The sequence below is a fragment of the Bos grunniens genome, chromosome 22, assembly GCF_055505025.1.
Source record: "Bos grunniens cultivar Pamir isolate PY7600 chromosome 22, Bosgru_T2T1.0, whole genome shotgun sequence".
NCBI classification, from domain to species: domain Eukaryota; kingdom Metazoa; phylum Chordata; class Mammalia; order Artiodactyla; family Bovidae; genus Bos; species Bos grunniens.
Window position 1 is genome coordinate 51,230,136 of NC_141186.1, and position 242,004 is coordinate 51,472,139.

General features: G+C 49.9%; 16 protein-coding genes, 2 long non-coding RNA genes and 1 pseudogene across 78 annotated transcripts; 13 read left to right on the plus strand and 6 right to left on the minus strand.

Annotated features, from left to right (window-relative positions):
* The first annotated feature begins 3,125 nt into the window (after positions 1-3,125).
* CIMIP7 (ciliary microtubule inner protein 7) lies at positions 3,126-11,035 on the plus strand. The gene is made up of 4 exons (XM_086365472.1): positions 3,126-3,152; positions 5,011-5,124; positions 10,155-10,211; positions 10,639-11,035. The coding sequence occupies exons 1-4, from the start codon at positions 3,126-3,128 to the stop codon at positions 11,032-11,034; spliced, it is 594 nt and encodes a 197-aa protein (XP_086221598.1). The 3' UTR covers position 11,035.
* Positions 11,036-11,733: 698 nt separating this feature from the next.
* KLHDC8B (kelch domain containing 8B) lies at positions 11,734-16,510 on the minus strand. 4 transcript variants are annotated; one of them, XM_086368089.1, is made up of 7 exons: positions 16,443-16,510; positions 15,969-16,032; positions 15,002-15,511; positions 13,781-13,945; positions 13,227-13,451; positions 13,024-13,125; positions 11,734-12,593 (listed from the first exon to the last, which is right to left on the minus strand). In XM_086368089.1, the coding sequence occupies exons 3-7, from the start codon at positions 15,375-15,377 to the stop codon at positions 12,397-12,399; spliced, it is 1,065 nt and encodes a 354-aa protein (XP_086224215.1). In that variant the 5' UTR covers positions 15,378-15,511; positions 15,969-16,032; positions 16,443-16,510; the 3' UTR covers positions 11,734-12,396. The 4 variants fall into 4 exon arrangements, with proteins under 4 accessions (XP_086224215.1, XP_086224213.1, XP_086224214.1 ...); XM_086368087.1 differs by having other exon boundaries at positions 13,227-13,472; XM_086368088.1 differs by lacking the exon at positions 15,969-16,032.
* A 5-nt stretch (positions 16,511-16,515) lies between these two features.
* On the plus strand, positions 16,516-23,758 carry CCDC71 (coiled-coil domain containing 71). Of its 2 annotated transcripts, none has more exons than XM_086368080.1 (2): positions 16,516-19,317; positions 22,031-23,758. In XM_086368080.1, exons 1-2 carry the CDS (start codon positions 19,154-19,156, stop codon positions 23,493-23,495), a joined length of 1,629 nt encoding a protein of 542 aa, XP_086224206.1. In that variant the 5' UTR covers positions 16,516-19,153; the 3' UTR covers positions 23,496-23,758. The 2 variants fall into 2 exon arrangements, with proteins under 2 accessions (XP_086224206.1, XP_086224205.1); XM_086368079.1 differs by lacking the exon at positions 16,516-19,317 and adding an exon at positions 20,008-20,059.
* A 1,040-nt stretch (positions 23,759-24,798) lies between these two features.
* On the plus strand, positions 24,799-35,809 carry LOC147348522 (laminin subunit beta-2-like). Its single transcript, XM_086368047.1, has 26 exons — positions 24,799-24,925; positions 25,010-25,095; positions 25,227-25,408; positions 25,555-25,681; positions 25,762-25,835; positions 25,945-26,133; positions 26,202-26,265; positions 27,608-27,807; positions 27,895-28,015; positions 28,098-28,286; positions 28,385-28,564; positions 28,687-28,799; positions 29,392-29,471; positions 29,558-29,714; positions 30,088-30,234; positions 30,405-30,563; positions 30,651-30,772; positions 31,266-31,386; positions 32,087-32,279; positions 32,373-32,516; positions 32,601-32,832; positions 32,910-33,073; positions 33,602-33,841; positions 33,936-34,156; positions 34,711-34,807; positions 35,322-35,809. Coding segments are annotated over exons 1-26 (4,008 nt in total). The 5' UTR covers positions 24,799-24,923; the 3' UTR covers positions 35,726-35,809.
* Positions 35,810-35,822: 13 nt separating this feature from the next.
* On the plus strand, positions 35,823-40,384 carry LOC147348523 (laminin subunit beta-2-like). Its single transcript, XM_086368090.1, has 9 exons — positions 35,823-36,046; positions 36,214-36,470; positions 36,602-36,766; positions 36,876-37,014; positions 37,801-37,990; positions 38,071-38,212; positions 38,376-38,549; positions 38,752-38,908; positions 39,183-40,384. Exons 1-9 carry the CDS (start codon positions 36,034-36,036, stop codon positions 39,314-39,316), a joined length of 1,371 nt encoding a protein of 456 aa, XP_086224216.1. The 5' UTR covers positions 35,823-36,033; the 3' UTR covers positions 39,317-40,384.
* A 147-nt stretch (positions 40,385-40,531) lies between these two features.
* Positions 40,532-54,804, plus strand: LOC147348524 (laminin subunit beta-2). Of its 3 annotated transcripts, none has more exons than XM_086368029.1 (33): positions 40,532-40,597; positions 40,684-40,772; positions 40,894-41,066; positions 41,151-41,286; positions 41,369-41,442; positions 41,835-42,023; positions 42,121-42,184; positions 42,402-42,604; positions 42,693-42,813; positions 43,490-43,678; positions 43,909-44,088; positions 44,208-44,320; positions 44,572-44,651; positions 44,740-44,872; positions 45,054-45,212; positions 45,292-45,419; positions 49,466-49,598; positions 49,782-49,974; positions 50,052-50,195; positions 50,415-50,646; positions 50,730-50,893; positions 50,980-51,204; positions 51,296-51,513; positions 51,612-51,708; positions 51,804-52,176; positions 52,259-52,443; positions 52,517-52,758; positions 52,836-53,184; positions 53,518-53,725; positions 53,823-53,964; positions 54,047-54,223; positions 54,315-54,474; positions 54,556-54,804. In XM_086368029.1, exons 2-33 carry the CDS (start codon positions 40,685-40,687, stop codon positions 54,690-54,692), a joined length of 5,409 nt encoding a protein of 1,802 aa, XP_086224155.1. In that variant the 5' UTR covers positions 40,532-40,597; position 40,684; the 3' UTR covers positions 54,693-54,804. The 3 variants fall into 3 exon arrangements, with proteins under 3 accessions (XP_086224155.1, XP_086224153.1, XP_086224154.1); XM_086368027.1 differs by having other exon boundaries at positions 40,532-40,592; XM_086368028.1 differs by lacking the exon at positions 50,980-51,204 and having other exon boundaries at positions 40,532-40,592.
* A 307-nt stretch (positions 54,805-55,111) lies between these two features.
* USP19 (ubiquitin specific peptidase 19) lies at positions 55,112-66,399 on the plus strand. Of its 22 annotated transcripts, none has more exons than XR_015151659.1 (27): positions 55,112-55,171; positions 56,709-56,968; positions 57,237-57,275; positions 57,458-57,586; positions 57,672-57,805; positions 57,886-58,188; positions 58,310-58,532; positions 58,659-58,815; positions 58,903-58,974; positions 59,080-59,195; positions 59,297-59,517; positions 59,601-59,796; positions 59,873-60,006; positions 60,094-60,252; positions 60,337-60,447; positions 60,901-61,011; positions 61,096-61,197; positions 61,911-62,051; positions 62,149-62,267; positions 62,463-62,600; positions 62,696-63,009; positions 63,109-63,219; positions 63,308-63,524; positions 63,606-63,758; positions 63,855-64,011; positions 64,096-64,274; positions 65,908-66,399. XR_015151659.1 is itself a non-coding variant. In XM_086368039.1 (27 exons), the coding sequence occupies exons 2-27, from the start codon at positions 56,845-56,847 to the stop codon at positions 66,022-66,024; spliced, it is 3,981 nt and encodes a 1,326-aa protein (XP_086224165.1). In that variant the 5' UTR covers positions 55,112-55,171; positions 56,709-56,844; the 3' UTR covers positions 66,025-66,399. The 22 variants fall into 22 exon arrangements, 16 of the variants coding, with proteins under 16 accessions (XP_086224165.1, XP_086224168.1, XP_086224167.1 ...); XR_015151662.1 differs by having other exon boundaries at positions 59,303-59,517; XR_015151661.1 differs by having other exon boundaries at positions 58,310-58,526.
* Positions 66,400-68,617: 2,218 nt separating this feature from the next.
* QARS1 (glutaminyl-tRNA synthetase 1) lies at positions 68,618-76,105 on the plus strand. The gene is made up of 24 exons (XM_086368064.1): positions 68,618-68,759; positions 68,904-69,051; positions 69,405-69,514; positions 69,657-69,732; positions 69,945-70,009; positions 70,561-70,614; positions 70,740-70,800; positions 71,141-71,212; positions 72,140-72,225; positions 72,396-72,482; positions 72,924-73,023; positions 73,138-73,216; positions 73,292-73,400; positions 73,500-73,630; positions 73,734-73,826; positions 73,938-74,075; positions 74,163-74,250; positions 74,340-74,483; positions 74,594-74,698; positions 74,863-74,955; positions 75,070-75,197; positions 75,291-75,357; positions 75,432-75,557; positions 75,967-76,105. The coding sequence occupies exons 1-24, from the start codon at positions 68,643-68,645 to the stop codon at positions 76,015-76,017; spliced, it is 2,328 nt and encodes a 775-aa protein (XP_086224190.1). The 5' UTR covers positions 68,618-68,642; the 3' UTR covers positions 76,018-76,105.
* Positions 76,106-77,294: 1,189 nt separating this feature from the next.
* Positions 77,295-119,626, plus strand: QRICH1 (glutamine rich 1). Of its 6 annotated transcripts, none has more exons than XM_086368062.1 (11): positions 77,295-77,451; positions 78,945-79,004; positions 86,784-87,113; positions 103,115-104,152; positions 109,153-109,330; positions 109,918-110,072; positions 111,197-111,311; positions 116,228-116,336; positions 116,693-116,844; positions 117,175-117,265; positions 118,681-119,626. In XM_086368062.1, the coding sequence occupies exons 3-11, from the start codon at positions 86,805-86,807 to the stop codon at positions 118,871-118,873; spliced, it is 2,340 nt and encodes a 779-aa protein (XP_086224188.1). In that variant the 5' UTR covers positions 77,295-77,451; positions 78,945-79,004; positions 86,784-86,804; the 3' UTR covers positions 118,874-119,626. The 6 variants fall into 6 exon arrangements, with proteins under 6 accessions (XP_086224188.1, XP_086224183.1, XP_086224184.1 ...); XM_086368058.1 differs by lacking the exon at positions 77,295-77,451 and adding an exon at positions 77,786-78,134; XM_086368059.1 differs by lacking the exon at positions 77,295-77,451 and adding an exon at positions 77,786-78,094.
* Positions 119,627-119,893: 267 nt separating this feature from the next.
* IMPDH2 (inosine monophosphate dehydrogenase 2) lies at positions 119,894-124,770 on the plus strand. Of its 6 annotated transcripts, none has more exons than XM_086368068.1 (15): positions 119,894-120,091; positions 120,504-120,552; positions 120,769-120,870; positions 120,989-121,063; positions 121,402-121,608; positions 122,103-122,190; positions 122,263-122,462; positions 122,542-122,632; positions 122,731-122,826; positions 123,078-123,149; positions 123,798-123,941; positions 124,027-124,171; positions 124,267-124,410; positions 124,492-124,575; positions 124,677-124,770. In XM_086368068.1, exons 1-15 carry the CDS (start codon positions 120,015-120,017, stop codon positions 124,696-124,698), a joined length of 1,596 nt encoding a protein of 531 aa, XP_086224194.1. In that variant the 5' UTR covers positions 119,894-120,014; the 3' UTR covers positions 124,699-124,770. The 6 variants fall into 6 exon arrangements, 4 of the variants coding, with proteins under 4 accessions (XP_086224194.1, XP_086224197.1, XP_086224196.1 ...); XM_086368071.1 differs by having other exon boundaries at positions 119,894-120,066; XR_015151682.1 differs by lacking the exon at positions 124,677-124,770 and having other exon boundaries at positions 119,894-120,066; positions 122,708-122,826; positions 124,492-124,529.
* Positions 124,771-125,555: 785 nt separating this feature from the next.
* Positions 125,556-127,073, minus strand: NDUFAF3 (NADH:ubiquinone oxidoreductase complex assembly factor 3). 2 transcript variants are annotated; one of them, XM_086368100.1, is made up of 5 exons: positions 126,589-127,073; positions 126,318-126,510; positions 126,093-126,159; positions 125,898-125,998; positions 125,556-125,818 (listed from the first exon to the last, which is right to left on the minus strand). In XM_086368100.1, the coding sequence occupies exons 1-5, from the start codon at positions 126,663-126,665 to the stop codon at positions 125,702-125,704; spliced, it is 555 nt and encodes a 184-aa protein (XP_086224226.1). In that variant the 5' UTR covers positions 126,666-127,073; the 3' UTR covers positions 125,556-125,701. The 2 variants fall into 2 exon arrangements, 1 of the variants encoding a protein (XP_086224226.1); XR_015151691.1 differs by lacking the exons at positions 125,898-125,998; positions 126,093-126,159 and having other exon boundaries at positions 126,221-126,510.
* An 833-nt stretch (positions 127,074-127,906) lies between these two features.
* Positions 127,907-129,692, minus strand: LOC147348530 (uncharacterized). Of its 2 annotated transcripts, XR_015151696.1 has the most exons (4): positions 129,554-129,692; positions 128,727-128,797; positions 128,201-128,295; positions 127,907-128,001 (listed from the first exon to the last, which is right to left on the minus strand). It is a non-coding gene; the product is annotated as an uncharacterized LOC147348530 (long non-coding RNA). The 2 variants fall into 2 exon arrangements; XR_015151695.1 differs by lacking the exon at positions 127,907-128,001 and having other exon boundaries at positions 128,164-128,295.
* A 10-nt stretch (positions 129,693-129,702) lies between these two features.
* Positions 129,703-132,663, plus strand: DALRD3 (DALR anticodon binding domain containing 3). Of its 12 annotated transcripts, none has more exons than XR_015151671.1 (12): positions 129,703-129,874; positions 129,954-130,249; positions 130,379-130,635; positions 130,736-130,815; positions 130,899-131,027; positions 131,273-131,343; positions 131,436-131,497; positions 131,602-131,684; positions 131,786-131,968; positions 132,088-132,164; positions 132,268-132,336; positions 132,422-132,663. XR_015151671.1 is itself a non-coding variant. In XM_086368066.1 (12 exons), the coding sequence occupies exons 1-12, from the start codon at positions 129,719-129,721 to the stop codon at positions 132,539-132,541; spliced, it is 1,626 nt and encodes a 541-aa protein (XP_086224192.1). In that variant the 5' UTR covers positions 129,703-129,718; the 3' UTR covers positions 132,542-132,663. The 12 variants fall into 12 exon arrangements, 3 of the variants coding, with proteins under 3 accessions (XP_086224192.1, XP_086224193.1, XP_086224191.1); XR_015151675.1 differs by having other exon boundaries at positions 130,906-131,027; positions 132,045-132,164; XR_015151678.1 differs by having other exon boundaries at positions 130,906-131,027; positions 132,071-132,164.
* WDR6 (WD repeat domain 6) lies at positions 132,186-140,856 on the minus strand. 2 transcript variants are annotated; one of them, XM_086368048.1, is made up of 7 exons: positions 140,466-140,856; positions 134,177-136,670; positions 134,013-134,096; positions 133,622-133,738; positions 133,415-133,533; positions 132,724-133,319; positions 132,186-132,586 (listed from the first exon to the last, which is right to left on the minus strand). In XM_086368048.1, the coding sequence occupies exons 1-6, from the start codon at positions 140,734-140,736 to the stop codon at positions 132,859-132,861; spliced, it is 3,546 nt and encodes a 1,181-aa protein (XP_086224174.1). In that variant the 5' UTR covers positions 140,737-140,856; the 3' UTR covers positions 132,186-132,586; positions 132,724-132,858. The 2 variants fall into 2 exon arrangements, with proteins under 2 accessions (XP_086224174.1, XP_086224175.1); XM_086368049.1 differs by having other exon boundaries at positions 132,186-132,614.
* Positions 140,857-140,862: 6 nt separating this feature from the next.
* On the minus strand, positions 140,863-154,532 carry P4HTM (prolyl 4-hydroxylase, transmembrane). 2 transcript variants are annotated; one of them, XM_086368072.1, is made up of 9 exons: positions 154,187-154,532; positions 153,937-154,018; positions 146,075-146,265; positions 145,185-145,281; positions 143,679-143,841; positions 142,962-143,147; positions 142,145-142,235; positions 141,810-141,933; positions 140,863-141,287 (listed from the first exon to the last, which is right to left on the minus strand). In XM_086368072.1, exons 1-9 carry the CDS (start codon positions 154,514-154,516, stop codon positions 141,067-141,069), a joined length of 1,485 nt encoding a protein of 494 aa, XP_086224198.1. In that variant the 5' UTR covers positions 154,517-154,532; the 3' UTR covers positions 140,863-141,066. The 2 variants fall into 2 exon arrangements, with proteins under 2 accessions (XP_086224198.1, XP_086224199.1); XM_086368073.1 differs by lacking the exons at positions 145,185-145,281; positions 146,075-146,265; positions 153,937-154,018; positions 154,187-154,532 and adding an exon at positions 143,928-144,010.
* Positions 154,533-155,702: 1,170 nt separating this feature from the next.
* ARIH2 (ariadne RBR E3 ubiquitin protein ligase 2) lies at positions 155,703-195,185 on the minus strand. Of its 7 annotated transcripts, none has more exons than XM_086368076.1 (17): positions 195,018-195,185; positions 192,255-192,330; positions 190,533-190,875; positions 177,043-177,088; positions 169,951-170,018; positions 169,448-169,511; positions 168,100-168,250; positions 167,074-167,195; positions 165,812-165,921; positions 164,382-164,499; positions 163,391-163,441; positions 163,279-163,300; positions 161,114-161,265; positions 160,139-160,282; positions 159,475-159,543; positions 158,262-158,345; positions 155,703-158,042 (listed from the first exon to the last, which is right to left on the minus strand). In XM_086368076.1, the coding sequence occupies exons 4-17, from the start codon at positions 177,079-177,081 to the stop codon at positions 157,971-157,973; spliced, it is 1,266 nt and encodes a 421-aa protein (XP_086224202.1). In that variant the 5' UTR covers positions 177,082-177,088; positions 190,533-190,875; positions 192,255-192,330; positions 195,018-195,185; the 3' UTR covers positions 155,703-157,970. The 7 variants fall into 7 exon arrangements, 5 of the variants coding, with proteins under 5 accessions (XP_086224202.1, XP_086224203.1, XP_086224200.1 ...); XM_086368077.1 differs by having other exon boundaries at positions 158,262-158,401; XR_015151683.1 differs by lacking the exon at positions 177,043-177,088 and having other exon boundaries at positions 163,391-163,593.
* LOC147348535 (uncharacterized) lies at positions 158,340-167,586 on the plus strand. The gene is made up of 3 exons (XR_015151697.1): positions 158,340-158,744; positions 162,491-164,363; positions 165,653-167,586. It is a non-coding gene; the product is annotated as an uncharacterized LOC147348535 (long non-coding RNA).
* A 7,025-nt stretch (positions 195,186-202,210) lies between the features above and the next one.
* Positions 202,211-237,133, plus strand: SLC25A20 (solute carrier family 25 member 20). 3 transcript variants are annotated; one of them, XR_015151687.1, is made up of 10 exons: positions 202,211-202,406; positions 211,369-211,461; positions 214,681-214,808; positions 217,659-217,749; positions 233,686-233,803; positions 234,566-234,638; positions 235,015-235,124; positions 235,723-235,847; positions 236,268-236,410; positions 236,540-237,133. XR_015151687.1 is itself a non-coding variant. In XM_086368091.1 (9 exons), the coding sequence occupies exons 1-9, from the start codon at positions 202,302-202,304 to the stop codon at positions 236,328-236,330; spliced, it is 906 nt and encodes a 301-aa protein (XP_086224217.1). In that variant the 5' UTR covers positions 202,211-202,301; the 3' UTR covers positions 236,331-237,133. The 3 variants fall into 3 exon arrangements, 2 of the variants coding, with proteins under 2 accessions (XP_086224217.1, XP_086224218.1); XM_086368091.1 differs by having other exon boundaries at positions 236,268-237,133; XM_086368092.1 differs by lacking the exons at positions 233,686-233,803; positions 234,566-234,638; positions 235,015-235,124; ... (1 more) ...; positions 236,268-236,410; positions 236,540-237,133 and adding an exon at positions 230,668-230,960.
* On the plus strand, positions 206,864-207,504 carry LOC147348537 (adenosine 5'-monophosphoramidase HINT1 pseudogene; annotated as a pseudogene).
* Positions 237,134-242,004: the final 4,871 nt, after the last annotated feature.

Here is a 242,004-nt window from a genome sequence, read left to right on the forward strand (position 1 = left end):
ACTAGTTGCCAGGGCCTACAGTGGGCGGGAGGGTTGAATAAGTGAAGCACAGAGGATTTTTAGGGCAGTGAAACTATTGTGTATGATACTATTAGGTTGGTGCAAATGTTACTTCAGTTTTGGACTGTGAACTTTAAATCATAACTAGGCTCAGGCACATCTTTATTCATTGAAATAGGAGCCATTACAATCAACATAATTTTGCCAATAAGAAATGTGTGTTTATTCCTGTAGCATAAAAATCCATGCTTCAGGAATTGAGGAACTCTTGGAAAGCATTTTCTGCCTCCTGCTGGTTGTGGAAGCATTTTCCCTGCAAAAAGTTGTCAAGATGCTTGAAGTGGTAGTCAGTTGGCGAGAGGTCAGGTAAATATGGCCAATGAGGCAAAATTTCATAGCCCAATTTGTTCAGCTTTTGAAGCATTGTTTGTGTGATGTGCAGTCAGGTGCTGTGGAGAAGAATTGGACCCTTTCTGTTGACCATTGCCACAGGCATTGTAGGTTTTGGTGCATCTCATTGATTTGTTGAGAATACTTCTCAAATGTCATGGTTTCACTGGCATTCAGAAAGCTGTAGTGGATTAAACCATCAGCAGATCACCAAACAGGGATCATGACCTTTCTTTTGGTGCAAGTTTGGCTTTAAAAAGAGCTTTGGAGCTTCTTCTCGGTCCAGTCACTGAGCAGGTTGTTGCCAGTTGTCGTATAAAATCCCACTTTTGTCACATGTCACAATCTGAGAAATGGTTTGTGGTTGTTGCATAGCATAAGAGAAGATGACCCTTCAAAACTATTTTTTTTTAAATTTTCAGTCAACTCATGAGGCACCCACTTATCCAGCTTTTTCACCTTTCCAATTTGCCAAATGCCAAATGCCAAATGACCATAGATTGGTTAATGTTGAGTTCTTGGGCAACTTCTCGTGTAGTTGTGAGAAGATCAGCTTTGATGATTGCTCTCAGTTAGTAGTTACCAACTTCTGATGGCCGACCAGTGTGCTCCTCATCCTCAAGGCTCTTGTCTCTTTTGCAAATCTTCTTAAACCACCACTGCACTGTACGTTCATTAGCAGTTCCTGGGCCAAATGCATCATTGATCTTGTGTCTGCTGCTTTACAAACCATTTTGAACTCGAGTTAGAAAATTGCTCGAATTTGCTTCTTATCTGACATCATTTCCCTGGTCTAAAATAAATATAAAATAAATGACAATAAGTCATTAGCAAAAACACATAAAGGAAGAAATACATATTAAAATGATGTATAACAACCACATTTATTTTAAAATGTATTCCAATATCAAATGGCAACTTTCAGCAATGCAAAACTTCAATTACTTTTGCACCAACCTAATATAATGGTGCATACACATCATTATGTATTATACATTTGTCCAAATCCATAGAAGGTACCTCACCAGAAGTGAACTCTAAGGTAATCTTTGGACTTTGGGTGATAATGATGCGTTGATCTTGGATCAGCATTTATAATAAATGTACACATGTGTGGGAGCAGAAAGTATATGAGAAATCTGTGGACATTCTGCTCCATTTTTCAGTGAGCCTAAAATTAAAAGATTAAACCTATTTAAAAAAATAAATTATTAAAAAAAAGAGCAAGAGGAGAGATTTGGCACATCTACACAATGGAAAACTACTAAGCAATAAAAAGGAATAAACAGCTGACAGGTACAATGACATGGATAGTTCTCAAAATAATTATACTGAGTGAGAAGACAAATTCACAAAAGAACACATACTGAATGATTCCATTTACATAAAGTTCTAGAAAATGCAAATTAATCTATCATAATAGAAAGACAGTTAGCCTCAGCAGTTGCCTGAGGCCAATGAATGCCCTAGAGAAGGAATACCAATGGGCAAAAATAAAGTTGAGGGTGAAAGATATGTTTGCTTCTTGATCGTGGTTATGTTTCATAGGTATATACATAAATCAAATTGTGTCAAATTATACAATTTTTTGTTTGTTTTTTTGGCCATATCTCACCTTTTGTGGGATCTTAGTTCCCTATGAGGGATTGAACCTGGGCCCTTGGCAGTGAAAGCGCCAACTCCTAACCACTGTACTGCCAGGGAATTCCCTCTACAACTACTTGACTTACCATTTTTAAGATTTATCTCTATGGATTCAAGTATCTGTAGCCGATTTATGGCAACTCCAATATTTTATTGTGTAATTATAGGCCAGTTTTCTCATTGTGCTCTAGATAACCATTCAGCCTTTTTATAGTTCTTCCCCTATACAGATATAGCAATGAACTTCCTGTAGTTGTGAATACATGTGGGAGGGGATCTCCAGAGTAACTATACTAATAGGGTGGATTTTCTGGCTAGTAGGGCTTGTGCCAATGACACAAGCCCTACTGAGTGTTTCCCGTTGTTGAACTTTTCACTGGCACATTTTTAGAGGCTCATCACCAGCTTCTTCATGTTAGAAAAGGGAGTGAAATGTTCACATGCCTATGTTATAAATGAGAGAGACGATAATCTGCCTAAGGCTAGCTTGGAATGGAACCATGGTGTCAGATATTTTCATGCTGCTGCTTTTGCTCCACTGTTATGCTCTCTCCTTCTTCACTTGGGACCTTGTAACATTCACCTGCCAACAGTTACTGTTCTCGGTTACCACAAACTCCTGAGAACTTGACGGAGCCTTATTCTGAAGCAGCATTTTTATCCTAAGAGCCACCAGTCCCTTTAGCATTGCTTCTGACTCCATGAAATGTATTCTAAATTTATATCCCTGGCAGTATGGTTACAGTTTTAAAAATACAGGATTTGCCTCTAAAATGTTCTTTGCTATTTCATTGTGAGTTCATCAGACTCCACTGTGAAGCCTTATATGTTTCTATATATAAGAACTCTCCCAAGCTGAGAGGCAGGTTTTAGTGCTGAGGGGCAGGTTTCTCTCAAAGAGAAGAACAAAGCAGAAAGCACAAAGAGAGTAGCAGGCTGGGCACTGCCTCAACAATCAGGAGCATTGTGTAGTCACAACCTCCCTTTGTCACTAAGCAACAAGAAATTGACCTGCTGAGATGCTCCTTCTCCAGAAGTAGCCTGAAAAAGACAAGAGGAAAGTTTATCTTTTCTGCTCCTTTACCGGAAAGATGCAAAGTGCTTTAGTAGGCTCCTGGGTAAGAATGCACTTTACAATTAATCCTAGCCCCTGGCCCTGGGGTAGTACCTGAAATTTGAATGACTCGAGGGAGTAAAGTGAGAAGGGTTTTATCTAGCCTCCAGGCTAGAGGAGAACCCCCCAACTGCCCATTCTTGCTCTGCCTTTCTGTGGGCCCCCTAGAGCTGACCTATTCTTCCTGACACCATGCCCTCTTCCTTGTGTCCTGGTCTCAGGCCTTGATTAGGTGATCCTCTTAGTTCTTTTGCCACCCCATTTATTCCCAGTCTTTTGTTTGATCTTCCCAAACTTCTGTAGTTTGACTGCTCTCTAGACAGGGAACATCTTGAGAGTAAAGACTTTTTCCTTTTAGCCCTATGTCCCATGCCTGGAATACAGTCAAGGCCCAGTAAATACTGTTGAAATAAACTGAATAGAGAGGAAGGTCTGACAGTAGCAGAAGGATGGACAGACAAGTTGGATGACCTAAGCCCTCAGTGGGATGAAAAGATAAGAAGCCTATTTTGATGGCCAGAGGCCAGCTTGGGACAGGTTCTTTCTGCTCAGGGCTGTGACTGTGGAGTGGGCTAGACAGACTATCCTCTCCAGGGAGCGCTGAGAACAATGAGGTCGGGCCACAGGACTTCCCTGGCAGGATATGGTCAACCATGTTGTAAGCCTCATGACATCAGTACAATACAGCTTCTTATACCCCTGATGGGTGCTCATTTCTGTCTTCTGCCAGTCCTTGTCTCTGAAATTCTCTCCAAAAGTATCCACTTTTGGTGAAGTACTTCTTTTGGGAAGTTCATCCGTTGTTCCAGTTTCAGATGGTGCACTATTCTCCCCAGAATAGCAAAGTGTGCGACAAACAGGTGTTCATGACTTTGTCAACAGGTGCAGAATATGGATCAATTTAATCTTTGCTCTTCAGGGACCTGTGATCTTTATTAATGCAGGGAGGACAAGGAAGGAAACTTCCTCTCAGATCCCTCAGGAAAGGACCTCACCACCAGATAGTGTCCCTGTTCTCAAAACTCTGCTCAGTGCTTCCTAAGTCACCCCAACTTAGAACCCATCTGGTTCCCTCCATTACTGAGGTCTTCCCTTGCTCTTAGAATCCATATTCCTAATCCAATCCAGGCCCTGTCCCTCCCTGACCGCCTCACTTCTCTTCGTCTTGCTCACAGTCTTTTTTAGTCAATAAGGCCTTTTTTTGTTGTTGTTTCTCTCTCTCTCTCTCTTTTTTTTTTTTGGTTCTTCCAACACAAGTCTCTCTCTGCCTTCTGAATCTTTGCACTTGCAGTTCTCACACATAGGATGCTCTTTGACTGCTCCTTACGTGGCTGATTCCTCCTCACATTCAGGTACCACCCCCATTGTCATGAGATGCTATCCCCTGCTGCCTGTCACTCTGGATCCAGTCATCAGGTTCTTTCTTTCCTGACTCTAGTCACTTGTCTTACTTCCTCCCTAGAAGAAAGGTTCACAGGAGCCGGGTCTTTCTGTCTTTTCACTGCTGCAGGTTGCCAGCCCATATTAGGATGCTCTAAAGAAAGAGACAGAGGAAGGAAGAGAGGAAGGAGAGGAAGGAGGGAAGGGAGACAGAGAGAGAAGGAGAGAGGGAGGTGAGAAGAAGAAAGGAAGGAATCCTTTGCTTACACACATAACCCTCCCAAGTTGCCCAGCACAGCTGAGGCCAACTGTTCTAATGATGGATGGAGACATTCCTCTGTTGGTTCCTCTCCAGGGTGTCCCTCCTCCTCTGATTCTTTTTATTCTGTCAGGAAAGCCCAGGAAAGGCTTCTAGCCTGGGAAGTCTGAGACTTGGGAGGGGGCTTTGGGTGGGCTTCACCCTCAAGCCTGCCTTGTTACAGCACAACAGTGGCTTCTATGGGCACTACAGAGGCCAATTCAGGAGTGACAGTGCTCGAGAATACCGCCTTGCAGCCAAGCCCCAGCCTCCAGCAGTGTTCCTGCAGCGCTGTCAGGTAGGAAGCAGCCCTGCAAGCAGCTGGGCCACATTCTGCTGCTCTCAGGCCGCAAGAGCAACATCCTTAGCCCAACCACAGCTGAATTGACACCCAAGGCCAGCCTATCCCCAGGACTTGCATTAGGCCTGGGCCCTCGTCCCTGAAATGTCAGATCTTCCCCTGACTGATAGGGTGCATAAGAGCTGGTACTGGGCTGGACAGTGCTGCTCACGCTGTTTCTAAATGGAGGAAGGATCAGGGCCAAGGTGGGATGGGTGATCATGGAGTGAGAGCCTCCAGAACCCAAGAAGTAAGCCTTGAGTTTTGCAGACAACTGTCCTTCAGCATGAATTCCTTGATGCCCTAAAAGTCAGTGGCCTAGCTCACAGTCAGCCTCATAGTCCAGGGGCTCAGGAATGAGAAGGAAGCCTCCTCTGATCAGGAGAACAGCATGAAAAGTGGCAGGTATCCACCCCCATTGGCTTCCTTAGTGCCTCCAAAGGTAAAGAATCTGCTTACAAGGCGGGAGACCCAAGTTTAATCCCTGGGTCGAGAAGATTCCCTGGAAAAGGGCATGGCAACCCACTCCAGTATTCTTGCCTGGAGACTCCCATGGACAGAGGGGCCTAGCAGGCTGCAGTCCATAGGGTCACACAGAGTCAGACACGACTGAAGCAATTTAGTTAGCACACATGCATGCACACATTCACCTCCATGTGTGATCAAGGAGGACTGGTAGGAGTGATGGCAGAAGTGGCCTAGAGTGGCTGCAAGAGGCTCCCGGATAACAGGAGAGGGGTGCTGGACTCCTATGCCCTCCATGCTTCCAGGCCTAGAGACAAGGAGAGAGCGCTGAGCGTCAGTGAGTGGCCCAACAGCAAAAAGCCCACTCAAAACGGGAGCACTCAGGAGTGCATTCATATACAGGGGTAGGTGTGGGGGCTTCAGGGGAAGGCAGTCTCACAGAGTGGTAACAACCAAGTGGCCAGTACTGCTGGGCCTGAAGGGGCAAGAGGAAGGCATGGCTTCTAGAACCCAGGACAGAGTGGTGTGGAGAGGGCCATCCTGAGAGAAGTGGTAAGACACAGGCAAGGGAGGGCTGTCCTGAAAGGGAGCCCAGAGAAGAAAGATCTCCTTCCTCTCCTCCATCTCCTCTCTGGCTTCCTTTCAGGTCTGAGGGAAGTCAGCCTGGTGAGAACTGAGTTCACATCAGACTCCTGGGAAAGAGCAGGGTGGAGGGAGGGACCTGGAGGTGTGCCTGGAACCTGCCCCGCCCACTGCAGCTTCTTGCTTCCGGCCTCCAGCCAGGTCCTACTCGCTCTGCCATCTGGATTCGCTACAAATTGCTTTCCCAGGCCAGGAGCAGGGTCTTGGAGTCTGCCATGCCGCAGAGCCTGAGCTTCCTCACCGTGCTCAGTTGGAAGGGCTGTCTGTCACTGCATACTGAGCCAGGCCCAAATGCGACTCCAGACTGCCAGTCTGGAGCCACCTCCCCCGAGAGAATGATGAGATCTGGGCAGCGCGGGGACAGAGGCAACCTGGGCACGTCCTGCTTGGTGTCTGTAGTAGCCCTCAGCGGTAGTTCTCATCCCAAAGACCTGAATGTCCTCTCAACCTGTCCCCCCAAGAACAGAGTAGGGGACATATTTGGGGACCTGTTTTGATTAAAGTCAAGACTAGTTATATGCTGGCATTATCATCAACCCCAAATAGCATGATCTATGTGTCTTGGGCTTTAGGTTGTACAAATGCCAGGTCTCCTGACTCTAGATCTAAAGCTGTTTTAATTAGTGGAACTGCTCTGGGAAGGTGCACATTTTTTTCCCCCTTATTTGCTGAGAGATACCAGGTGTCAGCTAGCTGACTGCAGCTATTCTTGTTGAAAACCTTTCCAATATGTGGCATCCATTTACCTTTAGTTTGGGGCAGATATGAATTTTGTCATTCAGATGCAAGAAAATTCTTTTTTCTTTTTACTCTTTTTTTCTTCTAAAGCAGATTAATTTATTTCTAGCCTTCACCTGCCTGACTCTTGGGAAATGTAATCCTGGGCTTATTTGTTCTCCAGGTCAGACCAGAATGCCAGGGCCTCATGGTTGGAGGCAGGTCCTGTCATACCGTGATTGCTGTGTGTCCCTGTCTCTGCCCCATCCCCACCACACCTCAGTCTGCCACAGAGCTCCGCCCCCCCAACTCAGTAGCCCCCTAACTGCATGCTGTTCAGCCTCCACAGGGCCTCCTAGCCCTCCCACAGGCAAACACTGACCCATCCAGGAAACCTACTTCTCCCCCAAGGGCTCTTCAGCTTGTATCCTAGCCCAAGCCCTACCTGCTCAGAGGCCATGGGCTTTACTACCCGAGTGGAAAAGGAGCCCTTGGTGGTTTAGAAGCAAAGATGCAGGTGAAATTCTCCTTGGGGACAAGAATACTCTGAACTGCCTGGGCGGAGAGGAAATGACTGCACTTTTCACCAGGCTCCCACAGTTGTGAGAATAAAACTCAAGTCAGTGGGAGTTGATAGATTATCCTGTCACTGTAAGAATAGTGAGTTTCCAAAGTCAGAGCTGCCTTCAACAGCCGAGGCATCCACATTCTAGGGCTGTGTACAGTTCCATAGCTAAGAATAGAGATGCAGGAAGAATCGGGGGAGGGGGCAGTTGGAATATACCCCAGACCCCCAGATTTTTTAATTGAAATTTTTATTGAGATGACTGTAGATTCATAGGCAGTTGGAAGAAGTTGTAAAGAGAGATCCCTTTTATGACTCGCCCAGTTTCCTCAGTGGTAACATTTTGCAAATCTATAATAGACTATCACCATGAGGACATTGACACGGATGTAATTCACCTCTCTCATTCAAATTTCCCATTTGTGTGTATTAAGATCTATAAAGTCTTGGAATTCCCTCGTGGTCCAGTGGTTAGGATTCCATGCTGTCACTGCTGAGGGCCCGGGGTTCAATCTCTGGTTGGAGAGCAAAGACCCCACAAGCCATGTGGTGCATCAAAAAAAAATCTATAAAATCTTTTTTAAAAATAATTTTTATTGGAGTATAGTTGATTTACAATGTGTTTCTGCTGTACAGCAAGGTGAATCCATTACACACGTATATATATCCACTGTTTAGATTCTATTCCCATATAGGTCATTACAGAGTATTATTTAGAGTTCCCTGTGCTATATAGTAGGTTCTTTTTTAAAATAATATTATTTTAAAAAACCATTTATTTATTGGACTGTGCTGTGTCTTACAGCATGAAAGATCTTACTAAAAACAAAAAACCTTTGATCTTTATTGAAGCATGTGAAAGTGAAAGTCACTCAGTCGTGTCAGATTCTTTGCAACTATACAGTCCATGGAATTCTCCCAGCCAGAATACTGGAGTGGGTAGCTGTTCCCTTCTCCAGCGGATCTTCCCAACTGAGGGAGTGAACCCGGGTCTCCCACATTGCAGGTGGATTCTTTACCAGCTGAGCCACCAGGGAAGCCCATGAATACTAGAGTGGGTAACCTATCCCTTCTCCAGCAGATCTTCCTGACCCAGGAATTGAACCGGGGTCTCCTGTGTTGCAGGTGGATTCTTTACCAGCTGAGCTACCAGGGAAGCCCCTCACTGAAGCATGTGGGATCTTTAATTGTGGCATGGGAACTCTTAGTTCCCATGTGAGATCTCATTCCCTGACCACGGATTGAACCCAGGCCCCCTGCCTTGGGAGCTCAGAATCTTAGCCACTGAACCACCAGGGAGTCCCTGTCCTTGTTCATTGATTTAACAGCAAATATGTATTGAGCACAGTGCCAAGCTCGGTGCTGGAGTTACAGATGTGAGTAAGACACACCTTACCCATGAGGCACTTGTGTTCTAGTCAGGGGCATCAGATGAATAGCAACATATATAGTCATACAATGTGTTAGAAGGTGAAAAATGCAGGGTTGGGGCGATGGAACTCTAGTGGTCAAGGAAGGCCTCCCAAGTAACAGGTGAGAGGGAGTCATGGCCAGCCAGGAGAAGAGTCCCAGGCAGAAGTAAGAGGTAGTTCAAAGGTCTGAGGTGGAAGTAGCTAGAGTGTTTGAGGAGCATTGAGGATGCAGTGTGGCTGGAGGTAGTGAAGAAATCAATATCATGTGGGTCTCATGGACCACTATGATGACTTTGACTTTTATAAACTTGAGAAATTATTGATTTTTGGCAAACCAGGAGTGTGATCTGACTTACGTATTAAGAGTTATTTTACCTGCTAAGAGTACAGTAGGCTGGAGGGGAAAGGCTGGAAGCAGGGACACCAAGTGGGAAGCTCTTGCAGTATTCAGGCATCAGAAGAATGTGGCTTAGACCAGAGAAGGCAGTGGCCATGATGAGAAGTAGTCTGATCTGGGTACATATTGAAGGAAGTATCAATAGGATTTCCTGGCCCACTGGATTCAGGGTATGAAAGAAAAGAATCAAGCGGCCTCTGGGGTGTTTGGCAAGATCTAACTGCCATGACCTGAGCTGGGGGAGCCTGTCAGTGGGGTGGTTTTGCGAAATGATCCAGAACCAAGACATGTGTTTGGAGATGTCTGTTAGACATTTACATGGAAATATGGAGCAGGCAGTTGGCTAATTAGTCTGAAGTTCAGGAGAGAGCTCAAGCTATCAAGAAAAATGTCAGTTTCCAGGTAGTATAATATTTAGGGCCAAGAGCCTGGGTCACTGATGAGACACTAAAAGAGGAGAGAGCTGGAGCCTAGTCGTGAACGATCTAGGGTTAAAGGCCCGGTGTGAAACTTAAAGTGCTGCCCCACTGATGAAGGATGTCCGGTAAGATGCCTCAGCCCCTCTCTCAATCAGAGACCCCAAAGGCTTCTGCTTTGAGGGCAAGTGCTGGGATGAGATGTTCCAGGAATAAGCTGTTGCTTTAATTTGTATCTGCCTTTTCAAGGTGTTGGCAGTTTAGGGGTGGTGGCTCCTGGCAACTTCTCTCCATTATGGGACCTTCAAATAGCATATTAGGGACAGCTAAGCATCATTTTCCCCCATTCACCCTCTTTCTTTCTGTCTTTCAAGGAGCCACCACAGCAACACTTCTTCTCCAAGCATGACAACCGCACTTCCTTCGATAAGGTGAGTGCTGGAGAGAGGAAGAACAATGGGCAGCCCTCCAGCCTAGGTTGAAATTGAGGTAGGGTGGAGGGGATAAGACCTGGTGGGCAGAGCAGGCTCCTTTATCCAGAGGAGTGTTTGTCTGCCTGATAACCTCTTTCCTCTGGCAAACAGCCATTCCCCAAACAGAGGTCCCTCTGCTTTGGCTTCCTCCACATTTGCCTGAAAATGTGCAAATATCCTAGGGCTACTGACTTTCTGGGGCTCCATTCACTCTGGAATGGAAGGCATGGCTGGGATGCAGTTCAAAGAGTCTGGGGTACAGGCCAGGGAGGCCAGGCATCACCAGGCCTGCTGGGGTATAGGAGGGGCCCAAGGAATCACCTGGTGCGAAGACTGTGGGCTAAGGGCCCGTACCGTTGAGAAGGGCCCCTACTGCCTGCTGCAGGGAATCGGAAGGCGGAAAGACTTGGAGCGCCTGTGGCAGCAGCATACCTTCCTGCGCTGGGCACCCTGTGAACTGGAGTTGCGCCAGCCGCGGCCCCTCGAATCCTCCTACCAGACCGAATTCCGGTCAGGGCCAGGACTCGGGGACCTCCCCCAGCGCCTTGTCCACTTTGTGCAGATCCAGCCTCTCCGCGTTAACACCACCTACCAGCAGAATTTCTGCCAGCCATCCCGGGGTGGCCACTGTGGCAGCGACAACATGGGCCCCCAGACCCCAGTCACCGACCCACTGCCTGACCTCCCGGGGATCCCCAGACCCAAGCTGCTGCAGCATTATCTTCACGCTGGGGTCTCTGAGTGTCTAAACTGGTCCAGAACATTAAACAAGGATGGCTGACCCAGAGGTCTGTGCTTGCAGCCCGAGAGGTCTCAGAGGCTGGAGAACAGTAAGATGGGCCCTCCGCCTGCCTCCTCTGTTGCTTGTGCCGTGGCACCTTGTGCTAACAGCCCAGGCTAACGGTCCATGAGGGTTACCTTGGACACAGCATGTGGGTTCCAGGACCCCAAATCCGTTCTGGCCACAAACCCAACCATGAACCTCCTGCAATCAGTATGGTTGCAGGGAAAGCAGAGTCAGCAGTCCCTACTGGTGGGCAGCAAAGAGTGGAGGAGGAGGCCAGGGCTGGCAGCTTTGCTTCTTCTGGGAGGCTACTGCCTCCAGGGCATCTGGTGAGTGGCCACACTGCCATGCCTAAGAGACAGCTTCCCCACAGTTGGTACAGAGGGACCCAACCCCCACTGGACCCCCACCCCCACCACGGAGGTGATGCTGTGTGACATGGATCTGGAGATCATCTTAATTCTATGGTATTTGTTCTGTGAGCTCTAACACCCAGGGCAGTGGGAGAGGGTGGTCATCCAAGTCACAGAAGAGGAGCGCGGCTTTGGTGGGGCTGAGACACACACCAGAACCCTTTGAGGGCTGAGGCCAGATCCTAAAGGCTCCTCTAGACCCTCATCCCTAGGAAAACTGAGGTCCCCAGAAGAGAGCCAGGGACACAGGGATAACATAGGAGTCCACAGCAGAGGCCACAAGCCGGAGTTAGCAGCACTTTTACTTCCACATCTGAACCCCCGGGTCCTCACAACAGCCCTGTGAGGTAGGCAGGGCAGGAAGGTCCCCGAGGTCCCCATTTACAGATGAGGATGCTGAGGCACAGAGAGGTGAAGTGACTTGCCCGAGGTCACACAGCCAGCAGTGTGAAGGGCCCACAGTCAATGTTCTTCTGGCCCTCTGGAGGTCCCCACATCGACGCCTACACCCCTCTGTGTTCCCGCCCTCTCTGAACTCTTCTGGGTCTACGGGGGCCTTCCAGGCAGGCTGACAGCGAAGAGTTTTCAGGAATAGCCATTGGGGTGGGCCTGATCAACTCCAGGCAGGCACCGAGCCGTGGGGCAGGAGGCCAACTCTGCCCTCTCCCACTTCCCAGTTGGTCAGAGGCCCAGTAATTTCCAGAGCAAGGGTGGAGCTGGGCATCATGGTCCACGAATGGATGGGAGTAAAGGTAGGTCGAAGGGTCTGTGTGTCCTGTGCTAAAAATGAAGGCCACCCCCACGGCCCAGGGGCAGCATCTCAAGTGCCCCGGCCTGTGCCTCCCTCACCCCACAGAGCCACAGTGAGCTTTCTCAGCAGCGAAAGGAACCACAGACACCTGCTCCTGGCACAGAACTGCTCCTGTGGACAGGTCCCATCAGGCACTCAGACCCCATCGCGCAGACACAGGGCCTCCACAGCCTGACTGGGACCCTGGGCCACACCCCCGATGGCAAACAGCCGAGGCCCAGCCTGCAGACTAGAACAGGAGCAGCGGGCTGTGGGCATAGCTGGCAGTGCCTCCCAGCGGCGCCGTGCCAGGCTGAAGCCCTCTACAGAGCCCAGGGGACACGGCTGGTTTCCTGCCAGAAGGAGACAGAGCATGTAAAGGGCACAGGCTGCAGCGGCTGTAGCTCGTTTGCTCCCTGAGCCCACAGCATGGCCCAGCATACGCTGCCCCAGGATGGGATACCCAAGGCCTTGCTACCCGTTGCCCCCATTTCATTACTCATTCATCTATTCATTCACATTCCTACTTCTCCATTCATTCAGTGGTCATTTGTCCTGCTTCTATCTTCTGGGCCCCTGCCGCTACAGAACCCACAGTTAGGTGCTGAGAGACACCCCAAAGGCTGAGCCAGGTAGACTACCCACTGACTGGTTGGGAAAGGAAAACTCATAAAGTCCTGACCCCTGGAGTACCTAGAGAAGGGCAGGAGGTGGTGCTCATGCGGAGGGCTACTGCTTCCTGTCTCGGGCTCCCCTCCTATCCCAAGCCCCACAGAGACTTACCAAGGCCCCCAATGGCCACAACGTGGTCCCCAAGCGAGCCGACCACAAAGTCAGCTCTCTTGTCCCTCATGCGCAGGCTGCGGGGCAGCTTGGTCCAGGAGCCTGCAGGAGAGGTGAGGAGGTGAGGGCTAGCCCCCTCACGCACTCTGCACCCCTCCATCCCATGGAGAGTGGGAGGGTAGCCCACACCAACCACTGCTCACCATGCTCCAGGTCGAACATCTCCACAGTGTTGACAAAGTGTGGGCGGGAGTAGAAATTGTGGGGCCCGGGCTGCTGCAGGCCACCCAGGCTAAAGACGCTGCCTTCGGCCATGGCACAGCCGGCAAAGGCCCGGCGGCTGGGCAGGCTTGGGTGTCGGGTCCAGGTACGGGCCTCCAGATCAAAGGCCTCAAAAGCAGTCACTGGGAGCTTGCCCTGGCGGCCCCCTGCCAATGGAATTGGGGCACCTGGGAGGCGGCCCTAGTCAGGGTGGGCCTGGCAGGCCCTTCTTTTACCAGGTTGCTGAGCCTTTACCACTGCCCGCCCCAGCCACCCATACCCAGCTGTGTGCATACCAGAGCGTGGATCAACCCCAAAGATCCTTAGGCACTGGGCTTTGGTTTTCCAGCCTTAGCAGGGCCACTGAAAGAGCCTCAGAGCAACCCTGACTCAACCCAACAAAGCTGCTCTTGTCCCACCATTCCAGACTAACCTATAGGGATAAATTTGAAGCTTCTGGACTTCAAACCACTTTGGCACATCCCCAGGTCCTTACCCAGGACATAGATCTTGTTTCCATGCAGGAAGGTAGAGGCCCCGTAGCAGGGTGTGGGCATCGAGGGCAGTGACAGCCAGCAGTCCCGGCGGGGTTCATACACCCGAACCTGGGCCTGGGGGGCCGTGTCAGGGCCCATTCCCCCCAGTGCATACACCATACCATCTGCAGAGAAAAGAGTAACACAGACTATCCCTGGGCCTGGCCACAGTCCTCCACCCTGACAATTGCCCTGGTCAGGCCTGGGGGTGGCTTGGGGCACACCTATTTATGGTACCCCTCTCTAGCAGCAGAAACCCTTCTGCCTTCGTGGTGTGGGGGCTGGGAGAGCTAGGATCCCCACTCTGGCCAGGCCCTCTTCAAGTGAAGAGCAGGAGGCAGTTGATCTAATTATAATCTGTCTCCGTCTCCCTGGAGACGCTATGGCAACCAAGTCTGGCATCCAAGCAGGACCGTGGTCAGACCTGGAGGCCACAAGGTGGGAATTACCATGGGGGAAGGGGGGGAGTGGTTTAAGCCAGGGGTGGGGGCCATATGGAGATCTGTTAAACAGAGAGCTCAGACTGGGGAGAGGGTGTGGGATCAGCTGGGGGACTGGGAGAAGGAGCCTGGGCCTGCAGGATGAGGGTCCTGTCCACGAGCCTCCTGCGAGCACTTTTGTACCCTGTCCTCTCACTAGAGAAGGTTCTTGCCCCGTGACAGCCTCAGAGTCAGCTGGGGGCAAGTCTGAGGGCCTCGGGGAGATGGCCAGTCAGCTAAGGGCTTCCATGGCAACTGCCTCCAGGCCAGCTTGGCTTTTGTCCATCTCCATCTCCCAGGTTTGTTTGTGTGGCGCGAGGAATTTAAGCACTCGCTGGGCTCTGAGCCAAGGCCCTGGTCCCCTCCTCCCCTCCCAGACTATTTATAACTATGGGAGCTATTGGGCCACCCCTTCTGGTCTCTCAGAGAGGAGGAATGGGGCAGGGAGGCGGCCTGGCCCTCCCGTCATGCTGGCGGCTAGCCAGGGCTCTGAGTCCCACCTCACAGCTGGAAAACTCAGTCAAGCCTGCTGCTGGCCCAGCTCAAAGCTGGGTAGGGAAGGCTACAGGAGGCAAATCCATGTCCAGAGCACCTAGGCAAAATGTACAGCTCCCACCCAGCCTCTGAAGGTAAAGGGACCAAGTCAGGAAAGAATGGAGGCTACTGGGGCACCTGACAGACCTTCCCTGGGAGGCGACTCACCTCTCTCCACAGTTGCAACCCCCATGGCAGCCTGAGGGAGAGTGGCCCGACGCTCCCAACGGCCCTCGTCAGCCAGGAAGGCCTCCACAGCAGCTACTGGACTCTGGCCCTCATCCACACCGCCCACCACTAGCACCTGCTTGCCCAGTACCACAGCAGCCGCGCCAGCCCGGGCAGTGGGCAGGGGCGCCAGTGCCACCCACGTGTGCGAGGCCATATCCAATGTCTCGGCAGTGTCCAAAGGCAGTCCAGCCCGGCCACAGCCCCCCAACACAAGCAGGTGCCCATCCTGGAACGCCACTGTGCCATATACCCGGCAGGTGGGCATGGGTGGGAACACCTGCCAAGCAAAGGCCCGGCCTCCTCCTGTAGCCATGGTGTTCACCTATAGTGGCAGGCCATGCTATCTGCTCAGGCTGCAGGCCTCAGTGAAAGGCATGATGGGGCCTCATCTTGACTCTAAGGGGGCTATAACGGAGTGTGGGGCCAGTCCAGGGACTTGGTCTTCACCTACAGAAGAGACGGAAAATGAAGAGTCAGAGCCACTGACCAGCCCCCCAGGATACTGATGAGCACCCTGGCCCCAAACTGCTTGGGAAAAGCAGAGGGAGGACCCACCCCCACTGGCTACCACACTGTTGTGGATTCCCTCCCGGAGTGGGAAGGAGGGCAGTCTCCCAATTACCCAGGCAATTTCCCCGCTTCCTCTGGGGCTTGAGGAACTCTCCTCCCATACCTTGCCCTCACCTAGCTGCTCCCTGGTTGAATCTAGGTCTAGGTGGGAGGTAAAGTAACTAGAATAGGACTTTCCACACTAGCCCCGTTCCCTTCCCCTCAACAGTCCACACCCTGGTGCTCTGCATCGGTGGAGTTAGACTGGACCCTCCCCCTTACTGGCTTCCAGGGTGCTCTGGACAGCCACTGGGGTCTCCCACCTACTGCCAAAGATCAGACTCGGTATCCTTACATCCCGTTTGAGAATCATCCCATAGAGTCCGTCCATTCCTCAACAAAAGACCAAGATCAGGGTCCTGGAACCGGGAGGGGAGGGGCTGGAGGCCAGAGTCCCACATTTCGCCTCAAGGTCTATCCTCAGGGGTCTGCCCATGCCCGGTCCCCGGGGACCTGATGTCCGGAAAGGGGAGGAGGGTGATTTGGGGAACCTAGGAGCACTGCACTCTAGGTTCCCTGAGTCCAGGGCGTTGCCAGCAGAAATGGATAGCTGGACTTTACAGCAGACCCCCAAGTTCCCAGTCTTCTCCTTTTCCAAGGGGGGCCATATTCCTAGGACCCCTGGCGCCAGGGCCTCCTGGCCCCAAACTTCCAGCTCGGGTAACGGGGGCGGGTTGGGGGGGGAGGGGGGCGGGTCCTGACGAGCGTGTTTGGGTCTCTACACCCCGCGCCCCAAACTTCCCCTGAGCGCAGCTCCCGCGGGACTCACCGGCCCGGGCTCCGGCGCCGCCGGGCGCAGGGTCCACGGCTCTGGCTCCGCTGGTGCCGGCTCTGGCTGGGGCTGAGGCCGGGCTCCGGCGGGGTTCAGGCTCTGCTCCGGCGCGGGGCGGGGCTGGACGGGGTCCGCCCCTCGTCCCCCCTCGCGACTCGGGAAACCCTTCCCCCTGCTTTAACCCTGCACCTGCCGTGGCCGGAGCAGGGCGCACCGACCTATGGTCACCGGCACACGGGTGAACAGACAGACGGACACGTGGACACTGGGCCTGCCCAGGATTTGGGGTCCGAGCTCGGGCAGCGGGGAGAAAGGAAGCGGCGATGGGCCTCACGACACGTGTAGAATGCGGGCGGTTCTGAGCGGGACCCAGCCTGGGAGCACCCGCGAAGGGTCCGACCGGGAGAACCTGGGGAATTAGGGAGCGGGCGCCCGCCCACCGCTACTGCGCTCTTAAGAGCCCACGACAGGCTTTGCGGCGGCGCCCCCTTGAGGCCTCTTAGGGAAAGGCCTGGGACTTGGCGGGGGCAATGGCTGGGTCTCCCTTCCCCAAGCTCGGACAGGGCACAGAAGAGGTTGTCTGATGCACATCGAGGCTAGCCGTGGGTGGAGGAGCAGAAGGTGCCAGCCTCAGTACTTGACAGGCCCTTCCACAGGTCTGGGTGGGGACAGTTTGTGTGGGGGAGTGTAACTGAGCAAAGGATGAAGAGTCAGAGGCCACAGACCTCCCAGTCAGGTTACTCTGGGCTTATTCCGTGGGGCCTAAGGCCTGGGCTACTCTGGGACCCAAGGCACTTTGTGACTGTCCATCCTCACGGTCCTGTGCCTGCCTCTAGCCAACTCGGGGGTCAGGCCAAAGCAAGTTGGTGTGACAGAGGCCGACCTACCTTAGACCCAGACCCCGGCTCATCCTATCTTCTCAGCATTAAGAGTACTGGCTGAGTCTGTGAGCTGGGGCCCATTTGTACAGGTCAGTGGTCACCTAAGAGCAGAGGTCCTCATGGATGTTTGTGCTTGCTACCATCCTGTCCCTATTTTATAAACAGTCTGCCTCATTTTCCCCAGAAGCACACCTGGAGACTGAGACACAAATGCACATAGTTAATGTGGGCAATGAGGACAGGAAGCGCCAGCAGAGAAGTGGCAAGAAGACAGGGAAACCAGCCAATTAAGGGTGTGTCAAACAAGTTCCCACTCTGGGCAACAGGGACCAAATCCTGCTGGGGACTCTGGGAGCCAGCACAGAACATGGGCCTCACATTATTGTTCCAATCAGAGCAAGGGTTGCTAAGGTACTGATTCTCAAACCTCCATCAGAAATGGGCTGAGAGGAGCTCCGGGGCATGAATACCTTAGCCTGCCTTCTCCACGACCAGAGAGTCTTCAGTCCCTTTCAGGGCCTGGCAGATGAAGTTAGAGGGCCGGCAGGGAAATGGTGCCAAGGCTGGTTACAGATCCTGGTAGAAGGCTTCCATCCTCCCACTCCATTCTCTCAACATGCTCCTCACTCAAACCACTGGTACCTTCCTCCTCAGAGTATTCACACTCTCCTGCACACCCTCTCACATTTCTCACTATTCCCTTTCCAGGCCTCTTCCCCCTCTCCTTTCCAGCAATTAAGCACATGAAAGCGTCCTACCTTTAGCTCCCTCCCAGCACCCGAAGTCCCTCCAGTGTCCCCTTCCTTCCAATCAAACTCTTGAAGTCATCTTCTCTTACAGGTTCCACTGCCTTAACGTCAACCTTATATCTACTACCACTGGTCCTCAAAACTTGGTCTTGCCAAAGTCACCAGGGCACACCATAAAAAATGGGGGAGGGGCTCTGTGATCTTTTTCGTAACTGAAATTTTGCTGGCATCTTCAAAGCTTCACCCCTTGTGACCTTGGCTTTCTCCTGTTTCTTGTTCTGCCTCTTGGAGTCTTTTACAGGCCCTGCTTCCTCTCCCACCCTAGGAAGCGGCTCCTCAAGACCCAGCCTTAGCTTTCCTCCTTGGCACACAGACTCCCTCCTGGGGTGATCCCTTCAAGACCAGTGGCTTCCTTCACATCTAGATCTTCACCACATCTCTGCTTTGGTGGATATGGGTCTAGGGGCCATCACTCAGGGCTAGAAAAGATGCCAAATGGAGGGACTTCCCTCGTGGTCCAGTGGTTAAGAATCTGCCTTGCAAAGCAAGGAATACAGGTTCAATCACTGCTCAGGGTACTAAGATCCCACATGCCTCAGAGCAACTAAGCCCATGTGCCATAACCAGAGAGTCCATGCACCACAACAAGAGCATGACACAACGAAGATCCTGTGTGCCGGACACAAAGCTAAGACCTGACACAACTAAGACACAGCTAAGACCTGACACAGCCAAATAAATAGCTAAAAGATGCCAAGTGGAAAGCAAGGGCTGGATCCTGGGATGACCCTGAAGTCTCTTCAACCTCATCTCATCTGATCCCAGTCAGCATCCACCAGAGTCTAGGTCAAGTCAGACTTGGTCCTGATGAATGATCCCAGAGAGCTCCATCCCAGATATATTGGGTGCCAAGAGGCAGAAGGATCAGCCTCCCCTCAGAGAACTAGACCCCAGACCACTTTCCCTCAGCCATACCATTCCCCTAGTTCTAATGTCTGGAAGGGATACAGACTGGGGATGGACCTACCCTTTTTTGTCCTCCATTTTGCACTGACTTCTAGACTGGACATCACTAGAGATGTATCTTCTTTTCGGGACACATCTAGGCCCATGCCATCCCTGGAGGCTGGGCTCTGCTTCTTCATGGAAGTGGATTCTGTTTACACAGGCCTGGCCCCACTTGCATACAGAGGGCAACACTGCTGGCTCTGGAGAAGCTGTGGAAGAGAACTTGGGCAGAAGGTGAGGCTGAATTAGTCCTAAGAATGAACAGTTAATTCTCAACCATGGATGGGGCAGAAATGGGGCTCACGCACAGTTGGGGACTGAGAGTGCTAAGGTGGGACTTCCTGATTGCACCCTCTGAAACCCTGGCCTTTGAGAGCCCACAATTTCCTTCTCTCTACCAACACAAGGGGACTAGAAGCATTGACTAGAGGAGCAGGAGAGTTTGCATTTCCTGCTGGATATATTGGCTATGCTTAAAGGCACAAAGGACCCCAACCACCAGGGCTGAGGTCCTGAGGTGCTTAGGGGCACAAGGTTAGGCCTAGGATGGAGTGTTTTTCTCTTTAGGGGTGCCCAGACCCCTCTGTATAGGCAGAGAAACATAGAGTAGCCAGAGGATCCTGGGGTTTTATGGGGAATGAGGAGGGCTATTAACCAGTGCCCAGATGAAGCATCCAGACACCCTCTGTGACTGCCCATAGGCTTCTAAAAGCACCTCTGCCCCTCACACTCCTGCACAGGCTCCCAAAGGTTTAGAGCGGTCCCTGCTGCCACCTCCTTCAGGAAGTCGTCTCTGGTTCCTATTCGTCCGGCTCCTAGACTTTGGGGGAAACGGGGGTCTCGGGGGGTCAAGGGTCATTAGGGCGGGCCAGGTCCCGGAAGCGGAAGCGCGGTGACTTCCGGTGCGCAGCAGGCGGCCATGTTGGATCAGCGAAGGCGGTGCAGAGGCGCGTCCTGGGTCCCCGCGGCGTCGCCGGTAGGTTGGGGCCGCGGGCCTAGCCACGCCGCGGAGGGGCCGTCCGCGAGGCGGCAGGGCGGTGGGCCGGGTGGCCGGCTCTTTCGGGACCAGCGCCCTCCGGTGGCCGGGATGAAACACCCCCCCCACCCCGTGCCCAGAGACCCCACCCTCGGGCTGTGCGACCCGGTCGGGCTCCCACTGCCTACCCGTACATTTCGCTGCCTCCAAGGTCCCCCGCGTCAACTCTCGGCTTGGGCACCAGGAACGCGGACTCCCAACCTGAGGCCCCTGATCTTCCCTACCCCGGTTCCGCTTGGATGGGGCTGCTCTCGTCCCGCATTTGTCATCAGTTTCCCCTGCCGGCCCCAGGGATAGTTGAGAAATCAAGGGTCGGGCTGCAGCCTCTGTTTTCCGGAGCCTTTTGGAAAGCCCAGAAGACCCCTCCCAAGGGCCCTGGCCAATCTGGGCGGAAGAGCCCCAATTTACCCCCAACATCCTTATTGTACAGTTCACAGTTCTGGGAACTACCCCCCTTGGCGGGGGTGGGGGTGGGGTAATAAAAGAACCAAAGTCATGTACAGGGACTGTACTTGGAGAATGGCCTCCGGAGAGGGGAAGTGCCTGAGACACCTGAGGATCCAAGAATATTTCCAAACAAAGGGCCCCAGGGCACTTCCTCCAGGGAGTTCTGAAACTTCTGCTCCATTAGGGTGGAGGAGGAAGCTGCACAGACGCACCTCCTGGCTCCAGGGACCTGCCTGATCCCAGCTGATCTTTTAATGCTCCTGTGCAGCTGCGGAGCTCCCTCTGGGACCCCTCAGTGCCGGATTGGGCTAGATTATTAGTCCTGATTGACGGCCTGCAGCTTCTTCAGAGAAGCCTGGGACAACTTGGTTCTTGCCAGAAGCTCCAAATGGGCAGTATCAGATCTCTTGGGCCCACTTTATTAAGCATCTTACTTGGAGTCTGTGGCTCCCACTGTCAGACTTTGTGCTCTTGGTCTGGCTGCCTGGCCCCAGGCTGCCTGATTGTCTAGTTGTTGTTCAGTCAGTTAGTCGTGTCCAACTCTTTGAGACCTCATGGACTGCAGCACGCCAGGCTTCCCTGTCCTTCATCTTCAGAAGCTTGCTCAAACTGAAGTCCTTTGATTGTCTAGAGATAATTTATTAGTACCTGCTACTCATCATCTTTTTCCTTTCTGTTGAAGGAGAGGCTGGCTCTTTCTCTGGGGTTGCTCTCCATGGCTCTAGTACTAGGAATTGTACCTCTGAGTGCCTTGGCTGGGAACTCTGAAAGCCAGAAATGGTCATGAATTTGGGGTGTGAGTCTGGGCCCTTAGGCTGACATTCAAGCAGCGTTCAAAGCTTGAACTGCACTGCTTTCCCTGGCTTTTCCAGCTGACCCTCCCAGCCCTGACCACAGATTCAAGTCACAGCAGGTTTGCCCTACTCTTTCTCATTTCGAAGCCATTGCATTGGCTCTTCCCCTTTTTGTACCATCTCCACGTGGTCCTTTCATGTTCATCACTCACATGCCACATGGATATTCCTCTTGGGAATCCTTCTGTTGGCAAGCTGAGCTGTATGCCAATGTGCGTCCCAAGAACCTTAAGGGTATCTCTATCTTGCCTTCTATACAGGGCTCCTGGCAGACAGAGGTATTTACCTGTATTCCCAGTGTTGAGTTTAGTACTAGGATTTTGGCCAAACTCAGATCTTTCCAGGGGCCCAGTAGTAGGTTGGATAGCTCTGATTATGGGCATGTATCCTGAAGAAACTGTTTGACCCATATGAGTTCACCACCTACCTCCCAACGCACGCTTCACCTTGGTAGGTGGAAAAGCTTGAGGTTTTGCTCTATGGAGTGTTTGTCTCACTGTGACCAGGCCCCTGTGTGTCCATGGATATTATGAATGCTGGCCCTGATTGACCTGTCTGTCCTGGCCCCTCTCATGGTGCCCTTCTTGACTCTCTTCCTCTTGCCTTGGAGGTGCCAGCTGCTGGTTTGTGGATCCCCAGGCAGACCTGTAGTGCCTAATGCCATGAGCGTGGTGGTGCAGCATGTGGAGGAGAAAGCTGTGCACTCCTGGTCACGGATCTCCACGGCGGGGAAGAAGGCCTTGGAGGAAGCGCTGCTTGTCTTCAACCCCATGAGCCAGGATCTCAGTGCCACTGAGGCCCAGCTTGTGGCCTTCCTGCAGGGCCTGCGGGATGATGGCTTCCAGCCTACTATCCTGCGCAGCGGCGATGTCTATGGCTATAGTTCGTGCACAGCCAACCCTCCAAGCCAGACAAAACTTCAGGCTCGTGCCCCCACCCCAGCTGCCACATCACCTCCAGCCAGTGCTCCCCAAACTGCCGTGCGGCTGCCTGCGGGCCGGGCCACGCTGCTCCCCATGCCACTGTCTGGCAGGCTGGCCAAAGCGTCCACCCCAGGCCTCGCCAAGCATGCTACCACCAACCTGCTGCTGAGCTCCCTGAAGCAATCAAGTGCCGGCCGTGCCCAGGGTGCGGCGGTGGGCTTTCCCACCCACCTCTACCCAGGTGTTTACCCTGCCATGCGACTCTCCGTTGTCCTTGAGGCCCTAGTTCCCATCAAAACTCCTGTGGCCTGCTTGGGTGCCAAACCCAAGGCGCAATCACTGCAGCTGTCTCTTGGGGACTCCCCCCTGAAGGTGAGGAAAGGTCCAGGGAAGAGGCTGGGGAATGCCCAGCTCAAAGCTCCCAGAAAAGCCACAAGCAAGGGCTCCAAGTGTCTGGCTCAAAGAGGCCCCAGGTCTGGACCCCGACAAGGCGCTGGGCTCCAGAGCAAGACCTGCAAAGTCACTGGGTCTCTCGGTGGCCCACGAGTGAAAGATGGCAGTGCTCTGGGCACGAAAGCGGCTCAGGCCAAAGCTGCCTGTGCCCAGGCCAAGGTGGCTCAAACACAGGCCACAGCCACCCAGGCCCGGGCCAAAGCCAAGGCTGTGCGGGCCAGGGCCAAGGCTAAGGCAGCTCGGATCAAGGCCAGAGAAGTGCGGGCCAGGGCCAAGGCCAAAGCAGTGCAGGCCAGGGCCAAGGCCAGAGAAGTGCAGGCCAGGGCCAAGGCCAAGGCTGTGCGAGCCAAGGCAAAGGTGGCTCGGACCCAGCCCAGGGGCAGGGGCAGGCCAAAAAGGTCTATTCAGGGCAGGACTGCAAGGAGCAGCCGGAAAAGCCGCCCTGAGACTGTGGGGCAGAAGAGGAAAAGAACAGAGGAAGCAAAGGACCTTTCTCCCCGCAAGAGAACACGGCCTGGGCCCCGATCCCCTAAGGTGCAGCTCGGACCTGGAACAGCAAGGCTGCTGAAGTTCAGGGCCATCAAGGTGGACAGACTGGCCTCAGATGACGAGGTGCGGCAGCAGGCTCAGCGGATCCTCCGTGTGAACCTTTCCCCTGTAATACGACTGCCGCCTTTGCCACCACACTCAGCACCCTGACTCCTTGACACAGCAGTGTTTGGGGAAACCAAGCCCTGTTGTGTGTGTGGCCAGCGACACAGTGTGCAATGCACATGGATTCCACAAGCCCGAGGACTCCGGGTGCCTCTCCAGGGCCCTGAGGGCCACTGACCTCCTTGCAGAGACTGGAGGAGGTGGGGTGGGGGGGCAGACGGGAGGGGCGGTCTCATGGCGCAGCGCACTGTGATTTATTCTTCAAGTTGTATGTCTGCTGTCCACCTATCACGTTTTATACCTTTCCACCTTCCAGTCTCCCCGCCTGCCCTTTCTGGTCTTTTTCGCATATGTGACTGCTGGGAGGCCAGCTTGAGCGGATAGGAAAAGTAGCCCCAGGAACAAGGATGCCAGAGAGGAGCCTGGTAGCCTGGGGAACGTCATGGGTATGAGTGAAAGGGGGGCGGCCGAGCCACTCAAGTGGGACACCTCCCCTTGGGGCTGCCCTGGTGTGTTGCCCAGATAGGTCCCTTGGAGGAGGACAGCAGGTGACTACGTGGGGCAGCTTGCAGCCACAGGTTTTTAGTCCAGGGAACGGGTGGTGCAGACAGCTGGCCTTGTCTACTGTGGCTGAAACCTTGGGGCCTTGTCGGGGCTTGTCTGGGGCAGGGCCAGGCCTAAATGGGCTGAAGTACTTCTGCCTGTTCTCTGTTCTGCTCCTTCCAGGAGAGGGTCTAGCTTGAATTTCCCCAGTTGGTGGCAAGGGGTTGGGGGTTGAGTCAGAGGTCAGGGTGGCTCTGGGTTGTAGGGCCAGAGTCTCCTCACTGACCAGGACACTCTTGGGTGGGTGGAGTGCTGTGATTGCTGAGCCTGGAAAGTTTGCACACTGCTTCTCTCTGTACTCTGCCTGGGTTCCAAGTGCTCCGTTTCCAGGTCCAGTCTCAGCACGTTTTCCAACGGGGGCTTGTGCGTTTCAGACATTATTGGTTCTGTCTGCTTTGGAGAGGGGGCAGGGCCCTGGGCCCTGGACAAAACTAGCTCCCTGCCCATCTGCCAGCCCTTCACTGGCTGCCCAGCCTGAAAGGCAGCGTCTGGGGCTGGTGGGGAGGGGGACACATTCCCCAGAGGCTCCTAGAGAACAGCCTTTCAGGGCTGGGGTGGAAGCTCATTTGAATGAGAATCAGGTCTTTTCTGCTATTTGAATGAGAATCAGGTCTTTTCTGCCCGTGTGGGTTAGTCTGAACCGCGGCCCCACTAGGCCCCACTAGCGCCAGCTGCGTTGGATGGCGGAGAAGCTCTGTGTGCCGCTCGCCCTCCCCACCCTCCGTCTGCATCTGGTGGCCGCCATTAATATCCTGTCCCCATCCACGGCCTCCCTTGGTTTCTCCGGCTCTGGGGACCTCCCTGCTCCCAGCTGCGCCGTGGCCCCACCCTGCATGCTCCCTGGCTCTGATAGCCTTGCGTTCAGCTACCATGTGAGTATGGGTATGGGACTGAGGGCCGCACTCAGATCCTGGGGACGGCCCAGCTAGGGCCCCACTCTGCGTCCTCTTTCTCAGGCCTGATGCTGGCTCCCACTGCCCAGGAGCCCCAGCCGGGCTAGGCCCCCTTCTCTTAGCCCTGCTGCTGCTGCTGCCACCCATGGGTGAGAGATGAGTCTTTTTCCCTGAGAGCCTTTTGGAGGGGGAGGAGAAATCACCAGGCTTTCCTGGGGGATGGGGTGAGGTGGGGGGAGGGTACCCCTAGGATCTCTACTCAGACCCTGCCCCCTCCAAGTCCCGGCTCCCAGAACAAGTGCCCAGGAGGTACCAGACATGATGCCTCCTCCCGGCTGCTCAGGTGGCAACTGCCACCCACCTACTGGCAACCTGGTTATTGGCCGTGGCCAGAGCCTTCGAACCTCATCTACCTGTGGCCTCCATGGCCCTGAACTCTACTGTGTTGTCAGTAAACTACAGGTAGGGAGAAGGGTATGGCCTCTGGAGGTGGTATCTTTGGGTTTTTTGGACAAGTTCAGCTCCCATGGGAGTTCAGGTCATTGCTGTGAAGTTTTGGAGGCGGGTAGGGGCCAACCATACACTTTCTGCTGAGTAACTCTCCTCAGGCGCTTCTCCAGGACTCTGAGAATTGCTGCTTTTGTGATTCTCGGGATGGGAAAAGCCATGGCATTGAGAATGTGGTCTCCCGGAGTGACCCTGATGGCAGAAAGACCTGGTGGCAAGCAGAGAGTGGTGAGGGTCCTCGTGTGCCCCTGTGTGCAGGTCTGGGCTCGGGTCAAGGCCTGGCCACTGAGCAGCCCTTGTGGTTACAGGTGTTGAGAATGTCACCATCCAGTTGGACCTAGAAGGTGCCTTTTACTTTACCCACCTCATCATGACTTTTAAGGTGACCCAGTGCCCCACCCTGAAGTCTTATTCTCTGCCTCCTGATCCTAACCCGATGGCCACCACTGATGGGTACCCCTGGTGACCCAAGGACCCTCTCTTGTCCCCAGACATTCCGCCCAGCAGCTCTGCTCCTTGAGCGCTCAGTGGACCATGGCCACTCCTGGCATGTGTTCCGCTACTTTGCCCACAACTGCTCAGGCCTCTTTCCTGGGATCCCTCCTGCCCCTGGCCGCAGAGTCAGTGACCTCGTCTGTGACCAGCGTTACTCAGACATCGAGCCTGCCACTGAGGGAGAGGTCAGGCCCAGAGGAAGGAGGGTGGGGCCCTGGCGTGAAGCCAGAGGCTCAGGCTTGCTTCTTCCCAGGTAATTTTCCAAGTTCTGGACCCAACCTTTCTGGTGGAGAACACAAACAACGCGGAGATTCAGGGTAACTATCCCACGGTCAGTCCTGGATTCCTTGTGTGTCAGGAAAACCAGAAACCTACCTGTGGGAGGAGAGATCCTGCCTAAGTTTGTGCACTAGTGGGGCAGAGCGGCAGGCAAACCAGCTCAGCCCCCCAGTGATTGTTTCGCAGCCTTGCCGCATCCTGGTCCTTTACTGTGGCCCCTGTCAGGGCTCCCCATGCATGTCCCGTTAGTGCTCCCCATACCTGTGCCCAATGCATAGGGACCAGCATGCTAGCAGTTTATATTTCTGCCCCATCACTGAAGTCCTTTGTGAGGAGGCCCTACTGTGGTCCCCATCACTCCTGGCCCTGCCAGACCAATCTTTTTCCCCCACCTCTACTTGTATCACACTGTACCCCGTAAACTGTGAGCCACTGTCCCTGTTCCCCATCACAGCCCCTTCATGGTCCTGTCTGCCCTCCCACCCCGCCTTAGTTTACTGCATTCCGGAAGCTGCCACCAGGTGGTGCCATCGCGTCTCTGGGTGGGATCTCTTCCTTGTGAAATAAATCTTGTTAAAGGACAAGAGAAACATAACATAACCCAGCAGGGCAGCCCAGAACCAGGCCAGGAGAGGGCCAGAACAGGACGACAAACCCCAAAGTAGCTTTTTATCTATGTTCTACGATCTCCACCCACCTTGACTTACTTAGATTATTACCAGCTACTGGGCATGCATGTGCACACACACCTTTCACCCTTCTAAGGCCTAGAGCGTGTTCCTCTGATGAGAAGAAAAGGGACCTCTGGCAAAGAGATACAGGAGGTGGCCTTGGCTTGGTAACTGAGTTAAGCTGTGTAGAGAAAGGGGGCCGTGGACCCGTGGAGCCCCACTGTGGGCCTGGCATCTGGGCAGTGCTCAGTGGAGAGGATAGACAGGGTAACTGTCTTGGAGCTCACATAACAAATAAGATGGGCAGTCAATAAATACACATACCGCAAGTGGTTTGGCTGGGTGAAGACCTGATCTCTGAGTCTAGTGACAGGCTGGGGAATGGGGTCCTTTACTGCACTGGGGAAGCAGGTTTCCCGTATCTAGTGATACTGGAAAGGGGTGTCCAGGGAGCAGTGGGGTGTGCCTGTCTCAGCCCCGGGGTGATGGCAGGTCTGACGCAGCGCAGAGGTGGGATAATCGCCACTGGGATGTGGTCATCCTAAAACGGTATACTCAGGGGGTTGGGGTGGGAGAATCGCACAGCGCAGGTGCTGGAGGAGTGGCTTCAGTGATGTAGAGAGGGGAGAAACCCCACAGTGCCGCCTCCACCTTTGGCATAGAGGGGTCACAACCTCTGTGCACCTGAGGGCTCTCCATATGTCTCCAGAACTCCTGCGTGTGACTAACCTCCGTGTGAACTTCTCCAAGCTGCACACACTGGGTGACAGGCCCCTGGGGGGCCTCAGGGGCCACCCCTTCTACTACTATGCTCTCTATGAGCTAGTGATTGCAGGCAGCTGCCTGTGCCACGGCCATGCTTCCGAGTGCAGGCCCGCACCCGGGTCCCCACCCAGCGTGGAAGGCATGGTGAGTACTCCCGGAGGGGCACCAGTGGCTGGTGGGAGGGTAAGCCAGGGAACCAGGGCCGACTCATCTTGCCCTCATCCCTGTTAGGTGCATGGCCATTGTGTCTGCCGCCACCACACCACTGGTACCCACTGTGAACGTTGCCAGGGCCTGTACCAGGACCACCCGTGGCAGGCAGCAGAACCTGGGTACCCCCACACCTGCCAGGGTAGGTGCCATGCCCTGCTTTGTCTGGCCACACCTGCCATGGGTCAGCCCACTCCATGCCCACCTTCTTTGCCCGGCTCCAGAATGCAAGTGCCATGGGCACGCCCGCAGTTGTCACTTTGACATGGCCCTGTATCTCGCATCTGGCAACGTGAGTGGAGGTGTGTGCGATGCATGTCAACACAACACGGCCGGGCGCCACTGTGAGCTCTGCCGGCCCTTCTTCCACCGGGACCCCCTGGAGGACCCCCGCTCCCTTCACTCCTGCAAACGTGAGCCCTCCAATCCCCGATCCCAGTTGTGACCTTGATCCTTAAACTTCACATGACTTCTGACCTGACTCTGTCCCCACTTCTGACCCCTGACCCAGCCTGTGACTGCAACCCTATGGGTGCCCTGGAAGGGGGTTTGTGTGATGCCTACACAGACACCACCCGGGGTCTCCTCTCTGGGCAGTGTCGCTGCAAAGTTCACGTCTGGGGCCAGCGCTGTGACTCCTGCCGGCCAGGTCACTATGGCCTGAGCCTCACCCAGTCAGAAGGCTGCCAGCGTGAGTGACCCTCAGCGTGACCCCCATCCCCAGGTCCTCCTTGCTCTGTCCCCAGTTACTGCCCTAATAGCACCCCGGCCCCCGCAGCAGTCCCGAAGCACTCTGACAGCTGTGTGCCCTAGCCTGCAGGTGCAACGCCCGGGGCCGGGTCCCCAGCACTCAGGCCTGTGATCCATCCAGCGGTGCCTGTCACTGCAAACGCTTTGTCTCTGGACGGGACTGCAGCCGCTGTCTGGTGAGGCTTGAACCTCCCCCCACCCCCCCCACCCCCGCTTCTGATCTGACCTTGAAATGGGGTGCTGAGCTTCTAGAAGCTGGCAAGTACCAGGTTGTAACAAGTGTGAGTGCAGACTGAGCCTTGAAGGTAGGTCGGTGCCACTTCCTGACCTGGTCACCAGAGTCAGCGCCGCCCTGGCTAGCTGAGCCAGCATGGGGGAGCTTTGGTAACAAAAGAAGGAAAAGCAGTTAAAAGGAGTGGCAGAAGTATGGTGCGCTGAGTTTAAAGGTGTTTCACAGTAAAAGAGGTTGAAGAGGCACTCGGAGCATCCCATTCTTGCCTCTCCTTGAACGTTACAAGTCCTTTAACTTTTATTTTACTCCTGGTTGTGTCCTCCTCCTCTTACCTCCCCTCTGTGGAGCCATGCAGGAGTCCACCAGGGGCCCCTCTGGCCTTCCCAGATGGACACAGAAGAGCATTCAAGCCCTGAGCTCCCCCACCAGCTTCTTCCTACGACTGGTCCCCATATACTTTCAGCCCCAGGCTCCTGATGGTCCTCTCATTGCCCACATCTTCCTCTCCTTCCTCCACCCACCTTCTTCTTTTACAGCCTGAGTTCTGGGGTCTGAGCAGTGACTCTCTAGGCTGTCGGCCCTGTGACTGTGACTTTGGGGGTGCCTACAGCAACAGGTACAGGGCAGAGCCTGGGGGTCTGGGTCCAGCGGAGAGAGTTGGGGAGTCGACTGTGTCCCATCCCCATCCCCACTCTGGCCCAGGTGTTCTGCAGGGCAGGGCCTCTGCCTCTGCCGCCCCCACCTGCATGGCCGCCGCTGCCAGGAACTCCAGTCTGGGTACTTCTGCGCCACCCTCGACCAGGCCACTGCCGAAGCAGAGCATGGCCGCAGCCTCCAGCCTGCTGACCCCCAGCTGCCTGTGAGTGTCCAGCAGGGGCAGGGGGAAATCAAGGCTCACACCTTGGGGCTCAGGGCAGGGAGAGCACGTCCAGAGAGAGCTAGTTGGAAGAAGAGGCCAGACAGGGTTAGGAAGGTGAGGCAGGTCCAGGTAGGGGTGGAATCAGCATGGTTGGAAGTTTGGTGACTTGAACAGAGTGAGAACATATTCCCATGACAGGTTTTCCCTGGTGGTCCAGTGGTTAGAACTTTGAGCTCTCACTGCTGAGGGTGGTGGGTTCAATCCCTGCTCGGGGAAGTAAGATTCCACAAGTTGCAAGCTGTGGCCAAAAGAAAAAAAAAAAATCCCCAGCCAGGACAGTATGGGAGGACACTGACAATTGACTTGCCCCCAGGGAGCCCCCTGGCCTGCTCCCCGCTACTGTACACCAGCCCCAGGGACCTCCCCTGGTTGGCTCGGGCCCCGACTTTGGAGACAGCGTGACCCTGACTGTGTCCTCCAACGTGCCAGGCAAGCCCGGTACAGCCACCAGCTGCCCAGGGTAAGGACTCCGAGGGGCAGGGTTGGGTCATAGGTCACTAGGTCTTAGTAGGGAGGGGCCCAAGCCCTGGGGCTGTGGGTCACTGGGATCTTAGAGGAATGGGAACCTGAATCCTGAGTGTTCTCGGTCCTGGAATGGTTTGGGCCTAGGAGTCTGTGTCTCACATCCAGACCCCAGGGAAGCCCCCGCCCCTGCATCAGGGATCTGGCTTTGCACTGGGGAGGGGCTCAGACTTCGCACGTGTGGTGGACGGGGCTGGCCTCTCTCTGCTGGCACCCACAGTGCCTCGCGCCCTGGACTATGACATCGTCCTACGCTATGAGACCCAGGTCAGTGGCATGGTTGCCAGCCAGGTAGGTGGGTGGTGCCAGGTGGTGGGTTGGGGCAGCTTCTTGACTGCTGGCTCCTGATCCTAGGCACCTGAAGTGTGGCAGGCATTAGTCCGGGTCCGTGCCCAGTCACAGCCCCGTAGTACCCGCTGTGCCCGTCCGTTGCCCTCAGAGCAGCTGTTCCAGGCGACCTTGACCCATGCGCGCAGGTAGGGGGAACCCTGTGACCCCCAAACCAAGACTCTATTATGTAGCCAACACATCTGAAGCAATACCCAAACGTAGTGGGAAACGCCCAACATGTTACATCTTTAGTTGATAAATCACGTCCGACTCTTTTGCAACCCCATAGACTGTAGCCCGCCAGGTTCCTCTGTCCATGGAATTCTCCAGGCAAGAATACTGGAGTGGGTTGCCATGCCCTCCTCTGGGAGATCTTCCCAGTCCAGGGATCAAACCCGCATCGCCTGCCAATGCAGGTTCTTTACCACTGAGCCACCAGGGAAGCTAACATGTCATAGAACATTCAAAACAGGGACCTAATGTAAAACAGGGCAGGGTTTAGTTCCACCTTAATGTTTCTTCACTGCTCGTATGATGAAACACCAGACCCCACGTCTGCACAGTGGAAATGGAGCGTTCCTGGACCGCGTGATCATGACCTCCTCAGCCCACCCTTACTCCTCTCCCCGGTCCCTGCAGAGCCGTGGTTCTTTCCAGACCGTTCTGCTTTGAACCCGGAACCCGCTACTCCGTGACCCTGCGGCTGTGGCGGACCAAGGAGGGGCGGAGACCCGAAGGGGGCACGATCCTCCTGGATTCAGTGAGCTCCTAGGGGCTCCCCGCCACATCTGGGGGAGACACAAATTATAGCAGGACAGTGTGGGTGCAGCGGGCCCAGGGACAGGGAGTCATGGAGGCCTAGAGTTGCACCAAGAGGCCTGAGGTAGGTGGAGAGAGGGAGGGAGGAGGATCCAGGCAGGGAGAACACATGTGCCAAGGGCAGGTCAGCCAGGCAGGCACCAGGCCTCACAGGACCTTGTGGGCCAGAGGAGGGGCTTGTCCTGGGGAAGTGGGAGCCCTGGAAGGGATTGGAGCAGGGAAGACACTGCTAGAGGGTGGCTGCTGCAGTGATTCAGAGTGAGGGTGGCAGTGCCTAGATTGGTTTGGGGCCACTGATGTGTGTGTGAGTCTCTCAGTCATATTCAACTCTGTAACCCCATGGAATTCTCTAGGCAAGAATACTGGAGTGGGTAGCTGTTCCCTACTCCAGGGTATCTTCCTGACCCAGAGATCAAACCCCGATCTCCTGCATTGTGGGCAGATTCTTTGCTGTCTCAGCTACCAGGGAATCCCTGGGGCCACTGGAGAGGAAAGAGAAATAGACTCAAAAGAGAAACAGGAAAGCGGCAGGAAGGGGCTGTGAAGGCCAACGTGTGTACAAAAGGAAGTTCCAGCGCAGGTGTGAGTAAGTGGGACGGGGCTTACTGCCCCCTGCCCTCCACCCTCTACCCTCCTACCAGGTTGTGCTCCTGCCGCGGGTTGGAGAGTTGCCTGGACTGAGGTCCGTGGACCCGGGGGCCCTGAGGCGCTTGCAGGAGCTCCACGAGGCGGGCTGCCTGGAGGCAGCGAGGGTGAGCCCACCCCAAAGCATGCCTGAGGCCTGTGCCCGCCTCGCCTGCAGCATCTCAGCCCTGCTCCATGGAGGTGGCCTTGGTGAGCGTGTGGCCATGGCTGGAGGGGGACTGGAGGATGGGGGTTGCAGTGGGCCCCGCAGGGTTCATCTGATTTTGCCATTTCTCCTGCCAGCATGTGAGTGCCACCTGCAGGGTTCACTGAGCACCGAGTGTGCCCCACTGGGGGGGCAATGCCCCTGCCGCCCTAATATCACAGGTCGTACCTGTGACCGCTGCTTGCCTGGGACATTTGGCCTCGGGCCCACCGGGTGCCATGGTGAGCCTTCAGGGCCCGTGGGTGTGGGGTCTGGGACCAGCATGTCATTTCTCTATGTGGCTTGATTGCCCTGTCACTTCCCAGAGTGCCGCTGCCACCCCGAGGGGGCTGCCAGTGCCGTCTGTAACTCTACGAGTGGGCAGTGCACGTGTTGGGCAGGCTGTGCTGGTCGCCGCTGTGACCGTTGCCTCTCTGGCCGGTGGGGCTTCCCACGCTGCCAGCCCTGTGCCTGCAATGGACACGCCGAGTTGTGCCACCCACTCACAGGCGTCTGCCAGGACTGCCGCGGAGCCACCACAGGCCGGCATTGTGAGAGGTGAGGCTGCCCTGGAAGGGTTGGGGAGGGGTCAGGATGAGGGTCTAGGCCCCCGCTCCACATGCCTCTGCCCCCAGGTGCTTGGATGGCTACTATGGAGACCCCACCCTGGGCTCAGGCCAGCGGTGCCAGCCCTGCCCCTGTCCTGGGCACCCTGGCTCAGGCCTCTATCATGGGACCTCCTGCCATGTGGACAGCACCAGTGGACGTGTCCTGTGCCTCTGTGCCCCCGGCTATGCAGGTGAGGCACGGTTGGCAGTGACCAACCCACAGCCCCGCTCACTTGTTCACAGTCCTGTTAGGTCCGCAAAGCAAATCTCTGCCAGTGCCACCTGTGTGTTTGAGCTACAGGCTGGGCTCCTCTCTTCAAGGAGTTCCCATTCTTTTTTTCTGGCTGTGCTGGGTCTTTGTTGTGATGCACAGGCTCAGTGGGTGCAGTGAGCAGGCTTTTCTAGTTGTGGCGCGTGGACTTACTTGCCATGGGGCATATAGAATCTTAGTTCCCCGATCAGGGATTGAACCCGCGTCCCCTGCATTGGAAGGTGAATCCTTTACCATTGGACCACCTGGGAAGTCCCGGGAGTTCCCATTCTTAATGCATTAGAGGCGTGGAACTTGTAGACCAAGAAGATGGGCCACAGTGTGTCTATCCTATCCTCTGCCCTCCTGGCTGGATGGCAGACTTTTTGGCTGGTTAAGTGGGACCCAGAGGCCCCGAAGGTATAGGAAGACACCTAACATAACCCCCTCTCACTTCCATCCACTCCAGGACCCCGCTGTGACCGCTGCTCCCCCGGCTACTTTGGGCGCCCCTGGCCTGGAGATGACCCCAGAAGGAGTCCCTGCCGGCCCTGCCAGTGCAACAACAATATTGATCCCCGTGACCCAGCCGCCTGTGACCCCCACAGCGGACATTGCCAGCGCTGTCTGCACCACAGCCACGGCGCTGGCTGTGCCCACTGCCGGCCTGGCTTCCACGGCAGTGCCCTGCGCCCAGGGGGCTGCCGGCGTGAGTGTGTGGGTGGGGTGGGTGAGGGCGTCCCGAGGTGGGGGAGGGGTGGATTTGCATTCCTCAGCCCCTGTCAAGCCCTTCCTGTCCCCAGGCTGCAGCTGTGACCCCCGGGGCACCAGCCCTGTAAGGTGCCCACCTGAGGCTGAAGCCTGCTTCTGTGACCCGGTCAGCGGGCAGTGCCCCTGCCGCCCCCACACACTGGGGCGGGACTGTAGCCGCTGTGCCCCCCTCTTCTGGAACCTCGGGGGGCCCCGGGGCTGTGAGCCCTGCAGCTGCCACGCCCGACACACTTTGCAGCCGGGGTGTCACCCGGTGAGTCAGCCCGTGTTGTGCATGGCACGCAGCCGTGGCCGGGTGTGAGTGCATGTCTATGCCTGTGACATGGTGTGATTTAGGGCCGGTGTGAGTGTTAACACAGAGGTGTACAGGGCTGCGAACAGCTGTGTGTCTGTGCTCTCGTGTGACGTGAGCTGTGAGCAAACCTGAGACCACACAGGTCCAACCCCATTCATTTGGTGCCTGAAGGAGACAAGATCTGAAGTGTGTTCTCGGGTCCCTGGTGTGGACAGGGTGGGAGTCAGGGAGTCAGAGGGCGTGGAGACAGCGGGGCGCTCAACTCGGGACACACAGGGGCCTGTCAGGAGCTGAGAACGCAGAGGGCCCGTCGGGGGATGGTGGGAAAGTGGGGGCTGGCCTGGGGCTTAGACCAGAGGCAGAAGGAGGGGAGGAGCCTGCTGCCAAGCACAAGCGTGGGTACTGCCTGGCTGGGACAGGGCTGAGGGGCGGCACCAGTGTGCTGCTCTGGGCCCTCTTGCCCTTCTCCCTCCCTCGTTGTTTCACTCACTGGCCACACTCTTTTCCCTCAGGTCACGGGTCAGTGCCCCTGCCAGGCAGGATTTGGGGGCCGCACGTGCTCCCGGTGTCAGGATGGGTACTGGGGTGACCCGGAGCAGGAGTGCAGAGGTGAGCGGGGCACACTGGTTCACACGCTCCACCACCACCAGGGGTGAGGCCGTCCTGACAGGGCCCTTGGGGTGGGGTGGCGGGGGCAGGGGAACCCTGGGCTTGACCTGAGGGAGTGCACAACGTGTTCATGGCTGTTTCCTTCAAAACTTAAAGTAATAGTCGTGAAAACAGCTACAGGGAAAGAGTGTAGGCAAGGCCATGTCAGGTGGGTCTGTGGAGCAGACATGCTGGATGGTTCTCTCCTGACCCCACCTGCCAGTCTTGACCCGAGCTGACCCCAGCCTGGGCTGCAGAGCCCTTGGAGCCCCAGGCTGTCTTCCTGCCCAAAGGCAGCCACTCGGGATGGCCCCTCTGGCCGGGGTAGATGCCAGTACCCCTGGCCGTCCGAGCAGTGGCTTAGGGGAGACCACCACGCTCACACAGGGCAGTTTTCCTCTTCCTGGCTTGGTGGGGGCGGGGCTGGGGTGAGCGCCACCTGCTCCCTGCCCTGACCCTGTCTCTCTCGGCACAGCCTGTGCCTGTGACCCCCAGGGCTCCATCTCGCCCAGCTGTGACCCGCACACAGGCACCTGCCGCTGCCGAGAGGGCATCTCAGGGCCGCGGTGCCAGGCGTGTGCCCGTGGCTCCACAGGAGGCTTCCCACACTGCACATCCTGCCCTCCCTGCTTCGCCTCCTGGGACCAACGCCTGGCTCCCCTCCAGCTGCATCTGGACACCATGGTCCATGAGGTGGCTGCCCTGCGCCAGGGCATGCCTGGCTGGGGTGCTGGGCTCCGGGGAGATCAGCTGCAGGCCCTGGAGGGTAAACTCCAGCAGGCCCAGACACTCCTGGAATCACCTTCCCCCACCAGAGGTCCCCTGCAACAATTTACAGAGTGGATCACCGGACTCAGGCAAGGGGTCTGGGGTCATTAGGGAGGAGGGCTGCAGCTGGCCTCCCAGGGTCAGGGACTCAGACGGTCTCTGGCTGGCTATCTGAGTCCTGGGTTCGAAAGTGAGGTGAGTCCTCTGGAGTGAGGAGACAGGGGGAAAAGGGCATCTGTGGCCAGGCTGATATTCCATCTTCCCACAGGACAGAAAGAACCACATTGGGCCAGACACTATGGGTCACAGCACAGGTTGTGGCAGAGAGAGACTCATGGGTTAGGGGACAGTGTGAACATCTGGAAGAATTATCCCAGGAGTTAGACTGTGTCAAGGGCCTGGCCTGGCCCAGGAAGGCCATGGGAGCCCAAGGTGAGGCCAAGGTAGATGGGCCACAGGTGAGGGTGGGGGCAAGGCTGGGCCAGGAGGAAGGGAATAGGTGCCTTTGCTTATGTATCTGGGGGGCCCAGGAGGCTGATGGACCCCACCTCAGCCAGTGGAGCCCCGAGCCACCCCTCTGTCATTCCCATCACCTACAGATGCTAAGGCCCAGGTCTCCTCAGCTGCCCTGCTTTCTCAAGAGGCCCTGCGTACAGTCCAGGTCGTGGCCACACTTGGAGGACCAGAAAGCCTCCTGGGACAGGCCCAGGAGGCCCGGCGGTGGACAGAGCAGCTACTGTGGGCAACAGGCCGGCCCAGAGGGCCAGCTGTGTTGCGGCTGAAATTGAAGGGGCTGGTCGACAGGGTCCAGAGGCTGAGCCCTCGGCTTCTGGGGCTGCTAGACAAAGCTGGAGTGGTGGGTGGAAATATGGGTCACTGGGGGATGTTTTGCCAAGGAGAGGACTCTCTCCTGGGGCTAAACTGAATGTAGGGCCATTCGAGATCCAGGACATAAATTCCTCACTGGGACCCTGATCTTGTTGGCAGGGATGCAGGGGTCAGGGACCTGGGCTGGCCCATGTTCCTGTGCCCTCTGGTGTTCCCTCTTGCCCTGGGACCCTGCCTACCTCCCAGTGGGCTCTCATTGCCTCCCGTAACTCCTCCCATAGCCTGGACATAGCATTCATCACCTTGGAGCAGTGCCAGCATCTGGTACAGAGCTGTGGGGTCTGTGGAGGGGGGCCTGGGGGAGTCACAGGGTACGATGCCTTGGCCATGGGCTCACAAGAGACACATTCCATATATGGCCCACCCCTACCAGCTACGGCAGACCCAGGCCACTGCAAGCTCCACAGGAATCCAGGCCTGGGAGACGTGGCGTCGTGCAAGGGGGCCCTGGGGCGTGGCCACCGTGGCTCGTGTGCAAGCAACTGTGCAGACCGTCCAGCATTTCCTCTTGGGTACGTGTCTGCTGGTTATATGTCTGTTCACTGCTGAGGGCAGGGGCAGGTGGGTCTCCAGGACCCTGCTAGGATACTCCTAGAATGAGGAAGACTTGGCAGGGCTGACCAGGGGTCCAGTGGGAGCACTAGTGTGCTAGCGAATCTTGAACAGGTTAGACCTAGGGGTCAGGAGGACTTGATTTGTAATGTTTATCAATTTTCATGGTATGAGTAATTCCCATCATGACTGATATCAGCCTACCTATTATTTAACAACTGGAGGAGGAAATGGCAGCCCACTCCAGTATTCTTGCCTGGGGAATCCCATGGACAGAGGAGCCTGGTGGGCCACAGTCCATAGGGATCACAAAGAGTTGGACAAGACTGAGTGACTGAACACACACACACACACACACATTATTTAACAAGTGCTTAATATAATTCCTGAAAATATAACAATTGGTTCTTGGAAGCATCTAGCATAAGCTTCCCAGATGGCTCAGTGGTAAAGAATTCACCTGCCAGTGCAGGAGACATGGGTTCGGTCCCTGAGTTGGGAAGATCCCTTGGAGGAGGAAATGGCAACCCATTCCAGTATTCTTGCCTGGGGAATCCCATGGACAGAGGAGCCTGGCGGGCTCCAGTCCATGGGGTCACAAAGAACTGGACATGACTGAGCATGCACACAGTCTCTAGCACACAGTATAGTCATATCAGAGGCAGGGTCAGTGAGAGGTTAGGGTCAAGGCTCGTTGAGTCAGGGATCAGAGTTCATGTCCAGGATCCCTACCTCCATCCCCACAGCTGAAGGTGCAGATGCTGTGAGCATAGAGCTGGTGGCATGGCGTGGGCTGGTGGTGCCTGTCCCCCAAGATGGGGCAGCGGGCCTTGCCTTCCTGCTGGATCAGATCCAGGGTGCCCTCCCTGCACCAGATGCCGAGGGTCAGGAGCTGCCCAAAGCTGAAGGTGTCCTCCGTTGGGCACAGCAGACCAGGTGAAGGGCCAGGAGGCTGGTGGTAGAGGTCAGAGGGTGGGGAGGAAGGGAATGCCAGACTGATTGCCTGCATCCTTCAGGGTGGGTACAGCCAGGGCTCTGCACCAAGCGCTGGATTTGGAGGGAGTGCTGGCTGAGGTGGGAACTCATGCAAGGGCTGCAGAGCAAGGGCTGCAGGTGGTGAAACAGAGACTTCACGGTCTGGAGGCCAGTGTACAGGAGGTGATCCGCGCCCCGCCCCCATGCCCTTCAGCTCCCTCACACCTCTTGTTCAGAGGCTGCTATCTCTATTCTTCCCCTGAGATCCTTGACCTATTCTGACAACACAGTGCTAAATACCCTGCCGTGCTGTGATCTCTTTGTGATCCCCTGATCTCCACCCCAGGTGGCCAGCCACCTGGCCCAGGTTGCACTGGCAGGGGATGTGACCCCAGTACTGGGACATCTGTCCAGTGGACCTGTGGCTCTCAGGACCCGTTTGGCCCTGACTCAGCGGCAGGCCCGGGAGGCAGAAGAGCAAGCCACGCATGCCCTGGGCATGGCCAGGAGCCTGGGCCAGGTGAGATGGGAAAAGCGGACTTCAGGGTCCCAGGGACCCCTGTGGAGTAGCATGAATTGGAGTTTAGGTGGGACTGGGCTACACTGGGCTGAGGCAGGGTCTCAGTTCTAAAGCCCTGCTTCCTCCCGGGAACTTCAGGAGGCAGTGCTTTTGGGATGGTAGGGTCCAGGTGGGTGGGCTTTCAGAGCCAGCCCTGCCCTAGGAGCTGCAGGTGGCCCAGCTTGGTATGATGGAGTTGCAGGAGGGCACGGACAGCCTTGTGGCCGCGGTGCAGGATGCAGGAGAGCGGGCACACCGGGCGCACGCTGAGGCCCGAGAGCTGCTAACACTGGTACAGAACAGCTGGAGAAGACTGGAGGGTATGTGGCTGGGCCAGGATGGGTGGGTACAGGGGGTGGTCAGGGTCAGAGTTAGAGGGATGGTGTGGGAGGGTCAGGGCTGGATCCAGGTTGGGTCCATATTCATATGAGGATCAGGCTGGGGTCAAAGTCCAGAACAGAGGGGTCAAATGTTGATTAGTGTTAGAGCTTATTTAGGGCTGGGATCAGAGTCAGGGTCTTGATGGAGATGAGGACCAGGGTCAGAGATTAGGGCCAGAGGTCAGAGCCTGGCTCAGATGACCTTAATCCCCAGGGTTGGAACGCCGCCTGGTTCAGAATGAGGAGGCACTGGGCAAGAAAGTGGCCACGCTGTGGGCTCTCGAGCAGCGGGCAGCAGAGCTACTGGGCCACATGCGGCTGTGGGCCAGGGCATACGGCACCTGCTGACTTCGGTCTGACTCCAAGTGACCCCACAGTGACCCAGGAATCCCCTGACCTTGAGAGCCCAGAGACACCAGAGTGCCTGCTGACCCTGAGTGATCCATGTGACAGCCTGTCATTTAGTGGTCCGCTGATCTTGACAAATAGGAGGGGTCACGGACAACTCCCTGAGGCCATCTAGTGCTCCCCGAGATCCTGATAGAGCCTTATCTCTGAGTGATCCATAATTCTGAGCGCCCTCTAGTATCCCTGAGCCCCTTAGATTGACCACGTGACCCCCCTGGTGTCTGGTGACCCCACTCCAGATAACTGGTGAACCTTGATGTTTCCCCTAAAGAACCCCAGCTTTTTTCCCTGGGCCTGCCACTCCAGGGTACTCTCCACCTGACTCAAGACAGTAGGCGCAGATGTAGCAAGCTCAAAGTTGTCCCGACAGGGCCCTATGGACCCCGGAGTCTGGTCCCCGCCGAGGTCCCAGGGGCCTGGGTGGGGCACACGCTCCCGCAGCCCGCATTCCAAGCCCGGATCTGGGCGCTCCCGGCGGGCCGAAACGTCCGGAGTGGATGAATAGCCGGAAGATCTGGATTCACTCGCTACCGCTGTGGTCTGTTGTCGGTGCCCAGCTCCCTTTTTCATACCAGGAAACAGTTCTTCTCATGCCTACTTGTTGTAGCGACTGGGGGAGGCAGAGACTCTGGACAGGGGATGGCCTTTCTTCACCTCTCCCAAACCCTCATGTTGTCCTGTCCTTCCGGTCATGCTGTCCTAAAGCTTCTCACAGTCCCGGAAGAGGGGAGCTTGGCACCCTGAGTGCGCCTTTCCACCGCCCCCCTGATGCTGGAGCCCTGGGACTGAAAAGCCTAAGTGATGGAGACGCGCATAGCACCGATGACACTGGGGACACAGTCTCCATGGCCCCTTGAGGTCTCCAAGATGACACTCCTCTCCTTGGCTTATGCCACAACCCCTACTTGGTTTGTCCCTGAACTACAGTGGCCTAGGACCCCAAACCCCAGTGTTCCCCTGGCTTTGTGCAGACCTGGGCCTGGGGGCACAATAAAGGTTTCCAGGTGAGCCGGTCTGTGTCTAGTTTCTAAAAGTGAGAGTTCCCAGAGAGGTAGGGGTTTTCTGTACAAAGCTGCGCTCCCGCCCGAGATCCGCTCCATGCTTTACTTCCTGCCATACTTCCCAACTTTGCTCAAAGTCGCTGGACTCCGCGCTAGTGGAGGGACCGCTGGACCGACAGAGGACCGAGTGGGGAATCAGCCAAGGACCCACACAGGCAGAGTCAACATGGGACCCCAAGGGAGGGGATAGGAGGGCACGGGCCCCAGGCCTCTCATCCCCCATCATCCTCTTCCTCTCCTCTTCAGGATGGAGTGGGTCGCAGCAGGGGGACGAGGGAGGGACCTGCCGGGACAGCCTGGGCCCTGGCAGCTTCATCTGGGCCTGCTGCTGAGCGGTGAGAGGGCCTGGTGAAGGCCTGGCGGGGGTGGGATGTGATGGTGGGTCCTGGGGTAGCTGGATCAGGGGCTGCGGGGAGTGGGGTAGTGTAGCAGAACCAGCTGACCCCCTGTTCCCAGTGCTGGTCACCGCCCTGGCCCAGGCCCCAGCCCCGGATGTGCCAAGCTGTTCTCGGGGAAGCTGCTACCCTGCCACAGGCGACCTGCTGGTGGGCCGCGCTGACAGACTGACCGCCTCGTCCACCTGTGGTTTGCGCGGCCCCCAGCCCTACTGCATCGTCAGTCACCTGCAGGTGGGACTGGGGTGGAGGTGGGGGTCCGAGTCAGGATGGACTAGCAGTGGCTGAGACATTGACCCTGACCCTGATCCGACCCAGGATGAGAAGAAATGCTTTCTGTGTGACTCCCGGCGCCCCTTCTCTGCCAGAGACAACCCAAACAGCCATCGCATCCAGAATGTAGTTACCAGCTTTGCACCACAGCGCCGGGCAGCCTGGTGGCAGTCAGAGAATGGTGAGGCTGCGGGTGGGGTATGGGGGGAGCAGGGCTGCCCACCAAGTAGCCTCAAGGCCCTGACCTCTGACTCCTGCCCCAGGTGTCCCCATGGTCACCATCCAGCTGGACTTGGAGGCTGAGTTCCATTTCACACACCTCATCATGACCTTCAAGGTGCCCGCATGTCTGGGAGCCTGCTTGAAGCACCCTGCTTGGCTCCCCAGTGCCCATGAACAGAGTCCCAGATCTTCAGTCCAGCCTCTCTGTACTCATATGCTGTGCCCTGGCTAGATGGGAGGCCCTTTCACCTCCCACAGTTCTGTTGCCTCCCACCTCCAGGCCTGTGTACACGCTGCTCCAATCCCAGGCTGGGTCAGGCGCTGTCTCCCTGGGGATCCTGACTTCCCCACTCGGGGTGGCTTTCCTTCCCGATTCTTGGCTCACTTTGGTCACCCCTACCTCTCCATGAGCTGCTTGAGAGCAGGCCCCAGCTGGACAGGGTTCTTGACAGGCCTGGGCTGGACTTGGGTCCTGGTGCCCGCTGATGAGCCGTGCTCCCCACCCAGACATTTCGCCCCGCTGCCATGCTGGTGGAGCGCTCGGCTGACTTTGGACGCACGTGGCGCGTGTACCGCTATTTCTCCTATGACTGTGCTGCAGACTTCCCTGGAGTCCCGCTAGCCCCACCACGGCATTGGGACGATGTTGTCTGTGAGTCCCGCTACTCAGAGATTGAGCCATCCACTGAAGGCGAGGTGAGGGCTGGCCTCTGGGCTTGGGGCAGAGAGGGGGCACGGTGGGCGTGCCCTTGGACACAGGTCCAGTGTCTGCAATGCCTCCATGCCCTCCCAGGTCATCTATCGGGTGCTGGACCCTGCCATCCCCATTCCAGACCCCTACAGCCCACGGATCCAGAGTGAGTGCTCCCTTCTCTGAGCCTGGCACAGTCCCAGAGTCCGGCTGCTAACTCTCTGGGGCCTCGGGAGCTATTTTGGGTGTTTCCTAGGGCAGGTGCCAAGTCCAGTTTAGCTCATACAGCTAGAGACAGGAGGTCTCCCAAGGTGACCTTGGCAGCTTCAGCCCCCTGGCTGGGTGTGGGCCAGTGGGTTCCCAGTCTTCTTCCCTCTGCTTAGACCTGCTGAAGATCACCAACTTGCGGGTAAATCTGACACGGCTACACACACTTGGGGACAACCTGCTTGACCCCCGGCGGGAGATCCGCGAGAAGTACTATTATGCCCTCTATGAGCTGGTCGTGCGTGGCAACTGCTTCTGCTACGGACACGCCTCACAGTGTGCGCCCGCCCCAGGGGCACCAGCCCACGCTGAGGGCATGGTGAGGGCCTTCGGCTGGCTGAGCTGGGCTGTGGGCAGGGGCAGGCCCGGCTGGGCCGTGCTGACCACTCGCCTGCCCACCCTCCTAGGTTCATGGGGCCTGCGTCTGCAAACACAACACTCGCGGCCTTAACTGTGAGCAGTGTCAGGATTTCTATCATGACTTGCCCTGGCACCCGGCTGAGGACCGCCATAGTCATGCCTGCAAGAGTGAGTAAGACCCCAGCCCCCACCGCCCCAAAACTCTGTGGCCTGGCTGTGCCCAGGGTACAACCTAGAGATGGTTGGTTAAGTCCCTAATACCTAGATTGTGTCTGAAGGATATCAGGAAGGAATTCCCTGGTGGCCCAGTCGTTAGGACTCAGCGCTTTCACTGCCAGGGCCTGGGTTCAATCCCTGGTCAGGGAACTAAGATCCTGAAACCATAAGGCGTGGCCAAAAAAAAAAAAAAAGGATTTGTGAAGGGGCCTTCCTTGGTGGCTCAGATGGTTAAAGAAACTTCCTGCGATGCAGGAGACCTGGGTTTGACGCTGGGTCAGGAAGATCCCTTAGAGAAGGAAATGGCAACCCACTCCAGTATTCTTGCTGGAGAATTCCATGGGCAGGGAAGCCTGGTGGGCTATGGTCCATGGGGTCACAAAGAGTCAGACACAACTGAGCAACTAACACTTTCACTTTTCATCCTGGTCTCAATGCCCCCGGGGACTCCTTCAACCCTTCTCAACAGCGTGCTCTGATGAGGGGCCCAGTAGAAAGCCAAACCCCCACCCACAAATTCTGGCCGGTGGCAGGGACCTAAGGTGGCACTGGGGGTCCCTAAGTCCCTTCCTCTCAGGGCATGGTCCCTCCAGTGACCTTTGCCCTCTCTTCCTTCCCCTCTCCCAAGAGTGCGAGTGCCACGGGCACGCCCACAGCTGTCACTTCGACATGGCCATATACCTGGCATCCGGCAATGTGAGCGGAGGCGTGTGTGATGGGTGTCAGCACAACACAGCCGGGCGCCAATGTGAGCTCTGCCGGCCCTTCTTCTACCGGGACCCGACCAAGGACCTGCGTGACCCTGCTGTGTGCCGCTGTAAGGCGGGAACTGAACCCTGGAGCAGGAAGGCTGTCCCCGGGTTAGAGCAGAGGATGTGCCAGACTATGGCCAAGTTACAGAGATTTGGGGTGGAGGGTGGGGGAGTGGTGGGGGAGGAGGGTGGGGGAGTGGTGGGGGCCAGACTGGGAATCTAGGGTGGGGCTTGAGACTTGACTGGTGCTGGGCTCATTGGCCTAGGGTAACTCTGCACTTCTTTGTGCCCTCAGCCTGTGACTGTGACCCCATGGGTTCCCAAGACGGGGGCCGCTGTGATCCCCACGATGACCCTGCCCTGGGGCTGGTCTCGGGCCAGTGTCGCTGCAAAGAACACGTGGTGGGCTCTCGCTGCCAGCAGTGCCGCGATGGCTTCTTTGGGCTCAGTGCCAACAACCCCCTGGGCTGCCAGCGTATGTGCCTCCTATCCTGATTCCAGTCCTGACCTTGACCCTGGACCTCTTACTCTTGATCCAGCCAGACACGAGCACTGCTCCAGCTCCCCACAGTGCTGATATCTCCTTCCCTGCAGGATGTCAGTGTGACCCACGGGGCACGGTGCCGGGGGGCACCCCTTGTGACCGCAACAGTGGAGCCTGTTTCTGCAAGCGTCTGGTGACCGGCCAGGGCTGCAACCGCTGCCTGGTGTGACTGGAGGGGGGCCGGAGTTCTGCGCTTGTCCTCAGAGCACAGGGCTGGGGGGTGGTGTCCATGCCCCCCTGGGTGGGTGCTGAGGGCTTAGGGCCTGAACCTGGGTGAGAGGCCAAGGGTGGGAGCCAGTGGTCTGGGGACCATGCTTTCCCCAAGGAGTGTAGAGGCTGAGAGTCATCATCGGACTCTCTGCTGGGCAGAGAGGGGAGTCTGTTTTGGGCCCTCAGCAACCTCTTGTCCCGCAGCCTGGCCACTGGGGGCTGAGCCACGACCTGCTCGGCTGCCGTCCATGTGACTGCGACATCGGTGGTGCCTTGGATCCCCAGTGAGTGCTGTATAAGGGGCCCTGGGTGGTTGGGGAGAGGATCCTGGGCAGGAGGGCGGATCCTCTGGAGTAACCACGTGTTCCCCAGGTGCAACGAGGCCACGGGTCAGTGCCGCTGCCGCCAGCACATGGTGGGGCGACGCTGCGAGCAGGTGCAGCCTGGTTATTTCCGGCCCTTCCTTGACCACCTAACTTGGGAGGCTGAGGAACCCCGGGGGCAGGTAAGCGGGGCACTGTTGGGGGGCAGGGCATGGATGGCACTATGGATGGAGAGGCTGGGTTATGGGTGGCGCCTGGTGGAGGGAGGGTGTCTGCCTTGAGCAGGGCGTTCACTGGAGAGCTGGGGCCTGGGGACAGGCTGTGGCAGAAGATCCCCCCACCCCCGGCTGCATTGCCTCCCAGGTGCTCGATGTGGTGGAGCGTCTGGTGACCCCTGGGGGCACTCCATCTTGGACCGGCCCGGGCTTTGTTAGGCTGCGGGAAGGCCAGGTGCTGGAGTTCGTGGTGGCCTCTGTACCGAGAGCCATGGACTACGACGTGCTGCTGCGCTTGGAGCCCCAGGTCAGATCCTGCGACACCTAACCCAGAGCTCACCCTCTGCACGTGAGAGCACCTCCTCCATCATCCCGTGTCCCCCCAGGTGCCAGAGCAGTGGGCGGAGATGGAACTGACCGTGCAGCGTCCAGGGCCTGTGTCTGCCCGCAGCTCATGTGGGCACGTGCTGCCCCAAGACGACCACATCCCAGGGACCCTACGGCCAGGCAGCAGGTGAGGACGCTAGTGGGAGCACCTACCACTGTTTGGGGGGCGGGTTGTGGGTCGGCTGCTCCACTCCAACTGCTCATTCATCTGTTCCTTTGAGTGCCTGCTCCTCCTGGCTGCTGTTTGCCGATGCTGCTGGGCACGGTGTGGCTCAGAGGAAGGAAGTAGAGAGAACCGGGCCTGCTCCTTCAGGGGCCCAAGTTCCAGAGGCCAAGGCAGGAATTGAGGGGAGCCCATTCAGTGTCAGGATAGGGGGGTGCCTGTAGGGGCTTGGGAGGGTGTCAGAGTGCTCTGAGCAGGGATGTAACTGGCCTGATTAAGGTTTTTATTATATTGGGGGGTTCGTATTTGTTTCATGGATCTTTTTTTAAAAATCATTATTTCTTTTAAACTTTTTATCATGTAAAAATAGAAATCAAATCCCTTATGATTATACAGTGGAAGTGAGAAATAGATTTAAGGGCCTAGATCTGATAGATAGAGTACCTGATGAACTATGGACGGAGGTTCGTGACATTGTACAGGAGACAGGGATCAAGACCATCCCCATGGAAAAGAAATGCAAAAAAGCAAAATGGCTGTCTGGGGAGGCCTTACAAATAGCTGTGAAGAGAAGCGAAAAGCAAAAGAGAAAAGGAAAGATATAAGCATCTGAATGTAGAGTTCCAGAGAATAGCAAGAAGAGATAAGAAAGCCTTTTTCAGCGATCAATGCAAAGAAATAGAGCAAAACAACAGAATGGGAAAGACTAGAGATCTCTTCAAGAAAATTAGAGATACCAAGGGAACATTTCATGCAAAGATGGGCTCGATAAAGGACAGAAATGGTATGGACCTAACAGAAGCAGAAGATATTAAGAAGAGATGGCAAGAATACACAGAAGAACTGTACGAAAAAGATCTTCACGACCCAGATAATCACGATGGTGTGATCACTGACCTAGAGCCAGACATCCTGGAATGTGAAGTCAAGTGGGCCTTAGAAAGCATCACTATGAACAAAGCTAGTGGAGGTGATGGAATTCCAGTTGAGCTATTCCAAATCCTGAAAGATGATGCTGTGAAAGTGCTGCACTCAATATGCCAGCAAATTTGGAAAACTCAGCAGTAGCCACAGGACTGGAAAAGGTCCGTTTTCATTCCAATCCCAAAGAAAGGCAATGCCAAAGAATGCTCAAACTACTGCACAATTGCACTCATCTCACACGCTAGTAAAGTAATGCTCAAAATTCTCCAAGCCAGGCTTCAGCAATATGTGAACCGTGAACTTCCTGATGTTCAAGCTGGTTTTAGAAAAGGCAGAGCAACCAGAGATCAAATTGCCAACATCTGCTGGATCATGGAAAAAGCAAGAGAGTTCCAGAAAAACATCTATTTCTGCTTTATTGACTATGCCAAAGCCTTTGACTGTGTGGATCACAATAAAGTGTGGAAAATTCTGAAAGAGATGGAAATACCAGACCACATGATCTGCCTCTTGAGAAATCTGTATGCAGGTCAGGAAGCAACAGTTAGAACTGGCCATGGAACAACAGACTGGTTCCAAATAGGAAAAGGAGTGCGTCAAGGCTGTATATTGTCACCCTGCGTATTTAACTTCTATGCAGAGTACATCATGAGAAACGCTGGACTGGAAGAAGCACAAGCTGAATCAAGATTGCCAGGAGAAATATCGATAACGTCAGATATGCAGATGACACCACCCTTATGGCAGAAAGTGAAGAGGAACTCAAAAGCCTCTTGATGACAGTGAAAGTGGAGAGCGAAAAAGTTGGCTTAAAGCTCAACATTCAGAAAACAAAGATCATGGCATCCGGTCCCATCACTTCATGGGAAATAGATGGGGAAACAGTGGAAATAGTGTCAGACTTAATTTTTGGGGGCTCCAAAATCACTGCAGATGGTGACTGCAGCCATGAAATTAAAAGACGCTTACTCCTTGGAAGGAAAGTTATGACCAATCTAGATAGCATATTCAAAAGCAGAGACATTACTTTGCCAACAAAGGTCCGTCTAGTCAAGGCTATGGTTTTTCCAGTGGTCATGTATGGATGTGAGAGTTGGACTGTGAAGAAGGCTGAGCACCGAAGAATTGATGCTTTTGAACTGTGGTGTTGGAGAAGACTCTTGAGAGTCCCTTGGAGTACACGGAGATCCAACCAGTCCATTCTGAAGGAGATCAGCCCTGGGATTTCTTTGGAAGGAATGATGCTAAAGCTGAAACTCCAGTACTTTGGCCACCTCATGTGAAGAGTTGACTCATTGGAAAAGACTCTGATGCTGGAAGGGATTGGGGGCAGGAGGAGAAGGGGACAACAGAGGATGAGATGGCTGGATGGCATCACTGACTCGATGGACGTGAGTCTGAGTGAACTCCGGGAGTTGGTGATGGACAGGGAGGCCTGGCGTGCTGAGATTCTTGGGGTCGCAAAGAGTCGGACATGACTGAGCGACTGAACCGAACTGAAAAATAGAAATACATAGAAGCAGAGAGAATAGCATAATGAGCCTGGCTGTACCCACCATGGACATTTGGCCAACTTTACATTTAACAAAGACTCATCTGGTTTTCCAGTGGAGGATAGACCTAAAGGGCCCAGGTGGAAGGTGGGAGCTCTGCTAGAAGTTACTGAGTTAGCCGAGTGACAGCAGGCTGGACACAGGTGTAGCAGTTGAGGTGGCAAGGAAAAGAAGTTTCCATAGGGTTCTGGTGGCAGAGCTGACAGCTTAGACATGTAGGAAAGAGAGAAAATGTGGAAAGGTGTCTCCAGGGTTTGGGGCTTGGACGTCTGGGTGGCATGGGCTCTTTTCTGAGATGGAGACCTAGCGGGGAGCACTTCTGAGATGCTGAGACATGAGGGGACAAGGCCGGGGGTGGTTGGATTTGTGTGTCTGGAATTACTGGAGGGCTCACGTTGGAGATGTAAGACTTGTCTGTAAAGAGGTGGTTCTCAATTAAATGACCAGAAAAAGGAAGGAGGAGCAGAAGCAAGCTTTGGGGTACTCTAGTGTTAGAACCCAGTAGAGAGGGAGCAGCTGGGGGATGGGGAAAAGTCAGGAGTCTGGACAAGGTCCCAGAAACTGAGAAGAGCGTCTGAGGAAGGAAGGCGTACGGTTCTCACTGCATGCTGCTGGACGCCTCAGCAGATAAGAATAGAGAAGTAGCCGCTGGGTTTGGCTACAGGGAGGTCACCGGTGACCTTGGGACAGGCCGACTGCATGGCATGTTGGGACACAAGCTCCTCGGGAGTGGGAGGCTTAGAGAGTGGACGCAGTGACTACGGTTACATTTTAGGGCTGTGTTGGGCAGGAGAACAAAGAGCAGCAGCTGAGGGAGACCTGAATCTTGAGTAAAGATTTTTTCAGGGAGAATCGAAGAAGAACCCTAGGGTGGGTTTAGAAGCTGCTGGGAATGACCTGGGGCAGGGGGAGGTGATGCAGTCTTGGTGAAGAGGAGCCTTGGTCAAAGGTTGGAGGTGGGGGTTGAAGGAAGCGTAAAAAGGACCTGGGGGAAAACTGGAAGGTATTAAGGACTGATGGTGAAGCTGAAACTCGAATACTCTGGCCACCTGATGTGAAGAACTGACTCAGAAAAAAACCTTGATTCTGGGAAAGATTGAAGGCAGGAGGAGAAGGGGATGACAGAGGATGAGATGGTTGGATGGCATTACCGACTCAATGGACATGAGTCTGAGTAAACTCCGGGAGTTGGTGATGAACAGGGAAGCCTGGCATGCTGCAGTCCTCGGGGTCACAAAGAGTCGGGCACAACTGGGCAACTGAACTGAACTGAATATTTGTGCCAGGGAAATGCTGTGGGGTTGCAAGGCCATATGAAGTATTTTCAGCACAGGTGATGATCCCAGTGAAGGCACGTTTATGGGAATCTTCTATACAGATTCTCTGCCTGGCTGTCAGCTGTGGCCCAGACAGTGGCCCAGCGCAGTCTGTTTCTTGGCCAGTGGTTTGGTTGCTGGGTGTGGCGAGGGGAGGCCCAAGAAGAGGCATAGGGGAACTCTGGGTGACCCCCATACCTGTCCTCCCCTACCCCAGGCACATGGTGTTTCCCAGACCTGTCTGCCTGGAGCCTGGCATCTCCTACAAGCTACATCTCAAGCTGGTGCGAACAGGAGGAAGTGCCCAGCCTGAGGCCCCCTATTCCGGAGCCAGCCTACTCATTGACTCGGTGAACACCTCCTTCTTCCCATACCTACCAAGATGGTGGGGCCTGTGGGCTGGGTCTCGTAGTGGTGGCCAGATGGACAGCGCTGGGGATGGAACAGGCAGGTCTGGGGGGACCCAGCTTCGTGTCCTGGTGGTCCCACGTGGTCCAGGCTCTGAACTGCACTCTTCCTTCTCATCTCTCAAGCTGGTGCTGCTGCCCCGTGTCCTGGTGCTGGAGATGTTTAGCGGGGGTGACGCAGCCTCTCTCGAGCGCCGGGCCACCTTTGAACGCTACCGCTGCCACGAGGAGGGTTTGATGCCCAGCAAGCCCCTTCCTTCTGAGGCCTGTGCCCCCCTCCTCATCAGCCTGTCCACGCTGCTCTACAACGGAGCCCTGCGTGAGTGTGTGTGGTGTGGCTGGTGGGGTGGAGGTGTGGGGGCTCAGCCTGACCTGCCCTGTTCCCTCTCCCCACAGCCTGTCAGTGTGACCCCCAGGGCTCCCTGAGCTCCGAGTGCAACCCCCATGGCGGTCAGTGCCGGTGCAAACCTGCAGTGGTTGGGCGCCGCTGTGACCTCTGTGCCCCTGGCTACTATGGCTTTGGCCCCACGGGTTGTCAAGGTATTCACTGGCCTCATCCCTCCAGTTGTCTGCCCCCCTCCCCACTACTGTTCTTCCTCCTTTTTCTGGTGCTACTTCTTCCTTCTCATTCTGGCTTCGGACCCCACATCCTCAGCTCTGATCACTTGACCTTCTCTTCCATCCCCTGACCTTCCACCCTGACCTCACCCAGCTTCCCCTCAAAGCCCCTCCCTGGCTCAGTCTCTGCCTTGCCCCCAGCCTGCCAGTGCAGCCCCGAGGGGGCACTCAGTGGCCTGTGTGATGCCACCAGTGGGCAGTGCCCCTGCCGAGCTGGTGCCTTTGGGCTTCGCTGTGACCGCTGCCAACGAGGCCAGTGGGGGTTCCCGAGCTGCCGGCCCTGTGTCTGCCATGGGCACGCAGACGAGTGCGACCCCAACACTGGCACTTGCCTGGGCTGCCGGGACCACACTGGGGGTGAGCACTGTGAAAGGTGAGCCTGGAGCAGCCGTGGACGAGCGGGTGGGTAGGCACACCGCTCAGGGAGGATGCAGCGTTTCCCTCTGCTCCCTGCAGGTGCATTGCTGGCTTCCATGGGGACCCCCGGCTGCCCTACGGGGGCCAGTGCCGGCCCTGCCCCTGCCCCGAAGGCCCCGGGAGCCGGCGGCACTTTGCTACTTCCTGCCACAGGGATGGGTACTCGCAGCAGGTTGTGTGCCACTGCCGGGCAGGCTACACAGGTGAGTGAGGAGGTTCAGGCGCGGGACCAGGGTGGAGCAGCTGGGCTGAGCACTCACGCCTCCCCCCACCCTCCGACCGTGGGCAGGGCTGCGATGCGAAGCTTGTGCCCCCGGGCACTTTGGGGACCCATCAAGGCCAGGCGGCGGGTGCCAACCATGCGAGTGCAGTGGGAACATTGACCCCACGGACCCGGATGCCTGTGACCCCCACTCGGGGCAATGCCTGCACTGCTTATACCACACGGAGGGGCCGCGCTGTGCCCACTGCAAGCCTGGCTTCCATGGGCAGGCTGCCCGACAGAGCTGTCACCGTGAGTGTGGGGATGGGAGAGGACCACTGGGTGGGGCTCCCCTTGACTGGTGTGCACCCCTTGACTGGTGTCCCCATCTCGGCTGGCACAGGCTGTACCTGCAACCTGCTGGGCACAGATGCCCGGCAGTGTCCATCCACTGACCACTGCAACTGTGACCCAAGCAGCGGGCAGTGTCCATGCCTCCCCAACGTCCAGGGCCTGAGCTGTGACCGCTGTGCCCCCAACTTCTGGAACCTCACCAGTGGCCGTGGCTGCCAGCCCTGTGCCTGCCACCTGAGCCGAGCCAGAGGCCCTGCCTGCAACGAGGTAGGGCACTTCCTGTGGACCCCTGGGTGGGTGGGGCCAGCTGCCTGCCTCCGGTCTCGGCTCTGCCCCTGATTGACCTCTGCCTGTTCCCACTCTAGTTCACAGGTCAGTGCCACTGCCGTGCTGGTTTCGGTGGGCGGACCTGTTCTGAGTGCCAGGAGCTCCACTGGGGAGACCCTGGGTTGCAGTGCCGAGGTAAGGGGGCTAGAGGGGCCAGAGTAGATGGGGGGCTGCTTCCCAGGATGCTCCACTGGCACCCTGACCCTGTGGTCTGTCCTTTGCCCACACAGCCTGTGACTGTGACCCTCGTGGGATAGATACACCTCAGTGTCATCGTTCCACGGGCCACTGCAGCTGCCGCCCTGGCGTGTCTGGCGTGCGCTGTGACCAGTGTGCCCGTGGCTTCTCGGGAGTCTTTCCCACCTGCCATCCCTGCCACGCGTGCTTTGGGGACTGGGACCGCGTGGTGCAGGATCTGGCGGCCCGCACACGGCGCCTGGAGCAGTGGACGCAAGAGCTGCAGCAGACGGGCGTGCTGGGTGCCTTTGAGAGCAATTTCCGGCACCTGCAGGAGAAGCTGGGCACTGTGCAGGGCATCGTGGCTGCCCGAAACGCCTCCGCCGCCTCCACTGCACAGCTCGTGGAGGCCACAAAGGAGCTGCGGTGCGGACGAACCCGAGGATGAGTGGTGGGATGGGGCAGGGGCCCAACGCGCCAGGCCTGAATTCTGTATCACTTCACACAGGCGCGAAATCGGGGAGGCCACGGAGCACCTGACCCGGCTGGAGGCTGAGCTTACAGACGTGCAGGATGACAATTTCAACGCCAACCACGCACTGAGTAGTCTAGAGCGAGACGGGCTTGCACTTAATCTCACGCTGCGGCAGCTTGACCAGCATCTGGACCTGCTCAAGCATTCAAACTTCCTGGGTGAGTTGGTGACCCCTGAGGCAGTTGGATCAGGGTGGATCTTCAGCTGACTGCCCGCCTCTGCCCAACTCAGGTGCCTATGACACCATCCGCCAGGCCCACAGCCTGTCTGCAGAGGCAGAACGCCGTGCCAACATGTCGGCCCTGATAGTGCCCAGCCCTGTGAGCAACTCAGCAGACACCCGGCACCGGACAGAGTCCCTGATGAGTGCCCGGAGGGAGGATTTCAACCGCAGGCACATAGCCAACCAGCGGGCCCTGGGCGAGCTCTCTGCCCGTACCCACGCCCTGAGTCTGACAGGCATCAACGAACTGGTAAGGCTCAGTGTGGGGTGGGACATGTGGGTGTGGCTGTTCCTTCCCCCAGCCCTGACTTGTTCTGTGCCTGGCAGGTGTGTGGGTCCCCAGGAGATGCGCCCTGTGCTACGAGCCCCTGCGGGGGTGCCGGCTGCCGGGATGAGGAGGGGCAGCCCCGCTGTGGGGGCCTCAGCTGCAGTGGGGCAGCAGCCATGGCGGACCTGGCGCTGGGTCGGGCCCGCCACACACAGGCAGAGCTGCAGCGGGCGTTGGCAGAAGGCAGTGGCATCCTCAGCCAGGTAGCTGAAACCCGTCGACAGGCAGGCGAGGCCCAGCAGCGGGCCCAGGCAGCCCTGGACAAGGCTCATGCGTCCAGGGGCCAGGTGGAGCAGGCCAACCAGGAACTGCGGCAACTTATCCAGAATGTGAAAGACTTCCTCAGCCGTGAGCCTCCCTGTGGCCCAGGCCACGTGGTGTTTCCCTTGTGTCTGTGTTCATACTTGAGTCAGAGCCCACACGGCACCTGTGTTTGTGACCACCAATGGGCAGGGACTCAGGATGTGTGGACCCCGAGCCCTGCCTTTATGTCATCCCAAAGTCCATGGCCCCAAATCTGTGTCCCATGTAGAGTCCTGTCCTTGTAGTTACTAGCTGCTGGTTACTGTCCTTCTGCCTGCTAGCAAATCCATACCCCATGTGTGGTCTCTGAGTCCATATCCCCAGATCGTGTCCCTGTGCCCAAGCTCTGACCTTAAGTCCTTGCCTGTGTCCCCATAGAGGAGGGGGCTGACCCTGATAGCATTGAGATGGTGGCCACCCGGGTGCTAGAACTCTCCATCCCAGCGTCGCCTGAGCAGATCCAGCAGCTGGCGGGTGAGATTGCAGAGAGGGTCCGGAGCCTGGCAGATGTGGACACAATCCTGGCGCGCACTGTGGGAGACGTGCGCCGGGCCGAGCAGCTCCTGAACGACGCGCGGCGGGCACGGTCTGATCCCCAACCTTGGACCCTCCTGCACCCCTGCTGCCCCCTCCTTGACACCTGATCCTGATACTGGCAGGCTCTGACTCCCTCTCTTCCCTAGGAGCCGGGCTGAGGGTGAGAAACAGAAGGCAGAGACAGTCCAGGCAGCACTGGAGGAGGCCCAGCGGGCACAGGGTGCTGCTCAGGGTGCCATCCAGGGGGCAGTGGTTGACACACAGGACACAGAGCAGACCCTACAGCAGGTGTGGCCTCCCTGGACACCAGTGGGGCCAGGTTAGGAGCACACCACATAAACCCCTTTAATCCTGGGCCCACCCACGGCAGGTGCAGGAGAGGATGGCAGGTGCTGAGCAGGCACTGAGCTCCGCAGGTGAGCGGGCTCAGCAACTGGATGGTCTCCTGGAGGCTCTGAAACTGAAGCGAGCAGGGAATAGCCTGGCAGCCTCGAGTGCCGAAGAAACGGCTGGCAGTGCCCAGGATCGTGCCCGGGAAGCTGAACAGGTGGGTTGAGGCAGAGCCAGCTGGAAGGGCTGGGGATAGAGGCTGGGCCTCCACTGGGCCACCACTCAGCCCCCGGCTTCTACATCCACAGCTGCTGCAGGGCCCCCTGGGGGACCAGTACCAGACAGTGAGGGCCCTGGCTGAGCGCAAGGCCCAGGGTGTGCTGGCTGCGCAGGCGCGGGCAGAGCAACTGCGGGACGAGGCTCGGGGCTTGTTGCAAGCCGCTCAAGACAAGCTGCAGCGGCTGCAAGGTGAGGATGGGGGTGGGAGGGCCCCAGAAAGGTGAGGCTCTCTGGGAGAAGGACCCTTCATCTGAGACCCGTCTCTGCCAGAGCTGGAAGGCACTTATGAGGAGAACGAGCGGGCGCTGGAGGGCAAAGCGGCTCAGCTGGACGGGCTGGAGGCCAGGATGCGCAGTGTGCTTCAGGCCATCAACTTGCAGGTCCAGATCTACAACACCTGCCAGTGACCCCTGCCCGAGGCGCGCCCCGGTCCCTAGCCTTACCCCGCACGCATGATCGCCTGTGCATGAACAGTCCTCAGCCTGGCAAGGCCCCCCGCAATAAACCAGTGTGAATTCCCGGGTGTGGTCTGGACTCTGATTTGGGGAGGCGGGGTCTCTGGGAGGAGTCTGTAGAGGCGGCCACCCGCCGGGCCCCAGCGAGGCCCAGGCACCGGAGCCCCGCCCCCTCCGCTCGGCCCGCCCCCGAAGCTGCCCGGCGCCGCGTGCTCGCTCCCGCCGGATGTGCGTCACCGGCCCTGCGTGCAGCCACCCGCGGCCGTAACTGGAAGTCGAAACAAAACAAGCAGCTGAGGTGGTGGCGGCGGCGCCGGGACGGGGGAGGGGCGCGCCGGAACCGGAACCGACCTGACGCCGGAACCGGAACCGAGAGCGGGTTGCCAAGGCCCGAAGAGGGCTGGCGGCGGCGGCGGCGGCGGCCTCGCTCGGTGAGTGGGGCTGGCCGCTGCTCGCCTGTCGCGCCGGAGCGGGGAGGCCGCAACGCGGGCCCGGGGCGGCCTGTTCAAGGTCACGGGCCGTCCAGTCTCCACCCCTCGAGTCCGGCGGCCTGCTGGGCCCACTACTGCAGGCTGGGTTGTTACACTCAGCCTGTGGCTGGCCGGCCGGCCGTCTCCGAGAGGGCTGGCAGCGAGTGAGGGCGGCTTTCTGGAGGAGGTGGTGGTGGGCCCGGGGTTCGGAGGCTGGAACTGGGTCGCAGCCCGGCTGGGGCGCTGGTCTGTGGTCAGTAACCCGGCGCGGCCGGATTAGGCTACCTTGGGTCTCTAGGCAGCCCCTTTCCCTCCTCAACGTCCCAAGAGGATAGGGGAGGGACGCGACCTTCAGCTGGGGCATGGGAGCAAAGAGGCGGAGGATGTCCATCTCTCGACTCTGGATCTGTCGTGATTGGAGATCCAGCCCACCAGTCCCACATCAGACCCGTAGAAGAATCTCTTTCCGCCCCCGACATTTCCCCCCACTCACCCCCCCACACACACTCACACTGGGGAACACAGACTGGTCACTATCTGCCCTGCCACTGTCTCAGGCCGTGCTGGGGGCTGCCAGGGATCCTGGATACACACCTTCTTCATCCCCACCCTCATCTTAGTTTTGAGAACTTTATATTGGGTGGAGAAACAGCCCAGAATCCCCTTGTGGGTCTGTGGGAAAGTGGGTAGAAGTCTCTGGCTCAGAGCTGATGAGGGGGCGGACCTGGGAAGGAAGGGGATAACGTCTGTTTCAGTCTCTACCTCAGGGCGCCTTGAGGTGAGGATATTGCTGAAAGGGAAGTGTGACATCTGAATACCCTTTTCACCTTAGCTTTTGCAAGACCCTCTCTGCATAGGACAGCAGCTGGAGAGCAGAATCTCTTCAGACGTAGGGAAAAAAGAAAACAAAAGCAAGCAGTGCATAGAACCAGGTTCAGAGAAGGGTGGAAACTGTCATGTGGCAGGTGGGGCACCTTAACCTGAAGACCGTGCCTGGGCAGTGGTAGCACCTGGGCTGGGCCTGTTTTCAGCTACAATGCCCGGGCCTCCTGCTGTTTAATTGTCTGTCTCCTCCTTTCCTGGCTTCCTCCTCCACCTCCTACTTCTTGGGTGGTGACTAAGCAGCCAGTGAGAGTGAAGGAAAAGTGAGCACCCTGTTCAGAGCGCCAGCCCTGTGGGCTGGAGCCATGGCTCATCTCCAGATTGATGAAGGAGCCTGGTCCCAGGCCATGGCTGCCCTGACCTGGCTCCTCCTCAGTGAGGCTTCTTTCTCTGTGGGTCTGTGCGGCAGCGTCTAGGAGGCTCAGCCAGAAGTGGTTGCTCCTACGTGCATTATTTAGTCCCTCTTAGGAATCGTCTGAGAGTAGCCAGGGCTGCCTCAGGTATTGGAGAGACACTGCTCTGGAGGGTTAGAAATGTCCTAGGTTGCCGAGCCCTGGGTGTAACCAGGGAGCAAACTCCGGCCCTTGGTAGTGATCACTGGTCCCCTTCTCGTTAGGCTGTCTGTTCCTTGCTGGAGAATTTGTCCACAAAGAGTTGCCAAGATAGCTGGGCCAGGAAGAAAGCGTCGTAGCCCTGACCCAGACGCCGTTGCCGACCCCGGGGCACTCTGGCTGTCGACCAAGCGGCTCAAGATGTCTGGTGGGGCCAGCGCTACAGGCCCAAGGAGAGGGCCCCCAGGACTGGAGGAGGCAACCAGTAAGAAAAAGCAGAAGGATCGAGCAAACCAGGAGAGCAAAGACGGCGATCCTAGGAGAGGTGGGAGTGGCATTCCTGGAGCCTTTGTGGCCTTCTCCTCCTCCCTTCCTATTGAGCATACACATGGCGGGTTGGGAGATGACTCTTTTTGTTCTTCCTTCCATCCTCATCTGATGCTGAGAGATGGATCAGTGGCAGGCTGGGTACAGCATCAGCTTTCAAGTTTGTAGTACTTGACCGAAGTCCTCAACATGGTGTTTGATGGGGTGTTCTAGTCTCGGAGGCTACCTGTTTATCTTCGTTTCCCTGTTCTTTCCTTTGTTGTCAGGGTCAGCATTCACTCCTCGGGAGGAGCAGACCAAAGAGGGTGAGTAAAGAATAGGCCTTTTGGATGCTAGAGTGCTTTGGTTGGTGGGAGAGTGGTGGTGGGCGCTGTGGGGGTATAGCCCTTGTCTAGAGCAGTTCCATTAGGGCTGGTGTCTGGTACCTGCTGATCCTCACCAGAAGCTCACCGAGACCCTCACAATCTTTTGGTCACTCCCTGTATAGACTTAGGGCTCGATTGGAGGCAGAGTGCTGATGAGGTGATTGTCAAGCTGCGCGTGGGAACCGGTCCCCTGCGGCTGGAGGAAGTTGACGCTGCTTTCACAGACACGGACTGTGTGCTGCGGCTCCCAGGTACGTCCCTCTGCTCCGAGGCCAGCAGTGTATGTGAGCCCCTTGATATCCCCTGCCCCAGCTGACTCCTCCACTCTGTTGCCAGATGGTCGGCAGTGGGGTGGTGTTTTCTATGCCGAGATAGAGAGTTCTTGCACCAAAGTGCAGGCTCGCAAAGGTGGCCTCCTGCAGCTGTCACTGCCCAAGAAGGTGCCTCTGCTTACGTGGCCCTCTCTGCTGGTAAGTCCCAGAGTGGTGGGAGGGGAGAGGCAGGGATCCCCAGTGTAGTTGACAGAGCCTGACTGCTGTATCTCTGGCAGAAGAAACCTCTAGGGACCCAGGAGTTGGTGCCAGGGTTGCGGTGCCAGGAGAATGGGCAGGAGCCATCTCCCGTTGCCCTGGAGCCAGGCCCTGAGCCCCGGCGGGCTAAGCAGGAGGCCCGCAACCAGAAGCGGGCCCAGGGCCGTGGTGAGGTAGGCGCTGGGGCTGGTCCTGGGGCCCAGGCAGGGCCCAGCGCCAAGAGGGCCGTGCATCTCCGCAGAGGGCCAGAGGGGGAAGGGCCCAGAGATGGCCCTGGGCCTCGGGGTGATGCCCCCCAATTCCTGGCTGAGCCGGCCACCCAGGTGAGAGTGGGGTGCCTGCTTGGGGATTGGGAGGTGAGGGGGGAAGGGTGTGGACTCCAGTGGAGAGGGAGCCGCCCGCCAGACCCAAGGCTGATCTTGCCCATGATCTCGCCATGAATAGGCTGAGGCTGAGGAACAGCTCCGTGTACCACCACTGACCCCCCAGACCTGCCTCCTGGGCTCAGAGGAGAATCTAGCACTTTTGACAGGAAAGAAGGCAGCAGCCCCCAGGAGCGACCCAGTGTCCCCTACCGTGGCTCGGAGCAGAGACCCTGAGAAGGACGATTGTTCCAAGGAGGAGATGGCAGTGGCCACAGATGCTGCGGCCTTGGTGGATGGTAAAGGTGGGGCTGGGGTTGGGCAGGCCGAGCTCGAGCTGCAAGGTGGGTGGGTGAGTGGGTGGGCAGGGAGTAGAATAGGAACAGGCTGGAACTTGTCCTGGGTGGCATTGAGCTGTGGTCTCAATATAGAGCCCGAGTCCACGGTGAACCTGGCATTTGTCAAGAATGATTCGTACGAGAAGGGGCCGGACTCAGTGGTGGTGCACGTGTATGTGAAGGAAATCCGCAGGGACACCTCTCGAGTGCTCTTCCGTGAGCAGGACTTCACGCTTATCTTCCAGACCAGGTGGGTGGGTGGGCAGACCTGGGGCAGACAGTGTGCTTCAGGCAGGGCAGTGTGTCTCACGCTCTTTCTCCTGCCCTGCCCCTGCAGGGACGGAAACTTCCTGAGACTGCATCCGGGCTGTGGACCCCACACCATCTTCCGTTGGCAGGTGAAGCTCAGGTGGGTGGTGCCCAGCCCCGCCCCTCTGCCTGTCCTGCTGCCCTGCAGTCCATGTCCCTGGGCCATCTGGCCACCGGAGGCCCTGAGTGCAGCCTTCCCCTGCAGGAACCTGATCGAGCCCGAGCAGTGCACCTTCTGCTTCACGGCCTCGCGCATCGACATCTGCCTCCGCAAGCGGCAGAGCCAGCGCTGGGGGGGCCTGGAGGCCCCGGCTGCACGAGGTCTGCCCACGAGCTCCTTTCATTGCCTGGTCCTTGGGACTCGGACCCCCACCCCCTGCCACATGCTGCTAACCACCAGCCCCCCATTCCCCCTTTTTAAGGTGCAGTGGGTGGTGCAAAGGTCGCCGTGCCGACAGGTCCATCCCCCCTGGATTCAGCCCCACCGGGAGGTACACCCCATCCCTTGACAGGCCAGGAGGAAGCCCGGGCCGTGGAGAAGGAGAAACCCAAGGCTCGATCTGAGGACACAGGCCTCGATGGGGTGGCCACCCGCACCCCCGTGGAGCATGTAGCCCCAAAGTCAGAGCCACACCTGGCGTCGGTGAGAATCTCGGGGTGCAGAGGGCCAGGGCTGGAGGCTGGAGAGCTCAGGGCTGCTCTCTCATGCTTCTCTTGCTCCCACAGCCCAAGCCCACATGTATGGTGCCTCCAATGCCCCACAGCCCGGTGAGTGGAGACAGCGTGGAGGAAGAAGAGGAGGAAGAGAAGAAGGTGTGTCTGCCAGGCTTCACCGGCCTCGTCAACTTAGGCAACACCTGCTTCATGAACAGCGTCATTCAGTCTCTGTCCAACACGCGGGAGCTGCGGGACTTCTTCCATGGTGAGAGCAGCACCTGGAGCCCAGGGACGGGGGACACCTGCCCCCGCTCACATCTCTGCTGGGCTGCTGTCCCTAGACCGCTCCTTCGAGGCTGAGATCAACTACAACAACCCGCTGGGGACTGGTGGGCGTCTGGCCATCGGCTTTGCTGTGCTGCTCCGGGCGCTGTGGAAGGGCACCCACCATGCCTTCCAGCCCTCCAAGTTGAAGGTGATCTGTGGCCACTCCTGGAGAGGGTGGGGAGGGCCAGCCAGCCGGTGCTGGGGCTCTGGGCTCACACCTTGCCCATGTATCCAGGCCATCGTGGCGAGCAAGGCCAGCCAGTTCACAGGCTACGCCCAGCACGATGCCCAGGAGTTCATGGCTTTCCTGCTGGATGGGCTGCATGAGGACTTGAACCGCATTCAGAATAAGCCCTACACGGAGACTGTGGACTCAGATGGGCGGCCTGATGAGGTCAGAGTTGGGGGCAGCGGTGCGCCTGTGTCCCTCCCGTCCCGGCCCCCGGATCTCCTCGGCCCTCACCACTCTGCTTCTCAGGTGGTGGCTGAGGAAGCCTGGCAGCGGCACAAGATGAGGAACGACTCTTTCATCGTGGACCTGTTTCAGGGCCAGTACAAGTCGAAGCTGGTGTGCCCCGTGTGTGCAAAGGTGTGACGGGCTCCCTAGAAAAAAAGGCACCCCCTCGCTTGTCCTGGTTAGCCTACTCAGAATGGGCTCAGAGGCGCGGGTACCTTTAGGTGCTGCAGAGCACAGTTTGGGCAGAGAAGCTCGGGCGAGGCCTGAGGCCCTGTGGGCTGCAGAGGTCAGGCTGCAAGGGCTTCCTGACTGAGGGGAAAGCGCTCTTTGGGTGACCTGAGATAGAGTGGGGTATGGGAAAAATTGGAAAGGCACATGGGAGGGGCCTGGCGGAGCAGGCTTCCAGTGTCAGAAACAGGGATCCTTCTCTCCTACCGGTTCTCCTGGTCTGTCCAACATACTCAGCCTGAGGCTGGGCGGTGAGGCCCGAGAGCCATCCCCGGGCTTGGATCGGGCGCTCTGGGCACCAGCAGCCTGCCCCTCCACTCCCTGTGCGGCCACCCAGTGGCACCTGTGCATTTGCAGGTCTCCATCACTTTTGACCCGTTCCTGTACCTGCCAGTGCCCTTGCCCCAGAAGCAAAAGGTTCTCCCTGTCTTCTATTTCGCCCGGGAGCCCCACAGCAAGCCCATCAAGGTGAGAACTTGGCCTGTACTTCCGGGCTATGGCCTTAGACCCTGGCCTCCCTCCCCGACGGACACTCTCCTCTTGTCACCACAGTTTCTGGTGAGCGTCAGCAAAGAGAACTCCAGTGCGAGCGAAGTGTTGGACTCCCTATCTCAGAGTGTCCATGTGAAGCCTGAGAACCTGCGTCTGGCTGAGGTGTGTCTGTCCTTCCCTGCCCCTTCTGCACAGGGATGTGTGTCTGTGTTCGCAGCACACAGATAACGTGTGTGCAGTTGTTAGCATCTGTATGTGTCCACGCAGATGTGCATGTGACTGCACAGACAGGTGGGATGCTGCCAGATGAGGCGTGGTTGAAACCAGGCACTTGGGCGATGCACATGAGGTTCCCTCAGTTCCCTGCCATCATCTGAATATATTCCCCCTCTTGGTGGTGGCCCCCAGCTGGTCTTCTTTAGATAAGGACCTTGGGCCACAGGACTAGCCGTCCACCAGCTCTGGTTCTTCTGCATTGTGCTTCTCCCTCCTGTTTTCCCCGATCTGTGTGCTGCTGCCTGGCAGTGTCCTGTTCCTCACCGGGGTAGAGGTTGGGGCACACTTCTTGGAAGGTGGCCCCTCCAGAGTAACCACGTTGCAGTCTCCACAGGGCCCACTGGGGTGACAGCAGGGTTGAGGCCCTTGGTGTGGAGAGCTGGTACGGTTCATAGCTGTCCCAATCCTGATCTTACATCCTCTGTATGCACCAGGCTCCTTACTCTATTGGGCACTGAGGCTGCTGCCAGTGGAGGCGTATATTTCTTACCCCTGACAAGTCCCCAGTGACCCAAGATCAAGGCCAGATCTTGTGGTTTGGAGCAGGGCTAGGGGAAGTGCTCGTCCTCACATTGGATCTGTGTGTTCTCTATCCCCAGGTGATTAAGAATCGCTTCCACCGTGTGTTCCTGCCCTCCCACTCACTGGACACCGTGTCCCCGTCCGACACACTCCTCTGCTTCGAGTTGCTGTCCCCAGAGTTGGCCAAGGAGCGGGTGGTGGTGCTAGAGGTACAACAGGTGAGTAGGGGCCACCCCGCTGACCCAGGGTCCTGGGGGGGGCGGGGATGGCCTGCCTGCCCCGCCTGCCCTCGCTGAGCCAGGCCACCCACCCCAGCGCCCCCAGGTGCCCAGCATCCCCATCTCCAAGTGTGCAGCCTGCCAGCGGAAGCAGCAGTCAGAGGACGAGAAGCTGAAGCGCTGTACCCGGTGCTACCGCGTGGGCTACTGCAACCAGTGAGGACTCCCGTGTTGCCCCGTCCCTGCTCCTGCTTCCACCTGCCACCTTCCCTCTTCACGTAAAGCCTGGGTGTCTTAAGTCCTCTACCTGTCCCCATCTGCTGCCACTCTCCCAGACCCCTGGGGAAGCTGGGCTGGCCCTGGTGCAGAGGTAGGGCTGAAGCCCCCTTCTTCCCTCCACTTTCCTTCCAGGCTCTGTCAGAAAACCCACTGGCCTGACCACAAGGGCCTCTGCCGCCCCGAGAACATTGGCTACCCCTTCCTGGTCAGTGTCCCCGCCTCGCGCCTCACCTACGCCCGTCTTGCTCAGCTGCTAGAGGGCTATGCCCGGTAAGTGCCCAGGACCTGGGTTAAGGCGGGGTGGAAGGCAGAGGCGCCAGCCATGCTGGTCTGGATTCTTACTGGCTTTTGCGGCCCGTCGCCAGGTACTCTGTGAGTGTGTTCCAGCCGCCCTTCCAGCCCGGCCGCATGGCCTTGGAGTCCCAGGGCCCTGGCTGCACCACGCTACTCTCCACTAGCTCCCTGGAGGCCGGGGACAGTGACAGGGACCCCATTCAGCCACCAGAGCTCCAGTTGGTGACCCCTGTGGCTGAGGGGGACACTGGGGCCTCCCGGGCATGGGCATCCCCTGATCGGGGCCCTGTGCCCAGCACCAGCGGCATTTCTTCTGAGATGGTGGCCAGTGGGCCTGTTGAAGTTGGCGCCTTGACTGTTGGTGAGAGGGTGTCCCGGCCTGAAGGTAAAAGTCTGCTGAAAGGCTCTGGGGTAGGGAAGGTAGGGGAGAGCTGGGTCAGGCCCTGGTAGACAGGAGAGCTCCGATTATCGTGTCCTTTCTCAGCTGCTGTGCCCGGGTACCAACACCCAAGTGAAGCCCTGAGTGCCCACACTCCACAGTTCTTCATCTACAGAATTGATGCGTCCAACCGAGAGCAGCGGCTAGAGGACAAAGGTTGAGGCCGGCAGGCGGGGGAGCCCTGGTGTGGGTTGGGCCGGCGGCTCCCCACAGCAATGTGACTCCCCTCCCTGCCCGTTTCCAGGAGACGTCCCACTGGACCTGGGAGACGACTGCAGCCTGGCCCTGGTCTGGCGCAACAACGAGCGCCTGCAGGAGTTCGTGCTGGTGGCCTCCAAGGAGCTGGAGTGCGCCGAGGACCCTGGGTCTGCCGGCGAGGCTGCCCGTGCCGGCCACTTCACGCTGGACCAGTGCCTCAACCTCTTCACACGGCCGGAGGTGTTGGCACCCGAGGAGGCTTGGTGAGGCCAGGGTGGCCGGCAGGTGGGGGGCGAGGGCGCCAGGCGCTCTGCCACCCCTGACCGTGCCCCATCCCCGCTCAGGTACTGCCCGCAGTGCAAACAGCACCGCGAGGCCTCCAAGCAGCTGCTGCTGTGGCGCCTGCCCAACGTGCTCATCGTGCAGCTCAAGCGCTTCTCCTTCCGCAGCTTCATCTGGCGTGACAAGATCAACGACCTGGTGGAGTTCCCCGTCCGGTGAGCCAGGGCCCTGCTGCCTGCAGTCAGGGCTGGTGGTGGCGGCGGGGAGGGACACCTGCTGACTGGCTGACCACTCTCGGGCCGGCCCCGCAGGAACCTGGACCTGGGCAAGTTCTGTATCGGTCAGAAAGAGGAGCAGCTGCCCAGCTACGACCTGTACGCCGTCATCAACCACTACGGGGGCATGATCGGCGGCCACTACACCGCCTGCGCACGCCTGCCCAACGACCGCAGCAGCCAGCGCAGCGACGTGGGTGAGGGCACACGCGCCGACAGGATGGACGGGAGGGGCGGTGGCGCAGGCCCTGTTCACACTCTCCCCGCTTTGCCGTAGGCTGGCGCCTGTTCGACGACAGCACGGTGACAACGGTAGACGAGAGCCAGGTGGTGACGCGTTATGCCTATGTCCTCTTCTACCGCCGGCGGAACTCTCCCGTGGAGAGGCCCCCCCGGGCAGGTCACTCTGAGCACCACCCTGACCTGGGCCCTGCAGCTGAGTCAGCTGCCAGCCAGGTGAGGCACGGGGAGGCTTCACAGGCTAGGGGGGCCCAACTCTCAGATGTTGGGGGGCAGCGCATAGAGCACAGCTTCTTCTTCTTCAGCCCCTAAAGCCCTGGCTTTTTAAGCCACAGATGGGGTTCCCTCACATTGCAGCCTTAGCCAGAGCCATTACCGGCTGTAGGGACACTCACAGAGGCACATACACACCAACACGTGGCCAGGGGCGTGTGCATCAAATACAGGCCAGGAGCTGCTACAGACTTGACCGGGCTGTGAATGGACTGTACCCAGCACTCCCAGCTTTCCCTCTGCTGCTCCCCACACGCTGGCCCACAGACCCTCCCTTATGACTGTCCCCGAGTTCTGACATGCACTCAGGCCAGGGCTGCGCCAGCAGTCCATAGCCTTGTGTGGCCGTCCCCCTCTCTGAGGTGGGCATCTGTTCCTGCTGGGCCTTCAGGATCTTCTGTCTCTTGCTGACGTGGGTCCCAGGCCTGGTTGGTGGGCACAGCCCCAACTCTTTCCTGGACTAGTCTCCTCCTGGCGCTGCTCTCCCTTCAGCCCTCTATGCGCAGACTCTGAGACTGTGATCAGGATCTGCACATAGGTGGGAGGGAGCCAGGAGATGACTCTGGGCTTGGCAGTTATGTCCTCCATGAGCCAGTCTCCTCTGTGGGGAGCCTGGGCTAAAACGCTGACCGGCTAGCCCCCAACACTAACTGCACCCCAACGGGAAGCTGCATGTCCACTGGGGGGTGTCCTGAGGCCACAGTGCCTTCAGGGTTCACCTGTCACGGTTGGTGCTCTGTCTCAACAACCCAGCGAGTGACCCACTTGGCTCCTGCCTGCCCTCTGTGCCGCCTGACCTGGGATGTAGGGGGTTAGCGCCAGTTATCTTGGGTGGGACTGTTGTGGCCAGGGGTCTTAGGGACACTGGGTCTCCCTCCCCACTCACCCCTGCCCTGGGCGCTGATGGCCGTTTCCGCACACCGTAGGCTTCCCGGATTTGGCAGGAGCTGGAGGCCGAGGAGGAGCCGGTACCCGAGGGGCCTGCACCTCTGGGTCCCTGGGGGCCCCAAGACTGGGTGGGCCCCCCGCCACGTGGCCCTACCACACCAGACGAGGGCTGTCTCCGATACTTTGTTCTGGGCACCGTGGCAGCTTTGGTGGCCCTTGTGCTCAACGTGTTCTATCCTCTGGTATCCCAGAGCCCTTGGAGATGAGCTCACCGGCAGGCAGCTGCTGTGAGCTGGTCCACCTACCTTCCCCACCAGGCCATGCCTGCCTCTGTGGTGGGGACTGACTTGGGGCTCAGTGGGTGCCTCTGAGGGGACAGGGTGGGGACTGTGGCTCTTGCAGGGGCAGAGCATCCCAGGGTGGGTATCCCTTCCAGCCGTCTGTCCGTTTGTCCTGCTGCTCCTACCCTTGACCTAGGGCTTAGCCCTACTCAAGCAGCTTCTTGTATTTAAAGTGTTAATAAAGCGAGACTGTTCAGGCCCGATCTCGTCTCTCTGTCTCAACGCCGCTGCTGTCTGCGCCTGCCTTGGGGCCCTCCCCTGGGTGCCAGGGCTCAAAGCCAGCACCCCCGGGATGCCAGGCGGCATACTGGGCAGCCCCCAACCCCTGTCCTCATATTCTGTTGCAGGGACTAGGCCCTGGCCAGGCCCCCGAGGTGGCCCCCACGCGGACAGCCCCTGAACGCTTCGCCCCCCCTGTGGACCGCCCAGCCCCCACCTACAGCAACATGGAGGAGGTCGATTAGCAGGTCCCTGGCTGGTGGGGGGACTGGGTTTGTGGGATCCCCCCCAGAGGGCCAGCGCTTTGCCGCTTCTCCTTCTCTAACCTAGAGGACACTGGCTTCGTCAATGGGGAGTTGGGGGGATGATTTGAGGGTGGAAGCCTCACAGGTTGGGACCTCTTGTCACCTTGACCCACCCCCCCACCCCAACCAGTGGGCCTTGGCTTCTCCAGCCACCCCCAGTGCTGCGTGGTTTGATTCTCAGTTGTACCTTCGGTTCTTTCTCACTCGCATTATAAACGTTATAATTTTATTCTAAAAAACTGTAATTTTTTTTTGGCATTTTGGAAGTGATTGCTGCTGTTTAAATATATTTTAAAAATAAATGACAAATAAGCAGACGTAGTCACTGTGATACACTAGGTCCTGTGGCCACCTCCCCTTTGCAGCATCTGTGTGTGAGAGAGAGTGAGTGAGTGAGTGTGTGTCAAAGATCCTGTAAAGTGCTCTGGTCTGAGGAAAGATGATGAGGTTCCAGTTCAGGCCCTTTGGATCATAAAGCCAAGCCCCCAGTGCCAGCAGATGTTTGGGGCCTGACTTCTGCCCTTTGATTCCACTGATTCTGAGTCCTGCCTGGAGGCAGCTATGGTTGGCAACATCAGTACCTCAGACCCAAGAGGTGGACTCTACCCCATGAAACTCCAGAAGCTGACAGCATGGAATAAAAGGTGTAGGCACTGGGGCTGACAAACAGATAGCAGGTCAGGAAGGACTTATTGGGGAACAGGAAGGACATGTGGGTGGAGGGCAGTCCCTCCTTTTCTCAGGTATTTCTTTGCTGTAGTTTGCAAAACATCTGGATCCCTTGGGAGAATAGAGCAGGAAAAAAACTGGGTTTTGGGGAAGGAGACCCTGCTCCAAAAGGATAGGCAGAGAGGACCAGAGCTAATCTTGGCTGGCTTCCTGTGGAAGGGAGGGTGCAGGCCCCTGCCAGGCCATTTCCTCCCTTGATTCCTTGAGACTTTGGCTTCTGGCAGGTATCCCAGGCTGTTTGCTCACAGTGGGTCAGCAGGCATGTCCCAGCACACTTGCCTTTGTGCACACATACTGCAAGGCAAGGGCAAGTCTCGTGAGACTTCGGTCTCCAACTGCACAGGGTTAGGAGTGGGTATCTCCAGCTGGAGGGGGATGGGGAGCAACAAAGTAGTCATAGGCAGGTGTTCAAGCAAGCCAGAAAGTGTGTAAGGCAGGGAAGGGTGGGGCAGGGCCCTGCAACCGCAGTGGTCCATCCCTGCCCCCAAGCCTGGGTCAGTGTTACGATAAGCCCAGCATGTGGGCCCTGCTAGTACCCCTCAGCCTTGGCTGGAGTTAGGGGGTGGTGGTGAGCAGGAGCTCCTGGAGAAAGCTAACCCTGTGACCAGAGTTGGTTATTTTCTATTGGAATAATAGCACAAGGACCACGTGGGGTTACTGGTCATGGAGAGGGGCCTGGAGAGCTGGGTGTGAGGCCCTGCAGTAATAGTGGAATTGCTAAGCTGGCTATTGGTGCTGACACACTGCTGGAGGAGGGTCTGCTAGGTGTGGGCAGCAACAGGATTGTCCTGGGCCTTCACTGGGTGCAGCCCTAAGTGTCTGGACCCTGGTGGGCTGCATGTGCTGGATGCACTGCTTAAGGGGCTCTGTCCCCCTCTGACCATAGCTCTGCTGCTGCTGAGCCTGCCCCATGACCCTTCCCCGGGCCGGGCCTCCGCACAAGGCTTCTCTGAGTCTCAGCTCTATGGCCACTGCCGCTTCTGCATTATCAGGCTATTCTCCTTGTTTCCTCCTCTGTCCCACCTTATCTCAGCTTTGATAAAACATCCTGTCCAACACCTATATATGAATTTCAAGGTCTGATCTTGTGGTCCTCCTGACATGCATGGTTTGGTAAGGGTGCTAAGTATGACTGTTTTGTTTGTTTTTTTTTTTTGCCACACCGCGTGGTTTGTGGGATCTTAGTTCCCCGACCAGGGACGAAAACCCAGGCCTTCACCAGTGAGCTGCAGAGTCCTAACCACTGGACCACCAGGGAATTCCCAGAGAAGATTTTAAACCAAATCATCACAGAACGTTTTGAGGTCCCTCCTGGCCAGGTGTGTGGTGAGGTGGGTGCTGAAGAAATGAAGTGCCAGACTAGTGGGGCCCATCATATGGGCCATTTCAGACATTCTCTGGAATCTTTGACAGGATTTCCCGGGCTTCATTTTGTTCAACTGTTTCCATGACAACTCCAAAGCTGTGACGTCAGAAAGATGATAGGGACTCACATATTCCCAAGAACAGAACTGGGATGGTCACGAGGGTTCCAGGGCTGAAAGGGAAAGGTCGAAGAGCAAAGGCCCATGTCTATGTTTGTTTCCTGATCCGCGGCAAAGCACCTCCTAAAAGTCCGGTCGCCACTACGAAGACGGAAGTGAAGCGTCCGAAAAGGCCGCCCTCAGCCCTTTAAATGGAGCTAGTAACCCTAGAGCGCCCCACCCCCTCCCGCCAAGGAAGGACACTATTGGCTCTCCCTGACAGCATTGCTCTCCTATTGGTCCGTGGGCTAATGCCAACGTTCAGATTGGCCCCAAAGTTTCCTTTCGGTTTCCGGCGTCCCAGCAATGGCGGCTCTGGACTCCTTGTCGCTCTTCACTGGCCTCGGCCTGAGCGAGCAGAAGGCCCGCGAAACGCTCAAGAACACGGTTCTGAGCGCGCAGCTACGCGAGGCGGCGACCCAGGTGCCAACCTAAGTCCCTGGCCCCGGCTGCCGACTGTGCCCCAGCGCAACGCCGGGTCGGGTCCCAACCCCAAGCAGCCCACCTTGTCTTGCCCAGGCTTTTCTTACTGGGCGTGGGGCTTATCTCTGACCCCTCTGACCCCAGGCGCAGCAGACTCTGGGCTCCTCCATCGACAAGGCTACCGGGACCCTGCTCTATGGATTGGCCTCCCGACTCCGGGATCCTCGGCGCCTTTCTTTTCTCGTGAGCTACATAACCAGTAGGAAGATCCACACTGAGACCCAGCTGAGCGGTGAGACCCCTCCCTGACCTGCGCTTCCACCTCAAACTTCTCTCAGCCCAGACCCCTTTCTGTCGCTTCTGAGAAGTCCCTCGGTGTCTCTCTAGATTACTAGTTCTCTAAACCGAGGCCCTGGCACTGACAGATGGAGAGGGCCACCTCCGGTGAGACTGACTTAGAGAAACCTAGGTCTGATGAGGAATTTCCCTCAGAATACATGCTTCTTTCCTGAGGCCTCAGAGCTTCTCTAGAGGGGCACGACTTAATTTCCCAGGAGCCAAATTTATTGGGGTTTCCTGGATGGATTAGGGTCTTGTCTTATTTCTTGGAGCTGAGATGCCACAAATCCGTTCGCTCTTTTTCAGCTGCCCTTGAGTATGTGCGGAGTCATCCCTTGGATCCCATCAACACTGAGGACTTCGAGCAGGAATGCGGTGTGGGCGTTGTGGTGACCCCAGAACAGATTGAAGAGGCCGTGAGTCTTTCCCCAGCCATCAGTTACCTCCTTAGGACTGACCCTGAACAGGAGTGGCTCAGCTTTTCCAATCAGGAAGACCCCGGGGTGAGAGTGTGGGTTCCCGGAGCATTTCTGAACCACACGGTTTGGCTTTCTGTAGGTGGAGGCTGCCATAAATCGCCACCGAGCCAAGCTCCTGGTAGAGCGTTACCATTTCAGCATGGGGCTGCTGATGGGTGAGCAGGGCCTAGGGCAAGGGACTATGTTCTTCTCGCTGGACATGCCTTTTCTTCTGGGGATGAGTGAGAGGGAGGTGGGAGGAGGAATAGGAGCACCTTAGAAGTGGTCTCGCTCTGGTTTCTGAGGTCAGCCAGGCCCTTTTCTTGGGAAAGAGGATGGGAAATGTCCTGCTTTGCCTTTTTGCATCTCCTTCTGTCCATGTTTCTAGGAGAGGCTCGGGCTGCACTCAAGTGGGCAGATGGCAAAATGATCAAGCATGAAGTAGACATGCAGGTGGGTGCCTCTTTGAGCTGAAGCAGGCAAAGGCCCTGTCAGAATGTCGAGTCCACTGAGGGGTACACAGGGCTGGGAGGGGAAGAGAGCCTGTTCCTCTTCTCATGGTGGATAGTAGTGCCTAGGGTAGAGGGGGGAGCACCTGGCGAACAATCAAAGACCCGGGCCCCTGGGTTATGCCTAATTTGGGATGAGTTGCTTTACTCTGAACCTCAGTTTCCTCATCTTGTAAATAGGGGTGATGTGGCCTTCATCTCAGGATGCTGGCAGAGAATCACAGGAGGGTGATGGCTGAGGTAGATGGCTTATCTCGATGCTGGCCCCACAGTTCTTCTGTGTAAATGGCTGTTTCTGTTACCTGAGCCTAATATGGACCCTCAGGAGGGAAAGAGTATTTGAGGCCACAGAAACATGTGACGAGCGGAGGTGGGATGGGCTAGGTAGGTTTTTCAAGGTGGTGCCGGTAAATAGGCCCAGGAGCCCTTTGGTGGGTGTGTGGGTGGGACAAGTCATGGCGTCCTGTCCCAGCTCTGACTCTGGTCTCTGCTCAGGTCCTCCATCTTCTGGGTCCCAAGACAGAGACTGATCTGGAGAAGAAGCCCAAGGTGGGACTGAGCATGGTCTGGGGTCCCTGGGGAGGAGGTAGGGTAGGGTGAAATTTCAGTTTGGGGAAGGGGGTATCTGAATCCAATAATCCTAAGACCTTGACCAACTTTTGAACTTCTCTCAGGTGGCAAAGGCTCAGCCAGAAGAGACAGACCAAAGGACAGCAAAGGATGTGGTGGAGAATGGTGAGAGGCTTGAGGCTCCTGTTGCATTCAGCTCCCCGATTTCTGGGTTTTCCACCTGCTGGATCCTTACAGCCCAGTCTCCTCAGGCTGTCATTTACTCGTCTGTCTTCTGCTGCAAGACTGGAATTTCTGGTGTTTCCTTCCTTTCCTTTACTCAGAAACTAGCCAGAGGAGGCCTGAGGAGTCTGGCTATGTATCTCTTGTTTCTGGGGTTGGAGGAAGAGGGGACTGCTTGGTTCTGTTCTGGTTACAGGATATGGATATTATTGACAGGCACCTCCTGGAGCTGGATGTGATAGCTGTATCCAGAGAATAAGTTTTCCTTGCTTCTTCTCTGCAGGTGAGGCTGTTGTTCAGACCCTGTCTCTGATGGAGCAGCTCCGAGGCGAGGCACTTAAGTTCCACAAACCTGGTGAGCATGCAGATTGAAAAACTCTGTGGAGGGCTGGATCTTGTTTTTCAATTTTACTAAGTATAGTTGATTTATAATGAGTAATTTCTGCTGTACAACAAACCAGTTCAGTTATATATTCTTTTTCACGTTCTTTCCCATTGTGGTTTATCACTGGATGTTGAATATAATTCCTTGTGCTATCCCATAGGACCTTGTTGTTTGGTCATCCTACGTATTACAGTTTACATTGCTCATGCCAGACTCCCATTCTCTCTCTCCCTTTCCCCTCCTTTCCTTTGGAAACCACAAGTCTGTTCTCTGTGTCTGTGAGTCTGTTTTGTAGGTATGTTCGTTTGTGTCGTTATTTAGATTCCACATGTAAGTGGTATCATATGGTATCATATGGTATTTGTTTTTCTGACTTTCTTCACTTAGTATATGACAATCTCTTCAAGCCTGTCCATGTTGCTGCAAATGACATTATTTCATTCTTTCTGGTAGCTGAGTAATATTTCATTGTATCTATGTACCACATCCTCTTGATCCATTCATCTGGTGATGGACATCTAGGCTGTTTCGATGTCTTGGCTATTGAACATAGCCAGGGTAAGGCTATTAAATGTAACCAAGACAAGGCTATTGAATGCTTTGAGTGTAGTGGTGTGTGTATCTTTTCAAATAATAGTTTTGTCTGGATACATGCCCACAAGTAAGATTGTTAATTCCTTTGCAACTCTCTTTAGTTTTTTGAGGAACCGCCATACTATTTTCCATATGGCTTCATCAGTTGACATTCTCAGTATTGTAAGAGAGGTTCTTTTTCTTGTGCCTCCGAGGTCTTAGACCAATTGCTGGGTCTTAGTAGCAATTCTTATAGCCAAGTCCCTGGGGTTGGAAGCCCTGGGCTGTAGCCTGGTGTCATCAGGCTTGTTCTGGCCCTGGCAGGTGAGAACTACAAGACCCCGGGCTATGTGACCACTCCTCATACCATGGATCTACTGAAGCAGCACCTGGACATCACTGGAGGACAGGTGTGTGGCAGTATTGGCAGGCAAGCTATGCCATCATCACTTGCCTGCGGTTTGGGCTGCCTACATGCTACTCCACCTTACCTGTCATGATGGTCTCCCCAGGAAGGGTCATCCTTTAGTATAGTCTGAGCTCTGACCTGCTTCCTCTGCTCCCATTCCCCTAATCTCAGGTTCGTACCCGGTTCCCGCCAGAACCCAATGGAATCCTGCACATTGGACATGCCAAAGCAATCAATTTCAATTTTGGCTATGCCAAGGTGAGTGTGTCTGGGGACCTGGCAAGCAGGATGACTGCTTGTTGCTCCCATGAGCAGGTACCAGAGGGGTGTCTGTCCCTACTTTTCTTGCTGCTCCCATAAAGTGTCCCAGAGCAGAAAGAGGCCTTGAAGGGAATACCTAGAAATGTGTGACAGATACCTCAGAATCCACCCAATTGGGCTCATTGAGAAAAAGATCTTGGTGAGGCAGTAAGTTCAAATCTTGGGAAATTCCCAGTGCCACTTCTCGGAGTTAGGATGAGACTGTGTTGTATCTCACATTCGTATGAGACGCCTTGTTTAGGGCATTTAGATATAGGAAGGTGAGTGAAAGATATTTTCAATTCTGACATGGGTGAGCTCTGAGAAGGTCCCAGTTTAACGAGCTGGATCGTAGGAGCTGATGATAACGGGAGCTCACAGATACTGCAATTCTCCTAGGCCAACAATGGGATCTGTTTCCTGCGCTTTGATGACACCAACCCTGAGAAAGAGGAAGCAAAGTTCTTCACTGCCATATACGACATGGTGGCCTGGCTGGGTATGGGCTGGGGAGGGCCTGGGCCAAACTGATTATCCATGGGCCTCTCACTGGGCCACAGCTTGCCATTGGGTGCTCCTGCCTGGTTGCTAATACTGTCCCATTGTCCCCCAGGTTACACCCCTTACAAGGTGACATATGCCTCCGATTATTTTGACCAGCTGTATGCCTGGGCTGTGGAGCTTATCCGCAGGTGAGGCCACAGTATGGAGCCAGACAGGCTGACCAGGGTGCAGCCATGCCGGGCATTCACACCCCTTCCTCGTAGGGATCAGGCCTACGTGTGCCACCAGCGAGGAGAGGAGCTCAAAGGCCACAACCCACTGCCCTCACCCTGGAGAGACCGTCCCATAGAGGAGTCGCTGCTGCTCTTCGAGGTGGGGATCTGGGGGTGCAGTTGGGTCTGGGTGGGCCAGAATGCTGGGAATGAGACGCCGTCAGGCTGAGTTGCAGCCCGAACCCTTGTTCCCACTCAGGCAATGCGCAAGGGCAAGTTTGCTGAGGGTGAGGCCACATTGCGGATGAAGCTGGTGATGGAGGATGGCAAGATGGACCCCGTGGCCTACCGCGTCAAGTACACGCCGCACCACCGCACGGGGGACACCTGGTGAGCGGGAGCTTGGGGTGGGCTTGCGGAGTTGGGGGCGGGGTGGGCCGTGGGTCGGGCAGAGTGGGGCTGGATGGTGGGGCCCATTGCCTGTGCCCTGCAGGTGCATCTACCCCACCTATGACTACACGCACTGCCTCTGTGACTCCATCGAGCACATCACCCACTCACTCTGCACCAAGGAATTCCAGGCCCGGTGAGGGAGCTGGGCCGGTGGGGAGGGGCGGGCCAGTGGGATTCCAGCAGCCCTTCCGGCAGTCTGTCCTGGGTTGGAGGTGGCCAGCCCTGACTCTGCGCCCCCACCCAGACGCTCCTCCTACTTCTGGTTGTGCAATGCGCTGGACGTCTACTGTCCCGTGCAGTGGGAGTACGGCCGCCTCAATCTGCACTATGCTGTCGTCTCCAAGAGGAAGATTCTCCAGCTTGTGGCGGCTGGCGCTGTGCGGTGCGTGTGGCTTTTTGGCTTATCAAAGGTTGGCGGTACTAGTAGCATGTGCCGCCAACGGCCTTCTCGTCTCCTCTTTGCCCACAGGGATTGGGACGATCCCCGGCTCTTCACGCTCACAGCCTTACGACGCCGGGGCTTTCCGCCCGAGGCTATCAACAACTTCTGTGCTCGGGTATAGCCCAGTGGTCTGGGTGGGCAGCTGGGGGCTGAGCACAGCAGTGTGTGGTCATGGCTGCGACTGAAGCTGACCTTTCCTGCTAGGTGGGAGTGACAGTGGCACAGACCACAATGGAACCACATCTGCTAGAAGCCTGTGTGCGTGATGTGCTGAATGACACAGCCCCTCGGGCCATGGCTGTGCTGGAGCCGTTACAGGTGGTCATCACCAATTTTCCTGCCACCAAGGTAAGTCTCCTTCAAGGTTTGTGTGTGGGGGGGAGCGGGGGAGGGGAGTGTGCACCTGGATTTGGGTGTGGGCATCCCAGTGCCTAGTGTGACTCACACTTCTGCGCCAGGCCTTGGACATCCAGGTGCCCAACTTCCCAGCTGATGAGACCAAGGGCTTCCATCAGGTTCCTTTTGGATCCACTGTTTTCATTGAAAGGATGGACTTCAAAGAGGTGAGTTGGGGGTGGGGTGAAGGGTCCGGTTTGCTCCTGAGCTCAGTCCTGAGGACCCATCATCCCTTCTTCAAACCAATCTCTGCCAGACATAGGGGTGGAAGAAGCCTCTTGTGTTTCTGACCTTTGTAGCCTCTTGTGTTTCTCCACCTTCCTAACTCTAGGAGCCAGAGCCAGGCTATAAGCGCCTGGCATGGGGCCAGCCCGTGGGCCTGAGGCATACAGGCTACGTCATCGAGCTGCAGCATGTTGTCAAGGTGAGAGCCAGCTGCAGGCTTCCTGCTGCAGTGCCTGCTGGGGTGAGGATCTGGTGCAGCGTGCAGTCCTGGTAGCAGGGTTCAAGTCTGATCGCAGGCCCCGTGACTTCCCAGGGCCCCAGTGGCTGTGTGGAAAGCCTCAAGGTGACCTGCAGGCGCGCAGATGCTGGTGAAAAGCCCAAGGCATTTATTCACTGGGTATCACAGCCTCTGACATGTGAGATCCGCCTCTATGAGCGACTGTGAGTGAGCAGAGCTGGGGTTGGGGCAGGTTATGAGATGGGCATTGCTTGCTGTGGCTGCTCAGTGCAGTCTGACCTTCACTCTGGCTACAGATTTCAGCACAAGAACCCCGAGGATCCTGCTGAGGTGCCTGGTGGATTCTTAAGTGACCTGAACCCGGTAGGCTCATGGGGTATGGGGTGAGGGTGGTGGGCCTTTCTGGCTCGATAGCCACCTGAGTTCTCTGCCCACAGGCCTCGCTACAAGTGGTGGAGGCTGCATTAGTGGACTGTTCTGTGGCCCTGGCAAAGCCCTTCGACAAGTTCCAATTTGAGCGCCTTGGTTACTTTTCCGTGGATCCAGACAGCAACCAGGGACAGGTGCTTGAATCTACCTTTCCACCACAATGCTGATGGTAGCCGCCATTCTCTATGCCAAGCACTATGCTGACATTTTCTTACTTAATCCTCCCCACCTGCAGTGGGATCCACGTTCCACTGAGGAGAAAAGAGGCTCAGAGGTTAAGGCTATGCACATTTTCTATGAACCCTTCCTTACTTATTCCTCAAGATAGGCTGGCATAGGGATTGTTATAATTCTTACAAAATGGAGACCCAGAGCCAGCCAGTCCTTTAACCAAAGTCAAAAAGTTACTGAGAACTAGAGTTCTTTGGCGCTCAGCTCCTCTGGGATGAAGTGAGGGTTGGAGTGGGGTGTCTGGTGAGACTCACCCGGGGCCTCCTGGCCTGGTTCGGGCTTGGTGGTCATTCTTGCCCATCTGTCCTCCAGCTTGTCTTCAACCGAACCGTCACACTGAAGGAGGACCCAGGAAAAGTGTGAACTGCAAGTCCTGTGGACCTACCTCATCCTTTTGGAGGCTAGGGGTACCCAGACTCCATGTCAATAAAGAACAGCTGAATCCCCTGGAGTCTGTGTATTATCTCTCTGCTCTCCTAGCACCCGAGGGCCTTGGAGTCATGCCGTGGGGTGGAGGGAAGGTATACTGCACACAGAGCAGTACTGACAGCTTTGAAATCACCGGTGCACTTGGGGGAGAGGCCTGGGCCTGACTGGTACCTTCTGCTCCTAGTCTGAGGGAACCGTGGGTCCTGGATGCTGCTGCACCGTTAGAAGCCCTGTGTCAAGAGGAACCTAGAAGGTTTGTGTCTGCCTGCACGCCTAGGCAGATGGAGAGGTCTGGCTCCTAGTCCAATCATCTAAAACTATTGAGCACCTACTATGTGCCAGGCACAGCAGAATGAGGAAGACCTGTGTGGTGCCCTTCTAAGTCCACCATCTAGTTGGGGAGACAGAGGGTGACCAGGCATTGTGCAGAAGACGTGGCCCTGGGGCCTGTGTGACGCTGATCCGGGGTTCCTGATCCAGCCTGAGCCTCAGAAGACTATTCTCAGGAGGTGCCTCCTGAGGGGAACCTCAAAAGACTAGGGGTTTGCCAGGAAGGAGGAACAAGTGCAAAGGTCCAGAGGCCTTTTTAAGAAAGAGTATATGGCAGTCTGTTCCCCTCTGGGGCAGTGTGGGCTACTGGTGAGGCCCGCATGTGCCTGCAGCTTTAACACCCTCCACATTTTCCCTGTATACAAACACCAGACTACCCGAGGCCCGCTTTAAGGTGGACTGGGCTGCGGAAGGTTCAATTAGGATGACAGCAGATGGAGGGTGAGGCGTGGGTCCCAGATGCTAGGGGGTCCTGGAGGAGAGTGACCTGGGGCTTCCCAGGTGGGTTGAGCAGCTGGAGGCGCTGGGCCTAGGTCAGAGGTTGTGGGGGCCACCTTAAGTAAGAGGCCGCTCTCCGCACCGCGTGAGGCTGCGCTAAGGAGGCCCAGGCAGGCGGCAGAAGGGTCCTGAGACTGAGCTTCAAGCCCCGGCCTGCCCTGGCTCCAAGGCTAGGCCGATCTCCGGCCCTGGCTCCGCCCCACGTGGAGGGGCGTCTGAGGGCGGGGCGCTCCGCCCTACACCCCAGGCTCTTGCCGCTACTGCAGCCCTACGCTCGGCCTCTCTCCTCGGCAGAAGCGTTCCCTTTAAGTCTGGCCAGGAGGCAGCCTTAATTCTCGCGGGATTCGACGCACCAATTATCGCGAGAGAGGCTTTCGGCACTCATTGGCTGTGAGGGTTGAATGTAAGATGGCGCCCAGGGAGCTGTGAGGGGAAAATCCTGTCGGTCTTGGAGCGGCGACGGCAGAACCGGGGCCCCGAGCGGTGCGGCGGGGCCGGCGGGTAGAACGGCGGCGGTGGCGGCGGCGGCGACGTCGCCGGGTGAGGACTCCAGTGGGGGCAGGGATGCAGCGGGGTTGCGGGCCTGAGACAGCGGGCCCACCCGACACAACGGCGGGCGGGGGCGGGCGGGCCGCTGCCGCTGGGCCCAGGAGACCTCGGGGCGGCTCCGGAGCCGAGAACGTCCCTGGGCTCGCGCGCCCCCGCCCCCTGGGTGGGGGAGGGGCGGCCCGGGGATTCGGGTGGGCGCGGCGCGCGAATGCGCGCTGGTGGGCGCGCGCGGCCGGGCCTGTTTATACGCTCGGGCGCGCGCGCGCTGTGCGGCCCTCCCGGTGCGCGTGGCCGCTGACGTGCGCGTTCCCGGCCCGGATATCTCGGCTCCTGGAGCTGCAGCCCGTGGGCCGCTGCGGCTTCCTGGGGCGCGCGCCCAGAAGTCGAGGGTCGCGGGCAGGCGCGCGCCGTGCTGTTGGGTGGCGGCACCGGTGCGACGGCGCGCAAGACACCCCAGCTGCGGGGAGGGGCGGCGGGCGGACGGGCGGCTTGCAGTTTAAAGAAGGTTGTGGGTTGGACCCTTGCAGCTCAGGTGACGTCCCCGGATCGCCGGGGCCTAGGCCTGAGGAGAAACCAACCTGCTTTGCGGGCTAGCTCGCGGCCCCGCTCCTCAGCGAAGTGGGCGAGATTGCTGGTACTCTTCAGAATGCGGTGTCCCGAGGCCCATGTGCGGGGTGGGTGCTTGGAGGGTGCTACCCTGATTCTGAAACCGATCGCTGTTTGTCTGAGGGCAGCGAAACCCCTCGACTTTTCTCACCTTGTTTTGATGCTTTGTGTTGGAAAGGGAAGGCAAATCCTAGAAGGCCCGTCAGTGATACCTGTTTTCTTGTTATTAGAAAGTAATTCTTCATTAAAGCGCAATTCTTACACGTCACCTCTGTGCGCTCCGGAAGGGGATCCGCTTCTGTGGACGCTGTGAAACTACCCGAGCTCTAAAATGCCGCTTTAAATCCTGAAATGCAGCCTTTTCCTCTGTGTGGTTGGGAGGGGCTTACTTGTACTCTCTTAGGTTAAAGGGCCCGCTATTGCTCAGCCAAAAAGTTGCCCAGAACAGAATTGAACAACCCGAGTCAGTGTTTTGCCTTCTTTCGTAATTCCAAAGATCCTCAGCAGAAATTCCTGAAATCTACCTGGAAAAGTCGCTTTTGATTTCACTTTAGGATTTCAGTCCTTTTCAGCGTTTTTTTTTTTTGTTTTTTGTTTTTTTTTAAATCCCTTTACTGTGTTCTGGTTTCAGGGAAGATCTAGGTTTGTTCAGAGAAATAGACACTTCTTTTTTCTAAGTCGGACTATCTGCTAGTTTATGTTTTACAGTCTTGCTTCATTAAATTTAAGGGAAAAGAAGCTAAGAGGAACTAAAATTAGCAATCAAACTTGAAAATGATGGGGGTAGTTTTTCCTAATATACGATATTATCTTAAGAACAAGTTAAAATTTGAAAAGAGGCTGGGGATGGAAGGACTTCTTTGTTCTGTCTTCTTCAGAATGTTACAAGTCTTAAGAACTCAGGACAAGCAGCAGAAATGTATGCACCATGGTGACTGGTGAGTTAAAATTATTCATATGCTGGGAATATGTGTGCAGTTTTTTTCCTGATAATATTGAAACGTTACAAATCCTGCCAATCATTCTGGGTGCTGTCTGCCAGAAACGACTTGGTGCTAGAAAATTGAGTATGTGGGAGAACTGCATCTTCGAATCCAGCCAGTTTGCTGCTTGAACAGTTTTTTCCTCTTAAACTATGTCAGTGCAACTTTCAGGCTTTAGCATGACAAGGCATCACCTTTTCAAAGGATCAGAATGTTTCAAAGACAAGCAGCAAGTTTATCTAGGATACACTTAAAAATATTAATATACCATTTAAGCCTACTTTTTCTGAAATTTTTAACCATTAACGTTTGAAGTCTGCATTTTAAATTGGTGTCTGTAGATAATACTTTTCCATAAGCTCATTAGCTAAAATTTCCCCATTACAAGATGTCCTACTTCCACTCCTCTGTGATGCATAATTAGTGTGTCTCCACGAACCTCTGCCTTTCCACAGCCCCTTTCCACATATGTTGCTATTTTAAAGAAAAGATCAAATAGTGATTGAAGTTTCATGTAAATTTGAATTGCTCCAAAAGGTAACCAAAGTTAAGGGGCTTTGGGTGTGGCTGTCCTCCATCATGACAACTTCAGAATCAGTGATTTCTTCCTTCAGGCTTGCATGCCTTCTTTAAGTTGAATCAAATACTAGTTTGTCTTTGATGTGCCATGCATCTTGCTTGTATACTTTTTAAATGGCCAGCCTCTCTCTGTAATGGTCTTTTATTTCTTTGCTTCAAATGTTAGGTGAACTCCTGTTCTTTTCCATTTCATTATAGGTAGGTGCCCTGCATTTTGTTCCAGATGTTTTAAGTCCAGGCTTCACTTAAATGCTTAGCTAGTTTTTTCCTGTCACATTGCATTGTGCTTTCTAATTGTAAGTGCATGAAGAAATGATAGATTAACCCCTTGCTTTGCTGAAAAGGGAACAAGAATGGTCCTTTGGTGTCACACTTTAGGCTAGTGCACAACTGTATGTAGAGCTGCTAGGCTGTGTCAGAAAGCTCTTTTTTTGGCATGTGTATGTGAAATATCTGTCTATACATATTAATTCAGTTGGTCTGTGTACAGTCTAGTGAAAAATTTTAAAGTGAACCACTGTGTAACTAGCACCTCTTCAAGAAATAGAATAATGCCGCCACTTTTGAACCTTTCATGAGTCCTTTCTTGGTTATAGCTTCTCACTCCCTAGGGACAGTTACTATTCTGATTTCTGTGATAATCCTGTTCTTTGTTTTTCTTTTTACTACCTTTGTATCCCTCGACAACATAGTTTTATTTAATTTTGAATTTTATATAAATGGAGTCATGCTGTTTGTATCTTTTAGCATTGTGCTTGTGCTTTGTATCTTTCAGCATTGTGTGCAGCTGTGGTTCATTCATTCCCATTTCTGTGTAGTAGTCTGCTGTTCGAACAAACCATAATTTATTCATTCTATTATTGGTAGACATGTAGATTCCCTCCAGTTTGGGGCTGTTAACAATACTGTTATGAACATTCTTGTTTATGTACCTTTGTATGGGTGTGTGTCATGTACATGTAGGGATAGAATTGCTGGGTCATATTTTCAGCTTCATTTAGATAATGCAAACAGTTGTACCAGTTTACATTTCATCAGTCGTTGGTAGGAATGTGAATTTAAGTTCCTGGTTGAAAGTGTGTTGTCCAAAACTAGATCCATAGTGAAAATACCCCTAAATGAGGAGCTTCTCTGTCTAGTGAATGTCCTAATGGGCTAATTTCTATCACAAACCCTATGGTGGGTTGATATCTTTAAGAATAGAACAGTGTCTCCCAATTTCCTTCTTTGAAATGATTCCTTAGTTGTTAATTAGGACAAATGTGACTGTGACTCTTGACTCCTTAAAATGGAAATTGATTTTTTTTTCCTTTGGAATGTGTTCTTCAAACCAGAACTAAGCTATCAGGATCCATTGCTAGTAGATGTGAACCTTGAGAGGGAGCCCAGAAGCACGACCATTGGGTAAATAGGAAGAGGAGGGCTCTGAGGCAGCTCTGAGCGTCTTCTCTTAGTTCATCACATGTTCAAGACCCACTCTGCAGAGCTGCACGGGGGAGCCAGGAAGAGCTATCAGATTTGAGGGCACTCAAGAAGGGGTGATTCCCCTGAGCACGTAGGCCTTCCCGTGGTACCTAAATAGAAAAAAAAAAAAAATCAGCAAACAGAAATGTAGAATTGTTGCTTTGGAGTGACTTTTTCCTCTTGTGGACTAGAGGTAAAGTAATTGGAATGATGATTACTGTGGTATACTGAGGACCTGCTCTTAGTTCTTGTAGAAGGAAGTATAGGGGAAATAACCCATAAAAATATGTGCGGTTATAGGGAAAATTTCCTGGGTCTGTTGGTGGGGGGTTGGTTCATCTGTTTATTGTTTTGCAAAGCAGCTGTACTTAAAGTATTCATTCAGAAGCAAATGCTTAGTTACAGACTGTACCTCAAAGAGCTGCAGAGTGTTTCCCCCTTCATTTCTCACTTCCAAAAATTGAGAGTACTCAACTATCCCTCCAGCTTCATGTTTTTCAGAACTATTTTAGTTAATCAGTTTATTTATTGCTCCTCACTTAAGTCTTTGCCTTGAAGCTAATTAAGAATCTTGTTTCTCTGGGAGTTATAAGTTGTAGTTTCATTAAGTTTATCCATTTTTCTTTCTCTGTTACCAGGGCTCAGCCTTTTGTATCTTGTGAGCAACATCTTGAAGCGAACAGTCTTCATTATTATGCAGACTTATGTAGCTTGATGGTTTTGTCTTTCAGAGTTCCAGATTTTGAGGGGCGGTGGGAATCAAACTATGATCAACCAAAATTGTTTCGTGTGTCTCTTACTGTGGTATAACCACTGTACAAAAAGGATTATTTTTTTAACTTTTTTTTAATTTAATACAAGTTGTGGAAAATGCAGGAGTGTATTAAACAGGAAGAAATTTAAGTCTTCCGTTATTCCACACCACCCAGGCATAGCTGCTGTTAGGCCAGTTTTTCTTCTTAGGTATGTAATTAAGCCATACCAGGATATATAAATACAATTGTATTAGCCTTCTTTTTCACACATAATGTACTTTCTGTGTCATTACATTTTTTTAGTTTGAAACCACACATTTTGGTTGTGGGAAAGTAGATCTTGTAGGTATTAACATGCTTTAAAAAATTTTTTTTAAAGTTACTATGTTACAGAAAGATCTGCTGAATCAACAAAAAGCTTGGAAACAAACAGACCTTTATATGAATTTGGTGTATAATCAGAGTTGCATTTTAAATCATTGGGCAAAGAAATTTCAGTAATTTAGTAAATGATACAGGGACAAGTTGTTGGGTCTTTGAAAAAAATAAACTTAGAGTTTTACCTCAGATGCAAAAGAAATTCTAAATCAAAGCATTTGATAAAAGATATACTATAAATTTAAAAATTGTAGGTGAATAAGTTTATGGTAAAGGTAGACTTTTTCTGAGCATAAAAACAAAGAAATATCACTCCTATTGAGAATTTCCTTAATTTATCTCAGTGTTGTTTTTAATCACTGTCTGGTCTCAAATATTTAAATGTATTTCTGAAGCCTTTTTCTCAACCCCCTTCTAAGCAGTACTTTTGTATCAGGTCAAATGCTGACTTAGTGTACTTTCATTATTGGGATGTGTTGGTCTGGTAGATAATGCCAAGTGAGCAGGTTAAAAGGACAAGAAATGAAGCCTTGTGTATAAATGAGCAGATTGAAATGTTGTTTCAAATTGGACTTTTCCATTATATAATTTTTAAGTTCTGCATCGAATCCATTATTTGTTAATATTCTTTAGCTTCCTCTGATTTAGTGGTTCTCACATGATTCTGTGCACTTGTATAGCCAGTGAAGAACTTGCTGGGAGCTTAGTGAAAGGAAAAAGCAATGGGAATTGCAAGTAATGGCTTCTGCTTAGAGCCAACGATAGACTCTAAGCTTGAAGCACTGCAGAGGGTTTTATACTTGAGAGTCTCAGCTACTTAAAATACATGACTGGCTATAAAACAAAAGGTGATTTTGTCATAGGCTATTTCAAATATTTTCATAAGAACAGAGAAGAATATAATGAACTTGTGTATGAACCTTTATCAACATTTTCTAAGTTTTATAGAATTTTTCCTAATTAAAACTGTTGGTGTTTTCTTTTTTTTTGATGGAAAATTAAAGAATGAACTTTGAGGCTTTATAGCAGATACTTTTCCAAGGTTTTATCCCATTCTTTCTGAGAGATGAGTGTTTTATTTGCTGTCCTGCTCAGGGAATACATTTATATTTGGACTATTCTTGTGGTGAAACTGATCGTGACAAAAACTAAAATATGGCTGGCAGGGATTAGTGAGAGGAAGGTGTTTTAAATGCCCTAAACTTACCTTTCCTAGAGGATAGATGAGTGTTTAAAATTCATAGATCAGGAAGCAGAGGTCATACCATACTTAGCTGGTTTTACTTTTCATTTTATACCTTCCTGTACTATTTGAGCAGTTTTTTTAAAAACAATAGGTGTGTTACTTTAACCCTCCCCGCTAAAGCGTCTGCCTGCAGTGTGGGAGACCGGGTTCGATTCCTGGGTTGGCAACCCACTCCGGTACTTTTGCCTGGAAAATCCATGGACAGAGAAGCCTGGGGTGCTGCAGTCCATGGGGTTGCACAGAGTCAGATGGGACTGAGTGACTTCACTTTCACTTTCAAAAAAACAAAGACAAAAAATAGGAAACAAAACTAGATGGAATTCTACACTGAAAACTGAAGAAAGCTTGATTCTGGGAAGAAGAGTTGGTATAATTCTGCTTGTACTTAATGTCAGACTTCAGATGAGGTTTAAGCCTCCTTGATTACTGAAACTTGAAAGAGTGAAGGGAAACAAGGTCACTCAGAAGATTCTGTGGACTACCTTTACCAAGCAGTATTTGTGTGAAGGTTTCCGATTCTGTAAAGTTAACTTACTCTGTTTCTTTGTGCTTGTTCATACTTACCTTCTCCCAGATTTGAAGCAAGAAAAGGTTTTTTTTTGCCTGATTTTCTATACTTCTTAAAAAATTGCTTGAAACAATAGCTACCATTCTAGCACAGACAATCTTCACATTTCAAGCCATCTCTTAAGAATTTTACAGGAATACAACTAATTATTGAAAAAAATGAATTTGGAGAAGTGTAAATTTCAGTTGCCCCCTGCTGGTCTTCTGTAATGGAGGTGAAAAACTGAAATATGTACCGGCATAGTAAAGAACTGGTAAATGGTGGTTCACACAATTCTCTCCTTTATCCCTTTTTGAGCAGAAGGTTGTATGTACTTGAGTATTAGGGTCACATACTGTGAACTTTGTAATGTTATTAGATCTATAGTATGAGAGATGCTTCCTTAAGAAGGAAGTTTCAGTTATGATGCTCTTATCAGAGGGAAGCTTTGACACAGTCTATGCCAATGTGGTTAGTGACTGTGGGTCACCTGTGCTGGAGTGGCCTGCTCTGAATATGAAGTGCTTGGCCTTGAGTGCGTGCATGCCATTGCTTTAGTTGGGTCTGATGCTCTGCCACCCAATGGACTATAGCCTTCCAGGCTCCTCTGTCCATGGGATACTCCAGGCAGAAGTACTGGAATGGGTTGCCATGCCCTCCTCCAAGGCATCTTCCCAACGCAGGGATCAAACCCATGTTTCTTAAGTCTCCTGCACTGGCAGGTGGTTCTTTACTGCTGCACCACCTGGGAAACCCTGATGCTGCCCCTGTTTTATGTGCCATGGGCATTATTGATAGCTTAATCTTGAAGTCTCGTAGCAGACCTCCTAATTTTCTGTTCTGGGAAAGATAACTGAGAGTCTCTGCATCAGAGAGAAGGGAGACCTGGGCAGGAGAGGTGGTTAGAAGAGATGAGAAAGGAACAGATAGGAGTTAAGTTTCAAAAGATAAGAGGCCATCAGCAACAGCTTCACCTTTCACTCCCCTGACCTGTACTTGGCATTTTCTGTACTCTGTTGTGCTTGGGGTTTCCTAACTCCTGTTGTGTGGAGGCTTCCCTGAGAGTAGTGGTCTAGGCATCTTAGACAGGATAAGGTATATATAGTATTCTTTATTTATGGAGAAATATATTTGCAATGTATTATGGGTCTCATAATAAAAGATTTCTTGCTGGGGTCTGTTCTGTTTGAAAGTACCTGAATATAATTTGTATACTATATACTTAAACAGCATCCCACAGAAATATTACCAGTGTCAGGAAATTAATAGGAGTACGGATCATATTTTTCCTTTGGTCTCTTGCCCTGAATATATGGTGGTTTTTTTTTTTCCCTTCAAGGTATAGATTAACCATTTACTAGGGAAAAGCAGAAAATGTTATTGTTGTAAGTTATACATGTCACAGGAACAAAGAGTCATAATCCTTCTTGTTCCACACTGAATTCCAGATGCAACAGATAAGTACCTACGTGTGTCAGCCATTCAGAGAGGACCAGGATACAGTCTTGTCTACTAGAGTTTAGAGCCAGGTGGAAGATAATAATGAGAGGATTACCCACCCACTTTGTATCTGTTAACAGAAGACAGCATCCGGGCAGTGAAAGACTGATATTTCTAGTCTGATGGCTCAAGGGAACAAATCACTTTTTTAGATATTTGAGATTGACCGAGAGTCTTTTTTTGGGCAAAGAGACTCACTTGGTTTGTGTTACTTTCATACCCTTTCATTGCTTTTGTTTGGGAGGTGGTAGTGGTCAAGAGAGAATGGTATGAAAGCGTACAGGACACTCAGCATTCACGGATAGATAGTGGTTGTCCCCCAGCTGCTTGAGGGCTATTATCCACCCTTGTACCTTAAGGTAAACACCCTGATGAAAAACTTGCAAAATTGATTTCTGAGTTTTAGAAGTAACCTAGTTACTTAAGGTACTATTCAACTTCCGTCTCCTACTTAATTAAGTAGTATTAGTTAGTATTTATATGGCACTGTCTATATGTCAGGTACTTTTGTAAGTGCGTTACACATATTTAATCCTCATGTCTATGGTGCAAATATTATTTTAATCCCTCTTTTATAGACAAAACCAAAGTTAACTGACTTGTCCAAGATAACACAGCAAAGGAGAGTTTGAGCTGGGTTTTAAACCCAAGAAGTTTGGCTCCAAAATCCATGCTCTTAACCAGTAAGCTATGCAACAAAAGAGTGTGAGCAGTTGATAGCAAAATGAGGTTTTGTGGTGTTTGGGGGAGTGGGGGAGATGAACACATCCCTTGTGTCTAGGGTCATGCCACAGCTAGGTGGCATATGTGTCCCTTCAGTGTAAAACATAGTTGGCAGTGGAACTAGAACATATTGGTAGGAATCCCAGCTCCTACCTTCCTTGGAGTCTTCTGATGGTTACAGAGTAGTGTTGCCTATGGCTTTCACTGTCTAGTGCTTGATTCTGCAGAGAAGATGGGATTGGCCTGGCCAAGTGATGGGTGGAGTATGTGTTTTCAGCCCATTTCATCCAGTACTGTGACAAATGCTTTTGTTTTTTGTTTTCAGTGTGATAGTTTGATTTAAGAAATGTTAATGGAAAGAAATTTCAGATGCCAATAATTGAAAAAAAAAAAGGTTATTTAATAAAATTGTACTTTGGATTCCTTATGTATGCAGCTGCCCTGAATATTTCCAATCCAATGCTAGAATGGTTGCTCTGTGCATTTCAGTATGTTAAAACCATGGCATAGTTTTGACTTCTGTTCATTTGTTTTATTCCTAGGAACCCTGAGGACTCTGCAATATGAATAATTCTCTGGAGAACACCATCTCCTTTGAAGAATACATCCGAGTGAAGGCGCGGTCTGTCCCGCAACACAGGATGAAGGAATTTCTGGACTCGCTAGCCTCTAAGGGGCCAGAAGCCCTTCAGGAGTTCCAGCAGACGGCCACCACTACCATGGTGTACCAGCAGGGTGGGAACTGCATTTACACAGACAGCACCGAAGTGGCCGGGTCTTTGCTTGAACTTGCCTGTCCAGTCACCACGAGTGTTCAGCCTCAAACCCAGCCAGAACAGCAGATCCAGGTTCAACAGCCACAGCAGGTTCAGGTAAAGGGGAGATCACTGTTGAGGTGCATCCTATTGAATGGAATTTGCCATTAGGTTTTTGGTTAGTAGAGCATCACATCTGTATACAAATGTCAGGTTATTTTCACTAAGAAGAATATTCTATTTTTCAAAACATATTATTTTACACGAGGGCTTTCATCGTTAACACTAAAAATATTTGTCACTTCTGTAAACTGAACTTACCATTTGCTTTGGAGAACTGAGCAGTACAGACATGAAGAGGTCTTCTGGGACTGGATTTGGATATGTCCCAACGGCATGTGACCAAAGCTTCCCTTCTTGTCTGTGTCACCCTGAGCCGATCAGGAATATAGGAGGGCTCATCTTAGCTCATTACTAAAAGTAGAATATTTTAAACTTTTTTTTTTTAATGGAAAGGCTATTATATTTTAGTGACCTTCATTTAGTTGTATAGTTCCATGACTCAGGTCACCTGTAGATTTCTAGGCCTGCATTTGATATAAGCCTCAAGAGATAATGCTAATTGATAGTAAGCTTACTGAAGAAGAAGAAACTTAATACATTTATTGAGAAGATACAAGTTGTCTTCTTTAGGGAGTCCTTATGTGAACTGACTAACACTTCCACACATGAAACTGAAAGTCTCCTCCAGTTACAAATGCTGCTTTCTTGCTACTTTCTACTGTGGTTGCATATCACTTTGCCCTCGGTGATTTCTACCAGGAGAATAGGAAAGGAAGTGGAACATGATGGAGAGGCCGAGTGTGAAGAGGTGTGTTTGGTAAGATAGAAGACTTTGCTCCTTAGCAAAGTAAGTGGGTGTATTGGAAGGACCTGAGCTCTGGAGTTACATTCCTGGGCTTGAATTTGACCTGACCTCTTATTTGTTGATATGATCTTAATCTTCTCAGTTCTAGTTTTTTTATGTGTTGGTAGGGATAGTACCATTCAGTGAGACTGAAAGAGATAGCAGGAAAACATCTGGCACATGGAGGGATGAAGTTGTTAATTCTGATCTTTATGAGAAAGGAAGGATACAGGAAAAGTAAAAAGAGAAGGCTGACTTTTCGGTTTAAGAAATTATTATAAAAAAAAAATTATTCTGTTATCTATAGCTTGGATCTTTTTCATAAGATTAAAATAGTTTGGAATTTGACTTTAATGTGTTTTTTGAGACTTTATATTCAAGATGGCTAATTGAGATCACCTATTAGCATCATCATTGTAACCCAAAGCTCTTGTAAATGGATGAAGAAGTACAATAATAAATCCATGAGATAGGTTCCAATATCATGGACTCAGATTTTCCCATTCTTAGTGACTACAAAGATACTTAAAAATTTTTTTTCTATCCGTGCTGGAAAAAAAAAATGCCATCAGAAATCTAACTAAAACAACTTTTAGAAATTGCGAGTCACTATATTGTACACCTGTATCTTATAAAATTATATAGTAGCTATCCAACCTAGATAGTATATTCAAACGCAGAGACGTTACTTTGCCAACAAAGGTTTGTCTAGTCAAGGTTATGGTTTTTCCTGTGGTCATGTATGGATGTGAGAGTTGGACTGTGAAGAAGGCTGAGCGCTGAAGAATTGATGCTTTTGAACTGTGGTGTTGGAGAAGACTCTTGAGAGTCCCTTGGAGTGCACGGAGATCCAACCAGTCCATTCTGAAGGAGATCAGCCCTGGGATTTCTTTGGAAGGAATGATGCTAAAGCTGAAACTCCAGTACTTTGGCTACCTCATGCGAAGAGCTGACTCATTGGAAAAGACTCTGATGCTGGGAGGGATTGGGGGCAGGAGGAGAAGGGGACGACAGAGGATGAGATGGCTGGATGGCATCACTGACTCGATGGATGTGAGTCTGAGTGAACTCCAGGAGTTGGTGATGGACAGGGAGGCCTGGTGTGCTGCGATTCATGGGGTCGCAAAGAGTTGGACACGACTGAGTGACTGATCTGATACTTAAATAAAAATAATAGGGAATGATTTTTTTTTTTAAATCCACTAAATCTAAGAAATTGCCACAAGAGAGGAAGCAAACAGCATCAGGTGATAGAGGAATTCATGTAGGAGGAAACTTTTACGAAAGATAGAGCAGTTCTTAGGGTCCCCTAACCTGAGAAGCTGGAACTTCACCAAGGACTTCAAAGCACGTTTATGTGTCGGTATACATAATGAGTAGCTACCAGGTATAGGATGAAAGTGGCTCTGCTGATCAGTGAGGAAAAGATATATTCTATTAGTAGAGTAAGGCATCTACTCCTCTTTTGGAAATAAAGTTGGATATCTTTCATAATACAAATTAGGTCCAGGTGGGTTAAAGAGTCAGATAAAAAGAAAGCAATGAATTATGAAAGGGCAGTATAGAAAGTTTTTGTGGTTTTTAGGTTGTGAAGAGCCTTTCTAAGGAAGAAAGTAAACTCTAAAATAGTTTTCCTCAATCTTTTTTTACCCTGAAAGTATCTTTGAACTAATTCTGAGGTCTCAGGGAACTCCTGCATAAAAATTAATTGTATATACAGCTCATGGAATCTTAGCTTGATCAGCAGTTGATATAATAATTGAGTAATAATTATCAATGCTCTTTTGGTAAAAATCGTATTTTTTTTCTGTGTATCTACATTTTGGCTAACTTGTTAGGCTACGTTTTATGTGTGGTTCCCTTTCTCACACAGGTCATCGATTTTAATTCAAGTTATTTGTGTAGGTAGAGTAAACCTCATTTTTTCCTTAAAAATTTTTTTTTTCCTATTTGAAGGGGTTTTTGTTTTTGTTTATTCAAGTAGTCCTAAAAATCTTATTATAAATTTCTACTGGTACAAGTTGCTGAGATATGGTTTGTGGTATATGATATGTGCAATAGCAGTCCCCCCCCCCATATTTAAAATTAAAAATGACCAATTAAGGGAATTCCCCAGAGGTCCAGTGGTTAGGGACTCTGAACTTTCACTGCCAAGGGCCTGAGTTCAATCCCTGGTCAGGAAATTAAGATCCCACAAGCTATGCAGTGCAGCCAAAAAAACCCCGAGTGTCTTAAATATGATAAAAATTTGTTTGTTTAAAAAAAAAACTAAACCAGATTATTTGCATAAATATATGACTAAAGATACAACTTTATGTAAGACTGAAAAAACATTTTCTTTTTTTTTTTTTTGAAGAAACATTTTCTTTTTGAGTGACAGCAGGCTCAAATATGGGCCTAGCAATTATAAAATTATTTTATACACATGTTGGTTTTCTGATCTCTTTTATAGGTTTATATATTCTTTCTTTAAAGTATATTTTTGAAACTAAAATAAGCACATGGGACATAGGAAGGTTAACTCATCTTCCCGTAGCTAGCATTTGCACTCAAGCTGTTTTAACTCGAGTCTGTGCTCCTAACTACTGGTTCTACTACACAAGGAGCATGCAAAATAGAAAAAATAATTAGAAATATGAACAAAGAATATAAATAGGTAGTTCATGGAGGAAGAAATACAGATTGTACTAGTAAGCATATGAAAAGACACTTCATGCTTCTGGTGACTATGGAAGTATAAGTTTTTAAAATGAAATATGTTTTATTTATTAGATAGGAAAACATTTATGAAGAGTTTACCCAGGGCAGTAAAGGTATGAGAGGATAAATTAGTGGGATTTTCTTGACAGTTAATTTGGCAATACTTGTCAAATGTATTAAGTATGCATACCTTTGGCCTTACATTTGTGTTCACAGATAAACGTGTGTATAAGGATATTCAGTGCTGCATTACTTATAGTAGTGCTACTGGGAACAAGTCCCTTTCATTAAAGGACATGGGAAATAATGATACATCTGTAGTATATTGTCCTGTGTAGCCAGAAGAATGAGGTGGATCTATGTATGTTGACAAAGTGGGATGTTTAACAGATTGTAGAGTGTTATAAGCAGTTTAGTATCACTGGCTTTTAACATATGTAGAATGTGGTAGTCCTTAAATAGTAGTAATAAAGCCTGAGAGGAATTGAAGGGGTAGGAGACTAAGAAAGAGTTCTTGAATTATTAAATTATTTGATTATTTAAATTCTTAAATTATTTGATTAAACATGAACTTCTTTGTAATTAAAAAAAAGGTGTTGCTTGGGAATATTTTGCTTTGAACTTGTGTAGGACTATGGTTTTTTAACCTTTTCTTCTCTTTCCTAGACACCTCCATGTATTTGTGTTTATGTGTAAAGCCTTTTGCTAGATGCTTAGGGACAACATTGAACAAGACGAAGCTTCCTGACCTTGTGGAACATGTATTATAGCTGGGAGGGGTAAGATGATACATAAGATTTTAAAAAATCTTGTTATATAGTGATAAATGAAAAAGAGAAACAGAGCAAATGCAGGTGGCCAGGGTGAGCCTTAATATGCTGGTGACATGTGAGTTAAAACCAAAGAGAGTTGGTGAATGAACCATATGGCTATCTGAGGAAAGAGCATTCGAAGTCAGAAAGCGCTAAGGCAGGAGCCTGCTCATTTGAAAAAACAGCAGAATGGCTGCGTAAGTAGAGTGCACTGAGTAAAAGGATGAGACTAAAGAGGTGACGTGTCCACTGAAACACGGAGCTGAGCAGGCCTGCCTTCTCAGTTCAGTTGTTAAGACTCTTTGCCCATAGTATTGTGTCTCAACCTAACCCTTTTGATAAGAATGTAAAATTATGCCTATCTTAACGTCATTTGAAATTTCAAAACAGTTTATTGCCTTGAGGGCAGAGGCAGTTTTCTAGATTACCTTAAAAAAAAAAAGTGATAAAATTAGATTGCTTTTTTAAAACCATCTGTCACCATCCCAGAGAGTTTGTTCTGCCCCCATAAATTTCTCATCTTTCCAGTCTAGAAGCAGCCACATAATATTTGACAAAGTAATTATATCCCTAGAATAGTTCTAGTGAATTGATGGGAGAGAAAGGTGTGTGTCAAAGGTTAATTAGAGTAGCTGTCAGAGTAAAACTCACTGTGTCTGTTCAGTCTCTGTTCCTACCACCCTCAACAGTTTTGGCCCCCAAATGTGTGTGTGGTTTCCTCCACAATGACCAGTTCTCCATATCAGCTGGCTTGTGTATAATTCAGTTCAGTTCTGACACTATTTGCTTGGAGTTGGTGTCAGATCCCCACAAGTTAAGGGGTCAGTTTGACACAACTGCCCCCCACCCCCAGTTCAGAGTTGCCAGTCCCAGATTATCTCAGCTGTACTTCTGACTAACTGGCTATAAGTTGCGGTTCTTACTATCCCTCCTTGGGTTTGATGATTTGCTGGAACAGCTCACAGAAGTCAGGGAAACACATTACCAGTTTATTATATAATTAAGGAAATGATAAAGGATATGGATGAACAACCAGATAAAGATACACATAGGGTGAGGTTCTGAAGGGTTATGAACACAGGCGCTTCTTTCATCATGGGGGTGGGGTGTACCACCTTCTCGGCACATGGATATATTCACCAACCCAGGAGCTCCCTAAACCTCTTACTTTGGGGATTTTTGTGGAGGCTACGTCATGTAGGTATGATCGATTAGTAACTCAATTTCTAGCCCCTCTTCCCTTTCCAGAGAAAGGGGGGTGGGGCTGAAAGTATCAAGTTTCTAGTCTTAGCTTGGTCTTTGAGGTGATGAGCCCTCATCCAGGAACCCACCAAGAGTCACCTCATTAGAACATAATATAGTCCTAGCATTTATATTATCACTTCGAAAATTACAAAGGTCTTAGGAGCTCTGACGAGGAATCAGAGAAAAGACCAAAAGTTGTTATTTCTCATTATATCAAGTAGCATATGTTTATTTAAGACGGGGGTACTATCTGAAGGCAAAAGGTAGCGCTCTCATGTAAATACCTTAACAGTTTGTACAATACTAGGAAAGGTTTAAGTTTCCTGTTGTGGATAGGTCTGCCTGAGCTAGGTGAAAATGGTTCATTTGAAACTTCACGTTCAAGAACCCTCTTGAGTTGGGTACTTCCTGAAGCGTCCACATGGAATTAAATCTGTGTGCCAGAGAGAAGACCCACTGGTGAATTCTAGGAGTCTGATTCTACTTAGCACCCACAGAATTGGTTGTTTCTTCCCTACATTTCTCTCCAGGGCAGGAACTGAGGCTTCAGATAAGGCTGGTTCAGTCTGGTCCTACTCAATGTAGGATGCTTTGAGGAAGGGGATTTCTCAGCACTCAACTCTTTTGTTGTTAAAAGTAAAGATCTCAAGGTTCATAGATCAAAGTGCAGCTCTTCTTCATTTGTCATCCCAACTTCTGTCCCTCTTCCTCTTTTGCTGTTGCACATTCTCTCTGTGCTGGTATAGTCACTCCCTAACCCATCACAGGGAGAAGGCAATGCACCCCACTCCATTACTCTTGTCTGGAAAATCCCATGGACAGAGGAGCCTGGAAGGCTGCAGTCCATGGGGTCCCTGAGGGTCGGACTGAACGACTTCACTTTCACTTTTCACTTTCATGCATTGGAGAAGGAAATGGCAACCCACTCCAGTGTTCTTGCTTGGAGAATCCCAGGGACAGGGGAGCCTGGTGGGCTGCTGTCTATGGGGTCACACAGAGTTGGACATGACTGAAGTGAGTTAGCAGCAGCATCCTCTCACCACCGTGTAGAGTTGCTGAGAGTGAGGAAGAAGGTAATTACGAGCCAGGCTTGGCTCTTAGACAAAGATGAGTTTGATCCTCCTCTGATTCTTTAGATATGTGGTCACAGGCAGGCGATTTAACCTCTTTGAGTCCATTTCCTTATCTATATCATAAGAATAAAATAATTTATATTGTAGTTATTTTAAGGACTACATAAAATGCTACGTCTTAAGTACACCGCCTGGCACATAGTAAGCCTTCAATAAATAAATCATAGCTACTGTTGTTTTTTCTTCCTGCTCTGCTCATTAGTTCAATTCCTACCTAGGGCCCTAGTTGCTTTTCAGACATTTGAAAAGTATCCAGACAAATCTTTATAACAAGTGTTTGTGCTGTTTTTGGCAGTTTGCCTTTTTTTTTTTAAGACATAAAATTTTGCAGGTGCAGTTCAGATCTCTAGTACCGCTTTGCACATCCTCCTCTCCTAAGGTAAACGCTGTTTTTTTTGTTTGTTTCTTTTTTTTTAATTTTTGTATTATTTTTTTTTATTTTTAAACTTTACATAATTGTATTAGTTTTGCCAAATATCAAAATGAATCCGCCACAGGTATACATGTGTTCCCCATCCTGAACCCTCCTCCCTCCTCCCTCCTCCCGTGAACACTGTTTTAAAGTTTCCAACTTGTTACATCTTCTGTATCCATCTGAGTTTTGACTTTTAGTTACAAGTATCAGGCAATTAGTCCCCCACCTCCCTCCTCCTAGTTTACTCAGAAGAATTGGCTAAAGGGTAGTAGTTAGCTCAGGAAATTTATAGGAGGGTCAGAGAATGGATTTTGGAGGCTGCACGGCCAGGAAAGGACTCAGGTCACATTGCTGGCTGGCTTTGCCAAAGACGTGCAGCCACACCCTTGGGCACAGGTCCTTGTCCTACCATGGTCTCTCATTGGGATTTATGCCATCCTGTTCCATTTCTGCCACAGTCCTCCGCTCTCACCAGAAAAGGAGGTTGTGGTTCCTGCTGCCTCATGTTGCTCCTTTCTGAGTCCAAATTTCATGCAGTGTCTAAATTGGGAAGTCTTGATCACAGGCCTGCACTCTAGCTGCAGGAGATGTTGAAAGAGTGATTCCAGCTTCTGCCTGGGGGAGGCAGAAGTCAGAATGTGTATTCTGCAGCCAAAAATAGGACTAAAATCAGCTACTCTCTCACTGGCATTTTGTGAGCTGATTGAGATCCTGATCATCACTTCAGATTGGTGGGCCGTTTATTGCTGCCTTTTCTGGCCCTTCATGTCCAGTCTTTTCTTTTTTAATGTTATTGAAGTATAGTTGATTTATGATGATATGTTAGTTTTTGTTATATAGCAGAGTGACACAGTTACACATACACATACATATATATATATATATTTTTCTTTTCCACTATGGTTTATCACAGGACATTGAATACAGTTCCCTGTGCTATCCAGTAGTCCCTTGTTTATCCATCCTATATATAATACTTTACATCTTGCTAGTTCCAAAGTCCCAATACTTGCCTCTTCCCCCCCTCCTCCCCCTTGGCAACCACAAGTCTGTTCTTTATATCTGTGAGTCTGTTTCTGTTTTGAAGATAAGTTTGTGTCATATTTTTAGATTCCACATAGAAGTGATATATGTGATATTTGTCTGACTTACTTCACTTAGTATGGTAATCTCTAGGTCCATCCATGTTGCTGCACATGGCATTATTTCATTCTTTGTAATGACTGAGGAATAGTGGTGTGTGTGTGTGTATTTATATATATATAAATGTATATATATCTCATCTTTGTCCATTTGTCTGTCAGTGGACATGTTAGCCTTTTACCCATGTTTAAATCTCTTCCCTCACCATATGTAGATTATTCATTTGTATATTAAGAATTTGGTAAATGTTTGATACTTGGATAAAGATTTTTACCACTTTCAGAAGAGCGTTTTTTTGAACAGTAAAGTTCAGCCAAGGATTTGCGGACTAGTTGTTAAAAGGCACAGGTGTATTTGGATCCCAGGTGCTGTGATTCCTCACTTAGTGGGATCTCTTCTGCCACACTGAGCACTGTCCTCTCCTCAGTCCCTCCTCAGTGAAACTCAGAGGATGAAATTGAATGTAAGTCACATTTGTTATTCTAAAATTTTTAGTGTGAGTGTTAGTTGCTCAGTTGTATCTGACTCTTTTGCAACCCCATGGACTGTAGCCTACCAGGCTCCTTTGTCCATGGAATTCTCCAGGCAGGAGTACTGGAGTGGGTTGCCATTTCCTTCTCCAAAATTTTTAGTAGCCTGTTTTATACAAGAGGGGAAAGATGTATATCAACTATATTTCAAGAAAAAATTTTTAAATGGAAAAAGAGGGAAGAATGAGGTGATATTGACTTTTTAAAATCACGTTTAAAAAAATAAAATCACATTTTATTTAAACTAATATGTTATTTCAGCATTAAGTTGTATATTGTTGATAAATTATTTTACCATTTTTTGGCACAAATCTTTGAAATCTTTTTGTGTTTTGAACTTGTGAGCACAATGTAATTTGGACTAACCACATTTTAAGTGATTGCTAAAAATGTGTAACAAATGCAGCTTTGGGGAAATACGAGAGAAGAATTGTTTATTCTTTTTTTTTGTGGAAATAAGAAAGTAACTTTTAAAATTGTTTATGGGATGGAATTTCAGAATTGACCCAGCACACTCAGCCGGTTTATTCTTACATAAAATACTGGCTTTATACTCAAAGTAGCCAAAAACAGAACAGAACAAAAAATATTACTGTTTTTAGTGTCAGTGATTGGAAGAAAAGATTCCTAAGCGGGGTAATACATGTATTACTTCTTGGTTTTTCTCATTGCTTTTTAGTTGGAGTACTTAGTCCTTATGTTGTGTTGAGCTCTGTATTACTTAGGTTCTGAATGACACTGAGGAAAAGGAAATAGATTATTCATCTGCAAACAGGTTAAGAACCTAAGCTGCTGCTGCTAAGTCGCTTCAGTCGTGTCCGACTCTGCGACCCCATAGATGGCAACCCACCAGGCTCCCCCGTCCCTGGGATTCTCCAGGCAAGAATACTGGAGTGGGTTGCCATTTCCTTCTCCAGTGCATGAAAGTGAAGTCGCTCAGTCCTGTCCAACTCTTAGCGACCTCATGGACTCCAGCCTACCAGGCTCCTCCGTCCATGGGATTTTCCAGGCAAGAGTACTGGAGTGGGGTGCCATTGCCTGCTCCGAAGAACCTAAGCTAGTGAGGTCCAATAAAACTTTTACACTATTGGTTATCAAACTTCAGGGTACATTAGAATCACCTGGAGGGTTTCTTAAAACAGAAATGGCCATCCTTCTCCCACTACAAATTCAGCTGGTCTGGGGTCACTGCTGAGAATTTATATCCCCCTGCCCCCCAGTTTTATTGACATATAGTTGACATACAGCAATGTATAAGTTTAAGGTGTACAGCTCAATTATTTCATTTATATATATCATGAGATGGTGACCACAATAAATTTAGTTAACATCCATCATCTCATATACAGAGTAAGAAAGAAACATTTTTTCCTTTGTAATGAGAACTTAGGATTTACTCTCTTAACTTTCACTTAACTTTCACGTTCACTATCCAGCAGTGTTAACTAGTTATCATGTAGTACATTATATCCCTAGAACAGAACTGCTCTGGTGGTCCAGCAGTGAAGACTCCGTACTTCCAGCTCAGGGTGCCTGGGTTCCATCCCTGGTCAGGAACTAATCCTGCATGCTGCAACTAAGACTTGGTATAGCCAACTAAATAAATAAATCCCTAGGACTTAGTTATCTAGGAAGTTTGTACCTTTTGACCATCTTCATCCAGTTCCTCTTGTCTTTGCCTCTGCCTCAGTAGCCACAAATCTGATCTGTTTTTCTGAGTTTGGTTGGGGTTGTTTTTTTTTTTTTAGGTTTTTATATATAAATGAGATCATGTAGTATTTGTCTTTCTCTCTCTGATTTCACTTAGCATAATGCCTTCACCATTCATCCATGTTGTCACAGATGACAGCATTTCCCCCCTTTATATGGCTGAATAATATTCATTGTATTGACAGACACTTAAGATTGTTTCCATGTCTTGGCCATTGTAAATAATGCTGATGTGAATTTGGCAATGCAGTTATCTCCAGCAGTTTTTTCATTTCCAGAAAATGTGCATTTCTAACAAATTCCAGGTTGGTGCTGATGCTGCTAATCTGAAGACCACATTCAAACATATCTGAAAAACTTAATATACTCAATCAAAAAAAAAAATATAGGAAAGAAGTCATGAGATGTTGATGTCTGGCAGAAACCAACGAAATTCTATAGAGCAATTATTCCTTCAATTAAAAAATAAATTTTTAAAAAAGTCATGAGAATAAAAGAAACAGAACCAGCTCAGAATTGAAATCTAAATCTTAAGTCTGTACAGAAGACTTAGAATGCAGTCTGTCCAGGTTGAAAAGGAAGTCAGAATGCTCAAGAAGAAAGTAATTAGCGTTGTACATACTATGTCATCAAAAGCCCAGATGGATAATAAAGTGTATCTGTTCTGATCAACAGAGGGGAAGAAGAGCAATTGAAAAACTCTGGGAAAGATGGTGGGGGTTGCTGAATGAGAAGTACGGATTCAGATGTGAAGGGAACTGAAATATAGTGTGATTTATGAGGGATTGATAGAAGGTAAGAAATAGTGCTTTTTAAAACAATAAAACCAAATTCACCTTCTCCGGAAATGTCCTTCTCCCCCATCAATATATCACTTTCCTAGTACATGCGTATCTTTGGGATGGTCTTTTTTCTTTTTGTGTTTCTTTAGAATCATTTCAAATCTAAGCTTAAGTTTCAAACTGCCTTTTTTTTCTCTTTAATTTTTTGTTAAGGTTTCAGTGTGTCAGTTTGTTTTCTGAGACAGTTTACCTACCTTGAAAATTAAGTAGTTAATAAAGACAGTATCAGCTCTGAATGTCTGTCTTAGATTTTTGTCTTTTTTTTTTTTTCTTTTTAAGAGAAATCTTGTCAGAGCTTCTTGGTGTGAAGAAATATTCAAAGTTCAGCTATTCCTTCAGTTTTAATTTCATTTCCTCATAAGTTCAAGTAAAATTTAAAAAACTTTTTTTACTTCACTGACTTTTCAGATTTTCAATGTGACTCTGTTCAGTTCAGTCGCTCAGTCGTGTCCGACTCTTTGCGACCCCACAGACTGCAGCACTCCAGGCTTCCCTGTTCGTTGCCAACTCCCAGAGTTTATTCAAACTCATGTCCATTGAGTCGGTGATGTCATCCAACCATCTCATCCTCTGTCGTCCCCTTCTCCTCCCGCCTTCAATCTTTTCCAGCATCAGGGTCTTCTCAAATGAGTCAGTTCTTTGCATCAGGTGGCCAAAGTATTGGAGTTTCAGCTTCAGCATGGGTCCTTCCAATGAATATTCAGGGCTGATTTCCTTGAGGATGGACCGGTTGGATCTCCTTGCAGTCCAAGGGACTCTCAAAAGTCTTCTCCAGCACCACAGTTCAAAAGGATCAATTCTTTGGCTTTCAGCTTTCTTTATAGTTCTACTCTCACCTCCATACATGACTACTGGAAAAACCATAGCTTTGACTAGATGGACCTTTGTTGGCTAAAGTAATGTCTCTGCTTTTTAATATGCTGTCTAGGTTGGTCATAACTTTTCTTCCAAGGAGCAAATGTTTTTTAATTTCATAGTTGCATTTGCCCTCTGCAGTGATTTTGCAGTGACTCTGTAGTAATTACCTAATCAGATAAAAAGTTATATTTTTATATAAATAAAGATATGAAAGGTATTACAAGTAATATTTAATTTTTTATTGACATGATTCTTAATGGGTAAAGGTTATAAACATATAATTGATACCCTGTACAGTATGTTGACATTGGTAAGGAAATGTCAGAAAGTGCTTTAACTTTTACTCTTTTAATTGTAAATTCTAACTACTTAGGATATAAAGTAGCATCAGATTATCTTTACCTGTTTATTCTGATTTGAGTAAATGCCTCATTTGGGTAAATGCCTTCAGTTCTGATTCCTTAGTACTTTGCTAACTTGTTTGTGTTGGAAGATTGAATATTGATAAATGCTTTCTAGGAAAAGTCATTGTAAAGAGATAGAGTAAAATCATTAAGAATATGAACTACAATTCAATGATAATAACCAGATTTTGAACTTTTGTTTCTAAGCCAGTAATAATATAGTTAAAAAACATACTGTGTATTTAACTCTACAACAGTGATTCTTAAAGGGTAGTTCAGGGGCTGGTAGTTCCCAGCACTCTGAAATTTTAATTGCTCTTACATTGTTAAGAGTGATTCCTTAAAGTTATGGCTGTTATTATTATAATATGAAGATGTTTATATGCCTTTTTCACTCTCGTTCTCTCATGAGTGTACAGTGGGGTTTTGCAGAGACCATGTGTGACGTGTGCACAACAGATTGCAAAAGCAAATACAAAGAATTCAGCTGTCTTCAATTAAGTCAGCCATTAAAGAGGTTTGCAAAGATGTAAAATTTTATGCAACTCTTATTATAGATTTTTTGTTTTGGCAAATAAAGTTACTCTTCATAAGAATTTATGATTTATGTTGACATTTATATTGGTTTATATGGTAATTTTTAATGAATTAATATTTTTCTAAGTTTCCTAGTTTTAATTTCTAATGTAGTAAATATTGCTATCTATAGAAAAGCTCTTTGGCATCTTCAGTCATTTTTTTAAAAGAGTCCTGAGACCAGAAAACTTGAAAGCAGCTCTTCTTTAGTAATTGGCTTCATACTTTCCTTTATGTCCTTGGTGTAAAGCACTGATTCTCAAATTTGAGCATGCATCAGATTGCTGATCCCATTCCCTAGAGTTTCTGTTTTAATTGTTCCACCTAAAAGTTTATATTTCTGACAAGTTGCATGGGTGATGATGATGTTGGCCTGGAAACTACATTTTGAGACTCACTGGTGTACTGCTTATGAGGAAGCAAACCAACTTTTTGAACACCTGCTGCTGCTGCTAAGCTGCTAAGTCACTTCAGTCATGTCCGACTCTGTGCGACCCCATAGACGGCAGCCCACTAGGCTCCTCTGTCCCTGGGATTCTCCAGGCAAGAACACTGGAGTGGGTTGCCATTTCCTTCTCCAATGCATGAAAGTGAAAACTGAAAATCAAGTTGCTCAGTTGTGCCCAACTTTTAGCGACCCCGTGGACTGCAGCCTACCAGGCTCCTCCGTCCATGGGATTTTCCAGACAAGAGTACTGGAGTGGGTTGCCATTGCCTTCTCCGTTTGAACACCTACTATATGTCAGTAAAGATTATTTCATGCTCATGACCACTCTGTGAGGAGGTAAGCAGGTAGGCCCTTTTTATTGTTCCTCAGGAAACAGAAGCTTCAGGGACTTGTAGCCAGGAAAGTACAGCAGCATTTCAAGTCAGCTCTCAAGGTCTATGCTCTTTATATAACTTCCTCCTTGCCTATGATTTTTTTTTTTTAATTAGTCATGGCTTTCTTGATGTATAATTCTCATATCAATTCATTCATTTCCATGTAAAGTGTACAACTTCATAGTTTTTAGTCTATTCACAGAGTTGTACAACCATTATCACATCAATTTTAGAACATTCCCATCATCCCAGAAAGAAAGCTTGTGGCTTTAGCCGTTACTTCATATTTCCCCCAATCCCTATCTCCTGGACAGGCACTAATCTACTTTATTTCTGTAGATTTGCCTATTTTGGACACTCATATAAATGGAATTATACAATATGTAGTCTTTTGCGATTAACTTCATTTGGCATAATGTTTTCAGGGTTCATCTGTGTTGTAGCTTTTTATCAGCATTTTATTTTTTTCTTACTAGACAACATTCTTTTGTATGGAAGTACTACATTTTATTTTATTCATTAGTTGATGGGTATTTGGGTTGTTTCCACTTTTCACTTACTATAAATAATGCTGTTATCAACATTTATGTCCAAGTTTTTTGTGAGTATAGTTTTTATTTCTCTTGAGTATGTACCTAGGAATGCAACTGCTGGGTCATACGGTTTGTTTTTCATATCTTTGTCATATGCTATGTTTAACTTTTTTATGATCTGCCAGACTTTTGTTCCAAAGCAGCTATACCAATTTTACATTCCCACCAGCAGTGTGTGAAAATTCCAATTTTTTTTGTATACGTGCCAACAGTATCTTTTATTCTTAAAAAAATTGTGGTCTTTTTTTAATTTTATTTTTTGACTGTGCCACACAGCATGTGGGATCCTAGTTCCTAGACCAGGAATGGAACCCAGGCCCACCTCATTGAAAGTCTTGACCACTGAACCGCCAGGGAGACCCCTGTTATCTGTTTATTACAGTTGTCCTAGTGGGTTTAAATGGTGTCTTCTTTTGCTTTGCATTTCCCTGACAGTTAATGATGTTGAACAACTTTTCATGTGCTTGCCAGCCATTTTCTTATCTTGGGAGAATTGTTCAGATCCTTTACCATTTTCTGTGTATGATGTGAGAAAAAAGTCCAACTTCATTCTTTTTATGTGGACAGCCAATTGTCCCAGCATCATCTTTGGTTATCTTTTGTGATGTATACAATCACTGATCTACCTTCTTATTTTCTACCTTCCTAATTCCTACATGCATTCAGAATAATTTAGATAAATGTCTGATGGAAAAATATGGTCTGTTTTAAAGTTACATACCATGTGTAGCATCTTTTCATGCCATTCTGTATGCTGAAGTACAGCAGTAAGACATGAACTGCATTATCATCAGAAATGTGTTATCTGGGATATAGTGACCTTAGTTAGATTAAATTATCAGGAATCGAGTGGCTTCTCCTGTAAAATAAAGGTATCGTAAATAAGCGCTCTAAAGAATCTGTGCCTGTCTTACAGCAGCAAAATTGGAGATGTCTCATAAAGGGATTTCAAGTATTTTGTCTCTACTGTGGTTTGTCTGTGGTGGGAGTAGTTTTGATCCTGAGTTGGGAGTTGAATGCCTGTGGAATGTACTTCTCTTTCTGACCCTTTAGAACAACGTCCCCACACTTTCAATCACTAACCACATGGATAAACTATTTTTTGAATATACACCTAAGTATATATTTATACATTGTATTCTTATACTACTATATGAGTATGCGAAAACAAAAGGGCTGACTTTTAAAAAGAAGGTAAGAAATGAGCAAGAGTTTTGATATTTCTCGTGTGCTAGTCTTGAGTGCTCTCAGGTGGCTGTGTGTTGCTCTGAACGCAGCATATTCAGAGATTACGGCCTCCTCAGAAGGCTGGAGTATGGCAGCCCCTCCTCCTCACAGTACGCAGGGCTCCTGCCTGAGATCTCTGCCCTTCGGGACTGGGTTCTCTGTGTTGTCCAGTTCACTCACTGCCACATCTTGTTGCTGCAGGTACAGGTACAGGTACAGCAGTCTCCGCAGCAGGTCTCGGCTCAGCAGCTCTCCCCGCAACTCACCGTTCACCAGCCTGCTGAGCAGCCCATCCACGTCCAGGTGCAGATCCAAGGCCAAGCAGCACAGCCGGCAGCCCCCTCCATCCAGACCCCATCTCTGCAGAGCCCCAGCCCTTCGCAGCTGCAGGCGGCCCAGATCCAGGTGCAGCACATGCAGGCGGCCCAGCAGATCCAGGCTCCAGAGATCCCGGAGGAGCACATCCCGCACCAGCAGATCCAGGCTCAGCTGGTGGCTGGCCAGTCTCTTGCTGGGGGTCAGCAGATCCAAATCCAGACTGTGGGTGCCCTTTCCCCACCGCCGTCTCAGCAGGGCTCACCTCGGGAAGGGGAACGGCGGGTTGGCACAGCCAGTGTCCTCCAGCCAGTGAAGAAGCGCAAAGTGGACATGCCCATCACTGTGTCCTACGCCATCTCAGGGCAGCCAGTGGCCACTGTACTGGCCATTCCACAGGGCCAGCAGCAGAGTTACGTGTCTTTGAGGCCCGACTTACTGACGGTAGACAGTGCCCACCTGTACAGTGCCACTGGGACCATTACTAGCCCTACAGGAGAAACTTGGACCATACCTGTTTACTCTGCCCAGCCCCGGGGGGACCCTCAGCAGCAGAGCATTACCCACATTGCCATTCCCCAGGAAGCCTACAACGCAGTTCATGTCAGTGGCTCACCCACAGCCCTGGCAGCTGTGAAGCTGGAGGATGACAAGGAGAAGATGGTGGGCACCACATCTGTAGTGAAAAACTCCCATGAAGAGGTAGTGCAGACCCTTGCAAACTCTCTCTTTCCAGCACAGTTCATGAATGGCAACATCCACATTCCAGTGGCTGTGCAGGCCGTGGCAGGCACATACCAGAATACAGCTCAGACTGTCCATATATGGGACCCCCAGCAGCAGCCACAGCAACAGACCCCCCAGGAACAGACGCCGCCGCCGCCTCAGCAGCAGCAGCAGCAGCAGCTCCAGGTTACTTGTTCAGTAAGTGAGACTTACCTGTAGGGCAGCCTGCCTCCCTGGGGCCCAGTGCCACACCGAACTTGCTTGGCAACCTCTGGCTTGTTTACTAGAGTGATGTTGGCCTTGCAGTAGTAATACAGTATTTAGTGTTTTAATTAGGATTGGGGAGAGGGAACGGGGTGAGGGTATGGAATAGGCAGGCATTCTAGCCTGGTGTCTGGAGGTAAATGACCAGAAACTGCTTTGGGGGTAAATGCTCAGAGTGCTTTTTTGTGATCTCTTTTTAGGAAAAGTAAAGTTTTAGGTTGAGACTAACGGGTCACCCCAAGTGTTATTTTTGTCCCAGAAGCTGCTTTCTGCATCGCAAATGAACAGATCTAGTGGAACTTCTGTAGTTGAACACACAGGCTGTAAATTCATTACAGTGGAGAAGCTGTTAAATTGTTCCTTCTTTAGTTGTCATCTAAAGATGGACTACACTGGACACAGTATAGGTGAATTAGGAGATCTAAAAGATTTCCTGGTGGGCCTGTTAAAAGTGATTATCTTTGGGGAATTCTCTGGTAGTCCAGTGGTTAGGACTCTGTGCTCCCACTGCAAATGGCATGGGTTCGATCTCTGGTCAGACGACTGAAATCCTCTAGCCTTGTAGCATGGCCGAAAAAAAGAAAAAAGTGATTATCTTTGGGACTCTTAAATAAGCAACCTTTACAAGTGGGACTTTCCAACGATATTTTTATGTTCCTTAAAAATACTAAGATAGGTCATGGTTAATGAGTTTTCTGTCATGGCATCTATGTTGAGCTAAGTTTTTTAACTTTTTCTTTTGAAATGATTTTAGATTTATAGATAAGTTGCTAAAATAGACCTGTCGAAATTTTAATTTTAAAATTGCTTGGCTCTTTTTGCTAATTGTTAGTCTTCTTGAGGCTGTCATAGGGCCGCCTGTTAAGACTATTAGTAAAGTTTCTGGTCCCTTGTCTAGCAGACATTTAGACTAGATGTAGAGCCTCTGGTCTCATGAGACTGCTGAAGGCAATGTGCCTCAGCACAGGTGCTCTGGGAGTGCATGTGAGGGAGCTGGCACCAACAAAGCACTGTCAGACCAGGGACCACACTCAGAAACTCAAGCAGTAAATGATTGGATAAGCAACAGCTGGCCAAGTGGTTTCATAGAGGCAACAGTGTATTAATCCTAGGTGACTTTATTAAGGACCTGTTAAAATCCAGCTGTCAGGCCTAGGAGTAGAATAGGACAGAGTCATTGCTTCAGGTGGCTGATAATCTGGTGGAAGTAAGAACTCATGGTTTCTGTTTCTTTATAAACTCTTTATAGAGCAACATAATCAAGTGTGAATGTATACTAACACAAAAGTCAGGCGGGAATTCAGAAATCGTTCTGGGTTAAAACAGGAGCATCTTTGTGGAAAAACTGGCATTTGATCTCTTGTTTATAGCTTAGATTGACAGAATGGCACAGCATGAATGCAGAGCTACGGGTGGGCACAAGGGGTATGCCCAGGTTAACATGTGAGGAGGGAAAACTGTGGGAGAGGAGTTAGTGGAGGGGGCAAAGGGACTGTCTTCCTGAAGTGAAGAGTTGGTATGGTCTGTGGTGGGAAAATTTCCAGAATCCTGCCTGAGTGATGGTATTCAGAAGAATCAGATAGTGGTGTGTGGAATAGATTCGCGTGTAGGAGAGACCACCCAGAGACTTGTCATGGTGCACTGTGCTGAACTTCAGCCTCTCCTCCACTCTCCTGGGCCTGATGATCCAGTTTGCAGTTCAGGGCTCTTTTGTTGCTCAACGGGCTCTACTAGTAATTTGCACATCTGGGCCCTTCAACTGGAAAATCTTATTCTAGAGTCCATTTTAGTAAGCTTGTGCTCTTCATGTTCTTCAGAGGCTGTATCTCCTTTAGCAAAGGAGACACACATGTCCCTTTATAGGGACATATGTCAAAGATTATTGCCAGGAAAAGAAATATTGGGAAGAACGCCCATCATGCAGGAAAGATTAGCTTGCCCATTTACACCACAGATATCCCTCTGTTCCCCTTATTGGGCTCTGTTCTAGGTTTTGGGGAACAGAGATGAATAAGACAGCCTCTGCCTTTGGAGCCCTCATAGCCCATGTGAAGATAATTGTGCTGTGATGTGAGTTGAACCCTAGGGAGAGCTGATGTGTTCCTTCACCTGACATACCCCTTTTGAAAGGTTTTTTATAACTTGTCTTTAAAACCAGATTTGTGACAAAACCTCCCTCCCTTGACCTCACACCCACCTCCATCTGTTCCCCTGTTTCTCCACTTTGCTTTATTCCCAGAGTTTTCACAAGCATTATCTGCACAGGCTGTCTCTACTCGCTGACCAGTTTCCTCTTCCAGCTCATGACCAACCCAGTCTGCTCTTGTCAAGGTCATCGTTGACCTGCCTCCCCATGGCCAGATCCAGCAGGCATGTCTGTTTTTATCTCATTCACAGCAACACACAATAGAGCAGACCAAGCCTGCCTTCTTGAAACTCTCCTCTGGACTTCTGTGTTATTTCCTCCCACCCTACTGGTTATTTGTCCTTCTCAGGAGACTTTGCTGAAGTCTCTATCTCCTCTGTCTGAACCATACACGTTGGTATTTCTCAGAGCTCAGTACTAATGCTCTTTTCTCCCCCAGGGGATTTCTGTCCATTGCCATGATTTTCAGAATCCTCTAGATGACTGCTACAGAAGGTAATAATCCCTGACACCTTCTGCCAGGCACTGTCCATAGTGTTACATGTAATAACTCTTTTAATTCTCACACCAACCTTAAGAGGTATGTACTACTATCTCCATTTTACAAATGAAGAAACTGAGGTACAGAGATTAAAGTCACCTTTTAGCAAGTGGCAGAGTTGACATTCAGCCTTGGATAGGTGGGCTCCTGAGCCCATGTCTTAACCTATGTGCAGTCCATGTACTGCAGTGACGCATAGCTCTTTATCTCTAGACTGTGCCTTTCCCCTTCAGACCCTTACTATACTTTCAGCAGCCCACTTATTATTTACCTGCGTTTGGTAAAGATATCTCAGCTCTTCGTCAGCATCTCCTCTACCACTATCAAAAACTATTCGTCTCAGAAAATGATACCATCATCTACCTAGTTAGGTAAGCCAGAGTCCTTGAGTCTGCGTTCCCTTCCTCCTCACAGTCAGTTCATCAACAAGCCACATTAGTTCTGCCACCAAACTTCTCAGAATCTCTTAAATCATTTCACTGCCACCATCCTGGTCTTGGCCACCAGCACCTACTTCCACTATTCCATTTTCTATAGATCAAGAATAATATTTTTAAAATGTAGGATTATGTCACTTCCCAACTCTTTAAGGGCTCCATTTTAAATAGGAAAAACTCTACACCAGGGGTGCACTTGTATCAGTAGTTTTTAACCTGGATGAAACTTGTGTTTCCCCTACCCACTGATAGACATTTGAATGTGTGTGGAAGAATTCTGGTTGTCAAGGTGGTTGGGAGTGTTACATGTAGTGAGTGGAGGCACACTGTGAAGAGAACCTGGCTGCTAAGACAGTAGAGAAGCACTGCTCTCACCTACTAACCCTGTCAGACTCCTAGATTTCTTACTTGGGTAGATGGTGTTGCCATTGAGCAACAGGGAGGAAAGTCTGAGGAGAATACTTCTGGGTGGGCAAAGTGATGAATTCTCTCCCTAGATAGTAGTTTGAGGTGGCTTTGGGATGTTCAGTCCGAGATACACAGTACCCATTGAGTATATTAAGGCATGGTCTAGCTTAGAGGCACGTAGTTAGCAATCATTTCCACAAACATGGAGATCCTAACTGGGCAAGTTTTGGAGACTCACCAAGAAGAATGGTGGTTGAACTGAGAAGTGTGTCTGGAGGGGAGCTCCAGGGTCAACAGACATTTAAGAGTCTGGCACTGGTATTTGTTTATCTCCTTGTTTATCTCCTTGTTTAATAATGTATCTTATATCAAAGCTAGTAGGACAGTTTTTATTGATTGATAAGCAAATGTATGTGTCATATATTCATTGTTTAGCCTTCAAGTTGAATGATTTGGCATTTTTCAGCCCTTTAGGTAGGCCCTGGCATAGAAAATTGTTCAAGGGAATTTGTTTTACAATGTAGACAGGTTTGTGAGACCCAAGAACCTGTGCTTTGTATCTGTGTTGGTGTCTATCCTGCCTGATGGGGACTGTGATTGAGGGTCATGGACATTCTCTGTCCTTTTGTCTGCACAGTTTGGCTCTGAGACCATTGAAGATGGGACTGTTCTTGATTTGGAGGTGGGAAGCTCAGACAGTGCTTCCTGTCTTCAGAAAATGTCCTTATGAGCCAAAGCAGTATTATTGAGAAGGAACATGATGATTCTCAACCAGGACTGGACATTAGAATAACCCAGAGAGCTTTTAAAAATACCGATGGCAGGCCACCACCTTAGACCAATTAAATCAGGATCCCTAGGGACAAGGCCCAGGCATGGATATTTTTTAAAAGCAGCCCAGATGATTTTAAGGTGCAACTAAGTTTAACAGTCTGGACACTTGGTACTGAAAGTGTAGTCTGAAGACCAGCTCCCTTCCTTGGGGGTTTCTTAGAAATGCAGAATCTCAGGTCCCACGTGAGATCTTCCTAATCAGAATCCACGTTTTAATAAAATTTATTTGCACATTGTAGTTGATGAGCAGTGCTTTGTGCCAGTAGCTCTGGGCAATGACCAAAGATTAGAATTGCCTTTTTACATGGGAAGATTTGTCTGATACCTCTTTAAAAAGAGATTCTGAGGTGGAGCTCAGGTATTGGTGTTTTAAAATAAGAGATTCAAAAGTACAGTTAAGATTAAGAAGCTTTGCACTAGCCATTGCTGTCTCTGAAATAAAGAACAGGACTCCAAAGTTTAGGACAGCAAGCAGAAGTGCAGCTTTTTAGTTAAAAGAGTTAGAGCATTTTTCTGGCAGTTTTGTCAAATGACCTATTGACACGTTTTGATGATTTCTCTCTCATAGGCTCAGACTGTCCAGGTTGCTGAAGTTGAACCACAGTCACAGCCACAGCCTTCACCAGAACTTCTGCTTCCAAATTCTTTGAAGCCAGAAGAAGGGCTTGAGGTGTGGAAAAACTGGGCGCAGACCAAGAATGCTGAGCTTGAGAAGGATGCTCAGAACAGACTGGCACCCATTGGAAGTAAGTGTTCGGGAGGGCAGGGGGGTTGGACTGTGTGTGAAATGCAGTGGCACTGAAGCAGCAGGAAGACGGATGGCAGGAAAGTGTATCCCTTGGCTCTGGGCACTTGGGCGCTCCATCTGAATTAGTGTGCTGAATCCAAGACAAGAGGCAGACTGGACCTACTATAAACAAGCAGGATTTGTGGGGTGTGCCCAAGATCAGGCATTTTTGTACATATGTATTTCTGGGGCAGAGACTTCTGGGAGGAGACAAGAACTAGTGAGTGTTCTTAGGGCCCTTCTTACTTAGCATTATCCTCATATACTTTCTCATATTACAGAGGGTGGGTTTTGTGTTTTTGCTTTCATTTCTTGGCTCTAATAATTGGGGGATATGTGAGATGGGAAGGGAACCCTTTTGGTAATAGGGCAAACAGGATTATTGTCTTTGTAGGCTAGTTTTGATCACAGATACAAGTGATTGTTTTCACCCCAGTGCCTTGATGGGTGGTATCTGCTCTGTAACCTCCTTCCAGGGATATAAGAAGCCAATAAAGAAATGGCTGTTGCCAGGACCCTCACTGACCTTTGGGACTTATGTTGTAGGGCGTCAGTTGCTACGATTCCAGGAAGATCTCATCTCTTCTGCTGTGGCTGAGTTGAATTATGGGCTCTGTCTGATGACACGGGAAGCTCGAAATGGAGAAGGTGAACCCTATGACCCAGATGTGCTGTACTATATTTTCCTGTGTATTCAAAAGGTAGGAAACAGCTTCATAGGAACCTGTTTGCCTTGTGTTCCCATTGGGTATTTGCTGTGTAGTCAAATTAGAAGTGGTAACAATAAAGATACTGTCTTCCAACTATATAATGAGGTTTTAAATGTACATTTTTTAAAAATTGGAAATGTTTTTAAATGTATTTTTTTTTTAGATTGGAAAAGATCTACATGTTCACTTTAGAAAATCAGATAATAAAATAATCCCTCAATCTGGAGAAATGTTTGTTAAAATATGATATATTACATTAGAGACTTTTTTTTAAAAATCATGAAACATTTATGTAACACTTTTTGTTAAACATCTAGTTTGCAGGAAAGCAATTCTCCCAGAACAGTCTGGTGCTGACATATAGTTCATTTTCTCATTGTTTCCTGCATTAATGCAAAATAATTATTTGAAAGAGTCTAGCTAGACTATACAACTGTAGTTAGGTTTTCAGGAGATCTAAGATGAAGATGAACAGGGAGATTCATTTTAGGACTGGCAGTGTCAGAGACCAGATGGGGATTTCCCAGTGTTTGAATGCTATTGTAGAGAAGCCCACGGTGTAACGGAAGAACACTTGCTGACTGGGACTCACCCTGTTGCTGAGGCCTGAGAAAAACCCATCTCCCGTTTTGTTACTCTTTCTTAGCAGTCACTGGGAGCACTGGGTGAATTACGGTATATGCTTTGTCTCATTCCATGCTCTCTTACTCATGCAAGGCAGGCATAGTCCTCTCCATTTACAAACAAGGAAACTGAGCCCCCAAAGTTACAAGACTCACGTGAGTTACATAACTTAACCATAGCTAGTAAGAGACTGGCCCTGGAGCCTGCATCATGTTTTTTTGCTACCATAAGACAGTGCCTTGCTTGGGTGAAGTAGCATTCACGAAATCTGCTCCATTGGCCAACTTTCAAGAGTGTTGTGAGAGTTAGTTCCCATCCTGAAGTATGCTGTGGAAGTACTGTGCACTGGGCGGTTTTGACTCAGTGTGCTGGTTTGTTAATGGGGGACGAATGGGTAGGGACATGTGAGGGTACTGCTCGAAAATTATTTGCTTCCCTCAACATCTTGTTAAGAGTCTACCAACAGCTTTTATTGATTATTTTCCTTTTAGTATCTTTTTGAGAATGGACGGGTTGATGACATTTTCTCCGATCTTTATTATGTTCGATTTACGGAGTGGCTGCATGAAGTTCTGAAGGACGTTCAGCCCCGAGTCACTCCACTTGGTAAGAATCTTCCTAGTCCTTGGATGTCTTTTGAACCTGGGTTTAAAAAAGATGAGCTGCTTGTGTGGCTTGCTGTGATAATAGCATGTGGGTGAGGGGGCTGTACATTGCAGGCCCCAGCGTTGGTCTCTGTGCTGCTTGGCCCAGTATGGAGGGGCATGGCTCACCAGGGAACCTGGCTGGTGTGGTGTGGCAAGGACACAGGGGCATGCGGACTGTGGAGTGGTTACTCCATTTTTTTCTATTTAAATTTATTGATTAAAATTAGAATCCTTGCAAAAGTTAGAAATTATGAACTATTTCATCTGTAAATTAATTATATTACATATAGGGCTTTTTCTGCGTATATAGAATATAATTTTTGCTTTATCCATGAATAACCTAGGCATCATATTGTGTTGGAAAGAACATGAGTTTCACAGGAGAATGTTTGAGCTGTTTATTATAATTTTTTTTAATAATATATTTAAGAGCAGTTTTAGGTTTACAGGAAAACTGAGTGGAATATACAAGGCATCCCATATATTCCATGACACCGAGTGTCCCCTGTTATTAGTATCTTGTATTATATATTTGTTAACATCGAGGAGCCAACATTTGATACCTTATTGTTAACTAAAGTCTGTAGTTTACATTAGAGTTCACACCCTTCTGTTGTATATTCTGTGGATTTTGACAGTGTATAATGACATGTACCTACAATTCAGTATCACATACAAGTTTTGCTGCTCTCAAATCCCCAGGGTTCCACTTAATTCGTCCCTCCCTTTATCCCCCTGAATCCCTGGCAACCTCTGATCTGTTTTACTGTCTCCATAGTTTTGCCTTGTTCAGAATGTCACATAGTTAGAATACTTCAGTATTAATTAATACTTCAGTATTTCACTTAGCAATATACATTTAATGTTCCTGCATGTCTTTTCATGGCTTGATAGCTCATTTCTTTTTATTGCTGAATAGTATCCCATTGTATGAATGTGCCACAGTTTGTTTTTCTGTTCACCAATTAAAGGGCATTTTGGTTGCTTCAGTGTTTTGGCAGTTAAAATAAAGCAGCTGTAAACATTGTGTGCAGGTCTTTGGTGAAAGAATAGACAGATCCATGGGACAGAATACAGAGTCCAGAAATAAAGCCACATGAGTGTAATCAATTTATCTTTGACTAAGGGGCAAAGGCAGTTAAATGGAGAAAGGATAGTCCTTTTTTCTTTTTCTCTGTTTTTTGGCTTTACTTTGCAGCTCATGCGATCTTAGTTCCCTGACCAGGGATTCAACCCCGGGCCTTGTAGTGAAAGTGTCGAGTACTAACCACTGAACCTCCAGGAAATTCCCAGGATGGTCTTTTCAACTAACACTACTGGAACAGCTGGACAACCACATAAAAAAAAAGAAAAGAATCATAGACCCAAATGTAAAACAGTCAATAATAACAAAACAAAGAAAGAACCTTTACCTATTAAAAAATAGGTAAAGGATCTGAACACATGATTCACCAAAGAAGGTGGCAGATAAGTATCTGAAAAGATACTTATCATATATCATCAGTCAGTTGCAAATTTAAACAACAGTGATGGGACTTCCCTGGTGGCCTAATGGTTAGATTTCGATGTTTTCACTGCTGTGGCCTGGGTTCAGTCTCTGGTTGGGGAACTGAGATTCAGCAAGCGGCTGGCATAAATATTGATACATATGTGCATACATACATGGATACAGTGATATATCATTATATACCTGTTAGAATGGCTGAATTCCCAAACATTATGTTACCTTAGGAAGCACCAGTCATGCTTCTTCTTATTTACCCAGATGATGTAAAAACTTAGGTCCACACAAATATCTGAGTTTTAAGCCTGGCTCTGGCATTTAATAAAATGTATACTGATTAAGTTTTAAAAATGAGATAAAATTGACGTAGTAGTTTCAGGTGTACAACAGTGACTTGTTACGGTTGGTCATACTGTGAAACGATGTAATCTAGTTATCATCTGTCATCATAATTACTGCTTAACTGGTAAAAAAAAAAAAAAAAGGATCATTTAAACAAATGTCTTTTGAGTGTCTACTATGTGCCAGGCAGTTCCAAGTGTAGATTATACAATTCAGTAGTGAAAAAATGAAGCTTGCAGTCTAATAAGGGGAGACTGTATAAATAATCAAGTTAATTTATGATAATTAAGTACTTCAAAGGACAAAGCACAGAGAATGGAAAGTGTTAAGGGCGTTAGGAAGGAAGCCTCTCTAAGCAGATATCATTAGAACAGACACCTGAGTAAGTGAATTTCTATATATGATTTGCGGATTTTCAGACCAAGTGTGGCTGTATAAAATACGCTTTTTTAAAAGTTTTGTTAAGGAAATTTCAAGCACATATAAAAATAAGCAGAACAGAATAATGACATTCCCATATACGCATGGCAAATCTTGTTCCATTTATACATTATCTGTTTCTCCCTCCCATATTATTTTGAAGTAAATCCCAGACACTTTATCCATAAATATTTTAGCATAATTGATGTACCACAGTGCCATTATTTTACTTTTTTAGAAAAAGAATAGTCCACAGTGTCATCAAAATCTGCCCGTTTTCACATTTCCAATTGTCCCATAAATGTCACTTTTCTTTGTTTGAGTCAAGGTGCAAATAAGGTCCACACATTGAAATTGCATAGATACCTTTTAATGTTTAGTTTTAATCTTAATTTAATAACTTTTAATTAAATTCAAAAATAAACTTAACTTTTCTTGCAGTTTATTTATGGAAGAAATGAGGCTTTTAAATTATTACAGTCTAATTTTTGCTATTAATATCTCCATGCTGTAATTTAACATATTCTTCTGTCCCCTGTATTTACAGTTTATTGGTAGTTGCATATAAAGACTTGATAAATCAGGTTTTGGTTTTTCTGTGTGTTTCTTCTTGGCAGGGTTACATCCTAGGTGGGTGCCCATGATGTCTGGATCCATTGGTTCATTAGGAGTTGCAAGCATTGGTATTCTAATGTTATTACTTCCTTATTAGCTGAAATACAAAGAGAAAATTTCCCTCATCAGCTCTTTGATTTCCTAGCAGTAGAGATTATATAGAAGAAGCAGGATGAGGGCTTATTTCTTCTCCTTTGTTTAGCAGTTTTGACAGTAATGAGTTGGTTTACCAGCTTCCTTCAGCTGGGATTTCTTTGTTTAAAGAATCATTGTGAGCAAGTTAATTTAAACATATTTAATGATTCAATTCATTGCACTTGGTATCTTTAATGGTGTACAAATTGTTCTGTCTGGCCATTTGGAGCCTGTTTAAATTGGCTCTTAAGTCTATTTGACATGACCCTACTTCCTTGATTTCTGGTTCACCAAAAATGTTCCAGGCTTATCTTGGCCATTTTCTGTCTCCCAGTGTGGAATCAGTCAGCTCTCCATGGAGGCTGGTTCCTTTCAGTGTTAAATGGTATTTCATTACCACCATCTGGGTGGTAGGGGTGCTCGTTGCTTCTTGGGTTGGTCATAGTTTCTAGGCAGAACTACAAAAATAAATATAAAATAGAACATTTTGATACTTTACAGTTCAGATTCAGAACTATGAGGCTTTTATATGTTGTTTCTATCTGTAACTCCTGTCACCCACGCTAGGAGTTCTGATTTTCAGATACTGAAGTTCACTTTAAGTTGTGCTGTTCAGAAGTGATTAAAGGTAGGGAAGTGACAAGGTGGCAGAGAGAACCCAGAGAAAATAGAGCAATCCTAAATGTATGCCTGGACCATTCCTAGGGCTAGCCTTCCCCAAGGAGAGCATCTTCTGTCACTCATCCTGCTTAAGATTTGTCTGAGACTAAGGGAGATCCCCTGGAGAAGGAAATGGGAATCCTCTCCAGTATTCTTGCCTGGGAGATCCCATGGACAGAGGAACCTGGCGGGCTACAGTTGTTGGGGTCGCAGAGTCGGACACAACTTCACAACTAAACAGCAGCCGCGAGGAAGTTTATCTTATTGCTATTGGGCCACAGAATAGACGAGTAGAGGCAGACGAGCCCTAAAGAGGTGGAAGAGTACTAATGAAATCAGAGGGCCAGCTTTGTCAAGACCAGAGAAAAGGAATGTATTGGGCAGAACATGTTTTCCCCTGCTTCTAGAAACAGCCACCCTTGGTGCCTGCCTGGAGAATCCTGAAACTCCTGTAGGAGAATGCTGGTGTTTGCTGCTGTTTCACCATGTTCTCAGTGCCTGGTACACACACACTTGGACATTGACTGTTTTATGAACACATGAAGGGGGCTTGGTGATCAACCTGTGTCATCTTTGGTATAGACCTGCGTGTCCAGAGCCCTTGATCAAACCACTGCCTTTGTCCCTGTCCAGCTTTCAGTTAGCTCATGAAAGTAAAACCTACCCTGTCGGGGAAACCTATCAGGGATCTGAATATCATTCTCCTCTATTTCCAGAGGGGGATGAGAATGGATGACATAGAGGTTTAACAAAGACAAACAGGGGCATGTATACCAGTTCTTTGGGCCCTGGTCTGGACACCTTGGAAGCTATGATGAAAGCTCTGTATGCTCTTTTCAGAGAAGTTTGCATATGTGCAGAGGTTGATTTATACTTTGCCAGCTCTCTGAGGGATGTCCTTTTACCTGATATTAACCTGGAATTAGAGGAAGAATTAACATCCAGTGAGAGCGATAATGGAGGGCCGGGGTTCTCAAAGTGTGGTGTTAGGAACTTGTTGAAAACACACACTTTTGGGTCCTCCCCCAGAAACTTGGGTTGGGACTCAGCTGTTTGTGTTTTAACAAGCTTTCCAGATGATTCTGCTATATCTCAGGAAGACTTCTCCAGTTAAACTTGTACTCCCGTGTGGTGCTCGCTGTGCCTCATGCCTCCCATCCTGCCATCCTCTTGTTGTAGCAGTACTCTGTTCCTCCTAGGCTATGTCCTGCCCAGCCACGTGACTGAGGAGATGCTGTGGGAGTGCAAGCAGCTCGGGGCTCACTCCCCTTCCACCTTGCTGACCACCCTCATGTTCTTTAACACCAAGTAAGTGTTCCAGAGGCTCCATGCTTAGCCAGTGCTAGCATCCGCCCAGTGAAGAGGGTAGAAACTATCCAGATGGACTTCTGAGATCCTTTGACAAGCTTGAGAGCCTTTGGGCTAGTGAAGCCCTCCACCCCACTTGGCTACATTTTGTGTGGTGACCAGTAAGGCAGACAGCCTTGCCAGGTCCCTACCATCAGTCCTTATGAGACTCCTCCACTGGAGAGTGTATTTGGGTGTGGGCCTGCCCAGATTGTGGGAATGTGGGCAGCAGCTCCTCTGAAGCACCGATGGCGGAGGGTAAGTCATGGTCTCCTCCTGGCACCCCTCCCTTTGCCTTGCTTTCGATTGTGGTGCAGATACTTCCTGTTGAAGACAGTGGACCAGCACATGAAGCTGGCCTTCTCCAAGGTCTTACGACAGACAAAGAAGAACCCCTCTAATCCCAAGGATAAAAGCACGAGTATTCGGTACCTGAAGGCACTTGGGATACACCAGACTGGCCAGAAAGGTAGGGAAGGAGGCAGGGGTTGCAGAAACAGGTGCTACTAGTTCTGCCCAGCCCTCGTGCCTGGGGGGCTAGTGACGAGTGTCACTAGGGGATTTGCAGATAGGAATGCTCCCTTCCCTTCTCCCCAGTCACTGACGTCAAACTCTTCTAGAAGCAGAGATGCCCCAGAAATGATAGCTGCCTTTTCCTTTCATATTCACCGCCCATGCCTCATACCCTTTTCCTTCCTGGTATTTCCTAGTTGGGATGGCTGAAAGCCTGAGGTTCCTAATCTGAGCCTAAGTAAAGGCAGTCTGATGCCGTGTCTGTGGTGGGGGGTATGTTTTATAGTTACAGATGACATGTATGCAGAGCAGACGGAAAATCCAGAGAACCCACTGAGATGCCCAATCAAGCTCTACGATTTCTACCTCTTTAAATGGTGAGGAAGCTGAGTGTGACTGGGGGTGTGGGTGTGGGTATGTGCGCGCCTGTGTGTGTGTGCATGTGTGTATCTGCGTGTGGGTGTGTGTGCACACATGTGCTCACAGAAGCATTCTCAGTTCCCAGGCTAAGTAACAGCAGATTTCAAAAGGCTAAATATAGAAGCACACTTACTGGTTTTCCCAAAGCATGTGCCCAGGGCTGCTCCCTGCTGGTCCACTTTAGTGGAGAGGGGGTGAAGGTGAAGGGGGGAAGGTACAGAGAGGCTGCCTCTGTCACATAGTGAACATATAGCCCTGTTTTCCTGGTCTTGACCTTTGGTCACTACACCATAGGTCTAGGGGAGATCCTCTTCCTGGCTTTTGCTCTTTCTTGCTTCTGCAGTTGGGCATATCATCCTCACAACACTGCCAGCAGATCTTTCAACATGGTAGGTCTTAACTGTGTTACTTAGATGAAAACCTTCAGTGATTTCCTTTTATTCTACAAAGAAAGACAGTAATCCTAATTACTGCCCTAATTACCACAGGGCCTTTCATGCACGCTCCCTTGCTAACCTCTTGTCCTCATAGCTCTTGGCTCTCTAGTCACACTGCTTTTCTCTACTGAAGGGTATCTTACTCTCCCTTCCTCAAGACCTGTGCACAGAATTTTTCCCTGTTGGGCTCACCATGCCACCCCCAACGTTTGGTCAGTTAGCTCCTATTCATCCTATCCGTTCTTCCTAAAAGAACTTTATTAGAGAAGTATTTCCAGATTGCCTACCTGTTCCCTCTGGCTGTTTCTTCTGTAGCCCTTACCACTGCTTGTTATTTTGTCTTTATGTAACTGTTTTGATTGCTGTCTGTCTCCCCTCTTACCTGTAACTACACTTCATTATATGGGAACTCTTCGGTCTTATTCACTTCTTTTAACATCAGCACCTAGTGCAGGCCTGGCACACAGTAGCCCTTGATAAACTTTGAATCAGTGGATGAATAACTGTTAGAGGATGGCATATGCTACAGCACAACATTGGGGGTGGGTGTGAGTCCAGGTAGAGGCCACAGCATCACAGCAAGCTGAGAAGTCAGATAGATGAAGTTGAGAAATGAATGGATGGGGTAGAGGAAACAGCATAAGCAAAGACTTGGAGATAGATAGGTGGTGAAACTGGTTCAGCGTCAGATATGGCTGGACTCAAGTAGCTGAGCCAGGGGAGGCCTAATCAGAAGACTCAGCGTGCGAGGTGGGGAGCAGAAAGTAAGGACATCTTAGAGGTAGTGTGCCCTGGCTGCGTGGAGCTTAGGAGTTATGCCACCATTCTTTCCAGAACTTCCCATCTTTTGTAGATAGCATCTGTCCAGGAGGTTCAAGGTGGGAAGGTTGAGATTATGACACTTTTACCCAGCTTTTTACCCATATATTCTCCAGCCCCCAGAGTGTGAAAGGCCGGAATGACACCTTTTACCTGACGCCCGAGCCGGTGGTGGCCCCCAACAGCCCGATCTGGTACTCAGTCCAGCCTATCAGCAGAGAGCAGATGGGGCAGATGCTGACTCGGATCCTGGTGATACGAGAAATTCAGGAGGCCATTGCAGTGGCCAGCGCCAGCACCATGCACTGAGAGACCCCTCAGCCATGGTGCATGGGAGACCATCCAGGAAAAAAACGGACAGACTTTCACACTAAAGAAGAGGCCTCCATTTTTTTTCTTTTCTTTTTTATTGGTATAGTTATGAAGCCTTTCAGACTGCTTCTGTTTCAAATGTAAAAGGAAACTTTGCCCCCTTGTGCATCTTCATAAACCTGCTGTGGGGACTCCTCAGCCCATAGGGGCTCAGGGTTTCCTGAGAGCCAGATGTCCTGCAAAGTTGCTGGCTGACTTTTTTGTGTGTGTGTGGGGCCTGAGGAAAGGGCTTGGACTGTTAGGAGAAATGTGGCCCCTTCCTTTCCTCCAGAAAGATGGAATTAATGATGGATGGACCTTCCAGGGAATCTCCCCAGCTGGCTTCCTCTCTGACTGGCAGACTTCGCTGACCACGGGGGAGCCACGGTCTTTTCTTTCTTTATGCTCAGACACAAACCTAGCATCTTAATGGAAGGAAAATGAGGGGAACTTCAATTATGATTTATTAAAGACAATTTCTATTACACCCTCCTTTATGACAAGTGACATTTTAGATGTTAAAGTAAAAACTTTACCATGCCTTTTTTTCCCCCCTACTCCGGCCTAACACTGAGGCCTTAAACCTGAGGCTTCTGTGCCTGATGGAATTCTTGTAACATACACTTGTGTATCATATAAAGATACCACTCTGTTTCTCTTATGTATTCTTAATCTAGTTGTTTATTAAGAATGACAAGCACGTCTTTTCAACATGCTAGTGAACAACGCCTCTTTATTTGGGAAGAGTCTGGCGGGACGGTGGAAGCCAAGCCTTGCCTGTTAATTGCTCAGGGCAAGGTCCTCCGGGAGGGGGTTGCGACGGGAAACATTCGAACTCCCCGGCGACTCGGTTAGGGCGTACTGTGCGCATGCGCTCCCCCCCGCCAGCCCCGCCCTAGAGGCCAATGGGCTCCGCCTTTGCGTGCTGCGTCCTGACGTAAGCGACGCGCATGGCGCAGTGACGATATCGGTGAGTTTATATTCGCGCGGCCCAGAAGACAGAGGCCTCTGCGGTGCAGTCCTCGGAGACACGCGGCTTTTCCCCGCCTAGCCATGGCCGACTACCTGATTAGCGGGGGCACGTCTTACGTGCCGGACGATGGGCTCACGGCACAGCAGCTGTTCAACTGCGGGGACGGCCTCACCTACAAGTGCGGGCCTCGCGGGCTCACCTGGGCAAGGAGAGGGGCGGCGTGCTAGGGAGGCCGGGTGGGGCCTCCACTGAGCCCGCTTAGGTTGGGCGTGGGGGGAGGGTTCCAGAAATTCCCCACTGGTATCTGAGGTTTGGTTTGACAGGTCTGAAGCGGGCGGGATGGAGAAGGCATCTTGGTAGCGCCCGGGATTTCCAGCCTAGGAACTCCGTTCTCTGGGCACATGGAGTTGTCAGTTGGCCAGGGGTGCTGATGACAGCTGGTGGCAGAAAAGGTCCCCGGTCTCCATCTCTGTCTTGTTCTCTACTTCTGCCTTGCTTGTGATATTCGGTTTAGATCATTGCCCTTTCTGCTCAAATGCCTTCAGAGATGATCTGTGAGGATGGCATCGCAGGCTGCCGTAAGCCTAACCCTTATTCCCAATTCCCCTCCCATAGTGACTTTCTCATTCTCCCCGGGTACATCGACTTCACTGCAGACCAAGTGGTGAGTATGGACAGGAGCAGGATCCTGAGTGTCAGGGTTGGATAAGGTGCTGCTATCCCCTCTCGGCTACCTCAGTAGATTGTGTTTGGGGGTGGATGCCTATGGAAGGGTTTTACTGGCATGCAGGTCATACAGAGCACCTGTTTTGTGGGGAACATGGTACTGCCTTGAGGTATATGAAGTGCTGTTGCACATTAGTCTGTTTTATTTCTTTAGGACCTGACCTCTGCTCTAACTAAAAAGATCACTCTGAAGACCCCACTGGTTTCCTCACCCATGGACACAGTCACAGAGGCTGGGATGGCCATAGCAATGGCGGTGAGCACTACAGTGTGAGGGCAGAAGCAGGGGCCACATCTGTCTTTCCCAGAGGCATACAATCATGATACAGTTTTTTGGTCACTTTTTCCCTGTTTTCTTTCTGTGTATCCTGCAGCTTACGGGTGGTATTGGCTTCATTCATCACAATTGTACACCAGAATTCCAGGCCAATGAAGTTCGGAAAGTGAAGGTCAGAACGGCGAGGATCATGATCATGAGTTCCTGGGAATTTCACGGTGGTGGAGTGGGGTGGGGATGGGTGATCTATTCTCCTCACTTTTTTCTCACTGTGGGGCTTCATTTCCTGAGGAGGAGCCTGAGACTTTGTGTCTTACAGCTGCAGAAGAGGACCACGTGGACAGTGCCTACAGTCCACTCATGTTTCCTAGCTCTGGGTTTGAAGTGTTTGTGTGATTGTGATTTGATCCTGTGGCACTGCCAAAGGGGGAGTTGGCACAGATCCCAGGCTTCAGACCAAGAGCTGGATGAAAATGGTTCAGAAGTACCTTTTTTCACCACCCTTTCCAGAAATATGAGCAGGGATTCATCACAGACCCTGTGGTCCTCAGTCCCAGGGATCGCGTGAGGGATGTGTTTGAAGCCAAGGCCCGGCATGGGTTCTGTGGTATCCCCATCACTGACACAGGCCGGATGGGAAGCCACCTGGTGGGCATCATCTCCTCAAGGGACATTGATTTTCTCAAGGAGGAAGAGCATGACCGGCTTTTGGGAGAGGTGGGTAATAGCACATCCAAATAGCCCTGACAGCCCAGGGCTAAAGATTAGAAGGCTTCTATTCTGTTGCCCAAGTGGCATCTCTGAGGGCGCTAGTGTTCAGGAAGGATGAATGCTCAAGTTTCTGACCCTTTAATAGGACTCCTGCATCCCTTCTCCACCAAAAGCTTTGAATCTGCCAAAATGTTTGCAGGCATACCCCAGTTTTTTGCCACTCCCAGAGGGGGCCAGTGTTCAAGGACGAACTTAAGCCTCTTCTTTGTCATTGCTTTGGTATGGCTCTTTCTCTGTAATGTGCTCCATGTACCTGGTGTCGTTTCTACTAAATTCTTTCTCTTGCCAATAGACAGACTGTTGTGTTTACTTGACGAGGGTAGGCTGGATGCAGGTGTCTAAACATGGTGGTGTTTGGAGCCTCACCCTTGAGTTAGGGCAAGGTCTGTTGGGAGACTTGATCTCTTAATGTCCCTCCTCATAACTCTCCTTTCTCATAGATCATGACAAAGAGGGAAGACTTGGTGGTAGCCCCTGCAGGCATCACATTGAAAGAAGCAAATGAAATTCTGCAGCGTAGCAAGAAGGGTGAGTCCTCGAGGTAGGAAGGGTTTAGGAACCAAAGACCAATGTCCTGATTTATGTCTTGCCTACCCTCAGGAAAGTTACCCATTGTAAATGAAAATGATGAGCTGGTGGCCATCATTGCCCGGACAGACCTGAAGAAAAACCGAGATTACCCACTGGCCTCCAAAGATGCCAAGAAGCAGCTGCTGTGTGGAGCAGCCATTGGCACTCATGAGGATGACAAGTATCGGCTAGACTTGCTGTCCCAGGCCGGTGTGGACGTAGTGGTTTTGGTGAGCTGCAGCCCAGGCAAGGTGGGGTGGTAGGAGCAGCTGCCATACCAGTCTCACTGGGGCTACATTTCTGTCCCAGGATTCTTCCCAAGGAAACTCCATCTTCCAGATCAACATGATCAAGTACATCAAAGAGAAATACCCCAGTCTCCAAGTCATTGGAGGGAATGGTGAGATAAGAGGGGGCACTGATGTATGTGGGGCGAGAGTTGGGGAGCTAGGTCCCATGTAGACCTTCACATGAGCCTTTCCCTGTTTCTCCCTATAGTGGTCACGGCTGCTCAGGCCAAGAACCTCATTGATGCTGGCGTAGATGCCCTGCGGGTGGGAATGGGCAGTGGCTCCATCTGCATCACTCAGGAAGGTAAGAAAATGCTTTGGCAAGGGCCTCAAAGACCAGGCTTTAGCAGGGCCCTTAGCCCCACATGCCTCAGAGCCAAGTGCTCTTTTGGGAGCTACAGAGTCCAACAGTAGGGGCAGCCCCAGGGCCACACAGGCCCCTTGGATGGGTAACAGCAAGACAAGCTCTCGTCCTTCACCTGCCACTTCCCCCGCCTGGCCTCCTCGCTCCTGCTCCGTGCCCTCTCTAAACTCTGGTCTATTTGTTTTATTTAGCGGCTCCCAAGATCCCTCCAGACATAAAGTCCCACAGCCCCAAATGCCCTTCTACTGTCACGGGCTGCTATAGTAAGTCCGGCCCGGCCCACTGGCCCGGCCCAGCTGCCCACTGCCCGGCTGCTTGGTTGACTGTAGCTGTAGCTCCCGGGGTTTGTGGTGCTGACGGGTGGGCAAGGCAGAGTGAATGACAGACCATGGTTTTGGGAGCTGCTCAAGAACACAGCTCCCTCCTCTTCTTGGGTGTTTATAGGGCAGGCCCTTCTCCAGGTAGGCCCTGCTCTGCCCACATCTTCTGCAGTAGGCACAGCTTCAGGACCAACTCTGGGCTTCCCTTTCCACACAACCACTGCTCTGATCTTGCCTGAGCAGCCCACCATGCAGGGAGCAAGGGGTGGGTCTCTGGGTACTAACTGCACGGTGACCCCTACCCCATCTGATACCAGTTGGGTGGGGCTTTCCCGGCTGCTGACTGCACGTGCCTGAGGCTGCCCTGGGCCATGCACACATGCACGCGCACATGCCAAGGGTGAGTGGAGGCCATCACAGCTATTTGTATTATTTAAGGCAGACGGGGCAGCAGCCATCCCAGGCAAGACTTTTCTCAACCAGGCTGGTGCAGGTGGAGCTGAGAGCTCCTGGATGCTGATTTGTGGCACCAGAGCCTCTTGTCTGTCCCCACTAACTCCAGCCCTCCATTCGTCCTCCATGTCTTAACAGTGCTGGCCTGCGGGCGGCCCCAAGCAACAGCTGTTTACAAGGTGTCAGAATATGCGCGTCGTTTTGGTGTTCCTGTCATTGCTGACGGAGGAATCCAAAATGTGGGCCATATTGCCAAAGCTTTGGCCCTTGGAGCCTCCACAGGTGAGACCCAACACTCAGGAAGCCTGGTGGGACTCCTTTCCTAATGCCATTCAGGGTCTTCCCCCAGCACTCCTTCTGTCCATAGTTATGATGGGCTCCCTCCTGGCTGCTACCACTGAGGCCCCTGGCGAGTACTTCTTCTCTGATGGAATCCGGCTAAAGAAGTACCGTGGTATGGGTTCTCTCGATGCCATGGACAAGCATCTCAGCAGCCAGAACCGATATTTCAGGTGGGACAGGCAGTTCAGTTACCCCTTGCTAATCTTGCACCAGCATCATCATCCGTGTTTTGACTTTACCCATGTTTCCCTGGCTCTCCCTGCAGTGAAGCAGACAAAATCAAGGTGGCCCAGGGGGTGTCTGGGGCTGTTCAGGATAAAGGATCCATCCATAAGTTTGTTCCCTACCTGATTGCTGGCATCCAGCACTCCTGCCAGGATATTGGTGCCAAGAGTCTGACCCAAGTTCGGTAAGCTTAGGGAGCTAGGACCTTGGGTAGCGGGGCTGGCCCAGGGCCAGCTGTCCACATCTGACATCTGCCCCTCTTCAGAGCCATGATGTATTCTGGGGAGCTCAAGTTTGAGAAGAGAACATCCTCAGCCCAGGTGGAAGGTGGTGTCCACAGCCTCCATTCGTAAGTGGCAACCCTGTCTACTCCTCTGTCCTTGGGATAGAGGTCTCTCCCCTGCCTCCATCCTCATGCCCTCATTTCACAGCTGGTTCTTCTGCCTACAGGTATGAGAAACGTCTTTTCTGAAAAGCAATTATACAGCACATCCCGTCGATTTTTCAATAAAAGTTTGAAAAAAAGTGATGCCTGATCTTTGAGGTCAACAAGCAGGTGGGGCTCTGCAGCTGCTGCTGTCACAGACACACAAACACACAATACTGTCCTTCCACAGAAGGCCTCTGGCCTTGAGATAAGGATGCTCTAAGGAGCTGGAAGTGGGGGTTGCTAACTAGATTCAAAAGCTCCTCCTAGGGTAACTCAAAAGGCAGTTCAGATCAGCTCTAGCCCCCAAGAGTTTGGTCTCACACTGAGAATCTGACTGTGGGTATTTACAAAGGGTCATGGAAAAGTCCATGGGGCTTTGGACTGGCATCCACAGGACCTCCTGCTAGCCCAAAGTTTGGCCACATGGGACCAGGTTTAGACCCACATATGTTCTCTCAACCTTCCCTGATGGCTTAGTTGGTAAAGAGTCTGCCTGCAATGTGGAAGACCCAGGTTCTATCCCTGGGTGGGGAAGATCCCCTGGAGAAGGAAATGACAACCTGCTCCAGTATTCTTGCCTGGAGAATTCCATGGACAGAGGAGCCTGGTGGGCTGCAGTCCATGGGGTCACAAAGAGTTGGACACGACTAAGTGACTAACACTTTCACTTTTCATGTATTCTCTAATGTAAGTCTCTAAGGGACATCACGGAGGAAGCACAGAGGTCCCCTCAAATCTGTATGTGAGCAAATAGATAGACCTACAGTTTGGAACAGGTGCCTGTATTGCCCCCTGGCCTCTCAGAGGCCAAGCCATGACCCCCTGGTTCGTTCACAACCCCCTCCAAGAACCCATTGAGCCAACAGCTCCTGGCCAGCAAGACAGGTAGTAGACAATCAGACAAGCAGCTTAAGTTATTAATTTGCTGGTAAGCAAAACAAGTCTTACAGTGCCAAAGGGGAGGGGCTAGTAAAAGCTCGGCACCGCTGCATTCTGCAGAAGGTGACAAGGCCCTCCTGGACAAGTCGGGTTAAGTTCTGGTTGTTCATTCTGCAGCTTGGGCCTGAGATGTGAGTGCAGTCCCTCCAGGTGGGGGAATGAGAGCAGCTCCTGTCACTCGGCCTTCATGACAGAGGAAGTTGAAAGTGGCACAGGCATTGGGCTGCAAAGAGAAAGCTAGCGTCAGCAGGGCCAGGGCTCGGCCTGGGCTCCCCCTCTACGATCCCCAGTCCCGGACGTACTGTGTCCTGCACCTCCACCGCGATGCCCCTCTGCCTCATGGCTCGCAGCACGTGGGGCTGCAGCCGCTCAGTCCGGTCTCCAGTGCCCACCACAACAATCTCTAGGAAAGGATAGGCTCGGCTAGTCTACAACCAGCTCGGTCGAGAGGGTGCCTTTCTGGGGCTCAGCACTTCAGCCCTCCCCTCCTTCAATACCTATCCGGGGCTCCAGCATCCAAAAGAGAGAGAAGCTTTCCTCGGTGATGTCCTGGTAGGAACCTACCTGTGTGGGGAGGCGGCAAGTTAAATATAAGCCCACGTAGGTTTTCCCAGAGACCCTGTACCTGCTCCAGAGCGGGATGAAAGAAAAGCCAGGTTTGCTAGGGACAGGCAGGCCCGTGACTCGGGCTCTCGGTTTCCTCATTGTAGGGAAGCGCTCACGTTCCACTGCACCACCGACTGTGGGAGGAGCGCGCAGGGTCCAAACACGCGATTCCCGTTGACCACGAAGCCGCGGCTGCTGTAGCTGTCGATGTACATGGCGAGCGGGGACTCGCGCTGCAGCAGTGAGATGCGCGTCCGTTGATACAGCTCGTCATCCGCTGGCGTGAGCCGATGTCCCCGCCGCGGGGCCCTGCGGAGAGGTACTGTCAGGGGGCCGGGAATGGCCGGCCGTGGGGCGGGTGGTCAGGAACACCGCGTCCGGGCTCACCATGGCAGCTCCGAGGGCGGACTGCGAAGCGCGGGTCGCGCGCGGTACAGGTTCCGAAGCACAAACGCTGCGGCCATGGCGGACCGGCGCGCAGGGAGGCTAGAGCAGGGTCAACGGGGTCGCGGCGTCCCCCAGCCCAGCGCGGCTGCAGCGCCCCCAGCGTCGCGGAGGACGCCGCGCGGCTCGGCCGGCCCTGCGCGGGAGAAGGGAGGGAGCGGGCCAGGGCCCTCGGTCCCAGGAGAGGCCGCGTACCCCAGCGCGGCTCCGGTGTCAGCACCTGCCGTCCTCCCCGCCCCGGGTGCCCGCAGGCCGCCCTGGGGGAGCCGGACACCTGGAGGCGCGGCGGGCCGCAGGGCACTGCCTGGCTCCCAGCTCTCAGCCATTACGCCGGGCTCCCAGGGCCGGGGGAGGGCGGCCGAGCACCTGTTGGAGTCGCGCACACCTGGCCTGGGCGTGGCGCCCGCCCACAACCCCCAGCCTCTAATCTCGGCTTTAGAGCTTCGGGTTCCGAGGGCGGGGCGGGCAGCTCAGGTTTCCGTCGCTCGCCCCCCGAGTCCCGCCCCTCCCTAACCGTCACCCGCGCGACCGTTGGCGTCGCGGCCGCGAGTCGCACGGGGCGGGGCTGCGCCTGGATTGGCCTCTCCGGAGCCCGAGGGGGCGTGGCTGGGGGTTTCGCCTTAAAATGGCTCCAACTCTGCCCCCGGAGCAAGCGGAAGGGGACGCGTTGGTCGGGAACTTTAAGCTGCTCGTCGTGACTACCGGGCCAGACCGGACCAGACGGTGAAGTAGACAGTGGCTGGAGCCTCGTCCTGTTGTCGCGCACTTCGCTCGCGCTCCGAGAATCCCGTGCCCCGCGTCTTGAGCCGAATCAGAAGGCCTACTGGCGTGAGACTCGCTGGCGCCCGCGCAGGTTCCAGCATCTCCGCGCGCCCACCGTGTGTTGGCCTCAGGGGCACGTTGCCGCGTCTCCTACCCGCTGGGCCGGGCTGGCGGGAGGCTCGGCACAACCAAGGACGGTCGCAATGGGTTTCCGGGAGTTCCGTCGCTGCAGTGCGGGCCCACTGGGCCTCTAGCGCTCCGGGTACTGGCAGCGTCACCGGACAAAGGGCCCTGGGTGCGGGGGAGTCCCCGAGGAGGGTTTACTTCCTCTCCGACCCCACGGGCGCGCTTCCCTCTTGGCTGATCCCGAAGCCCGCCCCACCGCCGTCACTACAGTGGCCCTGACGGCGTGGGACCAACAGGGCTAACTGTACCCTGCGGATCTAATCCGAATCGAGACCTTATCCCAGGGAAGGCCCCCCCACCACACCTGTTGTGTGGGGGCCTAGGTGAGCGGCTTTTTCCCATTCGTCTTGGTTTCACCGTCTACTCCTGGGTCCGCCTCCTGGGATAGGAATGGGGGTTTTGATTTTCCTAGGGAGAAGGATAATCCTCTCAAACTGCCCTCCCGCCCTCCCCGCCCCGCCATGGCTGGACAGCGGGCAACGGAATCCCAAAAGCAGCTGTTGTCTCCAGAGCATTCCAGCTGCGCTTGGATTTCGTTCCCTGCTCTCCTGCCTGAGCAGCGTCCTGACTCAGGTGGGGTGGGCTAGCCCCCGACCCCCAGACATACTTTATTGGGTCGCTCTGGTTTCCGTCTCTTTCTCAGGTGTGCCCTCAGGCTGGAACTGACAGGCGTAGACGTCAGAGAACCGAGGCGGTGGCCACCTTTGGAGCCCGAGATAGCATTGGCAAGGGAGGGAAGACCCAGGGCCTCCGGATAGGGCTGTAGTGGCGGTGAGTCCCACAGGGCCGCCTCAGCCCGCAGCTCGCTAAAGATAGCCCTTCACTTCCTGGAGTAAAACCACCCTCAACGGTCTTAATGCACTTAGAGTAGCTGAAGTCCCCAGCTTGGCCTCCAGACCCCTAGTCCTGTTAGCAGCCATCCCCTGGTCTTGCTCACGAGGCATGGAAAGCGCTTTGGAATGACACGATCACTCCCGTTGAGTGGGCACCCGAGAAGCCATCGGGAATGTCGTGTCCGCCCAGTGCTCTTTCGGAGCTTCCCAGCGGGGCCTTGCAGCCCTAGCCCAGAAGGGGTTCTTGCCAGGCTTTTCCTGCCCCTCGGTTCCTCTATATTCTGAGCTCTGTTTACTCACTGCTCCAGGGCAGAGATCAGGGGCTTGTCAGTGCTCTGCTGCACAGTGCTCTAGTGCCTCACGTTCCATCCCTATTAAGAAAAGAGAGAACAAGGGTTAAGTGAAGACATTGAGCAGCCCTGATGGGAAAGAGGAAAGAGCTGGTAGAGGAATTGGACGCTCAGAAAAGTGTTCTTCAGCTGGGTCTTTTCAGGTCACATTGCTTATTTGACCCACAATGGCTGGTAGTCTAAACCAGGAAATGGGAGGGTCCTTGTTACAGTACAACAGGTTAAAGGAGAGCATTAAAAGCTTCTGGAAACTATTATGATGGTTCTAATCATTCAAGATTCAAGAGAAGAAAAACGGCAATTCTATCAGAGTGGACACATTAGGAGTAAGACAACCCCTATCTCAAAGGAGGGAATGCTTGCAAGTAACCTGAAACTGAAGACCACAAATTCCCTTTAAAATGTGACTTTTTTCAGTAGGTCATGAACGTGGCTTTTATATTACCTGCCCTATTTCAGAATCCACTTGTAACTTTAGGCGTTTTGATCATGTGTGATTAGTCACTAGTCGTGTCCTACTCTTTGTGACCCCATGGACTGTGGCCCGCCAGCTCCGCTGTCCATGGGGATTCTCCACGCAAGAGAACGAGTGGATTGCTATTTCCTTCCCCATTGATCATGTGTACATGGAGGAAATGAAACGTTATACGAATACATAAATGTAAGAGAGACAACCTTGCCTGGGCCCCACCGGATTGCGTGGATTCTTTCCCTTGTTGCTACTGCGGGCAACAGCGACAGAGCCCTAAGTCCGGAGTAGACCCCGAGATTTCTTACCCTAGTCCGGACCAGTCAGGTGGACCACGCGGCGTAGGGGAGTGAGCGCAACTGTCCACTGTCCACTCAGGAGTCCCTGCCAGTTCCCCGCCCCAACCAATTGGCCTTCCCGGAAATCCCGCCTCGACGTTTTGTTTCCGGTCCCGCCTGCCCCTTCCGGTAGCCATGCGCCTCGGGGTAGAGGAGACGCTGGGAGCCCTGAACTCGGCCTTGGGGCCTGGCGGACCAGTGTGGTTCAAGGAGACGCACGCCCGCCACCTGCGTGCCCGAGACTTCTTGGCACCGCGCCGCGCACTGCAGGCGCGCTTTGGGGACGACCAGGTAGGCGCGCGCATGGCGGGGACGTGGGCCGGAGACAGGTGGGAGCGCAGCGGCCGCTCACCTCCCTGGCTTCCCACAGGTGCCCGAGGGCGTGGTTCACGCCATCGTTGGCCTACAGGGTCCGGGCGTGGCCCCAGTGCTGTGCTGCGCGCCGACCCCCGCGGGGCTGGCTCTTCGGCTGCAGCGGTCCGTGGTCTTCGAACGTGTGCTCTGTTCCGTGGCCGCCTATGCCGCGCCCGCCGCCCCCACCGCCCCTACCCCGCGCATCGTCCTGCACTGCCCGGCGCTGCGCGGCAGCCCTAGCGCCCTCCGCCTGAGCCAGCTCCGTGCCGTGATTGTGGCGGACCACCTGGCGCGAATTCTGCAAGCTCACAGGTGAGTGAGGCCCAGAACGAAGGTGCGCGATGGCTTTGGGCGGGGGCAGGCCGCACCGCTCTGCGAGTGGGAAGTCGGAGCGAGCTGAGCCAGGTGCTCAGGCTGAGGCGGCCGTCTCGCTTCTCGCAGGGTGAGTGTGCGCCGAGTCCCCGCTGTGCGGGACCCGCACATGACGGCTTTCCTGCAGCAGCTGCGGGTGGACTGGCCCGAGGTCTCAGAGAAAGCCTCGACCGAAGCCCTGAGGAATCGCGCGATCGCAGAGCTCTCCCCTGCCGGTTATGCTGGAGCCCTGCCCCCTGGCACGCTGGGTCGAGTGTGCCTGAAGGAACTAATGGAAGAACGGGGACGCACAGCTGGCTATGACCCCAATGTGGACAGCTGTCTGGGTAGGCCCGGGGTCTAGGGGCCAGAAAGTCGGGACGCCGCCACCCCCGCCCCGCGCCCCCGCACTCCCGGGCCAGCCTCAGCCGTGTGTTCTCTCCCCAGTGACGGAGGATCTGCTCTCTCTGCTGGCCGAGCTCCAGGAGGCTGTGCAGGCTGGGGCCGTGGGCAGCTCCCTAGGCCTGGTTAGTGACTGCTGCCCCACCCTGGTATGCTTCTGGCAATCCAGGTGTAGTGTATCCCCCACAGTGACTGTTCTACCCCACAGGCTGCAGCCCCAGATGCTGGTGCAGATAGCTACGTGGTCCTACACGTAGTGAGCTGTGAGGAGGAGTTCCAGCAACAAAAGTTGGATCTACTCTGGTGGAAGTTGGATCATCAGGCTCCTCTCTCACAGGTAGGTTAGTGATGGTAACCTTCCCACAGCAACCTCAGAGGACTCCTTAAAAGCCACTTGTTAGCTGATGGGTCCAGAAGGTGACACCTGACTGTGAGGGGGACCTTAGGCACATGCAGCAGGCGCTAGGAGAGGGCTCTGGACTTGAGACAGAGTCTTAAGGTTGAAAGCTCGGGGAGTCCAGGAACACGTTGAGGTTCTTGGAGGGTATCATCAGTGGCTGACCCCTGCTATCTTCCTGACAGAAGCACCTGGTCTGTGGCCCAGTGAAAGTAGCTGGTGCGCCCAGCACCCTGACTGCCCCCGAGTACTACGAGTGAGTGAGGCTGGAAGGCAGGTCACCGAGCCAGGCCGGTGGAGGTGGGGGGACTCTGCCCACCAGTCCTCCTCATTCTCTTCTCAATGCAGGCTCCGGCACACCCAGGTGTGCAAGGTGTCATCACTGAAGCATGGCAAGAACCTGGAACAAGGTACACTTGGGAGACCCTGCTTGTGCTTCCGGTAGGGGGAGGTCATTTGCACACATGCCCCTTGTTCTCTGCCTGCAGAGACTGACTGATCCGTACTCTCTCAGATACAGCCTGGACGGATATCTTCAGGGTTCTCTCTGTGGCAACCGTTAAATTTGAGATGCTCAGCACAGCCCCCCAGAGTCAGGTGAGCCTGGGCATCTTGCCAGACCAGGGCTGGGGGTTGGAGTTGGGGGACAGGCTGTGCGGTGGCAGTCCTCCCTGTGCAGCTGTGCCTTTATTCTTTAGCTTCTCCTGGCCCTGGCTGACAGCAGCATTTCTACCAAGGGCAGCAAAAGTGGCACCTTTGTCATGTATAATTGCGCACGTCTCGCCACCCTCTTTGAGGGTTACAAGTGTAGCGTGGAACAAGGTCTGTACCCCACCTTCCCGCCTGTGAGCAGTCTAGACTTCTCCCTGCTTCGTGATGAGGTGAGCACCCCTCCTGGGTAGCTGGCATGTGTAGGAAGCTCGGGCCTTTCCCTCCCAGCGCCCTTCTCCCCCACAGGGTGAGTGGTTGCTACTCTTCAACAGCATCCTCCCCTTCTCAGACCTGCTGAGGCAGATGGCAGCCCTGACCCTGACCCGCACCGCCCCAGGGCTTCACGTCACTGCGCGCACAGAGACGGTGAGGACGGAAGAGCAGGACTCACTGCACACACTATTCTTTATTCTGATCTGGGGACAAAAGGAGGGGTGGGCCAGGGCCTCAGTTTGGTCTCTGTGTCTAGGTATGCAAGTTCCTGGTCCAGCTCAGCATGGACTTCAGCTCGTACTATAACCGGGTACACATCTTAGGGGTAAGTGCACAGCTAAAGGGCAGATGGGGGCGGTTGGTACAGGGAAAGCAAAGGATGAGACCAGCAGCCTCCTCCTCTCCTCCAGGAGCCTCGGCCACACTTGTTTGGTCAGATGTTTGCCCGTCTGCAGCTTCTGCGGGCCGTGCGAGAAGTGCTCCACGCTGGGCTGGCCATGCTGGGTCTCCCTCCGCTGAGTCACATTTAAGGCCACAGAGGCCTTAGGATCCAGGAATGTCCACCAAGTCAGCAACTGAAAGGGGCGGAGCGGGGGGGGGGATCTGGATTTGTTTTTAGTGATCTGGAGCCAAAATAAATTGTGTGACAAGGTTTTGTCCCGTGGTGGGAGTGGGGCGTATTCTTGGTCTGTCCAGGTGGCATCCTACTCACCTTCAGCTCCTGCTCTGAAGTCAGGGACCCGCGGCTGCCTCTTCCTCCCCTCTGGGCACACCAGGCATGGGCACAGACAGTCACTCTGTCTGTGAGCAGGCCCCATGCCCAGCATGCCGGCCACCGCGGGATGTCTTAGTCGTACCAGTTGTAGACCTCAAGACCCTGGCCCCCCAGAGCACAACGGTGGCCAAACTCTGGGCTCACAGGCCAGCAGTCCATGTCGGCCACATCTGCTACGTGGTACACCGTGCTGTTCATAAAGGTGGGTTCACCATGCCCCAAACGCCAGAAGGTCAGCCGTTGGTCGATGGAGGCCGAGACCATGAGGCTGGGGCTTAAGATCTTGAGGCCTGTCACATGGGCAGCGTGCGCACAGGGGACGGAGTACTCCTCCAGCACTTGCAGCTGGGGCAGCAGCTCAGCACCCCCCACCGCTTCCTCCAACTCCGGCATCTCCACGGCAAGCACAAAGACGTGGAGGGAGCCGTCCTCGCTGCCACTGGCCACGAGGTGGCCCTCACGGGTGGGCAGGGTGTGCAGGCTGTTGACACCACAGCTGTGAGCCTGCACCGTCAGGCAGGGGCTGCCCAGCTCTGGAGGAAGAGGAGAGGACAGCTGTCAGGACCCAGCCTGACACACGGCTGAGTGCGTGCAGGGGGGCGCAGCCAGTGGCAGTGTGGCTACTCACGGAAGGGCAGCCCAAGGTCCGCTGCAGCCTCCAGGGCAGGGGAGTCTTGGTCCAGCATGGTGGTGAGGTCCCAGAAGGCCAAGCTGCCGTCGGTGGCTGCGCTGCACAGGAACAGCCTCCTGGAAACCAGAAAGCAGCTGGGTGAGGGAGATGGAAAGCAACAGGAGGCCCCCAGCCCATGTGGGACCAGCACGCAGGCCCTCTCACCGCCGCTGACTGGGTGCCTCGTGTGTGAAGGCGTGCACCTTGAGGACACAGCGCTTGTGGTGGGAGGTTTCAGCCAGCAGCTGCAGTCGCCGCCCAGAGTCCTGCAAGAGAAAGAGCCTGGGGCGCGGGGGGTAGTCCAGCTCAGAAGCCACTCTGAACATCCGTACACCCTTTCGTTTGCCTCCAGGCTTCTTGGGTCCTATACACTAAGAAGCCCCAGCCCCTGCACCACAGACCAGTATTGGTTTATGACCTGTTAGGAACCAGACCAGGAAGTGAACAGCAGGCAAAACCAGAACTATCTCATCCCCATCCATTGCCCCCACCCACTGTGGAAAAATGAACTGGCCCCTGGTGCCAAAAAGGTTGGGGACCAGTGCTTTACACTCACCTCACTGCCCCATCACTACAGGCGGCAGCCACAAGCGGGCCAAGGCCAGGCCGGTCCAGCTCACACACAGCTAGGGACATGTACCTGCGGGCACAAAAGACAGACGTCACTCGGAGCCTGGCCTTGCGTGCCCAGCCCTCGCTGCTGTCGGGAGTGCACCTCACCTGGTCTCAGGGTCCACCTTGATCATCCGGTGCCGGTGGCGCTGCCGGTCCCAGTATTCGTCGAGCCGGTGTGATGAAAGGTGCATGACGTGGCAGGCAAGACGGCTTGGGGGGCTGGGGTCTGGGGTGACCATGATTGTGAAGCAGTGCATCTCAGCCCTGCCCCCCGCAGATACCACATGGGCGGTCAGGCCTGGCTGAGGATCCTGAGGGCCACCTGGGGTGCCAACACCCCACACAGCCACTGCACGCACCGAGGAGATGTGGTTACAGACCGCTGTAAGCGCATGGGCCGAGCCTGTGGCTGTGGGGAGCGCCAGGACACAGACGGTGGTGTCCTCACTGCACGTGATCACGATGTCGATCAGGCCAGGGCCCTCACTGCCGGGCTCGACAGGCTCGCCGGGCTCCGGGTGGTCAGGCTGCAGGAAGCTGGGCACCCCAGACTCAGGCCCCAGGGTGATGCTGCCCACACGCTTTACACAAGTGATCTCCCGGCCGTGCAGGCTTTCCCGGAGAATCACATGTGGCCGCGTGCAGCCACCCAGAGCCCGGTAGAGCATCACGTCGCCATCCTTGAGGTAAGCGAAGGCCATGGCCGCCTCGGTGTCAGAGAAGGCCCAGGAGCGGTGCCCTCCGCCACAATTGATAATGTGCAGCTTCTCATGCGAGCGGGGGCTCCACACCACGAACTCATTGGCATGGAAACCCAGGATGACCATATTCCCGTCGGCCACCATACGGACCCCAGCCACCCAGTTCATCCCCCGACAGGGCTTTTGCCTTAGCACTGGCTGAAGCTGCCCGCCTCGCACAAAGAGCTGGTAGTAGGAACCGTCACGCCCTGTGGTGTACACGTAGCCACCGTGGCAGGTGACTGAGGTCACACCCTGTTTCCCGTGCAGAGAAGGGAGGGTGGACATAGGGCCCCACTCAGCCAAGGAGGGCTCCCCCTCACCACTGCCTGCTCCGGGCGCTGAGGTGATCGCCCCAACCTTGCTCACCACCCCAAGATCCTTGAGCAGATCTGGTCGGGAGGGATACAGCAACACAGAGCCCCGGCGGTCCCCACACACCAGGAAGTCGCCTGGGGGGAGGAAGGCACTGCACGTGTGCCACCTCTGCTTGCTTGGAGGCAGGAGGTAGCGGCAACGTTCCTTGACAAAGATGGCCTTGCCAGAGGGTGCCGCAGAGATCTCCAGGCAAGCCACCACGCCGCCGGGGCCCGATGCTAGCAACAGAAGCTCCTCGTAGCCTCTCAAGGCCCAGCTCAGGCTGTGCACCTTCCCTGGGAACAGGGTCAGGTCCACAGCTGCAGTCGGAGTGTTGATGGGTACAACCTTGACGCGCCCTTCCCCGTTGGCCAGAGCACACAGTCCGAAGCCCTCGGGACCAGGGGCTGCCTCCAGGAGGCAGTAGGACTGAAAGCGCTTGTCCTCCAGCAGCTGCTCCCAGCACTTGACTTCGAGGTCATAGAGGTACAGGGCCCCTGCGTCAGTCACAGCCAGTACTCGCCACGAGCCAGCCAGCGTCACAGCCTTGAGGACACCTGGTCTGCTGTGGGACTTGAAGGAGAGCGCAAAGACCCCCGAACCCGGGTGCCCACGCCCTACCAGGTGCCACAGCCGGATGCCTGAGTCATCACCCCCAGTGATCACCCAGGCCTGCCTCTCATGGGCTGCTAGGGCACGGATCCCACGGCCCTGGTGGCCCCGAAAGGCCTGGAGGATTTCGCCTTCATGGCTCCACACCAAGCACACACAGTCTTCTCCTGCACTGATAAGGTAATTCTCGAGGAGCTTGACCTGCCAGACACGGGCGCTGTGCCCAAAGCAGTGCCCAATATTCTGGACCCGGCCCCCGGGAACCCGCAGGTCACCCACCTTCCAAATGCGAACGCTTCGATCCTCAGAAGCTGTGGCCAGTAAGCCCTTGCTTTCTAGGTAAGACATGCTGAAGATGACCCCCACGTGCCCACTGACCCGTCGGTCGGGGACTACAGGCTTATCGTCTTTTAGAGCAGCTGCTGGGTACCAGACCAGGAGCTGGTTGGAAACAGCGCCAGCCACTACAGTCAGCTCCTTCCAGGTGTCTCCGATTAGACAGGCCGAGGAGAGGGTGCACCTGTCCGTGCAGGGCACATCCTGCAGGCTGCACCCTACCACGGGGTCATACAGCACCACCGAGTTGTGGCCCAGGGCCAAGGCAATGTTCCCCTCGAGCCAACGGGCATCCCAGATCCAGTCAGACATGTTCCACAGGCCAGAGCGCCACAGCTCCCGGAAGCGGCCCTGTCCCCAGCTAATTTTCACAATTCGGAGGCCCTTGCTGCCAAACGCCGCCACCATGACCTCCGAGTCAAGGTCTCCGTTGGGTTCTGGTCGCACTCGGAACCCATGGATAAGATAGTGGCCAAGCAGGTTCTGCACTCGCTTCATCATCCGCAGATGTCCACCAAAATCCAAGGTGTATACCAGGACATCTGGCCCCTCACCTGGACAGAGGCGAAAAGCCACATCAGAACCCCTCCTCTAATTCTCACGGGCCAAGAAGAGACAGGGAGCAAGGGAATTGCTCAGCAGGTAGCTTATGAACGTATTAGGTCACTCAATCCTGCAGGCTTGAGCTTGCTCTCAGCTTCAGCTGTATTCTCAGCGCTCTCTCTGAGCCCCTTGTCAGCTACCCATGACACTCAGCTCAACCATGAATTCGTCAAACTCCCATCTCCTCCTCATCCCACCGAACTTCTCATGCTTCAGACGGGAATCCTCAGTTTTAGTCCTCAAATCCTCGGCCTCACTGACCTTCTTCACACTAACTCCTCCCCTAGGAAACAGGCAACTGAGAAGTCAAGCATTCCACTTTTGGACCACAGCAGAACCCCTCCTGATTTCCAGGAGCTTCTCTGTATCTCAGAAGATGTGAGCACATTCAATAACAGTGGGGAGAGGCAGCCCGCAGTTTGGAAGCAGACACTCCTGTGAGCCTCAGCTGCCGCCTGGCTGCCCTGCAGGCTTGTTCGTCTACTAGCTCATCCTCAAGTTCGCTCCATGCTCCTCACCCCAGTGACCTAATATTACCATCCTCTGCCCAACCCCAGCCCCAAACTGGGAAGCCCACCTCTTATCTCCAAATTCTGGAGATTTCACTTTCTAAAGAGTTTGCAAATCCAATCGACCACAGTGACTTCGGTCCAGGACATACCTCTTAACTAGAGATGACAGTAGCAATCCCTCATGCTATTCCCAGCCTGCAATCTCAATCTTTTGACAGTCAATAAACATTTATTTGAGAGATTCCTGGCATTCCAGTGGTTAGGACTTGAAGCTTTCACTGCTGGGGCCTGGGTTTGATCCCTCATTGGGGAACATCTCGCAGGCAGTGTGGTCCAGCCAAAAAAAAACATGTTTGTTTTTTTTTTAATTAAAATTTTTTAAATTTAATTGTCTGATTATAAACCAGACAATGAACGACATGCTGGAGTAGTGAATAAAACCCTGCTTCTGCGGATTAGGCAGATGTTAAACACTATCACACAACAGATAGCAAAAAAAAAAAAAAAACAACCCACATGAAAAGCTCAACATCACTATCGGAGAAATGTAAATCAAAACTACAACGAGGTATCACTACACCAGGCAGAATAATTATCAAAAAGTTTTACAAACAGGGAATTCCCTGGTGATCCAGCAATTATGACTCTGTGCTCTCAATGCCGAGGGCCTGAGTTCAACCCCTGGTCTGGGCTGAGCACTAAGAGCCCACATACCATAGGGTGCAATCAGAAAGCTTTTAAAGATACAAATGAGCTTATTTACAAAACAGAAACTGACGAGTTTCAGAAACCAACTTATGGATACTGAAGGGGAAACATGGTAGTTACTGAAGGGGAAATGTGGTAGGCAAGGGATAAATTAGGAGTTTGGCATTAACACATACACACTACTATATAAAAAACAGGTAACCAACAAGGACCTACTGTATAGCACAGTCTGTTTCTAAGACCTGACACAGCCAAATAAACAAATATTTAAGCTCTATAACAGTATCACACAGGTACACTCCGTAGTTCTCATTTTGATATGTTCCAGGAAAGAACTATATAGGTTGCTTTAAGAATGTGAAACGAGGGAGGGACTTCCCCAGTGTTTCAGTGGCTAAGACTGTGCTCCCCACGCAGGGGGGTTCGATCCCTGGTCAGGGAACTAGATCCCATAAGCTGCAATGAAGACCAAACACTCTATGCGCTGCAGCCAAATTAAAAAAAAAACAAAACAAAATGGGAAAGCTACTCTAGTGGTTCTCAACAGAGGGACACTTTCCCTCCAGAAGACACATGGCAATGTCTGAGGACACTTTCGGTTGTTACAGCTGGGAGCTGTGTGTGCTGCTGGCATCTGGTGGAGGCTAAGGATGCAGTTACATCCTACAATGTAGACAGCCCTTCACACAAAGCGTGACATGATTCAACAAATCTCTAGAGCTGAGACTGGGAAACCCTGGTCTAATCTAAGCAGACTGGGTGACTGCCAGGGGAAGTCGACTTGAGAACATAACATTTAGGTGCAGCAATCAAGAATCAGCAGTTGTTAATCAAAGGAAGAACAGGCAGGAGGGAGAGGGCTTGAACCTTTCTTGCCAGAGGAAGCATCAATTTTGAGGCCCCTGAGATGAGTGAGAGCTTTGGGGAACATGGCTAGAACAGGAAACAAAAGGTTCAAGGATGAGCTCGAGAGAATGCTACTGAGGGGGGGTTGGGGAGGCATAGCCGCATGGCCTCAAATCATGGCAATAAAGGTAGAAAAAGACACACACATGCTACATGTATGAAGTGCAGCATCAACCAGGCTGGCCTGGCGGGTGAGAGAGGCAGGTTCTCCAGCTTGGCACCTGCATGGCTGATGTCCCCACCTGAGCTCGAACGCCAGCAGGAGTATTCCAACTCGTAGGCCCTTGTGCACTTGAGCCTGGCACTCACGTGAGAACAGGGCTGGGAATTCAGGCTATAGGTTCACAGGGGTGGGATTTGAGAACTGTCAACAGAAAAGTCACTTTGGAAATAATGGGAAGTAGATGAATTCACTTTAAAAGCTTACTAAACTAAATTTCACAAGCCATTGCCCTGCTTAAAAACTTCTCAGTGGGGCTTCACCAATGGGGCTTTATGCCCCTAAAGATAAGTCAGATCGACGGCTGAAATGGACTAGTCTCTGCTCATTTCTCCAGCCTCTTCACCTAGACAAAGCCCTTCCGCTCTGCCTGCTAAATCCTCCCAAGAACGGCCTCTTTTCCATAAAGTGGCAAATTCTGTCTTAAATCCTGTTTTCCCCGAGTTTACTCTTGTGGTTCTTCAGTTTTCTGCCTACCTATTCCCTCCTCCAGGAGCCTCAGGAGTTTAGCTCACGGTAGGAACCTTGGGCTCCCAGAGCCTTCACAGCAAATCAAAACTGGGTCATCGCCCGCCCTAATCTCCCACCCCCGTACATCCACCCCTCTTAGGACTCGGAGCAGCTCACTCAAGGCTTGCCAGCCAGTGCCCTGCCTTGCGACCCTTATTAAACTCAGCAGCTCTAACATAAGTCACTAGTTCTAGCTTCCAGTCGGACTCCACCGCTCGATGGGGCTCTGTCGCCTCGGGTCCCTGTCCTTCGCTACCCGAGCCGACCCTCCTCAGAAGAGGCACTGACATGGGATTTCCTGGACCCCAACCATCTCGGGAGGGGCCTCAGCCTCCGCCTCCCCGAGCACTGGCCTACTCAGAAAGATCTCATCCTCTGGTTTCCCGCGACTCCATGCTGCTCAGAGGCTCTTCACCCCCACCATCTAGGGAAGAGCATCACCCGCCCCTCTCTCACTCGAGAGGCCACACCCCCTCCTGGGCTGGCCCACCCCCGAAAGGCCACGCCCCGGACCCTGGACTCGCCCACTGGGGGCTTCATCACGGAGCTCCCCCCGCATCCTCGCTGGAACGATGAAGCCCCCGCGCGACTCGTCCACAAGCGTCTCTGATTCCCTTCCCCCGCCCCCCCGCCGACCGCGTTTCCCTGCACCTTTCTGCCGCCCCCAGCCGCCCTCTCCGCATCACCTGCAGTTTCTGAAAGGCCTCGCGAACCACCGCAGCTCTTTGTTTCCTGGGCTCCTTAGGCTGCGCTTCAGCCCCGCCATGCCGTGGGTTCCCGCCCGCCGCCCGTCCTCCTCCCACACGGGGCATCCCTTTGTTCTTAAGGCCCCTCCCCAGGCGAGCGTTCGGTTTCTTCTCCGCTAGCCCGCGCCTCGAACCACAACTCACCCGCCAATAGCCGCTCCCCCACGCACTCCAGACCCGTGACCGGGAGGAGTATGAGCTCTGAGGTTGCCCGCGGCCAAACGTAGTCCTCGTGAGCGTCCATGGCGGTCCCTCGAGCCGCTGCAGCTGCCACGGCCAAGAAAGGAGCAGAGCTCTCGCGAGACGAGCCTTCCCGCGTGCTGCTGCGCTGCAGCTCTACGGCTCCCGTAGCAACAGGTAGCAGAGGCAGGGGCGGCCGCCGCCTAGGTCCAATGACGACCGCCCTCCGCCCCATGCTGTCCGGCTGGGATTGGCCGGGCCGAATCGCCCCCGTCACATGACGTACAAGCCCCACCCGGCCGCGGCGCCCCGCCCCGCCCACTGTACCTATAGCCTACTCCGAGCCTCTCGGCCCTGCAGCTCCATTGCCGCGTAGTTTTATTTGTCCGGGAAGCACGGGTCTGTACACAATAAATAACATGGATGTAGGGACTGTGCCCTAATCGCGGCAGGAGGCCGGGGTAGGGCTAGACATTGGCCAGGCCTTCAGCCTGCAGCTGGACAGGGGGACGACAGGGCCCCCGACTTAGGGTGACCTGCGGCTGGAGACTGGGATGGTCACCCCTCAGAGTTCCACGCGCGTGTCGCGGTAGGCCCGGTCCAAGGCCCACTCCGGCTGCGAGTCGGCGCCACCTTCGCGGGCCAGGCGCGCCATCTCCTGCTGGAACAGCGCCTGCCGCGCCCGGCTGGGGTCCACGTTGATCCAGTTGTTGGCGATCCACTTAGTGCCGCGCGTGACCAGGCAGCCCCCGTGCAGCGAGTAGTCGTCCACGTCGCCCACCCAACCTAGGAGAGGGGGATGGTGTGAGGGGACCAGAGGGAATCTAGGCTGGGCTGGCTGGCCTGAGCTTGGCCTCCTATTGCCCAAGTGCGTGGCTAGGGCAGGCCCAGCTGTGCACACCTTCTGTGGCAAACATCTGGCCCCAGGGCCTCCTTGGCGGCTCAGCATCTCTCTCCAACGAATGCCTTTTCAACACCACTGCCCTTTGAAATCAGCTTTGTTGCTGCAGGGCCTGTCCACAGCCCTTCCCAGTCTGGGCTACTAAGGGGCATGTGTCCTCAGCCCCAGTGAGCTGAAAGGCTGGGGCATCAAAGAATCACAGGTTCCAGATAACCCAGGAGGCTGCACGGGTGCAGCCTGCTGAAGTCACTGAGGATGGTCTTTGGGAGGCAGTAGGGGCAAAAAAAACCCAGAAAACATATGAAGGGGTGGGGGATGGCCAGAACCAGCTCACCAGGGTAGCAATCAGGGCTGGGTAAAGGAAGGCAGCTCCCTCCAGGTATCCCTGGCCTGGCCAAGGTCCTCACCTTGCCCGTCAGGCAGGTAGTTGTACCAGAAGACAGCTGTGCCCTGGCGGGGCTTGACACGCAGGTTACCCTTGTCACAGTGCCTCCGAGTGTCACGGAGGTCAACATCATCTTGAATCAGACTCTGTGGGCGGCAGAGTGGTGGGGTTTTCAAACCACCTGAACTGTAGGGCCAGGAGCCCAAGGCCAGGCAGCCAAAGGTGGCTCAAGGGAAACCAGTTGGATGTGCCCAGGGGATAGTTGAGGCCTCATCCCAGGTCTGGCAGCGTACGTACTATTTTTGTTTGCCCAAGGCCCTGCCATCCCACCAGAGGAACAGCCCAGTTGGCCCTTACCATTTCATCATAGGTTCTGTTGTCTGCTACAGGGAAGACAGTCTCGCCCCCACCGGTGACGTTGTTCAAATAAAACAGCACTGTCATGTAGCTGTAAGGCAGGGGGGCCGTTGAGCAAGTCCCCAGCTGTGGATGCTCCCAGGGGCTTACCTGTGGGCAGGATAAGCTGCCCAGGTTCCCAGGGGCCGGAGGGGCAGGCTGGGATCACTGACAACAGGGGAGGTCTGTACCAAATGTCCCTAGCCCATACATGGACCCAGTTTCTTTTTGTGTCACAGTTTTTGTGGTGTGGCCAAGATCACAGGTGCATGCATTTAGCTAAACTACGTGACCGTGCCTAAGGGCCTGCTGGGAAAGTTGAGCTAGCAGAAGCAGCAGAATCATGCAGACGGCTGGCTGCGACTAGAAGGGGCTGAGCCAGGGCATGAAGAGGGAGGACCTTCCACCATGCCTTGGCAGGGGAAGTGGGGGACACAGCTTCAAGAGGAGAAGCTGACGTCTCCAGCAGTGCACGCAGGATTAACAACCTGGGGAGTGGGGCGGAAAGAATCGGGTCCAGCCTTGCCCCTTCCTGAGGGATCTGGGGGTAAGTTGCAGTGTCTGTGGGTACCTTGGTCTGGCCGCTGAGACCAGACGACCACCCCTTTTGGGCCCCTTGATAAACAGCCTTGGGGGAGACATGTGGTGGGGGGAATTCTCAAGCAGGATGCCCAGCATTCTCCTGGCCCCATACCAAGGGGAACACCCACAGGGCAGGGCTGTGCTGGTGTCAGGGGGGTGCCGGGTCTGGGAGCCACCCCCAGGTGGGAGTACTTGCCGGCAGGAGGTCTCGAAGGGTACAGATTCATTGGCTACCAGCTTGGTGTGGGAGCAGATGGTCTCTGGGTACACGGGCCCGCTGTCCACATGGGCATGGTAGTGGCCTCCCTCACCATACCGCACGACCTGAAGCGGCTCGCTGAGCTCCACGATCTCGGGTGACAGGCGGGTGAGGCGCAGCACCCTGGTGGGCAGCAGGCATTCAGCTGGGCGGCCCCGTGCCAGGGGTGACACCCTGAAGGAGCTGGCCAGGTGAGTCGAGAGCCCGCCACGAGCGCTGCCCCTATTTCCCCTGGGAGCTCCTTAAGCCACCCTGGACTGGCCCTATAAGAGCAGGAAGGGGTGACTCCTGATGAACCAGAGACATCCACTGGCTGGGAAAAATTAGATTTCCATTAAGCCTAGGAGCGGGGAGGGAGACACTCCCTCCAGGAAGATGCTGTTTATCTAAAACCCCTGGCTACTCAGGGGCAGGGGGTCCTGTGGACAGAGTTAAGAGATCATTTCTCTAGTTAGCAGAAAACAAATATTCAATCTAGTACTAATCGCACGTGTATATCGTTTGCCCACCATTAGGGCTAATTAGCCTTTGTTAATTGCCTGTCTCCAGTGAGTTCCAGTCCTGAGCGCTGTTCTCTTGGTCCCAGCCAAGGACCTCTGTGGGGGCCTGCATGGTCTCCTCCCTGCAGCAGGGAGCCCAGGCTCGGGCGCTCACCTCTGGCGGATGGCGCGCATGACGTGGTGGGCGCCTTCGCCCTGGTAGAGCCACGTGTGGTGGCTGTTCCTCACCAGCTGGCTGGACTCCGCCGTGTGGCTCCTCATGTACTTGTGGAAGTCGCGAAGGTCCATGTTGGAGAACTCCTGCAGGCTCAGCACTCCTGCACAGGGCATCCCCCCCCACCATCAATGCCCACCACGCCCGTGTGGGGAGGGCAGAGTGGGGAGGCTGCACCTTCCTACCTACCCCTGGCCTCAGGCACTGGGGGGCCATGTGCACCTGTCCCCCAACCTGGACTCGGGTCAGATGAAGTTGGCTTCTGTCACATCAGGCCCTACAGGAAGACCCAGAGAAGTTCGTGTCCTCAGTTTAAGCCCTGATTTGGCCCCCAAAAGGATGAAGCCCAACCCCGTCAGATTGGCCAGAGCGGGCTCTCCATAGGAAGCTTAGGCCATATGGCCAAGACCCTAGGCCAAGGACTGCCCTTGGCCCTCCAGCCTGGCTCTGTAGAGCGTGGTGGCCACCCTCCGGTCCTGTAGAGGGTGAAGAAAGAGAGTGTTCAGTGCTGGGTTTTGTCCTGGGCCTTCCACACTGGAGGATGTAAGCTGGAACCGGTCCCCAGGAGTTCTCTCATGACCTCAGGTCTCATCCTGGGTGGAACACCCCAGGCCAGTCCTGCCTGCTAGACAGTCTCCCTCAGCAGAGGCAATCAGGCTGCTCTCCCCAAAGAGAACACTCTCCCCTGTTCCTGCTCAAGCCACAAAGCTGGGCTCTACCCTCTAGGGGTTCCGGAAGAGTGGCCTGGTGTCTTTGCTACAAGGTTGATCCCAATGACACACTCCCGTGCTTTGGCTGGGGCTTCTCTGAGGGTGGGGGCACTCGAGGACTGTGAGTGTGTCACAGCGGGAGCGGGAGCAGCCTAGTGCCTCTCCAGGCACGGGTCCAGGCCAGATTCTTCACTCGGGGCTCGCCAGTTGGAAGGTCATCCTTCCAAGTCCTGCTTCCTCAACTGGTGCAGAACTTGGGCGTGAGGGAAATGACTACGCCTGAGATACTTCCTGGGGGTTATTACCAAAGGGGAGGGTGCTTCCAGGACAGCTCTCCTGCCCACACCCACCCCCGGCAGTTAGAGGACTCCAGGCAGGCAAGAGGCAGGCAAGGGGGGCCCTGGTTAGACCAGTCAGCTGGCGGGGACCATGTGCCTGGCTGGATAAGTGGATGCCAAGCTGACCTCATTGTTCCTTCACTCCCGCTCCACTGCTCTGCCAGCCAGCAGCCATACCTCCTGTACCCCACATGCTGCCCGACGAGGCCAAGAGGGTGCCCTCTGGACTGCCACCAAGGGGGAGCGGGCGGGTCTAGCTCCTGCCTCTTTCTGGGGTAAGGGCACTGCTGGCCCCTCACCTCCTCACCTCCGGCTACTCTAGCAGCTGGGCCTAGGGGCCACCTGGCTGGGGGCAGGAGGAGGCTCTGGGACACAACAGTGACAAGATATGAGCTCACCATCCCCGTCAGGGTCAGCCTTGATGGCAGAGTACATCTCCTGAATGTTCTCTGGAGTCATCCACCGTCCATTCCCCAGGCGGTTCTGGGCCAGGACCTACACAGCACAAGATGATGCCTCAGGGGGCTGGCTCCGGTGATGGAGAGTCGCCAGGGCACACACAGCTGCCCTGTTCTTTCTGGAGGGCGGAGGGTTCAGGTGACAGGACGTGGGTGAGGACGAAGGCCAGGGCCCAGGCTCCCAGTCCAGACACCGGAGGGCCACGAGCATCCTCAGCCCTGGGGGAGCTGTGGCTCCACCCGGAGGAATGTTGGCTTATTGGAGGCAAAGGGGAGGCCAGGCCGGCGTCCCACCCACACACCCCAGGTGAGGTGAGTGAGGCCAGGGCCTGGTACGAAGAGGGAAGAGGCATGGTCAGGAGATGACTGTCCACGGGGCCCCTTAGGAAGATCGGACCCTGTGAGATGCCCTGTATTGGCAAGGGAGCCCACACCCCACCGAGACCTCTCTCAGAAGCCTGGGTGTGAGGGGCATGTAGAGAGGCATGCAGACGTCTGGCTTCCTTGTTGCTGCCGCCTCACGGACAGTGAATCCTGTGGGGCTCTCAGCAATGGTGGCAAGGAAACCAGAGCGCAGACAGCATGGCACCCCAGGCACTGTGGCCATAAGTGCCATCGGCCCCAGTAGATGCCCCTTTTGTCCTCTGGAGTTCCCAGGGCAGCAGGGGGCCCTCTGGGAAGGAAGGAGGATCCTGGCCCTGCTCATGCCCAAGGTTAGGTGGCATCAGGCTCCTGTGGTTGGGGCAGAGCAGCACGTGTGACCCGGCCACTAGAAAGACAAGTCGGGGGCGCTCCCACCCTGGGGCGGGGGGCTCCTCCAGGCCCCCCACCTCACGCAGCTGCAGGCGGCCATCATGGTTCTGATCCAGCAGCTGGAAGAGGTCCAGCGGGCTGATCTGCATTGTGCCCATCGCTTCCTCGTACTCCTCGGTGGGCAGGATCTGGCTGCGCTGCAGCCCCTTCATCTGCGCCAGGTGGATGACAAGCCGACACTCCTCGTCGCTCAGGAAGCCGGGGATCTCTGCCAGGAGAGGAGGGGGTGAGGCCAAGGGCCTTCCGGTCTGCAGGGTGCCCGGGCTAGGTCCCGTCCCCTTCTGGTCACCCAGCCAGGAGGACCTCACACACCCCTTTACATGTGCTCTGGACTCGGAGTCCAAGGTCAAGTTGTCCTGCAAAGGCTGGCCAGCGTTGGCACACGGGGCCTCTCTCTTGGACGCTGAGAACACGCGTGTTCCAGGGGAGTCCTGGGAGGGGAGCCAGAGCTACGCCGGGGGTGGGCCAATCCACCTTGGGGAGGGGCCAAAGGCTCCAGGGTGGACCTGAGGCCGGAGGGCCGCCCTCCAGGCCTTAAGCGGGGAGAGGGTGCTGGCAGGGGTGCGCTGCCACTGTTGCTCTCCAGTACGCCGGGCGCTCTTGGCCATGCCACCCCCACCGCACCCCACCCTCCTGCACAAGGCGGCTGGGAGGTCAGTGGGAGTCACTCGGGTTTTGGCACGTGCTCTGAGAAGATGCCCCGGTGTTCTCTGCTTTGGGAACAAACGTATACTGAACGCCTCCTTCCATGCCTGTAAGCCCGAGTAAAGGCCACTCAGGCCGGGGCCCTGGCTCCAGTGTCTGGATGCCCCCACCCCAGCGGCTCAAACAGCTCAGTGGTGCCTGGATCGCAAACCTCACACCTGGCAAGCCCGTATCCCAGCACTTCCAGAGGCTGGAGCCTGGGCCTCGCTTCATTCTCTTGTTCCTGGGAGGGACGCCTTCCTTGGACGGGTTAACAAGAGGCCCACCCAGGAACTAACCGGAGAAAGAGCTGGGCCACCGCTGTGACCCCCGAGAACTCCTGCTGCTCCTCTGGCTTTTCTCTCAGCATGAAGTTCCAGTTGTTGCCAAGGGGATGGAAAACAGCCACTCAGCCAGGATTGGAGCTGTTTTTAATAGTAATCACGGCAGATCACACTCAGGGAGCACAGACTCTGTGTCCTGTCCTAAGCACGTCATCAACTCTGTAATCTGTATCCTCGTCCTAGAAAACCAGGCCCCACGAATTCACCCTTCCTTCCCCGGAGAAGCCCCAAGCACAGAGACATTGGCGACTTGGCCAGGGTGACACAGGCTGCTGTCCTGCAAAATCCAGGCTCACAGCCGGATTCTGCTTCCATGGAGAAGGGACCCAGATCCAACGACACCGAGGACAGGATACAAGCCCTCGCCCTTGGCCGGCTTGATCCCCTCAACCTGGCGAACCCGGAAAGGCTGTGAGCCACGCACTGGGAGAGGGGGTAGCGCTGCGGGACAGTGGTTAGACCGAACTGCTAATCCACAGAGTCACCTCCCAATGGCTTTAAAACATAAATGAACAAGAAAAGTAAACCAGAGAAAGAAAACACAAGCCCAGGTTTCTTCAGTTTATTAGGTGCCAGTAGTTCACAGGCCCAAAGGAGATGCCACTCTCTCTACAGTCCCCTGCCATGTGCTGATCAAATCAAACTGTTCAGGCCGGCACGTGCAACCTAACCAGGAGGGTCTAAGCTCATGGGAGCTGGGCAAACACTGGCTCCTGGGGGGTGGGTATAGCACTATGAAGTTCCCAACCTCAGTCCACCGAGACCAAGGCAGAGAAACCGGGTGACAGAGCGAGGGCTGTGGCTGCCGGTGGCACTGGTGATGCTGTGTGGTGATGGCGGGGCAGGGGCTCCCTGGGGCCCTGCAGAGCACATGCCCATTCCTCAAGCCATGGTGCTGTGCCAAGGCACTGCCTACACAGAGATGCGGGCACCCAGCTTGCTGGACCATGACATGGCGGCCGAGGCTGTCCAGCAGTCAGTCAGCTGGTTGCCCCTGCTGGCCAGGGGGGGTGCCACCCTGACATGTGCCTCTTCCTGCCTCATCTTTGCCCTGTTTTGCCTTGACAGGTGGGGCAGGGGCTTCCAGGTAAGGGTGGGGGGCATCTCCCCAGCGGGGGCCAGTTCTGGTAGCTCTTCACTACTCACTGCCGTGTGCCTACCAGTGCCAGGGGCAGACAGGGAGAGGAAGGACTCTTTGGTCAGGGTGTTGCCAGCAGAGAAGGAGCAGAGGCCCAGGGGACAGAGGAGATATGGGCAGGGGACTATCCTTGGTGAGCACCCTTGGTCTGGACCTGCAAATCAACAAGGGCTCTTGAATGTTGAGGCCAGGCCAGTGAGCAGGCTGCTTTAGGCTGTGGGACTGACCACCCTCTCCAGGGAGGTGTGCAAACTCTGCCCACAGGATCCTGCCAAGAGATGGAACCACGGCTCATGTGGTGGCTTTTTCTCTGCCAGAGTCCTGAGATTGCACGACTGACTCCCCTTCCCCAGCCTCATCTATCCTGGGAACAGCAGCCTCCTCAGTTTCTTCTCTGTAGAGCAGGGCCCTGCCTAGAGCCTCAGGGTGCAGCCTCAGCAGCAAGAATGGGCTCTTTCAGAACCTGAGGATGGGGCCCCTCTGCTCTTTGCCAACCCTAGTCCTGGCCAGAAACTGCAGGGTCCGGCAGGCCTTTCAGGTCGAGAGGGAGGGCCCTGCTTTCTCCCTCCAAGGTGAGGAGTGAAGGCCCAGAGTGCTGGTCCCCCACCCCCCGCACCCCTCTCCCAGGCACTTGGCATCCACTGGAGCTGGAGGTGGGGGTGCGCTGGAAAGGTGGAAAGCAGCCTGGGTGAGGGGAGGGGTGAGGCTGGGAGGGGAGATAGGGGCTGAGGGCTAAGACTTCAGCAAGCAAGGAGCAAGGCCAGCTGTAGGGCTGTTGCTAGGTAACTAGGGTGTCGTTGCTCAGCAACCATGGAGTGTCTGGCTGGGCCTCTAGCCAGGAGCACCCAGAGGCCTCAGCCTGGAATCCAGGAACCGGGTCCTGAGTACCCACTGCCTCTGCCCCGCAGGTTCATGTACCCATGCCGCAGCCAGCTGCAAGCCCATGAAGGCCTGCCACAGCCCCCCCCGGTCAGCCGTGCTGCCCTGCAGACGCTTCCCCACCAGCCACAGCCTCTGCGCCTGTCATCTCCAACAGCTCCCACCCGCGCCGCCCACCGGAGTCTCTGCACTGCTTCTCTTGGCTCCTGTCACCCTCGCTCGGCCCCAGGGGCCGCAATCCACCCTTTCAGATCACAACTCCCCAGGGCCAGGTAAACGGCTCTCTGGTGGGAAGAAGGGAGGGCAGTGGGAGGAACCTCTGCTGAGGGCTCCCCTCCTCCACCCGGGGCCCAGGGGAGCCTCACTCAACCCCTCCCCCCAGTATCACGCGCCAGCTGCAGGGACTGCGGGTTGCAGGACACCAGCTGATCTAAGGAGGTCCTAGACAGACTCTGCACCAGCGATTTTGGTGAACCCTGGCGTCCAGCACCCCTTCCAACCCCTTTCAGGTGCGTTCATTACAGAGCCCGGCTGGGCACTAAGACAAAAGAGACAGGGCATGCCCAAATGTTGTGCCTGCTTAGAACAAAGAAGTTGGTTCTCTCTTCCTAAGTACGGGGCATTACAAACACAACCACATCCAGGAGGACAGGCGTTCGCCAGAACCCTGATCCCAAGAGCAGATCATCAGACAGGAGGGGGCAGTTCACCAGGTGGAGGGGAGGAGGGGGTACTCAGAGATGCCAGGCTCATCGCATGGCCCCTCTGATCCCTCCAGCTGTGAAGGTCAGCCTCTCCCAGCGCAATGGGTGGTCCCCAAGACCCTCAGACTCTCAGCTAGAGGTGCTGAGGGTAGGCCTGCTGCCCAACCCACCCTGGGGAGCTGGCGCCTGGTCTGCGATGCTGGCGGCATCCGGATGCCACGTGTGCACGGCCTCCTGCACGCAAGGCACGCTGGGACCTTTGTGCTGAGTGGGGAGGTGCAGGGTCACTGTCGGCCAGTCACCATGGCCTGTGCTTGGAGCGGGGACCGCCGCAATCTACGGCTGGCCGTGTGCTGGTGGTAGCATGGTCAGTGCCCAGAACAGAGGCGACCCAGGTGGGGAGGGCCTGGGACGTGACAGCTGGAGCCCGTGCAGGGGCCCCGCACACCATGTGCTCCCCTGGACACACAGACCCCTCCTGCTGCTGCCCTCCGGGGATATGTGCACACCAGGGTCCAGAGACACTCCAAGCTTGCCCAGACCAGCAAGAGCAGGGCAGAAGTCCGCTTCTGTGGTCAGAACGAGGTGCCCCTTCCTGAACCAGCAGTGCTCTGCCGGGTAAAAGGCAGGCAGCTGCGTGTGCCGGGCAGGTACAACTAGCGTCCTGCACCCCCCAGCCCTGTGATGCCAGCCTGGCGGACGCCTGCTACTGCCACCAGCACCCCACGCTGAGCCTGAGGGCAGGCGCGAAGCCCTGGGTGATGCTCACCCAGGCACGATGCTGCTTGTCAAGCCCCAGATAGACTCGGTTATATCTTCCTGACCTTTACCGAGTCCACAGTTCTGCCAAGCAACAGGCCTGTGGAACAGCAGAGGCGGGGTCCATGCAGAAAACTGCTAAGCTCCTCACTAACCTGAACTCATACACATACACTAAAATCCCTTCTCTAATTCTGCACGTCCAGTGTCTTGTCAAGAGAACACAGTGGTCTTAGGTAGCTGCTGAATTGTTTTTTTAAGCTGAAAAAAGGATATGTCTGGAAACCCTACAATAAAGAGGCCATGGTTTTAAAACGCAGTGCTTTGTGGGAGGCTGTCAATGACTCGTTTACCTTAGATGGTTAAGAAAGTGGAATAAAACTCTGGCTGGCCCACTGGGAGTGCCCCCTGCTGCTCTCGAAGAGGGGGCGGAATCAGGAGGCCCCTCCTGTGCAGAGAGACTGAGGGCAGCCAGTGAAGCCCTCCAGCTGACCAGTAACTGTCGGCCGTAGACTCTGGCCACTGGACACACAGCAAATACAATCAGGACCCCCACACGTGTAGCTCACCTTTAGGGGCAGACACAATTGCCAAATAAATACAGTAGACCAAGCAGCCTGATGCAACAGAGAGACTGGAAACCTCTTAAGGCCAGTCTGACGTGGAGAGAGATCCCTGAGGAGGGCAGGCCTGAGCAGAGGCCTGATGGGGGTGAAGGCACCCTCCATGAGAACCAAGCCTGAGCCTTCCGGTGGCGGGAACAGTGCATACAAGGGCGCCAAGGCAGCAGCGAGCTCAGAGTCTGAGAATCGACAGAGAGTGAGGGAGATGAGAGGTGAGGGCCTCGTGGAGGATTTTAGGGAAGGGAGCAGATCCGATCTGCTGTTTAAATACAGAATGAGTGTGAGGCGGAGGGAGAAGTAAGCCACGTGAGAGAAAGCAGAGAGGTTGATGGTGACTTGGAACGGGAATGCCTCCCAACAGGACAACGGTCTGAACCCTTGGGAAATGCCTACCACAGTCAAGCAGGCATCTGCCAGGAACTCAGAATGGGCCTTCTGTGGCCCAGGTCCCATTTACCAAATGTCTCCAAGAACAGAGGTGGGAAACAGGAAATGTTCCACAGAGGTGGAGGCACCCTGGGATAAAACCCAGTCCCGTTTACACCCTGAACACCTACCCCTTGAGCCCAAGCGTCTTGGGTCCCTGATGGTGACAGCAGGCCCATTCTCCTTGGGCCCTGCCTGCCTCTTTAGGGCGACAGCAAGTGGACAGACAGACAGGCCCAGAAAACGGACACTGTGCCTTCTTGGGGTGAGGCTTCCTTCTTTGGGTTCATTCAACACTGTGTTCAGGTACTGCCTCTCCTTGGACACCCTCTCCCCTGTGGCTGGCCTGTCTCGCAACTGGACTTCTTACAATCACGGACCACAGATCTCTTCTTGATTTGTCTCGCCTCGTTTCACCAAGCAGAAAGCCCCCAGACTTTCTGGGTAAAATGTGGGGCATCTTTCACCAAGACTGAGAGGTAGGGTAGGAGGTTCGGAGGACACAAGGACCAGAAGCAGGAAGGTCTTGCTGCAACTGCCCGATTCTCCCAATCGTGCCCTTTGTAATGTGTCTGCAGCATCATTTGATGGCTTAACCAGAATCAGTTTACCTTTGGTCAAATCTCTTCTGCTTCCTATCGTGTACTCTTGGTGACTTCAGGTCTGGGCTTCTCACTCTCGGCTTTGTAGGACTTGGACGCAACTTTGTTAGGGGGTTAGGGGTTATGTCTCATGGTTCACTTAACCTAACATACGTCTGAATTAAGCATATACGGGTCCAATAAAGGCGGATGAGAGAAGAAAGCACACCCACCTCATCGTGTCTGTCTCACGGCAGGGTAGCAGTAATGGGGAGAGTTGTTGCCTTTGCCTGGATCACTTGTTCCTTGACAACTTCACCTCACAGCTCCTGCAGGTCTTTGCTCAAATATCTTTCTCAGGAAGGCCCACCCTGGCCACCACACTCAGGGTTTCAACCCCAGCTGAAATTCTGCCCTACTTGTCTGTGACCACTTATCCCATCTGACACACACCGGGTGTGTTTGTTTAGTCTGTCTCCTCGTTGGAATGTCAGCTTCGGGTGTTCTTTTTGTTTTCCTGTTCTGTCCAATGTTGTGTTCCCAGCAGCTCGACTAGTGCTTTGCACAGACTTCAGCGCTGTACAATAACAATCTTTGAGAGCCCCTCCCACCATAGGACTCACATCCTAACCTACTTCCCCTCAAACAGCGTGTGAAATCATTCTCACAGGTCTGGGATAATCCCCAACCAGTGCCCTCTGTCCCAGGGGTAACAGCGGTGCTCAGATGCTCTGCTTTGGTCCCCAGTCCCCTCCAGACAGCCCCTTTCCCACTCCATTCCCCAGGAGCCAGGAACACCTCAGGTCTGCAGGTAAGTGTGTCACTGAGGCTGGGTACCCAGGATGGGGGCTGGGAAAACCTATCCTGGGCAAGGTCATAGGTCCAGGGATCCCCATCTTGTTGATACTACTAGACTCTGAAGGACTTCAGAGTCTTCACAACTAGCACGCTGGCTCGACAGTGCAGACACCAGGGGTAGCCTGCCTCATTTGAATCCCAGCTTCGCCCTGATCTGGCTGTGTGAGCCTGCAAGCAAGCGGGGCTCGCTGTGCCTCGCTTTCACCCCCACCAGCCTGACAGTGGGATCTCCACCCACCTCACAGGGGTGTTGTGAGAATTAAGCCAAACGATCACATGAAGTCTAGCACATAAGAGCTCAGAAAATGTGAGCTATGGTGCGGGTTCCCAGTGAGGTCACCCTGGAAGGCTCTGCCTACTGTCATGGCTGAACAAAAACGCCATCCTAAGAAGAATCCCAGAGCGCAGAAAGCACAGGCTGGTTTTGGGGGCACCAGCTTATCCACATTTGGACAGCCTGCTTCTTATCAGACCAGAGGGCCCATTTTGGGAGTGGAATTTCCCCTCATGTCAGCTAGGACCTGGTTATCAGTATCTGCAACCCTTCTCCCATTAACCACCTCAGAGAGGGTCCAAAGACAGTTTCAATAAAAGGTTTATAGGCACTAGCTTCTAGGTCACATGGCCCAGCCCTGTGATGGAAGGATTAGCGGCAGAAAATAGAAGTCACAGAAGGGAGCGTAGAAAGGTCACTCCTCACCCTATTTTAGAGGTGGGGGCGGGTACCTCACTTGGGGGCAACCTCTGGGTAGAAAAGACAGGGCTACTTTGAAGCAGCCATTTTCAAAACAGTCAAAACAGAAGTCACGTGGTCAAAGGAGCCTGAAGGCAGCCACCGAATCGCAGCCCACAGCCCTTCCCGGGGGGCGCCCGGCGAACTTACCGAAGAGCAGCGGCTTGAGGCTGAGGGTTCGGATGAAGTGATCCCTGTCGGCGACCAGCTGGATCTTGCGCTCATGCCCCACCTAAGGGAAAGCGGCACAGCGGGCAGCTAGGGAGGAGGGAAGGGCGCCCGGGTCCGGGGAGCGGCGGCGGGCGAGTGAGGGGGTGCGCGCGGCAGACCGGGGGCAGCGCACGGAGCCGCCCCCGGCAAGAGCGCCAGCCGCTTCGGACTTGGTGGTGCAGGGCCTCACCTTGATGCCCTCCAGCCGGGTGAGGGGAGCCAAGGTGGGCGCGGGCCCGGGGCCCTGGGCGCGGCGCTGGGGCCCGGGGTCGCTGCTCTCGTCGCCGTTGCTGTAGTGCACGAAGAGCAGCAGCGCCAGCACGTTGCCCAGGTACAGGTGCACGAACACCATCAGCACCAGGAAGTAGGCGCGCGAGCAGATGCCGCGGGGCTTGCACAGCGGCCGGACCGGTGCGTCCTCGCAGTCGCTCAGCCTCGCCGCAGCCTCGGCCGAGTCGTGATGCCGTGGCGGCCACTGCGGACTCGGCGCTTCAGGCCGCGGGCCTGCCGCCGCCGCCATGGCGCCCAGGCTGCGCGCGCACCCAGGGGAGGGGCCGCGAGTCGTACGCGCCTCGCCGTCGCCAGGACAACGGCCGCGGAGCCGGCGCGCGCCGCCGTCACCCGGAGAGGGTGCCGGGGGACACCGCGCCCGCGCCGCACTCGAGATCTCCCGGCCCTGGACCCCGACCCACACTACAGTGTCTCTTTCCTGAGATGGGTTGTTGACAGGCAGAGATGCACACTCACCAGGGCAGAAGCCGCGCCCCCACAAACGCAGATACACAGGTACTGGCAACCCCAGGGGTAGTGTTCTCCTTTTTAAGACGCACTTGCCTCTTCCGGGAAAAGGATGGTCTGCATTTTCTCGCTCCCGGAGTGGGGTGGCAACAAGGAGGCTGTGCCAAAATATGACTCAGTACTGCGGCGGGTTGGGGTGCCTTGGAGGCCGATTACTGCGCAAGTGATGGTGTGGGACCCATGGCGACACAGACGCTCGCCAGTGCAGGAGGTCAAGAGCGCCTTGAAGGTCTACTCTGCAGTAGGTGTGAACCTCCCAGGGAGGTCTGCAGCAGTCAGGTTTTAGGAACTGCCTGATGTGCGGGGTCCCATAGACTAGGGGACCCGGTCTGGAGCGGCCACAGAGGGCATCCTGGAGGAAGCCTTGGCACCGGTAACAGTAACCTGCAGGAACGCAGCAGGTGCGCAGGGAACACTCCTTGCCTCACCGCTGCCACATTCGGAAAGGGAGAAAGGGACTTTTCCATAAATGAGTCTTAAACGTCTTGGAAGCAAGTTAAACTCAGCTTATGCCCAAATATGGAGGTGAGAGGACATACAAAGCTTGGTCTTTTTTTTCTCCCGTGCTCTGCTCCACACCACCCCCGCCCCCCCACCCCGGAGATATGCAGACAAGAGCAGCATCATTCACACGGTCCCCACAGGTGGTTTCTCCTTACCCTGTTTAGGCTCCCCTGCCCCTCCAACTTCCTGTCAGAAAAGTAACATGTACCGTTTCTGGTCTTCTCAGTGGGGCAGGCCCACCTTCTCTTGAAGATTCTATACACAATGGCAGATTTCATCAGTGTGCCATACATGGCTTCATCCAGTCACTCAGTCAAGTCACCCTTAGGGACTATCTTACCAATCTCCTTAGGATACTAGAGAAACTACTGTCCAACAAAATAAGTTCTAGATGCCACACACACTTTTATAATCAGAAACTTTATTTTGAGTAAACCACTCAACTTTGAGCAGATGACATTGCCTCAACTTTTTCTTTGAAGAAAACAAAGATATATGGTAAATTTGTGAAAACACTGTGCCTTCCTTTGCAGGGCAGAAGCATTCTGCCTGAACTTTTCCATGCTCCTGATGATAGAGACAGCCACTTGGGGCATGGAAGGAAGTTCTCCACAGGTCAAAGGCTGTAGGCTGCGGTCTGGGCACAGACCCTCTCGCAGCTCCTGAGGCTGGGGGTCACAGCTGGCTGCAAGTGCACTGTGTGGCAGTCACACAGTGCAGACAGTGCGCAGGGTGGGGCTGAAGGTGCAGAGCTGCAACTCAGGTCCTGCTGCTGCCACGGCGGTGACCAGAGGACTCAACGGAGAGGTGAACATTCCAGACGCTAGGACCTTCCATGTGCCAACAGAGCAGGCATACCCCACCTCTAGGTAGACACCCTCCTCCGTCGTTTGGCTCAGCGCTGTCCAATTCTGGGTTCGTCTGTTATACTAACTTGTCCTCTCATTCCACCCCACGGTCCCTTCCTTGCAGGCGATGACAGGAAGAGGCAAAACATGACTGGGGAGAAAGGGGGCCTGCAGCCAACCATGGACCCCATGACCACAAGAGTTACAACTGTCCTCTGTCTTCCAAGAGCGATTCAGTTTGCAACTAACACGGTACCTGGGGGAATTACTGACTGAGGTGAAAATGTTGGAATATCAAATAATTCCCAACACAATATTTATTCACAGATTTCCAAGCAACTCTTCCAGGAGGTCAAGGAGGCCCTGAATAAGAGCCGCAGGAACCCCAGGAATCACAGATTTAACTTCTGAAAGGCCCACAGGACCAGGTTTAGGACAAGTAGGATACCATGCAAACCGCTTGTTCCTTTGCACTGTGAAAAGACTGGCCTTTTCCCTGGCCAGCCTCCAGGTACAGGAGCGGGGACAACAAATTAGGAAGCCCCCCACCAGCCTCAGAGTCCAGACCCCAGAGGTGCTGCCCTCCAACACTGGAAACCAGGCGAGGGGGAGCACACCCCACCCCCAGAGCAGGTCATGGAGACACACACTCCCGGTTAACATGAAAACAGTTTGTGCAGACACAGCCCCTGAGCCAGGCAGACCATTGCCCTAGGACGGCTCTGCTGAACTCTGACCTCGACATTCACCAGAGGAGAGCGCAGCAGGCCAGCATCAGGTATAGCTGTGTGTCAACCTGGTTGGGGTCCCTCCACGGGAACACTGGCACAAAAGAAGGGGCCGAGGTAAAACAAGGCTTTGGGGGAATGATTCCCTTTGAAAGTGGATCTCTCTCTTCAGGAAACAAAAGAAAACTCTGCTGAACTCTCCAACCCCTGGGCTGGAGGACCACAGCTCACCGACCACAGCTCACCTATGCGCTCTGCTGTGGGCTCTGGCCTAAGTGGCCAGGCCCAGGTAAAGCTCACTTTCAAGATAAATGAGTCCACAGACACGCAGTGCCATTGGACATGATGATACCGGGGGCAAGATTCTGTTCTGTATTGTCTCCTAACTGCCAACGTGAGGCAGTACCCTGATCACAGAAGGGTCTACAAGGACCAGGCAGGAGGCCGGGCGTGATTCTCTGCACACCACGGTGTTACACAGGCCAACCCCATGTTCCACCATCTGCCACCCATGCTGTTGCCTTGGGGCTCCAGCTGTGGCCAAAGGCGTGTGAATCTGGAAAGCAAGTACCACCGGGGCCCTTGTGCAGCAGACATCCTGAGGCAAGGGGGGCGGACAGCATATGTTGCGTTCTAAGTAAAATAGCTAGAGGGTAAAACACTCCAATGCCAGTTTATTTTTAAAAAGGGTTCTGTGTCATTCTATGGTTTGTTTGCCCCCCGGTTTTTTTTTTTTTTTTTGTATAATTGTACAACCTTTGAAAATTACATAAGTTGTAATGATCTAATACTATTAATAGTCATTCAGAAAAACTTTCCTTCCCTCCCAGCAACTATCCAGGGGGAACTGACGGTCCTGAGAAGAGGCCAATTCAACGGGGCCTCTACCCTGGTGGAAACAAAAAGCAAAAAGAGGAGGGGAAAAAAAAAAAAACAACCAGAAATCGACTAAGAGGTGTGTGGCCAGTGTCTCTCAGGAGTGGGGTCCTGGCTGTTGCCTGGGGTCGTGAGAGGCAGGGAGCCTGCAGCATCCAGCACGGCAGCCGAGAGACCTCGCAGCCACATCGTCCTCACGCCGGCACGCCTGAGTCCCAGTCTAGGTGTCATGGAAGTCCTTCAGCAGCGTTCTCCTCCGCTGCTCTGCTATGTGCATCTGGTTCTCTAAGTCCTGCACCAGGGAAGCAAGACACGGGCTTGCATGGCCCAGCCCCGTGAGGACGGGCCAGCTGAAGCCGCCCCCTGCCACGGGCTCCGAGGCGTCAAAAGCACGGCCCTCCCCACCCTTCTCAGTGGCAGCCTCCAGCCCCCAGGCCAGCCGCCATGGACCGACCACCACAGCAGCTCTCCCTTGCCTGCCAGAGGGTCCTAGAGGACAGCAGTCACTCACCCCTCTGTCATAGCTGTCCGCCCGCTCCACTTTCCACGACAGGTTTTCGATCTCAGCCTCCAGCTGAGCCTGCTGGTATTCAAACTGTATGGGTAGAGCAGGAGGGTCAAAAGGAGAGGGGACGGTAGCCAGGGCAGGGCCTGCAGACGGGAGGGGCAGAGGCAGCACCTCAGGCTCGCAGGAGCTCCAGACAGCTGGATGCTGTCCTCAGAGGGCAGTGCTACTTCCTGTACCCAGAACCAGAGGCCGATCCAATGGCTGCCCACGGAGGGCAGCCAGGTGGCCAGGCTGTGCTTGCCCTGCACCCCCAAAGAAAGGGGAAGACCGAAGCCACGGAGGAGAATGCTCCCAACATACGGGGAAATGGCCGCTGCAAAAACAAGTCAAAGTGGACATTCACTGACACTGTGCTCCCTGAATACTTCGTTTTTTCAGCCTTTCTGAAAATCAAGAGTCTTCAAAATTTTCAAATCATTTCACTTAGTAAGTATATGCCTCTTGCACAAAGAGGTTTCCCAATGTCTTATTTGTGATAGTGAAAAACAGAAAGAATAAACACCCCAAATGATGGTATGACCATATAATGGGACATCTATGCAACTATTAAAAATGGCATTTTCCAGCCTGGTGAATAATGACAGCTGCAAAAACTGTTGTAACAAAAAATGTCATATATATAACCATGATTATAGAAACAGTACTAATTTTCAAAGGCTGGAAAATTCTAACAGTGCTCATTTCTTTCTGGGGGGATGATGGATGATGTAAATGTTTTCCTAATTTTTTCAACATTTGAACAATCAGTGTGAATCACCTTATTAATTGGAGAGGAAAAAATCCCTATCTAAGATGAAAAGTACACAAAGATGCAAATGAGCTCCACAGTATTTAGGAACACGCATGCTGGGTATCCTCCCAAACATAAGCACTGGTTCCCAAGTGGTCACAGATATTTTCAGCCAGCCACCCTAAAAAATACAGCTGTTAATGGCTTCAGTACACCTGCTTTCCTATTACACAAAACAGTAGCACCTGAGATCTACTTCGGAAATGCCTAGTCGGGGCCCGAAGAACAAAATTTTCCAGTGGCCAGTTTTGTTTTGATTTTGTCCTCCCTGCCACCAGGGGTCCGGTCCCTGCTTGCCTGCAAGGTGCGGGCAGAGAAGGCCCCTCTGAAGCTAAGAGGGCAGAGCAGAAGGACGGCTTCCCTTACCAGCTTCTTCCTGGGCCCGGACTCCATGTAGTAGGCGTATGGATACGTGTACTGCAGGGTGTATCGACACTGCAACAGAACACAAGGGATCTGTGTCTGTGACTCCTAACTCCATGGACCTCACGTGCTGATACAGGTCTTACCCCACCATGCAAATCAGCCTGGCTCTACGGGCATGGGCCTGAAAGAGATGAGGCCAAGGCAAATAAAAGATGAACTGGGGGACAACATGGCAAAAACTGAATCAGAAATGGTCACAGAACACCCATGGTTCCTCTCCACACTGGGATTTATTACCAGCAGCTGCCTCAACGGCTCTTCCCTCTTGAGTCGGACCTCAGAGTCCACACATCTATCTCAATACTTGTCCAAAGACAATCTCTTATTTTCCTCTGAGTGATGCATGGATGGGACAAAAGAAGAGAAGGGCTCTCGTTTCCCCTGTGGTTCTGTCCCCACAGGCAGAGGCACCAGAATACTGACTCCCCTGGATGTCCGGGGAGGGCAGGGTCCTCAGTGGGCACAGCCCAGGAAGCTGTGGGCCCATGAGCAGGCACATGCGGGACTTCACAGAGGGTGAGCCCTGCCCCCGACAGTGCCTCCCACCCTCAGAGGTCTGGGCCTCACAGAGAACCAGGGATGGGAAGACTGAGGGGGGACAAACCTTGGCCAAGAGCTTGGCTGCGTTCTGGAGGTACTGCCAGTCGATCCAGGTCCCCAGGTTATTCATGACCCTCTCCTGGATCTTCTCGTGAATCCGCTGGTATGTCTGTGCCTCCAGCTGCAAGCTCTTGTTGTGGTTTTCCCACTGTGGGGTCAGAGGAGAAAGCTGCAGGCGTCCAGGAAGGTGCAGGGATTCAAAAGCCGTTCAGAATGGTCACAGCCTCGTCTAGCTGAGGGGGGCTGTGTGTCCTCAGGAGCGCACAAGGGGGGCTTCCTTAGTCCACACTACCAACCCTGTCTAGAGCCGCTATCTGCCTGCCAGATCACTCTATCCGCTTAGAGCAACAGGACTCTAGCCCCGAGGACAAAGCAAAGCCAGATACTCCCAGATCTCTTGTGCTTAGAAACCAAAGGTCCCATGCTCTCTGGGCTTCTGGGAAAACCTGCCCTCTGAATCTGACTACTAACATGGCACTGGATTGAGGGGCATGGCAAGATGGGGGCTGGGGACTAAGAGATACAAACTACTGTGTGTGAAATAAATAAGCTACAAGGATATCCTGAACAGCACAGGGAATGTAACCAGTATTTTATAATGCCGATAAATGGAGTACAACCCTTAAAAATTCTGAATCACTACATTGTACGTCTGAAAGTTACAGAACATTGTAAGCCCGTTATACCTCAATTAAAGACAAACAACAAATGTGGCCGTGGATGGATAAAGACCACCTGATGGTCCTTCCTTATCCTTCACAATTCAGCGTCACACAAGGTTGGCAGGTCCTTCCCTGTTGGCTGTGCCTGGGGAGCCGAGAGCCGCACCTGGAGGCAGCACTCGGGCCGGGCCGGCGCTCCACGCCCTGACTCCGGTGTGCACGCGCCGCTGCGGCCACCGGTCACTGGGAGTTTCGCCCAGCAGGGCCAAGTGGAAGAAGCCTACCCTCGAGAAGCAGGTGCAGGAGAGGACGCCTACCCTCTCAAAGTAGAACAAGTACTTCTTGAGGGCCTCCCTGGCCTGGGCTTGCTGGCTCTGGTTGACGATGTCGGGGTTCTCCTTGTACCGGCTGCACTCATAGTACTCGCTGCCGTGGGTCTTCCAATCTCCTAGACACATCCAGCAGAAGTCTACAGGGACAGAACACAGCACTGACACACACGACACAAGCCCGCGTTCCTCCACAGGCACAGGCGGAGCAGGAGGCGGACACAGCCGGCTCCGAGGGGGGCTCCTGACCAGAGCTCTCCCCGGCCGCCTCTTTCCAGAGGGCGTGGACACGTCTCATGCCTGTCACGGCCCACGGTCCCAGCAGCCGGTCCTTGCCGATCCGAACGACAGCCTACATATGGTCTCCGTTTCAAGAACACATACGCTTAGTGCCTTTTTAATCCAACGCAGGCAGACACTGACCATACAAAGGCCGCTGGTCTGCTGCATCAGTGCCTCCTGAGCAGCAGAACGACGTGTCCGACTGAGGCCCACCGGGCCATTCAGAGAACACCTCTGCCCTCCTGTCGACCTCCCACTCTCAACACCCGTCCTAGGTGCTGTACATGAAACTGGGGATGAAGCCTTTCCCCCCTTTTTTTCTTCCTTAAAAAGCACATTTTTATGGGCATTCCCCAGTGGTCAAGACTCAGTGCTTTTACTGCCAGGGCCCAGGTTCAATCCCTGGTTGGGGAGCTAAGATCCTGCAAGCCAGTGTGACCGAAAAAAAAAACCAACCAACCAAACAAAAAACAACAAAAAAAGAGAAAAAGCACATTTTTATCAAACCCATTGCTACCCTATAGTTTATGCCCAGAATTATGACTCTGTTTCCACACTGAGGAAGCCAAGGGGGGAAAACAGAGATCCCCTATGGGCGTCATATATCTGAACAATTACTGTGCCTTAATGGACAGGGGCCAATCATGGTTGTGTGTTCTGACTCTGCCAGAGACCCAGACAGCAGTAAAGACTGTTTCCCATGATTCACTGTCATAAGCTGGCTCACTGACTTCTGCACAGGGGTTTGTGTAAAACTTGCGGAAGCTAGAGCCAAAGCGAGAGACCCAGAAGTCGCTCACTTCTCTTCTCCTGGAAGGCTTCAGGGAAGAGTGCAATACGGCTTTCGCCTCAGTCAGCTAGGTTGTGGTTGCTACTGTCTTAAATACTGCTACACTGCTTAGGGTTGCCCATCCAGATGGTAAAACTATTCAGCAACGCGAGGTATGGTAGTTAACCCTGGGCAGTAAAGGATGGGGAGAGGACATACCGAGGACTCTTCAGTACCAGGACTGGGGTGGGTGCTGGGGTGTGCACATGGGCATTTCTCTTTAAACTGTATGCATGTCTTACGCACTGTTCTAGGTGGATCGTGCACGTCCCTCTCATTCAAACACACACAGAAAAGACAGGGTGGAATTTCACCGAGGAAACACGCCGCTACTCTTGGCCTATCTTCATTCTACACTTCGGCATCACCGTTCCTGTCTAAAACCTCGCCTTGACTACTCTGATTACAGTGTGATCCTGGGAGGACCCAGGGACAGCAGTGGCCAGGCTCTTACAAAAAGAAACTCTCAGGGCCAGCTGGGTGGCATGTCAGCAGCTGTGGAAGAAGTCTATCTGGACACATATTCTACCTGAAGGAGTTTTATTTCTTTACTTGAGCTGGCAGGAAGAAAAGCAAAACCAACGGTTCTGTGGAACACCGGCCAGATGAAGGAGGCCAGAAACCCTCTCTAAAAACTTTTATAAAACCTCAAAGGCAAACTAGGATTTGACTGCTTCCAGGAGAACCATGGGCAGCCTGCTCTAAACAGTGTCCGTCAGGCAGCACAGAAAAGCCCCATGCTACTTACCTGCCTTGGCAAAAATCAAAGAACACACTAAAACTTTCTTCTTGGATGACTGAGGATACGTGAGGGTTTAAGAGTCATCCCACAGTTGGCAGCGGGATTATTTAAGGGACCAAGAAATAATAAATCAGCAAACCTAGAGCTGCTGTACTCTGGTCCTCATGACTGTAAGTGACGGAAGCCACCGTGTTTGATCACTGTATCATAAAAGCAGTGGGGGAAAAAAAGCAGTGGAGACCCGTGCACAAGAAACAGAGACTGTGCTGCTGGGCCTGGTGCAGCAAGCTTGGGACTCACCGTGTTTACACTTGGAGCATTGCTGTCGGAGGGAAACAGAAGAGAACATGTTAAGGGCACGCTGACCAAAGACTTCAGGCCACACAAGCAAAACGCACAGGCCTCTGCTCACCATGTGATTGCAGCCGCCGTTCTTCTCAATGCAGATGTTGCACTTGGGACACTGAGGAGACAGAAGGGCGCCGTTAGGCTCACGCACCATCAGGCCGGTTCTAAGACAAATTACACAAAGCTCCTGGCACCCGTGCCCAGCAGCTCATCGTGCGAGCCCTTCTGGGGAGGAGCCTCTCACTTAAATGTGGCGGGTCGCTGAGGCTGGAACAGCAATTCAAGGAAATGAGGTCAGCAGGTTTGGCCCTGAAACACTCCAAGCTGAGCCGCGCTAAGTCTGCCACCATCTGTCCCTGCCAGGAGGCTGCTTGGATTAAGCTCAAGCTGAGTCAGTAAAAAACTGGCCGGCTTGGGAGGAACACCAGCGCAGCCTACGAGCTGCCACCCTGGACTGGGACCCGCTCAGCCTGCCTGAACTTCGGCTTCCAGAAGAGGGCACGGAAATCACCTCTAAAGCTCGCTCCCATCTGGGAGATGACAGCAGTGGGGACCAGTCTGACACCGGGTGCTTCATGGCCATGAAGAGGACCTTACTTCATGATGTCATGGTCACAGCTGCACTGCAGGGTGCCTCGCTTCAGTGTGTGACTGGCACCGGCGAGGGCCCCGAGTGCTGAGTCATGCACCACTCTAGGGGCTGCGGGCCATGCTTTCCCGTGGGATGTTTCCAGAATGAGAACTGGGCAGGCCTGGGCTTGCATTAGAGTTTTGCTACTCATTTGATGTGGCTGTCAACCACCTCCCTCCCAGGGCTGTTAATGCTGGGGAGGCATTCAGTAAAACCTAGTTTTTCTCGAATGAGTTTTCCTGAGGTCAAACTTCTCCAAGCATTTCAGCATTTCATTAAAAGAAAAGCGCCTGGTGCATGCTAAAATCAACTGCTGCAAACTCTGCCGTGCCGGGGCAAGGGTCTGCCACCTCCATCACGAGCCCCGTGGCCCTGGGTGGCACTAGGGAGGGCAGACCCAGGACAGGTAAGATACAGTCCTTACGTCTTTAGTGTGGGCACTAATGTAGTTGGCTGTTTCAGAGTCGTCTGCACACTTCGTGAGCCATTTCCGGATTGTGGCGCAGTCTGTGGGGGCGTGATACATCTGACGACACTTGAAACTTAAAACCAGAAAAGATAACCGTTAGGTCAGATCCTGTGTTTTTCCTTTTCCTTCTGTCCAAGCCAACAGATCTGGAATTAGAGCTTTTCCAAGAGGTAAAATGTCACCTCTCGTGGCGTCCGAGACCTTGACTTACCCAGGATTATTCTGAAGTCCTGGGGGGACTTCTCTCAATAAACCCAAATGAGACATTTGTTTTAAATATCTTAGGTGATGTCAATCCTTCCTAACAGGATATCAAATTCAGAACTCAGCTTTTCAAAGGGCTCGGGGAGGGTATTCCGAGAAGAGGACTCAACTCCAACCCAAGGCAGGAGTGAGATCCAGGCCTGGGAGCCCTGGCTTGTCCGAGTCTGAGGTACCCACCGGATGCACACTGTCGGCACTTGTGCAGTCTGTGAGGGGCACGTTACCTCTGACGATGCCCGAAACTTAGAATCAGAAAAGAAAAACCCCGACACTCATCAGGCCAGGCTCCTGTGTTTTTAATTCCCCTTCTGTCCAAGCCAATGTGACTTTCTGGTTAAAGGCTCTCAGGCAGGTAGCCTACCATATGTCCCAGGGAAAGAAAGCCTTAACGTAGGACACAAAGGGTGGAGAGCAACCACACTGGTGTTTCTTAACGTTTGCTGAGTCACAGACTCCCTCGACCGTGCCTTGAAAGGCAGGCACATATGCACACGGACCCCATTTTCTCCCTACTTTCCTTGAAGCCCCACTGTGACTCTTCTGGACCTAAATGAAGGCTCTGCCATTACTACACCTCGCTTTCCTCACGTATAAGAAAGGGGAACAGCAGTACCAATCACACACAGTCACTGTGACAATGAAGGGAAAGTGGTCAGGAGAGAGCGGCTCCGCTGGTAAGCCTTCAGTATGCTTCAGCTAGTTCCATCATGTTCACTGAATAGAGTAAACCCCAGATAGATGTAAACCACGTTTATGAATTGCAGTGTTATAAAATTAGCAGAATGGCCAACAGAGAGAAAGATTAAAGTGCTGGTGGCTGGAGCTTTCATATATGGCAATATGTGAATTATCTGTGCAGATAGATCTACCTCCACACAGACATGCAGTCTCTGGGCCCTGAGTCTTAGTAGCATAAACCCCAGCACATCCTCTAAGAGTCTGTGTCTCCTTCTTGTCTCCAGAGAGTATCATCAAACATCTGCCCACGTGGAACAGCGCTGCTCTTCTGGCCCAAAGGCCCTGCCTCTCCCAGCCCCGCCCTCACAAGAGCCACAGCAGTGATGCTCGAGAGGAGGAGAAGGCACCAGCCAGGGCTGCTCGGCATCCACACTCACTCTTACCAGAAGACCTCGTTGCACCGATTGCACTGTACTCGGCGAGCTCTGGGCTCCTGTACCCGGATAACCATGGGGCAGTCTGCACCAGGGCATAGCTGGAGCTGGTAGTGACTCTGTGAACACACCAAGGGGGGAACAATGAGGACGTCCCCTAGCTGGTGCCTCCAAATTAGACCTCCCTGAGTACTCAAACGCCTCCTGTTCTTCCATCAAGGGGCTACAGGAATTCATGATGGATGTCATGAAGACCAGACATTAGGCAGGTCCTGAAAATGCCCTTTGAATGTTTAGCTTAAACCAAGGAGCAACTCACCGGAATGACCTAAGCTTAGATGACAGAATGGACTACAGAATCGAGTCTCTGAGATGAAAGTGCACAGGGACTAGGGCTGGAGAGGAACACGGCCCAGTCAGTTGTGCATGAGACTCTGAGGGGCTCAACAACCCTCAGGCATCTACCAAAGGCGGCAAACAGCACCCGGAACAAGGCCTTTTGTTTTTCCTGCAGCCTGTGCATGAGACAACCCAGACCATCAGTCAATCCAATAAGCTTAGGAATAATAGGCAAAGATCAAAATTATGCTGCATGGAGCCAGCAAGCCTGAACAGGTAGCCCAACAGAGGGGAAGGACTCCAAAACTGACCACTCTAAGAACTTAAACAAATTGCCAAATCGCCCAAGAAGCAACACCCCTTATTTGGGCTGAATCACAAGGTGAAGGGAATAGAACAGCAACTCCTGAGATATGCCTGACTTATGTTTACCCCCCCACATACAATAGCTTGTTTAAGTAACTCTGCGGAAGGTGGGGGGGTACGGCTTCCCTTGTGGTTCAGCTGGTAAAGAATCTGCCTGCAATGCTGGAGACCTAGTTTGATCCCTGGGTTGGAAAGATCCCCCAGAGAAGGGAAAGGCTACCCAGTCCAGTATTCTGGCCTGGAGAATTCCATGGACTGTACAGAGTTGCAAAGAGTCAGACATGACTCTGCGACTTTCACTTTCACAAAGCGGGTGTGCCTGACCATTCTACACAGGAAAGAATCCAAGGCTCAGAGAAGGAATCTAAGGGGTCAAAGGATACAGAGTGAGGAAGAAACAGACTTGGGATTTACTAGTGCTCTAGAGTTTTCAAACTTTTTAAAAGCTGTGCAGCTCTTTCTTCAGATTGAAAGCATCTGCTGGCAGCCTCCTCTGCACAGTAACTGGTAAGCATCTGATCGAAAGGAGGCTCAGGAAGACCAGGCACAACAGCAGCTGGGCATACCTCCACATAGTCCCTGAAGAGGTAGCGCCTGTATTTATCTCTCAGTTCTTCATTGGGCAGCAATGGAAACACGAAGTCCTCTGGTGTTCGAAGTGGGCAATCCTGAGCCATGCAAGAGACACCTGTTGAACAAAGACAACCGGATGGACAACTGTATCACAAAAGACACACCTATAATGTACCTGCTGAGTTCACCCAACAAATTCACGTTTTACACAGGGAACCCCGGAAGCATCAGAATTTATTCAAAGAAGAGAGAAATCAATGTGATGCATCTAAAATAATATTATAAATTTTAAAATGATAGGGAATTCCCTGATGGTCCAGTGGTCAAGACTTGGCACTCTAACTGCCAGAGCCCTGGGTCAGGGAACTAAGATCCTGTAAGTTACACGGCACAACAACAACAAAAAAAACCCCACAAAAACCAAAACCAACCAAACAACAAAAACAAGACCAATTAAATAGTATATATCACAAAGAGCACCAATTAAAAAAACTGCTTAAAAAATCCCAGCGGGCTCTTGACTTACAACTTAGTTTTGTGACGTTTACTATTATGTGCATGTGACTGCGTCAACACAGTGAGCTTTTACAGGTATAATGCTAATGTTAATATCGTGGAGTCATAATTTAACAAAGACTCCTTTAACTCATCACTAAGTCTGATTTGTGCTTACCTAAACCACAGTAAACCCTCTAGGAGTTTCTGAGGTATGGCTGCCACTTTGAGAATCAAGACAGACAAGGTAGGCAGCTTAGAGGACAGTTCTCCCAAAAGGCAAGAGAAGGCAGCCTTGCTGTCACACCAGCATTTACATAAACGTCCAAACATTAGCCTTAATTCTTGCATCTTGCTCAGGCCTAGGGTAAACTTTGCCGTTGTTCAGACTGACATTTTGGAAACCAATGGTTCTGATTTTGAAAACTTCAGTTAGGCTCACAAGAAAACCTGAGTAGCAGAAGGGGCAGGGCTGAAGCTAAACAGTTCCCGCCAGCCGGTTATGAACCCTACGGCGGACTCACCCACACCCACACCGTCCTTGACGAGCACGGAGCAGTGCTGCTCCCAGCAGCTGCGGCAGAACTGGTGCTGACAGGCCAGAGAGAGGAGGTTTTCCTTCCGCACAAACTGCATGCACACTGCGCAGTGGTGAGGGGAGTGGGCCGGGGGCACCTAGAGGGAGGTACAGGGACGTGAGCCAGCCTGCAACAAGGGTCAGAACTCAACTGCCACGTGTGGGCTCTGCGAGTGCCAGTTCTGAGTGGAAAAAAATATTATCAGGAAGGCTTCCCGAAGGAGGTGGTAGCGAAGCTAGGCTTGGTGAACCCCTAGATTTAGAGAGGGAGAGAGAAGATGGAAATGAGATCTTACAGTAGTGTATAAGGTCAGGCTGAAAAGACCAGGATTTCGGAACTGTCAAGGTCCCGAGAGGTCATTCAATCTGCCTTCTTTTGGAGGCTACTGGGTTTCTTTTGAAAACTGCCCTCATTCAGCATGGCACAGAGTTGCTTCTCAACAAGTACTATAAACCCAACCAATAGGTTCTTAGGGGCTGAAGTGTGAGCCTCTAATAGCTCCAGAACCCATTCTCTGCTACACAAACTGGCAAAGACAGTCTGGGGACACCAGCCAAAGCCACAAACCAGTGAAAACCCAACATGAGGTTCTTGTTGTTCACTGGATACAGAAAATAATTTGAGGAAAAGGACCATACTCTGTCTAGTATGCTCCTGGAAAGTCTCTAAGAGGCTGTGTAAGTTATGTGGTGATCTGAGCCCTAATTCTCCCCCATTCATTTGACAAATGCTGACTGAACTCTCAGCAACAGGAAATTGCTATACACTGTGGGATACGATTCCTAAACTTAAAAAGCACTTACAGTCTACTATGGGAGCTAAAAGATATGAGTGAATCACTGCAATGTACATGTAAAGGTTGAAAGACATAATTAAAGGAGTTTGGAGGGAAGTGTTCCCAGGAGACAGGTTTTGGGAGAGATGGCTTGGATTCGGGTCTTTAAAGGTGAGTTCCATTCTCACGAGCAAAGATGGGGACAGGATCTGGACATTCCCCGCCAAGGAAGGCACCAGCAGAGTTAAAGAGGCATGCAGTGAACGGGCACCCCAAGAACACGGCAGGGACAGAGTACAGGCTATATGTAAGTGCAGGAGACGGGTGAGGCTGGAGAGCACAGGCAGTGATGCACTCCTCGCCTATGAGGAAAATTTCCAAATGACGTCGGAAATGGAAGATTTAGGCCTATACTGGAACAAGTATCTTGGGGATGCTGCACGATAAACAAAGTAAGACGGTTCTCAATAACCGTGTGAGCCACAGCAAAAGCCACGTGTATCAGGAAGGGACACTCACATGTTTTGATGGATTGGGCTGAACTCGGGCCTCAACGAGCAGCTGAGCAGAATTAGACTTGTATCTACAAAACAAAAAGCATAAAGGGAATCAGAGCTCCGGTTCTGGAGGTATGGTGGTAAATGAGCTGACCTTTCTCTCTGAAGGTAATAAGCACTATGCCATGATGTATTAATCCCACTTGATGTGTCTGAAAGAAATAACTGGAGATATTGCCAAGTGTTATCTAGAAGAGCACTGATTTAACATTAATGACGGCATAAAAACTCTGACCTAACTTCACTGTCCAACAACAGGGGTTTCAGAAAGAATATGCTGAAAACATTGGAAAATGTTCACCATATACTGAGAGAAAAAAGGCTATACAATATGACCCAGTGTTTTAAAAATGTAATCTGCACACTAAGGATATTCTCCATAACACAGACAATTATTACCACTGGGTGGGCAGGCAGAGAGAAGTTACAGACAGTGCCGTCTCTTCCTCCCCCAAAACACCTTACCTGTCCAGTATCTCGGCAACTTGCCAGTGGAAATTAACTAATATAAGTTTAGCAACTGAATGAGATACCTAGAAAGAAGAAAAAAAGAAATCAAATTATAATGCAGTTTTTTTTTTCAGAGTGCTCTTACATTTTGAGAAATGCATACATTCCTCTCTACTGCAGGTCCAGGCTTGATTTTTTAAATCTTCCTCTTGGTTCTGTTTTATCTTTTACGTTCAGACTCTTAGAGTCTTAAACAATTTCCTGGATCTTTCGATTTTTCAACCTTTGTTTTCATTAGCAACCCTTCAAAGAAATTAGTTTGATTTCAAACTTACACAAAACCATCCTGTCCACAGTAAATAAGGACCTAGAACCCAAAGTAAGCAGAAGAGCTGTAGGTCCCTAACATGATTTATGTGCTGAAGCTGCTGTAGGAGGCCATACACGGGCACCTCCAGGTAGGCGTGTTACTTGCAGAAGCTCTCCAGGCTTGAACTTCTTATATAAACCCAGAAAAACAAAACAAAACAAAACTCACCCCTGGTTAAAACCTCTGACTCTATAACAAAACTATTCATCCATAAAGACTACATGAAAACTCAGACAAAGTATTTGGTATAAATGTTAAAATTTGCTTGAGAATAGCTTTTGGCTACAACTATATTTTTACAACCTGAAAATTATACTGTTGGATTTGATGTATTTATTCATTTATTTTTGGCTGCAGTGCACCGCTTGTGGGAGCTTACTTCCCTGCAGTGGAAGAGGGGGTCCTAACCAATGGACCGCCAGGCAATTCCCAAAATGAAATTTCTTGACCTTCCCAAAGAAATAGAACTTCAACACCATACCTGGTCTGATCCCTTGATCTCAACAGCACTAGCAACAGCAACAAAGCCTCAGAATTAGCATACCAGGTGCAGCCCCTCCATGTATGGAATACGACACAGGCCTCCGCTGAAACTGAAAATTTTACCGATGACTACAAGTCCACTAATGACCAACTCAGAATATTCCAGCAGAGTTCTGGTGAGAACTGATAATGTGAAGAGAGGATGTGTCTCAGTTCAGTTCAGTCGCTCAGTCGTGCCCGACTCTTTGCGACCCCATGGACTGTACGTAGCACACCAGGCTTCCCTGTCCATCACCAACTCCTGGAGCTTACTCAAACTCATGTCCATCGAGTCAGCAATGTGTCTAGCACTTTATTAAGTGGATAGATGTCCATCTATTCTTTCAAAGCCAAGTACTGAGGATACATCAATATATACATGTCTAGCACTTTATTAAGGTGGATAGATGTCCATCTCTTCTTTCAAAGCCAACTGCTGAGGATACATCAATATATACATGTCTAGCACTTTATTAAGGTGGATAGATGTCCATCTCTTCTTTCAAAGCCAACTGCTGAGGATACATCAATATATACATGTCTAGCACTTTATTAAGGTGGATAGATGTCCATCTCTTCTTTCAAAGCCAACTGCTGAGGATACATCAATATATACATGTCTAGCACTTTATTAAGGTGGATAGATGTCCATCTCTTCTTTCAAAGCCAACTGCTGAGGATACATCAATACATACAACACTGTAGGCACACGCACCTCCCACCAGTCTCCTACAGGAGGCACTGTGATTGCCCACAGTATGGCCACAGTGTATCACAGACTGCCAAGGACTCAGTTTCCCCCAATTAATCCATTATGAATGTGAAGGAATTTTGAGACCGTTAATTAAAGCAAAATGTAGAATGACGGCACTTGCCCCGTAATGGACACCGAGGAAGATCTACAGGGAAGTCAGGATACAAAGGGCCCTCTGAGCAAAAAGCAGCACAGGGTTAAGAAGAGTACCTAGAAGACTTTATGCTAACAGGTAGTCTCCAAAGAGAGGCCACCTCCTCCCTGATTTGGGCCACAGGAGAGAACTGACTTCACCACCCACTGTCACCCGCAGCGGTCTTCCAGAGGAAGAGATGTCAGGTGATGTGGGGGGAGGGGGCGCTACTTAAGTTACCTTTAGCAAGAGGGCCAAGACAAATATATGATATTAAAACATTACAGATAAAAGTCTGTCATTCTCAGAGTGCAGACAGCTAAGCTCAGGAAAGAACTAGCCAAGTACTCACACCATTTTCCTGCGCAATGCTCAAAGAGCTTGGCAATCCACTCTGAATCTATCACAGTTGCCACTCTGTAACTGAGGAAGGTCTTCCACTCATTTCTTATGTGTTCAACTGCGGAGAACAAAAGTCTTCCAGCAGAACCAAGACAAACGACTGCTGGACTGTTTTGATCAAGCAACTAACAACCTGTGAGTAGTTAGGATTATGTATTACCAAGAAGGACTTAGAAGTATCTATATATGTACGTATGTATGCGTTATCAAGAAGGAGTATTCATTCATTCATTCACTTTTGGCTGTGCCACAAAGCTTGTGAGATCTCAGCTCCCTGAACCCGGGCCATGGTGGTGAAAGCCCGGAATTCTAACCACTAGGCCACCAGGGAAACCCCCAAGAAGAACCTATAATGAGGTCAAACCTCTTCCAAAAAGGGTGATAAACAACCACTGATAGCCACATAGACGAATGACTTGGGAAGGACACATGACCATGTCATGTTCAAGACAGATTTGCGCTTCTGTAAGATCAACATGTCATAAGAAAATTAAGTCTTATTTATGTATGAGGCTTTTTTCCATTTCTGAATACACTTTCATAAACGAGAGCAGGAAAGAATACTTCTTCCAAATTCACTTTATGAAGCTAACATAACCCTGATAAAAGGCTGATTTAACATGTGAAAACGCCTAAGGCAATTCACTGAATTAACAAAGTAAAGGCAGAAAAAAACCGAAATGATAATTTCAGTAGATACAAGAAAACTCGTTTGACAAAATCAAGGAATCATTCAAGATAAAAATTCTTAGCAAATTAGGAAGAAAAATAGAACTGCCTAAATCTAATACAGGGTGTCTAAGGAAAACATTATACTCTGTAACAACACAGTGAATGCTAAGATCAGGGACATGACAGGGAAGACCACTCTCATCATTTCATTTAACACTGTGCTGAAGGCCCTAATAGGGCATGGGGGGCAAAAAAAAGGACACACACAAAAAAGACACAAAACTACCAGTAGAACTAATAAGTTTAGTAAGGTTAAAAAAATAGAATGCCAATACATAAAAATCACAAATGTGTTTCTACATAGTGGCAAATAAAAATTAAAATTTATTGATAAAACTAAAATGTATTGATAAATATATTTTATTTAACCCAATATATCTAAAATATGTCAACATGTTAATGCACTGAAAATTATTAATGAACTACATTTAACATCTTTTTTTTCCATCTAATTGCTCAAAGTCCATTGTATTCAGAATTATAGCACATACCAATCCAACTGGCCACATTTCAAATGCCCAGTGGCTACATGTGATCACAGCTACCATAATGGACAACGCAGCTAGAGACAGAACACAGCAATCAAAATTAATCAAAATCAAAGCAGGGGTTAGGGTATACATTAATAGTTGATCCTAAAATGTATGGAGAGGACCCCAAATATCCAAAGCAACCTTGAAAGAGCAAAGTTGAAGAGACTTACACCATCTGACTTCAAGACTTACTATAAAGCTACAGTATTTAAGACAGTGGGATACTGGCTTAAGGACAGACATATATATAGATCCATGTAACAGAATAGTAAACTCATACACTTATGATTAATTTTCTACTAAGGTACCAATGTAATTCAACAGATGATAAAACAGTCTTTTCAACAAATGGTTCCAGAATAACTGAACATCATTATACAAAACTCAGAACTTAAATGCTTAGTTCATGTCACAGAAAAATTACCTCAAGGTAGTTCACACTGTTAAATAAAACTGAAAACTATAAAACTTTCAGATGAAAATCTTTGCAATCTTGGTTTTTTAGGTAAAGATTTCTTAGCTATGACACTGAAAGCACAATCCTTAAAAGAAAAAATATGATACACTGGAGCTCATCAAAATTAAATTTCATTCTTCAAAAGATATTATTAAGAAAATGGACGAGCCGAGCCACAAAATATATGATTTGCAACAGAAAAAATAATTGCAAATCATATACCTGATAAAGAACTTAATTCAGAACACATAAAGAACTCACACAACTCAAAAAGCTCAACATTATTAGTCATTAGGGAAATGCAAATTAGAACTAGGAGATACTACTTCACATTCACTAGAAATACAGAAAAATACAGAAAATTGACAATACCTAAGTGCTAGCAAGCAGGTGGAGAACCTGTAACACTTACATAATGCTGGTGGGAATGTAAGATAGCAGAGTCTCCTCAGAAAACAGTTTGGCAGTTTCTTAAAATGTTAAACGCGATCCCACTGCTAGATATTTATCCAAGTGAAATGCAAACATGTCCATGCAAAACTCTGTTATACAAACCATCACAGCAGCATATTTCATAAGAGCCAAGAACTGGAATCAACCCAAGTGTTCATCAACTGATGAAGGAATGAATGAACAAAATGTGGTACATATCCATAAAATGGAAAATCCTCCCTGGGCAGTAAGAGGAAAGCATTACTGACATGTGATACAGCATGGATGAACTTTGAAAACATGCCAAGTGAAAGAAGCCAGACACAAAAGACTACATACTATAAGATTCAATTCATATGAAATTTCTAGGAAAGGCAAATCTGTGCAGACAGTAAGATGATCAGCAGTTTCCTGGGGCTGGGAGAGGGGACTAACTACAAATGGATATAAGGGAACGTTTTGGCTGATGAAAATGTTCTATACCTTGGATTGTGGTGATGGCTGTACACTTGTTTACATTTACTACAACTCTTCTACTGGTACACTCTAAAATGGATGAGTTTAATGGAATGTAAGTAATACTTCAATAAATGCTAAAAATAAAATTGACCGATGGACAGACACATGATAAAGTAAATGCAGGAAAAAGTTAGCACTTGTATAATCTAGATGGTAGATAAATGGATACCTACTGTACAATGCTTTAAAAGTCTTTGTATATTTTAAATTTTTCACGAAGTTGGAGGGAAAGTTTGCCAACTTTAATTCAATGGCAATCTTCTGAATAAACAAATGTCACAAGAAACAGAGAGTTGACCCTTACACCATTGCATCAAAATAGTTCATTTTGATCTTTTACGTACTCCTCAGAATGAAAACATCCCCTCAGAGTTTTGAACATACATAGTTCTGACCAAAGATGAACTGACTAGACAATGTGAATTTTAGTATAAGTAGGCCTGTACTGCTAGTAACTTCACAACACTCCAGCTCCCTCTAAACCTCCCACACCAAGCCTCGAGGGAGGGAGGGAAAGTAGTGGTATACAGTTCATCAAACACTGAAGGGTCCTGAAGTCCCTGGGTGGTCCAAAGACGGCTTTCAGAGTCAAAGATGGAGTCAGAACACGGTCAAGTGTAGCCCACCTTCCTTGCCTTTCCCTCTCATTCCCTGTGCCTTCAAACCTGACCCACGATGGGTCAGAAGGCTCTGGAGAGCATTCCGTGAAGCTTTAAAGGACTGTGGGGACACCTGTCATCATCCAGCCTGGACTCTGCTCTGTATTGCCCATCCAATCTGGCTTGGCTTTGCCATGACATTTACAATCTCAACACCCTCAGATGGTTTTCAGATCTTTATTTCAGGAAGCACTTGGCCACATGAACGTCAAAAAGGACTTGGCTACTAGACATCACTATTTCCCAGAGGTTGCAGGCAAACTTCTGTCATCCTAATTTGTGTTTGGGAGAGACCTTTAAAAAGCTACTTCCCAGATACAGGCCCTCAGAACATGTCCAGTAGTTACCACCTGTGCAGACACCTAAAGGCATAGACGACTGCTGGGGAGTCAAGTTCTCCTTTCTGTTTTTTTTTTAATAAAGAATATATACAGTGTCCATACAATTCTATTCCGGCTTCACAAGCAGGGTTTGGGGGAGTGGGTGGGGAGGAGATGGACCTGAGGGGGAAATCCTGGATAGCAGCCAATGAAGCTAAGATTTTCTCACAGAGATGCAGTGACGTGTACATGAGGATTTTAGCTGCTGTTATCAGCAAGCCATTCCTGACACGGCTAACAGCACACAAATCCACAACCTCAGCATTTCAGAAGATATTCTGGACACACTTTCTTCTGTGATCTAAGGGCTTCAGAGACTAGAGAAGTGAAACAGTGTAAATAGTGAATTAGGGCCTGTCAACTTGGAATGGAGACTATCTTGATAAGATAAAACTTCTGGATCTATGCAGCCTCTGACCCACTCATTACAAGGAGACAAATGCAGGATTCCAGGAGCTCAGAAAACACAACTCCAGCAGCAATTTGGTCACTGGCTTACATTTTAGCCTTCCTATGACTTGCCTGCCTCTCCACTCTACGTTTCAATTTTCTTATATGTATTTTCTTTGTTAGGTCCCCAAGCAGAAAGCAGACTGTGGTGAATCTGTTTTTCAAATCACAGGACCCCGAGTCCACCTGAAGTTCATTAGTACATGAGCGCCTCAAATTTTTTTTCTGATTTCCACCAAACTCTTTTCCCAGAAAAATTCGAGTATCAGAATTTTATAAATTAATCACTGGAACAAACGTTTTTGATCCCCTGACCACAAAGCACTTAAAATACCAGAGGGAGATAAATCCTGCCATGGAAGGAGACGCTCAGTACATACAACATTCTGGATCCTTTCTAATACACAGCCAACATCTATCTTTGGGGAAAACGTATTCAGAAGTTCAGGAAATTTACCGTTATTACTTGACATCCCAGAGCACTTGGATTGTATACGTTTATTGTTCAAATAATGCACAGGACATGCTAGTTTGATGTAAGGATCGAGGCACATACTGAAAGCCTCCATTCCTGACAACAGCTCCCCAGGAAAACCCTGAGCATAGTTAGTTGCTTCTTCATCTTCTTCATCTCCTATAGTTGGTTCAAGCTGTCTAGTCCTTGGGGACGAGTTAACAGCACAGCTTGCAAATAGATTTTTTTCCCCCAGAAAACAGAAATTCAGCAGCCCACCAGAACTGTCACCAGCCCTTCCCACACTTACCAGTGCCATAGGGAGGATGCAGCCGATGGCAGAGAGCATCAACGGCCTGAAAAAATACAGGTGGTAGTTTCAATTTTTATTTAGAATTCTTACTTGCCAACTGCCTGAAATCTTTTAAGGCTACCCGAATAGGGCTCCATGCCTCAGCCTGTTGTTAAGCCACTTCATGGTCCAATCACATTTGTTAACAAACACGAGTGGTCATTCACTAAAAGGCAGAGAGGAAGGAAAGGAGTGAACTGTTGGCCAGCTTCTGGGTCTAAGGTAGGAAGGGATGTAATATGGGAAAACTAGCTGAAAGAGATTAAGACGGATGGATTCAAGTCTTGGAGGGTAGAAGGTGAGGTGAGAAAGTACTGAAGGAATAAGAGAAAGAAGCAAGGTTAAAGCACAGAGACAAAAGAAAAGGTGAACACCAGGCCAGAATGGCGCACATCAGCAGTGCTAGTGGTAGTGGCAAGACCCAGCCCTCGAGTCTAATTTCGGCGGTGGGCCTTCACCTCTCCTGTACTTCACACCTCCACACTTTCAGGCTCTAAAAGGTCTGCTCTCCGGCGCCTTATTCTAACTTTGCTTCCTTGCATTTTCTCTCCATGGAGGGAGAGCTGACTGGTAATTGAGGCACCCACATGTTATAAATGCTCTACAAAATCTGATTAATGAACATTAATTTGAAGATTTCTCTCCAGTCTAACCTTAATTTAGTTCTGTTATGGTCTCTGATCATTAAAATCAATGCCAAAAACATCTAAAGACTTGACTAACTACAGTTACTTATGAAAAATACAATAAAACAAAAATACAAAAGTCATCCCTTCCTTGACCTTGAGGGCACTTTATTATGAAAAACTCTGGGCATCTACTTAAGTGAAGAGTATGATGAAACCCATGTACCCATCACCTAGTTCCAACACCAACTCAGAACCAGGCTATACCTTACCTACCCCACTACCCTAGAGATTATTGCAAGGTAAATCTCAGCCAGCGTATCTTTTCGGGTTTGCATTTCAATGAAAATCTTCTGGGAAATACTTAGTACAAAAGGCAGATTACAGCCCCTTCTAGAATTCCATATGGTTTTTCAGGGAGGAGCCATATACAGGTAGGATGACTACTACTTTAGTGAACCAAAGTCCTATCCGTTAATCACAACCAAAAGAAATGCAGATAGGAGCTCATAGCCAATGAATAACACACAGTAGGACTAAAGGCCAAGTCTCCTACCATCTTCCTGTAGCTACAAGCCCATCTTGTCTATATGTGATTTCAAATGATGCACTGTCTCTTCCAGCTATGGCGACTGTGAGGAGGGCAAAGGAGAGGGAGTACCAGACACTTGTAGGGAGTTCCAGCCAGATCACCTCTCTTCTCCAGAGGGTACCTCAGAGCCCAGCATATCTTAGTGACAAAGCCGCAAACTCCAACAGCACGTTTCAAAGACAGAGCCACTGACTACTGCTGTTAACTATGCTCAAAACGTACCACGTTTCTATGCACCTATATGTTTATGTAAATAAACCTCCATGGGAATGGAGTTCTTTTCTAGGGGAAGAGGTTTTTCACACCACTTCCCTCCTCTGTCATACCTAAGACCTAGAACAATGCCTGTGCCAGGGCTAGGTCCCATATTCTAACACTTCCCTCCGCCTGGCTCCTGTGGTCTCAGCTGAAATCACTGCCTATCCACAGCCTCCTCCAGAGCCCCGGCAGGCAGGTGGGCAGGCAGGCAGGCATCAAAGCCTTCCAAGCCCTCAGAGGGTGTACAATCTAGCAGGAGAGGCCAGATACGGATCTAGAAAGGAAGGTTTAAAGGGGAAAAAAAAGGACGGTGAACTGAGAGGTCTTTTAATGTGACAGGAATGGCAGAGATGCTGACAGGAGGTTTGAGGAGCCAAAAATCAAACATTAAGGAGCAGAGCGGGAAAGAGTTCAGGCTGGAATCTGGAGAAACCACTTCAAGTTTCTCAACAGAGCAAGATAAAATAGTGTTTTCAGTGGCTGTGTCAGAAAATATGGAATAGAAGCAGAAAAGGTTTTATTTATGCATACCTGCTTTCTGTCTTATCATTCTAAAAAAGGAGGAGGCAGAAAATAAAGGCCAAGAGACCTTTAAATTATTTTATGGTAGAGGTTAAATCGTTTTTTCCCCATCTTTCTTAGCATCTATCTAAAAGTTAAAACAACAGAAGATACTCGGAAACACTCGTTTTATTGAGAATCATCAAATTCTCAACCTATCCCAATTACAGCAAACTCTTAACCTACTTCAATTATCACTGAACAAAAAAGAAAATGGTTCATAAAAAGCATTTTGATGAAAAGGAACAATGCCTGCCACTCCATCCCAGCCCATCCTGATCCTCTCCCAGTTTCCCAGCCAGGACAAGTCTCTCCCAGTCACTGGTCTGGGTTCTTCTGGTTGTTACCAACATCACTGAGCACGCCCGTAATTCTCCACCAGACCTAGCCTACTTATGCCACTGCCTACCCACTCCCATCCCAGCCCCAACTTCTGAATATTTAAATCACTATTTTCAGTTTCTCTATCTGTAGCCTTTGTAATCTTAAGACATAGTTTACAGGACCAGAGCTGCATTTCCACCCCTGAGCTTCCACTGGCACTCTCCTTGGCCCACTCAAAGAAGAACGTTTGTACATCTGGCATAAATACATTAGTAGTAGCTGCCAATCACGCATACTTGTGCCACATGGTGTGTTTGCTTTGTATTTATTTGACTTGTGATTTTTGTGTGTAGTTTTTCTGCTTTCCATGGGAATTCTAATTCCCTTCCCCCTTATGACGAGTTCTATGGTTTCTCATCATCTTTCAACTTCTTCATTCTATCTATTGCTAGGAATCCACCTCACCCCTATTCCAGAAGAAATTTTTCTTGGATCCCACCAAGTTTCTGTTCCAATCTGGGCTGACCATTTTCCAGGCCTGCTACAAGCAGAACATGGGATTTTTCATTGGACTGCCAAGTTAGTTTAATTATTTCTTGAATTATTATTTTTCTTTTTTGAACTTCATCTTGAATTACTTCAGCAAAGGTACAGAAGTAAATTTTTGGAGTCCTTGCTCATCTGAAAATAAGTTTATTTTTGCAATGACAGAATTGTAGATTAAAAACTCTCTTCCCTCAGGACTTGGAAGACCATTGCACCACTGTCTTCTGCTTGTCAATGCTGGAGACTGGAGACATGAGTCCCATGTCTTTTAGAAGACCTGGCGTATCTTTATGGAAACCTTTAAGGTTTTCTGTTCTTGTTTTTCTGAAATTTCATAGGGACAATTCTGGCAATGGCTCTTTCTTTACCCTTCTGGGCAACAGACAAGACACTTTCAATACAAAAACTGTTCCTCCCTCTGGCTCTTGGAAATCTTCTTCTTTTACTTTTTTGATCTTTTTGTTTCCTTCAATTTTTTTTGTTCTCACTTGCCACAAATTCTGGTAAATCCTGGGTATCTGGATTGATCTCCATGTCTCTTTTTTCACACACCCACACACATATACATGTATATATATATATATATATATATATAGCCTGTATTTTGGCTTTATGTTGAGAGATTTTCTTGGTTTTATCTTCTGATCTATCTATGGTATATTTTTTAACTTGGCAAACCCATAATTCATCTTCACAGGTTCTTTTCTGCTTTGATTTTCTTCCTGATGGCATCTCTGATTGTTTTATAGAAGCCACATCTTCTTGAATATCTTGGCAAATACTACATGCTGTTGCTGTTGCTAAGTCGCTTCAGTCGTGTCCGACTCTGTGCGACCCCATAGACAGCAGCCCACTAGGCTCCTCTGTCCCTGGGATTCTCCAGGCAAGAATACTGGAGTGGGTTACCATTTCCTTCTCCAATGCATGAAAGTGAAAAGTGAAAGTGAAGTCGCTCAGTCGTGCCCGACTCTTAGCAACCCCAAGGACTGGAGCCTACAAGGCTCCTCCGTCCATGGGATTTTCCAGGCAAGAGTACTGGAGTGGGGTGCCATTGCCTTCTCTGAAATACTACATAGTGCACTTTTAAAAACAAGCAAAATTACTTATTGGTCTATATCAGTTACAGTCAATTTCTCTGTTTCTCTTTCATTATGCATGTTTTCCTCAAATGTCTGGGGATTCTTGGTTAGAATCACCATTCACAATAAACAAAATGAAGGGCAACAAGGGGGATGAAGTACTGATACAGGCTACAACTTGGAAGAACCTCAAAAACTTATGCTAAGAGAGCCACCAGCCACACAAGGTCACATATTCATGATTCCATTTCTATAACATATATAGGTAAATCCAGAGATACAGAAAGCAGATTTGTTGTTGCCAGAGACACAGGGAGTGGAGAGTATACATGCTTACTGGGTACCAAGTTTCCGTTTTGGGGGTGATGAAAATGTTCTGCAACTAGATGAAGAAGATGACTGCCCAACACCATGAGTGTATTAACATGCCACTGAACTGTACACTTTCAAAAGTGAATTTTATGTGGATGTTACAACTTGTAAAAAGGGAGTCTCAGGAAATGAACCCTAACTCTATGCACATGAACAGAACCATGCAACTGCCAGGCTTCTCTTTAGGGTGACTGATCAGAAGCAGCTATTATTCAAAATGACAAATAAAGATAGCTAAATCTGATCTTCTCTAAGTGCCTGATTTCCCTAAGATTATCCAGATTATTTTGCCAAGAGAGAGACCATGTGGGGGCAGGGCTGACTGTCCCACATACAGACCTTTAATTAATCCTCCCATCTGCAGCACATTTACCTTCTCCCGTCTAAGTCAGTCAGATCAAAGCCCACAACCTCTTCAAAGACATGCTGGACAAACCGGCTCCCATGTGCAATGATGTCCCATATGCTCCCCCTACATGTTCTCTTTGTTATTCTGTGTTTGTAACATATAGTTCGGAGAAGGCAATGGCACCCCACTCCAGTACTCTTGCCTGGAAAATCCCATGGACAGAGGAGCCTGGTAGGCTGCAGTCCATGGGGTCGCTAAGAGTCGGACACGACTGAGCGACTTCACTTTCACTTTTCACTTTCATGCATTGGAGAAGGAAATGGCAACCCACTCCAGTGTTCTTGCCTGGAGAATCCCATGGACGGGGAAGCCTGGTGGGCTGCCGTCTGTGGGGTTGCACAGAGTCAGACACGACTGAAGTGACTTAGCAGCAGCAGCAGCAACATATGTTTGCCTTTACCTTCATTTTCATGGTATTTAAAAATGGAGAAGCACTTCCATATTTACCTCATGCTCTTTAATAATCTTTCTGCCCTCTTCAGCTCACTGGGCAATCATTAATTTATTTTCCTTTACAACAGATAAGTTTGTATTTTCTAGCATGTTATAGGATTGAAATCATAAATTGCTTATTCCCCCCACCACCACCCCTGAGTCCCCTCATGCAGCATATTCTGAGATTTATCAATGGTACTTGTATGAGCAGCCCACTCTCTTTATATTGATGAGAGTGTGCTGTTCTGCGGGTAAGCCACTATTTGTTCATTCATCTGTTTGTAGATATTTAGGTTGTTTCCAGTTTTTGGCTATTGCAAATCAAACTGCTCTAGAGAGCCAAATACCAAACAAAAACAAATGCAGAAGGGACAAATGTATGTGAGGGCAGCCAACCAACCTGAAGCAAAGACTTGTGTTCTACTAGAGTGTCATAAAAGGAAAAGCCTTTAAAGTATTCACATTGTATTTATGATTGCAGATACTATTAGTCATTTTCACAGCTACTCATTATCAACGTGGACATAAGAACCCACTTTTATTTTGATAAGGAAATATGAAGTTATATTTAGATACCAAAAATATTACAGGAATCCTATTCAATTTGTGAGTACAGGTGGGCAGTTTACATCCTACTCCCATTCTGGTTACAAAACCAGCGCACTCCAAATGTTGGATGTATCTTTTCGCAGCCAAAAGAGGATGTACTGCTCACTCCTCATTTCAACTGGATCGTTTCACAATTTTTTTGTATTTCCACAGGAATATAATGTCAAATACCTCATCTCATCTCTGAAGATTGTTTTATTACATCTGCACAAAGTTCAAACGTCTTCCATATAAGAACTGCCAAAGCTAAATCTGACATGCACACCAAGCTAGGAACCACACACCTACCAGGTATATACCATCTATATTTGAAAGTCAGCTGGCATCATGGAAGCCCTTAAACAAGCATATCGTCTATTTACAAACGGAAACATACAGAAGTAGAACCTTGGGGTTAGATGCTCAACTTTTGCAATTATTGGCCTGGGCTTATTTAGACAGTCATATCAACAACAAGCAACACTTACTGAGATCAAAACATAACCAGGCATTTTTGCTCAGTGCTGTTTATACAAAAAAAAGTATACAAAAAAAAAACTCTTCATCTCAAAGAGTTCAGTTCCTGGCATACAAACAACTAGTATCAGTATATATCAAGAAACATGCAAAAAGGGGGGCAGAGTAAATATCTGAATCTGCCTGGAGATCAGAGAGGGCTTCACGGGAGAAGGGAACCAAGGGTAAGTCCCCAGTTTCCAGCCTGGTGGATGGTGGTATTACCGATGAAGATAGAGAATCCAGAAAGCCAGGTTGGATGGCACTGGAATATTGTAAAAGGCAGCAAGACTGGAAAATGATGGTGAGCACACTGAAGAGACCAGTAAAAGTCTAAAACAAGGGAAAAAGGAAATGTGTGGGTAGAGCATGTACTGGGCAGGAAAGAAACTGCTAGTCAAAGAGAGCAGCATTCCCAGATAGAGACCACTCTTTGTTCACGACTATAACAGCTCTGTTGTCCTGTTAAAACTCTCCAAACAAACATCTCGCTCTTCCTGCATGTTCCTTCCTCTATTTATGATTGATTACTTGTGGTTATCACAGCAAAACCATTTCATGGTTTTAAAGGGTTATGATAGGCTAGAGAAAAGAGAACACAACACAAGCGTCGAATTCTGAAATTCATGTCAGTTTAAGTAATCAAGCCACAGCAGGACACATTTCAGGTTAAGCAGGATGCAAAGCTTCCTGCTGTCTCAGTCTGTACCTCTTCTCAAATCTTTGCTCTAACTCTTCCCTCTATCAGACAGAGAAATCAAATCCTTTACATTTTCCTAGGGCAGCAGGGGAGCAAAACTGGGGCAGAGCAAAAGTTAAAGTCCTTGGGGGTGTTTGGGAATTCCCTGGTGGTCCAGTGGTTAGGGCTCTGTGCTTCCACTGCAGGGGCCACAGGTTTGATCCCTGGCTGGGGAACTAAAGGTCCCACATGGTGTGTGGCAAGGCAGAAAAAAAAAAGTAAGGTGGCATCTTAAAAACAGGATCCTTAGTAAAGGATCACAGAATGAAGTAAGCTAAGCAAGCTAAGCACTTCAGCAAGGAGTGCCATCAATGCAGGCACGAGACCAACACTGCAGTTAACTAGAAATGCAGAAACAAAAGACAAGACCATATTCCCCTATAACCTCTTTCTGGTCCCAATTCAAAATTCAGTTTGTGTTATTTTTACTTTTCTTATCATAGGCCCCACGAGAAAGACATCAGAGTATTTGGATGAGGGCAAGAGAGCCCCAAGTCCATGATCCAAGTACTACAGGCACACTCAGAATCGTCAGTCAGTAACACATCACCCAGAACCTTCTGCAATTTGGTTCCTACCCTGTGACTCAAAACGCACAATCCTGAGAATGTGTTCCAAGGAACCACAGCACATATGTGACAGCAATATTCTCGTTCTTCAACTCTTGCCCCGCTTCTACCATGACCATGTTTAAACACTCACGTGCCAGGCACTTTACGTGCATTATCTCACTTAATGCTGTGAAGAAGGTATTAATTATCACTACTTCATAGATGAGGAAACTGAAGCTTACAGATGTTGAGAAACTTGCCCATGGTCATGTTATATTACATGGCAGAAGAGGAAGTGGAACTCAGGCTAGCCTGACCACTGGTAGTGCAGACTCAACAACACACGGGCCGCGTCCATGAAAATGCTCACAGCAATATAACCAGTCCCCGCAACTGTAACACACAAGTACTCCCCTAAATGCCTAACGGGGAAAGCCGGAGCAAATTATGGTTCAAAAACAAGACAATGTGTTATACATAAAAGAACATATGAGGATGAAGTATAAACAAGAGGAAGTGTTTGAAATTCACATTTTTAAAGACAGAATATATAACTACATGCACATAATGAATACTGGAATGTACTGTCACCCAGAGTAGAGATTTTCCATTTTGTTCCCAGCTATTTTCCCAGTGCCTAACACATAGCAGATGCTCAATAAATACTAGCTGAATGAATGAATTGCGGAACAGTAACACATCTGTGAATATGGACAAGACCTGTGGGATAATAAGCAAGGAGGAAAGCTTTTATTTTAGGCTAACAAAATTATGAACGGTATTCTTTAGTGGAATTAGAATCACCCCCTTGATCACACAGTTCCTAAGGCAGTGTGCAAGTACAACAAAAGACCAGAATGAAAGCTGGCCTTGAATCTCATGGAGAGCTTCTTTTCCAAAAGGCAGGCAGCATGTGGTACGTGGTGCCAGGTACACAGTGAGGGCACGAAGTCAATGATAACAATAACCTTTCTAAGCTGGCCAGACAGGGACAACTCTAGCACTAGTTGCTCTTAGGCAATTCTCAATGTCACTCTGGACATTTCTCATCTCCCTTTAAAAAATACATTTACACACCAGTAAAACACTTACCAGACTTCCAGACTAAAAAGCATGCTGAAGTATGTCAACACATCCACTAACGACCAACTATTCGAAACACAAGAATTTAATCTAGATTCTAGTGAGATAGAGGCACGCAAAGAAACCTGACATCAGACCATAAAAATAGAAATCAGACGGCTGCTCAGCACACAAACATTTAGTGTTACTGGGCCCAGCTTAAAGACACTTTCCCATGAGCAGTAACATGAAAACAATCATTACTTGGTTAATTAATGAATGTATAAATAAAACTAACACATGTTCTTACATTCAGCTATACCAGGATATAAGAAAGTTAATTTAATAAATACAATTAGTCTTTTCCAGATGTTATATAAGAACTTAGTGCTACTTGAGAGAAAGAATAAATATAAGGTAATTCATGATTCACCCACAAAAGGGAAAAATGACCCACAGAAGAAGTTGGAGAGATTTTCCAGCCACAATTTGCTGAATAGCAAGCACTAGAGCTTAAAACAAATTCAAGCAAGAGGGTGGCAGAATAGTCTTCTGGGGAACATTCCCCAGCTCTACTGCAGTTAATACAGCAATTTGTAAGGCAAGAACCATAGTAAAAACACTCCCAATAATCAGTCTATATCTCTAACCCTATTTGAAGAAAACCAGGCTTGAGAAAAGTGAGCAGCACAGTTCAGCACTGAAGTTTAAAAAAATCTAATTCTTTCCTTCAACAGTAAAGACACTTTAGGTGGCATTCATGATCTTCTATTTTATTCCTTTTTACCTACACATCTGAGTCTCCACTCCAGCCCAGAAGGTAACTTCCCGGCCCCATGCCTAACTGACCCGGGAAATTCTGTTACTCCCACTCCTGCCACATCCCATCTTGAGGTTCTCTTATCACCACAAAGCTCACAGAGCTCACAGGCAGCTCTACGGACCAGATTTAGTCCAAAATGGACTCTCTTCTCCTTTCTGAAGCCCGGGCGGGGCTCTGAGCAGCAACATCCCACCTTCCCTGCCCACAGCCCTAACAAACTGCTGAGAGAAGGAGCACAATGCAGGAGGCACCTCCAGCCCATAAGCACTCAAAGCCAGCCTGGGCTCTGTCTGGGGCTGGACCGTGACTGAGCCCCTTCTTGAGTAGCCTGACAGCAAATGCCCCCTGAGATTCAGGGAACAAGTACCAGCAGGATTCACTGAATGATGAAATTCTTCCAAGTTAAAGTGAAAGTGAAGTCGCTCAGTCGTGTCCAACTCTTTGCGACCCCGTGGACTGTAGCCCACCAGGCTCCTCCATCCATGGGATTCTCCAGGCAAGAATACTGGAGTGGGTTGCCATTTCCTTCTCCAGGGGATCTTCCCGACCCAGGGATCAAACCCAGGTCTCCAACATTGCAGGCAGACGCTTTAACCTCTGAGCCACCAGGGAAGCCCACATTTTGTAATAAAAAGGGCCTGTTATTACTAGAGAAGGCCTCCCAAATCTATCGCAGCAACAATAATTTTTTGTGTAAGTTTCATACAAAGACCAGGTAACTTTGCTCATTTTTTGAAGACTTGAATATCACTAAAATATTCGTCAGAGATTTCCCCCTCTTACTTCACAATCTACCTCACTGGCAACCATTTCATCTTTCACAACTATTCCATTCGTGTAGGATGACAGCTTGTTCTCTAACAAGGCTTCTGTTTTGCCATTATTTGAACATCAGCAGTTTTCCCTCTACCCCGTAACAGGTAAGCATTTTCTCCTTTGTCTATTCTCAGCCCTGAAATTTGATTTTTCTGGGCACTTTCTTTTCTCAATTAATGATCTTACTCAAGAACTGGTCGCAGAATACATATACGAAGTTACCCTCTGATAGCAAGGGCCCTCACTAAACCAAAAGCCCAGTGTCCCAGACAGCTGGGAATTTTCTGCCTAAGAGACTGGAAATCCCAAAAGGTAACAGAAGGTTTAACTATAGTTAGTCTACGGCTCATCCACAGGCGACTGCCAGAACACAACAGAATGAAAAACACCGATCAGTGGCTAACTGATGCCACTTCTCCAACTCAGCTTTTGCTCATGGACAGCTAGCTGTTCACGAGGCTCTAACGTGGAACTACACACACACCACATTTCCTATTAGCCAAATAACACCTAAACCGTGTTAAAGAAATATCTCAATAAGTCACGAGTGTGCAAACAGTACGTGATCGGTGAGGGAAATCAGCAGTGACCTGGGTGACGATTACTGAGCTCCTTTCTCACAGACACATGCAACAGGAGTGCGAGTAGCTAAAGCGCCCGTGAACACCATTCTCTAAACTCAACACTTCAATGACTTCCTCTTACCTCAAAAAATTTCAAATGCAAAAGTAAAACCAATGCTAGGTTTTAGCCAGCCTGAAAGAGGAAGACTGTGTGATTCCTTCTTCCTGTACTCTTGAGCAAGCCGTTTCTGCCTGTCCTCCTTGGTCAAATTCCTGCACCTCTTAGAACACCATGGAGCCCCCTTACACGCAGCCAAGCCACCAGAAGAGCCAGGACCTTGGCTGCCCAGGCCCAGAATGGAAATGGTGTTAACACACTCCTCAGTGACGGAGGGGAAAAAAAAATCCAGCTTCCTTTTCTACCATCATTCAGAATTTCATGGATTATTTTCCTCTCTGCATTATTTTCCATTTAACCCTTTCCTGGGGTTTCAACTTTCTTCCTTCTCTCTTTGTTCCTTCATCTCTGTTCCTGGTTCTTTTTGTCCTATTTTTCCTGATCTTGCAGGCGAGAATAATGCCCTTTTACAACAGTAGAGGATGGGCAGCACGGACTAGGGAATCGAGCTCATACCAATAAAATCAGCGACATCATCAGCAGTTGACAAAATCCACAGTGCCCCCAAAGTATTCAATGCCTGCTATGGATGAACACTGTGATAGGAATGACGGGGGAGACGAGATAAAAAAGTAGTTTCTGCCCTCTGTCAAGTGACAAGCAGTGAAGAGAACATCCCCAAATACGTGAAAACGTAAGAACAACATCAAGCAGTTAGAAGATTGCACTGTATGAGTTAACAGACTTGGGTTGTAACATTTGGGCCCTGGGTCCACAACAGGAGCCAACCACTGTGTTCTAGAAGGTTGCAAGGAGGCTCCCTCAGGGAGGGCACAAGGTAGGCCTGAAAGAGCCGTGAGGGTCCGAACAATTAAGGAGAGGGCCTCCCCAGGCCCACAATAAGACAGCCTAATAAAAAGGCAAGGAGTAAAATGGTGTATTTTATGGGTTTTACTACAATTAAAAAAAAAGGGAGGAAAAGGCCTGTACCCCTCAGCTGTCTCCAGCAGAGAAAGAAAGCTGGCACGGGGGCTTAACAAACTGAGAGTTCCTATGCATAGGTGGAAACATCCTGATGAACTTTGCCAACTGATACTGTCCAGAACCACATACCCGACAATTCCTTCTCTAATTTTAAATACCAACACCATGTAAAATATGGTTGAAGAAAAAGAAACTAGTTGACCAGAGAGGAGAGGTGGGAATAATGACGAAGGAAGAGATCTGCGATCTCTTTTCTCCCAGGGAAATGCCCCAGCAACTCTGCTATTGTTATGAGCAGAAATCCCTAACCCAGAAGTTCCAATGTGTCTTCATTCTTCGAGTTTTCTGCTGAGCGCGAGAGAGGAAACCTGCCCATTTCTAGAAGTGAGTTGCACAAAATCTTTAGCTTTCAGCTTCTAGCTAGCTGCTAATAAAGCCCTAAGTATCCAAATCCAAGGTATTAGTTAACATCTGCTGATCACCTGGAAAAAAAAAAAATTCCTGGACTAGTAGGATAAAGCAACGTTTACAGTATGGCACACCTTCGTTATTTCCATTTCAATACCAAAATGAACATTATTTGGTTGACATCATGCCCATGTGCTCTTGATCTTCAGTTTTAGCGAACAACAAAATCCATGCAACAGCTCCTGAAAGGAAGGTCAGTGAAAACAGTAAAGTAGGAGAAATGTTCCCACTTTCACATGATGGTCCACGTGAAAGGACAAACGTGCTGGGACACTGTCTAAACGACTATCATAATCCACAGTCAGAGGTGTCCCATGTGTTTTACTCTGTACTAGTTCGATATTATGTAATACAACATGTCCATTGTGAGGATAATACCTGGCCTAAGGTGCCAGACATTGAAAACCATGCTAGTTGAAGTGTTAAAAATAATCATCAATTCTGTTACTTACAATTTCAATTTCACACCCCCTCAAATCAATGAAATACAAGCTATGAGAACTTACTTTATTCTTAGTTACTGCTAAAATTCCTTTCAACATCAGACATTAGTCACCAGTATATGAAACAAACGAACTCATTAGCCTAGAAGCACCGATTCTTCACAGCAAACAGGGAGATCTAGGAGCTTCTCTTAAGAGATTTATCAATCGCCCACACACTGTTGGGTGATTCTGATGTTTATCCTATTTTATGAGGATAAAATCTCATAAAATTTCATAAGACTTTCTGAAACAAGTGTTAATCTACACAGCTCTGCTTCTGTGTATTTCTGGTCTATCTCCCCTGAATCCACTCCACCCCGCCTTTCTAATTCCTAGTAGTCTGAGAAGCTGAGGTCCTCTGATACGCATCTTAGACAACACAAATACATCAGATGTGTCCAGAGGATGCAACACATAATTCAGTTAGGTTTCAAGCTACAGACCATTTAACCAGGCCGGAGGAGACTTTAGCAACAGCTCATATTTAGATTTAATTTCAGGGATTACACTTGGGAGTTGACAACACTGCTCACCTTTAGGACAGAAGCTAAGCTGGTCATGTGCTCATTGAGGGCACCCTCGGACTCCTTGTAGGTCAAGCACGTGAACTGGTACTCCTCAGGGTCGAAGGAGTCGGCCCCCTGCTGCTCCACATCGCTGGCCACTCCCACGTAATAGTCCTCTATGTCCCCAGGGTCCTCGTCCTCTTCCTCCTCCTCACAATTTGGGTCATAGTCCTCTTCGTTGCTGTCAGACCCCTGGCTATTCATGTCCACAGACATCTTAACATCCAGTCAAGTTGCAGATCAGGAAAGCAGTTTTTTTCCCTCCCCCCAAACTTCACCACTTTCTCAAACTCATTAGTGTTTTTGTCTTCTAAGGGAGGAAAAGAAAAAAATATGTGTTAGTTACTTTCACTGTGAAAAGCTGTAACAGAAATCATTCAAGAACCAAAATGGCACAGCACTGGTCCTACCCCTACTATGGCCTATTCCAACTCTCCTCTCATCCAGGAAACCTCACCATCATCTCCCTGCCCAGGCTTTTCAAAGGGAAACCCTTTCCTGGAGGGGCAGAAGCAGTTAACAATGGTAACTTCACATGAAGGGTCTGGCATGAAAGAGTAAGGCTGTCTGTTCCATGTCAAGGAGTCAAATTCCCACAGAGTTGTCCTTCCTGCCAGGGTCCTTAAGAGAGAAGCACATTCCCACAGCTGATTGCCCAGAGTGGAAGTATCCTAAAGGCTAAAGAGCCAATGTTTAAATTTTCTTAGCCAATCGTGCCCTACTGAGTGGTGACACAGACAGAACATAAATAGGGACACAGTTCCATCCCACTACAATTTCTGGGGAAATAATACCAGTGTTTTACAGACATTGCTCTCAGATATATGGGGAAAAAAGTGCATAGTAAAGAAAAAATAAAAACCACACAGCTCTTCAACATCAACATCCTCCTCTTGTCTGCAAAGGTAACTGATTTTTCCACTTTAAAGGGTTCTACTAATCCTCTAAAAGAGGTACTGAGAGGCAAAGAAACTGACCCAATAGTGAAGGAAAACTACAGATATACTACTTTGGCAGGATCGAGCCTAGGAAAAAACAGAATCTACTACAGTAAAGAAACAAGATCAAATGGCAACAGCTACTGAAAAATCCTCATAGATCAAAATGTGACTCGATTACATATAAATGAAAAGAGAATACTAGTTGAAAAAGTAAAACAGTCACATATTTTAACTCTTAGAGACGATTTTGGCAAATACCCATTAACTTCTCTACACAAGAACTATTTCAAGTGACTGTTTCCAAGGAACAGTATCAAACAGTGATTTAAATCTAAAACTAAGAGGACCTTAAAATGCAAGAGCATGTGGACTGAATGGAATGAGATAATTTATATAACCAAATCTGGATTAAATACCAAAGTAAATTTAAAACCTATTTGAAGTAGATAATCTCTCCAAAAAATTAATAATAAAAAAAGATTAAAATGAATGTCTACTGAATATGTAACCAGTCTAAAGGACTACAGAGTCACATTTTAATGATATTATAAAAAGATGAGTGAATCTACCTCTGATATTTTACCTATAAATGCTTAAATTAAAAGAAAAGTCACACTAATGAGAGAGCAATAATATATTTTCAGTTTGACTTTTAACAAATTGTGTTATATGCTAGAACCACCTAATCACAACTGAACTGAACTATTTTTCCTTTAGGAGAAAGAATTAATCTTTAAATTAAAAATACCTGTAAATCTAGAAGATCTTGCAGGAAGATGTCACCTAAATAGTCATTCATATAATTTCATTCATATAATTTCCATCTAAAATGAAAAAAGATAAATCTATTTACATACTGTAAAATTGGTAGCCTGCGTTCACAAATTTTAAAAATAAAGACATTTAAAAGAACAAGCAGCAAAGGACCAGAAATTATTTTCTTGTAAGTCCCACAGAAATCCACTTCATAATTATATATTGACAAGAGTTACATGGCCTTCTAAAAAAAGAAAGTATTTAAAATAAACAGCTAATAATAATCTAACCTCGGGTAACCAGTTCCCTCTCATTCGTTCCCTCTGTTTGAAAGTCCACTACTTCACTTTTTTTTTCTTTAATTTTTATTGGATTATAGTTGATTTACAGTGCTGTGTACTACCTCACTTGAATTTTTCAGATTTTCTAAGTTAACTACTATAATTTCAATCTTAAATGATAGAGATTGACAAAGCAAATTTTAACTGACTTGAACTGGGCTTTTATCATAAAGTCATCTCCATTGCTGTACTCTAACACTTACAGAATACTGTTAATATTTCAGCTCTCACTTTATTTATGAAAAATTATTTTCAAATTAAAAAAGTCCACAAGAGAAAATAAAACAAAAATTAAAAAAAAAAAACAAAAAAAAACAAAAAACGGGGGGGAGGGTGCAATTTCCTAGTGGTCTAGTGGTTAGGGCTTAAAAAAAAGGAAAAAAAATATTCCTAGTACAATACCCAATATTAACACCCATTTGTACCTCTCTTCTGACATGCTCAAGGCCTACTTGACCTTCTCAGAGCTACAGATCCCTCTATCAAAGACTAAATAAGTACTACTCACTTACTTAATCCGAAATTTTAGGTCCATGTTTTCATCCTTTTAAATTTCTTGGAAAACCAGCGATAACTTTCAAAGAAATACTTCTAACACAGACAGGCAAATATAAACTAAATGAAAACCAAAGTCCAAACAATGATTGTGGAAGACGATTTGCAAAATAGTAGAGGAACAACAGATTTTTTAAGTCTGTTTTCTTCTATCTGCATTTTTACGTAAGATACTGCTTATTAGGCATATAAGCATAAATAGCATTACAAATACTGCTCCCATCTATAAAATAATCACTACCAAGGACAGCTTTCATTTAATGAGAGCCAATTTCAGGTCAGACTCATTCTCATTAAATGTTTATAACCCTACAAAGTGGCGATCGTCCTCTTCCTACACATGAGGAAACTAGAGTTCAAAAAGATTAAGCAACTTGCCCAGGACCACAGTGCTGACAACCAGTAGAATCCAGCATCATACTTTTCACCAGATCTATGATCTATGAGGACTCACAATACCCCATGCACCCTCCCACAGAGCCGAATACTATCCAAAGCTACCTACAACCACAACAAAAAAAGCAGTTTTCACTTTCTCTGGATTTCTTGCCAGGACTGGCGCTTCTCACCAGCTAAATATTCAAGAAGCAGGGGAAAACTTCAGGCTCCCTTCCAAAAAGGGGAACACCATTTCATACTTACTGGGTGCTCTAGGTCCAGATTTAAATAAAATCTTAATTACTAATCTTTTCAAAGTTAAATATCCCTATTCTGTTTGAAAGAGTGCTGACACTGTTTCAAGGGGCCAGTATGTTATTGCTTCATTAACACAACAGATGATAGATAACGCTTTGATTTCCTTCGGATGTTAAACATTAGCCTTACGTCCCAAACAGGCAAGGAGTAACAGAAATTACTGCGCTCCACCACCCCGCATCAAAGTCACGTGTTCATAAGAGCTGCCAACCATCCTGGGCTAAGGAATTCAAACTGAAGAATTCTCAGTATAAGGCTGACAAGAACAAGACAACAGACTTTTTGATATCAATGTTTACTCCAGATATATTTAGCACTTAAGTGTCATTTACTAAATCCACATTTCCGAAGAAAACTCGTTGGTACAAAAATATGAACCCTGTCTAATGGGGTAGCCACTAACCACTTGTGGTCATTTACATTTAACTCAAAGATTAAATAAAACCTGACACTTGGATTTTCAGTCGCACTAGCCATAAGTCAATGGCCACGTGTAGCAGCTAGTGGCTATCCTACTGAACAGCAAAGGTACAGAATAGGACCAGTGTGGCAGAAAGTTCTATGGGACAGAATAACAATCAGCACTGAGGTGAAGTCATCCGAGAACCCGATCGCCTCTCCGGCGGCTACCACAAGCGGCGTCCGGTGAGGCGGCGACGCAGCTCCAGGGCCGCCTGTCCCAATCCCAGGCGCCGGAATATATCCGCGAGGACACGGAGTCCACGCGCAGGGGGCCCCTCACCGGCAGGCGTTAACAAACCGCGCGGGGAGGGGGGCACTGCGAGAGCTCCCGATGATGACCCGAGTGGGGAGCCCCCGGAGGCGCCGCGTTTCCCCGGCACGCCCGGCGGGGAGGGCCTAGATGCGCCCGGCACCAGTCGGTCAGAGGCGCTGGCCTGCGACCTCTCGGCGAACTGCAGGCGGCGGGAGGCGGAAAGACCGAGAGACATCAGGCGCCGGTGCGCCCTGGCCTCGGCCACCGGCAGCTCATCAGCGGGATGGCGGAGAGCCCTGAGACCCAGTGCGAGATGCCGGGGGCGCCGGGACCTCGCAGGCAGCGACGAAGGCGGAGCCCCGGCAGGGCTAGGGAGGCGCGCGGAGAGCCCACCCCCTCCCCCGGCCCGCCGGGGTAAACAAGGCCGCGACTCGCGCCGCGCACTTACCAGGAGCCGCAGCCCCGCAGCCGCTGAGCCCGGGCGGGCCAGACCGGGTCGGGCCAGGCCAGAAGAACCGGACCCAGGCGCGGCGGCGGCGGAGGCGGCGGGCCAACGCTGGTCAAGGCCCGCGCTGCTTCCTCCGGCGGAGCCGTCGCCGCAGCTCCGGAAGTGCTCGGAGCGGTTGCGTCACTTCCCGCCCGGGGTCGCCCGGCGGTCGCCGGGGTCGCGACAGGCGCTGGGTAATAACGCCTCTCTGCGGACACTTCACTCCAGCCCAGCGCAGCGACCCGAGTACGCCCGCAGCAAGGCTGGCGCCGACGGCTAGCAAAGGAGAGGCTTCTTGGAAAGCTGTCACTGCATCGCCGCGGGCTTTCGCCTACCAGCGCCCCCGGCCTGGATCCTTTCAACCAGGGCTTTTGTTGTTTTTTTGACGGAGTCTCCTCACTTCACTGTACTCGGTGTCCGGCGCGGAGAAGACCTCCAGTCGTTCGTGGAGTGGATAAAGGACTGATATTTCATGGCCGCTGTTTGATCGAATGAGAGCTGGGTCTTCGTGTCAGCAAGCTGGGCCGGGAATTTCTACCTAGGCCGATTCGTAGAACCACGCCAGGCTTCCGCTTCCCTCTCCGTGGCCTAGTTCGCTGCCTAATTTCTTTGGCTTCCCAATCACCCGAGATTGAATCTTAACTACCTTGCTGCACAGTGTATTCACACAGTATAGGAAGTGCCATTATGCCTTTCAGTACCTTCTGGGGCCTTTGTCGAGTGTTATGGATAGACAGACATGAAGCCTCACTTAAGTTGCTGCTGCACAACGTGGAAACGCCGGAGTGAAGCAAGTGATGTTAGGGAGCTTCCTCCCTGTGCAAGTCCATAGATAACCCAAACCATTTCCACCCATGCATGAGTCGTGTATGTGCTAATATTCAGGATATTGATGTGTAATGGACTCTCTTCAGTTCTTGCATATATTTGTATACATGATTTTCAGCTTCCTGTTTAATTAGGAGTATGTACCCAAATGGCAACCCACTCCAGTGTTCTTGCCTGGAGAATCCCAGGGACGGGGGAGCCTGGTGGGCTGCCGTCTGTGGGGTCACACAGAGTCGGACACGACTGAAGTGACTTAGCAGCAACCCAAATCAGGTGCTTTCAAATACTTGAAAACCATTCCCACACACACCTTAATTTGGAGTGAAAACTAACAATAATGAGTGAGTGACATGTTTTATATATTAGCAACGTAAAACTTTGTCTAAAAGGTGCTCAGTCGTGTGCCACTCTTTGCGACCCCATGGACAAGAATATTCTCCAGGCAAGAACATTGGGATGAATCTTCCCAAGCCAGAGATCTAACCCAGGTCACCTGCATTGCAGGCACACTCTTTACCGTCGTCTGAGCCGCAAGGGAAGCCTGTAGTTCGATGTACTTATTTGTTATAACAAAACATAGCCCTTTATATCATGACACTAGTGAAGGAACCAAACTATATTTTCGGCTAATGAAATCTTTTTAATTAGGTGCATTCATTCTGGGTTCCTGGTAATAAATCCTCCCCAATAAATAAAAGGGAACAATCAGTTTTTCTGTATAATTATTGCATTTGCAAAATAGTGAATGAGGACATTCACATATCAAGCATACAAATGTACAATATATTGGAATCCCAGGTACTATCCTTATTTGTTCTGTCTCTCGCCTGCTGAAGGTGAGTTTCTTTTCTTTTTTTAAAATATTTATTTGGCTGCCCTGGGTCTTAGTTGTAGCACACAGGATCTGTAGTTGCAGCATGTAGGATATACTTCCCTGACCAGGAATTGAACCTGGGCCCCCTGGATTGGGAGAACAGAGTCTTAGCCACTGGACTACCAAGAAAGTCCCAAGGTGAGTTTCTTAGGGTCACATATCCATCCTTGTTTTCAACATTACTCTGTTAAATAGATGTTTATTAAACTGTTGCTAATACCATTTTTTTTTTTTTTTTAGTTTATTTTTATTTTTGGCTGTGCTTGGGTGTCTGGGATATACTCTTCAAAAAATTTTTCTTTTTTTAAATTTTTGGTGGCACTGGGCCTTCATTGCTGTGCTTGGGCTTTCTCTAGTTGAAGGGAGCAGGAACTACTCTCATTTTGGTGCTCGGGTTTCTCTTTGCGGTGGCTTCTCTTGTGGAGCAAAAGTCTAGGTGCATGGGCTTCAGTAGTTACAGCTTACAGGCTTAGTTGCTCGCAGCATGTGGAATCTTCCCGGACCAGGATGGAATCTGTGTCCCCTACATTGGCAAGCTGATTCTTAGCCACTCTACCAGCAGGGAAGTCCTGTAATATACTCTTAAGTGATAAAAATAGGATATGAAATGATATGTGTAGTATTCTGTCTTCAAAATAAATTTGCATATAAGATATGTAAACAAAATACAATGTCTCTCAGTTTCTGTGTCACAGAATCATTCCCTGTAGTGGGAATGATTGGTCTTAGCTCCTTGAACTCTGGGGCCTCATCTAGAAGACTCATATTTCTTCACCAATATCATACAACTTTTCTTTTGTATAAATCTTAGATTCAGGTTGACATGTTTTCATTTTTGAAAATCCACTGGAGAGCACTGAATTTCTAAGAATAACTTAAAGGGAAGCACTGATAGCCTCATTATTGAGTCTTTGCATCCAAGAAATATTACTGTTTCTTTATACTTCTTTTGTTTGCCTTTTGTGTATATGAATTTATATAGCTTTATTCACATGGATCTTTGGTTTAGTCCTGCATACATTATGGGTTTTGATGTTATTCTGAATAGGATTGATTCTTCCTGTTTGTGATCTGTTATTTTTAACATTGTCAACAAAGGTCTGTTTAGTCAAGGCTATGGTTTTTCCAGTGGTCATGTATGGATGTGAGAGTTGGACTATAAAGAAAGCTGAGTGCCAAAGAATTGATGCTTTTTAACTGTGGTGTTGGAGAAGACTCTTGAGAGTCCCTTGGACTGCAAGGAGATCCAACCAGTCCATCCTAAAGGAGATCAGTCCTGGGTGTTCATTGGAAGGACTGATGCTGAAGCTGAAACTCCAATACTTTGGCCACCTGATGTGAAGAGCTGACTCATTTGAAAATACCCTGATGCTGGGAAAGATTGAGGGCAGGAGGAGAAGGGGATGACAGAGGATGAGATGGTTGGATGGCATCACAGACTCAATGGACATGGGTTTGGATGGACTCTGGGAGTTGGTGATGGACAGGGAAGCCTGGCGTGCTGCAGTTCATGGGGTTGCAAAGAGTCAGACACGACTGAGTGACTGAACTGAACTGATCAAAAAGTGATTGCTTTCTGATACTGTTCTTGTATCTGTCTCCTTACTTAAATTTGCTCAGTTTTCAACTGATTCTCTTGAATTTTCAAAGTAAACATTTGGATCACTTGAAAATAGGAATATTTTGGACTCTTTTTTTTTTTTGGTTTGACCAGAGATCAGACCCACACACACTGTGGTGGAAAAACCGAGTCTTAACCACTAGACTGCCAGGGAAGTTCCAAGGACTGCTTTTTAATATTTAAATTTTTTATTACTTTCCTTCCTTTTCCTTTCTCCCTCTGCCCACCCCCCCCCACCCCCCTGCAACCCACACTCTTCTTTCTTTCTTCCTTATGGGCTTTCCTGGTGGCTCAGCTGATAAAGAAAATGCCTGCAATGCGGGAGACCTGGCTTTGATCCCTGGGTTGGGCAGATCCCCTGGAGAAGGGAAAGGCTACTCACTCCAGTATTCTGGGCTGAAGAATTCCCTGAACTGTATAGTCCAAGGGGGTCACAAAGAGTCAGACACAACTGAGCAACTTTCACTTTCTTTCACTTCTTCCTTAGTTTGCTATTTCTTTCCCTCCCTCCCTCCCTATTGATATTTTTGCATTAGCTACTAAGTCCAGTAAAACGTTAAGCAGTAATCATGATTAAAAAAATCTCTATTTGTTCTCCTATCATTAATAGGATAGCTTCTAATAGTTCACCATTAAATAGTTTTGCTGAGAAAAAATATGGTAGTTACTAGTTTGCTTTAAAAAAAAAAGTAGTTACTCTTTATCTATTACAAGGGAGTTTGCTTCAAATCTTAAATTTACAGTTTTATGTTCTTTACCTTTTGGTTTTATCTTGTTTTTGGTAAGGAATGATGTTGAATACTACTCTTGCAGGTTGGACTCTTTGGAAGCAAGTACTGAGATGGAGCTTGGGGAACAAGATACTTATTAGGGACCAGCGTATGTAAAGGGAGGGGGCAGGAAGCAGAATTAGGCAGAGGCCGCAGATAAACTGTGATGCAGGCCCAATGAAGCCAACCCAGCAGAGAGCACTGGAGTGTGAATACTACCTGTCAGAGTATCTGATACTATGCCAGAGTGGTCAGGCATTAAATCTCTCCCTTGCTCAGTCACAGGGTGTGGACAGTCTTGGGAAGGGTATGACCTAAGGGAAGGTCCCCCTCATTCATGTTTGATTCCCAAAGTCTAGGAAGAAGGCTTCTCAAGAGAGGGCCAAGTGATCTCAGATGGCCTCGGCCTGCAGCAGCTTGACGTTGGGCCTTGTTCCCTGGCCGGACATTGAGGCTGGGGAGGGGCAGTGAGAGCACCAAATCCTAGCTGCCAGACCAGTGGTCAGTGACAAGGCCCTGGCTCTTCAGCTTTGCAGAAAAAGAACTGCCGTAAAGACGGAAAGTAGTGAGAGAAGTCAAGTGTTTATTAGGAGGGAAAAAAAAAGTACGTATGGATAGACACATGGGTGGACTCAGAGTCCCAGAGTCATGCCCTCGTGGTGGTATGATCACTTATATAGAGCATTTGTTTCTGGGTTTCCTTTGGCCAACCATTTTGATTTCCCTGGCTCAGAGTCCACAATTGGTGTACCTTAGGATCCTCTTATATGTGCACACACGTCTCAGCCAAGGCAGATTCTACATTAGAGGTGTAGAGGTAGTTAGCATCACCTAGCATCACTCCCCCTTTTGACCTCCAAGGAGCCTTTCTGTGCATGTGTAGTCAGGGAGGTCACCTTACTTCAAAAATGAGAAATAAGTGGCCTCTCCTCTTGAGGCAGAGCCCAGCCTCCTCCCTCAATTGTCCTCCTATTTTCATTTTGCAGTATCTACCCTGGGTGGGGCCCTCTTGCCTCACAAAGATAGCTTCACATTCCTTGTGAAGCTTGTGGTTCAGTTCAGTTCAGTTGCACAGTCGTGTCGCTCAGACTCTTTGCGACCCCATGGACGCCAGGCTTCCCTGGCCATCACCAACTCCCGGAGCTTGCTCAAACCCATGTCCATCAAGTCAGTGATGCCACCCGACATGAAGCTTGTGGAACTGATAGCAAACCTGGAGGTGCATATGCATGTGTACATTTTTCTGGGGAGAGAGTGCCAGGAATTCTCTCCCTCCCAGATGGCTAAGAACCACTGGTCGGACAATGTCTAGCATATGGGCAACTTGGTATCGATCTCCTGCATCAGTATGTTACCTGGAGTGGGGAGAGGAAAGATACCTTGTGCTGAAGGGGACAGGATATGTAAAGGCCTGGCTACTGGGGGGTGGAGGGTGAGGTCAGTTAAATAACAGGGCTGGCTGTGTGGTAAACCAGTAGAAGCTAAGTTTGCTCAGAGAGGAAGATACAGTCTAGGGGAAAATACGGTTGAAGCAGTAACCTAATGAAATATGAAAAACCTTGTCTGCCCTGAACCACTTCTATTCTGATGCAGTGAGGAGCTGAGGAGGTTTTTTGGCCAGGGAATGACAGTCAGGTTAAATTTCAGGTAAGTTTTCTAGCAGTGTGTAAAGGCTTATCAGATGAGGAAACAGGAAGACCATTTGTTTGGGGGATCATCAGTTACCCTATGAAGATTTAATAGAACTTGGTGGGCTTAAGTGGAGTCCATGCTCAGGTCTGTCAAGGTTTACCAAGAGGGTCTACCAGGAAAGTTTATCAGGAGGGCTGTACAAACAGCCCCTCTTCCTGAAGCTGCTCTGATGCAGATTGACTCTAAGTTAGCTCCTCTTCTGCAGCCGGAGTGTTAGAAGTCACAAGTGAAATAAACATGGTCCCATTACCAAACCCTGAATCTTGGACATTCCAATAAGGCCAATCCAGTGATGAACACCCTGTTCAATTAATGCCTTCACTGCCTCTTGCCTGGACCACTGTAATTTTCTCTTAACTGTTCTCCTTGCTTCCATTCTCTCCTAACACAAATTCATCCATCCCAAATAGATTTTCTAAAACAAATCTGATCATATCATTGCTGTGCTTAAAATTGTTCCATGGTTCCCATCCTCTTCTAGAAAAAGCCTATAGCATGGGATAAACAGACTTTTGAGCCTTGCCTTCTACTCCCTTTACAGGTCTTCTGCCCCAGTCAGGCCCCATCACTTCCGATCCCAATTTTGTTCCTGTCACTAATCTTTCCACCCGTAGTGTACATGGTCCATCCTCCCCATTCTAGTCTTCCTCCTAGCTTGGGAGTGCCTGCAGAGGAGGATTGCTATCAGGTTAGCTGGGCAGTGAGGTTCCTGCTACAGAGTAGGGGTATGCTTATTGTTTACAAATTATTAATTTGACAAATTTCAAACATACAGAAATGACAAGTTATATAGTGGATACCTGAATACTATGCACCGAGAGTGAATAAGTCAAAAACATAAACATCACCTTTATGGCAACCCACTCCAGTACCCTTGCCTGGAAAATCCCATGGACAGAGGAGCGTGGTAGGCTACAGTCCATGGGGTCGCAAGGAGTTGGACACGACTGAGCGGCTTCACTTAACTCCTAATTGTTATAGTTATTAACAATTCCTTTAGGTTCTTCTTTCAGAATATATTCAGAATCCAAACACATCTCATCACCTCCTCTGCTGTTCTCTGATCCAATCCAATCCAGCATCTCTGACTATGACCTTTAGCCTCCTCAAGTCTCCGTGCTTCTTAAGTCTATTCTCAAAAGAGTTGGACACGACTGAGCGACTGAACTGAACTGAAGTCCACCCCCACCAACCGCCACTCCAAAATACCGCCCAGAAGGCGTAGGGGCCAGCCCTTCTCCCGCAAGCCACGCCCATCGAGGAGGAGCTATGGCCGGAAGCAGCGCCGCCGGCGGAAGCAGGGGCCGGGCAGGCGGTCTAGGCCCTCCTCCCGACCTGCCCCGGGCTCATGCCCCGCCCACCCAAAAGTGGGTGAAAGGTCGGCGGCGCCGGCGCCGCTGCTGGAGCAGTGGAGCGGAGCCGGCCGGGAAACCACAGGCACTGTGACGGACTGACTGACCATGGCAGACGAGGTGAAGCCCATTAGCCCGCTCAAGAACCTGCTGGCCGGCGGCTTTGGAGGCATGTGCCTGGTGTTCGTGGGACACCCGCTGGACACTGTCAAGGTGCGAGGAGGCTGGGGCGCGCGGGCTGGAGGGAGGAGGCCCGACCGAGCAGGGCGCGGAAAGCAGGGTCTCTCGCGACGCTTGGTCCGGGACAGAAGTGGGGCCCGGGGGAGCTTCCGTGAGAAGTCTGGGGAATCTCCCTCTCGACCCTTTCGGGTGTGGAGGAAACTGTTCCTGCGCCCCAAGGAGCTAGACGGCGCAGAGTGAGAAGCCTCTAATCGCCCACCGAAGACTCTTGATTTTAAAAAAGTTCTCTGTCCAGCAACCTTTTCTCATCTGGGGCCCCTACTTTGGGGATGGTAAAGAAAAAGCGTCTGCTCAAAGTTCTAACTTCTGCAAACCCTAACATCAGCAAGATTGAAACAGGTCATCTGTAAATCCTTCTTCTGGAAGAGGGCTAAACGCAGGTTACTCTAGATAGATATGTCTTTTGACACATTTCTCTGGGGCCGAAGTGCTCCGCCACTGTCTCTTTTGCACCTTTCTTAACCGTCTTCAGTGTGTCACCCCATGTTAACCTTAGCGGTCTCCTGTGGGAAGCGACAGTGCCCTCAGTGACCGAGTCCCTTCCAAGGAAATCAAGTGATCAGCTTTGCTCAAGGCCAGGCTGATCCTCACAACAACTTGGTGTGGAAGCCATGGTCAGATTGAGGCTCTGGGAAGGTGGAAACTCATCAAGGCTTGTCCCCTGGTTATCCTCATATTGCACATCAACTCTTTCCCCTGCAGCACTTACAGCAAGGCCTTACTGGAGACCAAAGTCCATACCCTATGACTTAGCATTCAAAGCTTCATCCCAGTTTTCTAACCTTATCTCTGCACACACTTAGAGAAAGTTGACAGTTCATGGCCAGGGTGAGCCTGTGGAGAACAGAGGTGAGTCTCGCAGAGTGGGAAGCCTGTGTAGAGGAATTCTTGGATTGTTGAATTGGGTTTCCTCCACCAAAGCAAAGAAAATTGCTTTGGTGATGTTCTCTGAGCAAGTTTGGGCAGCAGGCTCTTTGCTACCTTTCACCAAGAAGATCCGGGGTCATTTTATCACAAGACTAAGATTAAAGCCATCAGGCTGGTTTGGGCACTGTGAAACATGAAATCAGATGTTTATTCAGAAGTTGATAAATGCCATGTGTGTTAGGGCTTCCCCAACAGTAGTCGTTTTAAGCAACACTGATGTAGGGGAGAATTGTCTGGCCTCTCTTTCTACTCTTGATCTTGTTAGTTCTAGTTATCTGGGGTCTCTCTTTAAAGAAAAACAAAATCCTGTTGCTCCCTAATACAAGTGTTGCTCCTACCTCCATATCCTTTGCCCTTCCTCCCCATCAGATGTCACCCCCAGGAAGGGAAGGATGATCTGTGTACTGAAATGTAAATGACTGAAAATGCTCACTGCATTGTCTTTAAGCTTTTATCTTTTAAAAATCAATTAATTAATTTTACTTTTGACTGTGCTGAGTCTTTGTTACTTTGTGTGGGTTTCTCTAGGTGCAGCGAGTGGGGGCTGCTCCCTGGTTGCAGTGCACAGGCTTCTTATAGCAGAGGCTCCTCTTGTTGCAGAGCACAGACTCGCAGGCATGCAGGCTTCACTAGTTGCAGCACCCAGGCTCAGTAGCTGTGGCACTAGCACTTAGTTGCTCCATGGCATGTGGGAACTTCCTTCACCAGGGATCGAACTGTCATCTATTACATTGCAAGGTGGATTCTTAACTACTGGACCTCCAGGGAAGCCCTTACTGCATTTTTAATAATCAGAAACTCTCCCTTTGATTTAAGCCAAACCCACAAGTTGCTGACTACTGTCCTTTTGACCTCAGGGAGCCAGGTGGGCTCTGGTCAAAGCTTGGCCAAGAGACACTTTTAGAGACCCAAGGTGACTAACAGTGGTCTGGAAAGGCAGGAGCTGTAGCTTTTCAGCTTGGAAAGATTTTATGGCAGGTGGTGAAGGGCTGGCTGTTTTCTAACTGGAGAAGTAGGGAGACCCAGATATTCCTGGCAGAGGGAAGGCAGGAGTGAAGGTGGATATAGGCTTGGCAGTGGGAACCAGGCTGTAAAAGAAGACCAGCCATGGAGGACTTTAATGTTCTTGCTGGGCCTAAATGATGGATGGCATGATGAGGCAGGTAGGAGTTTATACAAAATCACAAGAAAGGTATCAGTCAGAACTTTTGGTCCATCTCTCTCTCCTACTAACTTGAGGAGTTTGTGCCTGACCATGGAGAATCTGAAGGCCAAGTAAGGGATATTGGATGTAAAGCAGTGGGAGCCTCTGGACATGTCTACTGTTATGTTCCATAAACTTCTCAGCTTTGCATGTCACCTCCATTGCCTAGAGCGCAGGACTAACAAAAGCCCTCACAAAATCAAGAATGAAAAATTTGGTTGGTTGGTGGAAGAGTAATTGTGGTTTCGGACCCTCAATTTTGAATCATTATAGTTAGGCTCAAACACATCTTTGTTAATCAAAATCAGAACCATTACAAGCAACACATTTTTGCCAATGAGAAATACGTTTGTTGATTCCTGTAGCATAAAAAGCTATGCTTCAGGATTCGATGAACCCTTGAAAAGCATTTTCTGCATCCTGCTGATTATGAAAGCATTTTCCCTGCATAAAGTTGTTGAGTTGCTTGAAGAAGTGGTAGTCGGTTGGCAAGAGGTCACATGAATATGGCCAATGAGGCAAAATTTCATTCAGCTTTTGAAGTTTTGTTTGTGCAATGTGCAGTTGGGCGTTGTTGCAGAGAATTGGTCCCTTTCTTTTGACCAATGCTGGCTGCAGGTGTTGCAGTTTTCAGTGCATCTCATTGATTTGCTGAGAATACTTCTCATATATAATGATTTCGCCAGGATTCAGAAAGCTGTAGTGGATCAGACCAGCAGCAGACCACCAAACAGTGACCATCGCCCTTTCTTTGGTGCAAGTTGGCTTTGGGAAATGCTTTAGAACTTCTCAGTCTGGCCACTGAGCTGGTCATCACCAGTTGTATGCTATCCACTTTTTGTCACATGTCACAATCCAATCGAGAAATGGTTTGCTGCTGTTGCATAGGATAAGACAACACTTCACAACGATGATTTTTTGTGTGTGTGTGATGAGTTCATGAGACACCCGCTTATTGAGCTTTTTCACCTTTCCAGTTTGCTTCAAGTGCCGAACAACTGTAGGATGGTTGACCTTGAGTTTTTGAGAAAATTCTCATGTAGTTGTGAGAGGATCAGCTTGATGATCCTCTCAATTCAGTTCAGTATAGTTCAGTTGCTCAGTCGTGTCTGACTCTTTGTGACCCCATGGACTGCAGCATGGCAGGCTTCCCTGTCCAACACCAGTTCCCAGAGCTTGCTCAAACTCATGTCCGTTGAGTTAGTGATGCTATCCAACCATCTTATCCTCTATCATCCCCTTCTCCTCCTGCCTTCAATCTTTCCCAGCATTAGGGTCTTTTCCAATGAGTCGGTTCTTCACATCAAGTGGCCAAGTATTGGAGCTTCAGCTTTACCATCACTCCTTTCAGTGAATATTCAGGACTGATTTCCTTTAGAATTGACTGGCTTGATCTCCTTGCTGTCCAAGAGACTCTCAAGAGCCTTCTCCAACACCACAGTTCAGAAGCATCAATTCTTGAGCGCTCAAATCCCCTCAATTGGTCGTTGTCAACTTCCGATGGTCAGCCACTGTGCTCCTCATCTTCAAGGCTCTTATCTTCTTTGCAGAGCTTCTTGAGCCACCACTGCACTGTGCGTTCGTTAGCAGTTCCTGGACCAAATGCAGTGTTGATGTTGTGATTTGTCTTAGCTGCTGTATGAACCATGTTGAACTAGTATAAGAAAATCACTAGAATTTGCTTTTTGTCTAACATCTTTTGCATAGTCTAGGATACATATAAAGTAAACAGCAAGTAACAATTTGTTGGCAAAAAACATAAAGCAGCAAATGTACATTAAAGATGTGTAACATAACCACATTTAAGAATGTATTCCAAAACAAAAAAAATAAAGAAGAATGTATTTCAATATCAAATGGCAAAGTAAAACCAAAATTACTTTTGCACCAACCTAAATAAATAGAGAAACAGCATGATGAAAATGGTATCTTGGAAAGGTTAGTATGATAGCAAACTGAGAAGGATTAGGAAGTAGAACACAGACCAGGAAAAAGACTGCAGAAATATAATGACTGGGTCTGTCAGTTATCTTGCAATGTAACAACTTAACCCCAAAACTTAGTGGCTTAGAACAACAACAATACGGACTTCCCTGGCAGTCCAATGGTTGCACCTCCATGTTGCAAGGGTTCATGGGTTCGAGCTCGATCCATAGTTGGTTAACTAGGATCCTGCATGCTGCACAGTGCAGCCAAAATAACAACAGCATTCATTAACTCTCTTGATCTTTGTGAGATAGGATTTGGGGAGCAGCTTAGGTGGGTAGTCTGGCTCAAGGATTTCTTGTGAAGTTGCAGATGTTGTCTGGGATCCAGAATATATAAAAGAACTATTACAAGTCAACAACACAAAAAACAACCCAATTTAAGAATAAGCAAAGCCTCCTCCCAACCTTCTACCCAGCCGGCCACTCGGGAGGGAGGCAGAGATGGCAGATGAGATCACCAAGGCTCAGGTTGCCCGGCCTGGCAGTGACACCGTCTTCAGGAAGATGATTCACAAAGAAATCCCAACCAAAATCATTTATAAGGATGACCAGTGTTTTGCTTTCCTTGACATTTCCCCTCAAGCACCAACACATTTTCTGGTGATACCCAAAAAACATATATCCCAGATTTCTGCAGCAGCGGATGATAATGAAAGTCCTCTTGGTCATTTGATGATTGTTGGCAAGAAATGTGCTGCTCATCTGGGCCTGAAGAAGGGCTATCAAATGGTGGTGAATGAAGGTTCAGATTGGGGCCAGTCTGTCTATCATGTTCATCTCCATGTTCTTGAAGGTCGACAGATGAACTGGCCTGGTTAAGCATGCTGTAGGGATAATTTTGCCTCCTCTCTGCAGTGATCAGGTTTGCAAGTTCCAATATGCTAAACAATTTTTTTTTTTTTTGCCTGTGTATGGAGATACTACAAAAATAATTTTTAAAACCCATATATAATAAAAGACATTGTTGCATGCTCTGAAAAAAAAATAAAGTACTTAAATATATATTTCTCCAAAGAAGATACATAATTGGAAAAAAAAACATGAAAAAATGTTCAGTATCACTAATCATTAGGAAAATGCAAATAAAAAGTGTAATGAGATACCACCTCATTTTATTGATAGAATGGCTGCTATCAATAAAACCAAATAACAAGGGTCAGGGAGGATGCAGAGACTCTGGAACCCTCGTGCATTATTATTGGGAATGGTAAATTGTACAGCCGCTGTGGAAAACAGTATACCAGTATCTCAAAAAAGGGAAAATAGAATTACTGTGTGACCCAGCAATTCTACTTCTGGATATTTACTGCAAAGAACCGCACGCAGAGTCTTGAAGAGATGTTTGTACACCCTGTTCCTAGCAGCACTGCTCGCAGTGGTTGAGACATGGGTGTAACCCAAGCGCGCACAAACGGAAGAACAAATAAGCAACATGTGGCCTAGACGTAGAATAGAATATCATTCAGCCTAAAAAGGAGGGAGTTCTGATACTCGCAACCAATGGATGGGTGTTGAAACCGTTAGGCTCAATGGACTAAGTCATTCATAGAAAAATACGTACTTTATGATCCTACTTATGTGAGGTGCTTCGAGTACACGAAGTCTTAGAGGCGGAAAGTAGACTGGTTGCCAGGGTCTGGATGTAGGGCAAATGGGAAGTTACTGTTTGGTGGGAGGAGATAAAAAGAATTGTGGATGATGGTGATGGTTGCACAACATTTTGAATGTATTTAATATCACTGAAAAGTGAAAGTGAAAGTCACTCAGTTGTGTCTGACTCTTTGTGACCCCATGGACTATACAGTCCATGGAATTCTCCAGGCCAGAATACTGGAGTGGGTGGCCTTTCCCTTCTCCAGGGGATCTTCCCAACCCAGGTCTCCTGCATTGAAGGCAGATTCTTTACCAGCTGAGTCACCAGGGAAGCCCAATATCACTGAACTGTGTACTTAAAAATGATCGAGATGGTAAATTTTATGTGTATTTTATGACAGAAAAAAAATTGGGAAGGAAAAAATGGGCAAAGAATCTGAATAGACATTTTTCCAAAGAAGATACACAAATGGCCAATAAACACATGAAAAATGTTCAACATCATTATCCATCATGAAAACATAAATCAAAATCCCAGGGAGATACCACCTAATATCCACCTAACACTGGCTATAATTTAAAAAAAAAAAAAAAAAAGGTAGATGACAGTCAGCATTGGCAAGGATGTGGAGAATTTGGAATACTCATAAATTGCTTGTGGGGGTGTAAATGGTGCAACCTCTTTGGGAAACAGTCTGGCAGTTCTTCAAAAGGTTGAATAAACATAGAGTTAGCATCTGACGTAGCAATTCTCCTGTTGTGGTTAATTTTATGTGTCAGCTGAGCCATGGGTGTCCATATATTGGTCAGACATTATTCTGGGTATATCTGTGAGGATGTTTTTGGATGAGATTAGCATTTAAGGTAGACTAAGTAAAGCAGATTGCCCTCCCTAATGTGGGTGACCCTCATCTAGTCAGTTGAAGGCCTTAATAGAACAAAAGGCCAAAACTCCTTCCTTTGACTGATTGAGCTGGGATGTTGGTCTTTTCCTGCCTTTGAACTCTAACTGAAACGTTGGCTCTCTTGGGTCTTGAGCCTGCCAGCTTTTGAACTGGGACTTAGACCATCAGCTCTCCTGGTTCTCTGGTCTTAACACTTGAAATAGAACTATCTCATTGACTTTCCTGGGTCTCCAGCTTGCTGACTGCAGATCTTGCGGTTTGTCTGCCTCCATAATTGTGTGAGTCAATTCCTTATAACAAACAAACAAATAAATAACTCTCCATAGCTTATTGGTTCTGTCTCTCTGGAGAATCTTGACCCATATAACACCCGAGAGAACTAAAAAATGTATGTCCACACAAAAACCTACAAAAGTTTGTAGCACCATTATTCATAATAATAAAAGTGGAAAAAATGTAATTTGTCATTATCTGATGAGCAGATAAACAGGACATAGTTCATTTGTGTAGTAGAATATTACTTACCGATAAAAAGATTGAAGAACTGATATATTCTGCAACATAGGTGAACTTTGAACACTTTATGCTAAATAAAAGAAACCAGGTATGAAAGACCACATACTGTATGATTTCATTTATATGAAATGTAGAGAATAGGAAAATTCATGGAGGCAGAAGGTAGCTTAGTAATTGCCAGTGGCTGAGAGAAGAGGAGAGTGACTACTGATGGGTGTGGTGTTTCTTTTTGGGGTGATGAAAATGTTCTCAAATTGATTATAATGAAGGTTGCACAACTCTGCAACTGCTAAAAACCCTCTAACTGTATGAAATGGGTGAATTTTATCGTATACAAGTTATATCATAATAAAGCTGTTGGTTTGTTTGTTTTAAAAAAAAAATACTGAATCAAAAACCCTCCCTTCCAGTCAAAAACAACAAAAAGATGTTGGGCAGGACTGTACTCATCCAAAGAATTGACTTCCGTGTGGTTCATTCACATGCTGGCAGTTAGTGCTGGCTGTTGTCAGAAGGCCTTGTTTCCTCTACACATGGCCTCTTCAGGCTGTGTAAGTATCCTCATAGCATAGTGACGGACTCCCCAAAGCAAATAAAGCAAATAACCTGAGATGGACACAGGCAGAAGCTGACCTTTCTGTCACCTAGCCTTGGAAGTCACATAGCATCAATATCATCATATTCTATTCGATAGAAGTGAGTCACTGAGTCTGGATCACATCCAAGGGGAGGGGATTTAGGTTTAGCTTCTGAAGGGCAAGAGTATGAAAGAGTTAATGGGCATTTTGGAAAACTACCACACTGGGTAAGAATGGGCAAGCACTTTGCCTGGAGGAAGACTTCAGATGAAGAGAGGAAGAAATTAGGATCCTGGAAGCATCTTGAAAGAACTTTCCATTAGCCTTGGTGCCCACATGAATAAGAGGAGAAACACAGGAAGTAGTTGGATGCTAGAGTTTCAAATCCTGAGAAATGGTAGACTGGTGGCTCTGGGACAAATGGGACATTCATCGAAAGGATGAGATTTTGGAGGTGATTTGAGTAGGGAGAGCTTCCCCAGGCAGTGAAATGTAGCCCAAAAGGTGAGGTGAGAAGGTCTGAAGATGGCTGAGTAAAAGTCATCACTGAACATAAGTTGAAGCCCTGGAACGTGTTTTCTGAAAGGGATAGTGGACCACCTGAGTAGGCTGCTTAGCCTTGGAGGGCACCTGGAATAGAAAAGGAGACAAAGGAGGGAGTGCTAAGAGGGGATGTTTAAAGAAAGTTGGAAGCATTGGATCCACCGAAAGGTGGAGAAGGATGAGCACCAAGGAAAGCAGGATATTAAATCCACCTCATTCCGAAACATCTTTGTCGAGCACGTTACCTAACCCCCAACAAAGCACTTCAGATGAGTGTGGAGAGTGCCTAGAATTGAGCTGAGCTTTGCATCAGCCAGGTCTAGTTACTGGCACATCACTGGACCTCAGTGAACCCAGTCTCCTCATTTGTAAACTGGTCATACCTATTCCATTTGGTCACCATGGGATCCTTTATATAAGAAATAAATAGCAAAAGTAAGTGGCTGAGGAAATCAGAGGAACTGTCTCACTCTTCAAAAGCATGCTACTGATGACTTGTGAGTACAAGGTTGGAATAAACTGGAGGAAAGAGAAGTCTGAAGCCAGCAGATAAGGGGAATGCTGAAGACGTGCACACAGGTGCTGCTTTCTCTGTTGAGATTTTGGCAGATGGTCAGGCCGTTGCCCCCAACAGGCAGTTCTGCTTCTGGGAAATGACTGTGTTTTAACTTCTGATTTTAGGTCCGACTACAGACGCAGCCCCCAAGTTTGCCTGGACAGCCTCCCATGTATTCTGGCACCTTTGACTGTTTCCGGAAGACTCTGATGAGAGAGGTACGGAATCATGGTGCTGGGCTTTTCTCCTATTCAGAGGAACACATTTTCAGAGGGTTGGCGTGTTACTTCTCCGGAGGCCTGGGGGACTGCATGGTTCTGCAGGAGGTCCAGCCCACAAGCCTGGCTCTCTCACCCCATGTCATCCTATGTCCCTCTGTTGTCATCGCTCTGGAGTGTTTGAGAGTTCCAGTTACTGTTTTATGTGGATGAATGAAGCTAATAAAATGGTTCTGTCTCTCTTGGAAGGCAGAATTTAGACCACAGGGAGTTCATGAGGAATAATTGGAGACATGAAATGAAAGTGCAAAGCTGGGGGATCAGTGTCAGAAGTTTACATAAAATTTGGAGGAAAGGTCAGCCTGTCTGAGGGAAAAAGAGTGAAAGAGAGAGTCTTCAAACCCATAGACAAGGAAACTAAATTGGTGTGAGGTTATTGAATTGTATAATCATTTTTCAGGTATTTCTTAGAGTGAAAACATGGGATTTTTAAAAAGTTTTAATGATTAGTGATGCTTATTACTGACTTCATTAGCACATAGGTAATAACACCTTGTTAAGAACTTTTCCTTCGTTGCCTAAAATATAACTCCAATGTGAATAAATAGTAAATATATAGTCTTTATTAAATATACAGAAGTAAGAAGCAGGTATCACCCAGACAAAGAGGGGATGCTGGTAAGTGATGGACTCAGTCTAGGAGAAGCTGTTCCCGGGGCTCCTGCAGGACCCAGGTGTGGGAGGAAGATTTTGAAGTGGAATCTACCCAATCATCCATGCTGGAGATGGTGCCGTCTTTTCTTCTGTAAGGCTGTTTCTCTCATCAACCCAGAATGGAGTCTGATCAGTGTCCAGTGGAGGCTTTGAACTTCCAGTCTGCTAAGAGTTCTCTGCCCTTACAGAGAGACAGGATTATATGCCCCTGGTCAGCAAATGTTATTGAGCACCTGTTTAGTGCCTCGGCAATGTGCTGGGTGCTGGAGGCTTGGTGAGAATGGCTTGTATAAACCCAACTCCCTGCAGCGTCAAAGAGGCTTCCTCAGTCCATATTTGTGCTTGTCTCTGGGTTTTGCTGTGCCAGATTGAGATCACTTTCTGGTACTACTGGACGGATCTTGGTTGTACTGCATGGAACTGGGTGGGCCAGACAGTGGAAAGAAGGCTGGAGAAGTTGGGAGTTGTTGGCCTTCAGCCTTGGGCAGCCTTCTCAGCCAGGTGGGAAGCTGTGGGAGGGGCTTTGGGAGGGTTTTGTCCTTGAGGGGCTTTTGCAGATCCTTCTCAGAACCTTCTCTTCCTATTCACCCTTCCCTCTTTACCTTCTGTGCACATTGCACTTGGAGAGTCTGCTTATAGCCTGTAGCAATGGTAGACCTTTGCAGGATCTGGGAGGAATGCTGCCAAGTACAGTTGTGCCCTTTAGTTCTGGAAAGAAGATGGGTTGTGAGTGCCCGGAGTCTGCAGTGAGGCAGGTTCTCCAGCCTAGGTCTGTGGAGCCTCCCCTGTGTGTAGTAGCATCCCCTCCCCTGCCCATTTCTCCTGCCAGTTCCTGTAGGGAGCAACTGTAACATGTTTTTAAAAATTAGCCCTTATTTTGTATTAAAATGGTATAAGCACTTAGTTTGTTACTGAAGGACTTGTAACAAAGTAGCCCCCCACCCCAATCCTCTAGAAGTTGCTACTTTCTACTTTCTCAATTACTGTTTTTCCTCCTCCCTTTTTGGGAACGTCTCCACCAAGGATTGCACCCCTGCCCCCTGCAGTGAAAGTTCACAGAGTCTTAACCACTGAACCATCAGGGAAGTCCCTCAGCTCTCTCAGTTATTAATGCTGTCTTCTACCGAGCTGCATGCATGTATTTTATCCATTTAAAACTGTTTTAGCTACCTGTTTGTGGTAGATGGTTTTAACTCTTGCATTCCTTAGCTCCTCTTTCTGCTCTGCCCAGTAATTTTCATCATCCTTTGTGGTTTAATACAGTTCACTGTTTTCATGATTACAACTTTATGTATGTTTTTTCTCTGTTAACAAAAGTAATGTCCTTCAGGGCGCATTTCATTACTTGTACAGCTTTTTGTTTTTCTTGAGGTTGGGTGAACAGTTGTGTCACTTTCTTTTGCTTGTGTCTCTTTGAATCTCTGCCTCTGTCATCCTGTGTCCTAAATGTGCTGTAGAATACCTTTTTGTTTGGTTTTTCACACTGCCTGACAGTTATCATCCATTCTTCTGATGTTTGTTGTTTGCTTTGTTTTTCTTAGAAAACAAATAAACTCCTCCTGGAGTCCTGGGTCTCATACTCCCATGTTGACTGGCTTCTTCCCAGGCCTGCTGTACCCAACACCTTCCTGGGAACACTCCTCCCCTCTCTTGGGCCAAACCCTTGGTCTCTGGGTCCCAGATCTTCCTTGTCCTTGTTGTACTAACTTGTTCGGTTGGATTGTCTATTTGTCTGTCTTTTTATTGGCTACTACATAGTCAGTTTCATTATCTAAATGTACTAGTGAAAATTGATGTGCAGTCTTGCTATTGTTTTTAACAATAAGAATCTTATGTCTTTTCTGGGAGGGGGCATACTGGGTGGTTTGAGTGATCTCAGTTCTCCAGGACTGAACCCAGGCCACCACAGTGAAAGCCCAGAATGCTAACCACTAGGCCACTAGGGAACTCCCCTCAGGTCCTAATTCTTGGGAAATACAAAAATTTCTTAAGCACCTATGTCTCACCCCGAAGCAAGTCACATTGTACATTCTGTTTTGTAGCCTGCCTTTTTTTTTTTTTTTTTTCCAGTTTAGTAATCTCTTCTCATGTTACAATGTGATTGTATGGCTGTGTGGTAGTCCAATATGAGATTTCCGTAATTTGTCTCATTAATCTCCTGTTTGGGAATGTTCCAAAATGCGGTGTTTAATAAATGCCTGTTGTCATTCTTTTTTATATCTTTGAGTATTCCCTTAGAATATGTTTCTAGACAGGTAGTTTTCTGATGGAGGTGTAAGCTACATGTTGCCAGTTTGCCTTCCAGACTAGAAGCTGTTTTCAGTTTCTCCAGCAGTATATAAGAAGACAGCCATTTCTGATAAGTGTGGGAAGATTCTTCCTTTTAAAGCTCTCCTTGCTTGGGGAAAGGAGGCCACAGGTCAGAGGACAGGCTGCTTCCCTGCTTCAGTGATGTAGATGTTAGTAGTGTCTGTAAACAGCTTCTCCTCCTATGCTTCCTTGCAGGGCATCAGGGGTCTATATCGGGGCATGGCTGCCCCCATCGTCGGGGTCACCCCCATGTTTGCTGTCTGCTTCTTTGGGTTTGGTTTGGGGAAGAAACTGCAACAGAAACACCCAGAGGATGTGCTCAGGTGAGTACTTACTTACCAGCCCGGAGCACTCGATGCTGTTCTGCCGATGTGTGTGATCTGTGATGTGATGCAGGTTTCGGGAAAGAATTATCAGACCAGCAGTGGCTGTCCTCTTCTCCATATCAGGGAGGTACTTGGGTTTCCTTTGCCCTGTGGACCAATAGGGTAAAAGATAAAACCCAAAGCCCTCCCCCAACCCCCCTAACTAGATTGTCGTCATTTCTTACGTGAAGTAGTCTTGCTTACTGGGGATATTAGTAATACCAGCCCCACAGCACTGGGAGGTCCGAATGCTAAAGTGTGTGTCAGATACCACGAAGGTACCTGGTGCCACAGTAATGACGGCAGCAGCCTTGTTTCTTATCCCCTGGATGAGAGAAGCGAAGGTTTCAGCTTCTGTCTTCCTTCATTTTCGTAACATGATTATAATTATTTCCAAGTATTGGTGTCTCTGTTGCAGTGAAAGAAATTAGTATGTTTCCTTCCAGTAGACTTTCAGAAGTTGGATTTGGGTATGGAGAGGCAGATGAGGTAGAATTAAGGCTCAGAACTGACAAAGCAGTGAATGAAAACGGGCTTCTTGGGATGCAGGGGCATTCTGAGTTGACACCGGGATGACAAGGCACACTCAGTCTGGGATGACACCTCCTGGGTGGGGCTACATCAGCACAGGACCCACAGCAGCTGGCTAGGCTTGGATTCTAGAGCTCAAGGGAGGAAGCCCAGGGTGCCCTGTGGTTGATTTTGATCACTACTTCAGGCCACAGCAGGCTGAGTGAGGGGCGAGGCGTAAATAGAAATGCTCATAACATGAAACTATTTCTGGAGTCCCCGTGACTCTCTGAATGTGGCCAGCTTCTATAAAAAGCCATAGGTGGCCCCAAATGTGAGTGTAGGGGGCGGGGTCCTTTGGAAGCTGTGTTTGACTGTTTTTTAAAATATGTATTTTTATTTATTTGGCTGCAACGAGTCTAGTCCCCTGACCAAGGGTCAAACTTGGGCCCCCTGCCTTGGGAATGTGGCATCTTAGCCCCTGGGCCACTAGGGAAGGCCATGTGTTTGGCTGTGGTAGTCCAAATAGACTGTGGACACATGTCCTGTCTGAGCACCTGGGGTTTTAGCTCATATGCTAGCTCACAGTTGTATCATGAACCGGGGCCATGCCCAAGAACTTTCATGGGGTGACTGCTACTGCCTCAGCCTGTGGGTTGTATTCCCTGTACCGTCACTTCAGTGCTCAAAGAAGTACCCTTCCTGCCTAAGCAAAGGTTGAGACACTCCAATCCCCGCCCCATAATCCTTCCATGTTCTGAATCCTGAATGTCAACCCTGCCACCTTCTCTTCCCCACTGTAGTGTTGGGCATAGTACAGAAAGGAACATTACCAGGACCTTGGATGGAAGCTCGAGGGTCCAGACCTCACAGATGCTTCCCTGGGGTGAGTGAGGGGTGGCGGAATGGGCCACCCATGCAGGCTGTCTACATGGTACCCTGTGTACATGCAGAGACCCTGTTCAGAGGAGAGTCCCCAGTCCCGGGAGATATGTGCAGCCTAAGGTCTGGGCATCCATGGAAGAACAGATGTTGGTCTCACGAGGGGAAGTTCTGTTGCTGAAAGGGTACCTCTCAGGGACAGCAGTGTGAACTGAAACTGTGAAGGAGGCCAGCCATGAAAGCAGGTCTCTCAATGGTTGAGCACACAGCCTGTGTGCTGGGCTTGCACGCCTGAGGTAGTTGTGTGAGGCCTGTCTGGGGTGAGTGCACAGGAAAAACAGCCATTGAGACCAGTGCCCTGCCTCGTGACCAAGCTCGTATTGCTCTTGGCACTGACACCCCTGCCCTGGGAAACTTGATGTCAGGACTGGAAGTGGATGTCTCCCTATTTCCATTTGACATCTCTTTTCCAGGTTTTGGGCTCCTTGTGGGGTGGGATAGTCCTAAAGGCTTGGCTTCTGGAGGCCTGGGGTCGGGAGGGGCCTGAGGGTCAGCCAAGAGGGTGAAGTTTTTCATCAACTTGTGCTCAATTGTGGGAACTCTGTTGAAATGCAAAATTGTAACTCTGTGCTCCATTGCCTCTGAGACCAGTCTGCCTGGAGACCAGATTTTCCTTAATCTCGGAAAGAAAAGGAGACGTCAGAGGCGGCACAGGCAGTGATGCTAGGAGCCTCCTGTTCCTTCACATACTCAGTGTGGTTCATTCTGTGAGGGCTGCAGTGAGGATCCAGATCTCTGGCCACTGGAGGACTATTCCCTGCACAGAAGCCATAGGACCCATCACACCTGGTTGGGTGCCATCCTTGACAGGGCATTTCCCAGCAGCTTACAGCACGTACCTCACAACTTGGCCTGCGGATATGGCCATAGCCATTCCCCTGGCCTTGACGCTGTCCTGTGTGAGTCTTGGCTTAAAGTGTTATCAGGCTCTTGGTGATCCAGAGAAGGGGAGATTGGAGGAGATCTGGGGTTAACTGAGGTCTACATCCTGGATTATAGGCTATTTCTCACAACAACCCTGAACTTTGCTGATCAAGGCTCAGAGAGGCCTGGAAACTCGTCCACAGTCACTGCATGGCCGGCCAGGGGAGAACCTCTCCCGTGACTGAGGCCATCTGAGTGTGCCCGTGGGCCTTGTGACTAAGCTCATATTGTTCTCGGCACTGAGACCCCTGCCCTGGGAAATTTGACGTCAGAATACACATAGAACTTGGCTTTGGTGTGAAACATAATCTATTTGTGCTGGACTTCCGCCCAGTCCGAGTACTTATTTAATTTTTTTTTCTTTGCTGGGGCTGCCTGTGTTCTGAGTAGTTAGTCACAGGTTCTTGCCTTTTGTTTTTGTTTTCAATACAGCTACCCCCAGATATTTGCAGCTGGGATGTTGTCTGGAGTATTCACCACAGGAATTATGACCCCTGGAGAGCGAATCAAGTGCTTGTTACAGGTGAGGATGTGATCAGGGTTGGGGAAGATATTGTTTGGAGGCAGGTGGCTAGCTTTTCTACTGGGTATACAATTTTGGGTGGATGTGTATGTCCTTTTACCCTTTATAAAGGCTTCAGATCAGGTGTGCAAACAGTTTCAAGGTTTTTAGGAACATGGAAGCAGTTGTACTAGAGTCAAGAACCAGGACAGTGTAACAAATGAACCAAATGTCACTTGTGTGATGGGTCAACTCAGACTTATCCACCCTTGTTAGCCGCTACTTCAGAACTCCAAAAGGTGAGTCGTGTGTCTTCAGAGGTGGAAGGGAGGCTGCTCTTGGCCAACATCGTCTGTCTGCACCCACTGCCCAAAGGCTCAGCGCCCTTAGAGTGCCTGAGCTTGTTCCCAGGCTAAGGCTGTGAACTGGCTGCTTGCCTTACCACACAGGGCTTCCTTTAAAAAAAAAGCAGCACTGCTTTTTTCTTCTAACGGCCGAAGCAATTTAGTACATAGTCTTTGCTAGAAAAATTTTGGTAATGCAGAGAAGCACAAAGAAAACAATGTATTTATCACCCATGAGGTAAGCACCATTATACTTTCTGTGTGAATTCTTCATCTTTTTAGTAAACATGCATATTTAAAAAAATTTATCTTTTGAAATAAAATTGGGGTCACATACTGCCATAGTTTTGTAACCAGCTTTTTTCATTTGCTTTGTCACAATATTTTTGTGATTATTTTTCTCAGACGTCATTTTCTGTGCTTTATTTCAATTCAGGGCTGTAATTTACCCAATAATCCTTTATCTGGGGATAATCCAAATTATATATCATAGTGAAGATCTTATGAATAAGTCTCTGCATGTGTTCCTGATTATTTTCTTAGGATAAATGTCTAGACTTGAAATTAGTATATTTAAAGATACGCAGTTTTAAAAGAATTTTCAACACATGTTGGGGTTTCCTGGTGGTTTAGTGGTAAAGAATCCGCCTGCCAATGCAGGAGACTTGGGTGCTAACCCTGGGTAGGGAAGATCCCCTGGAGGAGAAAATGGCAATCCACTCCAGTATTCTTCCTGGGAAAATCCCCTGGACAGGAGCCTGTGGGGTCGCAAAGAGTCAGACACGACTGGGTGACTGAGTACACGCACATAATGTATGTGCGTTAGTAATGTAGGTTACTAAGTGGCCCTCCTAGAAAGGTCTGTCACTTTCTATTCCCATCAGTGGAAGAAGAGCTCTCACTTCCCAGCAGGTTCTGCAGCATCTAATTTACAATCTCTGCTAGTGTGTTGTGTGAAAAATTTGCATTTAGTCTTTCTTGCTTTTTATTGCCGGTGAGCTTAATTACTTTGATTCATATTAGCTGTTTATATCTATCCTTCGTGAAACACCTCTTTGTATTCTTTGCTCATTTGTCAGTTTGTTTGATTTATAAAAGCTTTAGACATGTTTTGATTTAATATTATCGTAATAATATTAAACGCGACACATGGGATCTTAGTTCTCCAACTAGGAATGGAACCTTGTGCCCCCTCCGTTGCGAGTGTGGAGTCAACCACTGGACCACCAGGAAAGTCCCTGATTTAAAAAAATCTTTATACAATTTTTAGATATTGCACTCCTTTTACAGTTATCGCAAAATATTGGCTCTATTCCCCATGTTGTGCAATACATCCTTGTAGCCTGTCTTCACCCAATAATTTATACCTCCTACTCCTCCACCCCTAAACACTTTGGAAATATTAAGGTTATTAATTTCTTATCATATGTGGCAAATCTTTTTCATGCTTTGCATTAGTCATTTAATTTTGTGCATTGTTTAAATTAAATGTTTTATTTTGAGATAATTAAAGGTTCACTTACAGTTGTAAGAAATAATACAGAGGGAAGAAAAGAAATAAATATACAAAGACATCCCACATGTTCTTTACCTTGTTCTTCCACAGAGGTAATGTATTATAAAACTGTAGTATAATATCGCAACCAGAATACTGACATTGATACAGTCAAGATGCAGAACAATTCTATCATGCCAACAATGCCTCATGTAGCCCTTGAATAGCCACTTTCATTTTCTTTTCCCCACACCAGTCCTTTTTCCTTTCGGCTGCCTGCACAGCATGTGGGATCTTCGTTCCCTGACCAGGGATGGAATCTACACTTCCTGCATTGGAAGTTACGAGTCTTAACCACTGAAATGCCAGGGAAGTCCCTCCACTCCAGTTCTTAAGCACCCCAGCAATCACTAATCTGAACTCCATTTCTATAAATTTGTAACTTCAAGACATGTGTAAATGGAATCATACAGTATGTAACCTTTTCAGATTGGCCTTTTCAACTTAGCATAAATTTTCTGGAGAGTTGTATAGATTGTGGAATGTATAAGTATTTCATTCCTTTTTAGTAGTCCCATAGTATGGGTGTACTACAGATATGTTTAATTTTTATCCATTGAAGGACATCTGGGTTGTTTCCAGTTTAGGGCTGTTATAAATAAAGATGCTATAAACATTCATGTACAGAGATTTTTCTGGGAAAATCAATCTTCGTTTCTCTGGGATAAATGCCCAGAGGTGTAATTGCTGAGTCATATGGTAGTTACATGTTTAGTTTTCTTTTTTTGTTTCTTATGGCCACGCCACATGGCATGTGTAATCTTAGCTCCCTGACCAGGGATCAAACCCATGTCCCCTGCAGTGGACGTGCAGAGTCTTAACCACTGGACCTCCAGGGAAATTCCATGCATGTTTAAAGAAACTACCAATCTTTTTCTAGTGTAACTGTATCATTTTACATTCCCATGAGCATGGTATGAGTGATCCAGTTTCTGTGCATCCTAACCAACATTTGGTGTTGTCACTATTCTTAATTTTAGCCATCCTGAGAGATGTATAGTGATACCTCATTTTAATTTGTATTCTTCTACTAGCTGAAGGTGTTGAATATCTTTTCATGTGCTTATTTGCTATCACTGTATCCTATTTGGTGAAATGTCTGTTCATGTGTTTTGCCCATTTTCTAATTGGATTATTTGGGATTTTTTTATTATTATTACTGAGTTTCGAGAGTCCTTTATTCTAGATACTATTGCTTTGTCAGATATGTGGTTTGCATATTATTTTCTCCCAGTGTATAGTTTGTCTTTTCATCCTCTCAGCAGAGTCTTTAGAGCAAACGTTTACATTTTGATGAAGTCCAGTTTGTTCATTTCTCTTTTATAGGTAGGGTTTTGGATGTTTAGGACATCAGATCTTAAGGAATCTTTTCCTAGCCTGAAATCCCAAAGATTTTCTTATATGCTTTTTTCTGAAAGTTTTATTTATAGTTTACCTTTTCCATGTAGGTTTGTGAGTCCATTTTGAGTTAAGTTTTGTATCATGTATGAGAATTAGGTCAGAGGGTTTTTTCCCCCCGTGGGGCTATCCAGTTGCACCATACCATTTCCTGGAGATTTACCTTTATTCTACTGAATTAATTTGCACCTCTGTTAAAATTCAGCTGAGTGTATTTGTGTGGGTCTATTTCTGTGTACTCTGTTTTCTTTCATTGATTTATGCAACTTTCCCTTCATTAATATTACACAGTCTTGATTAGTATAGCCATTGGCTAAGTCTTGAAACTGTCTAGACTGTTCCCTCCCACTTTATTCTTTAAAAAAAAACAAAACTGGGACTTCCCTGGTGGTCTAGCGGTTGGAAATCTGCCTTCCAAGGCAGGGAGTGTGGGTCCGATCCCTGGTCCAGGAACTAAGATCCCACATGCCGTGGGACAACTAAGTCTGAAGACCACAGCTACTGAGGCCACACGCCCTGGAACCCACGCACTGCAACCAAGACCCAATGCCGTAACTGAGACTCAACATAGCCAAGCCAAATAAAAAATTAAAAAACTGTTCTCGCTGTTCTAATTTCTTTGTTTTTTCCATGTTAATTTTAGGATAATTTAGAAAACAGAAAATTCTTGCTGAGAGTATGTTGAATCTATAGATCAACTTGGGTAGAATTAACATGTTATTTTGAGTCTTCCAATACCCAGACATGTTACACCTCTCCATTTATTTAGAACTTTAATTTCTTTTATCAGCATTGTGTAGTTTTCAGCATATAAGCTCTTAATGTGTTTTCTTACACACCTAAGTCCTCTGTAAAGTGACATTGTAAATGGTATTATAATTTTAATTTTGTTGTCTGCATGTTCATTGCTAGTTTGTAGAAACACAATTGATTTTTTAAAATATTTATTTATTTTTATTTTTGTCTGTGCTGGGTCTTTGTTGCTGCTCAAGGGCTTTCTCTAGTCACGGTGGGTGGGTTCTAGTCTCTGGTTGCAGTGTGCTGGCTTCTCATTGCGGTGACTTCTCCTGTTGTGGAGTACAGGCTCGAGGGCACGTGGACTTTAGTATTTGCAGCACGTGAGCTCAGTAGCTGTGATGCCCGGGCTTAGTTGCCTTGTGGTATGTGGGATCTTCCCAGATCAGGGATTGAACCAGTGTCCCCTGCATTGGCAGGCAGATTCTTAACCACTGGACCACCAGGGAAGCCTGAAATACAATTGATTTTTGTATGTTAATTTTGTATCTTGTGAACCTTCCTGAACGCTCTTATTAATTCTAATTTTTTTTTTTTTTTGGTAGATTCTTTGGGATTTCCTATATAGATAATCTTGTTATTTGCAAACAGGGACAGTTTTATTTCTTCATTTCTGATCTGTTTACCTTTTATATCCTTATTTCACTGGCTAGAACTTCCAGTACCATGTTGAATAAGACTGATGAGAATGGATATGTTTACCTTGTTCCCAATCTTATGGGGAAGTATTCAGCATTTCACCATTAAATATAATCTCAGGGAAGCCCAGGTGGCTCAGTGGGAAAGAATCCTCCTGCCAGTACAAGAGACACAGATGTAATTTTGGAGTGGGTTGCCATGCCCTCCTCCAGAGCATCTTCCCAGCCCAGGGATTGAACCCAGGTCTCCCGCATTGCTAGATACTCTTTGTCAACTTGAGAAGGTTACCTTCTCTTCCTCTTTTTCTGAGAGTTTTATGGATATTGACTTTTGTCAAATGTTTTTTCTTCCTTTATTAATGTGATCGTGTGATTTTTCTCCTAAACTCTTAATATAGTGAATTACTTCCTTTGCTCTTGAACACTGAACCAATTCCTCATTACTGGAATAAAGTCCCCTTTTATATTGCTGAGTTCTATTTTCTTATATTTTGTTAAGGATTTTTCATCTATAGTCATGAGAGATATTAGTCTGTCATTTTTTTTCTATATTGTCTTTGTCTGGTTTTGATATCAGAGTAATACGAGCTTCATAAAATGAATTGGGAATTGTTCCCTCTTCTACTGTATAGAATATGTGTTGATTTTTCTGTAAACATTTGGTAGAATTGGTACAATTTTATAGTGAAATCATATAGGCTTGAGATTTGGGGTAAGAAATTTTTAAATTATGAATTCAGCTTTCTTTAAAGTTACAGGCCTATTCAAATTATTTATTTCATATTGGGAAAATTGTGATAGTTTTTGTTTTTTTATCTAAGTTGTCAAATACGTGTGTGTAAAGTTGTTTGTAGTACTCCTTTATTGTCTTTTTTTATGTCTGCAGGGTCTGTGGTATTATCTTCTGTTTTATTCCTGGTATTAGTAATCTGTGACTTCTCTTTCTTTTTTCTTTGTCAGACTCACTAGAGGTTTGTCAGTTTTTATTGATCTTTTCAAAAAAGATTTTCCTTTCTCTTTTTTTTTTCAGCTGTGTAACGCAGCTTGTAGGATCTCAGTTCCTCGACCAGAGATTGAAACCAGGCTATGGCAATGAAAGCTCAGAATCCTAACCGCTAGGCCAACGGGGAATTCCCCTCTTTGATTTTCTTTATTATTTTTCTGTTTTCAATTCCATTGGTTTCTGCTTCTGTTTTTATGATCTCCTTCCTTTTGCTTGTTTTTGGGTTTAGTTTGCTTTTCTTTTCTCTCTCTCTCTCTCTTTTTTTTTAAGCTTTTGAAGTGCAAGCTTAGAATCTTGGTTTGAAGCCTTTCCTCTCTTCTGAAGTGTGCAGGCAGTGCTATAAAGTTTCCTCTCAGCATTGCTTTAGCTATGTCCCACAAACTCCAATATATTTCAGTTTTCAGTCAGTTGAGTGTGTTTTCTGGTTTCCTTTGGGACTTCCTTTTTGAATTGCTTTTGAAGAGTGTTGTTCAGTTTCCAAGTGTTGGAGATTACTGATTTCCGGTTTGAGTCCATTGTGATTGAAGAACATATTCTGTATCATTCACATTCTTTTAAATTTCTTGAGGGTTGCTTTATGGCCTTGGATATGGTTTATCTTGTTTGTGTGCCACTGGCATTTAAAAAGAATGTGTGTGCTGCTGTTGTTTGGTGGCAAAATCTATAAATGTCGATTATATCCTGTTGGTTGATGGTGTTGAATTCTTTATCCTTGACGATTTTATGGCCAGTTGTTCTGTTTGTTGATGGAGGAATTCGAAATCTCCAGCTGTTACTGTGAGTTTGTTTCTTCTTTCAATTTTATTAGTGTCCCTTCACATAGTTTGCAGTTTTTTTGTTTAATGTATACACACTTAGAATTGCTATGTCTTCTTGGTGGATTGGTCCTTTTCTCACTGTGTAAGTGTTCTTCATATTACCATTATATAATATTCCATATTTTTGCTTACCGTGTTCTTCCTGGTGTTCCAGAGTTCCTTCTTTTATACTTTCTTTTCTGTTTAAAGAACTTCCTTTAGCCATTCTCTTGGGATATATCTACGAATGACAAAGTCGCTGAGTTTTCTTTCATCTAAGAATGCCTGCTTTTCCTTTTATTCCTGAAGAATATTTTCACTTGACATAGGGTCCTGGGATGACAGTTCTTTGCTTTCAGCTCCTGAAAGATACTGTGCCACTCCTTTCTACCCTCCCTGGTTTCTGCTGTCATTCTAAATATTTCAGTGTTGTTCTTTGGTTGCTAAGTCATGTCCAGCTCTTTGTGACTCCATGGACTACAAGGCTTCCCTGTCCTTCACCATCCCCCAGAGTTTGTTAAAACTCATGTCCAGTGAGTCAGTGATGCTACCCAGACATCTCCTCCTCTGTCGCCCCCTTCTGCTTCTATCTTCAATCTTTCCCAGCATCAAGGTCTTTTTCAGTGAGTTGGCTCTCCACATCAGGTGGCCAAAGTATTGGAGCTTCAGATTCAGCGTCAGTCCTTCCAGTGAACATTCAGGACTGCTTTCCTTTAGGATTGACTGGTTTGATCTTCTTGCCGTCCAAGGGGCTCTCAAGGGTCTTCTCCAACACCACAATTCAGAAGCATTTATTCGTTGGTATTCAGTCTTCTTTATGGTCCAACTCACATCCATGTGTGTTATTTTTCTCAGGCTACTCTTAAGCTTCTTTCGTTTTCAGTTTTCGACTAAGTTCATTTGTGATGTGCTCTGGCATGGATTTATTTTGGGGCATTCTGTTTAGGTTTTGGTCAGCTTCTTAAATCTCTATGTTTCAGTTCAGTTCAGTCGCTCAGTCATGTCTGACTCTTTGTGACCCCGTGGACTGCAGCACACCAGGCCTCTCTGTTCATCACCAGCTCCCAGAGTTTACTCAAACTCATGTGCATTGAGTTGGTGATGCCATTCAACCATCTCACTCTCTGTCGTCCCCTTCTCCTCCCGCCTTCAATCTTTCCCAGCATCAGGGTCTTTTCAAATGAGTTAGCTCTTTGCATCAGGTGGCCAAAGTATTGGAGTTTCAGCTTCAACATCGGTCCTTCCAGTGAATATTCAGGATTGATTTCCTGTAGGATGGACTGGTTGGATCTCCTTGCAGTCCAAGGGACTCTCAAGAGTCTTCTCCAACACCACAGTTCAAAAGCATCCATTCTTTGGTACTCAGCTTTCTTTATAGTCCAACTCTCACATCCATACATGACTACTGGAAAAGCCATAGGCTTGACTAGACTGACCTTTGTTGGCAAAGTAATGTCTCTTCTTTTGAATATGCTATCTAGGTTGGTCATAGCTTTTCTTCCAAGGAGCAAGTGTCTTTTAATTTCATGGCTGCACTCACCATCTGCAGTGATTTTGGAGCCCCCCAAAATAAAGTCTGCCACTGTTTCCACTGTTTCTCCATCTATTTCCCATGAAGTGTTGGGACTAGATGCCATGATCTTAGTTTTCTGAATGTTGAGCTTTAAGCCAACTTTTTCACTGTCCTCTTTCACTTTCATCAAGAGGCTCTTTAGTTCTTCTTCACTTTCTGCCATAAGGGTGGTGTCATCTGCATATCTGAGGTTATTGATATTTCTCCCGGCAATCTTGATTCCAGCTTGGGCTTCCTCCAGCCCAGCATTTCTCATGATGTACTCTGCATATAAGTTAAATAAGCAGGGTGACAATATACAGCCTTGACGTACTCCTTTTCTTACTTGGAACCAGTCTGTTGTTCCATGTCCAGTTCTAACTGTTGCTTCCTGACCTGCATACAGATTTCTCAAGAGGCAGATCAGGTGGTCTGGTATTCCCATCTCTTGAAGAATTTTCCAGTTTATTGTGATCCACACAGTCAAAGGCTTTGGCATAGTCAATAAAGCAGAAATAGATGTTTTTCTTGGACTCACACTTTTTTGATGATCCAGCGGATGTTGGCAATTCGATCTCTGGTTCCTCTGCCTTTTCTAAAACCAGCTTGAACATCAGGAAGTTCACGGTTCACGTATTGCTGAAGCCTGGCTTGGAGAATTTTGAGCATTACTTTACTAGCATATGAGGTGAGTGCCTTTGTGCAGTAGTTTGAACATTCTTTGGTGTTGCCTTTCTTTGGGATTGAAATGAAAACTGACCTTTTCCAGTCCTGTGGCCACTGCTGAGTTTTCCAAATTTGCTGGCATGTTGAAGGCAACACTTTCACAGCATCATCTTTTAGGACTTGAAATAGCTCAACTGGAATTCCATCACCTCCACTAGCTTTGTTCATAGTGATGCTTCCTAAGGCCCACTTGACTTCGCATTCCAGGATGTCTGGTTCTAGGTGAGTGATCACACCATCATGATTATCTGGGTCTTGAAGATCTTTTTTGTACTGTTCTTCTGTGTATTCTTGCCACCTCTTCTTAATATCTTCTGCTTCTTTTAGGTCCATACCATTTCTGTCCTTTTTTGAGCCCATCTTTGCATGAAGTGTTCCCTTGGTATCTCTCATTTTCTTGAAGAGATCTCTAGTCTTTCCCATTCTACTGTTTTCCTCTATTTCTTTGCACTGATCACTGAGAAAGGCTTTCTTATCTCCCCTTGCTATTCTTTGGAACTCTGCATTCAAATGGGTATATCTTTCCTTTTCTCCTTTTTTTTTTTTGCTTCTCTTCTTTTCACAGCTATTTGTAAGGCCTCCTCAGACAGCCATTTTGCTCTTTTGCATTTCTTTTTCTTGGGGATGGTCTTGCTCCCTGTCTCCTGTACAGTGTCACGCACCTCTGTCCATAGTTCATCAGGCACTCTGTCTATCAGATATAGTCCCTTGAATCTATTTGTCATTTCCACTGTATAATTGTTAGGGATTTGATTTAGGTCATACATGAGTGGTCTTGGACTTCCTGATGGCTCAGAGGGTAAAGTGTCTGTCTGCAATGCAGGAGACAGGGTTTGATCCCTGAGTTGGGAAGATCCCCTGGGGAAGGAAATGGCAACCCACTCCAGTACTATTGCCTGGAAAATCCCATGGATGGAGGAGCCTGGTAGGCTACAGTCCATGGAGTCACAAAGAGTCGGACACGACTGAGCGACTTTACTTTCACTTTTCACTTTGAGTGGTCTAGTGGTTTCTTCAGTTTAAGTCTGAATTTGGCCATAAGGAGGTCATGATCTGAGCCATAGTCAGCTCCCCGTCTTGTTTTTGCTGACTGTATAGAGCTTCTCCCTCTTTGGCTACAAAGAATATAATCAACCTGTTTTCAGTGTTGACCACCTGGTGATGTCCATGTGTAGAGTCTTCTCTTGTGTTGTTGGAAGAGGGTGTTTACTATGACCAGTGCGTTCTCTTGGCAAAACTCTATTAGCCTTTGCTCTGCTTCATTTGGTACTCCAAGGCCAAATTTGCCTGTTACTCCAGGTGTTTCTTGACTTCCTACTTTTGCATTCCAGTCCCCTATAATGAAAAGGACATTTTTGGGGGGAGTTAGTTCTAGAAGGTCTTATAGATCTTCATAGAACCATTCAACTTCAGCTTCTTCAGCATTACTGGTTGGGGCATAGACTTCGATTACCATGATATTGAATGGTTTGCCTTGGAAGCAAACATTCTGTCATTTTTGAGGTTGCATCCAGGTACTTCATTTCAGACTCTCTTCTTCACTATGATGGCTACTGCATTTCTTCTAAGGGATTTTTGCCCACAGTAGTAGATATAGTGGTCATCTGAGTTAAATTCACCCATTCCAGTCCATTTTAGTTCGCTGATTCCTAGAATGTCAGTGTTCACTCTTGCCATCTCCTGTTTGACCACTTCCACTTTGCCTTGATTCATGGACCTAACATTCCAGGTTCCTATGCATTCCAGGTTCCTCTTTACAGCATCGGACCTTGCTTCCATCACCAGTCACATCCACAACTGGGTTTTGTTTTTGCTTTGGCTCCGTCTCTTCATTCTTTCTGGAGTTATTTCTCCAGTGATCTCCAGTAGCATATTGGGCACCTACTGACCTGGGGAGTTCCTCTTTCAGTATCATATCATTTTGCCTTTTCATACTGTTCATGGGGTTCTCAAGGCAAGAACACTGAAGTGGTTTGCCATTCCCTTCTCCAGTGGACCACATGCTGTCAGACCTCTCCACCATGACCCGCCTGTCTTGGGTGGCCCTACATGGCATGGCTCATAATTTCATTGAGTTAGATAAGGCTGTGGTCCATGTGGTTAGATTGGTTAGTTTTCTGAGATTGTGGTTTTCAGTCTATCTGCCCTCTGATGGAGAAGGATAAGAGGCTTATGGAAGCTTCCTGATGGGAGAGAAAACTGAGGGGGAAACTGGGTCTTGTTCTGATGGGCAGGGCCATGCTCAGTAAATCTTTAATCCAATTTTCTGTTGATGGATGGGGCTGTGATCCCTCCCTGCTATTTGCCTGGGGCCAAGGCGGATTCTTGACCAGCTGGGCAGTCAGGGAAGCTCCCAGTGTTTGTTTTGCCGGATTTGGGGAGTTTTCAGCTTGACTTCTTTGAATACTTGTTCAGTCCTGCCCTGTTGTCTCCTCTTCTTCTGGGACTGTGAGGACACAAAGATTAAGATTTTCTGATATAGCCCCATGGGCTTACAGTCCCTGAGGTTCTGTTTGATTTGTTTCAGTTTGTTTTGTGTCTTGTTCAGATTGGATACTTTCCACTGTTTTGTCTTCTGATGCTGTTTTTTTTTTTTTCCTTATCTCTCCCCTGTATTCTGCTGTTGAGCGAGCCATCCACTGAGTTTTAAATTTTGGCTGTTTTTCAGTTCTAAAACTTTCATTTGGTTCTTCCTCATATCTTCTATTTCTGTGCGAAGATTTTCTTTCTTTGCTGTGGCTTTCTAATCTTTTGAATCTATTTCAAGCATATTCACGATTCGTCATTGAAGGATTTTTACAATGCCTGCTCTAAAATGTCTGTCAAAGAATTCGTACATCTCTGTCATCTTGGTATTGGCCTCTACTGCTTCTTTTTTCTTTCAGTTTGAGATCTTCCTGGTTAGTGCGATTTCCAGTTGGAACCCGGATATTTGCATATTTTATTGAGATTTTGGATCCTTTATAAACTTCCTGTTTCTGTTGGCTTTCTCTGACACCACGCCAGTAGGAAGTCAGGGCTGCTGCCTTGCTACTGCCAAGTGAGTACAAGTGCAGGGGCCCTACTTGCCCTCTATTGACACTTGAGGGAGGGGCACTGCTTTTTACTGTTGGGTGGGTGTGGGAGTTCTACTGACTCCACTGACAACACAGGACAGGAGAGCCCTGGTTACAGCTGTCAGGGATGAAAGTCCTCATTCCCTCTTTGGTCCTCTCTGACTCCACCCAGGCAGCACATTGGGTACCTCGTTACAGCCGTGCAAAGGAGGAAGTCGGGCTCCCCACATGGTCTTTGCTCGTGTGGGTGAGGGTGAGGCTACAGTTTTTTCTATGATGTATGGCTGGAGTAGAGTGTTTTTTGTCTAAAGATGTTCTGTCTTTCTAGGCTGTTCCTTTTCTGATCCTTTGTCTAGGGAATGCAGGCTTTCGTTGGGCCTTCTTTTTAGTCTGTGCCTGTTGGCATTCCTGGATCACCAGTATCTTCTGCCTCAAGTCTGAGATATGTCAAATGAGAATATACAACGAACTCACCATGATGTCATTGCTCAAGGCGGAAAGTCCTTAGTGAGTCTGCTTCTCCTCTCCAAATTCTCAGAGCCCTCTTATATTTGTTTAAAACAAATAACGTTAGGGCTTTTTTTTTCTTTGGTATTTAGCAGGAAGAATAAAGACTTGCTAGAAGTCTGTATATTGATTTTGAGTTAGTGAATATTTATTTTCTTTTCAGTAGCCTTGTCCATTAGCCTTTTCCATCATGACTTCTTCCTTTTCTTTTATGCCTGAAGTCTTTTTCTTTTTTTTTTTTTTGATTAATTTGGTTAGTTTTGGCTGTGCTAGTCTTCATTGCTGCTCAAGGGCTTTCTCTAGTTGCAGTGGCTTCTCTTGCTTCAGATCTCAGGCTCTAGGCACACGGGCTTCAGTAATTATGGCCTACGGGCCCAGTTGCTCCGTGGAATGTGGGGTTTTAGTTCCCAGACCGGGGACTGAACCCGTATCCCCCGCATTGGCAGGCGGACTCTCAACCATTGGACCACCAGGGAAGTCCCCCTGATTTCTGCTCCTAGATGAGACAGTCCCTGTGCACTCCTCCACTCTGCTGGGTGGCTACTTTGTACCTCTCTTCTCTTCTCAGACCCCGACCCTCTCAGCAGATGACCTGGCTTTCTACTCCACAGAGAAAACTGAAACCGCCAGAAGAGAACTTTACCAGACGCCCTCCACTGCCCCACTGGCGCCTGACTACACCTGTGGCTGCCTGGCCTGTTTCCACCAAGAATGGCCCATGCTTCTGCTTCTGCTTGACCCCGCCTCCTAACCCCTCTTGCCCATTCAGAGACCTTGTTCAGCAGTTCTTCTTTCTCTCCTTCAGCATCAGTTTTTGCTTTCTAGTAGATTGTTCTGTTTGGCAATAAAGGTCAGCATCAGTTTTTGCTTTCTAGTAGATTGTTCTCTTTGGCAATAAAGGCATGAACCTGCTTCTGTTTTCACCTTAAAAATACAGACTTCTCTCTTTTACCTTCCACCTCCATTTCTGGGCTTCCTGTCTTTGCTCTGTGCATGTTCGTGCACGGGTGCTTAGTCACTCAGTCATGTCTGACTCTGTGACCCCATGGACTATAGCCCGCCAGGCTTATCTGTCTATGGGATTCTTTAGGCAAGAATACTGGAGCGGGTTGCCATTTCCTCCTCCAGGGTATCTTCCTGACCCAGGGATCAAACCCTAATCTCCTTTGTCTCCTGCATTGCAGGCAGATTCTTTATCCTTTCATCAGGGAAGCTCTGTCTTTACTCCCTCTTACATTGAAACTCTTGGAAAAAGTTTTTCGTTTTTGTTGTTTTTTCCCCACTCGTTGTCTCCAGTACCTCTTCTCTAATAGTTAAACATACATCAGACTGGCTTTTGCCTCACAACACTAACAAAACTACTTTTATCAAGGTCACTAGTGACTTTTACACCAAGTCCAGTGTTCAGTTCTTGGACCTGGACATAGATCCATCTTGATTCATCAACAGAATTGGACTCAACTGGTCCCCTACTCTTCCTTGAAGAGCTGTCTTCACTTGGCTTCTCTCCTGACTTTCTACCTACTTGGCTGCTCCTTCTCTATGTCCTTTGTTGATTCATCATCATCTTCTCGATCTTTTAATGTTCACGTGCACGAGACTCAGTGCTATTACACTCATCTCACTGATGATTTCTTCTTGTCTCATGACTTTTAAACACAATCTGTATGATGACGATTTTCCAATTTGTATCACCAGCTCAGATTTTTCCTGCACTCTGGACTAGTTCATCCAACATTCCCACTGGACACTAATAGGCACCTCAAAGTCACCATGTGCAAAGCTGAACTCCTGGTCTTCCTCAGTCCTTGCTTCACTTACAGCCTTCTACAGCTCTGTTGGGGGCAATACCATCTGTCTAGTTGTTCAGCTCTAAAACCCCAGAGTCCTCCTAGATTCCTTTTTGTCTCATTGAACACATCCCGTTTGTTGAACAGTTAAGCTGGCTTTTACCGTATCCCAAATCTACTCCTTCCCACCACCTCCATTGTAAACCACGTGGTCCCAGGTCACCTTCATCACTGTTCTGGGTGACTGTAAGGTCCTCCTCACTTGTTTCCCTGTTTATAGTCTATACCATACATTACAGTGAACGGATTCTGTTACTATGTCACTTCCATGCTCCGTCCTCTTTGTCCCCGCAGGTCACTGTGAGTCAACTCTAGCATCCTCTGATAACATGGGCCACCCTGCCATCCCTCAGACATACCAGGTTCACCTGTGGCAGGATCATCTGGGGAAGTCATATTTTGTTTTAAAAGCCATTGATACTCAACCAGATATTGTCTTAAGTTTATTATTTTTGGATAAATTGACATCTTCCTGATTGAAAACTTTTCCTAACCAGAACTGTTGTTGTTGTTCTTCAGTTGCTAAGTCACATCTTACTCTTTTGAGACCCCGTGGACTGTAGCCCTCAAGGTTCCTCTGTCCATGGAATTTTCCAGGCAAGAATACTCGAGTGGGTTGCTCTTTTCTTCTCCAGGGGATCTTCCTGACCCAGGCGTCACACCGAGTCTCCTGGATTGGCAGATGGATTCTTTACTAGTGCGCCACCAGGGAAGCCCAACAAAACTCTTACTCTCTTTTTATTCACCTCTTCTTTTCTATCCCTTGGCAAGTTTTTAGAGTTTTATTTACGCCAATCCTATGGCTTGATGCACATATATTTTGTTATTTTGAATGAGATTCTTTTCCATTATTCTTCAACTAGTTGTTGGTATGTACAAAAATTGTCGGATTTATATATTTATTTTGTAAGCATTTCTCCTTGGGAACTCTTAAATATGAACTCCCTTTCCAACTTTAATTACTCTTTGGTTGATGCCTTCATATGTTTAGATTCCTCTTGACTCTGTACTTGCTTTGGATCCTGTACAGGCTTTCTTTCTTTCAGATCTTTTCTGGAATACCTCCCGCTTGCCCTCAGGCTCTTGGGGAAATGAACACATTTTCAATAGGTTTCCCATATTTTTCTACATTTGCTTCCTTTTGTCCTCCTTCTCTACAAGGATGGTATTTTAAAAAATTAATACACATTTAATTTTCTTAATTAATTAAGAGACTGGGACAAAGGGCCTCTCCTTGGCCCTCCCCTGGCTCTGCACAGGACCTCTGTCCAAGCACTTAGAGCTCTGAATACAATTTCCAGCTCACCTTCTCTTAACCAAGCTTCATGATCACTTAAAGCTTGGAATGGATTTAGTATTGCATGGATATTTGTTGAAGGAGTAAGTAAATGACTGAAATATTTGTCTAGTCCTTTCTAGAACTTCCAACTACATTTATTGGGGATAAAGATACTTGGGAATTTATTTTTCAACTTACTTTCCAGTTCCTCTGCTGTTTTTTATTTTTTCCTAATCAGTGTGTATGTATTTTGTCATATTTTCACCTAGCCTTAGTTCATAGTGACTTCCACCAGCATTATACATTCTAAACAACTGTCAGTGTGCCACTGAAGTCTGTTATTGATCTAATGCATAATGACCACTGGCACACTCACTGTGCACTCTTTCGTAGCCTGTTGAGTCTGTTGACTTGGATGTTGCTCTTGCTGACTTGACAATTCTTTCCTCCCTCTCAGATTCAGGCTTCTTCAGGGGAGACCAAGTACACTGGTCCTTTGGACTGTGCGAAGAAGCTATACAAGGAGGCTGGGATCCGAGGGATCTACAAGGGGACTGTACTCACGCTCATGCGAGGTAACCTTTGAGCCCTCCACCTGTGGTGGATTTGCCACAGGGAGGTCTTGCCTGGATCTCTGGATTAGCCTTGGCACCGTACATGCCACGGCCCTGATAGGGCTGGCACGGTGTGTCCTGCTTTTAGGCCATTCACCTCTGGCCAGCATGGACACGCATGAGAATGGGGGGACCTTCCATCCTTCTGGTAGGCCGGCCCCCAAGGGTGGAAATCATGACAGTGGCAGTAGCAAGTAGATGGAAAGCATGGCTGGAGGGATGAGTGGGAAAAAGGAATACCATAGGAGGCTTCCCTGGTGGTCCAGTGGTTAAGACTCCAAGCTTCCAATGCAGGGGGCATGGGTTTGATCCCTGGTGCCATGTGGTGCAGCCAGAAAAAAAAAAAGAATGACTTAGTAACAGTGGAGCTTCATTTGGCTTGAGAGGCATATCCTAGGGGGCTGGCGCCAGGCGCCAGAGATAGCCCTGAGATGGCAGCTCGGAGGAAGGCCGGATGTTAGCTCCAGTTAATACTGCTTGGAGTGGGCATATTAGTGGGGACCACTCAGAGGGCCTCTGAAGGTGAAATAATGTCATGCTTGTTTGTGTTCACTGATACCAGTGCTGGCCCCAGAGCCACCTCTGATCACTGTAGACAGAAGTGCTGCTGAGGAACTTCTCAGGAAACCTTCAAGGGTCCAGTGCCAAGGTTGGCTCTCCTAAGATCAAGAAATCTGTGAGGCTTTTCTGTCATTTATTTTACATCTTTCTTGCCACTAACAGATGTTCCAGCCAGTGGCATGTATTTCATGACATATGAGTGGCTGAAAAATATCTTCACTCCAGAGGGAAAGAGGTGAGGAGAACAGAAGAGCTTAGAAGCCACTTTCCCTCATTACCGGTAGGTTGCCCTTGCCCATTAGTGGGTCTGAAGGCAGAAATGGGACCTGCTTCTGTCTCCATGTCTACTTTCCTCTTGTTACTGTTGAGCCCCAGCTAATACCAATACCTCTTACTCTGTGGCTCACCCAGTGGAGCAAGGGTTTGAAACAAGTACAGAAAACCTCCTCCAAAGAGTGGCAGCTACCTTGTCACAGGAGTCTTGGCCTTGGACCACCTCCCTGCAGCCAGTTCCTCCCTCTCTGTGGCTGCCAGGTCTGCACAGAGAGGGATGATCTGAACGCCACTCTCACAGCCTTTGTGTGACCAGGGCTGTGTTTGATGTTCTGCAGCGTCAATGAGCTCAGCGTGCCTCGGATCCTGGTGGCTGGGGGTTTTGCGGGGATCTTCAACTGGGCTGTGGCAATCCCCCCAGACGTGCTCAAGTCCCGCTTCCAGACTGGTTAGTAGGAGAGAAGAGGGGTGGATGGGGTTGGAGTGGGCCCCCAAACTGGCTGCCCCTGGGATACGGAGCTCTTAAGGTCTTAGGCACACTCCCTCTCCACAGTAGCTCTCAGCGAGTGTCTGGCCAGCATTCTCCCACGTAGTCATTTGTGTCCTGAGAATGTGAGACTCATTTTCTTGTCAGCCTAAACATAAAGTAACTGAGAGAAGGACTTCCCTGGTGGTCCAGTGTTAATACTCCACTAGATGGGACACAGGTTCGATCCCTGGTGAACGAAGATCCACATGCTGCGCAATGTGACCCCAAAAAAGTGAGAGAAGAAGTCACGTCAGCCTTCCTTCCCCCACGTGAGCGGAAGGACTGTTTCATTGTTCATTCTTTTCCCCATTCCCTCGGCACTAGTATAATCCAGACATTGGTTTGTTCCAGGGTGAACTGTGTTGTCTGTGGACTGGTTCTGGGTGACCCACACAGTAGCCTCTCCCTGGTGCTGTGGCCCTGCAGGAAGCCTTGACTACAAAATTGTCCCCATGTAGGTCACCATGGTCAGGTCAGAAAGCTTCCTGAAGCCTTAATGGTTGGGTTCTGCCCACAGCGCCTCCTGGGAAATATCCTAATGGTTTCAGAGATGTGCTGAGGGAGCTGATCCGGGATGAAGGCATCACATCCTTGTACAAGGGCTTCAATGCAGTGATGATCCGAGCCTTCCCAGCCAATGCGGTGAGTGACTGGCAGGGGCTATGATTTTTCCATTTGGGGCTCAGAGCAGAGTGCAGGTGGTCTGATTTTGCTTGCTTCTGAGATTGAACTGGGGGCTCAGTTTTTCTGAAGTCCCACCCTCAGCCAGAGCGTCCTCATTTGTCCCCTTTCCTAAATCTGTCAGATGAGTTACCTTTGTGATTCTCCAAGGCGAGGAGCTTTGACTTCCTGGCATGGCCATCAGAAGTGGCCAGTTGTGGGACATGCATTTTCTTTCCCTATTAGGGATGAGAAAGCACAGCTTGATTCCGTGAGTTGAGGAGGGGGTAAGATTAGGAACGGGTTTTGGTCCTGACAGGGCCAGCCGAGCACAACGCTGGGGGTCTCTGTGAGTAGCCACAACTCCTGTTGGCTTTTCTCTTCCTTCCAACCCCTTCTCAGGCCTGTTTCCTGGGCTTTGAAGTTGCCATGAAGTTCCTTAACTGGGCTGTGCCCAACTTGTGAGGCTGAAGGCTGCTCCAGGCTTCAGGATGCCAGAAGCTGTCATCCAGGAGGAACAGTGGGCAGGACTAGGCAGTCCTGAGGTGTGAGGAGAGGGGGATGGTGGGATGAGAGCTCTGTGCATGGACCTGTCGAGACCATTGTCTTAATCACACCCTCTACCTGGTGTAATTTGCCATTTTGCAACTTGAATCCTCTCTTGTCAATTTAAGGGATCTCATGAGGACTTGGAGGTGGAATAAGTAGCTTCTAGACCACATACCACCTGCGGCCAGGGTGCTGTCTGCCAGTTGACTACTAGCCCTCCTACACCCAGAATACTCTTCGAGAAAGAGGGACTGTCAACCTCTCACTGGAGACACTCTGCATGTTTTCAGCCAGCTGTCTATGAGCTGGGGCCTTCCTGGATCCCTAGCCAGGAACACCCACCAGGGTATCCTCTAATCCTGGCATGCACAGCTCCAGGTCCACATGGGAATGTGGACCTGAGGCCTGCATCTGTCTGTCTATGCAGACTGAGCAAATGTGCCTAGGGGCAGAGAGCCTGTTAACACTCGGGTTTTGTTTTGTTTTTTTAATGCATGCAAGTAATCAAAATTAAAACTAGAGTAGCCTGATTTCCCAGGAGTTGGTGGAAAGCTTTCTCTCCTACACAGTGAGGAGAGTTTTGAATAGACCATCCCAGCTTGCTAGGGTAAGTGAGAAAGTGAGAAAGCCCAGGGTGTAGGAAGACTCTTTTTGCACACTCTTTTCTCATGAGAGCGCCCTATTTGGACAGGAAATAATAAATATTGTTTCTAATTTTCGCAACGTGTGAAATTTTTTTCTTTTGATTCTGGGTCATTTCAGCAAGCAGCCAGGGGCCTCGGTGGAGGCTGTTAGGCATCTAGCAACCTTCCCTGGATGGAATTCAGGCAGCAATTTCAGCAAGAGAAAGAGGAAGAAGTCTTGGCCCACCCGGCCTTCCCTGACTGCCCTGGCCCCAGCTCCTGGAGGGTTAGATCGGTGGGGTGGGATAAGGCAATCTGACTGGTAACTGTTCCCATAGCACTTGGGGGTCGCTGTATGATCTGATGTCTGGCCTTACTTATCAGGCTGAAGATGATGATTGATTGGGTGCAGCCAGGGGAGATGAGGGAGTCAGAGTGGAGAGTGACAGGCTAGCTAGTCCGTCCTTAGCTGGGGGAGGGAGAGGCTACCAGAGCTGGGCTTCTCTGGCTTTGTCCCATCTGGCAGTCACACTTCCGCTGGCACTTCCCACCTCACTGCAGCTGCACAGAGATCCTTGGACTTTGGCTTCAGAGGTATCACTCAGTGTAAATGGGTGAGAGGGGAAGGGACCCATCCCCATTTGGGAGTGGGTGTGGCCAATTTGCCCAGAAGCTGAAGATTTGGGGGTTTAAGGAAGGAAGCTTTATTCCTGGGAAGATATTTCTGGATGATGGTCAAGTAAAAATAATTGCTTCAAGGATAAAAATTGTTTGCTCTCTTCCTGGGAAGATTAATTAATTCAGTGTTACGCTTTCCTGTCTCATGCTGCAGGATATCTTTGTTTAATCTCTCACTGATGAGGAGATGGCCTCCGAGGTGTCTCCTGAAGCTCTTCTCGGCACTGCTCAGTCCTTGAGACAGTCCTGAGACCTCAACCTTTTCCAGGGAGCCCTGGGAGTGCGTTTGCATTCTAGCTAAATGCCAGCCATTCCCATGGCTCAGGATCACTTTTACAGTCTTCTGCTTCTGAATAATTTGCCCTTTGAAACAGCTTCCATTGGAAAGTGGAATATTTTGATTCTTTGATGCTAATGCTGGTGGATTCTTTTACTCCTCTGGGGATTCAAGAGATGTGAAGTCAAAAAAGGGAAGCCCCTGGAGGCATATGTGTGAAGGGAGCAGAGCAGATGGTGAGTGACCCCCTTCTGGCTGGCACTTCCTGTTTATGATGCACTTTGAAATGCCACCTGTTCCTGATGTATCTCTCCTCTCCTGGATGGGGGTAAGGGTGGGGGAGAGTTTGGGGCCCCCTTAAGGAATTTCTTAGACTGCTACAGACAGCGTTAAGTAGAAGCCAGTAATGGTTAAAACAACCAGCCAGTGAGAACAGCCTTATCCAAGCACAAAGAGGGTATAACTGGGTCAAAGGTAAAGGACAAAGGGGAGGTTGTTCCAACCTCAGCCTGTTAGAAGCAATAGCAGCACCATTTCTGCTGTAAGGTCATAGCATCTCTACCCATAGTTCTTTAGGCTAAGCCCCCTATTCCTTTCCTAACCTCTTCAGGGATTCATTCTCATCTTTTTACCCGATGTAACTCAGTGTTTGGGCTTCCCTAGTGGCTCAGTGATAAAGAAGCCGCCTGCCAATGCAGGAGATGCACGTTTGATCTCTGGGTTGGAAAGATCCCCTGGAGAAGGAAATGGCAACCACTCCAGTATTCTTGCCTGGGAAATCCCATGAACAGAGAAGCCTGGCGGGCTACTGTCCATGGGGTCGCAAAGAGTCGGACACAATTTAGCAACTCAAAAACAGCAACAAACTCAGTGTTTAATGGGTAGGGATTTATACCTCCACTTTCAGATGTGGAAGCCAAAGCTCAGATAGGGAAAACTGATCTACCAAGATCATCGCCAAGTAGATATCAGAATGTGGCTGACAGAATGGTGTCTCAGTGTCCACAGGCCTGAAGAAAGGCTTGTGACATTATCAGCAGTCCTGGGATTGCTTGACCCAAACTCCAAGAGCCTGCCTGTACTTCAGGATCAAAGCCCGGGCAGCTGGCCTGAGTCAGGCCAGGGACGGCACACAGAGTCCCAGCAGACACAAGGAAGGTCAAGGGCTCCCCGAGGGCTCCTTTTTTCTACTTTCTTTGCTCTAGTTGGCATGCAGGCCTGTGGCTCTCCAGCTAGGGCTCTTCTTTGCTTCCCAGGTTCTGTCCTTGCTCTCAGATGTCTCAGAGGCAGACCCTAGGTCCGCTGTAGAGACTGACACTTTCTAGGGACAGTGTCTGGGGTTGGTGGTGGTGGGGGGGGTGGGGGAGTGGTGGTCATAAATGGCTCACAAGTGCAGAAATAAGCAGCCCAAGAATTAACTGCTCTCTTGAGCATGGATGCTTATTAAAATAACTGGACCAAAGGCAGTGGCTTCATGGGGGAGGCACTATGGAGCCTTGGGTGAGGGCAGAGGAAAGAGTGCACTTCCTTACTCCCCTCTGGCCACTGGAGGCTCATGGACACTTCTAATGCAAAATAGAAACAGGTGGTGGTAGATATTAAGTATGCAGGGAGACTGGGCCAGGGGACTGGTATGTAGAGCAGGTCAGATGAACAAGTCCCAGGAGATGGGTGGGGGTTGGGCTAGGCTTAGAGAAGCAGCCCCTTGGGGCAGAGGAGAGGGAGGTGTTCCTGCTGGGGGTGAGTCCCCCAGAGCAGGTGGAGGGCATCAGAGGGCAGACAGTGAGTTAACCAGGGGGTCTGGGCCAAGAGCAGGGTGTCCTCCAGAGAAGTTTAGGGGACTATGAGCGTCTCCCTTCTTCCTGGAAAGAGTCAGGGAAAAAAAAACCTTTTAAATCATGAACCTGTCAAGAGCACAGGAAATAACTGTTCCATTGGAAATAGCAGTTGGTACCCTACCCATGTTCATTATCACCAGACTCACTGCTCTTAGACTAGACAGGTGCCCCACTTGAGTAAGCATAATTGTAAATAATTCTGAGAACTGCCCCCTCACCCCCCCCCCGCCCCCATGGTGTCCATGTCTGTTCTGAGGTTGGTAGTTTGGCAGCCCGGGCAAAATGATGATTATCTTCTGGGTGGTGAGTATATCTGGGTTGAGTAGAGCATCTCGCAGGACTCTGGGGCCTCCTCTTCTATCTACCATGGTCTCTGTATTTCTCTTGCTTTCGAGGGTCTCTGCTCTTGACCTTTCCAACCCACCATTACTGGCTGTTGGCAGCTGCTTCCCAGTTACTGGCTGCCTGTGGGTTCAGTTGCCATGGTAACCCCCAGTGGTGCCAGTGGACAGGCTTGAACGAAGGCAATCCTAGAAGGGTGAGGATCAAAGATGTGGGGCTTGGGCCTCTTGTATTCTCTCTTGTTCCAAGGCCCTGTTCTTTTGCCAGCTCAGCTGGGCCCTCATGAAGGCGCTGGGAACTCCCCCTTGCTATTGAAGGGTTTCCCCAGAGGGGCAGAGATAGATCACTGCTCTGAAGCCCAGGTGCACGGGGAGGAGAGTCAAGCTGGACCTGGAGGCTGGCTCTCCATCCTTCCTCTGAAGCTGGTCTTTGGAGACAGGTGAGGAGCAGCTATGCAGTTCCCGATTTCTGTGGTCCTCATTTCCTCCAGGTCTGAGGATGCCTTTGAATGCCATGTTTGCTGGCTGGCTGGCCAAGCTAGGGTATCTGAGACTAAGCCAGGAGGACCAACCTCCTTCAGGCAGAGGCTGAGAGGGGGTCCTTGGAGTGACTGGGAGAACCTGCCCACAGTCAGTTCTGTCATCAGTCCTGGAGTAGCTTCCTCCTACCCTGTTCGCAACTGAAGTTGGAGTCCTAATTGTACAGCTGCCTTTCCCCCTTTCAAACGTATAAAACCTGACAAATGGGCAAACTAGAGAATGGAGTTAAGAATTTGCCTTTCTAAAAGGTTAGTGGTAGGATTTCTTGAAGTGGGTCATATCCCCAGGTGTGGCAGGGCAGTGGGAGTCCCACCTTGGTTTCCTGAGTATGGGTTGACTGCTGGAAAACTTGAAAGGGTCAGTCTACACAGGAGCAGAGAAGAGTTGAGGAACGCTGCCCCTCCAGCTTCTCATTGCCCCGTCCTTACTGAAGTCTTTATATTCTGAGATCAGACACATAGCTTTGAATCAAAGGATCCTAGTTCTGAGACTGAGGTCAGGAGAGCAGTCTCACTGGCTCTTCTTGCTGTGTGAAAATTTATTATTCATTTATTTAGTAAATCTTTAAGACTGTGCAATAAGGACCCCAGAAGGAAATGAGCTGGACACTACCCCACCCCTAACAAAGTTAATGGTTCAGGACTTCTCCCAGGAGTCAAGAAACTTGTCCAGGGAGACACTGCTCTTTGGAATCATAGACTTGCCTGGCCTGGGGCCTGAGTGGCTTCTGCACCAGTGGGGATCACGTATTCCTGCTTCTAGATGCTCAGTTCCCAGCAGCACTGAGCTCCTGGATGTGTGCCAAGACAAAATGAGAGGTCCTAGTGAGGCTTTAATTAATACTGGGTAATTACCAGGCAGAGCTTAACCATCCCAAATGCCTTTCAGATTCCCAAGGCTATATCTAGGCACTTTCTGACTTGGCCCAGCAGAGACAGAATGCTGTCCCATGCTTACTGGGACTTTGGTCAGCACCTGGGCTGTGTTATGGACACACTGGAAAGGTTTCCACTTTTTTCTCTTCCTTTCCAATCTGCTGTAGGTGAAAGTGCAGCTTGGGAAATAGCATGACCTCTCCAGTTTGCCTAGGCCCCTTCCTAGGGACAAAGGATAACAGTGCCTTGCCATCTGCTGAAACACCATCAAGCAATGCTGGCCCAGGGCCCAGGGTCCAGGGCAGAGTATGGGGAGAACATAGGTTTGCAGACCTAGTCCTGGGAATCCTGATGGGAATCCTCAAGCAGAGAAACAGGCACAGTGGTCATTCCTGCCCTGGGCTTTATTCCCTTTTCT

What these genes read in the sequence shown, in the direction of transcription:
- CCDC71 (XM_086368080.1), top strand. Translation starts at nt 19,154, where the DNA reads ATGTATCTTCTTTTCGGGACACATCTAGGCCCATGCCATCCCTGGAGG. An exon ending in GAAGAGAACTTGGGCAGAAG is followed by an intron (nt 19,318 to 22,030) that starts GTGAGGCTGAAT and finishes CTTGCCTTGGAG; the next exon opens with GTGCCAGCTGCTGGTTTGTG.
- QARS1 (XM_086368064.1), top strand. Translation starts at nt 68,643, where the DNA reads ATGGCGGCTCTGGACTCCTTGTCGCTCTTCACTGGCCTCGGCCTGAGC. An exon ending in AAAGGATGTGGTGGAGAATG is followed by an intron (nt 70,801 to 71,140) that starts GTGAGAGGCTTG and finishes TCTTCTCTGCAG; the next exon opens with GTGAGGCTGTTGTTCAGACC. An exon ending in CGACATGGTGGCCTGGCTGG is followed by an intron (nt 73,024 to 73,137) that starts GTATGGGCTGGG and finishes ATTGTCCCCCAG; the next exon opens with GTTACACCCCTTACAAGGTG.
- USP19 (XM_086368030.1), top strand. Translation starts at nt 56,845, where the DNA reads ATGTCTGGTGGGGCCAGCGCTACAGGCCCAAGGAGAGGGCCCCCAGGA. An exon ending in CAGATGGGCGGCCTGATGAG is followed by an intron (nt 60,253 to 60,336) that starts GTCAGAGTTGGG and finishes TCTGCTTCTCAG; the next exon opens with GTGGTGGCTGAGGAAGCCTG. An exon ending in CAGCCAGCGCAGCGACGTGG is followed by an intron (nt 64,016 to 64,095) that starts GTGAGGGCACAC and finishes GCTTTGCCGTAG; the next exon opens with GCTGGCGCCTGTTCGACGAC.
- KLHDC8B (XM_086368086.1), bottom strand. Translation starts at nt 15,377, where the DNA reads ATGGCTACAGGAGGAGGCCGGGCCTTTGCTTGGCAGGTGTTCCCACCC. An exon ending in GATGTTCGACCTGGAGCATG is followed by an intron (nt 13,126 to 13,226) that starts GTGAGCAGTGGT and finishes CCTCTCCTGCAG; the next exon opens with GCTCCTGGACCAAGCTGCCC. An exon ending in TGTGGCCATTGGGGGCCTTG is followed by an intron (nt 12,594 to 13,023) that starts GTAAGTCTCTGT and finishes TCCTTCTGGCAG; the next exon opens with GAAACCAGCCGTGTCCCCTG.
- SLC25A20 (XM_086368091.1), top strand. Translation starts at nt 202,302, where the DNA reads ATGGCAGACGAGGTGAAGCCCATTAGCCCGCTCAAGAACCTGCTGGCC. An exon ending in TTCACTCCAGAGGGAAAGAG is followed by an intron (nt 234,639 to 235,014) that starts GTGAGGAGAACA and finishes GATGTTCTGCAG; the next exon opens with CGTCAATGAGCTCAGCGTGC. An exon ending in CAAGTCCCGCTTCCAGACTG is followed by an intron (nt 235,125 to 235,722) that starts GTTAGTAGGAGA and finishes TTCTGCCCACAG; the next exon opens with CGCCTCCTGGGAAATATCCT.
- DALRD3 (XM_086368065.1), top strand. Translation starts at nt 129,719, where the DNA reads ATGCGCCTCGGGGTAGAGGAGACGCTGGGAGCCCTGAACTCGGCCTTG. An exon ending in TGGGCAGCTCCCTAGGCCTG is followed by an intron (nt 130,816 to 130,898) that starts GTTAGTGACTGC and finishes TCTACCCCACAG; the next exon opens with GCTGCAGCCCCAGATGCTGG. An exon ending in TCACTGCGCGCACAGAGACG is followed by an intron (nt 132,165 to 132,267) that starts GTGAGGACGGAA and finishes CTCTGTGTCTAG; the next exon opens with GTATGCAAGTTCCTGGTCCA.
- WDR6 (XM_086368048.1), bottom strand. Translation starts at nt 140,736, where the DNA reads ATGGGGCGGAGGGCGGTCGTCATTGGACCTAGGCGGCGGCCGCCCCTG. An exon ending in AAGGTGGACCCTGAGACCAG is followed by an intron (nt 134,097 to 134,176) that starts GTGAGGTGCACT and finishes TTGTGCCCGCAG; the next exon opens with GTACATGTCCCTAGCTGTGT. An exon ending in GGACCTTGGGCTGCCCTTCC is followed by an intron (nt 133,320 to 133,414) that starts GTGAGTAGCCAC and finishes CTCTTCCTCCAG; the next exon opens with AGCTGGGCAGCCCCTGCCTG.
- LOC147348522 (XM_086368047.1), top strand. An exon ending in AGCCTGCCACTGAGGGAGAG is followed by an intron (nt 26,134 to 26,201) that starts GTCAGGCCCAGA and finishes GCTTCTTCCCAG; the next exon opens with GTAATTTTCCAAGTTCTGGA. An exon ending in GCACGATCCTCCTGGATTCA is followed by an intron (nt 31,387 to 32,086) that starts GTGAGCTCCTAG and finishes CCCTCCTACCAG; the next exon opens with GTTGTGCTCCTGCCGCGGGT.
- IMPDH2 (XM_086368071.1), top strand. Translation starts at nt 119,969, where the DNA reads ATGGCCGACTACCTGATTAGCGGGGGCACGTCTTACGTGCCGGACGAT. An exon ending in GGGGACGGCCTCACCTACAA is followed by an intron (nt 120,067 to 120,503) that starts GTGCGGGCCTCG and finishes CCCCTCCCATAG; the next exon opens with TGACTTTCTCATTCTCCCCG. An exon ending in GGATGGCCATAGCAATGGCG is followed by an intron (nt 120,871 to 120,988) that starts GTGAGCACTACA and finishes TGTATCCTGCAG; the next exon opens with CTTACGGGTGGTATTGGCTT.
- ARIH2 (XM_086368074.1), bottom strand. Translation starts at nt 190,781, where the DNA reads ATGTCTGTGGACATGAATAGCCAGGGGTCTGACAGCAACGAAGAGGAC. An exon ending in GCTTAGCTTCTGTCCTAAAG is followed by an intron (nt 170,019 to 190,532) that starts GTGAGCAGTGTT and finishes TCTTCTTTCTAG; the next exon opens with GTATCTCATTCAGTTGCTAA. An exon ending in TTAGTGCCCACACTAAAGAC is followed by an intron (nt 163,442 to 164,381) that starts GTAAGGACTGTA and finishes CTGTCTCCTCAG; the next exon opens with TGTCCCAAGTGCAACATCTG.
- LOC147348523 (XM_086368090.1), top strand. An exon ending in TGGAGCAGTGCCAGCATCTG is followed by an intron (nt 36,767 to 36,875) that starts GTACAGAGCTGT and finishes CACCCCTACCAG; the next exon opens with CTACGGCAGACCCAGGCCAC. An exon ending in TGGCCAGGAGCCTGGGCCAG is followed by an intron (nt 38,550 to 38,751) that starts GTGAGATGGGAA and finishes GCCCTGCCCTAG; the next exon opens with GAGCTGCAGGTGGCCCAGCT.
- QRICH1 (XM_086368062.1), top strand. Translation starts at nt 86,805, where the DNA reads ATGAATAATTCTCTGGAGAACACCATCTCCTTTGAAGAATACATCCGA. An exon ending in CAGACTGGCACCCATTGGAA is followed by an intron (nt 109,331 to 109,917) that starts GTAAGTGTTCGG and finishes CTTATGTTGTAG; the next exon opens with GGCGTCAGTTGCTACGATTC. An exon ending in ACACCAGACTGGCCAGAAAG is followed by an intron (nt 116,845 to 117,174) that starts GTAGGGAAGGAG and finishes TATGTTTTATAG; the next exon opens with TTACAGATGACATGTATGCA.
- LOC147348524 (XM_086368029.1), top strand. Translation starts at nt 40,685, where the DNA reads ATGGAGTGGGTCGCAGCAGGGGGACGAGGGAGGGACCTGCCGGGACAG. An exon ending in TCTGGGCCTGCTGCTGAGCG is followed by an intron (nt 40,773 to 40,893) that starts GTGAGAGGGCCT and finishes CCCTGTTCCCAG; the next exon opens with TGCTGGTCACCGCCCTGGCC. An exon ending in CTACAGCCCACGGATCCAGA is followed by an intron (nt 42,185 to 42,401) that starts GTGAGTGCTCCC and finishes CCCTCTGCTTAG; the next exon opens with ACCTGCTGAAGATCACCAAC.
- NDUFAF3 (XM_086368100.1), bottom strand. Translation starts at nt 126,665, where the DNA reads ATGGCCGCAGCGTTTGTGCTTCGGAACCTGTACCGCGCGCGACCCGCG. An exon ending in CCGCCCTCGGAGCTGCCATG is followed by an intron (nt 126,511 to 126,588) that starts GTGAGCCCGGAC and finishes ACCTCTCCGCAG; the next exon opens with GGCCCCGCGGCGGGGACATC. An exon ending in GATGCTGGAGCCCCGGATAG is followed by an intron (nt 125,999 to 126,092) that starts GTATTGAAGGAG and finishes ATCCTTTCCTAG; the next exon opens with AGATTGTTGTGGTGGGCACT.
- CIMIP7 (XM_086365472.1), top strand. Translation starts at nt 3,126, where the DNA reads ATGCAAAGTGCTTTAGTAGGCTCCTGG. An exon ending in GTGCTTTAGTAGGCTCCTGG is followed by an intron (nt 3,153 to 5,010) that starts GTAAGAATGCAC and finishes GCCTTGTTACAG; the next exon opens with CACAACAGTGGCTTCTATGG. An exon ending in ACCGCACTTCCTTCGATAAG is followed by an intron (nt 10,212 to 10,638) that starts GTGAGTGCTGGA and finishes TGCCTGCTGCAG; the next exon opens with GGAATCGGAAGGCGGAAAGA.
- P4HTM (XM_086368072.1), bottom strand. Translation starts at nt 154,516, where the DNA reads ATGGCGGCGGCGGCAGGCCCGCGGCCTGAAGCGCCGAGTCCGCAGTGG. An exon ending in CCCGGCTGGAGGGCATCAAG is followed by an intron (nt 154,019 to 154,186) that starts GTGAGGCCCTGC and finishes GCTTTCCCTTAG; the next exon opens with GTGGGGCATGAGCGCAAGAT. An exon ending in CCCTTCGAGACCTCCTGCCG is followed by an intron (nt 142,236 to 142,961) that starts GCAAGTACTCCC and finishes CCTGCCTTACAG; the next exon opens with CTACATGACAGTGCTGTTTT.